The sequence below is a fragment of the Chrysoperla carnea genome, chromosome 1 (assembly GCF_905475395.1).
Source record: "Chrysoperla carnea chromosome 1, inChrCarn1.1, whole genome shotgun sequence".
NCBI lineage: Eukaryota > Metazoa > Arthropoda > Insecta > Neuroptera > Chrysopidae > Chrysoperla > Chrysoperla carnea.
The window spans coordinates 2,034,323-2,322,680 of NC_058337.1; the positions used below are offsets into that span (position 1 = coordinate 2,034,323).

The 288,358-nt window shown below is 29.6% G+C and overlaps 32 protein-coding genes, 1 non-coding gene and 1 pseudogene across 38 annotated transcripts in view; 21 read left to right on the top strand and 13 right to left on the bottom strand.

Annotated features, from left to right (window-relative positions):
• Positions 1–2,427: 2,427 nt before the first annotated feature.
• LOC123290530 lies at positions 2,428–3,961 on the bottom strand. Its single transcript, XM_044870755.1, has 3 exons — positions 3,815–3,961; positions 2,944–2,972; positions 2,428–2,737 (listed from the first exon to the last, which is right to left on the bottom strand). The coding sequence occupies exons 1-3, from the start codon at positions 3,879–3,881 to the stop codon at positions 2,492–2,494; spliced, it is 342 nt and encodes a 113-aa protein (XP_044726690.1). The 5' UTR covers positions 3,882–3,961; the 3' UTR covers positions 2,428–2,491.
• A 21,608-nt stretch (positions 3,962–25,569) lies between these two features.
• LOC123306188 (gustatory receptor for sugar taste 64e-like) lies at positions 25,570–35,941 on the bottom strand. Its single transcript, XM_044888090.1, has 8 exons — positions 35,791–35,941; positions 35,476–35,615; positions 35,237–35,368; positions 34,990–35,147; positions 33,680–33,833; positions 32,891–32,980; positions 25,764–25,853; positions 25,570–25,629 (listed from the first exon to the last, which is right to left on the bottom strand). Exons 1-8 carry the CDS (start codon positions 35,939–35,941, stop codon positions 25,570–25,572), a joined length of 975 nt encoding a protein of 324 aa, XP_044744025.1.
• Positions 35,942–39,798: 3,857 nt separating this feature from the next.
• On the bottom strand, positions 39,799–42,317 carry LOC123305188 (inositol polyphosphate 1-phosphatase). Its single transcript, XM_044886828.1, has 4 exons — positions 42,075–42,317; positions 41,744–42,017; positions 41,512–41,680; positions 39,799–40,597 (listed from the first exon to the last, which is right to left on the bottom strand). Exons 1-4 carry the CDS (start codon positions 42,279–42,281, stop codon positions 40,138–40,140), a joined length of 1,110 nt encoding a protein of 369 aa, XP_044742763.1. The 5' UTR covers positions 42,282–42,317; the 3' UTR covers positions 39,799–40,137.
• Positions 42,318–42,621: 304 nt separating this feature from the next.
• Trnad-guc lies at positions 42,622–42,693 on the top strand. Its single transcript has one exon. It is a non-coding gene; the product is annotated as a tRNA-Asp (tRNA).
• A 1,749-nt stretch (positions 42,694–44,442) lies between these two features.
• LOC123306190 (transmembrane protease serine 9-like) lies at positions 44,443–59,849 on the top strand. The gene is made up of 12 exons (XM_044888092.1): positions 44,443–44,525; positions 46,537–46,634; positions 47,737–47,982; positions 48,536–48,646; positions 48,901–49,053; positions 49,628–49,855; positions 52,183–52,222; positions 54,631–54,728; positions 57,511–57,759; positions 58,437–58,547; positions 58,615–58,764; positions 59,566–59,849. The coding sequence occupies exons 1-12, from the start codon at positions 44,480–44,482 to the stop codon at positions 59,818–59,820; spliced, it is 1,785 nt and encodes a 594-aa protein (XP_044744027.1). The 5' UTR covers positions 44,443–44,479; the 3' UTR covers positions 59,821–59,849.
• A 6,415-nt stretch (positions 59,850–66,264) lies between these two features.
• LOC123305443 (uncharacterized protein DDB_G0287625-like) lies at positions 66,265–70,132 on the top strand. Its single transcript, XM_044887156.1, has 2 exons — positions 66,265–66,309; positions 69,278–70,132. Exons 1-2 carry the CDS (start codon positions 66,282–66,284, stop codon positions 69,991–69,993), a joined length of 744 nt encoding a protein of 247 aa, XP_044743091.1. The 5' UTR covers positions 66,265–66,281; the 3' UTR covers positions 69,994–70,132.
• A 7,952-nt stretch (positions 70,133–78,084) lies between these two features.
• On the top strand, positions 78,085–83,401 carry LOC123306195 (gustatory receptor for sugar taste 64f-like). The gene is made up of 7 exons (XM_044888108.1): positions 78,085–78,381; positions 79,074–79,245; positions 80,343–80,614; positions 81,086–81,240; positions 82,275–82,437; positions 82,509–82,598; positions 83,261–83,401. Exons 1-7 carry the CDS (start codon positions 78,085–78,087, stop codon positions 83,399–83,401), a joined length of 1,290 nt encoding a protein of 429 aa, XP_044744043.1.
• A 2,024-nt stretch (positions 83,402–85,425) lies between these two features.
• On the top strand, positions 85,426–87,121 carry LOC123305572 (gastrula zinc finger protein XlCGF71.1-like). Of its 3 annotated transcripts, none has more exons than XM_044887341.1 (2): positions 85,426–86,221; positions 86,474–87,121. In XM_044887341.1, exons 1-2 carry the CDS (start codon positions 85,564–85,566, stop codon positions 86,575–86,577), a joined length of 762 nt encoding a protein of 253 aa, XP_044743276.1. In that variant the 5' UTR covers positions 85,426–85,563; the 3' UTR covers positions 86,578–87,121. The 3 variants fall into 3 exon arrangements, with proteins under 3 accessions (XP_044743276.1, XP_044743274.1, XP_044743275.1); XM_044887339.1 differs by having other exon boundaries at positions 85,426–86,137; positions 86,222–87,121; XM_044887340.1 differs by having other exon boundaries at positions 85,426–86,053; positions 86,138–87,121.
• A 932-nt stretch (positions 87,122–88,053) lies between these two features.
• LOC123306196 lies at positions 88,054–91,339 on the bottom strand. The gene is made up of 4 exons (XM_044888109.1): positions 91,118–91,339; positions 90,545–90,794; positions 89,215–89,675; positions 88,054–88,353 (listed from the first exon to the last, which is right to left on the bottom strand). The coding sequence occupies exons 2-4, from the start codon at positions 90,647–90,649 to the stop codon at positions 88,170–88,172; spliced, it is 750 nt and encodes a 249-aa protein (XP_044744044.1). The 5' UTR covers positions 90,650–90,794; positions 91,118–91,339; the 3' UTR covers positions 88,054–88,169.
• A 4,964-nt stretch (positions 91,340–96,303) lies between these two features.
• Positions 96,304–100,927, bottom strand: LOC123306199 (zinc finger protein 208-like). The gene is made up of 2 exons (XM_044888111.1): positions 99,742–100,927; positions 96,304–97,859 (listed from the first exon to the last, which is right to left on the bottom strand). The coding sequence occupies exons 1-2, from the start codon at positions 100,819–100,821 to the stop codon at positions 96,306–96,308; spliced, it is 2,634 nt and encodes an 877-aa protein (XP_044744046.1). The 5' UTR covers positions 100,822–100,927; the 3' UTR covers positions 96,304–96,305.
• Positions 100,928–101,751: 824 nt separating this feature from the next.
• LOC123305045 (E3 ubiquitin-protein ligase SlrP-like) lies at positions 101,752–104,142 on the top strand. The gene is made up of 2 exons (XM_044886649.1): positions 101,752–101,810; positions 102,652–104,142. The coding sequence occupies exon 2, from the start codon at positions 102,722–102,724 to the stop codon at positions 103,913–103,915; it is 1,194 nt and encodes a 397-aa protein (XP_044742584.1). The 5' UTR covers positions 101,752–101,810; positions 102,652–102,721; the 3' UTR covers positions 103,916–104,142.
• A 459-nt stretch (positions 104,143–104,601) lies between these two features.
• LOC123306202 (zinc finger protein 615-like) lies at positions 104,602–111,521 on the top strand. The gene is made up of 4 exons (XM_044888117.1): positions 104,602–104,702; positions 105,220–106,673; positions 108,497–108,638; positions 109,042–111,521. Exons 1-4 carry the CDS (start codon positions 104,643–104,645, stop codon positions 110,590–110,592), a joined length of 3,207 nt encoding a protein of 1,068 aa, XP_044744052.1. The 5' UTR covers positions 104,602–104,642; the 3' UTR covers positions 110,593–111,521.
• Positions 111,522–112,002: 481 nt separating this feature from the next.
• LOC123306203 (zinc finger protein OZF-like) lies at positions 112,003–114,003 on the top strand. Its single transcript, XM_044888118.1, has 2 exons — positions 112,003–112,131; positions 112,485–114,003. The coding sequence occupies exons 1-2, from the start codon at positions 112,003–112,005 to the stop codon at positions 113,955–113,957; spliced, it is 1,602 nt and encodes a 533-aa protein (XP_044744053.1). The 3' UTR covers positions 113,958–114,003.
• Positions 114,004–114,907: 904 nt separating this feature from the next.
• On the top strand, positions 114,908–117,510 carry LOC123305041 (gastrula zinc finger protein XlCGF57.1-like). The gene is made up of 2 exons (XM_044886644.1): positions 114,908–115,118; positions 115,690–117,510. The coding sequence occupies exons 1-2, from the start codon at positions 114,987–114,989 to the stop codon at positions 117,184–117,186; spliced, it is 1,629 nt and encodes a 542-aa protein (XP_044742579.1). The 5' UTR covers positions 114,908–114,986; the 3' UTR covers positions 117,187–117,510.
• Positions 117,511–118,417: 907 nt separating this feature from the next.
• On the top strand, positions 118,418–121,799 carry LOC123305040 (zinc finger protein 2 homolog). 2 transcript variants are annotated; one of them, XM_044886643.1, is made up of 3 exons: positions 118,418–118,639; positions 119,475–121,062; positions 121,322–121,799. In XM_044886643.1, the coding sequence occupies exons 1-2, from the start codon at positions 118,499–118,501 to the stop codon at positions 121,029–121,031; spliced, it is 1,698 nt and encodes a 565-aa protein (XP_044742578.1). In that variant the 5' UTR covers positions 118,418–118,498; the 3' UTR covers positions 121,032–121,062; positions 121,322–121,799. The 2 variants fall into 2 exon arrangements, with proteins under 2 accessions (XP_044742578.1, XP_044742577.1); XM_044886642.1 differs by lacking the exon at positions 121,322–121,799 and having other exon boundaries at positions 119,475–121,183.
• A 1,787-nt stretch (positions 121,800–123,586) lies between these two features.
• LOC123305042 (zinc finger protein 33A-like) lies at positions 123,587–126,920 on the top strand. The gene is made up of 2 exons (XM_044886646.1): positions 123,587–123,776; positions 124,920–126,920. The coding sequence occupies exons 1-2, from the start codon at positions 123,642–123,644 to the stop codon at positions 126,390–126,392; spliced, it is 1,608 nt and encodes a 535-aa protein (XP_044742581.1). The 5' UTR covers positions 123,587–123,641; the 3' UTR covers positions 126,393–126,920.
• Positions 126,921–127,740: 820 nt separating this feature from the next.
• On the top strand, positions 127,741–129,983 carry LOC123305044 (zinc finger and SCAN domain-containing protein 12-like). Its single transcript, XM_044886648.1, has 2 exons — positions 127,741–127,870; positions 128,461–129,983. The coding sequence occupies exons 1-2, from the start codon at positions 127,742–127,744 to the stop codon at positions 129,526–129,528; spliced, it is 1,197 nt and encodes a 398-aa protein (XP_044742583.1). The 5' UTR covers position 127,741; the 3' UTR covers positions 129,529–129,983.
• A 200-nt stretch (positions 129,984–130,183) lies between these two features.
• Positions 130,184–133,007, top strand: LOC123305043 (zinc finger protein 501-like). Its single transcript, XM_044886647.1, has 2 exons — positions 130,184–130,374; positions 131,561–133,007. Exons 1-2 carry the CDS (start codon positions 130,234–130,236, stop codon positions 132,797–132,799), a joined length of 1,380 nt encoding a protein of 459 aa, XP_044742582.1. The 5' UTR covers positions 130,184–130,233; the 3' UTR covers positions 132,800–133,007.
• Positions 133,008–134,690: 1,683 nt separating this feature from the next.
• LOC123306204 (oocyte zinc finger protein XlCOF19-like) lies at positions 134,691–135,479 on the top strand. Its single transcript, XM_044888119.1, has one exon. The coding sequence runs from the start codon at positions 134,691–134,693 to the stop codon at positions 135,477–135,479; it is 789 nt and encodes a 262-aa protein (XP_044744054.1).
• A 2,092-nt stretch (positions 135,480–137,571) lies between these two features.
• On the top strand, positions 137,572–142,445 carry LOC123305046 (zinc finger protein 235-like). Its single transcript, XM_044886650.1, has 2 exons — positions 137,572–137,887; positions 139,968–142,445. Exons 1-2 carry the CDS (start codon positions 137,880–137,882, stop codon positions 141,124–141,126), a joined length of 1,167 nt encoding a protein of 388 aa, XP_044742585.1. The 5' UTR covers positions 137,572–137,879; the 3' UTR covers positions 141,127–142,445.
• Positions 142,446–143,569: 1,124 nt separating this feature from the next.
• On the top strand, positions 143,570–145,625 carry LOC123290380 (gastrula zinc finger protein XlCGF57.1-like). The gene is made up of 2 exons (XM_044870528.1): positions 143,570–143,768; positions 143,845–145,625. The coding sequence occupies exons 1-2, from the start codon at positions 143,634–143,636 to the stop codon at positions 145,249–145,251; spliced, it is 1,542 nt and encodes a 513-aa protein (XP_044726463.1). The 5' UTR covers positions 143,570–143,633; the 3' UTR covers positions 145,252–145,625.
• Positions 145,626–149,307: 3,682 nt separating this feature from the next.
• On the bottom strand, positions 149,308–152,875 carry LOC123296812 (T-complex protein 1 subunit alpha). Its single transcript, XM_044878472.1, has 6 exons — positions 152,735–152,875; positions 152,301–152,542; positions 151,178–151,359; positions 150,222–150,830; positions 149,885–150,077; positions 149,308–149,807 (listed from the first exon to the last, which is right to left on the bottom strand). Exons 1-6 carry the CDS (start codon positions 152,805–152,807, stop codon positions 149,430–149,432), a joined length of 1,677 nt encoding a protein of 558 aa, XP_044734407.1. The 5' UTR covers positions 152,808–152,875; the 3' UTR covers positions 149,308–149,429.
• A 1,397-nt stretch (positions 152,876–154,272) lies between these two features.
• LOC123290383 (zinc finger protein 208-like) lies at positions 154,273–157,805 on the top strand. The gene is made up of 4 exons (XM_044870534.1): positions 154,273–154,287; positions 154,408–155,459; positions 155,631–155,860; positions 156,748–157,805. The coding sequence occupies exons 1-4, from the start codon at positions 154,273–154,275 to the stop codon at positions 157,803–157,805; spliced, it is 2,355 nt and encodes a 784-aa protein (XP_044726469.1).
• A 1,300-nt stretch (positions 157,806–159,105) lies between these two features.
• On the bottom strand, positions 159,106–160,691 carry LOC123302493 (valacyclovir hydrolase-like). The gene is made up of 4 exons (XM_044885439.1): positions 160,619–160,691; positions 160,152–160,563; positions 159,718–159,970; positions 159,106–159,221 (listed from the first exon to the last, which is right to left on the bottom strand). Exons 1-4 carry the CDS (start codon positions 160,622–160,624, stop codon positions 159,128–159,130), a joined length of 765 nt encoding a protein of 254 aa, XP_044741374.1. The 5' UTR covers positions 160,625–160,691; the 3' UTR covers positions 159,106–159,127.
• Positions 160,692–162,074: 1,383 nt separating this feature from the next.
• On the bottom strand, positions 162,075–163,490 carry LOC123302484 (valacyclovir hydrolase-like). The gene is made up of 4 exons (XM_044885427.1): positions 163,343–163,490; positions 162,872–163,283; positions 162,265–162,520; positions 162,075–162,194 (listed from the first exon to the last, which is right to left on the bottom strand). The coding sequence occupies exons 1-4, from the start codon at positions 163,436–163,438 to the stop codon at positions 162,101–162,103; spliced, it is 858 nt and encodes a 285-aa protein (XP_044741362.1). The 5' UTR covers positions 163,439–163,490; the 3' UTR covers positions 162,075–162,100.
• A 1,096-nt stretch (positions 163,491–164,586) lies between these two features.
• LOC123290679 (S-formylglutathione hydrolase) lies at positions 164,587–167,445 on the top strand. The gene is made up of 4 exons (XM_044870941.1): positions 164,587–164,744; positions 164,814–165,096; positions 165,662–166,056; positions 166,801–167,445. The coding sequence occupies exons 2-4, from the start codon at positions 164,814–164,816 to the stop codon at positions 166,978–166,980; spliced, it is 858 nt and encodes a 285-aa protein (XP_044726876.1). The 5' UTR covers positions 164,587–164,744; the 3' UTR covers positions 166,981–167,445.
• Positions 167,446–168,056: 611 nt separating this feature from the next.
• On the bottom strand, positions 168,057–178,737 carry LOC123290385 (presenilins-associated rhomboid-like protein, mitochondrial). The gene is made up of 14 exons (XM_044870541.1): positions 178,691–178,737; positions 178,536–178,611; positions 177,077–177,362; positions 176,062–176,189; positions 175,733–175,792; positions 175,569–175,666; positions 174,037–174,127; positions 171,310–171,459; positions 170,953–171,069; positions 169,916–170,189; positions 169,413–169,537; positions 169,013–169,114; positions 168,854–168,951; positions 168,057–168,223 (listed from the first exon to the last, which is right to left on the bottom strand). The coding sequence occupies exons 1-14, from the start codon at positions 178,735–178,737 to the stop codon at positions 168,127–168,129; spliced, it is 1,749 nt and encodes a 582-aa protein (XP_044726476.1). The 3' UTR covers positions 168,057–168,126.
• A 2,286-nt stretch (positions 178,738–181,023) lies between these two features.
• On the top strand, positions 181,024–185,654 carry LOC123290389 (odorant receptor 4-like). The gene is made up of 6 exons (XM_044870554.1): positions 181,024–181,546; positions 182,267–182,573; positions 183,505–183,604; positions 184,133–184,237; positions 185,168–185,323; positions 185,598–185,654. The coding sequence occupies exons 1-6, from the start codon at positions 181,024–181,026 to the stop codon at positions 185,652–185,654; spliced, it is 1,248 nt and encodes a 415-aa protein (XP_044726489.1).
• Positions 185,655–186,646: 992 nt separating this feature from the next.
• On the bottom strand, positions 186,647–205,281 carry LOC123290391 (glutamyl aminopeptidase-like). Its single transcript, XM_044870556.1, has 15 exons — positions 204,782–205,281; positions 193,510–193,657; positions 192,577–192,847; positions 192,344–192,514; positions 191,972–192,069; positions 191,065–191,199; positions 190,690–190,997; positions 190,196–190,281; positions 189,844–189,959; positions 189,038–189,241; positions 188,876–188,955; positions 187,787–188,065; positions 187,594–187,707; positions 186,868–186,976; positions 186,647–186,796 (listed from the first exon to the last, which is right to left on the bottom strand). The coding sequence occupies exons 1-15, from the start codon at positions 205,219–205,221 to the stop codon at positions 186,647–186,649; spliced, it is 2,709 nt and encodes a 902-aa protein (XP_044726491.1). The 5' UTR covers positions 205,222–205,281.
• Positions 205,282–210,394: 5,113 nt separating this feature from the next.
• On the bottom strand, positions 210,395–213,647 carry LOC123290393 (protein Wnt-8a-like). The gene is made up of 5 exons (XM_044870559.1): positions 213,609–213,647; positions 213,372–213,496; positions 212,805–213,216; positions 211,515–211,794; positions 210,395–210,615 (listed from the first exon to the last, which is right to left on the bottom strand). Exons 1-5 carry the CDS (start codon positions 213,645–213,647, stop codon positions 210,395–210,397), a joined length of 1,077 nt encoding a protein of 358 aa, XP_044726494.1.
• A 54,722-nt stretch (positions 213,648–268,369) lies between these two features.
• On the top strand, positions 268,370–270,166 carry LOC123290398. The gene is made up of 3 exons (XM_044870566.1): positions 268,370–268,563; positions 269,713–270,013; positions 270,147–270,166. Exons 1-3 carry the CDS (start codon positions 268,423–268,425, stop codon positions 270,164–270,166), a joined length of 462 nt encoding a protein of 153 aa, XP_044726501.1. The 5' UTR covers positions 268,370–268,422.
• A 28-nt stretch (positions 270,167–270,194) lies between these two features.
• On the top strand, positions 270,195–274,098 carry LOC123305899. Its single transcript, XM_044887737.1, has 2 exons — positions 270,195–271,076; positions 274,016–274,098. The coding sequence occupies exon 1, from the start codon at positions 270,202–270,204 to the stop codon at positions 271,072–271,074; it is 873 nt and encodes a 290-aa protein (XP_044743672.1). The 5' UTR covers positions 270,195–270,201; the 3' UTR covers positions 271,075–271,076; positions 274,016–274,098.
• Positions 272,294–272,425, bottom strand: LOC123291157 (annotated as a pseudogene).
• Positions 274,099–279,796: 5,698 nt separating the features above from the next.
• The window catches only part of LOC123291064 (acyl-CoA Delta-9 desaturase-like), a 13,004-nt gene continuing 4,442 nt past the window's right edge, over positions 279,797–288,358 (bottom strand). The window contains exons 1-5 of one of the 3 annotated variants that reach the window (XM_044871503.1): positions 283,643–283,772; positions 282,041–282,396; positions 280,664–281,000; positions 280,410–280,595; positions 279,797–280,281 (exon numbers count right to left, since the gene is read on the bottom strand). In XM_044871503.1, the coding sequence (XP_044727438.1) occupies positions 279,819–280,281; positions 280,410–280,595; positions 280,664–281,000; positions 282,041–282,377 (1,323 nt within the window). In that variant the 5' untranslated portion in view covers positions 282,378–282,396; positions 283,643–283,772 and the 3' untranslated portion in view covers positions 279,797–279,818. Of the gene's footprint in view, positions 280,282–280,409; positions 280,596–280,663; positions 281,001–282,040; positions 282,397–283,636; positions 283,773–288,358 lie in introns of those variants that run through there. The other 2 variants (XM_044871504.1, XM_044871505.1) reach the window with 2 other exon arrangements.

A 288,358-nucleotide genomic window follows, 5' to 3' on the forward strand; every position in this document is an offset into this window, starting at 1 on the left:
AAACAAGCGCGGATCCATAAATTATTTTTTAAAAGGGGGCACTGAAAAGTACAACTTAATGATTTTTTTATTTCCCTTGTGGAAATAAATCTGTTCTGGAAGAATAATTAGTTTGTAATTCAGAAAAAGAATATGTGAAGTAAAACTATCTCTGAAAAGTCAAAAAAAGTCAGAAACTATCAAATCAATTATTAATCAATCATTTAATGACATGGAAAGTGGTAAAAGATTGAGACTCTTTCGGAAGAAATATTCTGAGTTTTCCTAGAAGACTTTTTCAGAATTAATCAAAGATTTTATGACAATTTAGTTAGCTGTAAATAAAATAAGAGTAATAATTTTTCAGAAATTAATTTAAAACAAGATCATATCTGCCTTATTAAACAGCTAAAAGGTGCTCCCACACCTGCGTTTTCATTGATTCTTCCCCGAGAAAATCACGAAATTTCATCGAAAATCGTTCTTTTTTGTTTTAGCTGTGAACGGTTCAATTTTTGTTATAATTATTTGTCATTAATACAAAATGTTACTTTTGCCGATTAGAAAAATTTTTAAAAAATTGAAAATTGCGCTTTCTATAGCGTATTTTCGGAAAAAAAGACCTTTTTGGAATCGGCTATTGCCCAAAATTGAAATTGGTGTTATTCATTTTTTCATTTTAAAACCTCAAATAAAATGAATTAAAGTTGATTACCTCCCTCTGAATCCGCGCTTGTTGTTAATTAATACTTTTTTTTTTGTATTTAATTCATCACATTATCACAATCTCTATTGGAAATGTATTTTTAACGGATGCTGTTTTATTAATAAAATGCGCCTATTTTGTAAATTTTTTATTTCTTAGAAATAAATAAATAAAAAGTCTAAAAATTTTCTTTTGCTTTGTCTGGACTCGCGCCATAAAAAATTTTACCTGTTGCAATAAATTTTATTAAAAATACATTTTTTAGGGACAAACTTTTTGTTGTATAAAAAGGAGAAAATAATTTTTCTAATAAGTCACTTAAAATTTGGGAGGGCTAAGCTTTGTTCAGTTTATGCCCGATTGAAAAAATTTTCCCAAAAAATCCTATTAATTAACACGGATCTTCTTGATATTTTGTATAGAGTCATAATTGTTAATTTCGAGTAACTTTTCTAAATAACATTTTATCAACTTATAAAAACGAAGGGTAGTTTACCAAAAAATAGTCATTTCAATTTTTTGGCTACCCTGTACATTATTTAGAAGTTTTAAATATACCTATATACTTTTCAGAATAAGCAAAATTTTTTATAAAGAATGAGTTTATTTCTTAAAATGAAAAATAAGAAAATTTACAAGTATAGTTACCTCTATCTGGGGGACACACTATATATAGAGTGATCTTATCACTCCTGACACCTAGTGTTTAAAATGACAACAAAGATATGCGTGCATCTTGAGATGACAGTTTTTGATAGAAATGTTTAATTTTAAATACAAAACTAGCTAAAAGAATAACTTTGTAATGACTCGCGAATGGTATCATATAAAATATATATTCCTGAAATAAAATTCTACTTCAATTATTGACAAATATTTTTTATTTAATTGTTCCTCAACAAAACGTTAATTTCTTTAAAACATCAGGTTGTAAACCAGGATCCATGTTATTATCCGCTGTGAAAATATTCAATTCATTTTTGATTTTAAATTTATGACAAATACAACAAAACCTATCTTTATTAATTTCTAAATCAAACCAACGACGATCACATACATTACATACTTCAAAATTCAAATTCTTTTGAGCAATCTCAAAATTTTCTGCGTACATTTTAAAATTAATATCATCTTGATAAAGATATAATTCTTCTTGATCTTGTTTTCGTCGTTTCCGATAATCACGCATTAATGATCGATTACGATCACGCTCTTTACGACTCGTCAACGTACGACGTCGTGGCATTTTATTGCTAAAAACGTTTTTTGTATTTTTCATTATGAAGTTTTTTAAAACTTGAAAGAATCTACAGATGACCACTCAATTAAAATTAATATTAAATGTAGCCAATTATTTATTAGTATTAGATGTAGCTCACAGATGGTGCCACTGTCTCTACAGATATGTAGACATACATGTAATAAATAAAAAATACTGTTGTTTTTTATTATTTATATAATTTTTTCTAAAAATAATGATTTATAACACATCTAGACATAAATATGGAACTACAACATTTCATTGCATGTCTAAATATTTTGTATTTTTTTTGTAAAGTTTACCACCAAAATGTTACATTTTAACCTAGTAGAGGCTCACTTCGCTCGCCTAATAAGATTATTTGTATTAACAAAAAGGAAATGGGATAAATAACAAAAATTTAATGATTTAGAAATTTTGCTGTATTTTTAAATAATACCTAATTAATTATAATTTAATGGAAAAACAAAAAATTAAATAATGGTTTTATAAAACATATATTTTACATTTCACAGCATTGTAGGAGTTCTTCAATATGTCTTTTATTACTTTCCTGCTAAACTTTGTTCTAAAGCTTTATGTAAATTTGGTCTTTTTCCTTGGTTGCTTTTTTGCGGCGAAGGTTTTACATATTTTGATCCACAGCCAGACACAGCCCGTCGATTACGTTTTCCAAACAGTTCATTTTCGGATTTTGGTATCCAATCTGGCATTTCTCGTCGGTTACGATTTCCCCACAAATAATTTTGGAATTTTGGTATCAAGTCTGACATTTCTTGTTTTTCGGGATTCTATAAAGGACGAAATATTACTTTTCTTTTTGTAAAATATTAATTAATTAAAGCTTCTGTTTATAACGAGTGGAAGTTTTTTGAGTTGAAACTATGATAATGATAAAGTTTTTTATCTTTTATGTTTTGAAGGGTAAATTTTAATTTAATGAGGAATTATACATTTTGCAAATTCCCTAAAATATGGTAATTGAAGTTTTGCTTACCTCTTCTATCGCTCCCTCGCCCTCAGATGCTAAAAAAATGAAAGTATTTTTAGTTTAAATGCATTTGGAAGAAAAAATAAAATGAAAAATGACACAATTATTTACTAAAAATAACAATTACAGGTATGACTCGCCGAAATCAGATTAATAGCTTCCCGATTAAGTAAAGCATGAATGCACTTGTCGACATTTTTGGCCTATTTTTTTCACAGGCTTAGACTAATGTTAGCTGTGAGATTCCAAAGTTGCCGAAATTTAGTTCGTTCGGATTGCGAGATAGTCAGCAACGTATCTATGCCTTTCCAGTTATTTCTTACGATATTAAAAAATCCTTTCGACAAAATTGAAAATAAAGTAAGTAATTAAAAAAGGTTGAGTTGAAAAGAGTACTTTTAGAATGAAAAAATCCGTTTTTGAGATATTACTTTTGGCGTAAATTGGTCAAAATAAGAAACGCAGCTGGATTTAATAATAAGCCCTATTAAGTTCTTAAAAATTTCTCGTTAAATTCTGCTAAAAAAAAAATATACCACTTTAGCATAGGAACTGCAAAAACCATGCTGGAAGTAGACCGAAATTTCTTGTAAACCGTTTAAAGAATCGATCGACCACCTTTCCGCTGATAATTTCAATTATCAGCTCCTCAACTTCAGAGGCTGAGTGCACCTCCTTCATGCATATACCATGAACTACACTAGCCTATCACAACTATTAATTAACTTAATTTTGTTGCGACGGCGGGAATCGAACCCGCTGTTGGAACGAGGTCAGAATTGGTTATTCCTTAACCAATTAAGCTAATAGGGGGATCGAAATACCTTAAAGTTGTTTTAATTCTTCTGACTGTCTTTCGATAAATGCAAAGACTTACCAAATGCATTCGAACACACGCAATTAACCAACACAATTACACTTAACAAAATATATTTAAGAAACATTGTTGAATCAATTGTTTAAACACTTTATAATAACTGAAAACTGTGTGAGTTTTTATCCAAAGAAAAGTAAACTTTTAAAATAGTATACTTTGATAATTTTCGAACACCTATTTTATAGTCATATTTTTTTGATTCCTGCTGATTCAGAATAATAGTTAAACATAATGGATGAGACTCTATTGTTCGGATATAATAAAGGCCTCGCGATAAAAAACTCTGTTTCATATTAATTGTATTCTATTTTTAATTAACATAAGAAACACATACTAGCTCGACCCGAGGGGAATTCCGCTTCCGTATCGTATCTCCTGACTACCGCCGTACCCGTGGCTAAAAATATCAAACAAAAATTTCGTAGAAAAGTGTTGAAAAAAATCCAAAGTTCGAGAACTTGTATTAACAAGTGAAAACAAACAATTGACTGAGTTACTTGTTGAATGCATAGTCAGTGTTGATTTCTTTATCACATTACACATACATACATGTGACACATACATAACTGATAATCAAGTGTAGTACATATTAGGAAATTTCCGCCTAATTGGCGCCCTCACGGGTAAACAGTGATGTTTACGAAAAAATGTTTCAAACAAAAGTTGTTTAATTTTTGATAAGGAACATTTTTTACATTTAAACTTTTGTTCTATCTCTAACGGTTTACAAGATGGGTCCTACGGACCCAAGACCCAATTGACCTATGATGCTCATTTACGAACTCGACCTCACTCTTTACGTCCTGAGTACGCTGTAAAAATTTCAGCTCGATATCTTTTTTCGTTTTTGAGTTATCGTGTCCACAGACGGACGGACAACCGGAAATGGACTAATTAGGTGATTTTATGAACACCTATGACAAAATTTTTTTCCTAGCATCATTATTTTTAAGCGTTACAAACTTGGGACTAAACTTAATATACTATGTATATTTCATATATACATGGTATAAAAATAGTCATTATAAGTTTAGAGTATTAAGAGAGCATCTTGAAAATAAGGTAAAAATAATTTTAACCCTAAATCTAAAATTGCCTTGGTGCTCGTACTGTCTTACTGCGGCTGTAATTTTAATATGATCTTATATAATATATCTGCAGCAGGTTTTTCTGTCACATTACGAAATCTTTCGTATTCCTTTATCAAATTCCATGACTTTCTCCTCATTTTAAAGCTTATCTTGCTAGCTAATGACGAAAAATAGACTCACGATCTGAAAATGTATCGCTAAGAAAAAAAATCATGCTAGAAAAATCATATTGAAATTTAATTTTGTTCATTATGTAATTTGTATATCATATTTGTAATAAAATTGCCTATAAATATAAATAATGTAAATTATCACTTAAATATCCTTTTTTTTTTCAATTTGCCACACAGAAATTCACTTGTTTTAGTTTATTTAACGCTAGCCTTTAAGTTTAATAACAAAAGAAAAATCAGACATACAGTTGTTTTCGAAAATTTAGAATGAATCTGTATAGACATCGCACTGTATGAAATATATTTAAATCAAAAATGTAATTTATTCGAAAAATTAAAGAAATTAAAAGAAGCTTTTATTTTTATAATGATTACATATTAATTGTTATTCATACAAGTTGATTTTTTTTTTTACAATTAATTATTATTATTATTAATATAATTATTTTTAATTATGTTAATTTTTTATCTAGTATTTAATTTCCACTTAAAACTGGTTTGTTACATTCAAAGAGTATTCAAAATACAATCTTGAATCTTAATTATTAGATATTATTCAGTTAAATATTCTTTTTTCCTTATTATTAGCGAATTTTCTTTTAGAAAATGTATGATTTTTTAGTTTTATATTGATGATGGAATTTATAAAAATCTTTGGAAATGTTTAATATATTGTATATATCTCGAAATCAACATATTCTACAAAAAAAAATTCTGAAAAGTATTTTTGACTGTAATTACATTTTATTAACAGCAAAAGAATTCTACTTTTTATTTTTCTACATCAAAATATTTTTACTGTACCATTTTACTACCTAAATAAAAATTCATTTAAATAATTTTTCTATTTTTTAAGGTTTAAAATTTCTGAATATTTTAATACCTTCGATTTTATCCTAATATCCTAACATACATCCATGGAAAAAAAAAATAAAAATAATGAAAATAGAATTACTTGACAGTAGAATTATTTAAAAGTGTTCATCTTTAAAACCAGATATATTTAAACTTTTTTTTGTAAATTTGTTGTTAAAAAAACTGCAGATTGCGTACACACAAAAAAATAAAAATCAGAAATACTGAATCGAGCGAAGTGAATATGGCTTAGAAGACCATGAAACCAAAAACTAGGGCAAAAGTGAAATAATTGAGTTATTCCAACTGTTATTTGTAAATAATATTTTAATGTTTTAATTTACTGCAGTATGCACTTTTACTCATTATTATCAGTGACTAACATGAACTGTATTATATTTTCAAAAAATTTAGGGTTCCGAACCTAAAAATTCACTGCTTAGAAAAAAACTCGCTAGACAAAATAATCTGAACGAAAAAATATCATAAATTTAAATAATAAGTTAGTAGGCAAACATGTTAGTTGTTATAGATGCCCTTCTAATACTCTAAACATGTAATTATTAATTTTAATACATGCTCTCCTAATATTAATTTAAGAGCTTTTGATTTTTTACACCTGCACTTTACGAAATTTGTTGTTTTTTTTTAGCCAGGGGTAACGGTAACTATGGGAGCGGGATTTCTCGCGGGTTTAATATATTAATCCAAGCTATCACAGCAGTAGTAAATACATCATAAAGCATTTAAAACAGTTTATGAAAATAACAAATAAATTGATAAACGCAGATACAAAAAGATGTGCAAAAATTCTAGCCTAAAACAAGTGAAAAGAAACAATTGACTGAGTTAATTGTTGAAATACCATGCATAGTCAGTGTTGATTTCTTTATCACATAACACATACAAAAATGTATAGACAGTGTTGATGCGCAATCGTTTGTTTTTTTGACGTCACGTAAATAACAAAAGATATTCACTTTTAAATAGACACACACACAACTGATATTCCTATATTAATACATACTATAAAATGTGCACCTAATTAACGCCCTCGTGGGTAAACAGTGATGTTTACAAAAAATGTTTCAAACAAAAGTTGTTTAATTTTTTATAAGGAACATTTTTTACATTTGTTCTATCTCTAACGGTTTACAAGATGGGTCCTACGGACCCAAAACCCAATTGACCTATGATGCTCATTTACGAACTTGACCTCACTTTTTACGTCCTGAGTACGCTGTAAAAATTTCAGCTCGATATCTTTTTTCGTTTTTGAGTTATCGTGTCCATAGACGGACGGACGGACGGACGGACAACCGGAAATGGACTAATTAGGTGATTTTATGAACAGCTATGACAAAATTTTTTTCCTAGCATCATTATTTTTAAGCGTTACAAACTTGGGACTAAACTTAATATAGGTACTATGTATATTTCATATATGCATGGTATAAAAGGTTAGGTGGTGGCCTATCCTTTTGGAATCTGATCCTTTGAATTGCGTCATAAAGTAGTATATTTCGCTTTAATTTCGTTATCTTCTCCTTTATCACGTATTGGTTACTGTTAGGGGAACTTGGACTAATAAAACCTAATGAAAACAATGTAATACATATTTTATAAGTTTACAAAATCAATTTTATATCAAAACTTGTTGATATGTGAAAATGGTTTATTTTTGAATAAAAATATGAAAACACGTGTCAAGGTTTAATTGGAAAATCAATGAATTTATAATTTAATAAAAAAACAAGATTTTAATTTTCATTTTCAATACTTTTCCTTCCCATAAATCACGCACTATAATTTATACAATTTTATTTCCAAAGATTGTTAATATTGATAATTTTCTTAATTGATTGTTTTTTTTGTGTAAAATTATATTTTCAACGAATTACTAAAATGAAAATCAATGTTTAGGTATAAAAAGAAAATAATTTCACGAAAAATCAAATCAAAGAGAAATTACTATAAAAAAATATATTAAAAAAGATAAAATGAAATCAAAATCAGATTCGTTTCATGAAACAATGGCTCCAATAATACGATGTGTTCAAATTGTTGGATTATTTCCGGTGACAAATTATACAAAACCGTATCACATACAGAAACCAAAATTTCAATGGATTTCATTTCCAACTTTTATGTTTTTTGGAGTGTGTTTATTTTCAATATTTTCCAAATTTTATGTTAATTATATCCAAATTTCTAGACAATTTAGTCTTGCAATTTTGGGTAAGTATGAAAATTATTTGATACAAGCATACAAGGCTATCGAATTGGCTGATGCTGCGAAACATATTTTGATTGAAAGGAGAGAAAATTTTGGAGTAGAGTTAATTGTAATTGTTTCAGCTTCACATTTAAATTTTTCGCTGACTGCGTTAATATCTGCATTGCTGACATTTTATTTATCATATAATTGGTCAACAATTATGGCTCGTTGGATGGAAGTTGAGGATTCTTTAAATCGGCATCAACCAAAATTGCGCCTGAAATCAAAAATTTGGTGGTCGTCTGGCTTATTGTCTTTGTTTGCTTTGGGTAATTTTTACTCTGATAGTGTATACGCAGCGTCACAAAATCTGCACTAGTTGCTTATGCATATTTATTAAATCAGAAAAAATTCTAAGATTTTGTTGATAGGTATATTTTATTTTTACAGAAAAAAAACTATGGCATCTTTTTTACATTTGCTCTGTGCACGTTTTGTGACGCAGAGGTACATTATAAAATTTTGGAAATGATAATCCACTTTTACAAAAGTTTTTAGCGTAGTTTTGCCATTAAAGTTAAGTTCATAAAAACATGCTCATATACAGGGTTCGATGGACATAGCTTAATTGAGTTTTCTTTGGGCAATTCCATGTCGAAAGAGTTTTTTAAACTCTTGTCCAAAATGTCTATTGACTCACCAGACTGTATATGTGCACTATTATTTGTAACAACAGATATGTTACTGTATATAATACTTAGACCTAGTGTATATAAATTCTTAAGGAAAGTGGGTTAACGATGCAACTACCTTAAAATAGATATGATTGAAAAATAATTTTTTTTGAAATATTTTAGTTGAACACATATGTTTTTATTTACTATTTACTGAAAATACTGCTTATGAACTAACTGGTTTCAATATTCCTAGTCTGGAATGTTACATGAAAAATCATTTTTGGGAATATTTTGATTTGTGGAATACAAATCGTTATAAATTCAATTTTTGGATTGGTTTTTGGTTAGAAGTAAATATTTTTATATATAATATTGAATAAATATTTGTTGCGTACAAAATCGAATTCGGGAGCGATAGTGGAAATACTTATTTAAAACTTATACGCAGTGTGTGGCATTTAAGGTAGTACCAGCATGAAATCACTTTTCGACAGATTTGGCCGAATTTTTTTTCTCGGGTTTATAATCGCTTTATTTATGAATTCCTAAAATTTCATAATTTTTGACCGTTTAGATCGCGAGATATTTAAAGACAAAGTTCGCGATTTTGAGGGTCATGTCCCATTTAAAGCATGTAAAATGTCCGGTCTCTCCAACTATTTTTTATGATATTATTATATATTGAAGAAAAAGTAGAAAAAAATGTTTATACAATACAATTCTAAAAAAAAAAATTTAGAAATTAATTTTCACTTTCGAGATATTAATTTTGACGTAAATTGATCGAAATTGGGACGTTGGCATAATTATTTCCCATTTTAAACGGTCAAAATTTCTGAAACTTTGGGAATTAATAGTAAGCATTATTAAATTCTTAAATTTATTTTTTCGTTAAATTCTGTCGAAAAAAAAATTGTACCATTGCTTTAACATAGAAACTTCAAATACCATGCTGGAACTACGTTAAGATGAAGACATCCCCATATTTGCATTATTCATAGGAATATTGATTTGAAATTTTGCAGTGATAATTTTAAAGTTACAGGCTATTTGAAAAGAACGAAGAAAAGAAAGGAGAAACGAAAACCCCCGACAGTAGAAATGTTCGTAAAACGTCGTGTGACGTCATAATGTTAATTAATAATTGTATGCAGTGTATACTATTCAATTAAGGATGTATGAGCATGACAACAATGTTTGATTTAAAGGCTCAACATTTGTTTGTAGGTAGTCTTTTACTCAAAGAACATGTGGTTAAAATTTCAGCTTAGGTATCTGTGCAAATTTTTAAGAAAAAAGTCATTAAAAATCGATATAAAATACATTGGCTCTTATGGAGGAATCTGAAAAAACGACATATTTTGGAAGTTTTTGATAATTTTCATTTGGAATGAATGAAAACAAATTAAAAAAAAACTTTTTAATAGAAAGTAAACATATTAGCAATGAATTAGAAAAGAAAAAAACTAAGTGTCTCCGTCCATATAAGGGATGTTAGAGCAGGGTAGATTAAGGGTTGAAATTATTTTTATCTTATTTTCAACTTTGATGATGAGTTTTGTTATAACTTCATGAATGTAGACGAAAAATAAGAATAAAATTTTTCGATATGTGTCTTGGTTTTCGAAATATCGAAAGCTAAATAATTAAACAAAATTTTCAATTTTCGATATTTTGAAAATTAAGCCAGATATCGAAAAATTTTATTCTTACTTTTCGTCTTATATCGTCAAGTAATAATATAAATTTACCATCAAAATTGAAAATATCTATTTTTAAATTTGTGCCCCCATTACCATGCTCATACTTCCTAAACATTATTACGTCACAACGATGTTTTACGAACATTTATTTTTGTCGGGCGTTTTCGTTTCTCTTTCGAAAAGTTCTTTTCAAACTTTCTGTAACTTTAAAATTATCATGAAAACATAAAAACAGTTTTATTATAAAACTTATAAATGATATTTCCATTTTTGTCACCAATAAATTTGATTCAAAATCCCAAGTGCTGTAGATATCTTGAAGTTTTTTCCGTGAGCGTTACTATAATCGGTTCTGCTCGTAATGAATAAAAAAGCTATATTTAAGAACTTTTCAAATTATAGAAAAATCCTTAATCATTGTACAAAATTCTTTACCTGTGTATCTTTTGAAATGATTTTACTTCAAATCTATTTGGTTGATTTTGATTTTTAGATTTCCGATAGAAAACTTTGCTTAAGAAGTTAAGTTCATAATTTTCTTAAACGGATGCTGAAAAGATAAAACGTTCTTAAATATAGGTTTTATAAATCGATACGATAAAGTGATTTTTTTCAATTTAAAATAAGATTTTTAGGGAACAGATTTATTATGTAATATTGCATGGAATTTTATGAGCATAATTTTAATGATTTTTGGTATTGCTTTAAGTCAATTATTTAAATCAATTACAGAACGTATTGAACATTTATTGGAATCAACAACACCGCATTATGTAAGCTGATTTAATCAAAAATGTTTTAAAAATTGTTATATCTTTTTCTTTATTTAAGTCAGACCCAATTTCCGGACAAAAAATAATGAAGGGATTTTAGGCTCTTAGGAAAATTGATTCGCAATCTACCCTAAAATTTTCAGAATTGATTTAGACGTTTTTTTTATTGAAAATTGATCTTGGTGCTCGTGTACATTCTTAATAAAATAACATTTTTGGATAATTATTTGAATTTTAGGCCGTATATAATCAAGAATTTTGGCGTGCAATTCAACAAGATTATACAAAATTAACATTATTAGTTCGTTATATGGATAAATATTTATCATTAATTATTTTTTTATCAATTTTAAATAATGGTTATGGAATTTGTAAACAATTGGTTTTACATCGATTGTAAGTAATTTTTTTACAACCAGTACGTAATAGACAACTCTCCCCTATATGAGTCCTTTGAATGGCAGCATTCAGAGTATTTTTTTAAGTGCCACTTGTTTTTACTTTCAGAGCACGTGGTACTTGGATACAATTTATATACGTAAATGTTTCTTATTCTTATTTAATAGTTCGTACATTAGCTGTCATTTTAAATATATCAAATATTTATGTGGAAAGTAAAAGACCATTAAAATTTATTTTACATTTACCAACTTCATGTGAGGTAAAATATTAATTCTTAAAAATAATTAAAAATATTTATAATTGATTAAATTATTAATTTACAATATTTGTGAAATGTTTTAGTTAAATAGATTTATTCAACAAATTGATACAGATACAGTTGGATTAACTGGATTAAAATTATTTGTTGTGAGACGATCAATTATTTCTGCGGTAAATTATCAATTTATTTTATAATGTTTTCCGAATTTTCGGGATGGGGAGAATCATTCGGGGTTTTTAATTCTCCCTGAAAATAGGAAGAACAGTATTTGAGTAGTATCCAATATAAAAGATATCCCGACATACAAATTTTGGAATATTTTTGCTAAGAAAAATTTTGATAACAAAATATCTTCGGAAATATATGATTTACGGAACTATTCTGGAAAATTTATTTGAAGAAGAAGAAGAAAAATGATATATTTTCCAAGAGCAAAATTTTCACAAATTTATTTAATAACTAAGCTTGATACCCTCCCGCTTCACTGGACTTAAAAGTAAAAACTACCACTTTATAGCCTCCACCTCTACTGCTCTCACTTATCCTCCTTCCATAACACTCGAAGGGATTGCTTTACTCAGCTAAAATACATGCACAGTCAATTTTTTTAAGTCTAAAATAATCATAATTCGTTCGCTATATCCGAAAGGATGGCCACGAATGGTTTTACATTTACTATTTTTAATTTTTACAGAAATCTTTAACTTATAGTTCAAAATTATGATCATAGATGGAGCAGTATATTTTTATAAATTATAGATCATGTGTTATTCTGATGAATGAGCTACATTACTGTACAGTTTCATTCAAATCCATTTGGTAGTTTTTGCGTGAAAGCGTAACAAACAAACAAACAAACATCCTTACTTTCACATTTATAATATATAGAAATTATTAAAAATCTTATTAAACTTCAATTTTTTGAAGCAGAAGATAAAAGACAAATTCCCGGTGGAGCTACCTATTTTATTCGATTCTACGTCTCTTTTATTTTCGTAATCTTATTCATTCTCAACGAGCTTGATTTTTTTTTGAGGGATTGATTTAATAAAAATGTGTCTTTATTTATTAATTCGTAAAATTAGTTCATTTTTCATTTTTAGATGGCTTCATCTATCGTTACATATGCATTACTGTTCAATCAAATTGATGAGTACGTCTAAAAACAATTCGCAATGCGCACACGGAGGAGCTGCGTATCTTTAGCAAATTTTCTCTATCGCATTTCGTTAATAATAATAAATATTTTTATATCTAGGCCCGTCCTAGTGGCAACAATTTGAATCCTATTTGCAACATGGTAATTTTTGTAATGAGCAAAATTGTAGCAAATAAATTTTACTATAATTTTTACTTATTTATTTATTTTTTTATATAAAATCTCTCATTGAAAATAACTAATGATCCTTAGAAAGTTGTAACCTTATTTCTTAATCATTAGTATCTGGTAAGAATAGGGAGGGAATAAGAATATTACTCGCGCTTATCCCCTTTCTATAACACTCGAAATAACGGTAAGGATTGTTTTACACATGTAAAATATATGTATGGTTTTCTATTTTTTTAAATGTATAATAGTCGTAATTATTCATTGAGTATATCAGAAAAGATGGCTGTGAAATGTTTTATATTGACTATTTTTACAGAAATCTATAATTTATGGTAATGTCAGATGACTAATTTTACAGAAATCTGTAATTTATGGTAATGTCAAATAAAATTATTTTAAAATTTTTTTTTTTTTTTTAATAATATATCTTTATAATTTATATCTCATGTGTTATTCTGATATATCAGCTATATTGTTGTACAGTTTCATTTAAAAGCCATTTGCTAGTTTTAGCGTGAAAGCGTAACCAACAAACAAACAAACATGCTTACTTTCCAGTGGCGGATTTAGAGATTTGCCGCCCGTAGGCTATTCAATTTTTGCCGCCTCTAAATTTTGATATCTTAGTTCACAATCATATCAATTATCTATCAATAAAATTGCAACTTTATGATTTGTGCTCCATTATCCTCACTACATCAACTTTTCCCGTATGGTTAGTTTCATCGAGAACCATGGTACCGTGTTAGATCCTTGATTATTTTTACAGCAAAGAATTATCAAAAAACAATATTTTATGCAAAAAATATCTCAAACATGTACCAATTTTAAAGTAAGTTAAGGTATGTGTTAAAACTATACAATACTTATGTAATAGGAATAAAGCTTACACAAAAAATCTATATTTGGCGAACGTTGATAAATATTTATTATTACACTTACAGTTACAAAACAACACAATAAATATATCCTTTCTTAATTATTTGTTAGTATTATAATTCAAGTCAAATTATAAAAGCATTACAATACTATTTTGCGACACTTTGAATTCGCAAAATCATTTATTATATCGTCGTACGAAATCTTGTTTATTAGCTCTGACTCTATGCACAAGAGAGCTCTGGATTGAATTGTGTAAGGAGATCTCATAATTATTAGGTACACGGAGAAAAAATTATAGTAATTATCAGTGAAGAAAATATGTAAAAATAACTAAATTTCGACTATAATGTGGAATCGCTATTGCGATATTCTAAAAATTCATGATCATTACATTATAATCAAAAGCGTTTAGCAATTGTTTATGCAGAGATTTTGAGATATTTATTATTTAGCACTGTATATAGGACTATATTTCGGTTTTTGTTGAATATTTTAATTCCTCTATAATTTTTGAAATTCGTATTTTGTGTGTGTATTATAATTTTTTCTAAATTTTATCAATCGAAATAAAAAATTTATGAACTAAATTTGCCGCCTCTTAAAATTTGCCGCCCTAGGCTCCAGCCTACTCAGCCTGCTGGTAAATCCGCCACTGTTACTTTCGCATTTATAATATATAGAGATTCATGTTTTTCAAATAAAAAGCATATAAACTCGACCCGTGTGGAATTCCACAGTACGGTATCCGCAGCTAAAAACAGATTAGAGAAATAATGTATAAGTGATAAAAAATGTCAATAGTAATTTACTTTCTTTTAATTTATAGGCAATTTTATTACAGATATGATATACAAAATACATAATGATCAAATTAAATCTTAATATTATTTCTCCACAATTTTAGACCGTGAGTGTAGTTATTTTTCGTCATTAGTCAAATAACTTAATTAATCAAGTGATTTTCGGTTCATAAATCAATCGTCATAGGTTGTTATTATATGATTGATAAAAATGATAAATTTTCCATGATTATTCATTATTTAGTTAACGATAATTTTAATAAATAAATAAAAAAAATCTTTTTTTTTTTTAATAAAATACTTTTGTAGAAACATTAACGCCAAAATCAATTTTAGAAACAAATTTAAAAAATGAAATCAAAGTCAGATTCGTTTCATGAAACAATGGCTCCAATAATGCGATTTTGGAAAATCAATGAATTTATAATTTAATAAAAAAACAAGATTTTAATTTTCATTTTCAATACTTTTCCTTCCCATAAGTCACGCACTATAAATGTAGAATTTTATTTCCAAAGATTGTTAATATTGATAATTTTCTTAATTGATTGTATATTTATGTTTTTTTGTGTAAAATTATATTTTCAACGAATTTATTAAAATGAAAATCAATGTTAAGGTATAAAAAGAAAATACTTTTCACAAAAAATCAAATCAAAGAGAAATTACATGAAAAAAAAAATATTTAAAAGGATAAAATGAAATCAAAATCAGATTCGTTTCATGAAACAATGGCTCCAATAATACGATGTGTTCAAATTGTTGGATTATTTCCGGTGACAAATTATACAAAACCGTATCACATACAAAAACCAAAATTTCAATGGATTTCATTTCAAACATTTATGTTTTTTGGAGTGTGTTTATTTTCAATATTTTCCAAATTTTATATTAATTATATCGAAATTTATAAACGTTTTAGTTTTGCAATGTTAGGTAAGTATGAAAAATTCAAATTATCGTTTATTTTTTACGTCATCAGAAAGATATCCACACTTATGCACAAAGTAATTAGAGTATCTTTCTTCTCACTTCCTCAGTGGATATGATATAAACAAAAATTTCTCGAAAATGCGTGATTTAAGTAATTTAGACAAGAACTTTGAAAATTATTGTGTGATTATAACATTTATACTTGTGTGCTGTCGACAAAGCATCTATTGTTTGAAACTGACAATAACCTGACGGAGACAGCACACTATACGAAACTTTAGGAGGAAAATCCAGTCGTGCGTACGTCGTAACTGGCGTATACACTTTTTTTTAATAAAAACTTATTTTTAGTTAATTTCTGTAATTTTTTCAGCTTCACAATTAAATTTTTCTTTGATTGCTTTGACATATGCATTGTTTACATTTTATCTATCATATAATTGGTCAACGATTATGGCTCGTTGGATTGAAGTTGAGAATTGTTTAAATCGACATCAACCAAAATTACGCCTGAAATCAAAAATTTGGTGGTCGTCTGGCTTATTGTCTTTATTTGCTCTGGGTAATTTTTAAATAAGGGAAAAGTATGACTGTAATCATGCAGCACGAGAGCTCACAAATTTATTTTCTTCAATATATTCAACATAAGACCCGTCAGCACTTTCGTTAACTATTCGGACCTATATTAAACTTACGAAAGTACAGGAGTATTCCCGAAGTTAATTTTTTTTTGCTTACACCTTTACTCTTGTGATGAGAAAAATTCTCACAGTTTCTGAAGTAAAATTTTTTAAAAACTGTAGATAAGTTGAAAAATTTTGCAAAAATTTATAATTCGAAAATAGATAAAATTATATGAAAATAGAAAAAGTTTCAACCACATATATCATTTGAAAAATAAAAGTTATTTATAGGCAGGGCACTTGACATAAATCCAAGAAGTCCGGGTTCGAGTCCTGGTTCGAGTGTATTTTTTTCAATTTTGTTTAATTAAGATTACTAGACAAGATATTTGTCAATATTTAGTTTATGCTGTATGTATCATATTAAAAATCATCAATTATAATCGAGAGACCATGATGTTAATAAATATCGTATACATGATTAAAAGTAAACAAAAACAAAAAGTAAAGTTATTTATGTTTTTTATCATAACGCGTGTGCTGATGGGTTAAAAACGATGAAAATTAATTTAAAAAAAATGTTTTAGTGGAACATCTAGCTTTTTATTTATTATTTACACAAGGTACGAATTGTAAATTAACTGGATTCAATATGGAAACTTTCAAATGTTTCGTTTCAAATCATTTTGGAGTATTTTTGTATTATAAACCAACTTTAATAAACTTGTGGAACGGACTTTGGCTGGAAGTAAATATTTATATAAATTTAATATTCTTAACTTAACATTATAAATAATAATTTAAAAAACACGCTTTGTAACTAATTGAACTAAAAGGTAGAAAATAATTTCTTTAAATTCAGAAAAAAGCGTGGGGTGCTAAATTTAACATATTATAAATATTTTATAGACAGATATTGGTAAAAGTAAAGTCATTATAAAATATCTTTAAAAGGCAGGTACGCTTCGGTACGATAAAATGAATTTTTTGAATTTAAAGAAATTATTTACTACCTTTTAGTTCAGCTATAGTTACAAAAACATGTTTTTTAGTTTTTAATGAACTGAATTTGAATAACTTGTAAATTCGATGGAGTGATAATTTTTAAAAACATTTTTAGGGAATGGATTTAATATGTAATATTGCATGGAATTTTATGAGCATTATTTTAGTGATTTTTGGTATTGCTTTAACTCAATTCTTCAAATCAATTACAGAACGTATTGAACATTTATTGGAAACAACAACACCGCATTATGTAAGCGAAAGCAAAATAAATTATCGTTTCAAGATTTTTTAAAAATTTTTTCTTGGTAAATTCACGTGACGGTCGGACTACTTTGAATGAACCCATACTTTTAATGATAAAACTATAACAATTATGGTTTTGGTATGTAAGTCGCCGTGTTACTTTTTTACTCCATTTGCTTAAAAATATTACCTAATTTGTATAATCATAAAAATGAATTGAATATGAGTTCATTTCCGTTTTTTCTTGAATCTTTGAAGTTATTTTATCATTACTATTAATCTAAAAAAATACATTTTACAATTTTGTATTTTTGTTTTGGGTTTTAGGCCGTTTATAATCAAGAATTTTGGCGTACAATTCAACAAGATTATACAAAAATAACATTATTAGTTCGATACATGGACAAACATTTATCATTCATTATTTTTGTATCATTGTTAAATAATGGTTACGGAATTTGTAGACAATTAGTTTTAAAGAGTTTGTGAGTATTTAAAAAAAAAAAATATTTAGTACAGTTTAAGATGTTAGACAAATAAAGAAAAATGAAAGAAATCGCTCGCAATTTTGTTAAAATCTCATGGAATGTATTTCTTAAGAGCAAAATATCATTAGTAACGCATGAGTTTGTGGCGCAAATGTTTCTATTTGATAATAAACAATAAATTGTTAATAATTGTTAAAGTTGATTTACAAAATTAATAAATAGGCAACTTGAATTACGTATACGTAATACATGTATTATTTAACAAACACTTAACGTTTACGTTTTACAAGTTGCCTATTCATTTAATTTTGTAAGTCAACTTTAACATTAACCATTTCATTGAATTAACAATTTATTGTTTATTAACAAATAGAAACATTTACGCTACTAACTCATGCATTTCTAACGATATTTGACATCTAAGAAACACCGATTTTAACGTCTAAGGATGAACCGATTTTAAATTTTTTTGGTTCGTTTGAAAGGTAATTTAATAGAGAGTGTTCGTAGCTATGTTTCAAGTGTGAGTTTAGGGTTCTGTACTCGAAAAATTTGTCGGGGATTCTTTGAAATCGGGGGATTCGGTGAAAATTTCAATAAGTTATAAATAATATTTCTTTCGAAAGGTTTCATGAATTTCTTTTTAGACGTGGTGGTAGTTGGATTCAATTTGTATACGTAAATGTTTCATATTCATATTTAATAGTTCGAACATTAGCAGTCATTTTAAATATCTCAAATATTTATGTGGAAAGTAAAAGACCATTAAAATTTATTTTACATTTACCAACTTCATGTGAGGTAAAATATTAATTCTTTAAATTAATTAAAAATATTAATAATTGATTAAATTATTAATTTACAATATTCGTGAAATGTTTTAGTTAAATAGATTTATTCAACAAATTGATACAGATACAGTTGGATTAACTGGATTGAAATTATTTGTTGTGAGACGATCAATTATTTCTACGGTCAGTTTTTTCTTCCGTAATATAAAGATTATTTGATAATGTAATTTTAATAATTTTTTTAGGTGGCAGCTTCTATAATTACATATGCATTATTATTTAATCAAATGGATGAATTTTAAATAAACATTAATTCAGGAATTAAATTCGGTACTCAAAGGAAAATAAAAAATAAAACATTTATTTTAGAAATAAATCTTGTTTTCACAAGAAATTTAACAAATACATAAATAAAATAATATTACATTTTGTATTATTAACTATTATTTTTCTTTAAGGATATCGTGTTTTATAATGTGTTATCATTTTGGTACTGGATCCTGCATTTAAATACGATACACTATTGGTTCGGTAATTTTTATAAGTGTACTCGATCCCCGCTACGCTTTTCAGTGGCTATTATAACCAACTGATGTATTGAAACCCAGGATCTGCCTAGCGCTGAGTTTCCTAATTTCTTCTGGTTCGACTATGGCCGGACCAAACCATTTCCTTCGCTGCTGTATGAGCGCCGGGCAGTAACAGAGAAAGTGGATCGATGTTTCTTCTGAATTTTCTCCGCATCTGTCACACGCGGGAGGTTGTCTTTTTCCAATCTGATGTTGGAACTTGTTCAGGTTATCATGCCCTGTGAGTAACTCTACGATGACTCTAATATCAGCTCTGTTTAGTTTCAAGATCTTCTCGGCTCTGTTACCGAGGGAGTTTCCTTCACCCAACAGGCTTTTGGCGATTCGCCCACCCTCATAGCTGGTCCATGCCTTTAATTGTTTGTTTTTTAGATTATCTCCTAATCTGTTAAGACCTTCTTGGTATGGCATCCTCGCAAGCTTTTCTTGAGTGAGAGCCATGGTGATTCCCAGTTTGGCCAGCTTGTCTGCTCTCTCATTACCGTTCCAACCAGAGTGTCCGGGGATCCAGGTAATATTGACTTTATTGTGCCTCGCCAGGTTGTTTAGACTGTTTCTAGTCTCTTCTGAAAGAGCTTATTCTGGCACAATTATTTTTTGCTAGGATTTTTTTTATTTTTTATTGGTGTGGCAGATATTTTGGTCAAGCTTTGAGCTGTCACACCGAGATATTTCGAAAATAGAAAATTTCTATATTAAAAATCGGTGGGACAGACCTTTCTGCCACGTTTAGAGCTGCCACACCAAATTATCTCTTACAAATTATTAATTTCCATGAAAGTGAAAAATACTTATTTATTAAAAATATAAAAATTTATAAAAAATATACATCCTTGCACACCTAGGACATATTGTACCGATCATTAAATAGCATTGTATCATTTTCGAAATTTCGAATGTCGTATAAGTGCGGTTTTACTGTCATGGGCTCCCAGCTTATAGAGAAATAATTTAATAAATCAAGTAAAACATTTTCTTTTCATAAATCAATATGTCTGAATATGTGATTATTAAGATTGGTAAAATTGATAATTGTCCCAAGTAATAATTATAATTTGAAAATCTATAATTTCAATAAATAACAAGAAAATTTTTATGAAATAAATCAAATGAAAAGAATATCTGAAAATAAAAATTATTTACTTTTTTTTCATAAATTAATTTTGAAGGGACGCCAAAATCAATGATTTCAAAATAAAAATGAAATCAAAATCAGATTCATTTCATGAAACAATCGCTCCAATAATACGATGTGTTCAAATTGTTGGATTATTTCCAGTTACAAATTATACAAAACCGTATCACATACAAAAACCAAAATTTCAATGGATTTCATTTCAAACTTTTATGTTTTTTGGGGTGTGTTTATTTCCATTGTTTTCTAAATTTTATATGACTTATAGAGAAATTGATTTTTTACAAGAAGTTCCAAGTTTTCCAGTTTTGGGTAAGTAAATGAAAATCAGAAAGTATATCTTGAATCGTTCTTATATTTCTCTGATAAAGCGTACAAGATTGAACACATCCCTACCAACCCCCCACCCCTTTCATGGACCCAGACTTGACATCACCTAACTGTTTACATTTTCGAAATTGTTTCAGTTTTAAAATTAAATTTTCCATTGACTGGTTTTATATCTGCAATGCTGACATTTTCTCTATCATACAATTGGTCAACGATTATGGCTCTGTGGGTTGATGCTGAGACTACATTAAATCGTTATTCACCAAAGTTACGTCTGAAATCAAAAATTTGGTGGTCCACTGGCTTATTGGCTTTGTTTGCTCTGGGTAATAAACTTATATTGATTATCAAATTCTATCAGATCGATCAGTGAATATTACCAACCGAAAAAAAATTATGTAATAGTATCCCATTTTTGAGAAGGTCTTAACAGATTAGGAGATAATCTGAAAAACCAACAATTAAAGGCATGGACCAGCTACGAGGGAGGGCGAATCGCCAAAAGCCTGTTGGGTGAAGGAAACTCGCTCGGTAACAGAGCCGAGGAGATCTTGAAACTAAACAGAGTTGATATTAGAGCCATTGTAGAGTTACTCACAGGGCATGATAACCTGAACAAGTTCCAACATCAGATTGGAAAAAGACAATCTCCCGCGTGTGACAGATGCGGAGAAAATTCAGAAGAAACATCGATCCACTTCCTCTGTTACTGCCCGGCGCTCATACAGCAGCGAAGGAAATGGTTTGGTCCGGCCATAGTCGAACCAGAAGAAATTAGGAAACTCAGCGCTAGGCAAATCCTGGGTTTCAGTACATCAGTTGGTTATAATAGCCACTGAAAAGCGTAGCGGGGATAGAGTACAAGGATCTATTTGGCTAGGTGCTCTGAACCATTGCTTCGAGGCCCGATGCTCGAGCATGGCCCGCTAACCTCCATACCCATACTCCATACCCATCCCATTTTTGAACGCAGGAGCTAAAAAGCTCAGCTCTTCAACCCTTCTATAGTGGACAAACTAAACCCAACCCAACTCGTAATTATAACAACATTCAACAGTAACTTAATATTTTTTTTAGTCGAACATATATTTTGTATGCTATTTGTTTGGGAAAGAGGTGCTTGCGAATTCACTGGTTTCAATCTTCCCACTTTTGAATGTTTTGTATCCAAGAATTATTGGCAATTTTTGAGAAATAAACCGGCTAATTCATGGACAGCTTTTTGGTTGGAAGTAAGTATCTTTTCTGATCGAATATTATTTAAACAAGCGAGTTCTCGCAAGATTTAACTTTTTGTTTTAATCGATTTTTACCAAAAAATGAAACCGTGACATTCAATTACAAGAATCTATTTACATTTTTTAATAAAATTTTTAGGGAGCAGATTTAATATGTAATATTGCGTGGAATTTTATGAGCATAATTTTAATGATTTTTGGTATTGCTTTAAGTCAATTGTTTAAATTAATTACAGAACGTATTGAACATTTATTGGAATCAACAACACCGCATTATGTAAGCGAAAAACATAAAAAAAAATTTTTTTATGGTTCTTTAATCAAGTCCTTGATACAGAAGGCTGAATTTAATTTTAAATTTATATCTTGAGTTTTTTATTTTTATTATTTTAGTATGTAAGTCGCCGTGTTATCGTGTGCATATTTTCGATTTATTTAGCTAGAAAGTGTAAGAACTTGTCTTTATTGTTGATTTAAAAGATAAAGTTAAACTTTGAATTGAATTTCTTGGACTTATGACATAAGTCGAAATTTTGTCCAATCTATTTTAAGAATTTGTTTTATATTTTAGGCAGCATATAATCAAGAATTTTGGCGTGCAATTCAACAAGATTATACAAAATTAACATTATTAGTTCAATATATGGATAAATATTTATCATTAATTATTTTTTATTCAATTTTAAGTAATGGCTACGGAATTTGTAGGCAGATAAATATGAAACGTTTGTAAGTCATTTTTTTAACATGTAATTTGATTTGTATGAGATTCTGTTGAGTTCAAAGTCCCATGAAGCTGATTTTGAGAAACAGCAAAAAAGAAAATTTTGAATTGAAAATAAAAAATGTATTTGTATTTTTTGATCAGTTTTAAGCAAAAAATCTTGTGATTTTTTGTCTAGACGCTTAGTTTTCATGTTTTCATTAGTTATTTTTTCTTGAAGAGGGAATTCGCTTTGCTAACGCAGTTTCTACGCTTCGAATGTTTTTAACTCTATAAGGATTCAAAAAATCGGTATTTTAAACATACATTTAAAATGTCTAGACACTGAAAAAATATAATTACGTTGTTTATTCACTTTTTTATTCTGTAAACTAATAAAAATTTTTTAAAGCGATACTTGGATCCAAGTGATGTATGTCAATATGTCATATTTATATTTAATAGTGCGTACATTAGCAGTCATTTTAAATATCTCAAATATTTATGTGGAAAGTAAAAAACCATTAAAATTTATTTTACATTTACCAACTTCATGTGAGGTAAAATATTTATTTTTAATTAATTAATAAAAAATTTAATTTTTCTTGTATCATTTTAGTTACGTAGATTTATACAACAAATTGATACAAATACAGTTGGATTAACTGGATTGAAATTATTTATTGTAAGACGATCAATTATTTCCACGGTAAATTATTACTTTATTTTAAAAAGTTTTATAATTGTATTTATTTTCGATTTGAAATATTAATTTTTAATTTTATTTGCAGATGGCTACTTCAATAATTACATATGCTTTATTATTTAATCAAATTCGTGAATACGATTCATAAATCTGAGCTGCAATTTTGTACCCTGAGATTAGGAGCTTTCAAAAAATTATAGGTAATGTATTTAGGCCTCCAAAAAGTTTGATAAATAATTTAATTATTAAATAAATGGAACGAAATAAAACTAATATTCCCATATTTGCATTGTACAGATTTGATTATTATTGTATTTAAAAAATTTGTGTACCTAATATTATTTAAGCTTTGTATAAAATTTTTTAAGATCTTTAGTTAATTTTAACTTTGTACTAAATTTATTTACCGAATATTTGATTTTATCAGAATTAAACAAAATTTTATTAAACGTGGATAAAAATTTGTAATTATTTATAATTTTGTCTTCAAAAGGAGTTAAATAAGTTTTACGAAGTATTCAAAAATTATTTTTTATTTTACAGACACAAAATTAGTTTTTATTATTCAAAAATACATATAAGATTTATATTCCATAATTCTATTTTTTGAGTTTTTGGAGCTATTGAAATTATGTTCCTTATCGCACGTTATTCGTTGTGTGCGTAGTCATGGTAGGGACAATAAAATCGATGCCAGCGCTTCCAGTGAAAAATTTTGGCGTTAAAGGGGGCTGTTATTACTAATTTGCAGTTCTTTACATGTTAATGTTATAGAAATGTCAAATTAAAATTATTGAAAAACAGTAATTAATTAAACTTAATGCATTAATAATTGTGAAAATAAGAAATCAAATTGCACAAATATTATTTTTCAAATGTAAATTATCATAATTATTTATTTAAATTTGTGAGACAATAATATTAAATTTTCAATGTAAGTCTTAAATGCAATCCATACAATTATATATGCATCCATACAATTCTATAATTAAGTAGTGTATCGTTACCATGGAAACGAAACACATGCACGGAGCGAATATGTTCCTTATCGCACGTTATAATTTGTTTGCTGGTTGGGAGGTAAAACCTAAAAAATGTGCAACAATTTAAAACGACGTCAAAATCCGATGATGTGTTACCTAGGAAACTAAAATTTTTTTAATCGATTCAGCTTGCCATGAATTTTGAGAATATTTTGAAAATAATTTACAATTTGTCTATTTATATTTTTGTCCAAAGTTTATGTTTTTCATTCAAAATAAATGAAGATAATGTACGCACATATTGGGTTGACTACTAAATTGAAAGTATGCCTTTTTAAGCAAATATTACAATTAATTCATAACGTATAGAGTTAAAGTAGCTTTAATATTTAATTATTTAAATAATAAAACAAGTATTTAACTTCTTAAAATAATACCTACTTTAAATTTACAAAATTACCAATGCACAGAAACGCAAACAGTATTGTGAGAGAAAAAAAAACCATTTACAAGAAACTAATTACACTAAACCTGCAAGGTAGCGTACCACAAAATAAATATTTATAATTAATTACTAACACAGCTATTTGTATTTTCAAATAATTTTTATCTTGTTGTATATTTTTCATTTTTTTAGAATTGTATTTTTTAATAGCAAATCGATCATAATTAATGTGAAGTGCAGAATTAATCTTTCAAACCAGCAAAAAAAATCAAAGTTAATGCTACATTAATAATAATACCAAGATACGATAGGAGCATAGTTCCAATTGGGTGTTCCACAACACCTCATCTTTGACATAAAAACTCAAACATCTTCAGTTATATAAAGTTTGTTGTAATAATACTAAATAATATGTAAGAAGTACAGTAAAAGTCTGCAAATGAAAAAAAGAAAGGTATTATTTTTTAGATCATGCTGATGATGATGTAAGGTACTAGGCAGGTAATTAGAAGATGATATCATTTTTACCTGATGCGGTGACAGGTAAATAAATAAATAAATACATACCGCTAATAAATTGCTACGTTTTATTGTAAATATATTAAAACAGGTGTAAGATGTTGTACCATATCGTAATTGTTCAATAAATGCATTTAACTAAAACATATTTATTTAATTTTATTCATTATTAATTTATTATAATTAGTTGTTATTAAATTTATGATTTTATTAGTATATAATAGGGTATTATTCGTTAGTCAAAAATAAATTATGAAATTTGAAAAAAAAGTTAAAATTTATGTAAAAATATACTTAAATATTCTGATTTCGAGTCATAAAAGCACATTTTTCTTTTCAAATATTAAAATTAAAAATCGTAATTTTTAAACTGTATATCACGTGACCTAAAACACGGGAAATCCCTGCTGTGATGTCATATCGGTATGAGTCAGAGACCATCAGTTAGTTCAGTGTAGACAGCTGGGTATAATATATCCATAGATAATAAGTATTTATATTTATTATAATCAGATGTCTATGAATATATCTGTCAAACTTATTTGTGTTATTTCGTGTAATGATACCCATATTACGTTATCAAATTGGATGCTAGCGTTTTTGACAGTTTAAAAAAGGTTTAAAATTTAATTTAAGTTTTTGGCAAGAAAGCGTGTGTATTTTTTCGAAATAAATTTTTGGTGGATTTTTAATAGCAAAATCAACATTTTGAAGTACTTTTTCAAAAATAGTAGAATACCCTAAAATGTTCATCTATGAAGTTATGAACAGTAGTGTAAGCGCGTTCTAAACAAATTAGTTGTTTATACGGCCTTAGATCCTAAACTATTGAAATAAACAATAGGGAATATCCATGAAATTTAAGTTTGGTTTATTATATATTATTTTAGTAATTAATATCTGTTTAATTACTTAAAATTAATTAATAAAAGTACAAATTCAGTGAGGGCATTTAAAAATTTCTAAAACGGACATTCAAATTTTTATACGGACGTGACATCATTTTTTCTGAAATTACTGTTCTCTGCGCATATGAAAATTATTTTTCTACAGGTAAAAAGCTAAAAATTGCCACCCAAACTTCTCAGTAGGTAAATCTTCTGAAATTTTATCAATTTTAATGAGACTTATATCTAATATCTAATAGATTTTGACAGAAATTTATTCAATCTTACCTCGGAGCAATATGGTAAATGTAAAATATTGTGTAATATTCTTTTACTAATTTCATCAATATTTGAAACAGCTACAATGATCATTATTAAACGTATCATATGAAACCCAACTGTATACCATACAATAATTTTTTCTGTAAACGATCTAGAAAATTAAATTAAAAGAAACAAATTAATTAATTAATGTTCTAGCTAACTTCAATTTTTTGTTTGGTTTTGGGACACAAATAAAAAAAAATATATCTTCAATTTTGTAAAGTAAGAATACAATTCTTCGATATCTGGAGTAATTATCAAAATATCGAAAATTTTGTTTTACTATTTAGCCTTCGGTATTTACAAAAATCAAGGCAGATATCGAAAATTTTTATTCTAATTTTTCGTCTACATTCATGAAGTTATAAAAAAAATTCATCAACAACAAGTTGAAAATAAGATTAAGTTTAAACTTTTATTTCTTGATAAATAAAACTTACTTTGATATGAAGAGTAATTGTCCTAAAATCGAATACATATGAAATGTCAATGATATACCAATCATATTCGATAAAGTTTTATTGATTTGATGTGTTATATCAATAATTTTTATATAAGTTATATGAATGTTTGTCCAAAATCTCTCATATTTTGTGGACTGAAAAATCATTAGAGAACAAAAATCAAAAACTCATTTTCAATTTCATTAAATTATTTTAAAATTTAATTACTTTAATTGATGGTGTATGTAAATTAATTTTCCTTTCTAATAATGTTAAATGATCTGATATAACAATACCCATAATAATTATAAAAAGATCAGCAAAAACCATGGCTATATTACTGCAAATATCCACAAACTAACAAAAAGAAAAAAATTAATCTGTGAAATATTTGACCCTAAATTGTACTCTAAAATATTTTTTAGCAACTTAACATAAAATAACATTTGATTACTCGCCTTTTGACTTTAGACCATTTTGATTGGATGAAAGATATTCGAAAATATCTCGGAAACTACGCATCAAATCAAAATTTGGTAAAGGAACTTTTTCGTTTGTCTTGATGAGCTTAAGCTCGTAGTTGAGTTTTCTAGGGTGGTTGTGTGGTTGTGTTCTTTGATAGAGCTTTCTGAGGAGGTTCAGGAAGGTTTCTGGCCCAAAGAAAAACTAAATCGAGGCTTTATCTGACTTGATTTATTAAAAACTTAATTGTTAAAGATTATTGTAATAAAATTGTCACACGGATGTATGTGGCATGCTCACGCGCCGGGAAATCGTCTAACTCATTCGTCTAAGCACCAGAGGCTAAAATCAACAATATTGTGTATCAAAAAGCTCTCCAATAAACTGAATATACAACCAAAAGCTATTTTACTTTATGTGGTATTGCAACAACGCATCGTCGGATGGATATGGGTATGGGTATGGGTATGGAGGTTAGCGGGCCATGCTCAAACATCGGGCCTCGAAGCAATGGTTCAGAGCACCTAGCCAAATAGACCCTTGTACTCTATCCCCGCTACACTTTTCAGTGGCTATTATAACCAGCTGATGTACTAAAACCCAGCATTTGCCTAGCGCTGAATTTCCTAATTTCTTCTGGTTCGACTATGGCCGGACCAAACTATTTCCTTCGCTGCTGTATGAGTGCCGGGCAGTAACAGAGAAAGTGGATCGATGTTTCTTCTGAATTTTCTCCGCATCTGTCACACACAGAAGATTGTCTTTTTCCAATCTGATGTTGGAACTTGTTCAGGTTATCATGCCCTGTGAGTAACTCTACGATGACTCTAATATCAGCTCTGTTTAGTTTCAAGATCTCCTCGGCTCTGTTACCGAGCGAGTTTCCTTCACCCAACAGGCTTTTGGCGATTCGACCTCCCTCGTAGCTGGTCCATGCCTTTAATTGTTGGTTTTTCAGATTAGCTAGTTAAAAATAAATATTCACCTGAACAAGTGTGCTATTCCAAATTGAAAATGGTATTAAATTATAAACGAAATTATAATAATGCGTTATAAATTCTTCATATGTAACACTTTTCCATTCAAAATACCAACTAATTTTATACATTGCATGTTCAACTGAAAAAGAAGAAACCTTTTTTATTGAACCTAGCTTTAAAACCAAAGCTGGGCCTTGAACTTTGAAATAATATTATTTTAAGCTTGGGTATCAGATATTGAACCAAGTGTGCCATCGAAGGAAGTAAAAAGAAAAAATTAAAACGAACTTGGTTCGACTTCTTTTACAAGCTTTCCAGGAGCGGGCATTATAGCCACAAGACCATGTCCTCCTTGAAATTATTATAAAATATATCAAGATAATAAATTGTAAAAAAACAGTATCAGTTGGATAATTTTTTTGGCTAGCCCTTGTTTCAAGGAACATAGTTTCAAGAACAAAATTTTTTTTCCTATTTTTAACCCGTCAGCACTCGCGTTATGAGCAAATATAAAAAAAATATTAACTTTGGAAATTGGCCAATAAAAATTATTAAGTTTTTTAAAAAGAAAAAACTTTCTCCGTTCAAATTTCCGATATCCGATACTTTTTCTTGTTATTAAAAACCTTGTGTATACCAAATGTACTAATAGTAAGGAAACCAGTAATCCAATATATTTTAATATGAATATTTTCTGCAATTAGCTTATATTTCCAAAACGATCGTTCAATATTGGTTATTGTTTCGATAATTAATTCCCAATTCATTGCTAATTTTATGAATAATACCATATTTATCCACCCGAGTGTAAAAAATAAGACAAGATCTGAAAAAATAAATTTTTATTATTAGGCTAACGTCACACAAACGTCGATTTTAACACAAGTTTATTTATTTATGTTGTATACATGGATTCTTAAGGTAGTGCGAGCACCAAGGCTACTTACTTTTAATAAACAAACCTTCCTCTTAATAAAAGAAAATCCTTACCTAATTGCACTAATAAAAACAGTAAACGTAAATTGAATGACACGGTAAATCGAGAGCAAAAACAATAATAACATGCATTCGTAAGGACAGGTAGATTACAAAATAGACGGGGGCGAGGTTAAGGTAACTCAAGTGACCTGTTTGTGATGGAATGGTTATCTAACTACACCAAATTGATTTTTCTGATTTTTGTCCGAAAATTTGATATAAATATTCCACTGTGTTCCGATAGAAATATCTTAAAAACTATTAAAAACACATACTTAATGCCCCAATTGTTTCATTCACAATTGTAGTCGATAAAATTGGTGCAATACTTAACATCATACTAAATAAAATTATAATAATATTATAAAGAAATTTCCACGATTTCCATTCAAATTTTAATGAATCCAATGAAAATGGAAATATTGAAAATATTTGTGTAATTCTTATAATTATTCGTGTAATTTGTTGAAAAGAATATTTTGCTGGTTTTTGTGTTTTCGTAAACATATTTATTAAATGATAATATTTTTGTTATCGATATCGTTAAGAATTCGATGTACGTAATCTATGGAAAAGAATTAGATTTTCTAGATTGATAAATAAATATTAATGATTGATAATGTTATATTAACTGTTATCAATCATTAGATATTCGTTGTGTGCGTAGTCATGGTAGGGACAATAAAATCGATGCCAGCGCTTCTAGTGGAAAATTTTGGCGTTAAAGAAGGCTGTTATGACTAATTTGCAATTCTTTACATGTTAATGTTATAGAAAATATCAAATTATTGAAAAACACTAATTAATTAAACTTAATGCATTAAAAATTGTGAAAATAAGAAATCAAATTGCACAAATATTATTTTTCAAATATAAATTATCATAATTATTTATTTAAATTTGTGAGACAATACTATTAAATGTTCAATGTAAGTCATAAATGCAATCCATACAATTATATATGCATCCATACAATTCTATAATTAAAGTAGTGTATCGTTACCATGGAAACGCCTCCAATAAAACTCACGCACGGTGCGAGTACTATAATTTTATAGAATCTAAATAATTTTTTTATAAACTTAATTAATATATCTTTATAATTTATATTTCATGTGTTATTCTGAAGTATGAGCTATATTGCTGTACAGTTTCAGTAAAAACTATTAGCTAGTTTTAACGTGAAAGCGTAACAAACAAACAAACAAAAAAACAAGCAAACAAACATGCTTACTTTCGCATTTATAATATATAGAGATATATATATTATTTTCTCACAAATTTAAAAATAAATTCAAGGATATTTACATAAAAAGATGATATTACAAATATATTTTGGTCTGATTCCATAATTTTTTGTTTGTTGATTAATCAAATAATTTACAGATGAAATCATCACGTAATTAATTGCTTATAACACATCTTTAATCCATTTTTGCTACGGGCTAAATTACTTTATTATAAATAAATAACCTTGCATCGTTTTCTGTATATATTTCAGAGAATCGTGAGAAAGTATTTTAAAAATTATTAGCCCAATCATATCATCTCTCCTTAAGCAATTGCTAATAATAACACGGAAATTATAAAAATTCGTTTCTTATCTTAATTTATAAAAATTCGTAGCGCAAGAGGTGCGTTAGTTAAGCGAATTCCCTCAGGGATTGACAAAAAAACACAATTTTTTCTTAAAATAAAAAATTACATATTAATTTTTTCAATAATTTTTTTTTCGAAAATTAATCACAAGAGTACTTTTTGGCTTAAAACTGATCAAAAAATATGAAAATATTTTTTATTTAGAAAAAATTCAAAATTCAAAAGCAATAGCTCCAGTTCTTGATGTGTGATAAAAAAAGTTTGTGATTTTGTGGAACAATTCTAGGAATTTTTATAAAGGAATTAACTAAACATCATTGTAACGAAATATAATTTTTATTTAGATAATACGACAGATACAGTCAGAACCCTGAAAAAAATTCTGATTCAAATTTCCAATTCATTCTGATTGAATTCCGATTAAATCCAATATAATCATATTCATGAATTGGAATCGATTGGAAATTGGAATGAATCGGAAATTCTTTTCAAATTGAATCCTATTCATTCCAATTGATTGAATTGGAAATTTCCGATTCATAAATCGGACTTTTTATCAGGGAATTCAAATAAAATAGAAAAATATAGTTTCTATAACGTTAAGGAAATAAATTAAAACGGTAATAAAAATCACTTCAGTGGCGGATTCAAAGATTGAATTCGAGGGTGTCTTAATCTAAGATAAAATATATTTTTATCCCAATTTTGTTCCTTTTACTAGAAGTTATATCCAATGCATCCCTAAGATCTGTCACTGCATCATTTTATTTAGTTCCCAAATCACTTCACCTTTTTGATCTCTTAATAAGATGATTTAAATTGGATGAAAATAAGAAAATATGTAATGATATTCGCAAAGACCTAAAAAAAATGTAAATAATAACATTAATATGTACTTTTTTTATTGGTTTTAAGGTTCCATCCCTCTTTTTTTTAAAGTGGTTCAGCTGTTTGAGCTAGTTCGGTGAATGTTCATTATTTTGCGGTAAATGATAGTTCAAAGTCCCTTTACAATAAATACAGTTTTGGGGACAAAACTTTGAATTATTTCATTTTAAAATTGTGATTTTTAACATAGTATTTTATGTAAGAGCTCGCAAAAATGTTAATTGTACAAAAATTAATCGGTGATTGAGCTTCAAAAAAGTTTTCATCATGAAGAAAATTTATCACAGATTCTATTTATGCTAAAAAAAACACTACCATACGGTGTTTCAAAAAAAAAAAAAAAAAAAAAAAAAAAAACATGTAAAAACTTTGGTTTTTGACGCTTTTGCAATATTTTTAGAGCATTTTTTTACATTTACGTCATACAAATTGCCTAGTTTACGATGTTTTTAGATCATTGTCTCACATTTACGTCACACAAAGCGCCTATTTGACTAGTCGTACGTGACAGTCGAACCACTTTCAGACAATAGATGCAAAAAATTTTTCTCACTAAAAATTAACTCCCAAGTAAAAAGAGGGAGTCGACGATCTTCTCGAAAAACTAAACTTACCACAATTAATTTATCACGTTTAACATAAAATAATTTAAAAGCAGTCAGTCCAACTGGATCCACACAAATTTGTTGAATAAATCGTTGTAGCTGCGTTAAAACAAAAAAATGTAAATTATTTTTTGCTTGATTGATTCAAAAATAAAATGCCTTTTAGTTCATATTGTAATGTTCTTAAATGAAGTTCCTTGTGAATTCTTTGAAAAATTTGCTATACTTTAATGTTTAACTCAAAGGTGGTACATTAATTGATCCGATAAAAATCAAAGCCTAATATTGATTTCAAATTAATTTTACAAAAATTCAAGAAATATTTTTAGTTCTGTCTGTAATATCCACCAACCCAATCCAACCCAACCCAAACCAACCCGTAGAAAAATCTTCTTATAGACCGTTATTTCACACTACCCTTAACTATTCTTTTACATATAAACCATAGTTTCCACGGAAACCACCGCAAAAAATTATCTGGGCAATTTTTTAATCATAAAAAGGCAAAAGATTAAGTCCCTCGTTTTATAGAATAACGATCTCAGAACGGAAATACGTAAAACTATCTATACATAATGAAAATTATCGATGAAAGAACTATAATTTATTATTTTCCCAAAAATTATAAAAGATTGCTTCTTGGATTGGCAATTCTTAAAAATGAGGAGCTTAATCTTATGTTTTTTTCTACCTTACAAAATTCTTGTTCCAAAATTACCCACATTTTGAAATTATTTAAATCTCTTAGATTCTTGATTTTTATTTTGAACTAGAAAATTTTAATTACGAAAAACTTACTAGAACGCATTCGGGTAAATGTAACATATACAACAGTGGTCTGCGACTCTCTTCATTCACTTCAGCTAAACTTAAAATCACTAAAATTGTTCGTCCTATTAAAAATGATACCGAAAATAGGGCATAATATTGGTGATACATTGAATATTGCCATCTTAAACAAAAACATTTATATTTTTTAAATAAAGAATAAAGGGCTGTTGAATCTTATATATTTTAAACGAGCAATTCTTGCATATTTATATATATCAACGATCTTGGAAATGGCTCCAACGATTTTCATCTGAAAATGATTATGCAGGGGTTTTTTTGGGGGGAAAAGTCAATCCAGTAAGGTTTCATTTTTAAAAAACGTCATTTTATCCGTCTTTTCATGAAAAATTGAAACATGCACTGCAAAATATAACTCCTCCTGACATCTATTAGGTGTATATCGTAGTTAACGAAATAAAAGACATTAACGCGACATTCAAATTATTATTTGTGTGGAAACATTTTAAACCGTCTTATATTAGTGACAAAATTTGTGCCTTTTTAACTCAAAAAATACCGGTCATTCAGATATTAAGATATTATCACATAAATGGGAAACAATTTATTCATAAAGAGGTTGCCACTTAAATGGAAAAGATAAATTATCCAAAAGTTAACATCTTTTTGGAATAATTTGTTTCTCTCCCATTGAATTGGTAATATCTTTTTAGTAAAATGTCTCCTATTAAAGTAGTTACAGTACAGTGTAGTTGAAACAGTCCTGTTCCTGTAACTACATAACGCCTAAAAATCTATGGGCTCTTTTGTTATAAAACTTATATACAACGTGTTCTGTTATTAACTGCAGAAACGTAACTTTCCAAAATAAGCTCATCAAGAACAACAAAAAAACTCTTTTCCAAATTTGGATCTGAGCCCTAATTTGGGAGACAGGTATGAGAAAAATTAATAAATTTGTTTATTTATTGACTATAATTCGATAATCAGTAGCCAATGATAATCAGAAGATATTAGTAAAATTCATTTAATAATATTTAACTGAGGTAGGGATTTTTAAAAATTATAACATGATTTAATTGGATTAAATTATTTTGCAAAAACATTAAATTATTGTACGTAAACAAACAGCCTATGTGACAATGGGTGTGTTATAATTTTTAAAAATCCTTATTTGGAAAAGAGTTTTTTTGTTGTTCTTGATGAGCTTATTTTGGAAAGTTAGGTTTTTGCAGTTAATAACAGAACACGTTTGCATAATCTTTCCATTCTTGTCAAATCTCAATTTTCTATTCGATAAAAAAAAAAAGCATTCTTACTCAAATATTGCAAACAATTGGCTACATATGCTATAAATATCATTCGCAATGGCAATAAAAATAATTTTGGATAAAATTTCATCCAATTTTTTACATAAAATTGTTACTTTTGTGTAATCTTCTTGTACGTCACCCCAAAATGATTCGTAGACAATTTTCTAAACAAAAATAATATTTAAAATTAAAATTTTGGATTAATTTTCGAAAATTTTTTTTAAGTTTTGATAAAATTATTCTTTAATTATACCGATTCGGCAGATGGTGTTGAAAGTTTTACACGATCGGTAATTAATTTAAACTGTTCCGCTAAAGCTGTACTGATTATAATTAGAAAAATATCAGCAAAAGTCCATGCAAAAGTACATAATACATTAGTTAACTGAAAATGAGGAAAACCATTGATTAAAACGTAAATTAGTTTTAAGTCAGAACTAAACAGAATGTTTCAAAACTTGATGTCAAAGTTTCATGGCCGATCATATTTACCATTAAATATAGGCCTCTGACACGAGTATGAGTAAAATATCGAAAATATATAAAATATTGTGATTCGACTTGCTCATAAAATCCACAACGGCTTCCTCCACAATTAATATGGACAATTAGTTGATAATAGGCATGTTCAACTGTAACAAAAAAAAACGCTTTTGGTTATGTTATAGAGTGTGTCGCATTTAAGATGAAGACATCCACACATAATTTCGTTATTTGAAGGATTATCAAACGATGTATTAGCCATAGGTCAGACTATACATAGGCCAGATTCTGTGAGAGTACTGTAAATAAAAAGGGCTTACTTACTTATCGCTATCGTTACCAAAATATATGTTGTTCTACGAATTTTTGATTGCATTTTTGGTCGAGGCCGATATCTTTGTAACAAATCATCCACAGTTGTCCATTCTTTCATTATTTCTGGCCATTTTAATGTGATGTACAAACACCAACACATTATGTAAACTGTACATGAAAAAAATTCAACGGTCCCTATAAAACAAGTGAAAACATACAATTGACTGAACTAATTAATGAAATACCCTGTATAGAAAGTATTGTCAGTGCTTGTATTATCAATACATAGTATAAAATAAAGATGCTTCTCGCTGCCTGTCCTTATATGTCCCTATATATGCTTAGATCTTTAAAACTACGCAACGGATTTTGATGCTGTTTTTATGTATAATACATGCATAAATATAGTAGAGAAATACTTAAAATTTAAGAGGTTAAACGAAATTGTGAACAAAAGAAGGGTAAGTGATAGCATATGCCCAAATATATCAATTTTTGGAATCAGAAAATTGAAGAAAACAAAAAATGATCATAATTTTTTTTTTACGTACCAATTTTTCTTAAATTAAATTCCACAATTAATGTATGAAAATGTATACTTGTATGAAAAATTCCACCGAAAATACCAAATAAACAATAAAAAACTTTTATTGATAACCATTGAAATTTTAATTCCGAATATGATTTCATATAATTTGAAATTGGAAATAATGAGAATATTTGTGCAACAAATATTATTGGTTTCATCGTTTCATGAAATGTTTCTCTTCCCAATTGTGTACATTTTTTTGGTAATATTATTTTATTTCGTACAAATTGCTTCATTTTTAACTTTAACTCTTTATTATATTTCCATCGAAATATATTTTATCGAATATCGAAAAATATTATTGTTTTTTTAAATAAAAAAAGAAATAAATAAAGTTGTAAGAATAAAAAAATTAACTTAATAATATTAATAATAATAATATAATGTTAGTCATTATCGTATTTTCTACATTAAATTCATTGTTATTCTATTAGAATTCTATTCGGAAAAGTGTGTGGAAATCTATACTCTACGTGATTAGTAAGATTAGTAATACTCCAATAAAAGAGGCTAAAAACTCTAAATTCTTTCTTATAGCATCGATTAAGCTTTGTTCACTCTCTAGATCAAAAGTTATATGATACCTAGGAGTGTTTTTTCCCAAGGCGTGGTAACGATCCCTTCTAAGGAGTGGGTAAAGTATATGTTGCAAATGCGTCAACGGGAATCGATAAAGCGATGAAACTTAAGCAAAAAGTGTCATTTAAGTATATTTCGAAACGTCGCAATACTTTCCAAGTTATTGGCGATTGAAAATCAGTTTATTTAACGTGAACTAACTGAAAAATTGACTATCTCGGAGAGCAGATAAATACCGAAGGAAAAACTAGCACAGCGATAAAAGAAAAATTCCAGAGAGGCAATCGAGCATATTTTGCAAATGTGAAGCTCTTGAAAAGCAAGCTGATTGCAAGAAGGACAAAGTTGAAAATATACAAGACTTTGGTTCGACCAGTAATAATCTATGGGAGTGAAAACTGGACACTCACGGTAGAAGATCAGGAGAAGATAAGAAGGTTCGAACGGAAAATAATCCGAAGAATCTATGGGGCGGTACAAATCAATGAGACAGAATGGCGTACTCGGAACAACAGGGAGATATTAGAAATCCTGAACAGTGAAGATATTGTTAAGTTCATCAAATCCCAAAGACTCCGTTGGTTTGGGCACGTCCAGAGAATGGAAGACGCCAGGATGCCGAAGAAGATACTTAACGCCAAGATCTATGCTACCAGGACGAGAGGAAGACCAAGGCTCAGATGGATGGACCAGGTGCTGGATGATTTGAGGACAATATTGTCCTCAAAATCCAGTATATGCGAGTCACTGGATGGGCAACCAAGACCCAGGACCGCAACGTCTGGAGGTGCATTGTGGAGGAGGCCAAGGCCCACGAAGGGCTGCAGCGCCTATTGTTGTTGTAACTGAAAAATTTGACGTTTTTAGATAAAAGTGTATTGTATACTTTTTAAAGTACTATAAAAACCTTGAAAATGAAAAAAATTTTAAATTATTTGCACGAAAATTATCTTTTTTTTTGTTTTTTTTTCAACACAAAACCTGATTAATTTACCACGTGAACTAAAATTTATGCTTACCACTTTACATATTAAATTTTTTAAGCACTGGATAACATGCAGTTCTAACGGTTTCGGATATATATTTCTCGAAATATTGCAATTTAAAAGAAAAAAAAAATTTCGAAAAAAAACGAAAAGATGTCTTTCGAAAAAAAATTTTAGGGGGAAAAAAATTAAGCCCTTTTTTCTGCAAAATATTTTACCTTTCAAACTTGTTTTTGTATAACTTTATTCTTTTTCGAGTTATTTAACGATAAAGACATTTTTTTGTATTTAAATTGCATGTATTTCAAAAACTGTATGTCCAAAACGGTTTGAACTTTACGAGCATGTTGTCAGTACCTTAATAAAGTAAATTGTAAAGTGGCAAGCATTTATTTTAGTTCCCGTGGTAAATTCATCAGTTTTTGTGCTGAATAAAACAGGAAAAAAAAAATGTACGAGAAACTTTGTTTTCATTATAACGAAAAATTCAAAGAACTTGAAACTTTTTTATAATACTTTCAAAAAACGTCCAATTTTTCAGTTATTTAGTCTTTTTAAAAGTATTTTTTATTGTAAAATGTATATATGTATGTAATTTTTTTCTAATGATCCTTGCTAAATTCATACAAGTACCCACCTAAGTATTGGATTCGAACAATAACATTCTAATATATCCACTATCCATAGCTAAACAGACATAAACAGATAGCGATACATCATAAATGTTTTTTTAAAGTAAAAGTAGTAAATATTATTCACCTATTTATTATTATTTACATTCAAATCAGAGTAGTAATAAATCAATATATTTATTACTATAGAGTGGCAAAAAAAATATATACATACATTTTACATTATAAATCTTAAATACGATTACTCTAGCAAGTTTTTTTCTGAATATTAAGAAAAATGGCAGATTTTTTATTATATAAAAATAGAAGAAAATGACTTTATCGGCTACAGAATGCGATTAGAAATATTTTATTTTTTGTACCGATTTTTAGAAACTTTGCTATAAAATGTTCTCATAAAATGTCCTGGGGTGGGACACACTTAGACCATAGGGTCCGTTGTGATACCGTAAATGGGTTGGCCCATCCCCGGCCACTACTCCATGAACCCTTTGTAGCTGCTTAAGAACAGCAGGAGGACTTTGACGTCGACTGACTTTTGGTCGGAGAGGTGGTCAAAGAGTGGCTGGCTCAAGTAAGTCCATCTCCTCATGACAAGAGCTGGGCAGTGACAGAGAAGATAAGACATTGTCTCCTCCTCGTCACCGCTGTGACAGCTCCTGCAGTAGTCGTGATACACTACAGGCCTAAGCGTTCAGCATGCTTGCCGCCCAGCCAGTGTCCTGTAATAGCCGCAACAACTTTGCGAACAAGGGGCCCTTAGAATTGATATGAGAACTTCGGAACGCCTGCGATTGCACTCAGACGATATCTGTCTTGTAGTACCACAAGTACGTTCTTCCCTCCATCTAAGATTGGCCTTTTTCAGTATATCCTCTTTCAGGAGTAACTTGCAGTTCGTAAATGAAACTCTCGGGTATTTATTGATACTTGTGTCCGGCAGTATTTTACCATTTCTGGCAAGCTCGTCGGTTTCACAATTTCCTGGAATATTCCTGTGTCCCGGTACCCATACCAGGTCTACATTCATTTGTTCCGCTAGCTCATTTAAGGTACGGCAGTCCTGTGCTACCTTTGACTTTGTATATATTATATGACTGTGATTTCAAGAAAGAAAAAATGATTTAAAAAAAATTAAACAATTTATATACAGTTAAAATAATTTATTAAACAACATTTATAAAATGTTATAAACATTATCATTAAATTTAATTATTATCATTAAATCCGGACATACAATTATTAATAATTCTAGACAGTTTCGGTAGTGGCTAATTAAAGAATAGTCATTACCGACTGACATTTTCAAAAAGGTTTGTTTCCATAATGTCCCACAAGTTACAAGTGCACTGGTTGAAAGTGAACTAGTTGGTTTTATATTTGTGGGTAGACACTTTAAAAAAAAAGCTATTGAGATATTCAGGCTTCCGTAGGAAGATCCTTTTTTTTTAAATACAGGAATAGAATTAATCTAAAAAATAGATTCTGAATTAGAACATTAATCACAATACTTAAGTAATTTTATACCCTTCTTGAATTGAACAATAAAATTAACTAAAATTAAATACTTTTAATTCGAGAGTACATTGATAAGTTTTTCTAAAACATCATTATTTCGATACGCAATAACACCCAAAGAATGTTTCCATACTTGAATATCTTTAGTCTTTGTATCAAAATTTTCGTTATATTTAAGAATATTCTTATTTTTATTGATTACCATTGATTCAAATTCAATAATATTCCCGCCTAAAGCTTGTAAAATCGCGTGTGGAGCACATGTATCCCAATTGAAAATCGTATCGAGACTTATAACATATGCATCAACTAATCCACAGACAACTGTTAAGATTTTATAACCAGCTCCGGCAGTTTTTAAAAGATTAAAACCATTTTCACGTAATTTTTCTTGAACATTTTCTTTTTCAATACGACTTAAAACAATATTATTTGTTAAATCGGTGACAATTTCTTCAGATGTTAAAACTTGTCCATTTGTTTGAATTCCCCAAAAACACTTACCCTGCCATCTATACAGAAAATAATTAACTACATTAAAAAACAGCACTCTTGATACAAAGCAGTACTGTAAAATATGAAGTGGCATTTGTATCATTATTAACTGTTATAAAATACGCAAGCCTGAATGTGTCAATAGCTTTTTTTTTAAAAATGTCTACCCACAAATATAAAAGCAACTAGTTCACTTTCAACAATTGCACTTGTGACTTGTGGGACATTATGGAAACAAACCTTTTTGAAAATGTCAGTCGGTAATAACTATTCTTTAATTAGCCACTACCAAAACTGTCTAGAATTATTAATAATTGTATGTCCGGATTTAATGATAATAATTAAATTTAATGATAATGTTTATAATTTGTTTTACGTAGTTAGTTAAAGATTTTTATTAATATTATTTAAAAAAATATAATGCTTTAATTAGCCTTTTTCCTCAGAAGATCCGGTAGATGGCAGAACTAGGGTAGGTAAAAATATTTTGATTTCCTATATTTTTATTTCCTGCCACCTATCGAATCTTCTGAGGAAAAAGGCTAATTAAAGCATTAAATTTTTTTAAATAATATTAATAAAAATTTTTAACTAATTACGTAAGACAAATTATAAACATTATCATTAAATTTAATTATTATCACTAAATCTGGACATACAATTTTTAATAATTCCAGACAGTTTCGGTAGTGGTTAATTAAAGAATAGTCATTACCGACTGACATTTTCAAAAAGGTTTGTTTCTATAATGTCCCACAAGTCACAAGTGCACTTGTTGGAAGTGAACTAGTTAGTTGGTTTTATATTTGTGGGTAGACACTTTAAAAAAAAAACCATTGAGACATTCAGGCTTCCGTAAAAATCTGTTAATTTTAACACAAACGGTGCCTCATATGACAGTATATTAATTTGACATTTAACAAAAACTAACCTGTTATTTTCAAAATTATAAAATGGTTGATTTATTACCCCAGCAATGGGTAAACCAGTAATTTTATTAAAACAACCAATTAAAACTGTTACACATTGTAAACCTTTTCTATGGATTTCAGTATGTGAACTTGATGAAATATACCCATTAATATATTCCGATGTCGAATCTATAAATTCAAAAAATATTTAATATTACATGATTATTAATAGCCTAGGTACTCGAATGTTACCGATAGGGTCAATCCAAATTCCAACGTTGTCTAAATTTAATTCAATATCATCTGGGATATCAAGTTTATTTGAGTTGATTGACTCAAAACAAACATTTTTGTATACTTCATTTGTTAAAAGTTCTGCTGCACGGGTGTGTCCATCTAAAACCGTCGACAACAGGTCAACAGTTTCCTGGTGATCGTCTTTCACTTCCACTGTAATTGTTTTATTTAAAGTATTACTGAATGTATTACTTTCTTCCCCACGAATATTTCCACATAAACTGGGAAACTATAACAAAAAAAAAACTCAATAACAAAAAAAATTTAAATGAAAATTATTTCAAACCTCTTTTTCAAGATCATGTCGAACTGTTTCCTGTACTAAAACATCCGCTAACGTTTTAAAATCTTGGAAAAAACGTTTTTCATTTCCTTCGGCACCTTTTTTCTCTTCAATTAATAATTCAAATAATTCTTTTTCTGAACGACAAGCTCGTGCAATATTTGCTGCTTTTTCCGAAACTATAATTAATGATTTTAAAAAATTTGCCATATTATTAATTTAAAAATAAAGAAACCCGAAACCTTATAAAAAATAATTAGTTTAAAATAATATGGAAAGAAATATTTAAGCGTTTATATTTATAGATAAAAATAAATTTCAAATCAATATTTTAAAAACATGTATTTATTTTATTTTAAAAATAAAACTTGCAAAAACCAATCAATAACAAGAAAATATGTGTAAAATGTTTTTAAGTACAACAGTGAGTTGGTTTCACAAATGGTATGTCACGTTTCAGTTTTCATTCGTACATTAACGGAGTGTTTATCAATAATTTATTACCAAACTAGTTATATAATGTATGTTATATTTATAGACTTGTAACATGTCCTCGGTAGTATAGTGGTAAGTATCCCCGCCTGTCACGCGGGAGACCGGGGTTCGATTCCCCGCCGGGGAGAAATAATTTTTTTTAAGGTTCTATTTTTTAAGATAGTACGAGCACTAAGGTGATTTTAGATTTAATTTTGAAATTATTTGTACCTTATTTTCAACTTTGATGATGAATTTTGTTATAAGTTTATGAATGTAGACGAAAAATAATGCCTTGGTTTTCGAGATATCGAAAGCTAAATAATTGAACAAAATTTTCGTTTTTCGATATTTTGAAAATTACTCCAAATATCGAAAAACTGTATTCTTATTTTCGTCTTATATTGTCGAGTTATAACATAATTCACCATCAAAATTGAAAATAAATATTTTTTTTTAAATTTGTGTCCTGACTGCCGTGCTCATACATCCTTAATTAATCGGGCACAACGGGTTGTTATTTGTTTCAGTAATTTATTAACCTTTAAACTTTAATTTAAATAGTTTTTTTTTTTTTAATTTCCACCGACTAATTTTGGAAAAAGCTATGAAAACGTATCATTTATCTACCGTTTTACCATAGTCAAGAATGAATACTAATGCGCCTTTATCGAAGGCTGTATCCTCCTGGGTGAAACCTGCCCTCGGATTAAAGAAAATAAGTGAATAACATCCAATACTTAGAATCTCTATATATTATAAATGCCAAAGTAAGCATGTTTGTTTGTTTGTTACGCTTTCACGCTAAAACTAGCGAATGGTTTTTAATGAAACTGTATTGCAATATAGCTGATATATCCAGAATAACACATGAGATATAATTTATAAATATAAATTAATAAAAAATAAAAAAAAATTAATTAAATTTGACATTACCATAAATTATAGATTTCTGTAAAAGTAGTCATTTGACATTACCATAAATTACAGATTTCTGTAAAAATAGTCAATATAAAATATTTCACGGCCATCTTATCTGATATACTCAATGAATAATTACTATTATACTTTTAAAAAAATAGAAAACCATACATATATTTTACCTGTGTAACACAATTCTTACCATTATTTCGAGTGTTACAGAAAGGGAATAAGCGAGAGCAATCTTTATTTTAAACCCAGCGAAGCGAGTGGGTATCGCTCTAGTTTGCAAATAAATCTTACTAATGTATGTATATTCAATATTATAAAATTAGAATATTTTGTCATTGTAATTTATTAAATCCGAGCGATTATCATTTTATTGTACTGGGAGTCGTAAAAAAATGATTAATCACCAAACAAGTCACAGTCACGTATGTAAGGGCACAGGGAAAGAACATGCCAAGTCATACAGATATTAGGGCCGTAATATTTGTAATTAAGGATGTACGAGCGCCAAGGTAATATTGGATAAAAGGCTTGATTTAAAAAAAATGAAGATTTCAATTCGTTTTTGCCTCAACGTATCCACCTTCGCGTTCGGTACACGCATTTTGTTCTTTTACAAAATTGTTCAAATACACCCTACGTTTCCCGGAGGTGACTTCTTGAACTTTCGAACTTTTTTTTTAACGTATTTCGACTACCAAGTAGTCATCATCAGTAGTAATTAGCTAATTTTAAATACTCTTATTGATTGTCTGCAGACGGTCACCAAATAGCGCAAAAAAGGATTTTGGCATTATTAATGAATTTTGGCACTAAAAAATGTGACTTAGCATGTTTTTTCCCTGTGCCCTTAATAGTATAAACTCAAATTTTTTTTGGGTAAATATTTAGCATTTATATGGATCTCATAAAATGTATACTTATTAAAAATTAAAATATAAATATTATTATTCATTCGTAATACGTTCAAAGTTATTTTAAACAAAAACAAATTTTATTTTAAAATGTGCTTATTACTTTTGGAAAGCTTTGTAAAAGTATTTATTTATCGTAAGTAACTACAAAAATATATTTACTATTTCTTTATTTTACTTCAAAAATACTTACTTTATACATCGTTTATTTAATTCGAAATAAACACGAGAATCGAAGTTAGTTCGATTGGTTTTCATTCAAAATTGGACATGCTGTTAATTGATTAGGTAATAAATTAGTTTAACTTTAATAATATAAGGTGATTCAGCATGTTGGATTGATTTTGGAAAACAGATGCTCAAAGGCACTCAAAATGAAAGGTTGTTTTTCAAAGAAATCCAATAGATGTAACAGAATAAAGGAAAATGAAATAAACCGCTGACTTTTTGCTAAAACCTGATGTTTCTTAATTGTCAAATATCATTCGTAAGTCATCAGTTAGTAACGAAAATGTTTTAATTCGTTAATAAATAATTTAATAAAATAGTTCATAAAAAATTGAGTTAAAAAATTAATAAATAGGCAACTTGAATGACATAAATGTCACACAAGTTGCCTATTATTACAAGTTGTCAAATAATCGAAAACTATTATATAAGTTTGTATAACGCATATGTAATTCAAGTTGCCTATTTATTAATTTTGTAATTCAACATTAATAATTATTAACAATTTATTGTTTATAAACAAATAGAAACATTTCCATCACTAACTTATGCGCTACTTATGATATTTGTCACTTAATAAACACATTCCATGAGCAATTTTTTCATTTTCCTTTATTTGTTACATCTTTTACTGTAACTAACTCTTTCTGTCCCACGGTCTATAAAGAAATGTATTTATTGAAAAGTGATATTACGCAAGAACTACCTTAAAAGGTGTAAAAATTTTGATCTAAGATAAAATAAGACATAAATTTTAGTTTTTTTTTTTTTGTAAAACCAAAATATGTATTTTGTTAGATAAAAGAAATATTTAAAAAATTTATAAACGTCAAAAGGATTCGATTTATTTTAAATTCAGGAAATTGCGTTTAATATTTTTATGTTTTATAAAATTTTTAATAAAAATCTGATGCAGTCTGAACAGTCACCATAGACTTTCTTGTACGCCTAGCTATAGACACAAATCAAAATTCCAATTGCTAATCCAATTAATTATATATAATATGTGACATGTTTCGGAGTATGAATCCATTTTCAAAGTGGTCATAGTTTGTCTTCTATAGTTTGTCTTTTACAGTTTGTCTTCTACAGTTTGCCTTTTAATTTTTTCCTCATATCGTCAAAAATACCTAAACTTAATTCAAGGAAGTAAAAAATAATTTTCCATTGTTTTTAAAATAATAATTATCAATTACACTTGAAGGTAATTGAGTTTATTGTAATAAATTTTATAAAAAAAAATGTTATCTTAAAATTATTTTAAATAGAAATTCTATGCTTGACGTAATTATAGGGGAGAGTTGTCGCAATCGCACTCCGTAACTATGAAGCTGATTTATGCAAACAAATTTTGATACCATGTATATGAAATATATCAAGGTATACTAAGTTTAGTCCCAAGTTTGTAACGCTTAAAAATAAAGATGCTACGAAGAAATTTTGGTATAGGTGTTCAAAGAATCATCTAATTAGTCTATTTTCGGTTGTCCGTCCGTCCGACCGCCCGTCTGTGTTTTTACAGCGCTCTCAGGAAGTACAAAGTGAGGTATAGTTCGTAAATGAGCAACATAGGTCAATTGGGCCTTTTGTCCGTAGAATCCATCTTGTAAACCGTTAGAGGTAGAACAAAAGTTTACATATAAAAAATATTCCCTATCAAAAAATAAACAACTTTTGTTTGAAACATTTTCTTGTAAACTTCACTGTTTACCCACGAGGGCACATATTAGATGAAAATTTTTTAGTATGCATTAATATTGGATTATCAGTTATATATGTGTGACATGTATGTATCATGTGAGTAATCAACACTGTTTATACATGGTATTTCAACAGTTAACTCAGTCAATTGTTTGTTTTCACTAGTTTTTATTTAAATATTGTATTCATCCTTCAATTCTTCAATTTTTTTTTTTTAGTTACAGTTATCTCTTGCGCCAATGGAGTAGTTTACGTTCCTCCAGATCGAAGAATTGTTGGTGGACATCCTGTAATAGGAAATGAATTTCCATTCTTTGTAAGATTATACATTTTATTTCAAAACTTAAACAATCAGAACATTTTTTACACATGGTATTTCGAGATCGTAAAAAAAAGCTGCAAAGCACGACTGCCCAGTCAAAAAACTTAAACAATCAGAACATTTTTTGCACATGGTATTTCGAGATCGTAAATACATGACGAACAAAAAAAGAAAAAAAATTGAAAACCACGACTGCCCAGTCAAAAAGGCGAACTTAAAAGTAAAAAAAAAGTTTTATTAGTTAATTTGTATACAGGGTGAACATTTTTAATCTATATTGGATAATAGCTCGTTTTGTAAGAAACCAATCAAAAAATTTCATAAACAAAAATTGTAGACGTTGACAGTGGACATCATATTCTGACATCAGATTGGACCTAGTTCTTCGACTTTCTTTAATAGTCTTTCTTTTATCTGATCTCTGTTCTATCTTTCGCTTGACTGACTGCAGTATGTGTATGTACACAACTACTATGAGCAATCATTAAAAGATAAGTTTTTAGTAAATTCAGGTAATTTTGTTGACCTGGCTCTTAATCTACTGTTCAAATTTTTATACCATGTATATATGAAATATACATAGTATATTAAGTTTAGTCCCAAGTTTGTAACGCTTAAAAATAATGATGCTAGGAAAAAAATTTTGGTATAGGTGTTCCGTCCGTCCGTCTGTGGACACGATAACTCAAAAACGAAAAAATATATCGAGCTGAAAATTTTACAGCGTACTCAGGACATAAAAAGTGAGGTCAAGTTCGTAAATGAGCATCATAAGCCAATTGGGTCTTGGGTCCGTAGGACCCATCTTGTAAACCGTTAGAGATAGAACAAAAGTTTAAATATAAAAAATGTTCCTTATCAAAAATTAAACAACTTTTGTTTGAAACATTTTTTCGTAAACATCACTGTTTACCCGTGAGGGCGCCAATTAGGCGGAAATTTTATAATATGTACTATACTTGATTATCAGTTATGTGTGTGTCACATGTTTGTATGTGTAATGTGATAAAGACATCAACACTGACTATGCATGGTATTTCAACAATTAACTCAGTCAATTGTTTGTTTTCACTTGTTTTTTTTTTTAATTTTAAAGGCATGGATCAAAGTTAAGAATAGTTTAATATGTGGTGCGACAATAATTTCCTTGGATATGATTTTAACTAGTGCCCATTGTTTTGATGAGATGGATTTAAACGATATACGGAATTATACAGAAATATGTGCGGGTACAATTGATATTGATGATATATTCCAACAAGTGTGTCGTATTCCGAAAACTGTTATCCAGCATCCTGGTTACAATAATTTCACATTGGATAATGATATTGCATTGATTCAAGTAATTATAAAACAATTTTCAAAAAAAAATGGTCATATGGATAGCTCAAAATAATTGAAAAAAAAACGATTTCATTGACTTATTCAAATAGACAAAAAAAAAAACTTAAAAAAAGTAGGGTTCGACATCTAGTTTTAGACCCTACCTTTGTGCAGCCTCGGCAGTGCCGGGGTTTAACGCTATATAAACTGTTTTTGGCCGATATTTCGGAAACCATCAACATTAAGAAAACATTTTTCAAACTAAAATTGCCGGACATTTTTTTTGCTAAAAAAAATGTCGAATTTAAAATTGCAATCCATTCATTCCTCATCAATTTTCTCGAAACTCGAGAAAAATGCCCAAATATATGCTAATTAATTTCTAAAAAGCCGTTTTCAAAACGATCAACTTTTTATGTATATTTTTTTAATAGTCCAATCATTATCCTCGAATTATGTGTAAAAAGTCCTCAATTTTGTTACACTGTGGTTTTTGAGGTCATTGATTGAATTAAGAAAATGTATTCTCATCAAGAGATGTCGATAAGTAATTTAAAAGAAACTTTTTTTAGGTTTCAAATCCATTTCCCAGAACTTCGAGAATAAGGCCAATTACACTTAAAACAGAAAATGATTCAACAGGCCGTACGTGTGTTACATTGGGTTACGGAAACACGGCGAGTGTAAGTATTGTTAATGAATCTTAATACTGAAGCATTTTCTTCTTAGCTACAGAGTCAGATACGCATAACTGTCATGACTGACAAATAACATATGATAGATAGTTGCTAGAATGTTTTTTTATACAATAAGCCAGACTGACAAGTTGGCCAGATGAGTTTATCATAGACTTGCTCGATGAACCGAGTCAATGAATGTGTGGGCATCGATAGCAAGTCAGACAAATAAAAATCTGTTTTATTTCCTTCTTTTACAGGATTCTGATGGTATTAGTTCACATTTAATGTATGTAAGATTACCAATAATTCCAACATTCATTTGTGCAATGCAATATTTATTGCATAACATTAAAATCTCATCAACCATGCTTTGTGCTGGATATCTTTTTGGTGGGAAGGATGCATGTTATGTAAGTAAAATTTTATTCCTATGTGTGTACCATAGTTAAGGTAGTATGAGCGTCAACGCAAGTTTAGATTTGTGGTTGAAATTATTTGTATCTTATTTTCAACTTTGATGATGAATTTTGTTATAATTATCGGGCTTTTAATTAATTATTTTATCGTTCAAAGTTGGCTGAAAAAATGATGAAATCATATAGGTTATCCTTTTCAATTGGATATTTCTATATCAAAAAATCTAGAGAGTGTGATAAAAAACTATCTAAAATATTTAGACAATCTTGTAGTTTATAATAATACCATAAAAATATAAGGTTGTCGATGATATAAATACAAAAACTTTAATTTAATTATGAGTTCATCGAAGATCCATCATTTGATGAACAGAGACGACTATAGTTAGAATATTAATGATTGAAGAGCGATATCTATATTATCAAATTTATAAGCATCAATTGCACACAATATATTATATATTTTTGTAGTTGCATGATATTGTAAAGCTAAAACTAACTCATTACTTGACTACAAAGCATATATTTGTACCGAGCAAAGACATAATTACCATAATTTTTTTGTTAGGGCGATTCTGGTGGTCCATTAATATGTGATAATCAATTAACGGGAATTGTATCATTTGGTTTATCATGTGCAAAATGGTTACGGCCTGGTGTTTATACGGATGTTACACGATTTATTGATTGGATCGAACAAAATACCGGTTTACAATTACGGAATACGAATCAAACATCAATATTTAATAGAGGTATCAATAATAATCGATCATTTTTATGGTTAATGATATTTTTTGTATTTTTAATTTTGTATTTATAAAAAAAAAAAAACATTAATAAATTATTTTTTTACTTTTTTTTTGTAGTTATGTCTTTATTTTTCAATAGAAGAAACAAAATTTAATTTTGTTTAAATCGAAGTACTTTACTTGAGTATTTAAGGGTTGAATTTGATATTGATATAGTTCAAATGAGAGGAATTGTGGACAAGAAAAGCGCTTCATTTAATATTACCATTAAAGTCAGTATTTTATAAAGTCGTAGAAAATTATTAGTTCCTAATAACTTTAAAAATAATAAAAATATAAATTAAAAAATGTAGTTTTTTTTATTTCTTAAGGTAGTTTGACCGTAAAATCATTTTATTTATATGTATTTCAAAAATCGAAGACGTCATTTATTATACCATGTATATATGAAATAGTATATTAAGTTTAGTCCCAAGTTTGTAACGCTTAAAAATAATGATGCTAGGAAAAGAATTTTGTCATAGGTGTTCATAAAATCACCTAACTAGTCCATTTCCGGTTGTCCATCCGCACGTCCGTCCGTCTGTGGACACGATAACTCAAAAACGAAAAAAGATATCGAGCTGAAATTTTTACAGCGTACTCAGGACGTAAAAAGTGAGGTCAAGTTCGTAAATGAGCATCATAGGTCAATTGGGTCTTGGGTCCGTAGGACCCATCTTGTAAACCGTTAGAGATAGAACAAAAGTTTAAATATAAAAAATATTTCTTATCAAAAATTAAACAACTTTTGTTTGAAACATTTTTTCGTAAACATCACTGTTTACCCGTGACGGCGCCAATTAGACGGAAATTTTATAATATGTACTATACTTGATTATCAGTTATGTATGTGTCACATGTTTGTATGTGTAATGTGCTAAAGAAATCAACACTGACTGCATGGTATTTCAACAATTAACTCAGTCAATTGTTTGTTTTCACTTGTTTTATTTCTTAAGGTAGTTTGACCGTAAAATCACTTTATTTATGAATTTCAAAAATTGAAGACGTCATTTAATAAAAAAGTAATATTTTCGAATTTCATGAATTGTAAATTAGTATTAAATTTTGGACACACCATATTTTTGGATAAATTAAAAGTTATTTTCATATTTCCATATCTTTTTGTAACAAATTTTTTTGCTTTTGATACGAATCGCGAAACAAATCACGAATCACGAATGTTACACTTTTAAGATGCTAGGAAAGGAATCCACATCACTAAATTAATTCGATTAAAAAAAATTATCTTAAAATATTTATAAATATATGAAGAAAAAAAAAAGTGATGATAATTTTTTTATTTCAAGTATGGCCTTAATAATTTGATTAAGTCTCATATAAACAATATTATCGTGCTAATTAAAACAGTAATTACAGCCCTATTGAATTAATAGTTAAAAGAAATCATTGGCAGGCACAAAATGAATTATTCTTAGAAAATTATTTACTTGAATCACGAGAGAAAATGTTGAAGTAATCCTAAGCGCTTGTATTTATTGCATTCTCATTAATGTCTTTTAAAAGTATAGGCAAATTTTTAATATCCCTTGCGGTGTTAAATTTATAGATTTGAGTTATTAAAGTTTTATTTTTAAAAATTTTTTTGCTTTTGAGCAATTTTTTTTATTTATGCTTGCTTTTGTATCCACGTAAGGTGATTTTTTCACCTTTTCACTGGAAAACTGCTTGCTTCTTTTTTTAATTTTTGATTTAAGCTATCTTAATCCCCATCCTTATCTTAATCTTAAAAGAAAGATGCATTACTTGCGTAAGTTCGCGCAAGATTTTTGTTCATTGACATATTATAGAATACGTAAAATTTGCTCTGTCACAAAACAGCAAATACTAATAAATGAAGCACAAACCTTCCTCTTCAAAATGAATAAAAAAATTCTTACTTAATTGTACTAACAAACACAGTAAACGTAAATTGAATGACACGGTAAAACGAGAGCAAAAAGAATAATAACATGCATCCGTTGGAGCAGGTAGATTCTGGCTTACAAGACAGGCGGGGGATGATGTTAAGGTAACTCAAGTGACCTGTTTGTGATGGAGTGGTTATCTAACTACACCAAAAAACAGCTTTCAATGCAAAAAAAATGAGTTGAGCTATCTAATACTTTTGCCCAAAAATGTGGTATAAATTCTTCACTATGCGCCACTGATTTGCTTAATGAAATCAATCAGATTATAAAATAACTTTGATTTTATTAAAACATATATAAATAAGGACATTTTAAAAATCAGGATTAATTTCCAATCAATTAAATAAACACTTGTGCTATTGTTTTTTTTTAATTTATTTAAAAAAATGTTTGTAAAATTAAAAAAATATACTTTCTCTATATTAATAGTTTTATTACATTGTAAGTATAACTTTTTTATTTATTTTTTTTTAATTAATTTATTCTCTAATGTTATTATTCCGATGCTGTATAATTATTATAGATTAAAAGTTTTTTTATTTATTGAATATTATATTTAAATTTTAATAAAGTTCAAAGAAAATTCTTTGAACTTATTCAGTCTTTGAATTAAATTATGAAAGTGTTGATAAAATCAATTTTTTGTCATCGATTTGGTATCGTCATTTTTAGCCCACGAAACAAAAAAAACGAGTGTTATAAGTTTGACCGCTATGTGTGTGTATCTATCTGTCTGTCAGTGGCATCGTAGCGCCTAAACAGATGGACCGATTTTTATTTTATTTGAAAGGTAATTTTAATGGAGAGTGCTTTGTGCTATGTTTCAAGTGCGAGGTACCTGTAACAACTCAAATACTAGCGATGATCTTAAAAATTGGCTCAATTTGAAAAACGCTTTAAGGAAAAAAGTTTCTTTAATGGACTGTGTTCTTAGATGTGTTTCAAATACGAGTACCGTTATAACATTGTTATTTCTAACGCTATGTATTTTTTTTGAGAATTTAAATAGTAAACAAGTATCGTTGAAAAACGTGTGAAACACGTAACTGATGTATGAACCATAGTACATCATCATATTGTGCCATGGTTCACACCCTAGTGTACCTAGAATCAATTGTACTAGGAGAGGCGCTCTTTTCAATGTGTGTGACTGAATGTTCACTCTAGGAAACAGAATCATTGAATGCGTGTGACTGAAACATTGAAAACATCTTTATCTTTATAATCCATAACGCTGGTCGTCCAGAAATAGCTTTAAATGGTAATTTAATGACTCGGGATGGATATGACTTCCTTTTCCCAATTAATCTTCACTTACCTATACGTGGAAACTCATAAAATATAAGAATATTAGTATAAAATTTAATACATACATATTACCATGTATAAATGGTATATTCAAGGTACATTAGGTTATTAGATTCAAGGTACATCACTTTGAGATTTTCTTATGTAAGGCTAGTTGTTTTTTAAAAAAAAATTGTTTTTTTGTAAAAATAGACTCTCATTCCCACTAATTAAGAACGAACGCTTCATTATTTATTATAATTAATAATAAATAAGTCGTAACGTTTGTTTAATAGTTAAATGATAATAACGAATTAAAAATTAATACATTTTTTTAAATAAAATGACGAAACTTACGTCATATTATATATTACATGTCTAGGGCCCGACATAGTATTTGAGAATTATTACCGATTGGCTGAAAAACGTACAATTATTTAACAAGTCAAATTTACAAAAATTTAAAAACCCCCGACAAATGCGATTTATTCCATGTAAACCAATTTTTGGAAACTTAGCAATAAAATTTTCTCAATCGAGTCGGTTCGACCGTATAGGGGCTACGATGTTTCTAAGAAACACAAAGACGCACAGATAAACACTATAAACTTAAAATACTCCTTCTTAAATCAATATCAAAGTGATAGTCAAGGACTGATCAGATTAGGTAGATGAAAAGGATACTTAGAGAGCTTTCATTTTTTGGGACAAAGTTTTGGAAATATTTTAATTGCAATTGAAATATTTGAGTTGACTTTTCTTTTGAATTATTGTTTTAAATTAGGTTCCTAATTATTTTACCATTTTTCTTTTCGAAAAGAATTTAACCAGGTTTATTTGACCATTCATTTCCATAGTAATTTTTTATATGTCATGCTTTTTCCAAACTGAATCGATTTTGAAGATCATCGCCAATTTTTTTAGTTTTTTCGAGAACGGAATTCTAAGCTCGCACTTGAAACATAGCTAAGAACACTTCCGTTTAGGCGTTACGATGCCACAGACAGACAAACACACAGATACAAACACATAGCGGTTTTTAATTCGGTAGTTAAAAGTATATTTAGTTTTCTGCCGGCACATCCTTTACTACAGTCTTTCCAATTTTCATCCATTTAGAAATGACTCTCAAATACTCTGCTTGAGTCTAGACCAAGATTAAAACTTAAGTTTTAATATCGACTAGATCATAACTTTTCGTTTTAATATTTAACTGTAAGTATTCTTACACTTATGTGTCTCGAATTACGAAGCAAACGGATACGGAGTGAATTTCGTAGGGAGTGAATTTCATCCAGAAAAAATGTACCACTAAAATATGTGTTATAAAATAATTCCACAAAAAAAAATTTAAAAAAAAATGTTATTAAATTATTTAAATAAAAATAAATATAAATTATTATTAATATTAATAATAATTTTTAATAATAAATTAATATTAATAAATGCAAAACCATTAATAACAATCAATATACCATATTGGAATGAAACAATCGATCAAATTAAATTACAATTATTGAATACAAATTATTGGTATAATAATTTTATTGAAAAACTTTCAGTTCAATTACGTGACCTGTTAGCGGAGGACCTAGAAGAAGATGGTACATTCAAAATTATGGGTGGTAATGAAACTGCACCACATGAATTTCCATTTCATGTAAGTACCTATAAACTCAAAATTTTTACGATTGGGATTTTGAATCAAATTCATTTTTGATGAAAAAATGTACAGATCATTTATAAGTTTAATCGTCCGTCCGTCTGTGGACACGATAACTCAAAAACGAAAAAAGATATCGAGCTATTTTTACAGCGTACTCACGACGTAAAAAGTGAGGTCAAGTTCGTAAATGAGCATCATAGGTCAATTGGGTCTTGGGTCCGTAGGACCCATCTTGTAAACCGTTTTTCAGAGATAGAACAAAAGTTTAAATGTAAAAAATGTTTCTTATTAAAAATTAAACAACTTTTGTTTGAAACATTTTTTCGTAAACATCACTGTTTACCCGTGAGGGCGCCAATTAGACGGAAATTTTATAATATGTACTTTACTTGATTATCAGTTATGTATGTGTCACATGGTTGTATGTGTAATGTGATAAAGAAATCAACACTGACTATGCATGGTATTTCAACAAAAAACTCAGTCAATTGTTTGTTTTCACTTGTTTCATAATAATTTTAAAGTTGCAAGTAGTTTTAAAAGAATTTTTCAAAAGTGAAACGAAAACGCACGACAAAAAAAATGTTCGTAAAACATCGTTGAGACGTAATAATGTTAATTGAATAGTATACACTGTATACAATTATTAATTAACATTATGACGTTATACGATCTTTTACGAACATTTTTAGTGTCGGGCGTTTTCGTTTCACTTTTAAAACTGTCTGTAATTTTAAAATTATCATGAAAAAATAAAAATAAAATTTTTTCAATATCTCAATGCGATCTATTGTGAACTATTTCAATTAGAATTAGAATTACGATAATCAGTTTCAAGTTGATTTCATCAGACATTGAATAAATAGATAGATATTATGAAACCATAGTAATTTATAATAATACTGTTTAAATGTATGAATGAACCTAGGATATATATATTAAAAAAGCTTCCTCTTTTAATGGTCTTATCTTTCCGTGGATATGACTATCACATTGACGTCAGTAGTAATGTTTTCCATATCTTTTTGATATCCAAAAATTTTCTTTGTTTTAAGTAAAAAAAAAGTGGAAATTTGAGGGCCGATAATAAGTGTAAAGATTGGTTTAGAGTCAAGTCTATAAATTTTGGAGATGTCAATTTCCTAAAATAAATACAAACAATTTACAGGGAAGCCGAAAACGAAATGCTTAGGGTAGCCTTTTTTTTTCTTCAACTCTAAACTTCATTTTGGGGGAGCTTTAGAAATTTGCAAAACTTAACTGAGAGCATTCATGATTTGTTGCCGGCGATGGTTGGTATTGACATCGCAAAAAAGTCACTTCTTGGATAAAAACTCAATGTTCATACAGGCTTTCAATCCTCTAATTCAATTTGGCGAGGCTGTTTAGGCAAAGAAAACATCAAAAACCGCGAATTTCCATTACATTTCATTAGTGGAACTCTATGTTAAATTCTGTTTTGTTAGAAAGAGATACAAGCAAATCTTTGATGGCTTCTATTTTGCTTGTTTATACATATTCGAAAAAAACATTTTTTCTACTTCATGAATATTTCCTATTTGAAAAAATCACAGTCTTACAGAAATAGAGAACTTTTTTTGAAATTAATTTTGCAAGTTATAATAATTAATAATTAAATAATGAAAATTATATTTTATATATTGACCGACATGTGTCAGTCACACAACTTTGAGAATATCGACATGTGCTTTTATTATTTTGAAATAATGAGTACTTATTTAGATAACTTATTTATTATAATTTACAATAAGTTTAAGGGTTTCACAGGAAATTATTCAATAACTTTGTTTATTATTATCAATAAAATCAGATAATAGCAAAAATATATTTAAAAAACCACAAAACTCGACAGCGTTATGGTAGTGCGAGCGCCAAGTCTAGTTTAGACTTGTGGTTGAAATTCTTTGTATCTTATTTTCAACTTTAATGATGAATATAATAACTACATGAATGTAAACGAAAAATACAAATAAAATTGTTCGATATCTGCTTTGGTTTACAAAATATCGAAAGCTAAATAATTTAACAAAATTTTCAATTATTCGATATTTTGAAAATTAAGCCAGATATCGAACTTATCATCTTATATTGTTTAGTTATAACATAGAAAAAATCTTTCCATCTAATTTCTATTTAAATAATTCGCTTTTGAAAGAAAATATTTGAATTATTTAATTAATCGCACAAGAATTCCTGAAACTTTTTGTATATTATACTTAATAATTATAAAATATTCATTGACTATTTTTAATAAACTCTTCATAACATGAATCGAACACTATTAAACAAGTTAAATTATTCATTATATTTGGCCTATTAAATTTACTGATCAACATCGACAATACCACCCCAATCACCCCAATAAATATAGAATCAAATATTACATATTTAATTACTTATTATTAGAAAAGGGTATTCTACTATTTTTGAAAAAATACCTCAAAAATACACACGCTTTCTTGCCAAAAACTAAAATTAAATTTTAGACCTTTTTTAAACTGTCAAAAACGCGGGCATCCAATTTGATGACGTAATTTGGGTATCATTATATGAAATAACACAAATAAGTTTGACAGATATATTCATAGACATCTGATTATAATAAATATAAATACTTATTATCTATGTATATATTATACCCTGCTGTCTACACTGAACTAATTGATGGTCTATGGCTCATACCGATATGACAGCTGGACCACCTTAATCTCTTCATAAAATTTAATCTCCAAAATATAAAATTTCTATTTTTTAGGTATCATTAACATGGCCCCCAGGTAGTGATTACTTTTGTGGTGGTGTTTTAATAACACCAAAACATGTTTTAACTGCTGCACATTGTGTTATCACCGATTATGGATGGCATATGGGTCCAGAACATATTATAATCATTGCTGGTCGAAATTTCTTAAATGAAAGCGGTGTTGTTCGATTACCAAGCAAAATCACACCACACGAGAATTATACAATTGCAACGAAACAAAATGATGTAGCCATTATTGAAGTAAGTTAGATTTAAAATCAGCAAAATTTTGATAAACCCATTTAAATCTCGTCAGCGGAAAAAAAGGTATTGTGGAATACTCGGTAGGAACTATGTTCCTATCTTATTATATATCATATTATAAATGTAGCGCTCACATTTTTTACTCAAATTTGCTTTGATTTTTTTGTCGGTTTGATTGATTGATTATGATCATTTTGTGCTTTTTTTCCGTAATATTCACGATACTTTCACTACGGGTCAAAAACCCGCAGATACGTGCTAACTTGACCACATTTAATGCATGACCTATCCGTGGATCAGTGAGTAAACGCAGTCGTAGAAAAAATTCGAGTTATTGTGACCGGAGTTTTTTTGACACCAGGCTATATTTGTGCCGAAGTAGTTTTTATCAGTGTTGTAATGACCAGAGATTTGTTTTGCCCAGAGTTATTAAATACCCAGTTATTCATGGCGGTTCCCTTGTAGCGTTTTGACCAGAAGCATCAGTCAAAACCACTTTTGACCGCAAATTTACAGTCAAAAGTACTTTTAACTAACTTTCAAGCAAAACTACTATAGACAAACGTGTGGACTCAAAAGTACTTTTTGATCGGTTAGTAGTTTTGACTGTAACACATAAAATCTTGTAAAAAATTAGCAAGGACCTTTATATTACACTTACTTTTCCTTTTTAGCTGCAAGAACCATTCGAATTATCTAAAAAAATTAATACCATTCCATTGATCAACTATAGAGTGCGTCCATTATCAAAATGTACAGCAATTGGTTTTGGAGCACCGAACGCAGTAAGTGTTTATGCGCGTAAACATCTAATTTTGAACAGGCCTTTAAAAAAAACAATGTAATTTACAGTCAGGTCCCCCAACAACGAATCATTTAATGAAAGTTGAGGTTCCAGTTCAATCAATGTTACGATGCCGTTTATTGTTTGCAAAACGTGTGCAAATTTTTAATGGAATGATGTGTGCTGGTTATGTTACTGGTAGACGAGACGCATGCTCGGTAAGATTTTCTATTTAATATACTTCTATAACTTTCGCAGTATGAATATTACGAGAGAAAACACATGGTCGAGATGATATAGGAAGTATTTTCGCGACCTTTACCGACTTCAAAAGAAAAACTTTTCCAAAACAAATTAAAATGCACTAAAAAGCAAAAAAATAACGATAATATAATGTAGTTAAAATTATTGTTATTTTTGGAGTCGGTGTCAGCCAAGGAAACAACTCTGACAGAACAGTTTGCTACATTAGCTTGGCTGACACCGACTCCAAAAATAACAATAATTTTAACTACATTATATTATCGTTATTTTTTTGCTTTTTAGTGCATTTTAATTTGTTTTGGAAAAGTTTTTCTTTTGAAGTCGGTTTTCTTTTTGTAAAAAATTTTTTATTTCGTGATTTTTAGTGAACCTGAAGTGCACTTACTAATTTATCACTAAAAAAAGAATCATCGAAATCGATTGGCGTGATATTGAGTTATTCGTCCTCTTGTCGTGCATACTTAATGGAAATTTAAGACTTTTATGATTTTCTCATGGATACCGTTATCAGAACTGGACCAAAATGAAATGGGACAACACGGAAAGCACTAGCTTTCAAATAGATAAAGAATTATCAAAATCGGTTCACCCGGTCAAAAGTTCTGAAGTAACAAACATAAAAAAAAAATACAGTCAAATTGATAACCTGCTCCTTTTTAGTTTGAAGTCGGTTAAAAATTCAGCTTATTCCATTAGATATCGAGGTGAAACTCTCTAAGATGATTGAAGTATAATGTGTTTGCTTGCTTCTACAGGGTGATTCAGGTGGACCATTTGTATGTGCCAATCAATTAGGTGGCATTGTATCAGCTGGTATTGGTTGTGGTATATTTTATAATCCAGGCATTTATTCCGATGTTGTATATTTCCGTCCATGGATTGATCGAGTACTGGCTGAATCAAATACAATTTTACCACATCATAATTTCATGGCTCCGTCATCCACGACTCCAAGTACGCTAGACATGCATTCGCATGGATCTACTCTCAGCACGCTTAATAAAATATAAATTAGCACTGTTAAATTTTTTACAAAAAAAAAAAAGGAAAATAAAATTATTTTTACGGCTTGTTTTATTTATTTAATTTAGCACATTTTTTAATTTTTTTTTTTTGGTAAATATTAGCACAGCTTTTGCAGAATGCACAGTTAGGATAGGTTTATCTATTCTCACCCTAAAGAGACTTTATTTCTTATAAGTTCTGGATTTAAACGGCACGAATGCTTGTAATCTTTTCGAAAGCTTATAACATTTAAGAAGGCTGTATTTTGGATATTTTCTTTCTTATTAAACTTGGCAGATAAAGTATATCTTGAACCTGAAAACGATGCTATTAAGTAACGCTCGCTGCGCGTTACTAAAGCCGCTGAATTTCTGCCTAGCAAAATAAAATTACATTTAATAAATAAATCATATTAAAGTTACAGCTACATTAAATTCATTTGAAATATAATTCAGATAATAGAGTTTTTTTCGTTCTTGTAAATCCTTGCAAATTCGGTCCTTCTCAGATTGTACACTTACTTACCATTTCTCCCACACAGGGAAAAAAAGCTTTCAGGGCCCAAGGAAATTCTTCCCTAGAATCAAGAATATTTTTGCATTTTAATGTTACACGACTAGTCAATTAGTGAACTAGGCAATTTGTATCGCGTAAATGTAATAAAATGTTATAAAAAAATCGTTAAAATTAAAATTTGTACGTTAATTTGGCTAGTTTTAAAAGTTTTTTTATGTTTTCTTTTTGAAAAGCACCGTAAGTTGATGTTTTTTTTTTGCATAAACAGAATCTGTGATAGATTTTCTTCATGATGAAAACTTTTTTGGAGCTCAACCACCGATTAATTTTTGTACATTCAATATTATTGTTCCATAGTGTACTGTGGCCAAAAATATTGTGTTGATTGTGATCAAACGACTATGAACTACTTTATTACCGCAAAAAATGAACATTCACTGTAATTGTTCAAACAGTCGAACTACTTTAAAAGGAAGAAAAAAATATTAGTGAGAATTATTCACTTTTAGTTTTAATACAAGCAAGCATTCTTCACACATGTAATGTAAATTGCATACATGTTAATTTTCTAATGAATATTGCAGATGGAATTAATTTAAACGCTGATGAAGATTTACAAATAAATAATGAAAAATTAACAACAATTTCGAATTTTTATTCGAATAAAGAATCGATAGAAATTCCTAATCAATCTATTGATAATGATAATATGGAAATTCCAGATAAAAAATCAATAAATACAATTATACAAATACCGGAAGGAAAACTTCCTTTATTGCCTATTGAAGATGTTTTACCTACTCCTTTGATTAATACGGAAAAATTACAGGAAACAACTTATCTTAATGAATTGATTCCTGTAAGAGAAATACCCATTACTTCAATTTCCCATGAAATATCAACAATTTTAACGATGAATTCTAAAGAATCTTTAATGTCAACTCTATCTTCGAAATTGGATAAAATGGAAAGTAACACCGATCAACCTAGCTATGAAAATACCGTAACTGAAGAATATTTGGTTATTCTAAGTACTGAAGAAATGTTAATGTCCGAAATTTCGGAAAAAGATAAAACAGAAATAGATCAAATTAAAAATGATTCTCAAGAACCATCAAAAACCATAGCTTCAAATATGGGCAACGCTGGAACTGACGAAAATCAAACTATTAATTTAAATACAGAATTCGAAGAAAATTTATTTTCACCAAGTTCTCAAGAAACGTTAAGATTCGTTTCTCCGAATATGGATGAAAGCGAAATGATCAAAAATAAACTTAATATCGAAGATACTAAAGCTTCGGAAATCGAAGAAAATTTGGCTACGACAAATTCTCAAGAAGCGATAACGGTCGTTTCTCCAACTATGGATCAAAATGAAGATACGAAAGTGGACGAAAATTTATTTACATTAAATTCTCAAGAAACTGTGGATGTAACAAAAGTTAACGTAAATCAGTCGACTAATGAAAATATATTACCAGAAGAGAAAATAAGATCGAAAAATGATTATTCTGATCTGCAGTCACCAATCAATTTAAATAATGAGAACATTGTAACCGAGGAAAATTTTCTAACCTCAAAATCGCAAGAATCTATAACAGTTATTGATAATAATCTAATTGAATCTAATGAAATACTTAAACCAGAGATTTTAAATAAAAATCAAGCAGTTAAAACAAATTCAAAAATTAATACAGTTCCTAAAAATGGATCGAATAATTTTAAAATATCTCTAGTTATTAGATTGTTTATGTTCCTGACTAATTGTTATTTATTCAGATAACTAGGCAATTTGTATGACGTTAATGTAATAAAGTATTCTAATAATATATTAAACTAGGCAATTTGTAAGACATAAATGTAAAAATTGTTCTAAAAATATAGTAAAAAGCGTAAAAAACCAATGTTTTTTTATGTTTTTCTTTTTGGAAAGAGTCGTAAGGTAATGTTTTTTTTTTTTTTTGCCTAATACGCCAGTGAAATCTTACAATAGCTAAAATCACAAAACGTGATGTAAAGCTACGTTTTTGATATGTTATTTGGACCTCTTAAAGAAGTGTAAAACCATATTTTGCAAGCAAAAAAAAGTTGTGCTTCCTGCATCATAATACGCGAAAAACTGAAAATTTTTCGGACTTTTTTTAGTTTTTGCTGTTCAATTAAAAAACTGTGAGCTTTTTGACATTAGTTGCTATTATTATCATTTTGAAAGTATACTAAATTTAAAAACAATTTAAGCGTATCTACAGTTCCATATTTCTAATAGTTTTTGAGATATGATGCTTGGAAAATTTGAGAAATGCTAAAAGTTTGAGTTTTGCTTATGCTAAACCGTTAGGGATAGAACAAAAGTTTAAAGGTAAAAAATGTTCCTTATACCAAAATAAACAACTTTTGATTTAAACATTTTTTCGGGAACATCATTGTTTTCTCGTGCAGGGCCAAAACTTTGGTGTCCATTCTCTCCAAAAATATAAAAGATGGAGGGATGAAAATTTGTAGGTAGTTTCAACTTGCGAGCTTTATGAAAAATTATTGAAAAAAAATACAAAAAAGTTTTGAGCAAAACAGCAAAAAATTAGTCAACGTTGTTAACTGGTATTGTTATTCAAGAACAGGAGGGCGCCACTGTTACATGAATTGATATGCAAGCAAGCATTATTCTGTTTCAATTGAGCAGAATCACAGCAGTATGCGCTGTGAAACTGTAATTGTAGAACAGCATTGCATGCATGAAACTACCTATTAGCATCCGTTCTGCTTTAAACTTGCGGTGGGTGAAGTTTGTAGCTCGATGCGTTTAATAAGAGTAGTACCCAGTTAACATCAGACTAACTGATTATGTACATGTTAAGCAACTATATAAGCTAAGTACAAGGCAACGTGTCACTTGTGAGAGGAGCACACAATATTTAGTTTAAATTATACATACAGATAAAACATTTGGTAGACGTTTAAAGAAACTGGCATATAGACGAATCATTAGAATTCAGCGTTAGTATTCGTCACATAATTATCGTACACATCACATAATTTAACACTTCGTACGATCAAACATAGAGGTGTCGCTATGTGACCAAATTGTACGATAATCCAACGTATGCAACATAATTTTGTGATAATATTTTTCTGTTCAAATGTTCGCACCAAAATTGAAATTTTACTATGCTGCCCTCTCGTATTAACTTTCTGAGTTTCTAATCATCTACTTTCACTTGATAAATGATAATAATAAAAGGTCAATGGATTTTGTGTATACTTTATACAAAGTACAGTTCCAATCTGACTAAAAATTTTAATATTTTAGATACTTTCTTATCCATGGATCCATTTTGATGCATCAATCATTGTATTTATAAAAGTCCTATTTATATTATTTACAATTGACAAAAAATTACCTCGTCATATCACTACATATTATAAAACAAAGTCGCTTTTTCTGTCCCTATGTCCCTATGTCCCTTTGTACGCTTAAATCTTTGAAACTACGCAACGGATTTTGATGCGGTTTTTTTTAATAGACAGAGTGATTCAAGAGGAAGGTTTTTATGTATAATACATCCATATTATAGTAGAGTAAAGGGTTGAAATAGAGGTTGAAAGGGATATGCTTCAAAAACTAAAAAAGTTGTGCATCGATTAAGCTCAAATATTGACACGATATACAACCAGCTTCAAAGATCTATTGTTTTTATCTACTTTTAACCTTCGGAGGGTAGAAAGGTGTAGCGAGAAAGTGGGAAGGAATTATCGAATATTTACAAATATACCTAAGTGGGGTATCAAATAAAAGAGCATGACGTGTACATTACAAAACTGTTATCCCACGCAAGGAAATGTGGACGGAGGGGTGCAAGTGGGGATGTTAGAATAGTGATCAGCGATCCCGAAAACCCCCAAATGTACGTTTTTGTTGCATATTTTCAAGGTTTTGAAATTTTTAAAAATCACTTTTTATAAGAATAAGCTTTTTTGGGTCCCATGGCAATGACCAAATTTTCTAGCGGCAATCTTTTTGGTCTAAAATGATTCAGCTATATGTAGGAGTGTATTTAAACAAATTTTCATGTATGGAACACGAAGGTGAATACCTTGAGGTAAAAACGAATTGAAAATAATTGTTTAGGAATGAAATATTAACGATGGGAATGTTTTGACCATTTCCATTTATTTTTTCGTTGGTTACCCTATGGATACGAAACCCTAACAAGCTTCAGTTGAAAACATACTTAAGCATGAGTTTGAATTTGATCAAATTTAAAAATAATACAATAATAAATATTTTATGACAAAAAATTGTACCGACTTCAAATAATTTTTATGGCCATCATCTTCTTTTCATGAAATATGTTGGGTAATTAACGATGGAAATCGAATAAGTTTGCGAAAATTATCCACAAAAATTTTTCCTCGCTAATTATGCCTCTAGAAATTAAATTAAATCATTGTGAAATATTAATAACTTGTGGGGTTGGGGGGATTGTTTATTCAAAATTATTCACAACCTCCACGTTTTTTTTTGTTTGAAACCAGTCTAGAAAAATATGTTACGTAAACTCTGGTATATGTACAAAAGTCGTGCTAAAAACAATATAAATATTTGTAAAAATCGTTTTAAGTACAATGATGTTCAAATTTATAGGCATTATACAAATGAATTGAATGAAATGTTCAACACTTATGTTAAGGTAAGACGAGCACCAAGGCAAGTTTAGACTTGTGGTTGAAATTATTTGTACCTTATTTTAAACTTTGATCATGAATTTTATTTTAGCGACAAGATATTTCTTTATTGTTTACTGGTGTGACAGATATTTTGGTCCAGTATTGAGCTGTCACACCGAAATGTTTCGAAAGTAGAAGTCAAAACGAACAAATGAAAATTATGTTAAGTAATTTCACGATAAGGGTATAATTTTATTGGCTTATATATATATTAAAAATCGGTATGACAGATTTTTTCTACCACGATAAGAGCTCTCACACCAAATTTTCCGGTAAATAAATAAAATTTGCAATAAAATGATCTCTTACAAATAAATTTCCATGAAAGTGCAAAATACTTGTAGTAGGGTATTCTACTTTTTTTTGAAAAAGTACTTCAAAATGTTGATTTTGCTTATAAAAAGCCACCGGAAAAATACACACGCTTTCTTGCCAAAAACTTAAATTAAATTTAAAACCTCTTTTAAACTGTCAATAAACGCGGGCATCCAATTTGAAGACGTAATATGGGTATCACTATACGAAATAACACAAATAAGTTTGACAGATATATTCATAGACATCTGATTATAATAAATATAAATACTTATTATCTATGGATATATTATATTCAGCTGTCTACACTGAACTAATTGATGGTCTATGACTTATACCGATATGACATCACAGCAGGGCTTACCCGCGTTTTAGGTCACGTGATATACAGTTTAAAAATTACGATTTTAATATTTTAAAAGAAAAATGTACTAGTATGATTCGAAATCAGAATATTTAAGTATATTTTTACATAAATTTTAAATTTCATAATTTATTTTTGACTAACGATAATACCCTATTATTAAAAATATAAAATATTTCTGGTAGGATGAATTCTGGCACACCTAGTCCATATTGTACCTATCGTTAAATAGTATTGATTCACAGGCGAAATTTCGAAATCCATGTAAGTTCAGTTTTACTCTCAGGGGCTCCACGCGTAATATAATAGCCATATTTTTGAATGTTCTTGTATAAATTTTTATTACTTAGTTAAAAACTCATACAGCACACAAATACAGGTAAAAATAAAGTCAGTAAAATCTGTTATCACTTTTATTAATTTCAATAAAGAAGTGCATGCAATTCTCAACTTATTAATAATACATATTTTATATTTCCTGTGAAAAGTAACTTATAAGTGTTATTTATTTATTATTAATAATAATAATATTAAAAAAAAAATATGAAGTTAATTATATTTACAATTATATGTAAGTAAAAAATCAATCAATCAATATTATCAATAAATTTTTTAAGAAAATCAATAACATATTGAAATCATTTTAAAAATCGATCAATTTTTTTAAATAATTTTCACTGTCCAATAAACAAGATATCCGACGAAAAAGTAAAAAAACAATTTTTAATAAACCAACTCCGCAATCAATTATTCTATCAATATTTTATGAAAACCAGAAAAAAAAACATATTGAAATCATTTTGGAAAACCAATATTTTTAATAATTGACAATGTCAAACCAATTTGAATGTTTCTTTCAGGAGTTAGGAGATTTTCGACTCTCCCCCCCCCCTCTTCAAATAACTCTAACAAGAAACAGTCTATAAAATGAATATTTTTCCCCAGAACTAGGACTTTAGGTTTTTTTTTTTTGATCAATTTATATTTAAAATTCCTTCAAAAAAGTGAGTTTTTTGGCCAAAAAAGGCGTAAAAGCCGTACGGAAGTATGGCTTTGTTAAATTTAAACCCCTGATTTCTGATTACCGACCATATAAACCGAATGGAAGAAATTCTTGCGGCAAAATGTTTAATTATACTTCAATTTTCGCTCAAAAAATGACTTTTCTGACCAAAAGTGGCACAAAGTCCTTACTGGAGTGTGATATTTGAATTTAAATCCTGGATTCTTCCTCGGACCTCCTACGGGACCCATAAATTTTATATATTTCCTATTGGAGTATGGTATTCTTGAATTTCGTCTTTCCGGAGGTAAAATATTCATTTTTTAGACTCTTTCTTGTTGGGATGGTTTAAGGACCGTTGAAACTCTTTGAAATCGAGTGCTATTCAACAGGTTTTCCATTTTTGTTCCAATTAACACGTCAGCACTCGCGTTATGAGCATTTTTCCATCGTCATTTAATTTTATCTACTTTCGAAATATGAATTTTTTTCAACCTATCTACGGTTTTTTTTTTAAATATTTTTGTTTCAATTCTCTTCAGACATTGTTAGAATTTCTTTCATCACGACAGTAAAAGTGTACCTATATTAAACTAACCGAAATTACAAGTACAGGCCCGAGGTGAAATTAGTTTTAATGAATTAATTTATTCATAGATTACTTCTCTACATTCTCAGAAAGAATTGATAAATCTCTCACGAAATACCACGCTACTAAAGTTTACCAAACGGCTGGCGGTTTAAGGTTTAGAATTCGAAAAACAATTTGTATCTAAAATATCATACAAAATTTGACATCCACAATTTTTGACTACGGTAGCATAATTTTTAAAAGCATTAATTTATGAAATTTTTAATTATTTTTAATAAATTCTGTTATCAATTTTTTTGTGTATGAATCATTCATAATATGTACATACTTATTAAACAAAATTATACTGGCCTATACTAATGAAAATTCATTTGTCGTAATATTATAAATTGCTACGGTTGTCCATAATTTTGCAAGGTCATTCAAATTTATTGTTATAACCAAAATGAAATAATTTTATAATTTTTATTTTTCTTAAGGATGTATGAGCATGGTAGTGGGCGCACAAATTTAAAAATAGATATTTTCAATTTTGATGATAAATTTATATTATTGCTTGACGATATAAGACCAAAAGTAAGAATAAAAGTTTTCGATATCTGGCTTAATTTTCAAAATATCGAAAATTGAAAATTTTGTTTAATTATTCAGCTTTCGATATTTCGAAAACCAAGACACATATCGAAAAATTTTATTCTTATTTTTCGTCTACATTCATGAAGTTATAACAAAATTCATCATCAAAGTTGAAAATAAGATAAAAATAATGTCAACCCTTAATCTACCCTACTCTTACATCCCTTATATGGACGGTGACACTTAGTTTTTTTCTTTTCTAATTCATTGCTAATATGTTTACTTTCTATTAAAAAGTTTTTTTTAAATTTGTTTTCATTCATTCCAAATGAAAATTATCAAAAACTTCCAAAATATGTCGTTTTTTGAGATTCCTCCATAAGAGCCAATGTATTTTATATCGATTTTTAATGACTTTTTTCTTAAAAATTTGCACGGATACCTAAGCTGAAATTTTAACCACATATTCTTTGAGTAAAAGACTACCTACAAACAAATTTTGAGCCTTTAAATCAAACATTGTTGTCATGCTCATACATCCTTAAATTGCGTTTTCGTTTTTTAAATTAAATATATAGGCTGTTACATAAAAAATTTTTAATTTCGAACTTCAAAACTTTCAGGGGCTTTTCTAGCTAGAATTTTTCAACTAGAACACTGTATAATATACTCATAAAAAGTATTAAGTGCAAACTTTAAAAATTACAAAAGTTTACCCAAAGTTCAAACAGCTATGCGAAAAATCATCAAACTTGTAAACGCGCAATAACTACTTTGAAAATTTGTATTTTCTGGAAATCTATTCTCAATAATTGTTAAGACCAGTTGAAAGTTTGTTTATTGTCCTTGAAATGAGCTAAAAAAAAGTTCCCGAACTTGCTTTTTGTACCAAGATATTCGCTGTCCAAACAAAATGAACACTTCTGGATTAAAAATCCTGTATTTTCTGAAATAATCATCACGCTGAATTCATTTCATTCGAAAACTGAAACTGCATTCTTTTAACTTTCGTTTTTAAAATATGCTAAAAAAAATCATTTTTAGATGTTTTAGGCACTTTATCTCATTTTTAAGAAAAATAAACAATCTTTCGAGTGGTCTCAACAGATTTGTTGCAATATAATAAAATTTTGGTTCGCTTCCAAACTTTATATAAAATTTAAGGATAACATTTTTTCACCTTTTCAAATCTCAGTACAGTTTTTGCTGTCACAGACTTCCCGCTTACTTGGTTTATGTTTGATTTGAGCTGGGGATCTAAAGAAAACCATCGTTTTGGCAAAGTTTTATAAAAATCGAATGACAGGGGAAATATTACGATAGTATTGTGATTTTGGCTGCTTACAAATTTTTTTTTAACTTTTACAGGTATATTTATGGTAACAACATGTTTCGCACAGACTCAACCAGCCAATACAATCAACGCATTTAATAACACCTCAATGCCTGCTAATTTTTCCAGTATAACAAATGCAACGATTGTCCATAATACCGCAACAAATCAAACATACTTATTGCTACCAGCAAATGATGCCAATTTCACTGCCTTACAACAACAATTTGGCAATAATACTCCACAATTTATCCAAAATAACACAGTGATTTTAATTCCATTTAATGTAACACAACATCCAAATATTAGCGAACAATTCCCATCGGTGGTGAATCGAACCTATATCCTGAATATGACATCGTACGATCAACGGCCAAATCAATCTACGATGCCTGGAAACACAAATAATCCAGGAATGCCATCAGTTCCATCACCACCGATGTATCCACCACGAGGAGATACTGGAAATACACAAGGAAATTATGGATTTGTTGTTCCAACAGGAAATAATCCAACATCGAATCATCCAAATAATCCGAATATTCCAAGTAGTAATATGCCACCAAAAAATACACCAAATAGCAATATTCAACATATCAATAATCCAGGACAACAACCGAATCATCCAAATAGTAATTCGGGACATCAACCAAATACAACTTCCCAAAATAAAAATTCTGGTACAAATTTAAAATCTTCGTTAATTTATATTGTGATTTTGGAAATCTTTATTGGTTATTTATTATTCTAAGTATGTCGAAAACGAATAAAAACGATCTTAATTTTTTGGAATTTTTAACCGCACTCTATCATGTAAATAGCCTCAAAGGTCTTGGAAAATGGATAAAATAGTTTTCGGTAAAGTTTTGCTAAATGTGAAATTTTAATTTGATGGTAGAATTATTAAGACTGTATCTTGCGGACATTAAAATTGCAGCCCAAAAACAGGGTGCCTTTCTAAACTGACGTATGCTTGAAACTCGAAAAATAAGTTTAATCGATCGAAGAAGCAGACATTAAACTTCTTCTAGGTTTTCAAGGTCAATGAAAAGCTCACTCTACTACATAACTGGTAATCGATAGATGAACACTTTAAATTAGAAAGTTTTTAATAATTAACAAGTGAAAACAAACAATTGACTGGGTTAATTGTTGAAATACCATGCATAAGTCAGTGTTGATTTCTTTATTACATAACACATACAAACATGTGACACATACATAACTGATAATCAAGTATAGTATACATATTATAAAATTTCCGCCTAATTGGCACCCTCACGGGTAAAGTGATGTTTACGAAAAAATGTTTGAAACAAAAGTTGTTTAATTTTTAATAAGGAACATTTTTTACATTTAAACTTTTGTTCTATCTCTAACGGTTTACAAGATGGGTCCAATGGACCCATAGGTCAAGACCCAATTGACCTATGTTGCTCATTTACGAACTTGACCTCACTTTTTACGTCCTGAGTACGCTGTAAAAATTTCAGCTCGATATCTTTTTTCGTTTTTGAGTTATCGTGTCCACAGACGGACGGACGGACGGACAACCGGAAATGGACTAATTAGGTGATTTTATGAACACCTATGACAAAATTTTTTTCCTTGCATCATTATTTTTAAGCGTTACAAACTTGGGACTAAACTTAATATACTATGTATATTTCATATATACATGGTATAAAAGGGAGCATTTTTTGTTCGAAGCATTTTCAGATCCAATAAAAGCGATTTATTTTTCTATCAAGACCATTATTGCTCAAATCGAATGTAGAAACACGCGCTGAAAGGTAGATTTTTGCTGTCAGTTACTGTCTAAACTATTCGGTTTACAAACAAATGTTTACGTATTTATAAAGAACAACTTTCAAATTTAAAGTATTCATCTAATGTTTGTCATTCATTGATGTTAAATTAGAGTGAGGTTTTAATTGAAGCTAAAAACTTGAAGATTGATTTCAATAAATCCGTTTAAGATGTGTGTCTTTGAAATTAACATCTTCCGTTGGAAGCATTTCCCTCGATTATACTTATTTTTCGGGTTTCACATATAGGTCAACTTAAATATGACACCCGGTATATCTGATATATAGATATACCGGGTGTTGCAATTTTATTGTCCGCAAATTGTAGATTGTTAAAATTTTTTTTTTAAATTAAATCCACAATTTTTCGCTGGTCGATTATAGACTGATTTTCATTTATGATTCTGTGAAAAAGTTTAAAATTTTTTGAATCGTCTCTAGTTAAGCAATCACCGATAAAATTGTGTCAAAACGTGTAAATAATTTCAAGACTTTCCACCATATTCTGTACATTTTGTTTATCCCGATGGTAAAATTAGGCCTAATACATAAAAAATTAACAAATTTAAAAAATCTATCCAGAAAATAAAATGGGAGTGTATATTATATGAATTATACAAAAAAAATGAATTATTTTTGGTATCTGACATTCAAACGCAGAACTGAATAAAATTGAAATTTTTTATATTTGAAATTATTTGCATGAAATTGGTTGTTTATCGAAACTGGAAAATGCAATATATTTAATTGTGAAAAATAATGTGAATAAGTAAATAATTTTGGTAATTAAAATTAGGTAATAGATTAAGTTAATTAAATTTAATATCTTAATAGTAAAATTATTATCTTAATTAATAATTTTTATTTAAATAAATTGTTATTAAATTTTTTTTTTTAGAATTATTATTTATTTTTTCCAAATTACCAAATTTATTATTGTAAAATTTTTTAATTATTTGGGCTTATGGAGATTAGACTTTTTTTAAACATGCAGTTCTGCACAAATTGTGTACACCTTAACTGGAATACGCTTTTGTCTTAAATTTGCAAAATTTGGTTTATACGTAACACTAGTACCGTATATATTTTTCATTTAAAAAAACCAATTCAAATTTACTTATAAAACATTGTAGAGTGCCATGGCGTTTTGAATGATATCAAACCGTGACATACAATCATTTTTATATATGCAAGCTTACAGAAAACGACAATCAGATGTACTTTGAAACTAGTACGTCAAGTCATATGAAAGGCTCTGTAAAAACTGCCTAAAATAGTGAAAAAGTAATTTCAAATAGTTTAACCAGAAACTCAATTTCCATCCGGATTAAGAAAAATCTTTATAAACGATTGAAAACATACGTTTAAATTGGGAGTCTGGTGTTGGTTTATTGGGTCGCATATTTTGTATGATAGCGTGTATCAACTATTAAATAAAACAATTCAAAAAAACGTGAACGTGATAAAAAAAATAAATTAAAAAACCTTGAAAAACGTATAATTGGTGATAAAAAAATCAATAACAAGGTTCGATGATAACCTTTCTGTAATTATACCATGTATATATGAAATATACATAGTATATTAAGTTTAGTCCTAAGTTTGTAACGCTTAAAAATAATGATGCTAGGAAAAAAATTTTGTCATAGGTGTTCATAAAATCACCTAATTAGTCCATTTCCGTTTGTCCGTCCGTCCGTCTGTGGACACGATAACTCAAAAACGAAAAAAGATATCGAACTGAAATTTTTACAGCGTACTCAGGACGTAAAAAGTGAGGTCAAGTTCGTAAATGAGCATCATAGGTCAATTGGGTCTTGGGTCCGTAGGGCCCATCTTGTAAACCGTTAGAGATAGAACAAAAGTTTAACTATAAAAAATGTTCCTTATCAAAAATTAAACAACTTTTGTTTGAAACATTTTTTCGTAAACATCACTGTTTACCCGTGAGGGCGCCAATTAGGCGGAAATTTTATAATATGTACTATACTTGATTATCAGTTATGCATGTGTCACATGTTTGTATGTGTAATGTGATAAAGAAATCAACATTTACTATGCATGGTATTTCAACAATTAACTCAGTCAATTGTTTGTTTTCACTTGTTTTAGTTTTAAAATTATAAATTTCATTCTAATATACTTATAATCTGGTTTCAGGCTTTTTACTTCTAGAACAAGAGACGGTTTAAGGTCGATCATCACCCATCTGATAACCAGGCGAGACATAATTTTTATGAAATTCTATTGATTTATAAACACGCCTATCAGAGTTTTACTATCGAAACGTGTTCATGATTATTTTTAATTATGGTGATTGAAAAACCTACATTCTTATAAAAAAAAGTTTTAGTTGCACGGTAACAGCTATAAAAATATATAATATATTGTGTTCAAGTGATGATTATAAATTTGATAATATAGATATTGCTCTTTAATCATCAATACTCTAACTATAGTTGTATCTGTTTATCAAATAATGGATCTTCGATGAACTCGTAATTAAATTAAAATTTTTGTTGTTATATCATCGACAACCTTATATTTTTATGGTATTATTATAAAATACAAGATTGTCTAAATATTTTAGATAGTTTTTTTATCACACTCTCTAGATTTTTTGATATAGAAATATCCAATTGAAAAAGATAACCTATATGATTCTTCATTTTTTCAGCCAACTTTGAACGATAAAACAATAATAAAAAGCCCGATGACCTAAAAATTTTTTTGTGATTTTTGGAAACTTTATTAATAAAAAAATGTATTTATGATCAACGAATCTAATAATTTACTGAAACAGAAATTTTTTGATCTGAATCCTTTAAGGTCATACCTACCACAGTTGATTTTTCATTTAAAATAATATAATTAACATGTGTCTTGTAATTGGATTATGTAATTTTTACCAAATTAGTGCAGACTTACTTATTATGATTTAGATAAATCTTGAAATGTTTATTAATTTAATTAGAGTTTATTTAATTTGAAAAATGAATACATATTTTTGACCTAGAGAAATAATGCAATTAGTTTCATCGTATTGGCTAAATTTACAAAATCGTCCACAGTTTTTTGTGCTTTGTAGTCGTTTAACTTACTTTAGCAAGTTTTAATCACAGTCAAATAATTTATACAAGTGATTTAACTTCTGATAAAACCATGGGTCTCTTAAGAGATTTTCATTAATTAATGAAAATGTTTTAATTACATAATTAAACGCTAGACAGTAGCATCTGCTAAAAAAAATGAACGAATTCACAAAAGAAATTTTCTAAGGTTGTCGTACCTACAGGCTTTAAAGGGGGTTCTGTGGACCCTACGTGGAGTTGAGGCTGCTAGATTAAAATTGAGAAAGGGCTAGAAAAAATTGAGAAATGCAAATTTAATACTTACATTGTCTTACATCATCATTCTTCAAAAAGCATGTTTTTTAATTTTTGTTCAATTTTAACTTAGCGTTAACAAACTTCATAAAATTGAAGGACTGAAGAGTAAAATAGTTCGATAATTTTGATTACTCAAAGACAATAAGCCGATCAGTCTCCATTAATGTACATATATACCAAGTGTCTCAAAATAAATGGTCAATAATCTAGTGGGTGATAGGATACACAGAAATAAGAATTTTGTATAACGTGTTGTATTTCTGCCGAAAGCATTTTTGCCATTTACAGTTTTGCATGAACAAATTGTAAAAGGTACAGCAAAATTATGGACTTTTAAATAAAAAGTAATGAACCATTTGAGCAAAAATTAAAATAACAAAATTGCTTATCATAAATATACCCAACACCGTTTGTTCGAAGGAATTTTTGGGAAACTAAAACTAAAAATTTTTGGCGACCATTTAGTCTGATACGCTCGGTATTATAAGCATGTTGTACAAACTATAATTAATAAATAAAATAACAAATTTCATAAATTTATCAACAACTTTTTAATAATAACAACCCATATCGCAGGGCCGTAACTAGGGCGTAGCACAATACCAAAAGTATATTTTGTATACGTAAAACAAAAAGCCAAATAATAACTCATATAAAAGGCCCAAATTTAATATTATCGAAATAAAAGTCGATAGTAAATTACATATGGTATATGTGTGTATACAGGGCGTTCTGTTATTGACTGCAGATCGTTATCCTACAAAATAAGCTCATAAAGACGAAAGAAAAACTTATTTTCCACTTTTGGATCTGAAGCCTACTTTGCGAGATAATTAACAAAATAAATTAATATATCTTTAGCGAATCACAGTTCAATAACATTTTGAATGAAACCAATAAAACACTACTTAAAGAGAGGATGTGTTTTATCATAGTGGAAGGCGTCTCTAAATGCAAAATTATTACAAAAAAACTCTATTTGGCTACTTTTGTTATTATAAAAACTAACCCATTCAAACCTACAATACGTTTCTTGGTAAATTAAGTGTTGTACGCAACTAATCATGCGAATATCACATACGTTAGGCATATATTTGGCAAAACGGACAATTGTCCGTTTTGATAAATATATGCTTACACATACACCGAGACAAACCAAAGTATGTATGTTGTGTGTTGAAGTTGTAAAGTGACACAATGTTTAAGATTTTGTGTTCTGTATTACACAATTTATTCCCCCCTGCCCCGTACCTATATTAATATATAATTTGATACCTCCCACATCTAACTGGCTATTGCTGATTTATATTTTTGTTTTCTTTATAAATAATAACAACAAAATATTTTTTAGTAGCAGTCTCCTCTAAGTGACACCTACTAATTTAATGAATTTGATTCGATAATGAATTCCCATAAGCACATCTCCCGAATCTGGCCTCAGATCGAAATTTGCTAAAGAGCTTTTATGTTCATCTTTATGAGCTTATTCTGTAAGCCAACGATCTGCAGTTAATAACAGAACGCCTTGTATATCAAGGAGCTCGTTATTCATATGGATTCAAATTTATCAATGATTGATCGTTGATTTTCCGACACTTTTAGGATGAAATGCCAATGTAAAGTAGGGTAAAATGACACCAGAAGTTTTAAAAATACTAATGTCTGAAGATTTAAAGTAAATCATTTATAGAAGAACGAGTTATAGAACGAGTGATGCTTGTTATAATTTTCTTTATAGGAAACTATTAGCCACTGAAAGCACAATTTAAAGATGATTCATAAGGAGTGTACCCTCGTTACAACCCTGTCCGTATGTTTGTAAAAAAAACATACAAGGTACTAAGGGTGTTTCTCACCCTTGTTTTAGAGGGTTGTTTTTTGATGACACACACACACGTACATACCTATATAGAGATAGGTGTAGATATAAAAACAATATTTTCAAAACAACAAACATGTAATCAATCTTATTTTTAATAATAATATTATTTTATTTTCATATGTTTTTCATAACAATATTTAATATCATATTTATCAAAAACAAAAATTTATTATTTTTAATTTTATGTATATCATATTATATTATTTACCTTTTTTTATAATTGAAATGTTTTTAGTAGTTTAAACATCTAGAAAATCTAGTAAAAAACTATTGTGGTGAACAATAAAAAACTACCAGGTAAAAATTGTGGAAAAAACCAGCGAGTAAGATTGGTTCTACAAAAATTGTACAGTTCGACTTTTAATTTATAAAGTGGTTCAACTGTTTGAACAAGTACGAAGTCAATGTTTTTTTTTTTCTTAGTAAATGATAGTTCAAAGTCCCTTGAACACAATAACCAGAGTTTTGGAGCCTCTTGCAGATCAAAATTTTGAATGATTTCAAAATTGTGATTTTTAACATAGTATTTTATGAAAGAACTCACAATAATGTTAATTGTACAAACATTAATCGGTGAATAAGCTTCCAGAAAGTTTTCATCATGGAGAAAATTTATCACAGATTCTGTTTATGCAAAAAAAACATCAACTTACGGCGCTTTTAAAAAAGAAAACATAGAAAAAACTTCAAAAACTAGCCAAATTGACGTACAAATTTTATTTTTTACGGTATTTTTATAACATTTTATTACAATTACGCGATACAAATTGCCTAGTTCACTAATTGACTAGTCGTGTGAGTACATTAAAATGCAAAAATGTTCTTGATTCTAGGGAAGAATTTCCTTGGGTCCTGAAATCTTTTTTTCCTTGTAAGAGAGAAATTTTAAGTAAATGTACAATCTGTGAAGGACCTAATTTGTAAGGATTTACAAGAAAGAAAAATAACTCTATTATCTGAATTATATTTCAATTGGATTTAATGTAGCTGTAACTTTAATATGATTTATTTAGTAAATGTAATTTTATTTTGCTAGGCAGAAATTCAGCGGCTTTAGTAACGCGCAGCGAGCGTTACTTAATAGCATCGTTTTCAGGTTCAAGATATACTTTATCTGACAAGTTTAATAAGAAAGAAAATATCCAAAATCCACAGCCCTCTTAAATGTTATAAGCTTTCGAAATGATTACAAGCATTCGTACCGTTAAATCCAGAACTTATAAGAAGTAAAGTTTCTTTAGGGTGAGAATAGATACACCTATCCTAAGTGTGCATCCTGCAAAAGCTGTGCTAATATCTACAAAAAAATATATGGATATATTATGCCCAACTGTCTACACTGAACTAATTGATGGTCTATGGCTCATACCGATATGACATCACAGCAAGGCTTGCCTGCGTTTTAGGTCACGTGATATACAGTTTAAAAATTACAATTTTTAATTTTAATATTTTAAAAGAAAAATGTGCTTTTATGGCTCGAAATCAGAATATTTAAGTAAATTTTTACATAAATTTTAACTTTTTTCAAATTTCATTATTTATTTCGGACTAACGATAATTCCCTCTTGGCTAGTAATACGACAGCCGAACCATTTTTATTTCAAATTAAAAATGTATAAACCTAATTTAATCACCCCATATTTATTCGAAATTTCGGAAATTTAGAAATGTTTTTTCATCGGTAGAAGTTTTTTTAAATGCCAAAATTATTTCGAATATTTTTAAAACATAATTTTTTTCAAAATAGTTCCATCTATAAAATGAAAATAATTAAACCAGCGTACAATTTCGACGATTTCAATCAAGATAATAATAATGATATCAAGATCAAAAAATTTGAACCAACTACGAAACGAAAAACATTCCATGAAATTATTCGACCCATGTTAACAATGGCACAATGTTTTGGTTTATTACCTGTAATGGGAATACGATCTGCAACACCGAAAGATTTGACATTTACATTCGTCTCATTTCGTATTTTACAATGTATTATTATTTTAATTGGTATAATTGCTTTGGGTGCCACAAATTTTATGCAATTATTAACAGATGGTGTGAATTTTTATCGCAGCAGTAAGTATCACGGGAATTGTTTTTTAAAATCATTAATAGAAAGAAATAAGATCCTAAATGGCCGAGTGGTCTAAGGCGTGTCTTCGACTGTTCGTCTATTTAGACGTAGGCTGCGGGTTCGAATCCAGGCAGCGGTAGTGTGAACAATTTATAATTAATGGGAGTGCAGAATTGATCACATTGTCGTCGCTTGGATAAGAACGAAATAACCAACTCCACCCACATCATGTACATGTAATTGTAAATATGTTTGTAATTAAGATAAATAAAGATTAACAAATAATGATGTGGGTGGCCTCTGTTATAGGTGAAGTCAGAGAAACGGAGGCTAAACCCCACTATTATTTTATTTTTTTTAATGGCATTTAAGATGAAGACACCCTCATATTTTCGTTATTTATTAGAATATCGACTAGTAACGTTTTGTCTAGCGTTAGAGGTGGTTAGAGTTATCGAAAAAAACTATTAGAAAAAGTTGCTTAGAAGACTTTTTTATACCCATATACCAATTTTCATGACAAAGCATTTTTATTAAAATATTTGAATTCATAACACTATTAAATTATCAATTTGTCCAGTTTTTGCATTCCATAGCACGTTAGTTACTATAAGTTTAAATTTTATAACATATATGTCAACTATTTCTTATATTTTTTTAGTTGGAGCCCTATTTTATACATTTTCTCTACTAACAGTTTTATTATATATAAAATTAGCATATTATTGGCCAAAATTAATGCAAGAATGGGCATTGATTGAATACCATATGAGTGTATATCCACCAAGTTTTAATTTATATCGAAGATTTTATATAATTGCTACAATCATTTTAACTTTAGCAGCACGTAAGTGAAACTTTATTAGAAAACAAAATTTTATTTTAGAAAAAAAAAAGTCAAATCAATCAAAAATGAAAATTTTGAACAAAATGGGCTTATAGTATCGATATTTCGCACAAAAATGAATGTAAGCTAAAAAATAACATGAAAATAAAAAGTTTGACAAAAAATTAGTTGGTTTCAAAAAAAATTTCATTTAGATGGGATAAAATTTGGGTTTATTATAAAAAAAAATCGTTTTTGAACTTTATGACGTCACCGAAATCCAAAAAATTGAATTTTTCTCTATCACATCCAAATTTTATCCAATTTTAATAAATCAAGTATGGAATTATACTAAATTTGGGTCATACTTTTCATATTTGTGGTCAAATTTAACCTACCTATAAAAGTTTTGAAGATATTGGGCTCCGGGTAGATATTTAAGAATATTTTGTTAAAATTTTTTAAATATTAACATTTTAGGAAATATTGACGATAAACGAAATACCATTTTTCATTTTGATTTTGGCACATTTTTCTAAACGCATCTTTTTAAAGTTCAACACACGTATTTTTACGACTAATTTGTTGCTTATAGACTACTAGCGACCCGCCCCGGCTTCGCACGGATGCAATGCTGATACTAAATACACTACAGAAAGACTGTGAACGTTTTATATAAAAACATAGCGGCCCGCTCTGGCTTCGCACGGGTATAAAATATATAGCCTATGTGATTAAAATCGATCCATTAGTTTTGATTTATTCATTACTGCCCGTGGCCCGCACGCGTTAAATTTGGAGTAAAACAATCCCCCTTTCCCTATACCATGAAGATTTCCTGCTATCTTTGGAATATCTAAATTCATACACTACATTTTTACTTATTTACTTTTTACATTTTTAACTATTAACTCCACTATTTAATGGATGTTATTATACATATAAACCTTCCTCTTGAATCACACTTTTTGAATCAATCTATTAAAAAAAACTGCATCAAAATCCGTTGCGTAGTTTCAAAGATTTAAGCATACAAAGGGACATAGGGACATAGGGACAGAGAAAGCGACTTTGTTTTATACTATGTGTAGTGATTCTTAAAAATTTATCGTTTTCAGTTGAGCATGCTTTATCGATATGTTCATCGATTGTAAGTATTGGTACATGCTTCTCACATGGTAGTGATTTACAAGCATATTTCGAAATACGATTCGTTCAAGTTTTTAATCGTACGCCATTCGCATACTGGAAAGGAATATTATGCCATGTGATTAATTTTGTTGCAACATTTGCATGGTCTTTTATTGATGTATTTTTGATTATGATGAGTTTAGGACTTACTGAATTGTTTCAACGGATCACACTCAAAATTAAAAATATACATTTACAGGTTTTTGTATTTTTTAACATGGAGGTTATAAAGAAGGAGAACGATCGCTATAGAAAATATTGTCCCCAAAATATGGACAAAATAAGTGAGGCGCTGAGATCGCTAAGTTGTCTCATTAAAAGCGGGCTGTTGTGCGCTAATTTCAAATGATCTATCAACGTTTAATTAAATTATCTATTCTACTTTATAAATTTGAATGGTACTAACTTCATCTACTTGTACTCATAAACAGCTAACTTCACAGATACTACTTACCGACGACAGCGCGGCTGGTGGCTGAAAAATGAACTATAAATTCTACAAATTTTCAGGGGCAGACGTGCTAATGCTTTAACGTGTAGCGATCGTTCTCCTTCTCTCTAATCTCCATGATTTTTAATATCATTTTTTATAAACACATATGGTTAAATCGATTTTTACCCACTCTTAAAATAATTGGGTAATTAAAGTCGCATATTTATCTTTTTATAGCGAACACATGAATCAATATGGCGTAATATCCGTGAAGATTTTAATAAAGTGACGTCATTGTGCCGATTAACAAATGATACGATATCGGATCTTGTATTATTGTCCTATACCAATAATTTATGGTTTATTTGTGCTCAAATTCTTCATAGCATTAGGTAAGTATTTAATTCGATTTGGTTCAAATTTCTTTGGGTTTAATTATTTTGTATTTATTAGGTCACTATGCCACTGTAGTAGTTTTTATAGCCGATCGGTATGTCCATGATTCTACCAAAGTTGATCATCTCTGCGATTTTATTATTTGAATAGGGTATTCTACTATATTTGAAAAAGTACTTTAAAATGTTGATTTTGCTAATAAAAAGCCACCAAAAATTTATTTCGAAAAAATACACACGCTTTCTCGCCAAAAACTTAAATTAAATTTTAAACCTTTTTTAAACTGTCAAAAACGCGGGCATCCAATTTGGTGACGTAATATCGGTATCATTATACGAAATAACACAAATAAGTTTGACAGATATATTCATAGACATATGATTATAATAAATAGAAATACTTATTATCTATGCATATATTATACCCAACTGTCTACACTGAACTAACTGATGGTCTATGACTCATACCGATATGACATCACATCAGGGCTTACCCGCGTTTTAGATCACGTGATATACAGTTTAGAAATTACGATTTTTAATTTTAATATTTTAAAAGAAAAATGTGCTTTTATGACCCGAAATCAGAATATTTAAGTATATTTTTACATAAATTTTAACTTTTTTCAAATTTCATAATTTATTTTTGACTAACGATAATACCCTAATAGGGTATTAATTAGAAGATTTACGTGAAATATTTGCCACTTAATTGCGTCTTGCATTGAAACAGAGGGATAAAAACCTTACTGTAAGAGTTACAAATTTTTCTCAATCTTATTTTTATTTTGTGTAAGTATTCAATAGATGGCTCTGTGTTTGATTTCATTTCTAAGTTCTATAAATTTTCACTAGATGGCATTTTTTTTACCTGTCATAAAATTGATAATAATCCTCTGCCCGCTTCTTCAGCAAAAATAAGAAATAATTACACTTCCCTCTCCTCCCAAAACCTGCTTACGTAAAACTTGAACGACCTCTTTTAGGTAAGCCGAATTGTATTAAAAAAATTTTTATTTTTTTTATTATAGTCCAATGAAACATATTACAGATGTAATATATTTTTTCTACTCAATGCTTTTTCTTGTGGCAAGAACATTATTTTTAACATTAATGATCTCAAAAGTGCATGAATCAAGTCGTAATCCATTACAATATTTATATCAAGTACCGGGATGTTCGTATTGTTTGGAAGTAAGTTTGCAAGAAAAACAACAAATGTTAAATTATTTTGTCATATAATACAATACATCATTTCATTTCAGATTGGAAGATTTATTCAACAAATTACAGCTGAAATAATTGCATTAACAGGAATGAATTTTTTTGCTGTACGAAAAGAAATGGTTTTATCAGTAAGTATAAAATTATTGGATTTTTACAAGTAACGTTTCAGTGTCATTATGTACGGAAGCCTGAATGTCTCAATAGTTTTTTTTTTAAAGTGTCTACCCACAAATATAAAACCAACTAGTTCACTTTCAACAAGTGCACTTGTGACTTGTAGGACATTATGGAAACAAACCTTTTTGAAAATGTCAGTCGGTAATGACTATTCTTTAATTAGCCACTACCAAAACTGTCTGGAATTATTAATAATTGTATGTCCGGATTTAATGATAATAATTAAATTTAATGATAATGTTTATGATTTGTCTTACGTAGTTAAAAATTTTTTTAATATTATTTAAAAAATATAATGCTTTAATTAGCCTTTTTCCTCAGAAGATCCGATAGATGTCAGAACTAGGGTAGGTCAAAATATTTTGATTTCCTATATTTTTATTTCCTGCCATCTATCGGATCTTTTTTTAATCTTCCGAGGAAAAAGGCTAAAATATTCTAAATACTATATGGATCTACACAATAATTTTATCATCTATGTAATAATATTGCCTATATATTTCAATAAATAGGAATTAGTTTATAAAGTATGAAGTTGGTAAATTTGTTATCCAACAATTTGGCACAATATGTTAAAAAATGGAAATACTAATTAAATTATGTTATTTTTCAGGTAGCTGGAACAATTATAACCTATGAATTGGTATTGATACAGTTTAATGCTCAAGATGGCGATGAAAATGTAATACCACCAGCATACAATATTTCTGATACTATAATTTTACCACCCTGTACAAAATATCTTGATAATTAAAAAAAATTTTATAAATTTTATGGGATTTTTTATAAAGATGGCTCATATTCTGAGAATCGTATTATGTATACGATGTGGAATGAGTAAATATTTAAACGATTGGATTAAATATGGCACATTTATTTAAACCACTCTGTAAAATATCGTCTATGATTGTGTAAGTTGGTAACCAATAAATTTGATGTACTTAATTATTTTGACGGAAATAAAACTTATTTTTTTAATCTTATTTATTATAACTCTAGCAAGTTTTTTTCTGTCCTACCCTTATCTTTCTTATTACTTTATCAAATTCCATGATTCACACCTCATTTTCAAGCTTATTATGTCTAGGGTTGACGAAAAATATACTCACAGTTTAAAAATGTACCGCTTATTAAATTTAAATAATAATACTCTCCTAATACTCTAGACATATAATACTCGAAACATTATTAGGCAAACATGTTAGTTTTTACAAATGCTCTCCTAATAAAAATAACAGAGATAATTTAAAGTAAGTACAATGCATGAAGTAACATTTGAATATTGCCGCCATTCATATAACCATAAAAAATCAACTAAAAAATAAATGTAAATAATTTATTAATTATACTGACTCAAATGATGAAACCATGCTAAATGTAATTCCCAAATAAATTAGATTAGTCTCCGGGTAAATTATTATCAAATAACTTAAAATGGTGAAAATTGAATTTTTAACCTGCTTAGTATACGCTTTGAAAAACTAATTAATTAAATGAAAACTTATCAGTCCTAAATAATAAAATTATATTCCTAAGTCTTCCCAAACGATTCCCAATTGAATAAGAACAGTTTTTATGCAAAATAAAACTTAAAATTTACATAAATTAAAAAATAAATTATTCAGTAGTATTTAAATATTGGCGCCATACTGTCCAGGGTAAACCAACTTAGGGGGTTTCCCCCTAAATTTAGGGGTCAAGAAAGTCTAATGGGATTTTTTTAGGGGTGTTATATTTTTAGGGGTATTTTTAGGAATTTTTTTGTTAAAGTTATTTAATGTAAAAATGTATGACTTTAAAAATATAGAAACTGATGATAATGAAATAATTTAATTATTAGATAATTTATGAATAAAAAATATTTCTGAATGATAATTGTTATTTCTAATTTAATTATTTATTAATTATTTAAATGATTTAATTTGGTATTCGATTATTAATTTATTATTTATAAATGATTATGTAATTAATTTAATAATATTTAATTATTCATTTTATTAATGACATTTATTTACAATAATGTTTTTTTTAGGGGAATTTCGCCGTAATTGTAGGGATTTTAGGGGTTTTTGGTTGGAGCTCTAGGGAGAAAAAATTTTGAGAGTTGGAAACACTGATACTGTCATATATCATATAACAATTAATGGTTGAGGTGTACGCAGGGTTACCAACTTAGGGGTTTTCCCCCCAAATTTAGGGGTTTAAAAAGTCGAATGGGGTTTGTTTAGGGGTGTTATATTTTTAGGGATTTTTTTTTCTTCGAATATCCACTTTTTTTAGGTTAAAAAACGAATAATTATATTATTTAAATAATTCAATTTGGGATTTGATTATTGATTAATTATTTATAAATGATTATGTAATTAATGTAATAATACTTAATTGTTTATTTTATTAATAACATTTATTTATAATTTATAATTTTATAATAATGTTTTTTTTTTTAGAGCAAGCTCGCAGCAATTGTATTTTAGGGGATTTTAGGGGTTTTTGGTTGGAGCTCTAGGGGGAAAAATTTTTGAGAGTTGGCAACACTGGGTGTACGCTGCGTGGTACGCTGTACGGTTAGTTAACATAACCCATAAATAAACTAAAAAATAGGTGTTATTAATTAATTATACATTCCCAAACTCTGAAACCGCTTTTATCGTAATTCCCAAATGATTTCCTTTCAAATAACATAATATTAATTGGATTTAATTTCCTACCTGCTAACTATACGCTGAAAAAAGAATCATTAATTACAGGAAAACTAATAATTCCCAAATTCTAAAATTATATTCCCAAATCCTCCCAAATGATTCCCAAATGAATGAAAATAATTTGAGTGAAAAATAACAATTTTATCTGCTAAGTATACGGAGCTTTAGCAGCATTTTATAATATCAGTCAGTTACATCTAAGAATCTTCTAAAAATGGCGAGTAAGTCATTTCAAAACGTTAATACTGATTTATTTGTCAGTGAAGAACAAATAAATAGAAACAAATTAAACGAATTAAATACAGAAGTGATTATTAAAAATGAAATATTTGATGTGAGTGAAAGTGATTCAATAGATTATAAAGAACCATTCAAAGGTGGACATGAAGGAATTAAAGAAGAGGGAATACTTGAAGAAACTGAAATTAAAATGGAGAATGAACGAATTAAACTTGAACAACAATTAAATACTGAATTAATTATTAAAGATGAAATATTTGATGGAAATGATTTAGAATTTCATTCGACTGAAAATGAAGAAACATCTTTAACATGTGAAGTGTGTGATAAAACTTTTAATAAAAAACACCATTTAACTAGCCATAAACGAACTCATACTGATAAAAAACGTTTTTCATGTGAACTGTGTGATAAATCATTTAATTATAAAATCGACTTAATTCGGCATGAACGAATTCATACAGGTGAAAAACCATTTTCATGTGACATATGTGATAAAACATTTACGCTTAACAGTAATTTAACTACCCATAAACGAATTCATACAGGTGAAAAACCTTTTTCATGTGAACTGTGTGATAAATCATTTAATATTAAAACCGACTTAATTCGGCATGAACGAATTCATACAGGTGAAAAACCTTTTTCATGTGAAATGTATGATAAATCATTTATTAATAAAATCAACTTAATTCGGCATGAACGAATTCATACCAAGGAAAAACCTTATTCATGTGAAATATGTGATAAAACATTTACGGCGAACAGTCATTTAACTACCCATAAACGAATTCATACTGGGGAAAAACCTTTTTCATGTGAAATATGTGATAAAACATTTACGGTGAACAGTTATTTAACTACCCATAAACGAATTCATACAGGCGAAAAACCTTTTTCATGTGAAATATGTGATAAAACATTTACGTGGAAAAGTAATTTAATCAGGCATAAACGAACTCATAACGAAGATAAATCTAAATTGTAAAATAAAAATACCTATAAAATTTATTTAAAGGAATAACGTGAGGAAGCACACTTGAGGAAGCTGGGGCGAGGCGAAGTATTTAATGGTCCAAATGTATGGAGGTTTAAGAACAAAAATTCCATCGAATCAAATTTTAATAATAATTGTCATACTAACATTTATTGTCATAAAAACCGTTGAATATTATGAAAAAAGTGAATAAATATTGCGCGATAATAAAATTGATTTATATTTATTTGATTTTCTTGAAGTTGAAGTTTTATGATAAAAAAATCTTGCACACACTGTAATATGAAATTAATACGAATGTCAAGTTGGTACTACTGATACTGTTTATATCATGGTATAAGTATTGGGATCTGACATACGGGCGGGGCTAAAAAAACATGGCTGACATAAAGTGACAAATTTTAATAATAACGTAGCAATACATATTCTTTATGCAATTTTTCAAGAAGAGAATGATTAATATTAATGAAATTTGTTGTTGGGGATAAATAAAACCGAGTAATCGTAATTTTACTGAATATGAAAGACTTTTAAAAGCAGGTCATGTAATTAAATGTCGAAAAATCAAATCGAAGGTGATGAGAATGTGCTCAGTTTAACGTCATACTGTTTACAAATAACAGTATTTAAATAAATTGAATTGATTTTTTCTGATTTTTAATTGTCTTTTACCTATCCTTCTCTTCTTTCCGTCTGTCCTACCCTTTTCTTTCTTATTCCTTTATCAAATTTCATGATTTTCCCTTTATTTTCAAGCTTATTTGGTTTAGGATTGGTGAAAATATACTCACAATCTTAAAATGTACTGCTTAGGAAAAAACAGACTAATAATTTGAACGAAAAAATATCCATAAATTTAAATAATAAGTTTATTAGGCAAACATGTTAGTTGTTATAGATGCTCTCTTAATATTAATAATTTGAAGTTAATCGGTCCGATTAACTTCAAATTTTCCATTTTTACCTCTTTCGTGACATAGACGTTCACTAATAACGGATTTTACGGAATACCTGCCCTAACGGAATATATAAGCGATTTACCACTGACTGACTAATCACGAAATCTCCGAAACTATCAATCCGATTAACTTCAAATTTCGCATACTTACCTCTTTCGTGACATAGACGTCCGCTAAGAACGAATTTTACAGAATTCCCATCCCAAAGGATTTTCAAATTTTTTGTTCCCACAATTATTCAACAGATGGCGTTACAGTAAAACGGTGAATTTTATTCCAAAAATATTTGGATTTTTGACTAAAAATTATTATTTTTAGTTTTTTTTTTTTTTTTATTTCAACATGTTATGTACTTATTGTACTGTACGACGGGAACAAATTTTTAAAATTATATGCTTTTAAGAATGATGAACGAGCACCAAGGAAATTTTAAATAAAAAGCTTGATTTTTTTTAAATATGAAGTTGGACTGTTTTAATCAATTCTGAAGATTTTAAGGGAAGGGGGTTTAGCAGAGATTTTTATAAAGATTAACTTATTTTCGTAATTAAAAAGTTTTCGATATTTAGCCAACTTAAGTATATCAAAAATTCACTCTTTATCGTGTAAGGATGCTTGAGTCGATTAATCAAAGTGAAATATGAGTTGCGAAAGCCAAGATTCTTGAGTATGCTTCATAAATATTGAAGCGAATTCCCAGTCAAAATTGAAAGTGCTATTTTTCGTAGGTGTTATATTCTTGATTCCATCTAATCCTAAACCAAATGGATATGAATCTGATGTTTTGAAATAATACGTTCCTTTTTCTCTGAAAGATAAATTTCAGATTATTAATGAATAATTTATACCAAGATGACAAATGAATGAATGCTGGGCCTAAAACTATCGCAGAAAAAAATTAAAATAATGAAAGTAAAAATACTTTCCATCAATTTACTAATGATTGGAACAAGTACAAAATTTATATTTGCAATAGAATGGGATTGAATTTAAAATAGGATTTCATTGATACAAAATCATTGAAGTTAAATAAACAAAATCATTACTTCTATGGAAGAGATTGATTTTAGTTGAAAGTCATGCATTTTATTTTGATGGAAATTAAAATTGTACTTAGTTGGAATATATAATCGTGTAAAGAAGCGAATAAACGAATTAAAAGAACAAATCTTAACGTTTGCTTTAAATATATTATTTGCTTACTACGAACACATATCTGACATATTTAGTCTATATGTGATTGGCTCAACTACATGAAGATTGTCGAAATAAATGGACTTTAGACACTATAATCAATAATAATCCATTCATAGGTCGCTTTTTCAAGTGCGGCTCGAAGTAATCTAATTTTAATTTTAAATAAACCTAATAAATCTGCTCATGTGATTGTGCCAATCACATCACTATTTTGTTATAATATGTATAAGTAGTAGAACCAATCAAAAAAAGATTGTTTAAAACTATGTTGCATTTTAAAACAACAATATTTGAAATTTGTTAGACAGTATATTAGTTTCATACAAACAAATCATGTGGTTGTGTCAACTTCACCACTCAACCCCGTACGATAGTTGTATCACATTCGTGGCCCCATTCGCCATATTTTATTTCGCGATGAGGTTGAGACAACCTCATATCGGTTGATATTAAGAATTATTTTTCAGAATACCTTAAATCTGGAGTAATCTCCTTAATATCACTATAATCGCATTCAATTTCATTACATCGAACGCCATAAAATAATCCATGACCTTGATTTTCAAATATACTCTTCCAAACAGGCCCAACGAATAAATGGCTGCAACTCATTTGAAACTCAAGTTCTTCACATCCCGGTTGATAGCGTATTCCACCATTTACTATCAACTCTAAATCGGCATTCCAATTAATATTTCCACTGTTAGTGGAATCACTTCGTAGAGCTATAGTGAATTGAGCAAGACCACGTCGAAAATCTGTAAGTGCAGTTCCTGGATCGAATCCAATTAATAGTTTTACAGGTGTTACCATATTTTCAATTACGGACGCAACTATATGGGCTCCGGCTGATTGGCCCGCAAATTCTAAATTTTCCGCCGGTAAACCCAGGGAAACAAGTTTATCGATTCCAGGTCCAAACACTTTACCAATCTGCGAATAATATAATTAATAATTGTAGAATTTCTCAAGTTTTTCCTAGATTGAACAAAAAGGATCATGCAAAAAATAGCGAAGTTCGAAAAAATGATAAACTTTGAAAGACTTTATCTCGGAAACTATTGGGTCTACAGAGTTAGTTATGGTCTTATATTGTAGCAAATTTAATCTACAATATTTAGGTATCATCAAAAACTAATCCTTTAGAGTTATAATTGCTAAAACCTGAAAAAAATTTTCACGGATTTTCAATTTTTGACCCAAATTGCTATCAGAAAACAAAAAATACGTTGTTATAGAAGGAAACAAGCCAAGAAACATAGCGGTTTTTGTTTGCGGCTAATCAATGGCTAAATTAACCGATACGTAAATATCATGAACGAAAAAGCCTAGATAAAGAAATTAAGCCCCGAAAAACTGCTCTACCATAACCCCTCGATCAAGGGGAAAGTTTTTACGAAAGGTGTCTTTTTTCGAAAAATTTTCTATATTATTTGCTAAAAAAACTGAAGATTTGTGAACCTTTTACTCATAACTTTACCAAATATCTACAAGAAAATCGAAAAAGAAAAAAGCTTATAAGGTTATAAACAAATGTTAAAACGACTATTTTCGCTTATTTTATCAAGTTTTCTCGGCCCCCATGCATCCAAATCGGACTTACCAGAAGTCAATCGATAGGTTTTTTTAAGATCAAGAACTTTCCCATTTAATTTTGTAATTGCCGTAAACAAAAAGAGCTACGTTTCTTCTATAGCAAGGCATTTTTGTTTTCTGATAGCAATTTTGTCAAATTTAACATATGGACCTTAATTTTAATGGGATTTTCTCTTTTAGAAAAAAAAAAATAAGTAGATACATACTAAATGGGGGCAAGTTGGTGCTAGCGGCTGAACCGAGCAATAATAATCATGAAATAAAATAATATAATTATAATTTTTTGAATTTAAATAGATTGTAGCCATCATTTTATAATAATCTACGATAGTGCTTGTATTCCATGATAGAATACCTCCAACACAAATTATTGTTTTTTTTGAAAAATCAAAAAAATCGATTTTTAATATTTCTTCTGGCGTTGTTGCATTTATGATCACAACATCATCGGGCGTCCTTAAAACAAATAAATAATTTAAATTAGACATGCTAAATTTCATACAAAATTTTGGGGAATATAATTTATTTGCAGTTTTCAAAGGACGACACACAAAGCGACATAAAAAAAAAGATCATTTATAAGTTTTATAACAAAACTGTTTCTTATTTTTTATTTTTTCATAATAATTTTAAAGTTACAGGAAATTTTAAAAGAACTTTTCGAAAGAGAAACGAAAACGCACGACAAAAAATATTCGTAAAGGTCGTGTAACGTCATAATGTTAATTAATAATTGTATACAGTGTATACTATTTGTTAGAAATAATAAATTCGCTCACTCGCTCGCTCTGCTCAGTGTGTGCAGTGTATTTGTGTGCACTGTTGTGTAAACTTTGGAAAGCACCCTTATACAATAAGTGTGTGTGGAATGATAACCTAAGATGGAGGATAAAGAGTGTTGTTAGTTTCTTAGTCATGAGATGACATATTATTTTCTTATACAATTTATTATTAATTAATCAAATGTTCTGTTCAATTTGAGAATACAAAGTTATGTTATAATTTATGTAATTACATCTGTTCATTAAATACAATATTAAATAAAGAACTTGCATCTTTATTTCACTAAAATTCTAATTACCATATTACTATTCAATTAACATTATTACGTCACAGCGATGTTTTACGACCATTTTTTTGTCGGGTGTTTTCGTTTCTCTTTTGAAAAGAACTTTGAAAACTGTCTGTAACTTTTAGGGTCTCGCTCGATTTGGCTGAAATTGTGATATGTTATAGTTCTCGACATTCTGATCAGAAGTTGCTATTGGCCAAAAGTGATCCTATGGATAATTTCTGAGATATACGGGGAAAGTAAGTGTGTGATATTGGCTATAGGCTTGAGTTACCGTTTCTGAGTTTCTGGTACGAGTACTCTGGGTTTTTGACAAGACTTTCACTGGCATAACAAGCCTTTTTTAGATTGACATAGATACGACCTTAACTTGACCCCAAAATAATTTCAAGGCATTAACTAACACCAGAGACTCAGAAACGGTAACTCAAGCACACAGCCAATATCACACACTTTCTCCCCGTATATCTCTGAAACTGTCCATAGGATCTACTTTGAGTCAATGACAACTTTTGATCAGAATATCGATATCTATAACATTTCACAATTTCAACCAAATCGACCGGGACCCAATTTACATTTAATTTGTGCGGGGTCCAATCTCATATTAACATTAAAAAACTTTTCAGATCAGGCTAAAAATACTGACTCCTATTTATCTCAAATTCGTTAAAAAATCACCTGAACACAAAGTATTTTAGATGCTTCGTCATTTCTTGTAGATCACCATATTGAAGCGTTTCATTGAGAGTATCAATATATTGACTGAAAGTCTTCAATTCTAAGCGCTGCAAGTCTGCACTATTCACACAAGTAAACCAACAAATCAGACTAAAATTAATTAGGATTAACATGTAAATCACTTTCATCGTTATTAAAGTTATTTACTTTTTGTAAATAAATATACTTAAAATTTTATTCAAACTATTTTTTTAAAACTTAAAAATTTTAAAAATTAGTTATTTAGTGACCTAAAAAACATTATAAAAATTATGAAACAATATTAGGCCTATAAAACGATAAAAAACCAGCAACAAAAAAAATGTAATTATTGCCTCAATTTTTAAATGTCCTTGAAACGATGAAATATTGGGTGTACACCCTAATATTCACCAGTACACTGGCCAGTGCTGATGACGTCATAAACCGGCGCCATACTGGTGAATCGTTCCGAAATATACTGGCCAGTGCGTGTAACCAATCAAAAAATAGTTTAAACAGTAAAAAAGTAGAAGTGATTGATGGGTCAAACTCTTGACGGGTCTTTACTAGTCAATTTAGATTTTAAAAAGTAAGAGATAGAATATCACTTTTCAAAAGAAAATTCAGATTTAGTGGATCAAAATACGTCGATACAAAACACTCCTTGTTCGGTAGGACCTGTAATACAAAACATACTCAGCGCCTACACTATAAATAAATAAGCAATATGGCGCTGCTTGCTGGGTACCGTGCAAGAGAGTGAGAGAATGTCCCCATCCTACTCCTACCTACAAAAGAGCATACTTTGTCTAGTTCTATCAAGGTACAGAGTTTATTTTGGTGTTTAGTTCTTCTAAATCGTGTTGATTACCTTTAGGTCTTGTTTATTTGTAATTATTATTAACTTACACCAAACTAGTAAATAATAATTTTAAATGTGTTAATAATAAAATTAAAATGCTATTTTGTTTCAAATATTGCAATAAATTATTATTTTATTTAAAAAAAACGTCATTTTATTTATTACAAGAAAAAAAAAATGATAAACTAAATAGAAATAATTCAAATAATACATAATTCCCACCATTTTTTTTTTTTTTTTTAAATAGTTCACTTTTAGTGCTTTACTAAATTTTTCTGGTATGAGTTCGTTTATGGTGAATTAAAATGCTATTCTGAGTAAATTTTTTTTCACAAACTTCACAGGAAAATGGTTTTTGTCCAGTATGAGTCCGTTTATGTGTTTCTAATATAGATCGCTGAGTAAATGATTTATCACAAATTTCACAGGGAAAAAGATTTTCTCCAGTATGAGTCCGTTTATGGTAGTCTAAACCGTTTTTCCGAGCAAATGATTTATCACAAAGTTCACAAGAAAAAGCTTTTTTTCCAGTATGAGTTCTTTTATGGACAATTAAACTGCTTTGATTAGTAAACTTTTTATCACAAAAGTCACATGAAATATTCTTGATTTCATTTTGAATTGATTCATGTTCTAAAACATTTCCATCAAATAATTCATCTTTTATAATAATTTCTGTATTTAATTCATGTTCAAGTTTTATTGTTTTATATTTTTCCAATGAAACCTCTTGATTTAAATCAATCCGTTCGTGTTTTGTTGTAACATTTTCTTCTAATATTTCCCTCTTCTTAATTGCTTCAGGGTCCTCCATTGATTCATATTCTTCTTTAATTGAATCATGTTCCATTGAATCACTTTCATCAAATATTTCATTTTTAATAATAAATTCAGTATGGAATTCTTTTTTTAATTGAATATTTTCTTCATCGATTAAAAGATGATTATTTATATCATTAAATAAATTATTTTCCATTTTTTTAGTCGATGCACTCAAATTATGACAGTCTATCAATATTCAAGATAACATTTGAATCATAGACATATAATACTAAATAGCTCGATTCATATCACGGATCTGGTAATTATAGTAGGGATGTAGTATAAAGTTCTACTTTAGACGAGGGAGGTGTATCACTCAGGGGGGGAAGCAATGTGCCTACTTTTGATTGGCTGCGGGTCTCATTTGCGGGAAATTCAAATAGAACGATAATATTTCGTGTGTTTTAGATTTTAATATTTCTATATCCATGGTTTTAGATTGCCTCAAGCAATATGCCTGCTGTTGATTGGCTGCGGCTATTCGCACTCTCAATTGCGGGCAAATTTAAATGGGTAGCGAATTCTGTTGCTTTCATCGAAATAAGTTAATTTATTAAAAAATATAGATGCAACGTTCGGTTGCGCGCTGTCCGTGCCACCGCAGCATGCGACAAACAAAAGAGTAACGAAGAGGCAGCGATAGTCTTCTCTGTCTCTCTCATGGCCCATTTCTGGAAGTTTTGAAGGCATTGAATTTTTATTTAAAATTATGTAGAACAAATGTTAGTAAAAATTAATTATTTATTTTTTCCAAAAATATACAAAGTATTAACACTAAATTAATTTAATTTAAGATATATTAATTACAATTTACATCTTCATCAACCTCGTCAATTTGTACTACAGGAGAAGGGTTTGTACAGCTATTACCATTGCAGTTTATACATGCAACTGAGCAATTGAGCCCACTTTTTCTACACCCACAAGCAGATCCACACCCTGATTTACAAGTACAAAAAAGAATTCGCAGCAAATTTTCAGGGCCTGTTGGTTTATTCATAATTAAAGGCTTCATGATGCCTGCATCAAATTGCACGTAACTATTTTTAGCAGTCGTTTTAATAAATGAATGGTATCGAAATTCATTTAAATCTTTGATACTTTTTGGTGCAGAGTACAGAGCTAAGATGCACTTTAAGCCAGCGTCAATTATTTTATTTTCATCTTCATTTACATTTTTTAATACTTTTACAGCGATATGTAAATCTTCTCGTTCTTCAAGCATTTTTGCGAATTTGATTTTACCTCTTTTATAAAAAGCTGACGTCGTATCACAACCTGTGAATGCATGTAAAAATAAAATATGTTCTTTGCATCTCGGCAATGTTTCATCTAAGCTCTGCGTTGAAAAAAATTCCCCCTCCACTTATTTTTACCTGTCCCTTGCTTGTTCAGCTATTTTGTATACCTCTTACCGTATAGGTATGTGTACCAGAATATCTATTAATACATATTTTCAATTTAGAATCATAAATTAAAAATTATTTAAACCAAAATAGCTAATTTACTTATAAATAAATTGCAATTGTTTATAAATAAATAAATTTAAAAAAGCAACGAATTTTTTTGGGTAAACTTTGTTACATAGAGTACAAAAATAATATTCCGCAAAATTTTTACCTATTCATCGATTTTACTTGGCTTCCTAGGTATAAATCTAACGACACTCCACTAAAATATTATTTAGCTTTTTACGAGTTACGACTTGACGCTGCTGAAGTTCTTTTTTTTTTTCATCTAGATGGCAGCACGGCCAAAACTGACCGCGTGACCTAATTTAACGCTTAAACTCAGCTTCAAGCGTCATCATGAAAAGATACCTTTATATCTTGTACAATCATGAATTATATTTATTCATTAGCAAGCGCAGGCTTAAAGTTTTTAATATGGTAATTAGAATTTTAGTGAAATAAAGATGCAAGTTCTTTATTTAATATTGTATTTAATGAACAGATGTAATTACATAAATTATAACATAACTTTGTATTCTCAAATTGAACAGAACATTTGATTAATTAATAATAAATTGTATAAGAAAATAATATGTCATCTCATGACTAAGAAACTAACAACACTCTTTATCCTCCATCTTAGGTTATCATTCCACACACACTTATTGTATAAGGGTGCTTTCCAAAGTTTACACAACAGTGCACACAAATACACTGCGCACACTGAAAAGAGCGAGCAAGTGAGCGAATGAGGGTTGAGTTTATTACTTCTAACAGTTTTAAAATATGCAGGATTAAAATTGTAAAAATAATGCCGCTTATCACTTAAACCGTTTTTTTTACGAATGTGTCATAATCCTTAATATTAGATTATAAATTAATTCTTTTGAGGAAACTTTGTAAGCGTTGATCTCTTATATTGACTTAAATTAAAATAAGATAATTCATTTTTAAGGGAACTTAATTAATTTGTTTTAATTCAAATTTCTACACCATATCCCAACATTTTCATTTTAAAGAGAAGCAATTTGAAAAAAAAAATAAATAAATGTTTGAAATTAAATTTTTCTGGTATGAGTCCGTTTATGTCGAACTAAATTAGATCGAAGATTAAATGATTTATCACAAATTTCACAGGAAAAAGGTTTTTTTCCAGTATGAGTCCGTTTGTGATTTTCTAAACCGCTTTGATGACGGAATGATTTGTCACAAATTACACAGGAAAAGGGTTTTTCTCCAGTATGAGTCCGTTTGTGATAGTCTAAGCCGCTTTTATGATTAAATGATTTGTCACAAATTTCGCAGGAAAAAGGTTTTTCTCCAGTATGTGTTCGTTTATGATTGTCTAAGCCGCTTTTATGATTAAATGATTTGTCACAAATTTCACAGGAAAAAGGTTTTTCTCCAGTATGTGTCCGTTTGTGATAGTCTAAACCGTTTTGATGATTAAATGATTTGTTACAAATTTCACATGAAAAAGGTTTTTCTCCAGTATGAGTCCGTTTGTGATAGTCTAAGCCGCTTTTATGATTAAATGATTTGTCACAAATTTCGCAGGAAAAAGGTTTTTCTCCAGTATGTGTTCGTTTATGATTGTCTAAGCCGCTTTTATGATTAAATGATTTGTCACAAATTTCACAGGAAAAAGGTTTTTCTCCAGTATGTGTCCGTTTGTGATAGTCTAAACCGTTTTGATGAGTAAATGATTTGTTACAAATTTCACAGGAAAAAGGTTTTTCTCCAGTATGAGTCCGTTTGTGATAGTCTAAGACGCTTTGATGAGGGAATGATTTGTCACAAATTACACAGGAAAAAGGTTTTTCCCCAGTATGAGTCCGATTATGTCTTTCTAAATTACCTCGAAGAGTAAATGATTTACCACAAATTACACAGGAAAACGGTTTTTCTCCAGTATGAGTCCGTTTATGTATTTCTAAATTACATCGAAGAGTAAAAGATTTATTACAAATTTCACAGGAAAAAGGTTTTTCCCCAGTATGTGTCCGTTTATGTTTAAGTAAATTAGATCGAAGATTAAAGGATTTATCACAAATTTCACAGGAAAAAGGTTTTTCTCCAGTATGTGTCCGTTTGTGATAGTCTAAACCGTTTTGTTGAGTAAATGATTTGTTACAAATTTCACAGAAAAAAGGTTTTTCTCCAGTATGAGCCCGATTATGTCTTTCTAAATTAGCTCGAAGAGTAAATGATTTGCCACAAATTTCACAGGAAAAAGGTTTTTCTCCAGTATGAGTTCGTTTATGTATAATTAAAGTACTTGGATGAGCAAACTTTTTATCACAAACGTCACATGAAATATTCTTGATTTCATTTTGAATTGATTCATGTTCTAAAACATTTCCATCAAATAATTCATCTTTTATAATAATTTCTGTATTTAATTCATGTTCAAGTTTTATTGTTTTATATTTTTCCAATGAAACCTCTTGATTTAAATCAATCCGTTCGTGTTTTGTTGTAACATTTTCTTCTAATATTTCCCTCTTCTTAATTGCTTCAGGGTCCTCCATTGATTCATATTCTTCTTTAATTGAATCATGTTCCATTGAATCACTTTCATCAAATATTTCATTTTTAATAATAAATTCAGTATGGAATTCTTTTTTTAATTGAATATTTTCTTCATCGATTAAAAGATGATTATTTTTATTAATAAATAAATTATTTTCCATTTTTTTATTCGATGCACTCAAATTATGACAGTCTATCAATGTTCAAGATAACATTTGAATCATAGACATATAATACTAAATAGCTCGATTCATATTCTTCATGGATATAGGAATATTTTAAAAGGGTTGGAGTATAACCGAGTGGGGTGAGTCTCGCTCAGAGGGAAGAGGCAGGGTATTATTGAGCCTACTTTCTATTGGCTGTTAATTAGGCGCATACTGAAAGTATGCTTAAAGCCTTCTTTAGTGTTTTTGATTTGTTTGTAAGAATGGAAACATGTTTGACATATGGTTGACGTGTATGGGCATCATAAATAAATAATCTTCTTGAAAAATTGCACAGAGTATGTATTGCTATGTTATTTTTAAAATTTGTCACTTTATGTCAGCCATGTTTTTTTAAGCCCCGCCCATATGTCAGATCGCAATAGGTGGTGAATATTATTATCAATTGTTCAAAAAAGAGAAATTTTTTAATTAAATCTTTATTCTCGTTTTATTAAAACATTAAAAAATATATATTATAAATTTATTTATTAAATACTCTCAAAATTAATTCTGATACTAAAAATAGGATATACTTTTCTATGATAAAAAGTCAGTTTAGGTATTTCTGTCATCTGGATGAAAAAAATAAATTCTTTAGCAGCGTCAAATCGTAAAAAGCCAAACATTACTTAGCTTTTTACGACTTGACGCAGCTGAAGTTTTTTTTTTCATCCAGATGGCAGCACGGCCTAAACTGACCGCGTAACCTAATTTAACGCTTAAACTCAGCTTCAAGCGTCATCATGAAAGATACCTTTATATCTTGTACAATCATGAATTATATTTATTCATTAGCAAGCGCAGGCTTAAAGTTTTTAATATGGTAATTAGAATTTTAGTGAAATAAAGACGCAAGTTTTGTATTTAATATTGTATTTAATGAACAGATGTAATTACATAAATTATAACATAACTTTGTATTCTCAAGTTGAACAGAACATTTGATTAATTAATAATAAATTGTATAAGAAAATAATATGTCATCTCATGACTAAGAACCTAACAACACTCTATATCCTCCATCTTAGGTTGTCGTTCCATACACATATGGAGTGTAGAGTAAAAGGAGAATCATCTCTGTATATAAAAAGTGTCCATCGTAAAGCATTAAATAAAGTATCAAAGTGTACATTTTAAAACATGTGCTCAAAGTAATAAGAGTAGGATAGATAACTAAACAAGTTAATAGAGTAGGATAGCCAAATTCACATCGAATCATCAGTGGTCATCAGCGCCATTATAGCCACTTTATTTAATGCTATTTTGTGGACACTTTTTTGGTCAAACAGTCATAAGAGATGATTCTCCTTTTATTCTTCACTCCATACATACACACTTATTATATAAGGGTGCTTTCTAAAGTTTACACAACAGTGCACACAAATACACTGAGCACACAGTGCACACTGTGCAGAGCGAGCGAGTGAGTGAGTGATGGTTGAGTTTATTTCTTCTAACAGTTTTAAAATATGCAGGATTAAAATTGTAAAAATAATGCCGCTTATTACTTAAACTTTTTTTTTTAAATGTGTCATAACACTTAATATTAGATTATAAATTAATTCTTTTGAGGAAACTTTGCAAGCGTTGATCTCTTGTGTTGACTTAAATTAAAATCAAATAATTCATTTTTAAGGGAACTTAATTAATTTAAATTTGTGTAATTCAAATTTCTACACCATATCCCAATATTTTCATTTTAAAGAGAAGCAATTTGACAAAAAACAAAAATAAATGTTTGAAATTAAATTTTTCTGGTATGAGTCCGTTTATGTCGAACTAAATTAGATCGAAGATTAAATGATTTATCACAAATTTCACAGGAAAAAGGTTTTTCTCCAGTATGAGTCCGTTTGTGATAGTCTAAACCGCTTTGATGAGGGAATGATTTGTCACAAATTACACAGGAAAAAGGTTTTTCTCCAGTATGTGTCCGTTTGTGATAGTCTAAGCCGCTTTTATGATTAAATGATTTGTCACAAATTTCACAGGAAAACGGTTTTTCTCCAGTATGAGTCCGATTATGTCTTTCTAAATTACCTCGAAGAGTAAAAGATTTATTACAAATTTCACAGGAAAAAGGTTTTTCCCCAGTATGTGTCCGTTTATGTTGAACTAAATTAGATCGAAGATTAAAGGATTTATCACAAATTTCACAGGAAAAAGGCTTTTCTCCAGTATGAGTCCGTATGTGATAGTCTAAACCGTTTTTTTGAGTGAATGATTTGTTACAAATTTCACAGAAAAAAGGCTTTTCTCCAGTATGTGCCCGTTTATGATAGTCTAAACCGTTTTGATGAGTAAATGATTTATTACAAATTTCACATGAAAAAGGTTTTTCTCCAGTATGAGCCCGAGTATGCCTTTCTAAATTAGCTCGAAGAGTAAATGATTTACCACAAATTGCACAGGAAAACGGTTTTTCTCCAGTATGAGTCCGTTTATGTCGTTCTAAATCAAATCGTAAAGTAAATGATTTATCACAAATTTCACAGGGAAACGGTTTTTCTCCAGTATGAGTTCGTTTATGTATAATTAAAGTGCTTGGATGAGCAAACTTTTTATCACAAAAGTCACATGAAATATTCTTGATTTCATTTTGAATTGATTCATGTTCTAAAACATTTCCATCAAATAATTCATCTTTTATAATAATTTCTGTATTTAATTCATGTTCAAGTTTTATTGTTTTATATTTTTCCAAAGAAAACTTTTCATTTAAATCAATCCGTTCATGTTTTGTTGTAACATTTTCTTCTAATATTTCCCTCTTCTTAATTGCTTCAGGGTCCTCCATTGAATCATATTCTTCTTTAATTGAATCATGTTCCATTGAATCACTTTCATCAAATATTTCATTTTTAATAATAAATTCAGTATGGAATTCTTTTTTTAATTGAATGTATTCTTCATCGATTAAAAGATGATTATTTATATCATTAAATAAAATACCATTGACGCTATTCGCCATATTGTTTAAGACCTTAGACCATATATTTCACTAGATAGGCCCAACGTATTCGCACCGTGCGTGAGTATTATTGGAGGCGTTTCCATGGTAACGATACACTACTTTAATTATAGAACTGTATGGATGGCATTTATGATTAATATTGAAAATTAATATTTGTGCAATTTGATTTCTTATTTTCACAATTTTTAATGCATTAAGTTTAATTAATTAGTGTTTTTCAATAATTTTAATTTGACATTTTCTATAATATAAACATGTAAAAAACTGCAAATTAGTCATAACAGCTCCCTTTATCGCCAAAATATTTCACTGGAAGCGCTGGTATCGATTTTGTTGTCCCTACCATGACTACGCACACAGCGAATACCAAGTATGTACATTTTGCTTCACAAAGTAGACATTTAGTAGACAGATTTGTAAAGTTTAATTATTAAATAATATTTATTGAATGGCAATTATTCTGTTTTGAATACGTGCCAGGATATTATTATTGTATATTAAGACATGCGCATTAATAATCATGCTCTCGCATTTATTATCTTTCTCAATCTTCTTTCAGAGGTGATTCTCATTCTGTTGCCAATACCAGTTAGTATATTTTCAAAGGTTCTGCCCGCATGCTAAAAAACCTTCACGATTATTTAATATTGTGCAATATTTGGTGTATAAACACATAAACCCAGTATTAATGTATATTCAAGATTTAGTCCAAAATTAAACGCTTGAACAGGTTGAACAATGAAATATAATTATTTTGAATCCATAAATTTTATTTATTAATTGTGCAATTACAATTTAAAGAATAATCGAAACATTTTCTAATATTTATTATTACAATTTCAAAAAATGTAAGCATTTAATTTTTTTTTTATTGTTAAATAATTGAAATATCGAATGCAATTTATACAAAAGAAAAATTTGTGCGAAACAAATTCGACATAATATCGAAAAAATCGAAATTTATACTTGGTATACGTTGGGCCTATCTAGTAATAGATGATCTATGATTTATTATATACCCTAGTGATGTAACGAATGTTCGTAATCGCGAATTCGCGAATCATTCATATTTTTTAATGTTCACACTCTCAAAAAACGTTTCGAGAACCGCACAAATTTTTATAAAAAATTTCTTAAAGTATTAAAGAAGTCTTAGTAACTGTTTTAGTAAGTTTAATTAACTAAAACGTAAGTAAAAATTCTTCTGGAAGAGTCCGAAATCTTGAATTTACTCTGACGTTTTTTACGTCAAATTAAAATATTCCGAGTTTATAAAACTTTTTAAGAAAAAGGAAAAAATATATGAACATTTATTCGGACTTATTTTCAGTTTTGACAGAGAAATTTTTCCACAAGAGTTCAGTTTTTCCATATATTATAAATATGTATAAACAAATATGATTCAAGTAATTAAAATAAAAGCTGCTCAAAATTGTCGAATTTACCTGAACATGAAATATCTTTCTCTTTTTTTACTGAACTCGGAAGAGTTTATGTTGTTATCGGGAGTCGAGAGAGACTATACGATTTCGGGAGTCTCCAGATCAAACTTGGAGAGGTGATAACCTTATGAGTTTCTAAGATTTTTCATACTTCTTAGAATTCTCTTATTATTTCCGATTTTCCTGATTTGTGAATCTCAGGACAAGTATTTGATATTTCTTTAACTGATTTTATTTTTTACTTTAGATTTTTATAAAGTGATTAGAAGCGCAGTCTATGTGACACTCGAAAAAAAACTTTTTTAAAATTATCAACCATGGAAAATGAAAAACAATTAAAAATGGATGATTCGATTTTAAACGTATGGGAACTTTGGAAGTCTGCAGACAATCTAACTAATGATGAAAAGGAGTCACGTTCTAAAGCATTTGAAAGACTTAAAAATTGTGAAGAAAGTTTAACAATTCGTTGTTTGAGTTTATCAGCCGTCCCAAACACATTCCCAAACAGTTTAACAAAATTAGATATTTCAAGCAATAAATTAACACATGTTCCAGATTACTTACCTGAAACGCTTGAAATTTTAGATCTTTCCGGCAATCAAATCTCTATTATTCCAGAAAAATTACCAATAAATTTACGGAAATTATGTATGACTCATAATACAATTACTAAAGTCCCAAAAACATTACCGGAATCGTTGATAAAATTAAATTTATGCGCAAATAAAATTACAAAATTACCAAATAAACTTCCAAAAAATTTAAAAAAATTAGAGCTCGTTTCAAATCAATTAACATGCTTACCCGAAAATTTACCCGACTCATTAGAATTATTAGTCGTAACATTTAATAAACTTACAAACTTACCAGATAATTTACCGAAATCATTACGTACACTCTACGCAATCCATAATGAAATAACATTTTTACCAGAAACATTACCCGAATTGTTAGAAGAACTTTACATTCGAAATAATAAACTACTTAGCTTACCAGAACGATTACCCAAATCGTTAAAAGCATTGTTAATTGAAAATAATGAATTTAAAATTTTAGAAAATTTAAATTTACCTGAATTAAAATATTTTAATATTTCACGAAATAATTTAACCAATTTACCAAGAAATTTACCCGAAACATTAGAATTTTTATCTGCTTGTAATAATAATTTATCTGTAATTCAAAATGATTTACCAAAGTCATTAATGTACTTGGATTTGAATGAAAATAATATTACCACGTTACCGAAAAATTTACCGCCCCAATTGAAAGAATTGAATTTAAGACGGAATAAACTCATTGAAATTCCTACGGGACTACCTCAATCATTAAGTTTATTAAATTTGGATAATAATTTGATAACTGAAGTATCATCAAATATTGAAGATATCCCTGATGCCGAAATTCGTTTGAAGGGAAATTTGATATCTAAAACAAGCATGGAATACTTACAACAGTTAATGCGTACCACAAATCGTCAAAATATTTGGTTTGATACTGGGAATTAGGAGGGACATATCGGAACGATAATGACGCAAGTAGGAAAGGGGGCAACTAGATTCTATAGCAATCTGAAATTACAATGGTAGTTTTTGAGTTATGCGAAATACGTACGTAGATATGTCACACCCAAAATTATAGTTTAACTGTGTACAGGGATGTTCCAAATAGATATTCGTTTCCTTAGGGATCCTAAGGCTGGCCACGACCTTGTATATTGACCAATAATTTGAGAAACTAAATTATACATATATTTTTAAATGTTGTTTAATTAAGTTAAAATATTTTATATTTTTATAAAAGTATTATTCAAATAAAAAATTAAAGAATTGAAATAATTTTTGTGTATTATTTGTTGCCTGCAGAACCGATTTTAGTACCATCTTGAGGAAATATTTATAAGTTCCTTATAATAGTTATGTAAGCAAATTATTAATATTGTTTGTTTAAATAACCAGTTTATTATTTAAACAGTTTTCGTAAGAATTTTAATCGTAATTATTTCACGTCAAAGAAAATCAATAAAATATATTAAACTGAAGACTAGAATTTTAAGGAGGTTCGAGTTGGAAGTAATCGAACCACCTTGAATTAATTGTCACATTGACTTACGTTGAGTTAATTTATAATTGCTATGATCATTTGAATTAAATTATTGAAAAGATAATGAATCAATCAATTAATTACAAAGATTTTCATATAATATGTCGTGTTTGTTTAGTAGAAAGAGAAAATATGATGCCGATTCAAGAATCACAAATTATTCATATGTTAGAGGAATGTACTTCAGTTGATGTAAGCTAAAATTTTATGAATAAGTCATACAAATTTAGGTTTTTCATTTTTGATTTTAATTTATGACTCTCATTTTTTTTCTTTTGAGTTTGCTAACTACAGTTACCACTTTCTAATGATACTAATTTTGCTAAAATTACAAGCTTATGGTCTAGGGCCAAGCGTAGTAATTAACAGTCATTTCAGAAAACGACAGTTGTCATAGTCTACGGGCACTGTGTTGTGTCAGGGTGTCGTACAAAATGATTGTAAGCTTTTTTTCGTCAATTTTCTGCACTTGCCATTAAAAAAAATCACCCTTTTTACAAAAATTTAACTATTTGAGAAATTTCAAAATAAACCTGTATTTTCGAGTATAATATGGTCTAATCGGAATAATCTAGAACTCATTCGAAAGCTTGTATTTTTCTACTTTTCTATTACTTCTTTTCCATTAAGCTAATTACAATTTCATTTCTTTTCTGATAATTATTATTATTTAATAGAATTGTATCAATAATGTTTCCGTTAAATTTAGGAACCATCGTACGAAAAAAAATTACCTCAGCAAATTTGTACCCACTGTTTTTGGCAACTAAAAAACGCATATGAATTTAAACAACAATGCTTACTTTCCTTAGAAATTCTTTTCGAGGTGGTAGTTTCATATGAAAATAATACCAACATAGAAAATGAAAATAAAAATATTCCAATAGATATTAAAAACCAAACCGAATGCACTGAAAAAATAAACGACCATCTTGAAACCGATCAAAATGATATCACACAAAATTTATATCTCGAAGAGTTCGATGATAATAATTCAATTTTACAAGACGACATGGAAATCCACGAAGAAGAAAATTCATCAAGGGATGAAAATAAAATGGAGAATATTATAGAAAATGGACAAAAATCTTTAGCGGATATTTTACGTAAAAAATATAACATTTACGATTTAACTTGTAACATATGTAACAAAGAATTAAGTACACGGGCAACTTTATTACGTCACATGGATATTCATGACACAAATCGATCGTTAAATTATCAATGTAAAATATGTAATAAACGATTTTACGCACAAGAGAACTTACGTAAACATGAAAATCGTCATATGGGTAAAACAAAATATCAATGTGATCGATGTCCGAAAAAATTTTACGTTCTAAGTGCGTTAGGTGTTCATACGAAAACACGACACAAAGCAAATCCGATAAAATGTTCACAATGTACCGCGAAATTTTATCATCAATTACAATTAGAACAACATCAACGCAATACGCATACGGAGAAAAAAGAATACGTATGTGACGTATGCGGTAAAGAATTTACGTTAAAATATTATCTGCGGGAGCATCAAATAACGCATTCGAATGTACGTCATCATACGTGTGAATATTGTAAAAAAGGCTTTAAACATAAAGGAACCTTACGGGCACATATTAAATTAGTTCATATTGAACCGGAACGACGGGAAATGTGTAACGTATGCGGTAAATTAATTTTACCATCAACGTTACGTTCACATCTCGAATCACATGATAAGGAAACTGTCTATAAATGTCCCGATTGTGGGAAAATTTATAATAATAAATATGTTTTACGTGGTCATATCAATGAAAAACATAATGCAGAAAGTGGAACCGTTAATACGGCAATAGTGTGTAAGATATGTAATAAAAATTTAACAAGTAAGCGTACGCTTAAGACGCACATGATTGTAATGCATTCGGAGATGAAGAAACGTGAATGTCATATTTGTGGGAAAGCGTACAAGTTACAGTGTAACGTGAATGCACACATTCAAAGTGCGCACATGGATGTACGACCGCATATTTGTAGTACGTGTAACAAAGCATTTCACACAAAAACATTATTACGTAATCATATGCGTACGCATACGGGCGAACGACCATTTTCATGTTCGATATGTGGAAAATCATTTGGATTTAAAGGTGTCCTTAGTACACATATGAAAGTTCATACAAAATAAACTTTAAAAAATTCGATTAAACCCGATTTAAAATAGCTGTTTGATTTATTAGTGACAAAATATTTGTGCTTCTGGTTAGGCTGGGTTAGAGTGGATGTCATGGGGTAGGACACACTTAGCCTATAGGATCCGTTATGATACCGAAAAAATATGATACCATTTGGAGCTGTTTAGGAATAGCAGGAGCGCTTTGATGTCTAACGGATTTCAGCTCGGATGTATCGTCAAAGAAAGGCTGACTGAAGTAAGTCCATGGCAAGAAGTAACAGAGACGATGAGACATCTGCTTCTCCCTACTGTGACAGCTCCTGCAAGAGACATGACACTCTACTAGGCCCAGGAGTTCTGGCTAAGTTAATATCATTTTTATGGAATTTATTGTGGTATAATCAAACAGTTGTTTTTTTAAATATTTAGACACCATAGAAACAAGTGAAATTTACGGAACCCTAAACTCTCACTTGAAACATATCTAAGAACACTTTCCATTTAATTACCTATCAGCCAGAACAAACAAAAAAATCGATTCATCCGCTTAGGCGTTACGATGCCACAGACAGACAGACACACACATAGCGGTCAAACCTGTAACAATTCTTTTTTTTAGTTCAGGGGCTTCTAAATTAAGAAACACTGGAAAATAGTATTAGAATATCTGTAATTAATTTATTTTATAAATCTAGTCATACAGCTGTTAATTTAATAAGTATTAAATTGTAAAGCGTTTTTTATAAAATTTATTTTATTACTCAAATTCAATCGATGATTAAAGTTTTTTTATGATACATTTGTAAAATAATATATTAATAAATATAAAGAATGTACCATTTTCGATTTTTAAATGTGCCGCCATTTTGATGTTTATACTATAATGTCAATTTGATCATTAAATTTTTAATTTTTTAATTAAAAATAACTTTTCAATTACAATTTCAAATACTTAATTCAATTTTTGCATTCTTTTAATACGAATTTCGACACCAATGTACTTATCATCAAAGCGTATTTTCGTACTGACTCTTGACGCAGAGTTTGAGCGTCAATTTTGGCTACGTGATTAGTTTAGACTGTGCTGCCATCTGGAACAAAACTTAGCAGCGTCACAACGTAAAAAACTAAATATGGTTTAGGTTTTTATTCTCAGAATTGAATTTGACAGCCCTGGTTAAATAAATTTTTACTCAACTATCTAATAATATTCATTAAGAAGAATGTTAGGAAATTACTTTTAGCAGAGACTATATCAGTAACCGATATATTCTCTGCTTTTAGTATCGCTTACAATTTGACGCTGACGCTTGTCGCAGGATATAACTCTATTTTTTTCAGCTAGGTGGACTCCTAATTTGACGCTCAAAGGACGCGTCAAGCGTCATGACGAGCTTACATCTTTACTCGTCATTATCAATCACATTAATTTTTTTTTAAATAAATCAATCTTTAAGACATTTTTTTTTGCAAATTAAATTTTTACCACTTTTAGCAAACCACGTAAACCGATTAGGTGCAAACTATTTTGCACTCTAAAATTAAAAATAGCTCATTAAATGCCATATTTACAGTAGTTTAATGTAACGTCGAAATGTTGGAGTGTTAATGTGTCTTTATTTTTTTTACTATCTTCAATATATACAGGATTTTGATTCCCGTTACAGCTTTACTATATTTGTAAAAAAAAACTGGTTAATTTAAAATGTGCATATAAAATAAGGCCCTAATTTCACCGTTAACAAAATTTAAATATTGTTATGCAGTTGTTCAATTTGAGAACTTCGATTAGAATGTACGTAATCAACAGTTGATTGTAAATAAAATTCAGCATCGATTTTGATATGAGTCCATCAATAAATATAAATGATTTTCATAAAATTTGTCGAATTTGTTTAATAACTAAAGAAAAAATGGTTCCAATCAATACACCCGAAGTTATTTTTATGCTTGAAGATTGTTCTTCAGTACAAGTAAGTTATTCAATAAAATTCATTTTTTGAGAGTGAAATTTACAAAATTTTAAAAACCCCCGCGAAATTTTTCAGGTACGGAACTCTAAACTCGCACTTGAAACGTATCTAAGAACACTCGCCATTAAATTACTATTTTCCTTACAGCCTTGTGTAAGTCAGCCTCTTTTGTAGTTGTTTTGGGTACGGAACCCTAAACTCGCACTTGAAACATAGCTAAGAACATTCCCCATTAAATGGCTTTTCAAATAAAAAAAAAAATTCAAATCGGTTCATCCGTTTAGGCGCTACGATGCCACAGACAGACAGATAGACACACATGGCGATTAAACTTATAACACCACTTTTTTTTGGGTTTAGAGGTTCAAAATTGACTTCTTAATTAACAAATATTTGGTTTTAGGAATCGTATGAACAAAAGATGCCTCAGCAATTATGTGAAAATTGTTTTTGGCAATTAAAAAACGCCTATGATTTTCGGCAACAATGTGTGGTTTCTATGGAAATTTTATGTGAAATATTACGTCAAGACGAGAATTCCGATGAGAAAAATTCGATTTATTTAGAAGATAAAAGTGTAGTTGATGTGAAATGTGTTACGACTACTAACAATTCAGAAGATAGTGTTGAAGTGAAAAGTGAACTAGGTTACGATGAAGTATTTTCTCAAGTTGAAACACTTCTAGACGATGACGGTAAACAAAATGATGAAAAATATTCAAAACGATGCATGAACGCTAAAGTTGAGAAGGTAGAGAATAGTGAAGAAGATGAAAATGATGAAACATCTTCATGTTCTAGTGATGAATATCAAGAAGATCGTGATCATGACGATGATTTAGGATCAGATAACGAAGCAACTGAAGGTAACGAACAGAAACAACGATCTTTAGCAGATATTTTAATAAAAAAATATAAGATTTACGATTTAACATGTAATATTTGTAAAAAGGAAATAAGTACACGATCAACGTTACTCCGGCACATGGAAACACATGACACGAACCGTCCATTAAAATACCATTGTAGCATTTGTAAAAAAGGATTCTATACAAGTGAAAATCTAAAGAAACATGTAAATCGACATATGGGAAAAACAAAATTCTCATGTGATAAATGTCCGAAGCGATTTTATGTTCTAAGTGCACTTGGAGTCCATTATAAATCTAGTCATAAAGCGGAACCGATACAATGTAGTCAATGTCCATCACAATTTTATCATCCCCTTCAATTAGAACAACACGAACAGAATCACGGCGAGAAAAAATATGTTTGTGATGTATGCGGGAAAGTATTCCCGAAAAAAAATCGTCTAACCAAACATAAAAAGTATCATTCCGAGGAACGTCCATTTACTTGTAACATCTGTGAGCGGGGTTTTAAAACGAAAGCGGATTTAACATCTCACGTTAAATTACGGCACGTAGAAAGTGATCGTCGAGAAGTATGCTATATTTGTGGGAAATTAATCCCAGTGGGTACACTAACAATACACTTGGACACGCATAAAGATCGAAGTGTTAAATGCTCGGAATGTGATAAAATATTCGCTAGTAAAATAATCTTAGATCGTCATATTAATCATATTCATCGAAATGGTGGTATTAGTCAGAAATATTATTGCGATATTTGTAATAAAGCGCTGGGAAGTAAAGGGAGTCTTAAGACACATATGATTACAACGCACTCGGATGATAAGAAAAACGAATGCCATATTTGTGGGAAAACGTATAAGTTATTATCGCATGTACGCGCGCATATTCAGAGTGCACACATGGATGTTCGACCGCATATTTGTTCGATTTGTAGTAAAGCTTTCCATACGAAATTATTGTTAAAGAATCATATGCGTACGCATACTGGAGAACGGCCTTTTCCATGTTCGATTTGCGGCAAAGCGTTTGGATTTAAAAATGTTTTAAATACGCATATGAAAGTACATTCTAAATCGTAAAGATTTCATTAAGAAATTTCCGTGCCAGAAGAGAGTAACTCAATATCGCGCTTTTTAAATGTATTCTTTCGGTTTTATTTTTATTAAGCCTGACAGTGGATCATGACAATTGCAGGAGCTGTCATAGTGGAGAAGAGGAGGAGGCGATTTCTCATTTTCTCTGTCACTGTCCAGCTCTTGCCACAAGGAGTTGGACTTACTTCAGCCAGTTTTTCTTTGACGACCTCTCCGGCTTAGTCCGTTGACGTCAAAGGGCTTCTGCTGTTCCTAAGTAGCTCCAAATAGTTCATGTAGTAGTGGCGGGAGTGGGCCAACCTTTTTTTTGATATCACAACGGACTCTATGGTCTAAGTGTAAATATATATTAAAAAATAAAGGTCCTAAAATCGAACCTTGCGGTACGGTACTCCATTTTTACATATTGCCAAATTGATTCGTTGGGTAAGTTTTCGCACCACACGTTGTATTTAGTGATGATTGAGCCACAATATTTTATCTCTCATATCCGGAACAATTTTCTAATTTGAGACATCGTAATTCAAAGGGAAATGTATAATTTTACAGCTTTAATTTAAAGAAAAAAAGTAGAGTTCATTAGACTGAGCAGAGAACACCGTATCAATGCCTACATAATTTTATTTTAAAAAATATTATGATTTTTTTGAGCTTCTTGGAAATATTTCTCTGGAAAAACTTTGATAAAATCTCCGTCAATAATACTTAGTTAAATATTCTCTAAGATTTCGAACGTTTTGGAAAGTTATTGAAAGCAGAATGAGCAAAAATCACACACAGTACATTCCCTCTTTGTTTCATACATAGGAACGTCTATAAAAACTCTTACTTCATATATTTTAAATGGCTGATCGCCAAACTGGATCAATATCATTAAATTTATTTAGCTTCTTTGTATTCTTTTGAATAAATGTTTCGCCTTTTACTTTTTTAATTCATTTATTTTTAGTCGGAAAAATTATGCTCATTCTTCTTTTATTATTCTATTGAACGACTCAAGTCTTCAAAAAAAAGGTCGAAATCTCGAATGTTTGATTTTATTTACAGTTATTCAAAATTTATTAGACTTATTCACGATTTGTTTTTCAGAGGAAAAAAATACTTTCGGTAAGTCTTATTTACAGTTTTCAAGACTTGTATCAGAGAAATATTTCCACGATGGTAATTTTACTAGAACGAGCAATATCATTTTGAGGCTCCTTTAAGTCATTTTTTTTTTATATATAAGATTTGTAAATATTTTTTTACTGATGTACAAATAATTTTAACAACTGTAAATAAATAATTTTTTTAAAAGAATTATTTGCGTTTTAATTTCTACCGACTTTAGTTTTTCTGATCCCAATGCGCAAACTGTTCATTAAAAATAAAATAAAATAAAACGTGAGGAAAGCAATGAACAAATTAATTGAAATTAAAGATTTCAGTACAATTTGTCGTATTTGTTTATTTATTAATGATAAAATGCTTTCAATTACAACATTAGAAATAATAAATATGCTTGAAGCGTGTGCTTCAATCGAAGTAAGTGAATTGTTAAATAATTATATTTAATGGTCGCTTTACATTTGTTTTGTTTTATCATTTTTACAATTTTGACTAAAATTAATACCAGACTAGACTTCCAAAAAGAAAACATCAAAAACTTTGGTTTTTGACGCTCTTACGATATTTTGAGAAGCATTTTAATACATTTACGTCATACAAATTGCCTAGTTTACAATATTTGTAGAGCATTTTCTGACATTTACGTCATACAAATTGCCTAGTCTACAGTATTTTTAGAGCATTTTCTTACATTTACGTCATACAAATTGCCTAGTTGACTACCGGATGAACCCTATTGTATTAAAAAATTTATTATTTATTTTATATAGGTATTAAAGGGCAATAATTATCAAAAAAGCATCGAAGAAAAATTACCCCAACAAATTTGTGATAAATGCTATTTACAATTAAAAAATGCATACGAATTCCAAGCGCAATGTCGAAATTCAATAAAAACTCTTTATAATATTCTCTTGAAACATAACCCGCACACACCAATGAGTTCCAACGAAGAATTTAATGGTACGAGTGTTCAAATATTAGAAAATGTTTGTAACTCTTTAACAAGTTTAGAAAATTTCGATAACATACCAAATTCACCACAATCAACTTTAGAATTCTATGACGATGATGAAAACTCGAAATCATCTTCGAATAGTATTAAATTAGAGAATGGAGAATTTCATGAAGAAGAGGAAATTAAAGAAAATGAAACAAATCCATCCCGACAAAAATCGGTTGCGGATTTACTAATAAAAAAATATAATATCTACGGATTAACATGTAATATTTGTCAGAAGGATTTAAGTAATCGATTCTCAATGTTACGCCACATGGAAGTACACGATCAAAATCGATCCTTAAAATATCATTGTAAGACTTGTAACAAAGGATTCTATGCAGCGGAAAATTTAAAAAAACATGAGATTCGTCATTTAGGTAAAACAAAGTACCAATGTGATAAATGTCCGAAGCGATTTTATGTGTTAAGTGCTTTGGGGGTGCATTGTAAGTCTAGTCACAAAGCGAAACCAATCACTTGCACTCAATGCTCTCAACAATTCTATCATCAATTACAAATCGAACAACACATGCAAACTCATGAAGAGAAGAAATTTGTTTGTGAAGATTGTGGAAAAATTTTCCCAACACGTAATCGTTTAACAAAACATAAAAAAATCCATTCGGATGAACGACCCTACAAATGTCCAATATGTACGAGAGGTTTTAAACAGAAATTCGATTTAACAAATCACGTTAAATATCGTCATGAAGAATCCGATCGTCGTGAAATATGTAATATTTGTGGGAAATTATTACATCCGGGTAGTTTACGTGCACACTTAGAGACACATAATACGGATACAATTTACAAGTGTGAACAATGTGGTAAGATTTATGCGAATCGAATTATTTTAGGTAAACATATTAATCAAAAACATAAAATGATTGATTTAATGAAGAAATATTTATGTAAAGTATGTAATAAAGCGTTGGAAAGTGATGAGAATCTTAAACGGCATATGTTAGTTGTGCATGCGCGTTATAAACGTAAAGAATGTCATATTTGTGGTAAAACGTATAAATCGAAAAAGGGTTTAAATGTACATATACAAAGTGCACATATGGATGTAAGGCCACATTTATGTCAGACATGTAATAAGGCATTTCATACAAAAGCACGTTTACAGAATCATATGAGATCTCATACCGGGGAACGGCCGTTTTCGTGTTCAATATGTGGTAAGGCGTTTGGATTTAAACAAGTGTTAAAAACACATATGAACATTCATTCAAAATAATTGGGAATTTTATTTAATTTGCGAAAAGCTTAGTAGAGGATTTAATCGAAAACTATTAGCAATTCGGCGAATTACCAAGATTTATATTTTTACATGCGAAAATAAAATAAGCTTAATGTCCCTGGTCGAAAAAATATTTGAAGAAAGAATAAGTCCTTATAAGTCTTAGAAACTCTGCAAAAGTCTTAAGACCTCTGAATTAGACTTGTCCTAAAAAGCTGAAAAATTCAGAGTTATCCAGAGTTTCTAAGACTTATTATTTTTTCAACTTTTTTGGACAAGTCTAATTCAGAGGTCTTAAGACTTTTTTTGATGAATATAGAGAGTGTTCTGTACCAGATTCTATCCATAATAATAATACCTAAAACAAATTTTTTCAAAATTATAAATTGGCGAATGACGGCTAAGTAAAACCGCTTAGTATTTTTGTAAAATTTAATTTTAAATAAAATAAATTTTTAAAACTTAAAAAGTGTTATTTTTTAAAATAAAAAAAACTTTATTAGTGATACAGCACATCAGTTTGAAAAATCCTCAAAAAATACCCCTTATACCCCATTCCCCCCGAAATTTGATAAGATGAGGTAAATAGAGTAATCTCCTTTTACGATAAATATTCAAAAATATAGCAAAAACGAAGTAAAAAAACTGTATTCTCTTGGTATCCCTTTAGTAACCTGCAACGATTGCATGTTGAAGAAGTGAGCGCCGTCCGGTAAATTCATTGGGGATGATTCTAGGTACACCCTTTAATGTGAACTATGGTGATGGTACATTGTAATTTTATACCATAACTCAATCAATTATCGATGGTTAATTATTTAGATTTTCAAAAAAACATAATGTTGGGGAATAACAGCGCTATAAATTGAGACAATTTTCATTGTAATATTTTTAATGCATGCCTAAAGTTTGATTCTAGATACTACACTTTCCCCTATTATAGCTTATAGAGCTGGTAAAATGGTGTAAAATCATGTAGGAATAAGTTACATACAAAATAAATAAATGTATAAAATTAATTTTTAAATGATGAATCAATCAATAAATATTCAAGATTTTCAAACAATTTGTCGTATTTGTTTAATACAACGTGATAATATGATGCAAACAACATCCGAACAAGTTGTTCACATGCTTGAAGAGTGTACTGCCGTTCATGTAAGAATATAAACAAAATTTTTTAAATATCTCTATGAAAATATTAAATTAAAATTTAAAAAAAAATATTAACAAAGTAAATTGCTAGTCACCTCTGTTAATAAAACATATCCTTAATAGCACCCTTACTAACTATAAACGAATGGCTTTAAACATGTAAATCAGCTTTGGATGTAATTTTTTTTTAATTCAACAATTACATTTTTTTTTTAATTATTTTAATAAAAAATAATTATATTTTTGATTAAAAAAAACGACTTGTGATTGCTTGTGACGTCTTGACATTCGCTTAAGCTGGGAGCTTATCTGAATCACTCTAAACTCACATTTTTCGACTTGTTTCCATGTAAAATTATGTTACAATAAGTTGGGAGACAAACCATTATCATCTTGCATGTTATTTTATCATTTCTCCGTGCGGTGGAGTTACTAAAACGATATGTTAACGTCACAAGCTTTTGAATTTACAGTTTATGAAAACTCAAAAACATGCAATTTCTCTATTTATAATTTTGAAGCTATTTGGGCATGTATTTTTAAAATACACTAACAAAATTATTTCAATTTTTAGGAACGTTTTCGTGAAAAACTACCCCAACAAATATGTAAAAATTGTTTTTGGCAATTAAAAAACGCTTACGATTTTAAACAACAATGTACACTCTCCTTAGAAATTTTATGTAACATACTTTTACAAGAGGAAGGAAATCATGACGAAAAACTAAATGAAAATATTATACCAGTAATGAAATTAGAATTAAATGAGGTGATCGAAGATGACCACAAAGATAGAAAAATTGATATTAAAAATGAAATATACTCAACGGAAGATGATGATCCAGAAGATTACAACGATTATACGCGAAGTAATGATGGAAATGATTCATTTCATGAAGATGATACCGACGAGGAAAGTTCATCTTCCGAAGACGAAGAAGAAAAAGATGATTTAAGTGATACACCATCATGTGAAAATGATAAAACCGAGCAAAAACAACGATCTCTAGCGGATATTTTAATAAAAAAATATAAAATCTACGATTTAACATGTAATATTTGTAAAAAAGAAATAAGTACGCGTACAACGTTGCTCCGACACATGGAAATACACGATAAAAATCGTTCATTTAAATATTACTGTGATAAATGTAACAAAGGTTTTTACGCCCAAGAAAATCTAAAAAAACATCAATTACGACACATGGGTAAAACAAAATTCCAGTGTGATCGTTGCGAAAAACGTTTTTACGTATTAAGTGCCCTTGGTGTTCATTATAAATCGAGTCATAAAGCGAAACCGATTACGTGTCCCGAATGCCCACAACAATTTTATCATCCATTACAAATCGAACAACATCATGCACAAACACACGTCGAAAAGAAATTCGTATGTGAAGATTGTGGTAAAATATTCCCAACGAAAAATCGTTTAACAAAACATAAAGTCTTCCATTCGGAAGCGCGACCGCATGTATGCACCTTTTGTACGCGTAGCTTTAAACAAAAATCCGATTTAACCGCACATATAAAAAAACGTCATGACGATAACGAACGACGTGAAATGTGTTATATTTGTGGGAAATTAGTTTTACCCGGTTGTTTAACCATTCATCTAGACACCCATAATAATAAATCGTTTAAATGTCCACAATGTGGTAAATTGTATGCGAGTAAATTAATTTTAGGCCGCCATATTAATTTAAAGCATAATAATTTAGGTGAAATTAAAAAATATTATTGTAATTTATGTAATAAAGCGTTGGGTTCGAAAGGGAGTTTAACGAATCATATGATTAATATACATTCAGAGATTCGTAAAAGTGATTGTCCAATTTGTGGTAAGACATACAAGTCACAAAATGGTGTTAAGTTACATATACAGAGTGTACATAAAAATGAGAGACCGCATATTTGTCAAACGTGTAATAAAGCGTTTCATACAAAGAAAATTTTAGAGAAACATATACGTACACATACCGGGGAACGACCGTTTTCATGTACGATTTGCTCGAAAGCATTTGGATTTAAAGAAGTATTGAAGACACATATGAAAGTTCATTCAAAATAGATGAAATTCAAGAACTTTCAATTTAATCGAATAAATCGATTCTGACTGAATAAATGATTACAGAATATTTTGGGCATGCCACCGATCACATCGTTCTCTATGAAATGTTATATTACAAACGGGCACAAGTGATCCTACGAACAGGTGCTCACACCGTGGACTTCAATTTTCAATGATGTTTAGCTTGTTTACGCCTAGCATAAAAGCCAATTTCTTTGACAAAAATTGTCTATGGACTCCTAAACCCGTCAGCACTCGCGTTTTTCAAACGTGGTTGAACCTTTTTCCATCTTCATATAGTTTTATCTCTTTTCAAATTATGAATATTTCAGATTTTCAAACTATCTAGGAACAGTTTCTTTTAAATAAAATTTTGTTCAAGTTCTTCAGAAAATTTTCGGGCTTGTTTGTGTACTTTCGTTAGTTGAATATAAGTCATTCTCAGTAAATTAAAAAACCTTGTGATAGAAATATGGTGAAATTAATTAAAATGAATTAAATTATTTAGATTATTTTTCTGCTCAAATATTTTCACTCTCAAAACAGCATAAATTTATATAAAATTATGTAGAGGCTATGATTTATACAGAGTTAAAGAATATTTAACTCGTGATATATTTGACATATGTGCAGAACATGTGAGCAAATTTCTTTTGACGCGATTAAAGATTATATAGAGCGATTGACGCGAGTGCTGAGGGGTTAAACATTTCTTTAGGAAAATGGTTTATACATAAAGACGACTCTTGAAATAAAGGATCTTATATTTCTGATTTTAGCTCCCTATATCTAAAAATCTATCCAATTTTTTTAATTAAACAGTGAGTTATTAGAATGAAATTTTAAAAAATGCATCTCGATATCTTCAATAGATTTTGAGATTAGCTCCTTCGTATAAATTATTTCTTTTTAAATATTCAATTATGATTGAACGAAAGTATTTAAAAGTGATAAATGAACAGTTTTAAATTGAAGCAATAAAGATTTCATTATAGCTAGGTCGATTTAGAATCTTTCTTTAAAATATTTCTCCGATTTCGAAATATGTATTTTATTTGTATTTATTTTTTTTTTATAAAATATACTTCGAATAAAATTTTAAAAATAAATTAATTAAATTTCTTTTCCTGTAAAATAAGAATGTGGAAAAAACACCTGAAAAAAGTCTAACGACAGGAACTATTAGAAAAAAAAATAATAAAAATAATTGTAAATAAATTCTCGAAAATGTGGCCCTGTGCATGTAAAAAAACAAATGAAACAATGAGTTAAAAACAATCGAATTAAATATTCAATAATTTCGTATTTAAAAATGGAATTAACAAATGTTTCATCAATTAGTTTAAATGATTTTAGTACAATATGCCGTGTTTGTTTAGTTGCACGCTCAAATATGGTATCCATATCAACGGCACAAATTTTACATATGTTAGAAGAATGTACTTCTGCACATGTAAGTATAAACTAAACTTCAAAATATATTCGTTTATGGAAGTTCAACGGGAATTTATTTTATTTATTAGTCAGAAATGTTATTTGACCATAGCAAGTCATTTTCTGCATATTTTCACTCTTTAGTTCAAGTCTATGTTCTCTAGGTTTTTTTTTCTTTGAAGCCATTCTTGTAAGCGTGTCTTTTTGATATGCTGACCATTTAAAAGAAATTCTAGATTTTATTAACAGCTTAAGCTAAAGTTTACTAAGAGAATGATAGCGTCATTTACCTGACATGAATTTACTAACTATATGGCATTAAAATATTGCCTAAATAAGGGCTAACTGACCAGCCCTGTTCTAACGTTTAACTGATTGACTGGCATAACTGTTATCTATATGCAATATAAAAGCTGTATAACAATTTTCAGCTTTAATAAATTCATTTAAATACCACGGAAATCATATGTATTTAATGAATCTGATGTATTTATTGTTCATGAATATAGGCAGACTGACCAGTCTTGTTCTAACACCTAACTGACTGACAATCATAACTGTTATTTATATGCAATATAAATAGCAATATACAATTTTCAAATTTAGTAAATTCATTTTAGTACCACGTAAAACCGTTTCGATAGCATATATCTGCGTGTACACAACTACAATAACCAATCCTTAAATTATCAACTTTAATAAATTCAACGAATTTTTTTTGGCCTGGCTGTTAATCCATTAGTTGTAAAAAAACACAAGTCAAAAATGATTGCTGATTTGACTAAACTGTTTCCCATCTCCCTTAACATTTTCATTTGTATATTGATTTAAACTTTCATAAATATTTTCTCTAGGACGATTGTGATGGAAAATTACCCCAACAAATATGTAAGAATTGTTTTTGGCAATTAAAAAATGCATTTCATTTCAAACAACAATGCAGCGTTTCCTTAGACATTCTACGAAATATTCTACAAAATGATGAGAATGCCGAAAATAAACCAGAATCTCAAGAAGACAACAGCATAATATCGGCTGTAAAAGTCGAAGTAATCGAAACACTTGGTGAATTAAATAAATTAAGTACCAATTCGGATGTAAACGAGAATCTAGAAGTGAAAAAAGAATCATCGAATTACACATTCAATTCGGATATAAATGAATATTCGAAAAATAGTGATTTTGATGATTTAAAGGATTCCTTGAACAATGACGAATATTTGGATGATTCGTCATTGTCGAACGATGATTGTAAGGATGAAAGTACCAACGATGAATCAAAAGACGAGGAAAATAATTTATCAAACGAACAAACGACACAAACACGAGAACAAAAACAAAAATCCGTAGCGGATTTATTAATAAAAAAATATAATATCTACGGTTTAACATGTAATATTTGTCAGAAGGATTTAAGTAATCGATTCTCGATGTTACGTCACATGGAAGTACACGATCAAAATCGATCCTTAAAATACCATTGTAAGACTTGTAACAAAGGATTCTATGCAGCGGAAAATTTAAAAAAACATGAGATCCGTCATTTAGGTAAAACAAAGTACCAATGTGATAAATGTCCGAAGCGATTTTATGTGTTAAGCGCTTTGGGGGTGCATTGTAAGTCTAGTCACAAAGCGAAACCAATCACTTGCACTCAATGCCCTCAACAATTCTATCATCAATTACAAATCGAACAACATATGCAAACACATGAAGAGAAGAAATTTGTTTGTGAAGATTGTGGAAAAATTTTCCCAACACGTAATCGTTTAACAAAACATAAGAAAATCCATTCGGATGAACGACCCTACAAATGTGATATGTGCGATAGTGCTTTTAAACAAAAATTTAATTTAACAATTCACATGAAGCTACGACACTTGGAAACGGATCGACGTGAAATGTGTAATGTTTGTGGGAAATTATTTCATCCGGGTAGTTTACGTGCGCACTTAGAGACACATAATACGGATACAATTTACAAGTGTGAACAATGTGGTAAGATTTATGCGAATCGAATTATTTTAGGTAAACATATTAATCAAAAACATAAAAATGGTGGTACATCGAAAAAATATTATTGTAATTTATGTAATAAGGCGTTAGGAAGTTCGGGAAGTTTACGTAAGCATATGGTTGTAATGCATACAACGTTGGAGAAAAGTGAATGTCATATTTGTGGCAAAACCTATAAGTCTCAAAATGGTGTTAAAGTACACATTTTAAGTGCACACATGGATGAACGACCGCATATTTGTCAAACGTGTAATAAAGCATTTCATTCGAAGAATGTTTTAGAGAAACATATGCGTACACATACCGGGGAACGACCATTTCCATGTAATGTTTGTGGAAAAGCGTTTGGATTTAAACAAGTGTTAAAAACACATATGAAAATTCATGCTAAATAATTTTCATTATTTTAGCCCAGATTAATTAGGGATATCAACCTTGGAATAAGAGATAATAAGCAGGATTTAGCTTCGTTTTGGAGTTCTAAAAGTTATCTTAAAAGTCTCATAAAATCTCGTGTCTGCGTCGTAAATATTTTGAGAAAAAAAGTCAAAATAGATCATTTTTTCGCGATTATCTCAGTTTCTATTGCTCCAATGATATTAACAATTGTATAAAAATTGTAGAGCGTAAAATTTGCGACAAATTTTATTTGAAACATTTTTTCATGCGCTCAACCATTTTTGAGATAGAAGATGATGAGGGCCATAATTGTGAGTGTTCGTCGCTGACTGATATCTATGCAAATTGTAAGAGGCTTCTAGTCATGTTAGAAAGGTGCGGTTTTTGGCATTCGAAACAAAATTGTTTGATACCTGCGGAAAAAATAAAAAAACTTCATTTTTTTCTTTTCAACCTTCTCGGAAAAATCGAAATTTTATAGGTAATGCAGTTTGGCATGTTTCGAATGCCAAAAATCGCGTCTTTCTAGCATGTCTAGCAGTCTCTCAGAATTTGTATAAAATAGTCAGCGAGTCAGCTATGGTGAACACCGTCTTCTATCTCAAAAACGGTCGAGGGCATGAAAACAGGTTGTTTATCGAGGATGTGGATTCTGATTAAAAGCACTAGATAGAATATGTCTTAGCTAAAAAACTCAATACTCGAAGAAGGCTTATTTGCAATAATTGTAAATATATTTTTTAACTTGATAGATTGTTTAAAGTAATTATTTATATTTTTTTACAAAAACAAATGTCTTTTTTTAAATTGTATTATGCTAAAAATAATCATAAATATAGATTAATATCAAAAAAACCCCGCACATTTAACATTGTCTTTGCCTTTTGGTGAAAATTTCTTCTTTTACATACAATATTGTCATTCTGAAAAAAAATCCAAATGAGCTGAGCCCTTTAAAATAGCCAAAAACCGAATTTCGCGAATTTCTATATGAATTAATTAGTCATACAAAGTTAAATGTGCGAGGTTTTTATGTCCTTAGTTTTATTGGACTTTAAAGTTAAGATTTCAGCGTCATAGTGACACAAATTTCAAATAATATCGTTAATCAAATAGCTGTTTTATTTTGACAAATTATTATTCTCATAGTGTGCTTCTTGTCAAGAAAGTGTCATTTATGCTCAAAATTATTTGCACATAACATGGAGGTTATAAGGTTATAAGGAAATAGTGTCCCAGAAATACGGACAAAACAAGAGAGGCGCTGCGATCGCTAAGTTGTCTCAATAAAAGCGGGCTGTTGTGCGCTAATTTGAAATGATATATAAACGTTTAATATACGTGTATATAATATCATTCAAAGGAAAAAAAAGAAAATAATGGAATTATTATAAATTATTATTATTATTTATTAATGAAAAATAATATTATCTAAAGTTATATAATAATATTTGTACATTATGCAACTAACTTCATCTACTTGTACTCATAAACAGCTAACTTCGCAGATACTACTTACCGACGACAGAGCGGCTGATGGCTGGAAAATGAACTATAAATTCTACAATTTTTCAGGGACAGACGCGCTAATGCTTTAGCGCGTAGCGATCGATCTCCTACTTTATAACCTCCATGGCACATAATGAAACACATTAAGGTTTTTGATGGTTACAACAAAACTAACAAAGAGCTTCTTAATTTTACTACTAGATAGAGTATCTCTTAGCTGGATTGTCCAATACTTAGGCGAATCATAAAATTTATTGTAATTGAAAATTTCTACTTCAAAAATACCGTAGCAATAATTAATACATTCCTATTACTTAAAAATTTTGTTTTTTTATTTTATTTCCTCAAAACTAGTTGGAATTTGGATTTTATTCATAATTTTGACTTTTCCTTCTATTAATATCCGTATTCATCGGTCGACCAAAGAAATTTTCTGATTTTTTTTCATTTTGGATAATCGAAAAAAAGAGATATGGTGCTCACCACCGAATACCTTTCTTTGGAGGACCTTCAGAAGATCGCCTACAGGAGCAATACTATATCAAACTTTTGAAATCGGACAACGGGATCTTAAAATTAATGAAATGTCTTATAAGAATACGTTTTTTATATTTATGTAAAATAAATGGTCTTCCCAAAAAAAAACCTCTTTTGCGCTCGAAACTGCTTTCTAAGTACTTATTTTAGTTCTTAAAATATCTAGTTCGGTTTCAACGTAATCTTATTTTTTGACAAGAATTAGAAGACTTTCGCTTAACAAGAATTTTAGGTTGAAAAGAATTACTTAAATTGTACTTGATACATCGAGCCGTTTTTGTGTAAACAAATACATTAAAAAATGCATACCAGCGCTACGCCGAGTAAATTACTTCTAATTGGGGGAGGGAGGGGGTTCGAATAGTGGAAAAAAACTGAATTTAAAATTAGCTTTCGCTATGGTCAATTTTTCTAAGTTAAACATAATTTGGTTTTAAAACTGCAATTTAAAAATTAAGTCGTTCAGTTTAATATCATCGTATTGAGATATATTTACGATGTTAAGTAGTACATACTTAAATTTCGGTTTACCGATTGATTAAGATAAATGATCAAAAAATATGGAAGAGTTAATAACCTTGGAAGATTTTGATAAATTATGTCGAATTTGTTTAACACAAAACGAAGATATGAAGGCGATTAATAATACCGATACCGAATTAATTCATATGTTAGAAGAGTGTACTTATATGCAAGTAAGTCTGGAAATATGTATAATGCTAAAATATATAAATCAAGCACTGTAAACTAGGATTAAATGAAAGCTACTTTTAATTTAAAATGAAGATTTTATCGACGTACGCTAAAAAACATTTTTTAAAAAATCAAAATTTTTATAGCTTGTTTTTAGATTATATATAGGGTAAAAAAAGAAACCCAAAAAACACATTAAGCCAGTTATTTTGACGATTTGGAGATATCACCAAAAATCTTTTCAAACTTCAGGGTTTCATATAGAATTTTGGGGATACCATAGAAAATACTCCTTGAAAATAAAAAGTTGGACAAACTTTTTAAACTTGAAAAAATTGCACAAATATAAAAATCGGATGCACTTGATTATTGGATGAATAATTTCTGAGATATCTTCTATAATTTCGAGCTAAGAGCGATTTCTTGGATCGATTTTAGGGTATTTTTTAGACAGAATTTGGGCGGCAAGCATGCTGAACGCTTAGGCCTGGCAGTGAATCACGACTACTGCAGGAGCTGTCACAGTGATGATGAGGATGAGACAATGTCTCATCTTCTCTGTCACTGCCCAGTGCTTGTCATGAGGAGATGGACTTACTTGAGCCAGCCTCTCTTTGACGACCTCTCCGACCTAAAGTCAGTCGACGTCAAAGTCCTCCTGCTGTTCTTAAACAGCTCCAAATGGTTCATGGAGTAGTGGCTGGGGAATGGTCAACCCATTAACGGTATACCATCGGACCCCATGGTCTAAGTGTGTCCCACCCCAGGACAGCCACTCTAACCTAACCTAATCCATAACCTTTTTTTTTTTAATAAAACACATGGTAATGATAAACAATTATATCCATAATGGGTGGTGAATATGATTATCAATTGTTCAAAAAAATTCTTTGGAACAATGTTTAGCTTTTTGGTAGCACAGCCTAAACTGACCACGTAATCTAATTTGACGCTCAAACTCAGCGTCATCATGAAAATACTCCATTAAAGTACTGTGGCAGTGTAAGAGCACTGGCCAGTGCTCGTAGTGTATATCGGAACGCACCCTACAGTCACTGGCCCATTTTAAAATTTTATTTTTACGCAGCTAAAGATTTTAAGTTTGTTTAGTAAATCGGAAAACTTTTGATTTTTTTCTCCAATAGGAATCAATGTACTCCAAATTAAAATTACCTCAACAGATATGCAAAAATTGTTTTTGGCAATTAAAAGCGGCATTCGAATTCAAACAGCGCAGTGCAGTAGCCTTGAATATACTTTATAAAATTTTACTACGCGACGAAGGACAAAAATGTAAGACTGAATTATCAATCGAAGATGAAACTAGTTCTTCTATTAAGATCGAAACAAAATACGAGGAAACTAATGCTGATGAAAACTCTGATGATGATGATCATTCATCAAATCATTCCACATTGAGTGAAAATGATGAAAAATTAGAAGAAAATGAACTAAAAAATGAGAAGATCGAACAAAATTTTCACACCGATAACGAAGACGATGATTCAGAAAATGATAGAACCGAGAGTGGTGGCGAACAAAGACAACGTTCCTTAGCCGACATTCTAGTTCAAAAATATAAAATCTACGATCTAACATGCAATATATGTAAAAAGGAATTAAGTACCCGTTCAACCTTACTCCGTCACATGGAAACTCACAGCACAAATCGTGCATTTAAATTTCAATGTCCCGTCTGCGAAAAAGGTTTTTCCGATAAGGGTAATTTAAATAAACATATGAATCGTCACGAGGGTAAAGCAAACTATAAATGTGAACATTGTTCGAAATCATATTATGAGCTTAGTGCTTTAGCAAAACATGCGAAAACACGTCATTCAGCTGGACCCATAAAATGTCCGAAATGTGATCAGGAATTTTATCATCAATTACAGCTCGATGCACATGAGCAAACGCACACGAAAAAAGAGTTTATCTGTGATATTTGTGGGAAAATTTTCCAACAAAAATATCATTTAAATTTACATAAAAGTACACATTCCGAGCATCGACCTTACACGTGTAAAATTTGTAATAATTCGTTTAAACATAAATTCACGTTAAAAACACATATACAGTTGCGTCACGTCGAAGCAGAACGTCGTGATATGTGTAACGTATGCGGTAAATTAATACATCCAGGTGGTATGTACCAACATTTAGAAACGCATAAAAATGAAACGTTCAAATGTCCCGATTGTGACAAGGTCTACACGAATAAATACGTTATGCATACGCATCGAAAACAGGTGCATAAAAGTGGCGGAGTCCCTAAACGACATATATGTGAATTTTGCAACAAACCATATCCATATGCGTCAAGTTTACGTGCCCATATTAATATGGTGCATAGTGGACCCAAAGAACGTATTTTTCAATGTCATTTATGTGATAAATCGTATACGCGACAAGCTTTAGTAAATGCACATATACGTCGAGCACATATCATGGAAAAATCGCATACGTGTCCGACATGTAATAAAGCATTTTATACGAAATCCGAATGGAAAAAACATAATCGATCACATACCGGTGAACGACCGTATTCGTGTACGATTTGTGGGAAAGCTTTTGGATTTCGAAATGTTTTGAATACACACATGAAAGTACATTCGTAAAATACGTGCGTAATTTGTTATAAAAATAGGGTTTTTAGGCGGTTTAGTGGTATCGAGACGGGAAACAATTTGGTTAAATCAGCAATCATTTTTGAATTGTTTTTTTTTTCATCCGACACAAAAAATGTATAATAAACTAAAATAACCATAATGAAAAACCATAAAAACATTTTTTTTAAATCAGTTGACTAAAATTTAATTGTCACATTGAATGATCAGTTGTTGTTGGTAAACATAACCTCAAAGTTTCATTATTTACAAAGTTAAAGAATGTTAAACGCGCGAATTATTTGGTTTACGCGAGTGCTGATGGGAATTAACGAAGGGAGCTATGATCTTTTGAATAAATTTTACAAAAATAGTAGTTAACTGTGACCCTCGATACTGCCATACTACCTTTAAGTCCAATAAAATATGAAGCCTGAATTTTTAATTATTTTTTGAAACTTTGCACGTTTTGCACTTTGCAAAGTTTTTAAATTCTCGGCAAAGATTGGAAATATAATAAAAAAGTATTGCCTAGCCCCCCCCCCCCCCTTTTACGTAAAGAACTTCGTGATGTTCAAACTAACGTAAAAAATAATTTTTTGAAAACTAATGAAAAAAATTGTATAATTTGTGTTAACAATTTTATAGCCGTTTATTAAAAGAAAAATGAATTTATTGTTTAGAAAAAAATTTAATTTCTTTTTTGTTGTAAATAAACATTTTTATAATCATTCTTTAAATTTTATTTTATTCAAAAAATTTACTATTCCTAAATATCATAGAGCTGCAAAGTCGCCATCGAACGTTTGATTGCAGTGGAGAGAAACAGATAAAGTCGGTGTGTGTGGCTGTAGAGAGACAGATAAAGTGGGCGCCGCGCACACCCTACTTCGTCTCTTTTATACGTCTTCAATTTCTATTTTTTTCTGCCTCTCTCACTGCGGTCAAGAATTCACTCATTGCGTATTCTGTGACTAGACAGCTCTATGGTTAATACTCTTTCAACTGTCATTACAGGGTCTTGGGTCCGTAGGACCCATCTTCTAAACCGTTAGAGATAGAACAAAAGTTTAAATGTAAAAAATGTTCCTTATCAAAAATTAAACAGCTTTTGTTTGAAACATTTTTTCGTTAACCTCACTGTTTACCCGTGAGGGCGCCAATTAGGCGGAAATTTTATAATATGTACTATACTTGATTATCAGTTATGTATGTGTCACATGTTTGTATGTGTAATGTGATAAAGAAAACAACACTGACTATGCATGGTTTTTCAACAATTAACTCAATCAATTGTTTGTTTTCACTTGTTTTAAATAAAAAATAATTAAAATTTTCATTATTTTGTGCGAAATTAAACAATGCCTCCGCAATTATCTCTATTAGATTTTGAAAAAATTTGTCGAATTTGTTTAAAATTAGACGAAAACATGATAGCAATTAGTGTAAATAACATAATTGAAATGATAAAGGAGTGTACAACAGTGCAGGTAAATCAAAATAATACAATTTATTGATAATGTTTAAAAAATTTTAATTTTTATACCATGTTTATATGAAATATACATAGTATGTTAAGTTTAGTCCCAAGTTTGTAACGCTTAAGAATATTGATGCTACGAAAAAAATTTTGGTATAGGTGTTCATAGAATCATCTAATTAGTCCATTTCCGGTTGTCGGTCTGTCTGTCTGTCGTCTGTCCGTCTGTCATCACGATTACTCAAAAACGAAAAATGATATCAAGCTGAAATTTTTACAGCGTGCTGAGGACGTAAAAAGTGAGGTCAAGTTCGTAAATGAGCAACATAGGTCAATTGGATGCAGCCGTAGGACCCATCTTGTAAACGGTTAGAGAGTAAAAATGTTCCTTATAAAAAAATAAACAACTTTTGTTTGGAACATTTTTTCGTAAACGTCACTGTTTACCCGTGAGAGCGCAAATTATGGCAAATTGTATAGTATTATATGGGTATATCAGTTATATGTATTTGTGACTGTGTAATCAACACAGTATATACATGGTATTTCAACAACTAACTCAGTCAATTCGTTTTTTTCACTTGTATTCTTTGCATTTAGATTTGGAATGAAGATGATTTACCACAACAAGTTTGTTGCATATGTTTAAAAAGATTGGAGGATGCATTCAACTTGAAGAATCAATCAGAAAATTCGGACAAAGAACTTCGAAAACTTTTAAACAACAAAGACACTGATTTTGAAAAAAATGAAATTCAGGAAACTGAAATAATTGAGAGTACAAATTTTTTATCAGATAATGATTATGATGAATATTCCCCTTCCGACCAAAATGAAAGTCCTGAATCAAGAGATGATTTCGAATTTGAGGATAATAATATTCAATCGGAAACAAATGATAATCTAGATAAAGAAAAACAAGTGCCGGAAAATAGTGAATGTGAAATTTGTGGTAAAACATTTTTAAATAAACATAAACTCAAAAAACATTTAGTGGCACATTCAAATCATCGTCCATTCAAATGTACAGTGTGTTCTAAAGCGTTCAAAGAGAATTTTATTTTAAATAAACATGTAAAAACAATGCACACGAATCCAGTACCTAAAGAAGCATGTCAAATATGTGGTAGATCAATATCGAAAACATCATTGTACCGACATTTAAAAACACATGAAAATCCACCATCTTATCAATGTACAGTGTGTCCAAAGAAATTCTTGGATGCGGATACACTAGAAAAACATTGTCGTCGTGTACATAAAAAAGAGACATCGTTTGATTTATATCCGTTTCTATGTTATATATGCGGTAAAGGATGTATTTCGAATAGTGAACTAACCCGACATATGAATACACATGAAAAGGAAGCGAAATTTAAGTGTTCGGAATGTGGTAAAGCGTATACCTCAGATGCTGGATTACGTAGTCATGTTAAAGGGTTTCATTTAAACGAGCGTCCTTTTGTTTGTACAGTGTGTTCAAAGGCTTATCCTACGAAAATTATTTTAAAACATCATATGCGAACACATACCGGTGAGAAACCGTTCAAATGTTTGATATGCATGAAAATGTTTGCGCTCAAATGTGTTTTAAAAACGCATATGAAAGTGCATGGTGGAATTTATCTACCTCCAACAGATAAGGATGCGATATTCGATAGTGAATAATTCCATACAAGTTAAAATAACTTCCAATTAAAAGCTTAGGTTAGGTTATGTTAGAGTGGCTGTCCTAAGGTGGGACACACTTAGACCATTGGGTCCGTTGTTATACTAAAGAGGGGTCGGTGGGACACACTCATCCCCGGCCATTACTCTATGAGCCATTTTGATCTATTTAGGAATGAAAGCAGAAGCGCTTTGACGTTAACGGACTTGGTCGTAAAAGAAAAGCTGGCTGAAGTATGTCTATCTCCTCTAAATAGACAACATACTCCTAGAAGATGAGCTATCGTCTTCTTCTCCTCCACACTGTGACAGCTCCTGCAATCACATTCAGAAACATTTCAAAAACGTTACAAAAAGTTTCATTAAAATCGGTGCTGTTTCCCAACTTTTCCAATAAATCCCGGATTTATTAACTGTACTATAATATAAACAAGAACAGAGTTGATTCGTGGAGTGCGCACATTTACAAGTAAATTCTCAATTCAAAAAAATTTAATTTTTAATTTTGTAAATATTTTTAAACAATTTTGTACAATTTTTTCATTTTCATAATTATTTTACCAGAATAAAGTATTTTTTATATAAAACTGTACTTTCTTAATTGTATCCTTATTATTGCATTTACTTAGCCAATCCATACGTTTTGATGGCATATTAAAGGTTCAAGTGTCCTAAAAAATACAGAAAAAAAAAACTAATTATGTGATGAAAAACATTATGGCTACTGAATTAGATTTTAAGGATTTCGAGAAAATTTGTCGGGTATGCACACGGTTAGCAGAAAAATTAACATCAATTATGTTATACAATATAATTGATATGATAAAGGCTTGTACTTCTGTAAAAGTAAGTCAAAAATATATTAATTTTTACAGAGTGTTTCAGAAAATTTTAAATGAAACTGCAAATAAAATTTAATTCTATTTTCTCCCCCCATATTAAAGTTATTTTGCATTCAAGAGATATCTTAACATTCATGACCCCTTCTAAGCTTATAATGCCAAAACTTGGTGGATCATTTAGTTTGGAATTGTATCTTACATTTTGAAGAGGGAAATTGTCTCTAACCCCTTCTCTGGATCCGTCCGTAAAAATTCGCAACTTTTTATTGTAGAATTGGCGAACGAAATTACCTAGAGATGGCTCTGGTGTAAATGCAATATGGCCGATATAGAGGATTTTCGTTCAAGTTGTCAAAATAAATTTTTGCATTTTTTTTTGTTTATTTGTTTTTTTAACATGAAGAAAGCCCTGGATATTAATATTGGTGATATATTTTATCTACTTGGTGGATCAGTAAGGCCGTTGATGGAAGGAGAGGCGCTTTCTCGTTCCAAAAACTTGTTTTTCTGTGGTATCCAATCGAAGCAAAATAATTGTTTATTAATCAAATCTTCATGTTTGCAAACGTCGAACATCACCGAGAAACCTCATGAGATCTAAATCAAAGTGTTTGTAGCCAATGACAACAAAAAAATCGAATGCTATTGTTCTTGCAAAGCGGGCGCGGGAAGCAAGTGCAAGCATGTTTTTGCGACATTGTGCGACAACTGACGCCTGTAGATCTTGTTTTCCCACACTGGGGAACACCACAACGTTTTTCATTTTTGATAATTTCCATCTCAACAACAAAAACATTCAGCACTTGTGTAGCTGTCAAAACTCAAAATCCTCTATAATAGTTTCACTAATCCTCGCTGCGCGGCGCCACCGTATCTTGCGATCGCGAATCAGAAAAAAATAAATTTAAAACCTTTTTTATTTTTGCTAAAACGCTATCAGTCATTTTAGTGACGTAATAATGGCAAAAACAACAGCTGTATATGTAATTATTATATGTATAAAGTTAATGGTAGCATAACTTACAATTACTATAAAAGCCATCAACAAATTAGTAATCAATCCATATTATTTTTGCCTATATGATGTCACATCATGGCGGCTCGTGTTTTAGGTTACGTGATATACAGATTAAAAATTAGGACTTTTACTCTATCCCCACATGACGTCATTCAATATTTTATTTTTGTAGATTATTCAAAACGATGAATTACCGCATCAAGTTTGTGAGATATGTTTAGCTCGGTTACAAAACGCATTCAATTTTAAAGAACTATGTGAAAATTCTGATTATGAACTACGACAAATCTATATAAAGAAACGACAAAAAGAGGAAATTACTATTGAAGATGTAAAACTTGAATCATACGAATGTAAATCTGAAACATCTGAATTGTTAACGGAACAAAATGAAAGTAAATGGTTTGAGGACAAACCAGAGCCAGAAGATCAACAAAATGATTTAGAAGACTACGACGAAATGGTAGAAAGTAAAGGAGATAACGATACAACCGATAGTGAAAATGAATGTTTAAGTAAACGAATAGAACGTTCTAAAAGGAAACTTGAAAAGACTGAAAAATATAATTGTGAATTATGTAAGCATACATTTGATGGTGTATGGCGATTAGGCGTTCATATGAAACGTATCCATAACGCCGAAGGAAAACAATGTACGAAATGTTCTCTGATCTGCTATCATGAGCTACATTTAGAAGCGCATGAACGCACTCATATAGATAAAAAATTTACGTGTGATATTTGTAACAAGAATTTCGCAAATTCGCGTAAATTAAAGAAACATAAAATTGCTCATTCAACCGATCGGCCGTATCATTGCACTCAGTGTGATAAGTCATTTAAAGAGAAATGTGTACTGACACAGCATGTTAAAAGAATTCACATAAATCCTGATCCACATGAAGTATGTCAAATTTGTGGAAAATCCGTGGGGAAGGCATCACTCGAACGACATTTAACCATACACGATAAACGATTAATGTATCCGTGCACGGAATGTCCGAAAAAATTCTTCAAGGAAATATCGTTAACGAAACATGTTCGTCGTGTACATCAGAACGAAGCGTTGCGATACATGTACCTGTGTAATATTTGTGGTCGCGGTTTATTGTCCAAAGCTGAGTTACGTCGACATTTATGTACACATACGGGCGAAAAACCGTTTGAATGTACGAATTGTGATAAACGATACAATGATCGGGGTGCTTTACGCAGGCATATTAAATCGGCACACTTAGATGAACGACCTTTTTCGTGTACTGTGTGTTCAAGGGCGTTTCATACGAAACTTATTTTACAGAATCATATGCGTAGGCATACGGGTGAGAGACCGTTTCCATGTTTAGTTTGTGGGAAGTCGTTTGGTTTTAAAACTGTTTTACAGACACATATGAAAGTTCATTCTTCGTAATTTAATGAAAATCTGTGGATTGGACATCAAACGGTAACATTCAGGTTCTGATCTAGACGGGGGGGGGCGAACTTTATTTTTAAGAATTGACATATGCAAATATGGAATCTGTTAACACGTTTAACGCTTTACGTGATAGTGAAACGGAGACTTTTCTCTTTTGATTTTGATTAATAGTAAAAGTACTGCTCGTAAGAAACTCGCGCTGATTACATTTAAGTTCAAATTTTATTTGATTTTCAAAAAATTTTAAATTTATTATACAATTTTTAGCTGACATTAAATTTTGAACTATATTTTAACTTTGTAATAATAGTTATCCGATTTAAAAAAAATAATAATGTAAAATTTTTTATTATGTGATAAAATAAATTCGATTTTTTAAGAAAAAATTAATTTTCTATTCTTTTAATCCAATTTAAATGTATTTTATGGAAAAACGGCGCCGCTTATTATAATTGTTTTATGGGAAAATATTTCTTATGCTTTTAAATAATTAGCATACCTTTAAAAGCACTTCAATATAGGATTTATATGTTTAAAACATAAATTCTAGAATCTTAAGGAAAGATGATTTTTGGGGGACGTCCTTAAAGAAAATACAACAAAAGAGCGGGAAATTTTAAATTTACACTGGTTGACAGATATAATGTTACGCCATTTTTTGTAAATAAACAATTTGCAAATTTGACTTACGTCTCTACAACTTTTTTAAATGTGAATACAACTTTGTATCAAATAATATAAAATATTCTAAAGAAAAAAATGTCAAATACATTAACAATTAGTGACTTTGAAAAAATATGCAGGACATGTTTAAAATTTACTGAAAATTTAACATCAATAACATTATTAAATATTATTGAAATGATTACAGCATGTTCCTCCGTACAGGTAATTTACTTGTAAACAAAATTTAATAGAAAATATTTATTTATTATTCGAGAGTTTTTTATTTTATAATGAAAAAGTTTTCTTTATTGTATTTGAGACGCATTAAGACGTTAAATAATATTCGTTTCGAAAGGATTTAGAAATTGTCAATCTTCGAGAGGGATGATAGTGCGCCATTAATTAAGATTACGTAAGAAATTGTAAATAAAACGCGAGTAATACACACTTTCTTGAAATAATAAGTTAATCTAAAATAAAAAATAATAGGTTCTTCAAATCCCTTCCCTGAATCGGGTCCTAAATCACCCTAACAAACAATCAAGTGAAATTTACATAATTTAAAAAACCCCAACAAATTTTTCGGATACGGAACCCTAAATTCGAACTTGAAACATAGCTAAGAACACTCTCCATTAAATTAACTTTCAAACAAAACCAAAAAATCAAAATCGGTTGATCCAGTTTAGGCGCTACGATGCCAGAGACAGACAGACACAGCGGTCAAACTTATAACACCTCTTTTTCTTAGTTCGGGGGTCAAAAAATACTTTTAATGTTTTAGAGTTTTCTGATTATTAAGAAGATTTTTATTTGAGTTTGACTTTTTTAGATTTGCCCAAATGATAATTTACCAAATCATTTATGCGAATTATGCGTAACGCAATTACAAAATGCCTTTAATTTCAAATATTTATGTGAACAATCCGACACCGAATTACGAAAAATCATCGAAAATACTAATAATAAAACTATCGAAATTAATGAGAATAAAATTAAAATAGAAACAATAAATTTTGAATTAAAATCAGATCCTGATTTATCGGATGAAATTAAAGATGAATTATCTGATGAAAATGATCAAGATGAAAATAATGAGAACGCAGAAAATTTAAAAATCGAAACTAAATCAAAATTATTGATAAAAAAAGCACAAAAAATTTATGAATGTGAAATATGTAATCATAAATTTAGTGAAACATGGAAATTAGGAATACATATGAGAAAAACCCATAATGCAACTGGAACAAAATGTAATTATTGTTCATTTATTTGTTATCATCGAATTCATTTAGAAACACATGAACGATCGCACATCGAAAAAAAGTATTTTTGTGATGTATGCAATAAAGGATATATTAACAAACGGAAATTAAAACATCATCAAATTTCACATTCAAATGAACGACCATTTCATTGTACCCAATGCGATTTATCATTTAAAGCACGATTTATTTTAACAAAACATGTAAAAACCGTTCACGTGAGTCAAGCGTGTGAAGTATGTCAAATATGTGGTAAAAATGTACGTAAAACATATTTAGAACGACATTTAAAAATCCACGAAGAACGCTCCCCATATCCGTGTACAGAATGTAACAAGAAATTCAGTCTAGAAAAATCACTTGAAATACATTTTAAACGAGTACATCAAAACGAACAATTAAAATATCATTATTTATGTAATATTTGTGGTAGGGGAGTTGTTTCTAGAGCCGAGTTGAAACGACACTTGAATGCGCATAAAGGTGTAAAACCATTTGAATGTGATATATGCGGTAAAAGTTATGGACGTACAGGTGCTTTGAATCATCATAAAAAAACTGTACATTTAAATCAAAGGCCGTGTGTATGTCCAATATGTTCACAAGCGTTTCATTCCAAGAATATTTTACAGAATCATATGCGTAAGCATACTGGCGAACGACCGTATTCATGTTTAGTTTGTGGGAAATCGTTTGGATTTCGATGTGTGTTAAAAACGCATATGCGAGTTCATGCCACTTAGAAAAAATGAATCGATTAAGTTTTAACTATGTTTGTACAAATTTAATACCAAAATAAAATATTTTTTAATTAAAAAGTTGTTTTTAAATTTAATCCTGTACGCATAAACATTGATTGCTTTTTTTGTTTCTAAAGTAATTCCATGATGACGCTTGACGCTGGCTTTGAGCGTCAAATTAGAAATCCACCTAGCTGAAAAAAACAGAACTATGCCCAGCTAAACACTGTTAAGCTTTTTATTATTTGACACTGCTAAAGTTTGTTTTTTCATCCAGATGGCCTAAACCGGCCTAAACTGACCACGTGACTTTATTTGACGCTCAAAATCAGCGTCAAGCCTCATCATGAAAATACACCTTTATAATCAAGCGTCAGTTTTTAAATAAAAATTGAGTGGACATAATGGGAGGCGAAATTTTATTTTTAATAGATTTACCCAATTACAGCATTATTAGTGCAATTTTTATTTAAAAACCTTTTTTTTTTAATCTTAAGAATCTGAATCCATTAATGAATAACGAAAGCGATTTGAGTTTACGCATGATTTTTACGTATGAATTCTTAGTGTATAATGTCATTTATTAATTTTTTTAATCAATAATTATCATCTGTTTTTAAAATAATGGAAGTAAAAATATCAGATTTTACAATAATTTGTCGAGTTTGTTTAAAACTACCAGATCAACCCGTCTCGATTTCTTTATTTCAAATTATTGAAATGATGACAACATGTACTTCTGTTCAAGTAAGTCATAACAAAAGTAAACAAATTACTTGGGATTAAATACGAAGCACGTGATATGCGTCCTTAACAAGTAAACTAAATTTCCAAATTTTCATCCTCATTTTACCCCCTGGAAATATTTGTATCTGAAATTTTTGCTAACAATTTAATACAGGATTGTTTAATAAGATGTTACCACTTATATCTTATATAGTTTGACGTCTACCCTGGTTGGCTTTAAAATAAAAGAGGAAAGAAGCAGCTTTTAAGAACAAAAATGCTACATCCCGCCTCTCTTATGAAGTTAGTAGGAATGCCACAGTTAGTCTACAACGACAGAAAATAAAAAATTATATAATCTACCACGTTAGTAATAATATCTTACTGAACAACCCTGTATACAAAATACGCCATATTTGCCATGAAATTACATATATGTAATTCTCCTATATTGCCAGTATCTTATGCCCTTCTATAGAAGTGATCGCCGAAAACAAGCGAGACAAAGCAAAAGGACTTTGTAAGTTATGCATACTTGCATCGGAAACGCGCCTTCTTTTTCTACTGGGCATTTATTGGTTATTGGCCTTGAAATGACGCATTCGTAAAACATAAACGGCCCTGCGTCGGCAACGTGAGAGGCACATATCGTCTGCACCGTAATATTTTCGCCCGTACCCATGCAGGTTATAAAGAAGGGGAACGATCGCTACGTGTTAAAGCATTAGCGCGCCTGTCCCTGAAAATTTGTAGAATTTATAGTTCATTTTTCAGCCACCAGCCGCGCTGTCATCATTAAGTAGTATCTGCGAAGTTAGCTGTTTATGAGTACAAGTAGATGAAGTTAGTTGCATAATGTAAAAATTGATATATCATTTCAAATTAGCGCACAACAGCCCGCTTTTATTGATACAACTTAGCGATCGCAGCGCCTCACTTATTTTATCCATATTTCGGGGACAATATTTTCTATAGCGATCGTTCTTTATAACCTTCATGCCCGTACCTCTCACTCTACTGAGAATATAAGAGTATTACATACAGGGTGAGTCATTGTAATCTATACACCTAAATATCTCGTTTTGTAGTTAACCAATCAAAAAACAACTAGTTCTTCGAGTTTCTTTAATAGTCAATTAAGATGAAATTTCAAAAGCGAGCGAGGTCTTACTCCGATTCGCATTTGGCCGATTTTCAAATGCTGTGCCGTGCCTATCACCTTTTTTTGAGGGCTGTATCCGCACTTGATTGATTCTGATAATTAATAATCGAATAATAATTTCTAATCCAAAATTGTTCCAGATTTATGCAAATGATAATTTACCAAATCAATTATGTGAAAATTGTTTTATCGAATTACAAAATTCATATAATTTTAAACAATTAGCAGAAAGATCCGATCGAAATTTACGAAAATTATACGAAGAAACTCAACAATACGATGATCAAAGATCTGAATTGGATGATGATAATCTCGATTTGGAAAGTATTAAAAATGAACCACACGATAATCACTCGGAAGATATTAAATTTGAACGAATTAATGAAATATCTAAGTTCAAATATGAAAGCGATGAAGATACAAAACCCGTTGAAGAAGAAGAAAATAAAAGAATTCATCTTGAATGCGACGAATGTGATTTTACATGTGAACATCTTCATCATTTAGGATTACATATGAAACGGTTAGTTCAATTAAACTAAATGTCTAAAAGGACAAAATTAATGCATCTTTGAAATTTTTCACAGTAGTTTGAAAAAACTATTCTATGGTATCCATTTTCTCCAATAGTTAGGTTTATTTTGATCACAAATTTGAAAAATATGACCCAAATTTAGTAGGATTACATACTTGGTTTATCATAATTGGATAAAATTTGGATGTTATAGAGCAAAATTTAATTTTTTTGGAATCTGATGACGTCATAAAGTTAAAAAATTCGATTTTTTTGATAACACAGACATATTTTATCCGATATTATTGGAATTTTTTTTGAAATCCACTAATTTTAGGTCAATCTTTTTAGTTGTGATGTTAGTTTTTCGCTAGCTATCACTTATGTGCTTAATTCCGGGACCAGGACTTCACATTCTTGAAATCTATTAGAGCTTGGTTAATTTTGTTCATAAATTTGAAAAAAATGACTCAAATTTAGTAGGATTACATACTTGGTTTATCAGAATTGGATAAAATTTGGATGTGATAGAGCAAAATTTAAATTTTTTGGATTCTGATGACGTCATAAAGTTAAAAAATTCGATTTTTTTGATAACACAGGCATATTTTATCCGATATTATTGGAATTTTTTTTGAAATCCATTAATTTTAGGTCAATCTTTCTAGTTGTGATGTTAGATTTTCGCTAGCTATCACTTATGTGCTTAATTCCGGGATCAGGACTCCACATTCTTGAAACCTATTAGAGCTAGGTTAATTTTGATCACAAATTTGAAAAGAATGACCAAAATTTAGTAGGATTACATAGTTGGTTTATCAGAATTGGATAAAATTTGGATGTGATAGAGCAAAATTTAAATTTTTTGGATTCTGATGACGTCATAAAGTTAAAAAATTCGATTTTTTTGATAACACAGGCATATTTTATCCGATATTATTGGAATTTTTTTTGAAATCCATTAATTTTAGGTCAATCTTTCTAGTTGTGATGTTAGATTTTCGCTAGCTATCACTTATGTGCTTAATTCCGGGATCAGGACTCCACATTCTTGAAACCTATTAGAGCTAGGTTAATTTTGATCACAAATTTGAAAAGAATGACCAAAATTTAGTAGGATTACATAGTTGGTTTATCAGAATTGGATAAAATTTGGATGTGATAGAGCAAAATTTAAATTTTTTGGATTCTGATGACGTCATAAAGTTAAAAAATTCGATTTTTTTGATAACACAGGCATATTTTATCCGATCTTATGGGAATTTTTTTTGAAACCCACTAATTTTAAGTCATTTTTTTCAGCTGTTATGCTAGTTTTTCGCTAGCTATCAATTTGTGCTTAATTCCGGGACTAGGATTCCACATTCTTGCAACAACTTTCTGATATAAAGCGTTCATCTAATGTTATTTATCGAGTTTCATGCATATGTCGACTTAAAAAACACACCCTGTAAATGGGGAAGAGCGTCAAGAGTGGCAAATATTATTTTTTCCCGTAGTGGCTAAATAGCTAGATTTTAATGCTGAGAGGTCGAATTTTTATACGAAGTTATTACAATCTAATGGTCTGAGTACAATCGCAGGCGTTCCGAAGTTCTCATATCACTTCCAAGGACCTCTGTTCCCAAAGTTGTTGCGGCTATCACAGGACACTGGCTGGGTGGCAAACATGATGAACGCTTACGCCTGGCAGTGTATTGTATCACGACTACTGCAGGAGCTGTCACAGTGATGACGAGGAGGAGACAATGTCTCGACTTCTCTGCCACTGCCCAGCTCTTGTCATGAGGAGATGGACTTACTTGAGCCAGCCTCTCTTTGACGACCTCTCCGACCTAAAGTCAGTCGACGTCAAAGCTCTCCTGCTGTTCTTAACAGCTCCAAATGGTTCATGGAATAGTGGCCGGGGATGGGTCAACCCATTTACGGTATCACAACGGACTCTATGGTCTAAGTGTGTCCCACCCCAGGACAGCCACTCGAATCAAACCTAACATATTACAATCTAATTGACAACTGTGGAATATTTCAAAGATGCATGAATTTTATCTTGATTATGATGACTTTTTATTTAATTTTATTGTACTAGGTATCATCAAACTAAAGGCATGCGCTGCAGTAAATGTAACACTCTATTTTATCATCCCCAACAATTAAAACGACACGAAGACATCCAATTATGTTCGAAATCAAAATTCTGTACAGAATGTAACACGAATTTCAAAACCAACAATAGTTTATTAAAACATTCGATTCTCGTACACGGTACAGATAAACCACATAAATGTTTCCAATGTAATAAAAGTTTTAAATTGTATACATCATTAAAATTACATGATCGTTCTATGCACATGCGCAGTAATGATGTACGTACACCATGTGATATATGTGGTAAACGAATATTAAAGCGGGAAATTAAACGACATTTAAAAATCCATAAAAATGATCGAGAAATGATTAAATGCGAGCAATGTGATAAGAAATTCTTACATCAATGTTCGTTAAAAATTCATATACAACGATTTCATGAGAATAAACCACGTGAATACAAGCATTTATGTACGATTTGTGGTAAAAAATTTGGTACACGCTGTGATTTAGATCGTCACGGATCTGTACATCGAAATGATCGACCGTTTGAATGTCCACAATGTGGGAAAGGTTTTAAATTAAATCATAATCTTAAATCACATATCAAACAGATTCATATGAATATGAAAAAGAATAATCGGATACCGTGTAAAGTGTGTGGTAAAATGATCTCGAAAACGAACATGAAACCACATTTACAAACACATAAAGCTGTCCGTGACATATATAATTGTACACAATGTTCGAAACAATTTCTACATCAGTTATCGTTGGAGCAACATATACAAAAGTTTCATGAGAAAATCGTTCGAGAATTTCGACATTTATGTAATATGTGCGGTAAAGGGTTTAATACACGGGCCGAATTAAAAATTCACATGTTGTCGCATAGCGATGAGAAAACGTTTGCATGTCAAACGTGTAACATGAAATATAAAACGATGCATGGGCTACGATATCATGTGAAATCGGTTCATTTAAATTTGAAACCACATCCGTGTCCGATATGCTCGAGACATTTTTCCACACGGAGTGTTGTTGAACGTCATATGCGTACGCATACTGGTGAGCGACCGTTTGTTTGTGCTTTATGTGAAAAATCGTTTAATCAAAAAAGTACGCTAACGACACATATGAGACTTGTACATTCTACGTGAAATCAAAAACGAAGCATTTTCTGCCATTGTCTTAACTCTCAACGGGTATTCAATTACGAGAACTTTTTTCAAAGACATTTGGATGAGAAAATCTATTACCAGAGTTTTTTTCACGAGAATTAAGGAATGCGAGAAGCCTATCTTGATTACTAGAACTATTTGCGCAGAACTTTTTAGGCCATTCGACTGTGCTAGCCTGAAATAAACTAGACCGCAGTTTAGAATGGTGGTGAAACTCCTGATACGGCACTGTTGCGTCGATTGAAGTACCACCTCTGATGATCTCTAATGACCCCATTTGTAGGGCCTGTATGGAGAACGATGAAACCTCCATACTTGTTACATACTCCGGCAAAACAAGCGGGGCTTCAAGTTATGAATGTTTGCGATCAAGACCTTGGATCCATCAATCCTGGAAAAAAATCCGTGCGGAGTAGGTGTGGGCTTTCTGCATACGTCTGGCCTCGATAGAATCCTATAGCTTCATCTCTTACTCAGAGACGTCTCACTTTCGAGGTTATTCTCCAAGAAGGCACAGAAGTTCCTTGGACTAGGTGCTAAGGACCCATTTGCACTGCCTATTAATATGAGGGAGGTCTGATGGATTTATCAATGATGCGAATAGTCCAAGATAAAGGGTGAGAAGATAGGAGGGGCTGATGGATTTACCAATAAGGTGAATAGAGAAGAAGACAAAGTATGGCAGTGGAAAAAACCTATACAGATCAAAGAGTTGAAGAAGATCCTCAAAAACCTAACGACGTACGCCTAAATAATGACAAAGTGAAACAAACTAAGTAAATTTTAAAAGAATTAAAGACTGTTGTCTCGAAAATAATTGAAAGACATCGAATAATTGTGATCCTAAGCCTCGAAGAAGTAGATGCGAGAATTTGTGTATAATAGAGAATCGTTGGTATTTTAGAATGCACTTAGGGCACCATCTAAACTTAATCTACTACGGCCTGTAACCATGGAAAAATATTTTATTTTATTAATTCCTGTGAAGTAATGTCAGTAATTACAAATCAATTTAGTTGAATTAACCGTATTACAAGGATCTAGTCGTCTGAAACCAGAGAATATATGGTTTCAGTCTGAAAGCATGCGAGAAGATAACTGGAATTCATAAATGTGTGCCAAGCTGCCAACATGTGCAATAAAGATGGGATAGTTTTTCTCTCTAAAGGGAAAACAACTAAAAATTAATTTGCTTTTTATACACAAAATTTACTTTTAAAATAAAATATTCCTTTTTATATCGATTTATGATGTAATAAAGTTCAAGGCCAAAATAGAAACATTTTAAGTAAATAAAAGAAGTTCTTGTTATTTAAAATAAAATTTTACATTAAAGTAGGAGTTGTTTTAGTGGTTTGAAGGAGACTCTCTCAGAAAAACTGCATTTTTTTCGACATCTTTAAAGCTTTACACACCTCAACCGCCTTTCTAAATTGAGCTAGAGAATTTCATTTCAATAATATCAATGAATATACAGTTAGAGTCACAAATTGAGACTATTCTCTTGCGTGGTCTCACCCTGTGATCCTCGGATTAGTCATGCCTTCAATAGGATCGAGTTAGCACGGGTGCGGGTTTTTTTGGCCCTAGCATTCACCCTGTCATTCTTAAAAGCACAGTTAGTCATGGCGGATGACAATAGCAGCACTCTTCCATAAAAAACTTCTTACGAGGGGAATGAATATTATGATTTAATTGATAAACCTTGCCGGAAAAAATATTTGAAGAAAGAATAAGTCTGAATAAGTCTTAGAAACTCTGAAAAAGTCTTAGGAACTCTGAATTTCTCAACGTTTTTAGACTGTTTAATCCAGAGTTATCCAGGCCTGATATAGACTTGCCGATTGGCATAATATAAACGAAGTCTTAGGTGTCCTCTAGTTAAATTCTATTCGTTGTGTGCATAATCATGGTAGGGACAATAAAATCGATGCCAGCGCTTCCAGTGAAAAATTTTGGCGATAAAGGAGGCTGTTATGACTTATTTGCAGTTCTTTACATGTTAATGTTATAGAAAATGTCTTATTAAAATTATTGAAAAAGACTAATTAATTAAACTTAATGCATTAAAAATTGTGAAAATAAGAAATCAAATTGCACAAATATTCTTTTTCAAATGTAAATTATCATAATTATTTACTTAAATTTGTGAGACAATTTTCAATGTAAGTCATAAATGCAATCCATACAATTCTATAATCAAAGTAGTGTATCGTTGCCATGGAAACGCCTCCAATAAAACTCACGCACGGTGCGAATACATTAGGTAAGCTTTATTTTGAGGTAAATATGAAAGGACCTGACTAACGGTACATTTTTAGGCATGTAAAAGAGAATTACCATCATTTTTTTCCTATTTTAATGTAAATTAAAATAAATAATATTTAAAGAAAGTTTAACTCACTTTCATGATTCTTGGTGCTGAAATCGAATCAACATGATTTCTAAATTACAAAATACCATTAACTTAAAATAAAAATCACACAATGGATATTAAAAATGTATTAAGTAAAACAGATTTTATAAAAATATGTCGAATTTGTTTAAAACAATCCGATAATTTAATATCAATAACATTATATCAAATTATTGAAATGATAAGCACATGTACTTCAGTAAAAGTAAATCATTGTGAAGCATGTCCCCTCAAAAATTAAACTGCAATACTTTATTTAAAAAATTTATTTTCTTTTCCAGATATGGATTCATGACGAATTACCGAATCAAATATGTGCGACTTGTTTAGATGACCTTCAGAACGCGTTTAAATTCAAACAAACCGCGGAATCATCAGACATTGAATTACGTGAAATACTTCAGAATAATATCGAAATCAATGATTTCGATGGGGATGATAAATTATCGATAAAAAGTGAAATTGAAGAAGTTCCAACGATTGAAGAAAAATTAAAATATTCTTGTGATGAATGTAATTTTACCTGTAATCATCTTCAACATTTAGGTTTACATAAAAAACGTTATCATTCCGCTAAAGGTGAACGATGTAAATTATGTAATTTAGTATTTTATCATAAATTACAGTTCGAGACACATTTAAAGTCACATAACAAATGTAAGCATTGTAATAAAGTATTTAGAACGTCTAGTAAATTGTTACGTCATAGTTTAGTACATGCTACAAATCGTACAAATTCTTCAACGGATGAACGTATCCCTTGCTCCGTATGCGGTAAACATGTCGTAAAACGTCATATTAAACGGCATTTAAACGTACATAAAAATAATCGCGATTTAATAAAATGCCCACGCTGTGATAGAAAATTCTTACATCAGAGTTCAATTAAAACTCATATACGTCGAGATCATGAAAGAATCGCACATGAATTGAAATATTTATGTAACACGTGCGGTAAAAAGTTTAGCTCACGTATCGGACTCGAACGTCATAGTGTAGTTCATAAACCAGATCGGCCGTATGAATGTACCGAATGTGGGCAAGCGTTCAAATTAAATTTTTCACTAACCAAACACATTAAAACGAAACATAGCAATATCAACGTGTACCATGTTCGAATCCCATGTAAAATTTGTTCGAAACAAATATCAAAAACAAATATGCAAACGCACATGAGAATTCATAAAAATAATCGAAATCTAATAAAATGTTCACAATGTTCGAAAACATTTCTACATGAAATCTCACTGAAACAACACGTTGAACGTAAACATGAGAATATTGCGCGTAGTTTAAAACATTTATGTAATGTTTGCGGTAAAGGAGCTGGCTCCCTGGCGGAATTAGATTTACATATGCGTACGCATAGCGATGAGAAAACATTCGAATGTGATAAATGTGGCATGAAGTATAAATCACGAGCGGGTTTAACGCATCACGTTAAAACGATGCATTTAAATATAAAACCGTATACGTGTACGGTGTGCTCACAACGTTTTGCGTTACGTGCAACTTTAACGACACACATGCGTACACATACAGGTGAGAAACCGTTTAGTTGTGTTATATGTGAAAAACCGTTTAGTCAGAAATCATCGTTACGGACTCATATGAAACTTGTACACTCAAATGTGGTTTTGTATACGGATGTTAAAAATACTAATATCGACGATTTAAAAAGTCTTTAAATCTTAAATGAAATTCCATTGTTTATCGCTTCAGGAAAAACCGATAAATTAAACAATTACCTAAGTCACAAAGCGTGAGGTTCGTTATTTAATTTACCCATTCTGAATGAGTCGTTATATGACTGGTGGAAGATTAAGTCTGAGAAACTCTGAAAAAGTTTTAGGAACTCTGAATAACTCTGAATTTCTCAACATTTTTGGACCGTCTAATGTTTTGAGATAGCAAAAGCTATTAAAAGTATCATGTATGAGAGACTTGTATCATGTAAAATTGTAATAAACTAGTTATTTGAACAAAAAATATTAAAAATTTGCTTACATAACTATTATAGTGAACTTATAAATATTCCCGAGAGGTGGCACTAAAATCGGTTCTACACGCAACAAATAATTATACACAAAAATTATTTCAATTCTTTAATTTTTTATTTGAATAATACTTTTATAAAAATATAAAATATTTTAACTTAATTAAACAACATTTAAAAATATATTTATTATTTAGTTTCTCAAATTATTGGTCAATATACAAGGTCGTAGCCAGCCTTAGGATCCCTAAGGATAAGGAAACGAATATCTATTTTAAACATCCCTGTACATAGTTTAACTATAATTTCGGTGGAAACTCAAAAACTACCATTGAAATTTTAGATTGCTATAGAATCTAGTTGCCCCCTTTCCTACTTGCGTCATTGTTGTTCCGATATGTCCCCCTAATTCCCAGTATCCAACCAAATATTTGGACTATTTGTGGTACGCATTAACTGTGACAAATTAATTGTTTCATTCACTATGTTTGTGATACAAACCATAGAGCTTCTCACGACAGTATCATCTTAAGGCTACCGGCTATGACATGTATTTGAGCATTAACTGTATCTTATATTATACATAACTAGTCATTACTTTGAAGTATGATTAGCTTAGTCTCAAGCTTTTATTATAACTATTTTTTGTAGCTCTATTGGATATTATTTCATTTTTGTTGCCTTGAACATTTTTTATTGCATTTGATAACTCTGAACTGTTGTTATTACGAGTGTTGGTTGAATTCTAAAGTTTTTAGCCCTTGCGTTCAAAAATGGAACACTATTACAGAAAACGGAGATATTCAATACAAAATTTTAATTGAGATTAAGTAATGTTAAATTGAAATCTAGTAATATTTGATTATAACACCCAGACCCTTGGTATATTTGGTTGTCAGCCACAAAATGATACTGCCGTGAGACGCCGTTACAAGTTACTTAAAAATTGACGGATTAAAAGTGTAATATTATAAAGTGAGAAGATTGGTTCAGGAATTCAAAAATAAGGAAATTTTTATTCTACGATTTCAATTTATTTATACAGTTACAAGTTGTTAAATTATAAAGGTGTATTTTCATGATGACGCATGACGCTGAAAGTGAGCGTCAAATTAAATCACGTGTCCAGTTTAGGCCGTGCTGCCATCTGAATGAAAACATTCATTGATGAATCAGTTTATGCTGAACTAAATTTTGTTGAAAAGTAAATGTTTTATTACAGATATCACATGAAAATGGTTTTTCTCCACTATGAATCCTTTTATGCGCAACTAAGTTACATTTAATATTAAATGTTTTTTGACAAATATCGCATGAAAATGGTTTTTCTCCACTATGAATTCGTTTATGTTGAACTAAACTACGTTGATAACTAAATATTTTATTACAAATATCACATGAAAACTGATTTTCTCGACTATGAATCCTTTTATGTTGAACTAAATTACTTTTAACATTAAATGTTTTATGACAAATTTCACATGAAAATGGTTTTTCTCCGCTATGAATTCGTTTATGTTGCACTAAATTATGTTGATAATTAAATATTTTATTACAAAAATCACCTGAAAACTGCTTTTCTACACTATGAATCCTTTTATGTGTAACTAAATTACTTTTAACATTAAATGTTTTATGACAAATATCGCATGAAAATGGTTTTTCTCCACTATGAATTCGTTTATGTTGCACTAAATTATGTTGATAATTAAATGTTTTATTACAAATATCACATGAAAATTGATTTTCACCACTATGAATCAGTTTATGTTTAACTAAATTATGTTGATAAGTGAATCTATCGTTACAAACGTCACATGAAAACAGTTTTTCCTCACTATGAATCAGTTTATGTCGAACTAAATTATGTCGATAAGTAAATTTTTTATTACACATGTCACATGAAAATTGTTTTTCTTCACTATGAATAAGTTTATGTCGAACTAAAGTACATTGATTATTAAATTTTTTATTACATATATCACATGAAAATCGTTTTTCTCCTAAAACCGTTTCATCTAATTTTTCACTTTTAATAATCAGTTCTGTATGTAACTCTTTTTCAGGTTTAATATTTTCATAATTAATTGTGCACAATTGTTTATCATTTTCATAAACAGGTTCATGTTTTACACTTATAACACTCTCATTATCATTGTTGCCTTCTTCTGATTTTTCATTTTGTCCATCTTCCATTACAGCATTGTCATCAAATATTTCATTTTTAATAATTATTAATTCTGTTTGAAATTCTTTTTCAAGTTTCATATTTTCTTGCTTGATAAACAAATGATTATTTGTATCAACAAACGAATTATTTGCCATTTTTTTAAATATTTAATATTATCTTTAATACTTAAAAATTATTTTTCAAATCTCAATTCGCGACTCCAAGAATGGCGGCTGAACAGGGTATAAATAAACCATAGACATAAAAAATATAGACCGCGGCTGTGATACATTTCAATAATCTGAAAAAAAATTGATCGCGTTCGAGCTACCATGGGTAACGCAGGTTTGCAAGCCTCCCATTTCCTTGCGTCACGCTTAAATCATCAGATTATTGAAATGTACATCTTTTAGCATGTAATTAACCCTTCATATATTAATCTGACGCACTAAAGTTAATTCACCAATCACAATTTTCTGTTTACAAATCTGATCATCTGCCCTACGCACATCCCCCCATATGTAGGGCTAATATTTGGAGGAGGTACTAAGGAAGGTCCAAGAAACTCCTCACATGTTAATCTGACACGCTCGAGTTACTACAAAAATCCCCTCTTGGGCTCTCCTATTAATAAGTCAATTGAAGTCTTTAAAAACAAGCTAATTGAAGTCTTTAAGACAGATAAGAAAGAATGCTGCAGTATTGGGACTGGCGATAAATGAAGAAAAGAAAGTATTCCTGAAGATCTCAGCCTCACAAGACCGGAGGAAAATCAAAGATCTAGTCATAGATGATGTAGTTTATAAGGCGGTGGTAGCGCAATTCAAATATCTTGGAGAACAGGTGAACAACGAGGAGAGAATGTGTGCCGCCATAAGAAAAAGGATGCAGAATGTAAACAGGGCATACTTTGCAAATCTCAAGGGTCCTGACGAACAAACTAATTTCACGTAAGACCAAACTGACCATTTATTACACCCTGACACAAGAAGACCGTGAGAAAATAAGACGACATGAACGAAAGATCAGAAGGATACATGGTGCATTCCGAGTGAGCGAGCAATATTGGCGCATCCGAAAAAAACAGAGAAATCCAGGAAATCTTGAAGGGAGTATATAATGGAAGTTCATCAAATCACAGAGGCTCAGATGATTCGGACATGTGCAAAGAATGGAGGAAGGAAAAATGCTCAAGAAAATATAGCATGTTAAAGTGTACGCCACATGAAGAAGAGGCAGTCCCCACTGAATGGGGATTCGCTGTCAAGGAGCGAGCAATCTGGAGGAAAGTGGTCGAAGAGGCCAGACCCCAGCCCGGGCTGTAACGCCTATTGGATTGGTTGATGAATTTCTATATTTCACCAATTTGAACTTGTTGACTGGACTATGAGGGGTACGAATTAGAAAAAAAACGCATTTTTATTAAATTTTTAATAACTTTTTTTATTACAAAGCGTGTGTTTTATGTTTAATTCATAAATTATTAAATGGTTATTGCTGAAAAAATAATTTCAAGATGAAGACTTTTTTTTTAGTACCAAAATAAATTTCAACAAAAATGTGGGGTGAATTCATTTTTTTTAAACATTAATAATAAAATATTGTGTTGAGAAAAAAATGCAAATACTTCTTACAAAAAAAAATTAGATTAAATGATGAAAATTTTGTTAATTTAAAAATTAATTAAACAAATACAAAGTTTAACCTAATTGTCCACTGGCCAAAGCATCCTGATACGATCCACCACCTTGTCCCTTCGATTCCGGATTCAATTTAATCATATCATCAATACGTAAAATTGTGATTGCTGCTTCCGTTGCAAATTTCAATGATTTAATTTTCGACATAGCTGGTTCCAAAACACCCGCTTGTTTGTTATCACGTACGGTACCTTCGATTAAATCCAAACCAACCCATTTTAAATGGGCATGATCAACTTTTGTTTGACTTGAATTTTGATATGCACGTAATTTTGCAACTAAATCGGTTGCATCTTTTGCGGCATTCACAGCTAATGTTTTTGGGATCACTAATAATGATTTTGCAAATTCAGCGATTGCTAATTGTTCTCTGGAGCTCTGAAAGAAAATAAAATATTTATATTTTAAAAGTAGAACTTGTAGTGATGCGAGTCTTGAATTATTTGTTTACTTACCAAAGTTGTAGCGAAATTTTCTAGATAAATAGAAAGGGCAGCTTCAACAGATCCACCACCAGCAACAACTGAACGACTTTCTAAGACACGTTTTACAACGCAAATAGCGTCATGAATACTTCGTTCCATTTCATCACAGTAGAAATCATTGGGGCCACGTAAAATAATTGATGCAGCTGTTCGTGCTTTTGGTCTGAAAAATATAAAATACAAAAATTATTGTTTACATTTCATGAAAAAGTGAGACCAAGAGAGGTGAAGGCTATAAAGCAATGGTTTTTACTTTTAGGCCCTGTAAAGCAGGCTGGTATCAAGCTAGTAACTTATAAAAACTTACCCTTTGATTAAAATAAGTTCATCATCACAAATAGTTTCAACACAAACTTCAGCAGCTTCTCCAACACTGGACACATCAAATGTTTCCTCACCTTCCATATTCGTTAACGATGTAATAAAACCAGCACCAGTTGCTTTTGCAATACGTTTTAAATCGGATTTCTTGACACGTCGAACGGCCATTGCTCCACATTCAACGAAATATTTCAAACATAAATCATCAATACCACCCGAACATAAAACCACATTAACACCGGTTGCGATTATCTTTTGAATACGTTCTTTTGTAATATCTAATTCACGGGCACGTATTCCTTCTAATTTTTCTGGATCAGATATTAATACTTGAACGCCTAATTTCATTTTAACTTTTTGTAATGAAAAATCAAGACATGCTATTTTTGCATTTAAGATTTTCTTTGGCATTTGTTGTGATGCTATTGAACAGTTGAGGGCGTAACCTTGTACTAAGATACTTTCCCGTGTACTTCGACCATGTGCTTTTAATACATTTATCGCTTTTATTGGATAACTGGCATTACCTTTTGCGTCGGTTATTTTTACAGCTTGTGTTGCGTCAACAACCATTGCTGAGAAGAAATCGGCATCACTGTTGTTTTAAAATTAAGGAAAAATATTTTTTTTTTATAAATATTCAGATCAGAATACATTTTGGCCACTCATTTTGCCCCTGAAAAACAAAACTCCTGTTATCAAAATGCTCGTGGGACAAAAAGAAGAGACTTGTTAAATAAGCCATTTAATTTATATACACGGTGTTCTGTTATTGACTGCAAATCGTGGGCCTACATAATAAGCTCATAAAGACGATAGAAAAAGTTATGACAAAAATTGATAAATTTGTTCATTCACTGAATATCATTCGATAACCAGCCAGCAATGATAATCAGTAGATTAGAGAGTAAACAATTTAATATTATTACAATAAAAGGATACGCTCCAATAATTTTTGAAGACATTGAAGTTTTAGCGACATTGATGATACATTCACGGCCCAATTCGTCAACAGGAATGGTGAGATGTTCTTGAATATATTTGCAAGCTTCTTTGCATGCTAATCGATAACCGCTAATTATTGAAGTTGGATGAATTTTTTGTTTTACCAATTCGTCGGCATTCTACAAAAAGAAAAAGAAAATTTTGAGCTATTCAAATTTAAAGTTGGCACTTTAAGGTCTTTTCTTAAAAATGAATTGTGTATATCAGCTCCGACGGACAACTGAAATTTATTCCTTAAGTATTGTATAGTGTGCTGTGTTCGTTAGGTTATTGTCAGTTTCAAACAATAGATGCTTAGTCTGTTATACATACTATGTAATAAATTTTATATTTGTTAATCCGAAAAAAACCCGAAGACGTACGATATACGTTAACTAAGTAGCTATGTAGTCATTTGGGTAACAATTAAACTGCGTGCTCTGTCCGTCAGATTATTGTCAGTTTCATACAATAGATGCTTTGTGGACAGCACAAACGTATACAAGTTATATACACGCTTACTTGAAAGTGAAATGATAGGTTGTACCAGAAAAACGTATCGATAGAACGTCAAGAATAAAATTGTGCATGTCAGCTCCGACGGACAACTGAAATTTATTCCTTAAGTATTGTATAGCGTGCTGTGTTCGGTCAGTTTCAAACAATAGATGCTTAGTCTGTTATGCGTACTATGTAAAATAATTTATATATGATAACCGGAAAAAATCCGAAGTAGCTATGTAATAATTCAGGTAAAAATAACACTGCGTGCTGTGTCCGTCAGATTATTATCAGTTTCATATAATAGATGCTTTGTGGACAGCACACAAATATACAAGCTATATGCACGCTTACTTAAAAGTGAAATGATAGGTTGAGCCAGAAAAAAGTATCGAGGTCATTAGAGGTATTTTTTTCTAACGCAAACTGTTAAATTTTTTTTGAGCTGTCAAAAACGACTTTTTTGTGGAATTTTTACAAAAGTTTTGGCTATATAAGTTAATTTTTAAACATTAAAATTTAACTCAATCTTACAAATTGTTAAAATTTGATTCGAATTTATTGAATTTATTTACTGTACCTTAAGTAATTCAGCGGCAACGATAACAACTGAAGTAGTACCATCACCAACTTCATCATCTTGTAATTGTGCTAACTCACAAAGTACACGGGCGGCTGGATGTTCAACTTCCAATAATCGTAAAATTGTGGCTCCATCATTAGTAACCGTAACATCACCGATATCATCCACTAACATTTTATCCAATCCCACAGGACCCAATGAACTTTTCACAATATTTGCAATAGAACATGCTGCCATAACTATTGATAACAAAAAAACACAAATCCATTAGAAAATTTCTTGGTAAAATTGAATCACATGGTTTTAAAGAAGGAACATGGCCGGCTTAAAGTTAGGCGCACATGTGTATTTGATATGAAATTTATTAGTTTCTTATAAAGAAAATGTAATCACAAACTGATTTAATTGATTCATATATGAATAAATTTTACCATTTTGTGTTCGAATTGATTGACCAGATTGTCTGGTACCATTTACGGTCAAAGCGGCTGCGAGTGTTGACATTTTTCACGTTATTCTAGTAATCACCCAAAATTGAACACTATTCTTTCATGACTAATTTAACATGAAGCTAGTTACAAGTTAAATGTGGGTGTCTAGAAACTTTTGTCACTTGTTTTTAATTTCATTCGAGTGGCAAATTTAAATATTCATTACAATAAAATCATTTCTTTAATTTTCTTTTTAATTATTTTAGAATTGGATATAAACAATTAATGCTTCATTTTTAAAAACGGAATTTTATTCTTTTGTCAATTTTGTTGTGTGATTTAGAATTTTTTCTCACATGTTTTTAGTTTCATTAGGGTGGCAAATTTAAATATCCATTTCATAAAATCATTTATTTTATTTTAGGATGAATTTTATTATTGAATGTACTTTTGGGTAAATTTTTTTGAATCATGTTGATCTGGGTTTAATAGGACTGGATTATGTTTAATTTCAAATATTCAGTTTAGATATTTCGATTCCTCGATAATCAAATGAAAAATTAACTTTCCCGTTTAGGAACTTATTGTAATGGGAACGATTTTTGAAATCAAAATTTTCAACATATCTTTACGTTTCATGGCCAGAATAAGGAATAGGGTATTATTGTTAGTTAAAAATAAATTATGAAATTTGAAAAAAGTTAAAATTTATGTAAAAATATACTTAAATATTCTGATTTCGAGTCATAAAAGCACATTTTTCGTTTAAAATATTTAAATTAAAAATCCTAATTTTTAAACTGTATATCACGTGACCTAAAACGCGGGTAAGCCCTGCTGTGATGTCATAACGGTAGGAGCCATAGACCATCAGTTAGTTCAGTGTAGACAGCTGGATATAATATATCATATATCCATAGATAATAAGTATTTATATTTATTATAATCAGATGTCTATGAATATATCTGTCAAAATTATTTGTGTTATTTCGTATAGTGATACTCATATTATATCATCAAATTGGATGCCCGCGTTTTTGATAATTTGAAAAAGGTTTAAAATTTAATTTAAGTTTTTGGCAAGAAAGCGTGTGTATTTTTCCGAAATAAATTTTTGGTGGCTTTTTATTAGCAAAATCAACATTTTGAAGTACTTTTTCAAAAATTGTGGAATACCCTATTATATGCATACCAAGATATATCGACAAACATATGTTTATCTGTGTGGTTTAGTATCTTAGATTGTCTGATGGTGTCAGTTTTAAGTTCATTTTTACTGAATCTTAAACAATTTTCAAACAATTACAAAGTTTTAATTTATCTTTCTCAATATAATTAAAATGGCAAATAGTTCATTTAAAGATGAAATTGATCCTTTATTGATCAATGAAAAAAACAATATTAAATGTGAACAAGATTTAAATAAACAAATACTAAACGAAAATGTTAAAGTGGAAGAAAGTGGTTTAGTGACACAAGTTTTAATTAAAGAAGAAATAGACTTGGGAAATTTTATAATTAAAGAAGAAAATGTTATCATGGAAAATCAACCAGTTTATAATGAAAATGAAAAGTTGGAACCCAATAAATCGGAAGAAAAATTAAATGAAGATAATTCAAAATCACTAGAAAACATTTTTCCATGTGATTTTTGTGGCAAAAAATTTAACAAGAAACGTAATTTACATAACCATGAACGAATTCATAAGGAAAAACCATATTCATGTGATTTTTGTAATAAAAAATTTTCATTTCAATCTAAATTAACGTTACATAAAAGAATTCATACCGAAGAAAAACCATTTTCATGTGAAACTTGTGGTAAATCATTTACTACGTCTCAAAGTTTAATTCAACATAATCGAATCCACACGGGTGAAAAACCATTTTCTTGTGAAATTTGTGATAAAAAATTTCGTGATCAAAGTAATTTAATTGTGCATAAACGAACTCATTCCGGTAAAAAACCATATTCTTGTGAAATTTGTAAGAAAAAATTTCGTCATAAAAATAGTTTGACTCAACATAAACGAAGACATACTGGTGAAAATCAATTTTCATGTGAAGTGTGTGATAAAACATTTTCTCGATTGTCCGGTTTAATTCAACATAAACGATTACATACAGGTGAAAAACCATTTTCTTGTAATATTTGTGATCGAAAATTTATGTGGCGTAATACTTTTATTGTACATAAACGATCTCATTCGGGTGAAAAACCATCTTCATGTGAAGTTTGTTCAAGTAATTCATCAAAAAAACGATTTTCTTGTGAAATTTGTGATAAAAAATTTCGTGATCGTAGTAATTTAATACAACATAAACGAACTCATACCGGGGAAAAACCATTTTCTTGTGATATTTGTAATAGAAAATTTCGTTTCGTAGATAATCTCAAAATACATCGTAAACGAACACATATTGGTGAAAAATCATTTTCATGTGAAGTGTGTGATAAAAATTTTAATCATCGTCAAGACTTAATTGAGCATAGAAGAATTCATACCGGGGAAAAACCATTTTCTTGTAGTATTTGTGATCGAAAATTTAGTTATCGAAGTGGTTACATTGTGCATAAACGCGCTCATATTAATGATAAATCATTATCATGTAAAGTTTGTGATAGAAAATTTACTGATTTACCCAGTTTAACGATTCATAGAAAAATTCACATCGAAGGCGACGAAGAAAATGGTTTGAACAAAGAAAAAAAGGTTAAAAACGCGTCAAAATATCTAAAAAATAAGAAATTTTCCTGTGAATTTTGTAATAAAATGTTTAGTCAACGAATTAATTTAATTGTGCATAAACGAACTCATTCAGGTGAAAAACCATTTTCTTGTAAAATCTGTGGTAAATCATTTTCTCAATCTCAAAATTTAAATATACATAATAGAACACATACCGGTGATAAACCATTTTCTTGTAAAATTTGTGGTAAATCATTTTCACAATCTCAACGTTTAATTCTACATAATCGAATTCATACGGGTGAAAAACCATTTTCTTGTGAAATTTGTGATAAAAAATTTCGTTATCCAGGTAATTTTAGTGAACATAAAAAAAGACATGCTAGTGAAAAATTAGTGAAAAACGAGATTATTGTAGAAGAAAATAAAGAAAAAAGTAATAGTTCAGTTTAAGCACTTCCCTGGTGGAAAAAATATTTGAAGAAAGAATAAGAAATTCTGAAAAAGTCTTAGGATCTTTGAATTACTCAACGTTTTCGGACTAGTCTAATTCAGAGTTATTCAGAGTTCTTAATTCTTTTTTAAAGTTTCTAAGACTTTTTCACAGTTTCCTAAGACTTATTAAGACTTATTCTTTTTTCAAATATTTTTTCCACCAGGGTTTTTCTTAAAAATCATCCTAGAAAGAACATCAGGAAAAAAAAAATTTTCAAGCATTTTTTACGTAGATTACGAATCCGTTTGCGGAGATAGCGAAAAACTTACAGTTTTTCTTTAATTCAGGAAAATGAATGAATGCAAGGGCCAAAAACCCGCAGACCCGTCCTAACTCGACCCCATTAAAGGCATGGCCAACCCGTAGATCACAGTGTGAATTCAATCACAGAATGAACGCAAGGACCAAAAAACCCGCAGACCTGTACTAACTCGATTCCATTAAAGGCAGACAGGTCTGCGGGTTTTTTGTTCCTTGCGTTCATTCTGTGATTGAATTCACCCTGTGATCAACAGGTTGGCCATGCCTTTAATGGGGTCGAGTTAGTACAGGTCTGTGGGTTTTTTGGCCCTTGCGTTCATTCTGTGATTGAATTCACCCTGTGATCTACGGGTTGGGCATTACTTTAATGGGGTCGAGTTAGGACGGATCTGCGGATTTTTTGGCCCTTGCCTTCATACATTTTCCTGAATTAAAGAAAAACTGTAAGTTTTTCGGCATCTCCGCATACGGATTCGTAATCTACGTAAAAAATGCTTGAAAATGTTTTTTTTCTTGATGATCTAGGATGATTTTTAAGAAAAAGATTAAGATTTTTTTTATTGCAGAAGAAAATAAAGAAAAATTAAATGTGGAGCAAATATTGATTAAAGAGGAAGCATTCGAAGAAAATAATACAATTGTAGCTAAAGATGAAACCAATAAATTGGAGGTTAAAACTGCTTCAAAATGTGAAAAAAATAAACAATTTTCCTGTGATTTTTGTAATAAATCATTCAAACTACGAATTTATTTAATTGTACATCAACGCACCCATACCGGTGAAAAACCATTTTCATGTGGAATTTGTGGTAAATCGTTTTCTCAGTCTCGATATTTAATTACACATAATCGTATTCACACTGGTGAAAAACCATTTTCTTGTGAAATTTGTGGTAAATCATTTTCACAATCTCAACGTTTAATTCTACATAATCGAATTCATACGGGTGAAAAACCATTTTCTTGTGAAATTTGTGATAAAAAATTTCGTTATCCAGGTAATTTTAGTGAACATAAAAAAAGACATACTAGTGAAAAATTAGTGAAAAACGAGATTATTGCAGAAGAAAATAAAGAAAAATTAAATGTGGAGCAAATATTGATTAAAGAGGAAGCATTTGAGGAAAATAATCCAATTACAGATGAAAATGAAACCACTAAAGAGGTTGGAACTGCTTCAAAATGTGAAAAAAATAAACAATTTTCCTGTGATTTTTGTAATAAATCATTCAAACTACGAACTAATTTAATTGTACATCAACGCACTCATACCGGTGAAAAACCATTTTCATGTGATTTTTGTGATAAAAAATTTCGCAGTCAATCTTGTTTAATTGTCCATAAACGAATTCATACCGGAGAAAAACCGTTTTCTTGTGGAATTTGTGGTAAAAAATTTTCACAACAAAGTGGATTATATCTACATAAAAGAGTGCATACGAGAGAAAAACCGTTTTTTTGTGAAGTTTGTGATAGAAAATTTACTGATTCACGTAGTTTAACGAAACATAAAAGAATTCACAGCCAAGGCGATGCAGTATTTGAAGAAGAAAATGATTTAATTAAAGAAGAATTACTTGAAATTAATGAAGACCCCCTTTTACTTGGATTAGATAATGAATAAAAAAGTTCAAATAAAAGTTCTAACTGATTTAATTTTGCACATTTTTGTTTTTTTTTCGACCTTCTAGCTTCAAATTTGACCGAGATATGCCAATTTTAAAATGGTGCATTTTTTGCTCATTCAATCAAATAAAAAAGGATCCATTTTGTAAACCGTTAGGTAAGGTTAGAGTGGCTGTCCTGGGGTGGGACACACTTAGAGCGTAGGGTCCGTTGTGATACCGTAAATAGGTTGGCCCATCCCCGGCCACTACTCCATGAACCATTTGGAGCTGTTTAAGAACAGCAGGAGAGCTTTGACGTCGACTGACTTTAGGTCGAAGAGGTCGTCAAAGAGAGGCTGGCTCAAGTAAGTCGATCTCCTCATGACAAGAGCTGGGCAGTGACAGAGAAGATGAGACATTGTCTCGTCCTCGTCATCACTGTGACAGCTCCTGCAGTAGTCGTGATATACTGCCAGGCCTAAGCGTTCAGCATGCTTGCCGCCCAGCCAGTGTCCTGTGATAGCCGCAACAACTTTACGAACAGAGGCCCTTGGAAGTGATATGAGAACTTCGGAACGCCTGCGATTGTACTCAGACCATATCTGTCTTGTAGTACCACAAGTAAACCGTTAGAGATAGAACAAAAGTTTAAGTATTAAAGTTATTTCTTATAAAAAAATTAATTACTTTTGTTTGAGATATCTTTTCGTAAACTATCATTTTTCATCCGTGAGGGCGTCCAGAAAATAATTGACCGCAAGGGGAAAAAAACCCGCAGATCTATGCTAACTCGACCCTATTAAAAGCATGACCTAACCATAGATCAAAGGATGGATGTACTCACAGAATCAGCGCACCAGACAACTAGTTTTTTCTCTTGCATTTACCGTGTGATAGTCTCCACACTTTGATCAACGGGTTGGCAATATCTTTAATGGGGCCGAGTTTTTCAATCAAGGATAGTCTATGAATGCTTAGAGGAGCTGAATCACCTAGGTTGATCTGGGTTCCGGGTCACTCTGGCGTTAAAATGAATGAAGCAGCAACTTGTTGCAACGAGAGTGGTCGTCACAAACGACCCTTTTTACCTGAGCCTGTAATTCCCATATGTGTGTGGCGACTGACTTCGACAAAATCCTTTAGCTTCATCCGATTTTAATAGCGCCTCCTACTCGAAGACGTTTCACCTTAGGGTTACAGATCTTTCTCAAAGGGAACACAAAGGACTCTAGGTGCTAGGACCCATGAAAAATACCCCTATTTTCTTTTATTATTAAATGGAATTGTTTAAAAAAATATTTATTATTTTATATAACATTACAATATAATTTTTGATCTTTTACACAGCCTCCACAAATTTTGTTATCATATCATTTAATTCATCCGCATACTTTAAGTGTAAATTGTGTTTACCATCCGGAAAAATATGCAATCTAAAAAGAAAGTCATTTTAAAATTTTAATTTTCAGTTTCAGTATTCGTGATTTCAAGAAACTATAGGTGGCACTGTAATGGCAGTTGAGGTGAGTATAAACCATGGTAAAAAGAAGACAGCGTATGTTCTTACGCAGGTGTGAAATAGTGCTCTCTCATACCAACTATCTGCCATATTTGTTGTTTACTATCTTATTTCCCTATTTAAATGAGAGAGCCGGTAAAATATAATATGGCGGCAGCAAGTTGGCGATGCGAAGACCTGAAGAAAATGAGCCCATCGGAAGAACATACCTTGTCTTCTTTCTACCATGGTATAAACAAACAAAAAATCATAGAACATATCTATTTTATATCATTCATAATCCTTGTTTGTTATCAAGTAGTAGAAAGTAGAAAATCCCCTTTTTACCCGACTGATTTAATCTTTAAATCAGTAGAGGTCAGCCCAGTATTTTTTTGAGTTGCGTATAATTTAAAAGAATGTACACGTACTTAGATCCGGCAATCTTTTGATGTAAATAGGTCGCATGATCTGCATGTGTGACCGAATCTTGGCCTCCGTGAACAATTAGAGTAGGACATTTTATATTTGAAATAAGTTTGTCACAAAAATCATCGTTTTGTTTATAGCAGAGTTCAATTGTATCAACCCAATTTGCCCATAATTCTTTAAACTGAGCCTCTCCATAAATTTCTTCCATAGGTTTCTTCATTGCATTCGACCATTTTGAAACATCACGAATTTCTATCGAAACATAAAAGTCATAAAATTATCAAAATAAATTCGTATTGAAACATTTTATTACGGTTTCTTTGGTAAGATTTCGCTTAAGTTTCCGAAAATTGAAATATATCAAACAATCAAAATATTTCAATATCTCGAAAACTAAGCGAAATTTCGTTCATTGAGACCCAGTTCGTATTACTTTTAAGGCCTTCAATTTCTTCCTCCATAATAAACGATTTTCCTCCCCATTGAATCAAAGCTTCAATCCGTTCGGGATATTTTCCCGCAATTATTAAACTTGCAATTCCTCCACCACTCCATCCGACTAACGAATATTTAGGGATATTTAATTTTTCCATTAATTTAACGGCAAATTCAGCATCTGAACGATACAAATTTGTATCAAATGTACGTTCAGGAGGTCTACTCTTCCCAAATCCAGGAGGATCCCAAACAACTAACGTCAGTTTATTCTTATCAAATTTTTCAATTTGAGCACGAAAATCAGTCCAAATGGTACCTAATGCACCCGGTAATAAAAACACAATTTTTTTGCCGTTGCCTACTTTTAAATAATTAATGGTTTGACCATTTATATCAATTTTTTTCTCCTAAAAACAATTAGCTGAATTTTTGATGTTGTGAAATTTTAATTTTCAAATTTACCTTCATTTCTGTATTAAAATATCGCCGATATTCGAATGTACATTTTATATTTTTTTGTATAAAATTAATTTGCCTGAAATTTTTTAGCAAAGCCATTTTAAACGTTTTTAAAAATGCTTTAATGGACTCAAATCTTTGAAATCAGTAACTTATTTAATTGAACTTTGGACCTAATAAAAACATAACATATTTGCCTAGTTGAAAACAACAAAATAGGAATAATTATTTGTAAACATTAACATATTTCGACAAGACAAAATAATTATTTTTGAAATATTTTAATTTTGTATTAATGATTCAACTTAAATCACAAAGTTGCCATAATCGGTAAGTGTTATTAAGGTTGGTGGATTTGTGCATTTCTAAAGCCTATTTTACATTTAAAATTCGCGGTATACGATAAAATTGATTCCTATAACTGTAAAATTAAAACATAATATCCCGCAAAAAGTGTAGTGCTTAAAAGTCTCATCCCCTAGTTACGACCGAGTAGAGATAAATGAGTTAAATTTTATGAATTGTCGTTAAAAAATCGCTGAAATTTTATTTAAGTTTGAGGTTATGTGAAATAAAAATAAGAAGCCATGAAGTTGAGCTCCGTATAGTTAGCAGATAAAATTGTTATTTTTCACTCAAACTATTTCCATTCATTTGGGAATCGTTTGGGAGGATTTGGGAATATAATTTTAGAATTTGGGAATTATTAGTTTTCCTGTAATTAATGATTATTTTTTCAGCGTATAGTTAGCAAGTAGGAAATTAAATCCACTTAATTATTATGTTATTCGAAAGGAAATCATTTGGGAATTACGATAAACACGGTATCAGAGTTTGGGAATGTATAATTAATTAATTACACCTATTTTTTAGTTGATGTGTAAGTTATGTTAATTAACCGTACACCTAAACCATTTATTGTTATATAGCGGTATGGCGCCAATATTCAAATATTACTGAATAATTTATTTTTTAATTTATGTAAATGTTAAGTTTTATTTTGCCTTAAAACTGTTCTTATTCAATTAGGAATCGTTTGAGAAGATTTAGGAATGTAATTTTATTATTTAGGACTGATAAGTTTTCATGTAATTAATTAGTTTTTCAAGGCGTATACTTAGAAGGTAAAAAATTAAATTCTATTTATATTTTCATTAAATTAATAAATAATTTTAATTAATTGATAATAATATTTGTTAAAATAAAAATTAATTATTAATAAATAAATAAATAAATTATTGAAAAGTGGTTTAGATTTGATACTGGTGGCGTCGCCATATGTAGCAGTTTTGGGAACTAACGCGTACATCAATAAGGGAACATATTTTATTTGATTGTGCTTTGGGAGAAAAGGAAATAAGCTTTAGGAAAACGGAATATTGATCAAAAACCAAATTTTTTAATAAAAAAATTAATTTATTATCTAAAAAATAATAAAATATTTCGTAAAAACAAAAGTACATAATAATTAATATTTTTGATTTGTTACACTGACTCAATAAACTTCGTTACCATATCATTAAATTCATCCGCATATTTTAAATGTAAATTGTGTTTTCCATCCGGAAAAACATGCAATCTGGAATAATATAAAAATTATTAAAATATTAACGATCTAACGATTACATAAATATTAATAATTTACGTACTTTGATCCTTTAATCTCTTTATGTAAATAAGTTGGATGATCCGAATGGCAAACAGCATCTTGGGCCCCATGAATAATAAAAGTCGGACATTTTATATCAGAAAGTATTTCTTTACAAATATTTCCATTATTTTCTTTATAAATCACTTCGATTGTATCAACCCAATTTTCCCATAACTCCCTGAAATAAGCCTCACCATAAACTTCAATCATTGGTTTTCTCATACGCTCCGACCATTTTGAAACATCACGAATTTCTATAAAAACAAGTGAAAACAAACAATTGACTCAGTTAATTGTTGAAATACCCTGAATAGAAAATGTTAAATGTCAGTGTTTGCATTATTTTTAATATATAAGAAAAGTTTAAAAAACCAAAAAAATTTTTTTTCGTTTAAGTTAAAGCTACCTGCAATGGAAAATGGATACCAAAGTTTGTTTCTAATTTGCGCCCTCATTTCATCAGTTGAACGCAGCCATCACTACTGTTTTCGCACTCTATCGACGTTGCCGTCACGTGACGGATATATGTGTATCATGTGAATAGACCTTTATGTCTACAGTATGTTTCAGAAAATAAAATTTTTATTAAAGAACTATATTCTTACTTTTAAGTCCTTCTAGTTCTTCCTTAATGATATATGAATTTGCTCCCCATTCAACTAAAGCTTCAATACGTTCTGGATTTTTTGCTGCTAATATCAAACTTGTAATTCCACCATCGCTCCATCCCACCAACGAATATTTTGGAATATTCAATTTATTCATTAATTCAGCGGCTAATTTAGCATCTGTATGATATAAATTTTTATCGAATGTACGTTTTGGTGGTCTACTTTTACCATAACCAGGAGGATCCCATGCAACTATTGTCAATTTATTCTTATCAAGTTTTTCGATTTGAGGACGAAAATCAGTCCAAATGGTACCTAATGCACCCGGTAATAATAAAATTGTTTTTTTTCCAGTACCTACTTTTAAATAATTTATGGTTTGACCTTGTAAATCGATTGTAGTTTCCTAAAATTCCATAAAAGCGTTAAGTAGGTAGGTATGTATTAAATTTTTTTTTTATTTACCTTCATTTCTGTACTAAAATTACGGTTATAGAAAGCTCCCAAAATAAATTTGGTTTGTGTAAAATTAATTTTACTAAAATTTTTGAATAAAGCCATTATTAATTGCAATCAATGCATATATACTTAAATTTTTGTTAATGCACTCGAATTTTTTATCATTTTAATTTAAGAAGTTGACCTTTGACTCCTTGATTATAATATACAAATATTTACATAATTAATTTTTAAAAAGATTGTCGAAAATAGTTTCGAAAAGATATTTATTTATTTTTAATTAAACATAAAGAATTTGAATAAAAGTTAATTAAACTTATATTTTTTTAGAAAAAATGTATGTTTTCCTTACTAAACAATCAAGGTTAAATTAATGTTTTCTAAGATCAGGCCTGTAACTAAAAGGAGTTGTTTGAGGGGTTCCTTTCTAGATTTATTAATCTTTGATAAAGATGTAATTTCATGATGACGCTTGACGCTGGCTTTGAGCGACAAATTAGGATTTCACATAGCTGAAAAAAAAAAAAAATATGCGCAGCGTCAATTTTAAAAGATGTAACTTCATGATGAAGCTTGGCGCTGGCTTTGAGCGTCAAATTAGGAATCCACCAAGCTGAAAAATGAAATGATAAACAACTATATCCATAATGGGCGGTGAATATGATTATCAATTGTTCAAAAAACTTATTTGGAAATCGCGTCGCGTCGCCAGAAATCGGTTTTACGTGCGGCTATAGATGTTTCACATCAAAAAGTCAGTTTAGACCGTTCTGCTATCTGAAGTAAAGCTATCTCTGAAAAGGTCTGAAAATATCAAATAAATTATTAATCAATCATTTAATGACAGAAAATGGTAATAGAATGAGACTCTTTCGGAAGAAATATTCCGAGTTACTAAAAAATTTTTCAGAAAAGTAATTACTCAGACAAGTAGTAACTCAGAATATTAATTCTTTCGAAAGAGTCTCAATCGATTATCATTTTCTGCCATTAAATGATTGATTAATAATTTATTTAATATTTTCAGGCTTTTTCAGAATTTTTCAGAGATATAGTTTTACTTCACATATTCTTTCTCTGAATTTCAAGAGTTCCAGAACAGTTTTATTTTCACAAGGGAGCATGGGTTGGGGTGGTTTTTGGCCCATGTTTTGGAAGTCAAATTTTCAATTTTACTATAGTTAGTTTACAAACTGACGGATATTACAATAAACGCCTCAAAATTCTCCATTTGATACAGCCCTGGTTTATTCAGTATCAATTTCTACCGGTATTGTTGAACTTACGATAAAAATAATAAGTCAAACTTTTTAGTTTCTAGGGTCAGTTAGTAAAATATTTTAATCGAGTTTCAAGTTTTAGTTTCACAATTTTCTTGAAAATAATTCAAAGGCCATTTTCAATAAAGGTCAGTAAAATTTGAAGGTTATAAATCTTTCGTTATTTTTAACATTTCGAAAAATATTCGTATTTTTAGATGGCAAATTTAACAGAAGTTTCATCGAATAAAATTTTCGATGGACATCAAAAAGTTTTTTCGCACGATTCAAAAGAATTAGGATGTAAAATGAATTTTGGTGTATATTTACCACCTCAAGCATCGGCTGGAAATGTCAAGTTACCCGTAATATATTGGTTATCCGGATTAACATGTAACGAACAGAATTTTATACAAAAAGCCGGTGCCCAAAAATGTGCATCTGAAAATGGAGTGATTATCGTTAATCCTGATACATCTCCACGCGGTTTAAACATACCAGGTTTGTGATTTTATATGTGACTGACGCTACATTTGACCCAAAATGTGTTTTACTTTTAACCATCGTGTTCTTAGATATGTTTCAGTGTGAGTTTAGGGTTCCGTAGCTGACAAAACTAAAAAATTTGCGATGTTCTTCAAAATCGGCTCAGTTTGGAAAAGGCTTTAAGAAAAAAGGTAATTTAATGGAGAATGTTCTTAGATATGTTTCAAGTGTGAGTTTAGGCTTCCGTACCCGAAAAATTTGTCTGGGGGCTTTAAAATTTTGTAAATATCACTTGTCCTTAAAGCATCTCCCAAACTGAGCTGATTTTGATAATCATCGTCAATTTTTTAGTTTTTTTTTGGGGTACGGAACCCTAAACTCGCTCTTAAAATAGCTTGAACACTCGTCATCAAATTACCTTTCAAACGGGACAAAAAAGTTTAGGCGCTACGATGCCACAGACAGACAGACACACACACATAGCGGTCAAACTTATAACACCCCTTTATTTTAGTAAGGGGGTTAAAAACAGTAATTTTTTTTTTCCATTCATTGTACATTTTTTTATGGAATCACGCAGGTGATAGCGAAAATTGGGATTTTGGAGTTGGTGCTGGTTTTTATGTAAATGCATCACAAGAACCATGGAATAAAAATTATAGAATGTACAATTATGTAACATCTGAACTAGTCGAAATAGTTAATGCGAATTTTCCGGTTGATAAGGAGAAAAAATCAATAATGGGTCATAGTATGGGTGGACATGGAGCGTTAATATGTGCCTTAAGAAATCCTGGTCAATATAAAGCAGTATCCGGTTTTTCTCCAATATGTAATCCAATTAATTGTCCATGGGGTACAAAAGCTTTTAATGGATATCTTGGACCAAAGGAATCGAATAAATGGGAAGATTGGGATGCTACAGAATTATCGAAAACGTACAATGGTCCTTTATTACCCATAATCATTGAACAAGTAAGTATGCAAAAGTATATGATTGTTCTTTTGACGTTAGGTTAGGTTAGAGTGGCTGTGCTGGGTTGGGACACACGTAGACCATAGGGTCCGTTGTGATACCGTAAATGGGTTGGCCCATCCCCGGCCACTACTCCATGAACCATTTGGAGCTGTTTAAGAACAGCAGGAGGGCTTTGACGTCGACTGACTTTAGGTCGGAGAGGTCGTCAAGGAGAGGCTGGCTCAAGTAAGTCCATCTTCTCATGACAAGAGCTGGGCAGTGACAGAGAAGATGAGACATTGTCTCCTCCTCGTCACCACTGTGACAGCTCCTGCAGTAGACAACCAAAAGATTTGACGTTAAAATACAACCAAAAGATGCAAGTTTGTCAAATATTAAGGATTGCCTCGTTCAAATTTCCTCAAAACCAGAATCTATAACTTTTAATTAAATTTTTCCGCAATAAATATATGAACCATTCTTTTAAAATTATATAATTAAGTTGATATCCACCCGCTTTGCTGGACTTCACCACGTTGTAGCTTTCACATCTCTTGCTCTCACTTAACCCCCTTTCATAACACCTAGAAATAAGGGTTAAGGATTGTTTTACACCGGTTAATCATTAAATATATCAGAACAGATGGCTATAAATTATATCTTGTTCACCATTTTTACAGAAATATTTCATTTAGCTTTAAAACGATGTTCATAGATGGCACAATTTCATTAATTAACAATATAATTTTCTTTTCTTTTAGGGATCATCTGATAAATTCTTCATAGAAAAACAATTATTACCGGAAAATTTGTTAAAAGTAATTGAAACAAATAAAAATCTGTCAGTCAATTATAATTGTAGAGAGGGTTATGATCATTCGTATTTCTTTATTGCTACATTTATTGAGAATCATATTAAGGAACATTTAAAATATTTATAGAAAATAATTAATCAATCAAGATAGATTGGTAGTCTAGTTATTAATTTCAAATTGTTGAAATATAGAAATACTGATCGTAAAAATAACATGTAATAGTTCGTTGGATTCGGAATGATAGAAAAGAAAAACGCTTCTAGCACATTTATCTAGACATCATTCCAAATCCAATGAGCTATCACGCGTATTTTTACGATCATTATTGCTATATTTTACCAATTTGAATTTATTAACTAAACTATACTGCATGTTTAATTTATATCTTGGCATAGTACATTTCCCACGAGTATGAGAGAGTACGTATGTATACATTAGACAATGTGTACAAGAAAGAGGTGTTATTGGCCTGTTTTTAACCGACTTTAAACAAAAACGGAGGAGGTTACCAATTCGACTCTATTTTAATTTATTTTTTTTATGTTTGTTACCTCAGAACTTTCGACTGAGTGAACCGATTTTGATGATTCTTTATCTATTTAAAAGCTGCTGCTTCCCGTGTGACCCCATTTCATTTTGGCAACGGCATCTATGAGAAAACCACAAAAATCTTAAATTTTCATTAAGTATGCATGGCAAGAGGACGAATAACTCAATATCAGGCCAACCGATTTCGATTATTCTTTTTTTAGTGACAGTTTAGTTAGTATACTTCAGATTCACTAAAAATTAGAAAATAAAAAAAACTTTTAACAAAAAGAAAACCGACTTAAAAAAAGTAAAGAAATAACGATAATTAAATGTAGTTTAAATTATTGTTATTTTTGGAGTCGGTGTCTGCCAAGTTAATGTAGAAAACTGTTCTGTCAGAGTTGTTTTCTTGGCTGACACCGACTCCAAAAACGCATGAACTCTGTCATACTCTTAACGTATGTACTCTGTCATACTCGTAAGAGATGCCTATGCCAAGATGTAAATTAAACAACCAGTATACTACCTTGAAACTTTTTTTTTGTTTGTACGCTATATTTTTGTTAATAAAATCTTTTTAATAATAATAATTAATGTTTAACATTATATTTACTTTTATAATTACAAATATTATACAAATAAATACAATCTATATAATATACAAGGAAGAAAAATAATTTATTTAATTTTATAAATTTATTTAATTGATATTATTTGGGTTTTGGGTACGACTTGTTGTTGTTACTTAACAGAACCTTTACTTCGTATCGAATGCCAATATTGTAATAATGGTTCACGATTCTGCCAAATATATGTGTTACCCCAATACGCCCATGCACTGAAATCCAAAATTATTTTTATTAAATAAAGAGTGTTCGATCTTTTAACACAAATAATTGATGGTGGAAAAGGCGTGAAAGTTCAAAAGAAAAGTGTACTAGATTAAGAAAATTGATCGCGTTAAAATAAAATTGACAAATTCTGAGTCTATGAAAAAAATAGGCCAAATCTGTCGATAAGTGCTTTCATGTTGAAAATACCTTAAACAAGCCGTGGATAGAGTTTGGTGCGACCTTTGAGGTCGACACGAATAACTTACCAGCATAATAAAAAGATACACAAAATTTAAAAAATCAAAAACTCGATCGGCTCGAAGCGACTTGACCGAATGCTATGAAATTCTTTTCGGAACATATTGCCATTAATACGCTTCGTTCAGTACCTCAATAAAGTCGATATTACTTTTTGTTCGTACGAAATCGGTCAGGGAAAATCGACACCTCAACGAAGACGATATCAACGACGAAAACAATGTGTGCTGACGTACGTACGCACACACACACATACGTCTCTAAACGTAAAGATATGTTGAAAAATTCGATTTCGAATCGGACCCATTATATTAACTTTTTAAAGTGGGAAGTAAATAATAAGTAAATTTAAGAAAAAAAAAGAAAAAGTTACATACATTCCCCATAAAGCACCTCCTAAATGCGCCGCATGATCAAATAATTTCCAACCTAAAACTGCTCCCGTTAAATCAAGCGCAACAATTGCTTTGATAGCCTAAAATAAAAAATTTCTTGTATGATCAAACAAAAAAATAAAAGGCTTAATAAAAACTTACCGAACCAGCAGAGAATGTTAAAAACGGTAAAAATATTATTCCTAATGTTGTATCTGGATATTGAGTACAAACGAATCCTAAAACTGCCATAATTGCACCTGACTAAAATTTATAAAAATTAATTTATTCTTTTATACATTACTCAGTTTGGGTGCCATTTTTTTCGCTTTTCTTCAGAGGGAGGAGAAAATTATTTCAGTGTTGTCTAAAATGATAAGAAATTTACAATTGAAATGTCTGGATAGCCTCACGATATCCACTTTTTGAAGAGTGTTTATATCGGCGAATAACTCCTTTATTCTAGCCAAAAGTTATATAATTTTCGAAGCCCCCTCCGAAGTATAAACGGGAAAATGGGGCACTTTGATCTTAATTTAATAAATATTTGTAAAAAACTAACCGCTCCTAAAGATAATCCTGGTTGTTTAACCATCACTTTGTATACGTAACTAGTAAAACTGGAAATAACACCTGCGCTTAAATACAATGCTAAAAACTGTTCTTTACCAAGGGCACTTACAGCTCCTAGAAAAATTAAACAAACTTACTTTTAAACTCGGTACAGCTATTTTAAAGCAGTACAGCTAGGGAGATGTTATAGAGAAAATAAGAGAATAATAAGGGGTGCCCAAGAGAGGATTTGTATAGTAACCTGAGCGCGTCAGATTAAGACGTGAGGGGTTTCTTGGATCTTCCTTAGTACCTCCGCCACTTACGAAGTTTCAAGTATGTATTGATCATTTGCCAAAAAGGATGCTGTACCGCGGACTATTAAGGCTTAATTATGGATAACCAGGCTACTCAGGTGGTCTTTAGAAAAGAGGTTCACCACTTGGCATATGAGCACCCCACGTGTCCCATTTTAATTATAAAATCTCGTTAGCTAGTGGAAGAAATAAATACCTGTACTAAAGCTATGTAAAACATACATATTTGCCATTAAATGAAATGCCGAATAATGACTAAACGTTGACAAGACCATGGGCCAACATTGTGCCTTACTGGCTGGATTCGAACAAAAATAACGTATTAACATTGGTTGAAGTGAACGAACACGCCACGCACAAAATACTGCTACGTTTGCTGCACATATTGGTACAAATAATTTCTGTCCTTCAGTTAAACTATTCCACCATCGATTAAATTCATTACGTAATTCGCCGGCATGTTGTTGAGGCTGCGGGAAAATAATCTGTGTGATTTTGTTAAAAATGTATTTAGGAAAATAGGAAAAAAATGTTTAAATTAGGAATTAATACAATGGAAATAAATATCTAACAGGAAAACAGTAGGTTATTCCACTATTTTTGAAAAAGTGCTTTAAAAAGTTGATTTTGTTAATAAAAAGCCACCAAAAATTTATTTCGGAAAAATACACACGCTTTCTTGCCAAAAACTTAAATTTTAAACTGTCAAAAACGCGGGCATCCAATTTGATGACGTAATATCGGTATCATTATATGAAATAACACAAATAAGTTTGACAGATATATTCATAGACATCTGATTATAATAAATATAAATACTTATTATCTATGGATATATTATACCCAACTGTCTACACTGAACTAACTGATGGTCTATGACTCATACCGATATGACATCACAGCAGGGCTTACCCGCGTTTTAGGTCACGTGATATACAGTTTAAAAATTACGATTTTTAATTTTAATATTTTAAAAGAAAAATGTGCTTTTATGATTCGAAATCAGAATATTTAAGTTTTTACAACCGAATAATCAAATGGGGAAAATTTCAAAGATGCATTAATTTTTTCCTTTTAGATATTCCGTTTAATTGTACAATAAGCTTATAAGAGTTTATATAAATAAACTGTTCGATTTGTTGGCCGTATTTTCGGTGAACAAAAAGGATGTGATATGGTGAGTGAAAGAAAGGATTTGGACAACATTTGAAATAAATTGAATTCGTTACGTACTCGTTTGACTTGCTTGTTTAACCAATTAAAATTCAAATTTTTTCTCATTTCTAAAGCATGAGCCCTCATATTTTCGTACTGCCATATTGCTGCTCCGGCAAAACTCGCACCACTAAACTACATATATGTACAAAATGATTTACTCGTAAAAATTTCGTTCGACTATAAAACATAATACTCCGAAAATACCCAATTTTCATTCAAAATAGTTAAATCCTTCGAAATTGAGTCAAGAGCTAACAATCTTACATGAAATTTGAGTAAATTACGTCATAATTTGAGTATCTGTTGTTAAAATGTTTAAAATGATTTAAAACAAGTTCTACTAAATAGATTTAGTAGAAATTGATAACTTACGGCAACTGTAAATCCAAATGGTTTCCATAAATTTGCAAAATTTACGGGTCCACTATCATATCGAGTATTTTCGAATGGTGTTATCGAATCTTTTATGGCATCATTTGATGAATTTTGTTTTCTTCGAAAATTTCTACTTATATTATTTATAGAATTCCATTTTTTATTGCCTTTACTAAAATAAAACACACACACAAGTTAAAAGGGCAGTCTTATAAATATAACCTAACTTTTTTTTCCCCTAAAAAAACATAAAAATACAAACCAAACTAATATGAAATTTTCAAAACAAGCTGTCCTTTGTAACGCCATAATATTAAAAAATAAATTTTTTTTATTAGAAATAAAAGAAATTTTCCTTGAGGTTATATTGTTGACAGTTCTTTAAAATCATTTTGATTCTTGAGGTGGTGGTAGAATTCAACCAATGAGATTCATAGCTGTCTATTTAAAAATTTATTTTCCAAAAATATTTCGCTGAATAATTTTGAATTCGAAATTGGAAGCGGGATACAAGCAATTCTATAAATCTGTAAATTTGTTTTTAAATTCAAACGTTGGGAGTTTTATTTGTAAAATGACTATATTTTCTAATTTTATGACTTTTGGTACCAATTTTTTGGCAAAAATTTTATTTATTAATTTGAGTTTTTAATAATTTTTGAAATATAAAAATTTATATTCTAATTAAATAGAAGCATTCAGGAATAATATATGAGTTTCCATAGTTTTCTTATTTCTAGTTTTTGGATTTTTAACCCCCGGACCAAAAAAGTGGTGTTTGACCGCTTTGTCTGTGGCATTGTAGCGCCTAAACGGATGAACCGATTTAAATTTTATTTGTTTCGTTTGAAAGATAATTTAATGGGGAGTGTTCTTAGCTATGTTTCAACTTGAAAGTTTAGGGTTCCGTACTCAGAACAACTAACAAATAGTGAGAGAGTTCTCAGATACGTTTCAAGTGTGAGTTTAGGATTCTTTACCCGAAAAATTTGTCGGGGATTGTAAAATTTTGTAAATTCCACTTGTATACAGGCCCAAATACTCTAATAATTGTTGATGTAGGACAAGGTTCTGGAGAGAGGTTAATTTGTATAATATGAGGAAAACCGAATAAGATTTGTCGACTTATTAATATATTTGAGATTGAGATCCTAAGAAACTTATAAATACCCATTTTGCCAGGATGAAAATTCCCATTTTTATCCCCTACACTTATATGGGAATGAAAAAACAAAATCTATCTGATCGGAACTGTGCCAAAAATTTATTATTTATCTTCATCTCTCTTAATCAATTTTTCAAAGGGAATTCTGCCTGAATTGTTTAGGCAAATATCGCTAGTTTTATAATATTTTACGTCAATTATTATTATAAATAAAAATTTCCATCATAATTATATAAAATGTTAAGTAAAAAAATGTTTTATTAATAAAAATTATAGGCATTACATTCATGTTAAATGAAAATATAACATTTTAACTAAAACAAATTTGATTTATTTTTATCATAAATGAAAAAAAAATTTTAATTTTTTCAACTAATCTTAGGTTAGGTTAGAGTAACTGTCCTGGGATGGGACACACTTAGAACATAAGGTCAGTTGTATTACCGAAAAAGGGTTGGCCCATCCCCGGCCACTACTTCATGAACCATTTGGAGCTGTTTAAGAACAGCAGGAGAGCTTTGACGTAGACGGGCTCTAGGTCGGAAAGATCGTCAAAGAGACGCTAGCTCTTATAAGTCCTTCTCCTCATGGCAAGAGGTGGGCAGTGACAGAGAAGATGAGACATTATCTCCTCCTCCTCACCATTGTGACAGCTCCTTGCAGTCGTCGTGATACACTGCCAGGCCCCAGGTGGTCAACATGCCTGCCGCTCAACCAGTAAGAACTAACCTTGAACATATTATAAATATTCATCAAACAATATTACTTCAGTAAAATTTACTAAAATTGTTTGCTACTTAAATGTTACATGTACTGATCTGAGCTACGTTAAATGAGTAACATTACTATATTTTTTGATTTAAATTATGGAGCTCCTTTCCATTGCTCATAAGTCAGTCACTTGAGATCACAATGAAAAAAGCTCTTCCAAAAATTGTTACTATGCTCTATTCAGAACATAGTATACGCAAATATAAAATTTGAATACTAAAATTGAACAGGCTTCAATATATAAATGTTATATTTCAACATACTAATTACGCGAGGACTAAAATTTGTGTATGATAAATTATTATCTACATATGATGTAGTTGTTATGCTATTACATATATTATTCGCATCGTGCGTGAGTTTTATTGGAGGCGTTTCCATGGTAACGGTACACTATTTTAAATATACAATTGTATGGATGCATATATAATTGTATGGATTGCATTTATGACTTACATTGAAAATTTAATATTATTGTTTCACAAATTTAAATAAATAATTATGATAATTTACATTTGAAGAATAATGTTTGTGCAATTTGATTTCTTCTTTCACAATTTGTTAATGCATTAAGTTTAATTAATTAGTGTTTTTCATTAATTTTAATTTGACATTTTCTATAACATTAACATGTAAAGAATTGCAAATTAGTCATAACAGCCTCCTTTATCGCCCGGGCTCCAGGTCGGAGAGGTCGTCAAAGAAAGGCTGGGTCTTGTAAGTCTTTCTCCTCATGACAAGAGTAGGGCAGTGAAAGAGAAAATGAGACATTATCTCCTACTCCTCACCACTGTAACAGCTCCTTGCAGTAGTCGTGATAGATACACTGGCCAGGCCCAGGTGGTCATCATGGCTGCCGCCCAACCAGTAAGAACTAACCTTCAACATATTATAAATATATTCATCAAACAATATTACTTTAGTGTAATTAACTAAAATTGTTTGCTACATTAAATGAGTAACTTTACTATATTTTTTGATTTAAATTATGGAGCTCCTTTCCATTGCTCATAAGTCAGCCACTTGAGATCACAATGAAAAGAGCTCTTCCAAAAATTATTACTATGCTCTATTCAGAACATAGTATATTAAAAATGAAACATTGGAAAATCTAGATTTACACTTGCAAATCCCAACTATATGTTGTACAGGCTTCAATATTTAAATGTTATATTTCAACAAACCATTATCGCGAGGACTAAAAATTGTGGTTATATGTACATATGATGTAGGCGTTTCCATGGTAACGATACACTGCTTTAATTATAGAATTGTATGGATGCATATATAATTGTATGGATTGAATTTATGACTTACATTGAAAATTTAATATTATTGTTTCACAAATTTAAATAAATAATTATGATAATTTACATTTGAAAAATAATATTTGTGCAATTTGATTTCTATAACATTAACATGTAAAGAATTGCAAATTAGTCATAACAGCCTCCTTTATCGCCAAAGTTTTTCACTGGAAGCGCTGGCATCGTTTTTATTGTCCCTACCATGACTACGCACACAACGAGTAGGCACTGAGTAGGTTTTGCATGCATTACAGGTCCTACAGAACAAGGAGTGTATTTCGAAGTATTTTGACCCGTTGGATCCGAATTTTCAACTTACGCATCGTTCAGTGTGGGTAGAAAAATTGTTATAAACAAATTAATTGTTTTAATTGTTTATACGGTGATAGCTCCTAAACTATTGAAAAATTTTGGAAACAATTTTGTACCTTTTTATGGAGTAGCTTAGATCGGATGCTGTTAGTAACAATTTATCCAATAATTGTCTCTTTTATTACGAAAAAAAATTCCGTTACATAAACATTTACATATTTTTTTTTATTATGACATTCGAATACATTAAAAGTTATATACAATATTTAAAATATTTATAAGAAAAATGACGTTTTTATTAAAGAAAATACCATAATCTGTGAAAAAAATAAATGTATTAAGTTTGTTTTAGCTTTTAGAAAACTGTTGAGTAAATAATTCGATGTGAGCATGTAAGGCTTAAAATAGTACGGTTGTTTAAGCACGTACGGTGAATGTTGAGAATCTGACCGTGCTGCCATCTGGGTGGCAAAAATATCTTCAGCAGCTTCAATTCGTAAAAAGCTAAGCAAAGTTTTTTTTCAGATGGCAGCACGGCCTAAACTGACCACCTGAACCTAATTTGACGCTCAAACTCAGCGTCAAGGGTCATCATGAAAATACACCTTTAAGACGTAGCCACGTCAAAATTATTTTGCCCTCTATACTGTACAGGATAAAATTGGAATACCATAATTGTAAAAAAAAAAAAGTATACTTACATCCCCCATAAAGCACCTCCTAAATGTGCAGCATAGTCAGTATTATCCGTTTGCGCAATCAGACCAGCCATTTGATAATATAAAATTGTTTTGATTGCCTAAAATAAAAGAGTAAAATGAGATAATCAAGATGATTATATAAATTAACTAAATATTTTACTTACGGAAGCAGCATCTGGCAATAAACTATAAACATATGCTACTACGGCCATTATTGAACCTGACTAAAATATAATTTATGAAATGAGCAATAAAATTTACGTTAAAAAAGTTTTTTACCATGAATAAAAGTAGATAAATTTTTTTTTCGATACAGAGTGGTCTATGAAACCGTAGATAACGTTAAAATAATGATAAATAGGTTTTCTAGTTAAAATGGATTTTTGTCAAGTATCGCACCCAATAATATACAAAATTAATATCTTATAGTAAAATTTTATCCGTAAAACAGTTTAACTCTATTGGAAAACATATAAATCTAAAATCAGCTTACCGCCCCTACACTTAACACGTTTTCTTGGCCCCTTATAGTCTTAAACAAGTCACTTGCAGTATTTGAAACTAAAGCCGCCGTTAAATACAATAATAAAAATTGTGTTGCACTCATTGCGTCAACAGACACTACAAAAGAAAAACTTCATTATTCGAAGAAAAACAATTCGGGCGGGCCCAAAGTTTTTTGCCAAAAGAAATAACTGAAGATTTGTGAATCTATTACTCAAAGAAAAAAAAGTTATGAGCAATTGTAAAAACGATTATTTCCGCATTTTTTTCATGTTTTCTTGGCACCTACGCACCCAAATACGGACTTACTATAACTTTTTTTTTAATCGCTAGAAAACCGTTTTTTTTTTTCGGTTCACTTAGCCATTGATTAGTCGTAAACAAAAAACGCAATGTTTCTTGGCTTGTTTAATTCTAAAACAACGTAATTTTTGTTTTCTGATAGCAATTTTGTCATCCGTTTTATAGATTAATTCCGTTAAAATGTGGTACACCTTTTGCCTTTTCATTCAATGTAAAAATCAGCTGAGTCCACATTAGAGTTACATAGACTGAGTGTCAAACGATTTTAAGCGTGCCAACATCTGAGGTAATTGCTTAGGTAAAATCCATTGTAAATTCGTAAGAAAAAAATGCAAAGTGATACGTGTTAAGTATTTTTTTTAAGTCAAAAACCGAAAAAGTTCAGTGAAATCACAATATTTTATGTAAAACATTTTTTGATGAAAATTTAACATTCAATGTATGTTTTTTTTTGATAAATAAATTTTTTTTGATAAATATCCCTAGCTGACCTAAGCAATTACCTCAGATGTCGGCACGCTTCTCGCTGTACGGAATTAGTCTATGTATAACTATAAAGTTAATGGTCTAACAAATATGATTTATCCGTATTGGAAAGTACGGATAAATTTTATTCGTGACGATGACATCTTAAAATGGGCACGTTAAAATCCCATACATTGAAAGGTGGACAAATTCGTCAGAATAATTATGATTGTTACCTGACATAAAATTATATAATGTGTACATATTTTGTAGCAAATGCAAAGGTGTAAAATGACTAAATGATGTTAATATCGAGGTTAGAAACTTCTGTAAAGGATTTAGATTGCTTCTAGGGCTTGAAGTAAAATATTTTATCATGAATGGTTTCCAAGATTGTAATTGCCATAAACCAAATACTATTAAATTCGCTGCTAAAATTGGTATAAATAATTTTTGACCGTCTGTTAATAAATTCCACCTTTCGAATAATTGAGAAACCATTTGTTCTGTAGGTGATAAAGGCTGTTTCAAAAAAAAATCATGTTTTTCTTTATTTTTTTATATAATTATTGGTTTAAGATTTCAATATCCGAGATCGCTGATTAAAGACGTATTTTCTGTTAATAAGTTACACTATGGTAGAATTTCAGAAATAATTTCTTCTGTAGGTGATTTAAGGGCTGTAATAATCATTTTTTTAATTTCATTTAATTTTAAATAGTCCAGTGTATTATAATGGTCGTAAAAATACATGTGATAGCTTATTGGATTCGGAAAGATGTCCAGAAAAATGAGCCAAAAGAGTTTTTAAGCACATAAAACTCGTAAAAGAGGCTAAATTCGAGGCCTCTTAATTCTTTCCTATAGCTCCGAAAGACCTGAAAATTTGGGATTAAGTTTTTGTGTTCATTTTCTAGATCAAAAGTTATATGGTGTCTAGTGGTGCTTTTGGCTAGGGGATTGTAACCTCCCTTTCTAGGGGGTGGAAAAACATATGTTGAAAATGGCAACGGAAATCGTAAGAACGATGAAATCTAAGCAAAAAATGTTATGTAAGTATATTTCTAAAAGTCAATACTTTCCGAGTTATTGGCGATTGAAATTCGGAGTTTTGTTTTTTTTTAAAGAACTATAAAAAAACCTTGAAAATGAAAAAAGTTTCAAGTAATTTGCACGAAAATTAACGGAGTTGTAATGAAAAGTAGCTTTCTCGTACCCTTTTTTTTATGTTTTATTCAGCCCAAATTAAAAACTACCGCTTTCCAATACGAATATATTTTATTTAGGTATTGAAAAAATGCTGAAAAAGTTCCTACAATTTCGGGTATATAGTTTTCAAAATATTGTAATTTAAATGCTAAAAGATTTTCGAAAAAAACACAAAGAATTGTCTTTATTGTTAAATTACTCGAAAAATAATAAAGTTAGGAAAAAAAGTTTAGAAGTTTTGTATTTTTTGATCAGTTTTAAGCAAAAAAGTATCCTTTATTTTTTTTCCTAGGCCAATAATTTTCCACATAAAAATTTTTGAAAAATTAAAGATGCAATACTCGATTTAAGAAAAATGTGTTTTTTTTTCAATTTCTGAGGCAATTCTACGAATACTAATACGAATTTTTTAAACTATTTTTAAGTTTGTTCATTTCGGATATCGAAATCTCTCCGAAATATTTTGTAATAACATATATGCCTTACCTTTTGATAAAAGAGTGAATTAAAATCTATATTTCTTCTAAATGGTGCATTCGAATAATGTGAATTACTACTAAATCTAAATGAATTTAATTATTAGGTAGTTTGTAATTTTCCATAATGAATTTGAAAGTTTTTTTTTTTTATAAATAACTTACGAATTTTGACCAAACCATGATTCTAACGCCCTTAACAATTCGACCATATTTGTTTATTGGTTTCAATTCCAAAGTTCTATATGAGAAGGCAATATATCAATATACCAACTTAAAAACTGAGTTTCATAAATATATTATTTCGAAAATTAAAATTTTTAAATTTAGACATATTGAAATGACAGTTATACATTTGATCTTTGTCTGGTAAATATTTATTGCTTGTTTCCATAGAACCTGATAATTGTTGGAACAAGAATATAATCTTTAGCCCGTGAAAACTACAGGGATTAGAATTGCAGCCGAAAACTCTAAATTTAACGCATCGTTAAAGAGCTAGGGCTTCGTTAATTATCGTTTTAAATTTTAAGAATTTCTTGATTATTCATTATAGATAATATACAGTGTGTCGCATTTAAGATGAAGACACCCTCGTATTTTCGTTATTTATAGGAACATCGATTTGAAATTTTGTATATTCCTAAGGATGATGGATAACATTTTTAAGATACTTAACCGAAATCAGAACTTTAAACTCAGCCTACCGCAAATTGACTAATAGGGCCGAATAAATATTTTTCCGATTCTATAGCGTCCAAAATGGTTAGAGATATCGAAAAAACTATTTGAAAAAGTTGTCCGTATGACAAAATTTCATTCGATATCCTTGTGAATAACGAAAATATGATGAGGGTGTCTTCATCTTAAATGCGACACATTGTATATGTCTTATGAGAGAATAATGCTGCAAATGGACTCAGAGCTTCGGGAGCTTATTTACCACGCGGTAGAAAGGTAGGGTTCATGGATTTTTTTCGAGCCATATCCTAGAATATAATGGCATTGTGAATATTATTATCAATATTTGATAACAATCAAAAATCAATAATGATTACAATTTAATAAATTATAATATATTACACTGTTCTATTCACATAACTATCAATTTGTGATAATTATATATTTTCTGTTTGAGAACAAAACAAAATTAATATTTAATTATTTTTTATAATAAATATTTTTATTTAAAGATCAGTTTAAGATGGCGTTTAATCGAATAATATTCTGTTTAAAGTCAAATAGGCCCTGCATTTTATCCGCATAAAAGTACTTTCAAGTTGTTTTACTTCACAATAATTGACTTTTTTAAGCAAAATTTTTACATTTATGTAATGTACATTGCCTGTAAAAATTTAAAATAAACAAGTTTAGTGCGAGTGAGACTAGCACACTATAGAAAATTCTAGAAAGTTTTAGAGAGAAAGTTCAGTTCTTTAAACCGACCGCCGAGAGCTGTTAACATCTTCTCTCGACTATCAGTAGAACTATCAAGCCAGAACCGTACAGGAACTTTCTGGGCTTTCTTCCGAAATTTAAATCTTTTAATTTCAACGAAGTATTTTTCAACCAATTTTATTAAATTAAACGATTTTCTAACAAGAAAAAAGGACAATAGAAAATTATAGAATAGAATAAAACCCTTCTCTCGAACATTCTTGCGATTTATGCATGCCATGTATTTTAACCCGAGCAACGCCGAGTTTGGCTGCTAGTATTTTTGTAAAAGAAACAAGAGATTCACTATAATCCTTATATAACTCAAAAATGAAAAGAGATATCAAGTTGAAATTTTTTTGGGTACCCAGGACGTAAAAAGTGAAGTTGAGTTCGTAAATGAGTAACATAGGTCAATTAGATCTTAGGTTCGTAAGACCCATCTTGTAAACCGTTAGAGATAGATTAAAAGTTTAAATATAAAAAATATTCCTCAAAAAAAATAAACAATTTTTGTTTGAAATATTTTTTCGTAAATACCATTGCTGTCCATTTTATCCAAAACTATAAAAGATAGGGAGTTGAAAATTTGCTGGTAGCTTCAACTAGTCGTTTTTCTAGAAACAAGAAAAAAATTATAGAAAATACTTTTCACGTATTGGTACCGTTTTATACTAGACTTCCATTTGTATACATATTTTTATCCCCTAATACCTGTAATAATTTTATCTAATAAGTAATTATACTTATTACTGCAAAAAATTGTCATATAAATACAAAATTTTCCCAAAAACATTAATAGTGTAAGTGTTTAACAATTCTGTATCTACCAAAATTGTTTACGAGTATTTAAAAAAAAAAACGGATTTGGAAATTTTTGAAAGTCGAATACAACTTTTCAACTCCCTATCTGTTATAGTTTTGGAGAAAATAGACACTTAAGTTTTGTCCCGTATCTAAATCGAAAACTTCCCAGTGAAAATTGTCCTTTTCTATGACATCCTGAAGGAGCAAAAAGCGATTATCACATTCATTTTTCTACAGATTACAGATTCTTAAAGATGAGAATAAAAACAAAATTGAGAAACGATTATCCAATATTATATCGACCATTATTGGTATGTCGTATAAATGGAACATGGCCGATTAATACCAAATATAAATCGTTAAATATCTTACATGGTATTTATGGTAAAGCGTTGTGCATAGCATGTGTAATAATTGTAATGTTAGAAACGGTTGCCATCTATGTAAACGGTAATGATATCGATGAATTTCTAACCATTGGTTCGTTATTATTTTTAACAAATGTAACCGTTTATAAATGGGTGAAAAATACATTTGAATTGAGTAAAATGAAAGGATTAATTGAGCATTGTTCAAAACTTGATAAACAATTTAAACGGTCAACGGACGAAGAAGTACAGAAATTGTATAAAGCGTATGAACGATTTTCATTGTTCGTTACGATTTATCAAACGATTGCGATTATGACGGCAGTTGTATTGGTTTCGATGGCACCATTATTGAAAGAAATGTTAATTGGTGAACGATATTTTATGTTAAAGAACGGAACAAAAACAGGTAAAAATTTGGGAGTTAAAATATAGTCCGGATGTTTGAACAAATACGGTGAATGTAAATTTTTTTTTTGCGGTAAATGATAGTACAGAGTCCTTTGATCACAATGAACACAGATTTGGGGTCTTTTGCGGGGCAAAAATTTTGAGCTTCTGTTTATGCAAGAAAATCTTTACCTTACAGCGCTTTCCAAAAAGAAATAACATAAAAAGACTTTGGGTTTTGACGCTTTTACGATATTTTTAGAGTATTTTATTACATTTGCGTCATACAAATTGCCTAGTTGACTTGTTGACTAGTCACATGACGGCCGAACCACTTTAAGATATTTTTCGATACCAAAACGAAAGTGTTACCAAAAAGTTAACATTTTGTGTGTCATTTTTTACACTTCCCGGGTAAAATCTTGGTTTTCGCCTTAATGAGACAGGAAAGATTATTCGGGCTTGCTTTCCTAAACATTTAAAAAACGATAATATTATCAACGCTTTCGCGAAAAAGAAGTTGTAAAAATTTCATCGAAATTGGTTCAGTAGTTTAGAGGCTAAATGTGACATTGTGACGTGTAAACGAACGTACATTTTCTTTTGTAATTTTTGTAGAACATTCTAACATTTTACAGGTTTATTCATTTACAAATACACTGTACAAAATTTTGGTCGGGATCGCGCTTGAATTTTGGCTCTAAGTACTCTACATCTTATCCTGCTTAATTACTTACAGATCGAGTGAAAAAAGAATTACCAATACAAATTTGGCTACCATGTGATATACATAAACCACCCGGATATTATATTGGATATTTTTACACGGGTTTTATCGGTATACTATTGGGTGGTACTTTTATTGCATCCTGGAATGGTTTAATTGTGGGTGTTTTTGTTTGTATTAAAGGATATTTAGATATTTTAGAATATTATTTAATAAGTATTGGTAGCAGAACATCGAAAGCTTTAACTCCAAAACAAAATACCTCATTAATTAAAAAGGATATTGTAAGAGCGATCGAATTACATCAGGATATTATAACGTAAGTACATCATCATCTCGTGCAAGTAATGCTTATGTCGTTTTACAAAGCCACCAGTTGCTTTACAAAACAGTTTCGTTAAAAAGAAGAAATAAAGCACTAAAAACGGGTCAACTGACGATTTCGAGAGAAGTAAGACGGATCAGGATGCCGTTTTTTTACATTCAAACTTTGTGAACAAAAGTGATGACGAAGAAATGTAAAATTGGAAATTAAATATCGATGGAAATAAGTCTAATTTTGTTACTCGGAGGTTTTTGGTACCACTGAACTCGAATATTACAACGAAAATGGCTCCTGAGATACCAGGTGCCCAAGGCGGGTAGTATACATCTCGTCTTTTGGAGTTTTACGAGAATATGTCACATATTTCGTCGCAACTCGTTACTCGGGGAACCATTTAAGAAAAGTTTTACTACGAAATTAACCTACGAGGTACCCTGGTGTCCGAAATATGTTACATATACTCGCGTACATGTCCAAGAGACGAGGTGTATACTGCCCGTCCTGGACGGGAGGTACTACGGGAGCCAATTTCGTGTGATATTCGAGCTCAGCGGCCCCAAAATCCTCCCAGTAACAAAATAAGACTCATTTAGTTTCCATTTTTTTTATTTTTCCCTCACTACTTTTGTTTACAAAGTAGACGTCCTCACGAATCGACTGCAAAAAGTTGCATCCCGATCCTACTTACTGCTCACGAAATCGACAGTTCATTGATTTATTTCTTTGACTACGATATGAATAACAGCTGAACGCGACGTTCAGCTGGATTTCCATTGCGCTACGTTTAACAAAACTACTACCCAAGTTTAGACTCTTTATACTGGGAAGTAAAAAAATAACTTTAAAAATTAAATTTTCCACTGTTCCTGCAAAAAAAGATGAACTTGGATCATTCAAATTAAAGTAAAAACAATTTATTTTTTAGTCTGATTGACGAAGTTAACGATTATATTGGTTTCATAATGGTTGTTCATTCTTTAACATATTCTGTGTTAATTTGTCTTTGTGGCTTTAAAATATTTATTGTAAGTATATATCGAATAAAAGAGTTGGCGCAATGCCACCAAAAATTGAATTTAGATAGGCCTGAAATACGTCTTGCACTTGAGGTCTGAGAATAATTGCGTTTACTGTGTTTAACAAGTGTGCAGTACCGAAAAAAAGCTGCGAAAATTTCCTGACATGATTTACTGGTGATCTTATTAGAACAAATGATTTTTTAGGATGATTGAATCCTTAAGAATTGGTTAGCAAATTTCGGTGAGGGTTTTGCTAGATAAAGCAAATTCAGCAAGTGCATTTGCTCACTTCCCGAACCCCAAAGAACAGACAAAGCCAACAACTTTGAATTTTTGAGGGCCAATCTGATATCTTCTAGATTGTGCTCTTCTCTAAATTCGGTCAAAACTGATATATTTTTAAGTTGGCTCCAACGCAGAAACTAAAAAAATGAGCCACCCTGTCCTATCATCATGTTTTTGTCTAAAATAGTAAATCAAATGACCAAACTTTTATTTATTTATTTATTTTTTTCATGCTTTGAAAATTTAAAGTCAAAATCAGTGGTTGAAAAAAGTTTCTTAACTGTTTATACTTGTACATGTATTATAAACGATCTTATTGCATTTTACTGGTTTGGAAATGAAGTTTTATACAAGGTAAGTATTCATTTTACTTGTACTATTAGCCTTTTTTCTCTGAAGATTAAAAAAAGATCCTCTAGGTGGCAGGATATATTTGTATCCACTCTAGTGTTGCCATCTAGCGGATCTTTTTTTAATCTTCAGAGGAAAAAGGCCTGGAATTATTAATTATTGCATGTCCGGATTTCATGATAATATGATAATGTTTATAGTTTGTCTTATGTAGTTAGTTAAAATTTTTTATTAGTATTATTTAAAAATATAATGCTTTAATTAGCCTTTTTACTCAGAAGATTAAAAAAAGATCCGCTAGATGGCAACACTAGGGGGGGGGGGTTAGGAAAATATCCTGCCATCTAGGGGATCTTTTTTTAAACTTTAGAGGAAAAAAGCTAATTCTTGTAACTTTTACGTGGATATGTCTCTGTAGAAAGAAAGATTAATGTTTCAAACTGAGTTTAATGGTTGAATACCTTGCTAAATTGAAAATATTTTGACTTCCAGGCCGATAGATGGCCGATTTTCAGAAAAGTTTTAGTGCATTCTATCTGCTTGGTTATATTATTCTAAACTCACTTAGTGCAGATGCCGTTAGTGTACAGATTTTATACTTACTCTCTTTGTTCACCTAAGCCTCGACAAATGGCGTTAATGCATAGATATCATGCTTGCAAAATTTTGTACACTTAAACATTAACAGGAGGCGTTTGTGCATAGACCTTATATTTCATGACTTCGTTCTTTTATGCACCAACAGATGGCAATTGTGCATGTAAACCTATTAATAAAATGGCTACTATTAAAAACGAAAACATAGACGTATCAATGTTAAAATTCAAGAAAACTACCAAATATGGGACGGTTCCGTATCAGCCAGCACACAGTATATTTTGTGTTATGAGAGATGAACTCACTTTCGAGACAATTTTAATCAATTTTTTTTAGAGTGAGAACATAGCTACCAGTATATGGAAGAGTAAATGGTACGATTTTAATAAAGATGCGAATCAATGTTTAGTATTTATGATGTTACGTTGTCAAAAACCATTATGTTTTAATATTGGACCATTCGGAACAATTTCTGTCATGACTTGTGTAGGGGTTAGTATACAATTTGCTTACTGTTATTGAGTTTGTGAACAGTTTCGAATTATTTTAAAGAAGCCGTAAAATGAAAGAGCATGAATAATTATTTCATGTACGAAGAGTATATAATTCCATCAGTATGCAGCTTTGCACGGTTTAACAATATGGCCACCATACTGGGCAGCTTGCTTACTAACAATAATAAAGGAACACAAGCATAACGCTTATAATATTAATTTTTTGGAAGGCTTTACTTCACAAAAATATTAAAAAATGATATTTATTTCAGATTCTAAAAGCTGGCTACGCTTATTTGGCCTTATTAAATGAAATGTATTCGGATTAAATGTTTTTTTGGACTTTCAATTAATTACACTCTATTGCGAATTATAGTCTCACCATCTGTGAGTGAATTAAACGAAGTTATCAGAAATCTTAGTTGACAAAGTAGGTAATAATAAATGTCTATATATGTGTATTAATAGGAAATATTCATGTATTTTTTTATATTTTTAATTCATTGTTTACACCGTTATAACAAAGTAAAAAATATAAATACTGTTTAAAAATGTTGCATTTAAGTGTAAAAAAATATTTAAAATACATTATAATTTTGAGATATTTAAACGCAGTTTTTTTCGCGCTCTCTGTTGATGACGTATAAGTACGTGATCTGTCAATTGGTGACAGTTCAATGTATAATTAACACTTTAAAAAAATGAATTTGCAACATAGAATTTACACTCGTTATCATTAAGTTTTCTAATAAAAAGCCGTAGAATAATATAATTTAATGAAATACCATATAAAATGTGAGTAATTAATATCATACAGTATGTCAACAAATTTGACAAGCCCGTACTTTGATGTCACGTCCGTATAAAAATTTGAATTTCCGTTTTAGAAATTTTTAAATGCCCTCCTGAATTTGTACTTTTTATTAATTAATTTTAAGTAATTAAAAAGATATTAAATACTAAAATAATGGTTTAGTTGAAATGTTCAGTCATTAAAGTTACGGAAGAAAAATATTTGAACCAAATTTAAATTTCATGAATATTCCCTATTATATTCTAAAGACCGTTTGACACTTCGGAATATCTGATTCTAAAGGTTAGATAACACTATAGTACTATACCTAATCAATCAGGTAAAAATAAAAACGATTTTTATTGAAACAAATACGATTTATTTTTGATCACACACATTTTTTTTTCTTTTTTTGGATACATACACAAATACAACATTATAAATTATAAATTATATATTAAACTATTAAAAATATTTTTAATTATTATAAATAATTAAATTAATTAATAATAATCAATCACACATCTTTTAAACTTTAACATTTTTATCAAGCCAATTTTTAATATCTAATAAATTTCGTTCAAGCCATTTAATATTTGTTTTTACATTTTCAATTGCTTGTTTTCGTGCTGATGCACCAGCCCCAGCATTTGGATACTTAGCAAAGAAATCTTTCATCTATAGAAAAACAAAAAATTTGGTATCAAATAAAAGACGTATGTTATTTGAAGGAAAATTGTACTCCTTACCTCATTTAATTTACGTTCATTAGTGAAGGATTCTGTGATATCTGGTATCATTCGACCTAAATAACGATCATTTAAACCAAATTCTTTGACAATTGCATCCCAGTTATCCCTAAAATATACACAAACATCAATTTAAAAAAGTTAAATTTACCAAAACAGTTACTTTTGGATAATAGGTTAGGTTAGCTTAGAGTGGCTGTCCTGGGGTGGGACACACTTAGACCATAGGGTCCGTTGTGATACCGTAAATGGGTTGGCCCATCCCCGACCACTACTCCATGAACCATTTGGAGTTGTTTAAGAACAGCAGGAGGGCTTTGATGTCGACTGACTTTAGGTCGGAGAGGTCGTCAAAGAGAGGTTGGCTCAAGTAAGTCCATCTCCTCATGACAAGAGCTGGGCAGTGACAGAGAAGATGAGACATTGTCTCCTCCTCGTCACCACTGTGACAGCTCCTGCTGTCGTGTAACACTGTCAGGCCTAAGCGTTCAGCATGCTTGCCGCCCAGCCAGTGTCCTGTGATAGCCGCAACAACTTGGATAATAGTCTAGCGTAAAAGGGATTACAAATGTTTAAAAAAAAATCCAACAGCTGAATGTTTCCGGTGAAGAGAAGTGGGGGTTTAAAGGGGGGGGGGCGTAAATACTCGTCCTATCAAAAAAAGTTAAATGTAATAGTTCTCGACAGTAAAAATAATAGGTAGATGTCACTTTTTGAAAAGCTTACCTTACGTAGTCCCACACAAGTTGAGTTCCAATAGGATTTCCAGAAATGCTTGTTAAAGTTGTAACATAATCTTGGCGTCGAACATATTGTGGATTCCAGGCTAAAGTCAAGTACCTTAAAAACATTTAACGAATTATTTCAAACATCAGGGGCAAAAACGTTCACGTAAGTGAAATAATAAAATAAAATCTACCTCGAAAGTAAAGATGTACTTCGAGCATGAGCTAAACCATTTCGATAAGTAGCCTTGACTTGAGCATCATCTTCTAATAAATAACGTTCCCATAAGATATCCCATTCTTTTTGTGTTCCCACACTCCACATTCCATAGTTAAATACAACGGATCGAATATCCTGATGAGGAACATTTTGTTTATCTTCGACAAAGCTCTTTAATCGTTGTCCAGCTTCCTCTAAACAACGTGGATCTTCAAATTCACATGCAAGTTTTAAAATTGAAATACGAAGATGTCTATAAAAACACAAAGATTTAGTGTAAATTTTTCAGTTGCATTTCCTCCGAAAGCTAACATGTATGACAGATTTATTTCCACAAGGGTAACTGCGACCCTCGATTCTGTAATACTACAGCAGAAAAAATTTAAAGTACGAAGTCAGAAAATTTGATTATTTGACGAAAGAATTACTAAATTTTTTTCCAGAATACATATGATTTCCTTTTTATACCATGTATATATGAAATATACATAGTATATTAATTTTAGTCCCAAGTTTGTAACGCTTAAAAATATTGATGCTAGGAAAAAATTTTTGTCATAGGTGTTCATAAAATCACCTAATTAGTCCATTTCCGGTTGTCCGTCCGTCCGTCCGTCCGTCTGTGGACACGATAACTCAAAAACGAAAAAAGATATCGAGCTGAAATTTTTACAGCGTACTCAGGACGTAAAAAGTGAGGTCAAGTTCGTAAATGAGCATCATAGGTCAATTGGGTCTTGGGTCCGTAGGACCCATCTTGTAAACCGTTAGAGATGGAACAAAAGTTTAAATGTAAAAAATGTTTCTTATCAAAAATTAAACAACTTTTGTTTGAAACATTTTTTCGTAAACATCACTGTTTACCCGTGAGGGTGCCAATTAGGCGGATAATATGTATTATACTTGATTATCAGTTATGTATGTGTCATATGTTTGTATGTGTAATGTGATAAAGAAATCAACACTGACTATGCATGGTATTTCAACAATTAACTCAGTCAATTGTTTGTTTTCACTTGTTTTATCTGATTTCGAGCTTCTTTTTATAAAGTTTTTAATGTACCTGTGTAAATGTGGTTCATTTTCTTCCGGTTCCCAGTTGATTTTTTGTAAAGATGGTTGCAATAATTGCAAGACGAATTGCTAGAATCAAATTCAAAATAATAATATATTAATTTCAAAAAAGCGAAATCACCCCAATCAGCGCTACCGCATTAATACATACCTGGTATTTTGGATAAACTTCTGAATCATGAAGTAATTCTTTTAGTCTATAAAGCGCACTTGAAGCAGTTCTCCACGGAACTACATCACTTTCATTTATTAATTTTTGTGATAATGTTAACGGTACTCCATAATCTAAGCGTTTAGCATAAGCTAAATTAAATGCATCGTTTATTAAACTTGTTCGATCAGCTATACTGAAATTCTAAAATATTAAATCATTTACAAGCAATCCAAAATTCCGATTAAAGTATCTCTAACGACATGAAACAAAAATTCATCTGCTGCTTACTATACTATCTGCACAGACGAGCAATAGATGATAGTATATGTTGTAGCGTTGACAAATTTATTGCACTAATACAACTACTATTTTGAGAACTATACTTTCTCTAGAGAACAGACACTGTCGATTCAACCATCACCTTCATAACATGGGGAACTTTAATGATCCCACTTATAGACCATGTATGAAGGATGGCGAAACCGCCATACATGTTATTTGCACCTGCAGAAATTTGCAGGGCGTTAGATTCAGAATGTTCGGGTCCAAAACCTTGGATCCATCTATCCTGGGAGAGGTGTCGATGGAGAAGCTGTGGGCTTTCTGAGTGGCATCTGGCCTTGACAAAATCATTTAGCTTCATCTAATTTTAATAGCGCCTCCTACCCGAAGACGTCTCGCCTTCGGGTGACAGGTCGTTCTTAAGGAGGGTACAGAGGATTCTTGGTCTAGGTGTTAGGGACCCATCTTTTTACTCCAATAGAAATACCTTAAAAATGAACAGATTATATTAAATTTTTTACCTGATAATTATCAATTAAATTTGACCACAATTCCTTATTGTAGTTCACACGATAGTATCCATTTTGATTAACATTAAATTTAATCCATTTTGTGTTTGGATCCAGTTGGATTTTCACTAGAAAATTAATTTTATTTTGAATAAAAACATGGGGAATTAGTTCACTTGTGTTTAGAATTACTTGCAGTACGAAAATGCAAAAGACAGGTGAGTAAGTCTTAAGCCTTACAGCCAGAATAAGCCTGAAAGCTGGTTGACTCCTAGGCAGTCTCGATTCTGACTGTTTTCATAATTTTACTCAGCCTCTTTTTGGTTGCACCGCTGCAAGGTGGCTTTAAGTTTAATATACTTACATGTATCATTATTATATGGGAAAAATTTTAATTTTGGTTCTGGATCCAAATTTGTTATATAAGTTATAGGAATTGTCCAACGATACCTAAAAAAGAGAAATTTTCTTTAAGGATATTATCGTAAAATAAGTTAATAAGCAGGAGCGCAGACTTTAGGTTGGAGAGGTCGTCAAAAAAAGATTGGCTCTAGTGCGTCCATCTCCTCATGGTACAGAGCTGGACAGTGGCAGAGAAGGTGAGACATCGTTTCCTTAACCTCTCTACTGTGATTGCTCGTAGACCCAGTCATTCAGCGTTCCTACCACTTAGTCAAGTATCCTGTAATAATGAGAAAGATTTTGGATCATATCTGCCTTGTAGTACCACAAGTGAGCCATTTGATAATCTAAATTGGAACTACTGAAATCCGACCCACTTCTTGTTTTAATTAGTACGAATTATTATCGCCAGTTGGCTGGTTGCAACTCCCAGTTATCAATAGTCTCGATAATTACCCATATACGGAGTCTTCTTTATCAGAAACATCGTCAGCATTTAATAAAAATCGCTTTTGTGTGATTTTTAAAACATCCGTAGAATTTTCTGCAACTTCTACAATAATTTCAGGATATCCCATCTGTTTAGTCCATGTGTACATAATATCTTTAACATTCATTTGATCCCCAACAAGTTCTTGTATTGCCTCATATAAATCCTCTGATTTTGCACTTCCATATAAATTTTTATTTAAATATTTGGTAACACCTTGACGGAATACTTCATTACCAACAAAATTACGTAACATTCGTAATAAAGATGCTCCCTAGAAAAATAAAATTTTCATTCGAATTCGATCCCACGGTTCACATATCTATATATTTTATAAATACCTTGCTGTAGGAAATTGCATCGAAAACTGCGGTAATTTCATCGGGATTTGTTACATTTACAACAATAGGATGTGAACTTAATTTTGCATCGGTTTCAAAAGCTCGATGTAATTCGGCAATAATAAATTGGTTTTCCTACGGATCAAAATCATAAAAATGTATTAATTTCTTTTGAGAAACCGAATTTGGAACACATCGACGTTTCTTTTAAATACTTGCCCTTCTGTCCTATTGTGGATGTGGGCAAGTGTCCAGCACTTCCTTTCACCCACCTGTTGAAGGGGCCTCTAAATTTTTAAACTACTGTCAGAGGACTTCAAGATTGTGTGTAAAAAAGAATCCGAAAGTGGCCGGGTCGTAATAAGGAATCCTTGCGTATTGAGAATTGGCTCGACTCAAAAAAGATCCCTGCCGATCTTTTATAGCATAAGGATCCGTGAGCCTAAAGTATTCAGATCGTCAATCATTCCAGAAAAGATTGAAATCCAAATATCCGATAGGTAAAAGGGTTTTTTTCCTCTTAATATCAAAACATGTTTAAAATGTGTCGATCTGGTATGCACATCCCTAAAGAATCTGACATTATGAGGACTCTCTTATTCAATGAGCACTGTGGGAAAGTGTTCCGACACTGTGGAAAAAAGATTCCCTCGAATAGATGATTGACTCGGCTGACGAAAAAAAAAAAAAAAAAAACGTTTCCTTCAGTGTGAAGAAGATTCTGCCCAAATAGGTTCCATGAGGAAAAAGTATCCAAGGCCTTTAATAGTTTAAAAACAGTCCTGGATACAATGTGTGAATACTAGAAACTTCTAGGGTGCTAATATTCTGTTTATTTCTACACAGTTTTGGAATCTAAGAATTGTAGGTATAGTTCAGAACCCATGTAAATCGAGAAATTACTTACCATTTCCCAATCCTTAAAAACTTGATCAACTCCTAAATATTCAATATATGTTGCGAAACCTTCGTTTAACCATAATTCGTTCCACCATTTCATTGTAACTGAAGAAATAAAAAAGAGTTTTAGTAAAAACTATAAGCTCCTGGGTGAGAATATGTTATAATTTATGTCAAAAGCCATCTATGAACAGTAATCAGAAGTTACCAAAGATCAGAATCAGTTATTCGTGTCAGTCCAACACTTCATATTACTGTTGAATTTCACAGAAAAGATTGCTAATTTTTTTAAATCATGAATTCGTTCTAGTAAGAAAAGATCCATGAAAAATAAAGTTTTCAGAAGTACTAAATGTGAATTTCAAAAATTTATACATACCTAAATTTCCAAACCACATATGAGCCAATTCATGGCCTACAACAGTAGCAACACGTTCCTTATTTAATACGGAACTTGTATTTGGACTATACAATACAGCAGTTTCACGGAATGTCACCAAACCCCATGTTTCCATTGCACCCGATGGAAAATCAGGTATTGCTACCATATCTGTTAAAAACATTTTGGTATGTTTTACATTTTCCCATAACTTTTCTATTTGTTATACATACCTAATTTTGGTAATGGATAACTAATTTGGAAATAATCAATATAAAATTGAATAATTTTCGCACCAACTTCTAAAGCTAATTCAGTTTTATTCCGTTGTGCTGGTGTGGCGTATACTCGAAATGGAAATGGTTCACCTAAATTTTTAGGCGGTTGTATTATTCGTTCAGTGTATGCAAAGTCACAAACGATAAAACATGTTAGATATGTTGACATGGGAACGCTTTCTTTAAATGTAACTAATGTTTCGTTCTCATTATATTGCTCTTCATTCTAGAAAATATCGAAATTAATATGTACAATGAACAAGCCGAAAAAAAGTGTCGAAAGTGGAAAATGGGGAACCGAGAGCGATTTTAATGAAACTTTTTGTAACGTATTTATAGGACCCCAAGGAACATTCAACCAACCTAACCTAGTCATTGTCCAAATTTTTCTGATATACTTATTTTGGCTTAAAATTGTCATCTAGTAGATATTTTTGGTCACTGAATACGAATCCTATGTCAGATTACATGAATTCTGTCACGTATTACATAAATCGTGCCATTTTTGACCCAAAATTCCTTTTTTGGCACAAGAACGGAAATCTAAGCGAAAATGGTTTTTCTAAACTATAAATTCAAATGTCAGTTACGTCAACACATCGCTTTAGTAACGCCACCGTTAGGAGAAATGATAAATTAACATGCAAAATGATAAATGGTTTGTCTCTCGACTTGCTTTCACTATATTATAACGTATTTTTCCACAGAAATAATCCGAAAAATGTGAATTCAGCTTGATTCCGATTTAAGTCGTTTTTTTATTAAAAATATGAAAATTTTTTATTAATAATTAATAAAAAAAATGGAATTATTAATTTTAAAAAAACTTCTCTATTATCTCTAGTACAAGATAGAAACGTTATTTTAGAAAATTTTCGCATAACTTACAATTTGATCCATATTTGATAATGCAATATAATTATCATATGTTGGACGAACTAATTTTACTGAATATTTCGCTTTCATGTTGGGCTCATCAAAACATGGAAACGCTTGACGTGCGTATGTTGGTTCAAATTTCGATGTTGCAATACTCCTGAAAATTTGGAAAACAAATGTCAAATTATGGTAATTTGTTTCAACGAGTTCATTATGTAATTTGTATATCATATTGGTAATAAAATTACCTATAAATTATATTAAGATTTAAATTTGTTTATTAGGTTATTTGTATATCATATTGGTAATAAAATTGCCTATAAATAATAAGGCAAGATTTTTTTTTACTTTTAAATCTTTATTAATAATTAAATATTAAATTTAGCTCAAATTATATTTACTTGCAGTGATAATTATGTTTACTTTTTTACTTAACAATTAATTTCGTCATTTTTTTAATTACAAATATTTTTAGTTTTGTTTATTTTTTTTCAGTAAACCTATTTATATTTTGTTCCATATATTTAATTGTATATGTTACCGTTAAAGTGCAAAATTAAAATATCAAATTTTCGATTTTTAAAATTATTAACGTCTTAAGGATGTATGAGCATGGTAGTGTGGGCACAAATTTAATAAATACAATAATTGTTTTGGGAAAGTCCTTACTAACATACCTATATCAAAATTCAAATTTTTATTGATTACAATTAGTTTGATAAGAAAACTTGAAAATTCTTTTACTTTTAATCATATTTCATATATAAAAGTCTCGAGACGTGTTTAGGTCTTTTTTTTTAAACTTATTTAAGTGGTGTTTTTAAAACAATTAACTAAGTTAATTAATATTTTCATTTACCGTAAAGAGAAAATTGTAATTAATTAACTTTACGATAAAATTTAAAATAGTTTAATAAACAAAAATAGAAATTTCATTCGTTCGTAACAAAAAAAAAAAAAAATTGTTTTTTGTAATCAATGGAATATAAATAAATATTAATTAAAATAATTTCGTAATAAAAATAAAAGTTATTAAAAAAATAAAATTTCTCGATTTTAATTCTAAAGCATAATTGATATAAAAATATCAACTGTAATTATTTTCGGATATTGCAAACTTTGCAATTTTTTATCTTTACAATTCGAAAAAAATAACATTCCAGGAATCAAACCTGACTCTTTTGAAATTCATGTCAAGCACCTTTATCAACTGAACTGGGCCACGGCCATCCGGAGAGTCAAAGTTGCGAGCAATTGCAAGCGCAGCGAACTCGATGGCCGAACACCGCGTGCCTTATTTTCCAAGAGATAGATAGATGTAAAGTTGATGATAAGGGGATAGGGTATTATGGGTGGATTTTAAAGTTAGCATTTTCTATATTGCGAGTTAGTCGCAAATACGATGCAATGAAGTTCGGAAAATTTTAAAAGTAAGTTAGATTCGAATGCGGTTTTCGGCATTTTATTCGTTAGAGCGTCAGAAAATTCTATGCGCTTAATTGATTAATAAGAAATAAAAAATATGCTTTTTATAATTGCATTTTAAATTAACCGTAAATATACTAAATTTACAATTCGGTTAATAGTAATGAAAATTTTTCCAAACTTGTTTCACGAGGGTTTTTGGGGTCACTGAAAAAGAATATCGCGTCAGAATTGGTCTCCGAGAGACCTGGTGTCCAAAGTAAACGATATCATAATCGGCTCATGGAATTTTCGGGAAATTCGTTATATAATCGGTACAAACTTGTTACTCGGGGGTTTGTAGGGTCGCACGTATCTGGTACCAGATTCTGTCACGATATTCGTTTTCAGCGACCCCAAAACTCTCGAGTAACGAGTTTGAACCGATTATATAACGAATTTTCCAAAACTCCTGGAGAGGACGGCAATACCGTTTATCCTGAGTATCACTTACACCAATTCTGACGTGATTATCGTGTTCTACGACACCAAAAACCTCCATGATCAAATTTGAATCATTTTCATTTCTATATTAACCGAATTGTGCACATTATTTATGCAAATTGCATATTTTAAAAATTCTTCTACAAAATTTCCTGGCGCTCTAACGAATTGAATTCCGAAAACCGCTTACAAATCTGACTTACTGTTCAAATTTTTCGACCTTCGACCGTTTTTAGTGTTTTATTTCTTCGATTAAGTGATGTATAGAGACGATAAGTGAGGGTATAAGATACGGTCTCTAAATGAATGAATCATTGATTCAGTAAATGAATCATTATCGCAGGAAGATGCAGGAAACAGCTAGTATAACCTAATTCTAATGGAATAAAAATTTTATTTTACCTAGTCTCGTTAGTTTCTTTATTTCTATAAACACTCTTATAAAATCCAACTAATTTATTATTCTGTTTAAATTCAGAACTATGATACACAATTATTAATTCATAAATATCCGGTATCAAGTAATTGGATAACTTTATTAACCATATTTCATCCGAAACATTTTCCATATAATCTAACACTTTCACTATTGGTGTGTTTAACCATTCAATTGAACTATTATTTTTATTATTAACATCACCATTGGTTAATGTTTTCACGGGAAATAATTTCACATCATCAAAAATTAAATATTTCCCATGAATTCGAATCTCATGAATATCATCCGATGTAATATTTATTAAAATATTAACACGGCCATTTAACGTACCATTTTGTAAATTTGGATGTAATATTAAATCATATTTAATCGGTTTTATATCATTCGATAATCGTAAATGACTTCGAATATTACGTCGGGTATTATCCTCGGGTAGATTATCATGATTGATTGCATTATTTTGATCATATGAAATCGAAGCGATATAATAAAGTAAACTAAATAGTAAGACGATTAATGTTAACAAAATTAACGAAAATCCGATTAAACAGCAAATACATGAATTACGTTGTTTGATTTGTAATTTTAAACGTTTTTCATAAATTCGAAAATCTTGATTCATTTTTATTTTTAAAATTTACTTCAAACACAAAATATTAGACACATTTTTTTTTACACTTTGTGATTGTTGAAAGAGAAACACTGACTTAATTAATAAACTTTATATAAAACTGACTTAATTTATTAAACTTAATACACGTTTGAATGGTTTAGAAGTATGTAAGAAAGTGTATTTTTTTGTTTGTTTGTGTTATAATAAACTTGGGAAGTTTAATTCAATCCCCTTTTGATTTTTTTATTTTATAATTTTGTGTTACTTGCGATTTTTATTTGAGTAAAGAAGAGGAACTGTATGTCGGTTTAAATTTGATTGTTATAAGTATTTTACTAAGTAAAATAGAAACGTATTCTTTAAATCAAAGAATATAATACGCTTACGTTATTAAATGTAATACTATAGAGTGCGCAGAAAAAGCAGTTTTTGTGAAAAACATTAAAATAGTGTGTTTATTTACTCATGTTAAGGTTTGGGGTTATTTTTCGTGCGAAAAATACGTAATTGTTAGTTTTCTCCGGGGAAACACGAAACAAAACATAATTTATGCTATCGAGAAGCAAAAACTTTGGTCTGCTAGAAGAAAAATTTTAAGAAAGATTTTGCAAGTTTGGACCTAAAAAAATCAGAAAAGTGGAAATAAGGTAATCTCAAGGCTGGGAAATATCTTGGGCCGCTTTAAAAAAGATTTTTTGTGACAATTTGCTATAAAAAGATAACAGGGTTACATTTTGTGTTAATTACAAATAATTATAATAAAAATTGAATCGCGTCGACAGCGAAAAAAAAAATCGATTATTTTCGATGAAATTTCACGATTTTTTCGGGAAAAAATCAATGAAATCATATTTTTATGGTGTGTTCAGCACGTAAAAAGTGAGGTCGAGTTCGTAAATGAGCATCATAGGTCAATTGTGCCTTAAATAGATCAGTCTTTTGTTTGTTTTCTCTTGTTTTAGGCTATGTTCTACACCAGAAGGAACAATGTCAAAAAAGCAATCTTTGAATTTTTTTTCTATCCGACCAATTTTTTTGTTTCTCGATAGCAGGTACCTTAGAGACATTCCAGGAAATTGTAAAGCCGACGAACTTTCTAGAAAGGGCACAATGTTGTCGGACACAAGCATCAATAGGCATCCGGAAGTTCCATTCGCGAACTGCAGGTAGATCCTTTAAGAGAATATCTTAAAAAGGGCCAATCTTCGACAGAAGAAGAAGCGTATTTGTGGTGCTACAAGACAAATATATGGTTCGAGTACAATCGTAGACGTTGCGAAGATCTTATATCCCTTCCAAGGGCCTGACAGGCATGCTGAATGTCTGATCCTGAAAGTGTATCACGACTACTACAGGAGCTGCCATAGTGACAGGGAAGATGAGACAATGTCTCATCTTTTCTGTCACTGCCCAGTTCTTCCCATGAGGAGAAGAACTTACTTGAGACAGCCTCTCTTAGACGACCTTCCGACCTAAGCCCGTTAGACGTCAAGTCAAATTCTTGCTGTTCGTAAACCCTTTTTCGATACCACAACGGACTCTATGGTTCAAGTGTGTCCCACACCAGGACAGCCACTCTAACCTAAGCTAACCATAGTACCTATGCTTTCGGGCTTTGCCATTGGGTCATTCATATTCTCTTGGGACTACATGTACACGATCAACAATTTTATAAATTGTATTTATTTTCCAAACCATTTAAGACATCTTTTTCATTACTTACAAAACTATTGCCACTTTTTTTTTACGCACTCTATACATATATATATGACTTTAAATATAATTATACCATGCATATATGTAATATGCAAGGTATAATAAGTTTAGTCCCAAGTTTGTAACGCCTAAAAATATTGATGCCACGCACAAAATTTTGCTATAGGTGTTCATAGAATCACCTAATTAGTCCATTTCCGGTTGTCCGTCCGTCCGTCTGTGGACACGATAACTCAAAAACGAAAAAAGATATCGAGCTGAAATTTACACAGCGTACTCAGGACGTAAAAAGTGAGGAAGAGTTCGTAAATGAGCATCATAGGTCAATTGGGTCTTGGGTCCGTAGGATCCATCTTGTAAACCGTTAGAGATAGAACAAATGTTTAAATGTAAGAAATGTTCCTTATCAAAAAATAAACAACTTTTGCTTGAATCATTTTTTCGTAAACATCACTGTTTACCTGTGAGGGCGCCAATTAGGCGAAAATTTTATAATATGTACCATACTTGAATATCAGTTATGTATGTGTCACATGTATGTATGTGTTATGTGATAAAGAAATCAACACTGACTATGCATGGTATTTCAACAATTAATTCAGTCAATTGTTTGTTTTCACTTGTTTTATATTACTTAATAAACAATACGCTCGCTGCTCGCTACGTAAGTAAAGTAATTTAAACTTAAGTATTAATATAAGATTTGTAATTTTACTTGTATAGTAAATTATACAGTTAAAAAGAGTTTAACAAATTGTTTATATAAGTATTCATTGCAAGCAAGTAGAGATAGATTTAAAAATGATTTTATTAAGTATTTATTATAATCAATTTATTTTATTAATATTCTATAAACGAATAATGACGAACGAAGGTGTTGTTTCTCTTTGAACTGGTAAATATCAATGTCAAAATTTGTTCTGTTTTACATTTTAAATTGTTAACAAAAAAAAAAATTAAATTAATTTCTAAAATAATAATCGTTCATTGTCAAATTGTCAATGTTTTGGTGGTATTGATTGATTCAACCATATCCGTGTAGTTTAAATATGTACGGGCATCAAGGCAATACAGACAAGCAATGGGGAGATTCTTGTGGGATCCTTGAGGTCCACACGAAAAGTTCCCAGCTTTATAAAAAATATAAACTCTACCAAACGACTTGACCTAATGTTATGAAATTCTCGATTAGGATAAAATTTACGAAAAATCTTGTCCGATTTTGAAATTTTGATCCATTTAAATCAAATATTGTTTATCATGCTCATACATCTTTAAGTAGGCCTCCATCAAAAATCCACCTGCAGGCAACAACTATTTTCAGTGTATTTTTTTATGGAAAAACTTTATTTCTAATAATATTATCATCAAAATAATAAATTAATAAAAACATTTGATACTTTGTTTGGCATATTTCAAATTGTTATTTAATATTATTTCATATATTAATTATTATTACTCTAGCAAGTTTTTTTCTGTCCTACACTTATCTTCCTTATTCTTTTATCAAATTCCATGATTCACCGCTCATTTTCAATCTTATTATGTCTAAGTTTGACGGAAAATGTACTCATGGTCTAAAAATGTACCCACTTAAGAAAAAATACAAAGTTTATTAGGCAAACATGTTAGTTTTTATAGATGCTCTCCTAAATACTCTAAACATGTAATTAATATTTTTTAATACATGTTCTCCTAATATTAAATTTAAGAACTTTTGATTTTTTGTCATAAGTTTTCAACAAAAATTTTGTTTGGTTTTTTTAACCCACTGGGGCAGGGTAACCACTGGTTAGCCACGGTAACTATGGGAGCGGAATTCCGCACGGATCGAGCTAGTTATTATTATTATTATTATTGTTGTTGTAAATATTATAAATTTCTTTTAAAAAAGTGGGGTTTTGTTGTATAACTAAGCGAACTAACTGTTTTGAAAGTATTTTGTTTTTACATATAAAAAAACAATTATTTTATTTATTACTGTGGTTTTTTATGTAGTATTGTATATAAAATGTACCTGTAATGATAAAAACAGTTTTTTTTTTACCATTAACACAACATTTTAACTAAATAAATCGCACTAAATATAGAACGAAATATGTTCAATATTTCTAATCGAAAAAACCGTTTATCCGATTTTCTGGGGGATTGCGTTGAGGAAAATGCAAATTTTCGAACTTTTTCTGTTAATTTGACTTTATTTCGAGAAAATCTTTATTTTTGTGTGGTTTTTCTGGTTCTCTTTAAAATATTAACAATCAAAGAGCCTAAATGGCCGAGCGGTCTAGGGCGTTAGTCATAAGGACTATTTAGACTTAGGTTGCGGGTTCAAATCCAGGCAGCGGCAGTGTGAACATTTTATAATTAATGGGAGTGCAGAATTGATCACTTGGATAAAAACGAAGTAACCGACTCCATCCACATCAAAAATGTAATTGTAAAATATGTTTGTAATTGAATAAATAAAGATGAACAAATAATGATGTGGGTGGCCTCTGTGATAAGGCGTATTTCATAAAAACGGAGGTTAAATCCCCATTACTATTATTATTAACAATCAAGCACTTAAAATGCAATTTGGTCAAAAGTTTTTTGCGGGATATTATTGAGTAAGCAGTTTTACTGTCGCGGGCTTCCCAATTATATTTAAATATTTCAAAATTAATAGATATTTGTTTTTATTTGTTCAAAAATGTAGGGTAATAAATACATTTGCAAAATTCGTAATTATTTTTGCAAGGTTAGCAATTATCTACCTAATAGGTATTTATTGGAAAAGAAATAATGTTTTAAATAAAATATTGCTAGTGCTTGAGTTTTGATAAACTGAACTTTAATGTTAATTTAAATAAGAAATTTTATAATTTAAATAATTTAAGATTGGCCAGACGGTACACTGTAATCACTACATATTATAAAACAAAGTCGCTTTTTCTGTCCCTATGTCCCTATGTATGCTTAAATCTTTGAAACTACGCAACGGATTTTGATGCGGTTTTTTTTAATAGACAGAGTGATTCAAGAGGAAGGTTTTTATGTATAATACATCCATATTATAGTAGAGTAAGGGGTTAAAATAGGGGTTGAAAAGGATATGCTTAAAAAACTAAAAAAGTTGTGCATCGATTAAGCTCAAATATTGACACGATATACAACCAGCTTCAAAGATCTATTGTTTTTATCTACTTTTAACCTTCGGAGGGTAGAAAGGTGTAGCGAGAAAGTGGGAAGGAACTATCGAATATTTACAAATATACCTAAGTGGGGTATCAAATAAAAGAGCATGACGTGTACATTACAAAACTATTATCCCACCCAAGGAAATGTGGAGGGAGGGGTGCAAGTGGGGATGTTGCCCAGCAAAGCGGGTAGTTCACAGCTAGTTTTACAATAAAATCTAAATTTTTTAAAACAGAAATTACCAAATTTAGCGTCTAACATTACTTGTAGTTGGATTTATGTTAGTTACTAGAATGATACACGTCCGCTTCACAAAAGTTTATCAGAAAAGATGGCCATGAATTGTTTGAATATTACTAGTTTTAATTTTTACAGAAATCTTTAATTTATGGTTCAAAGTGAAGATCATAGATAGAGCAGTAAAATGTCAGATTAAATTTAATTTTTTGAATCTCACGTGAAAATTGTTTTGAGAAAGTATAAAATTTCCAATAATTATTGAATACAATTTTTAACGTTTTCAATATGTTTACTTGACCCATAAGAAAATGATTTTAATTAATAAATAAAAAATAAATTTACAACGATAATTAGTTGCAGAAATTTATAAATTTATTGGCATTTGAAGGTTTTTTCACTGTCTGTCCTGTTTTTATGTTGCATATGTAAATAATTAATTTAATAAAGATTTTAAAGAGATATTAAAATTATATATTTTATTAATTATAGTTAAAATTTATTTTAAACAATATATAATATATTAAATTAATGGTTTGTGACTTTTCACGCTTTAAATGTTTTCAAATAAAACACAATGTGACTCTGTGAATGGTATAAAGTGTTTTTGAAACTATAGAATTACTAGGATACCCACCCGCTTCGCTGGGTTTAAAAGTAAAGATTGATAAAGATTGCTCTCGCTTATCCCCTTTCTGTAACACTCGAAGAAATAATGGTAAGGATTGTTTTACACAGGTAAAATATATGTATGATTTTCTATTTTTTTAAATGTATAATAGTCGTAATTATTCATTGAGTATATCAGAAAAGATGTCCGTGAAATATTTTATATTAACTATTTTTACAGAAATCTGTTATTTATGCTATGTCAAATGACTACTTTTACAGAAATCTGTAATTTATGGTAATGTCAAATTAAATTAATTAAAAAATTTTTTCTAATAATCTTTATAAATTATATTTCATGTGTTATTCTGAAGTATGAGCTATATTGCTGCACAGTTGCAATAATAACCATTCGCTAGTTTTAGCGTGAAAGCGTAACAAACAAACAAACAAACATGAATACTTTCACATTTATAGTATATAGAGATTTATTTTGGAAAATACGACTGTCACCAGTCAAAAGACCAGAGGGGAGCAAGATTGGCCCGTGAAAAATTGCGACACCCTTCACAAAAAACAGCTGGCAGACAAATAAAATATGAGTGACAATTTACTTTCTTTTTATTTATAGGCAATTTTACTACAGATGTGATATACAAATTACATATTGATCACAATTAAATCTTTATATTATGTTTCTAGTTTGTTTTTTTAAATCAGGGAGTCTATTTTTTTTAGACCGTGAGTTGCTTTTTTCGAGATTAGACAATTTTGATATACGATGCACCGTCTAGCCCTCCCATAGTTACGTCAATGTTTCGAATATGGCAGTTCATAATCGTGAATTTCAATAGAAATATAGAAATATTATTACAATAATTTTATAAACAAAACATAAAAATATTTTACCATTTTGTTATAAGCCTTTCTAAACCTGTGATCGATTTTATTACCTGATAAAGATACACAACTTAAACTCGTAACAATTTCAATAAAAGAGGTGTTAAAATTTAACATATTTACAATATAGATAATTATTATGTATTCATTAATTTATTATTTTTGTTCTAGTTATTTAAATATTTAGATTTAATAATAATAAAGAGAGAAATTAGTAAAATGAATAATAACAATTATTAAAATATTAAAATATTATACCTAGCTATGGTGAAATATAATCTTTTAAAATTTACATAATTTATTATTCATTTAAAAAACACAAAAACATAAAAATAAAAAATAAAAACAGAATAATAATAATATAACTTCACTTTTTAATTTAGGAACTGTTACAAGTTTTCTCTCATTCTCATTTAATTATAATTATGATAAAATTCTTATTCGCACCGTGCGTGAGTTTTTTTGGAGGCGTTTCCGATGGATTGCCTGTGCTGTACGAGATATTGAAAGTCGTTTTCATGAAGGTTATAAAGAAGGAGAACGATCGCTACGTGTTAAAGCATTAGCGCGTTTGTCCCTGAAAATTTGTAGAATTTATAGTTCATTTTTCAGCCACCAGCCGCGCTGTCATCAAGAAGTAGTATCTGCGAAGTTAGCTGTTTATGAGTACAAGTAGATGAAGTTAGTTGCATAATGTACAAATTGATATATCATTTCAAATTAGCGCACAGCAGCCCGCTTTTATTGATACTACTTAGCGGTCGAAGCGCCTCACTTATTTTATCCATATTTCGGGGACAATATTTTCTATAGCGACCGTTCTCCTTCTTATAACCTTCATGGTCGTTTTCTCAAAATTGAGGTTATGTATCGGGCTAAAATTTACCACTCTTGTTTATGATTCTAAGTTACATCTTTTTCTAGAATTTCAACTCAATTAATTCATTTTTCGAAAAGTTATCACAGAAAGTTGAAAATGTGAGGTTACAGCGGTTTTCTGGAGATTTTGAGGTTATTTTGCAATGTTCAGGGTTCGATAGCAGGCAAGGTCAATGCAGAGATATTTAAGAAAACGTCACCAAAGAAAACAATGTAGAGATAAAATCTCGTTCAGAAGGTCGCGCGGATCTCTCCGGGATCGGAAAACTCCTTTTCCGTATTTTTTACTCCAAAATTATCAAAATGCACTAATTTTATCCAACTAACAAGGAAAGAAATATCCGAAATTCAGCCATTCTAAAATGAACTCTCGAAAGAAATATAAAACTAGGTTAGGTTAGGTTAGAGTGGCTGTCCTGGGGTGGGACACACTTAGACCATAGGGTCCGTTGTGATTCTGTAAATGGGTTGGCCCATCCCCGTACACTACTCCATGAACCATTTGGAGCTGTTTAAGAACAGCAGGAGGGCTTTGATGTCGACTGACTTTAGGTCGGAGAGGTCGTCAAAGAGAGGCTGGTTCAAGTAAGTCCATCTCCTCATGACAAGAGATGGGCAGTGACAGAGAAGATGAGACATTGTCTCCTCCTCGTCATCACTGTGACAGCTCCTGCAGTAATCGTGATACACTGCCAGGCCTAAGCGTTCAGCATGCTTGCCGCCCAGCCAGTGTCCTGTGATAGCCGCAACAACTTTGGGAACAGAATATAAAACTAATTTTGATGAATTTTCTCACTTACCTTTTTTCACCTTTCTCACTAACATATTCACTCCAATAAAACCCATTAATTTTATTCTTCATAATACCATCATAATCCATAATCACTTCATATTGTTCACCTTCTAACATTTCTTGATTTAATTCTATGTTCAAAAATTCACGATCATCAAGCGTTTCAATTATATTCATTATTTTTATCGAATCCTTTTTATCCGTTGTTTCATTTTGATGTAACGATGAAACCGTTGATAATACACCACCTTTGTTTAAAACATTTATTCGAATCGAATTTCTATGTATATTTAAACCCTTCGAATGTAAAACAATTTCATTTGTCGAATGAATCACATTAAATTTAATATTAATTCGACCACTAAAATTACCGGTTACTAAATTCGGTTTTAATAATATATCATAATGATCGGGTCGTAATGTATTTGGTAACATATAATTCACCATTTTTTTAGATGTTTTTAATTGTTGTTCTTGATTAATTGTTGTGGTATGAAAAAACACTAAAAATAGAATAATTATTATAAATAATGTTATTGTTATTAATAATTGTTGTCTTGCGAAAGGACACATGTTTTTTTTCTGCCCCCGTTTCAAGAAATTTCATTAAGCGTTTACATTTTAATAAAATTTTTGTACAATTACTCAAGTTTTTTTTTGGAAGCTTTTTAGTTCATATTATGAATGCATTTGAGAAAAAAATTTCGTCATTTTATTTAAGTTTATTTTAATTACTCACTAATTTTATGTGATATGCAAATAAAGTTAACTGAGTTAATTTTTGGAAAAAGATAAGTTGTATGTTTTTTATATACCCATCCGCTTTGCTGGGTTTAAAAGTAAAAATTGATATAAATTACTCTCGCTTATCCCCTTTCTATAACACTCGAAATAATGGTAAGGATTGTTTTACACAGAGAAAATATATGTATGGTTTTCTATTTTTGTTAAATCTATAATAGTCGTAATTATTCATTGACTATATCAGAAAAGATGTCCGTGGAATATTTTATATTGACATTTTTACAGAAATCTGTAATTTATGGTGATGTCAAATGACTAATTTTACAGAAATCTGTAATTTATGGTAGTGTCAAATGACTACTTTTACAGAAATCTGTAATTTATGGTAATGTTAAATGACTACTTTTACAGAAATCTGTAATTTATGGTAATGTCAAATAACTACTTTTACAGAAATCTGTAATTTATGGTAATGTTAAATGACTACTTTTACAGAAATCTGTAATTTATGGTAATGTCAAATGATTACTTTTACAGAAATCTGTAATTTATGGTAATGTCAAATGACTACTTTTACAGAAATCTGTAATTTATGGTAATGTCAAATGACTACTTTTACAGAAATCTGTAATTTATGGTAATGCCAAGTTAAGCTCGGGTCAAGCTAGTATTTTAACATATTTGTGTAAAAAAATTGCCTACACATTTTAAAATTTTTGGATGAAAAAACCTCCTATGTATACCATAAAATTTACAGGCCCGGTTAAAGGTTTTAGTGGCATTTTGAGCTTTTTTCACGTTAATTTAAGATCAGTGATTCAGCCCACATATAAAACAAAAATATTTAAATATTATAGGTAGAAATAGGACCAGCAATCTTCTGAATAGTTTTTGTGAACATTTTTTACAATACCTACTCTGATAGATGCCCGAAGAAAAAAATTTGTTTAAAATTAGCAAAAACTAAAATTTTGATTATGTTCCTAATTAACTTTTCATCATTTTACTTGTATTAATATCAGCTAAACCCTTCTTAATTAGCGGAATTAGTCGAAAGTTTATCATTTATTTAAAGGCATTTGTAAAAACAAATATAATTAAATTGGTTTTATGTGCAAGGTGAAATTTTATGATATTTTAATGATAGCAAAAATTTATTTCCGACATATTTTTAGTGCCTCTAGATAATGAGAAAAATTTGAAGGTAATTTCAATATTATTGGACTAAGTTTGTAGTTTTTTGATGTAGTTTCACATTTTTACGAGTACTATGATCAATTCGATATTAATGTTATCCCATATTCATTCAATTTTTTTTTTTTAAATTAGAAAAAGACTTAGTCAACTTAATGTGCCTCGTTCAAAAAAAAAAAAAAAAAAAAATCGTGCAACAGATATTTTAATTATTACGATTAATCATTATTTTATTATCTTATTCTCGGGTAAATCCGATTCAACAAGGGTCAAATAATTATTACAGTTTTATTATCTGATTGTGTTAAAATAAAATTAAGAATTGTTTAAAAAAAAAAATGCACTAAGTATATTTGATTTTTAAAACAGGATTTTGAAAAATTATTAAAAATGCGAATTTATTCCCATAAATAACGAAAATATGAGGGTGTCTTCATCTTAAATGCGACACACTGTAGAATTCAGATAATAAAGAAATATAAGTAATCTAAATATTATATTAAAATAAAATAAATAACGGATATTTTATTTGTAATAAAATTAAAATAAGTGAATCATTTTCATTGATTTACTGAAGAATTAAGTAATTCATTCCATTACAATGTAATAATCATATTTTTAATAAAAAAAATTAAATAATAAATACAGTTGAACCTCTGTAAAGATGTATTTTCATCATGAAGGTTATAAAGAAGGAGAACGATCGCTACGCGCTAAAGCATTAGCGCGTCTGTCCCTGAAAATTTGTAGAGTTTATAGTTCATTTTTTAGCCACCAGTCGCGCTGTCATCAAGAAGTAGTATCTGCGAAGTAAGCTGTTTATGAGTACAAGTAGATGAAGTTAGTTGCATAATGTACAAATTGATAGATCATTTGAAATTAGCGCACAACAGCCCCCTTTTATTGATACAACTTAGCGATCGCAGCGCCTCACTTATTTTATCCATATTTCGGGGACAATATTTTCTATAGCGATCGTTCTCCTTCTTTATAACCTTCATGATTTTCATGATGACACTGAGTTTGAGCGTCAAATTAGGTCACGTGGCCTGTTAAGATCGTGCTGCCATCTTGATGGAAAAAAAAATTTCAGCAGCGTCAAACAATGCTTACCTTTTTACCATTTGGCAGAACGGCCTAAAATGACTTTTTATCATAGAAAATATAACCTATTTTATTATCAGGATTAATTTTGAGAGTATTGGATAAATATTTTAGTAAGACGAGAATTAAAATTTTATTTTCAATTGATTGCCATTTCCAAAGAATTTTTTTGAACAATTGATAATTATATTCACCACCCATTATGGATATGGTTGTCTACCATTACTATGTTTCTTATTAAAAATGAGGTTATGAACTAATAAACTTTTTTTTGTCGCTCCTTTTTACAATTTGACGCTGCACATAGTTCTATTTTTTTTCAGCTAAGTGAAATCCATATTTGTCGCTCAAAGCCAGCGTCAAGCGTCATCATGAAAAAATACATCATAAGAGAAACAAGAAATTTATTTATTCGACTACGAAAGTAGTTCAACTGTATCTATTGTTGAAAGGTTGTTCAATTTTATTATTTAAAATTATTTCTTTAATTCTGATTCATTTTCGATTTATTCGTATTTTTATCTAAACAATTTATATTATAAAAATAACAAAAAAAATTGTTAATATGATACATTTTTTTATGAATCATCAAAAATATTAATTGTATTTAGATCAAGCTATTGTGTGTAGGATTTTCTCATCTCATAATTATGTTAACACTAAAGAAAAAAATGTTTCATCAGCTAAATATACGTAATTTTAACAATAGGGTATTCTACTATTTTTGAAAAAGTACTTCAAACTGTTGATTTTGCTAATAAAAAGCCACAAAAAATTTATTTCGGAAAAATACACACGCTTTCTTGCCAAAAACTTTAATTAAATTTTAAACATTTTTTAAACTGTCAAAAACGCGGGCATCCAATTCGATGACGTAATATCGGTATCATTATACGAAATAACACAAACAAGTTTGACAGATATATTCATAGACATCTGATTTTAATAAATATAAATACTTATTATCTATGGATATATTATACCCAGCTGTCTACACTGAACTAACTGATGGTCTATGGCTCACACCGATATGACATCACAGTAGGGCTTACCCGCGTTTTAGGTCACGTGATATACAGTTTACTGAATTCGGGCTTCCTGATTTTAACTAGTACGAATTATTATCGCCAGTTGCCGAGTTGCAACTCCTATAGTTTTCTAGCTGTGACATCGTGAACGTTCATAAACCAAAATGAACGAAAGTAATGCCCAAGAAAGAGTTGGCAAATCATCAAAACATCAAAAATGTTTGACGTGAAAGGACTTAAAAGGACATTTCAAAAATTGGCTAGTTTAGGAAGTTAACAGTCTTCTCATGCAAATAAGTGGGCAATGACAGAGAAGCTGAGCCATGGGAAGATTCAACGACTCTTTCTCCTCAAATTCCCAGCGTGTTTAAGCATTGTGGGTCATTGTTCCAAACGTTCAGCGTGTTAGGTTTACGGCGAAAGAAAAATATTTATATTCTTTTAAGCAATCGATTTACGTGGTTATTTGCAATTATTTTAATTTGATTGGCAATTATTTGAAATCGATGGGAAAAAAATTGTGGAATAGTTGCATTCGTTTGTCGTGGAGATCTTTATTTAAAGATAATTCTATGAATCTAGGTACTTCCTATAATTCAATAGATTTGAAAACTGAAATTTATAGCAAAAATTACAATCACACTATCACGAAATTAAAATTAAAAACTTTCTAAATAGAATTAAATTGTTATTATCAATTATTTATACTTTATCATGACAATAATATTATCACGCCATAATAAATTACTATCCAAAATTACCAATCTTGTATAATATCATTATTTTTTTGTATCCCTGTATAAATACGCATTCTATCGGATGAAAAATAAACTAAAAGTATGATAAGTGACTATTAAAAAAAATTTTGAAATGTTCTAATTTCTAAAGACAACAAACTAAATTATATTTTTATTACTTACAATTTTATTTCGATTATTTTAAGGTAATTAATTAGAATTATAAAATCGAAAATTAAATTATTTATCGAACATAACCACTAAAAATTATTACTAGACAAACACATTCGTTGTACAATGACACTTCAAAACACACCAGAATGAAATCTTCGCTTGATATCAGACGAGTGTAATTATTTGTTAACAGACCGGTAGATAATTATTTTTAATAATATAATTATAAATATTTTAATAAACAAATACCAGTTTTGAGATAAACTGGGACACACACATGTTCGAAGGAATAAAATTAATTTTTTTTTTAAATTTACTTACATTTATGCCGTTTTAAGTGAAAAAATCGATTTATTTTGATTGCGTTTAAAAACATATTTTATCTTGAACAAAATTTTAGTTTTTATAAAAATAACTCACTGACAGATAATTCAGAGTTCATTGCCTGCAATAAAATAATTGTGGATAGCAAAAAAAAAAAAAAGGAGTGACATTATTTTTAATTTTGTAAAATAAATTTTTTATTTTTAATATAAATAAGAATACAGATATGGGGAAAAAAAAATAAATTAATATATATACATTTATTTACATATCGAATAGAAATTTAGTACCGAAAAATATATTTCAAAAAAAATATTATTCACAAAAGAATTCATTAACTGTTTCGGTGCATGTTTTACAAGTAACTTCACAACACCATTGGAAATTACAATTGCATCGCCATTGACGTTGTCGAATTCGTTTTCGGACTCGATATCCACAGGATTTGCATAAAGTTTTACAACTTCTTCGTTCACTTTTTGTTGTATTTTCTGATCGATTCTTCGAACATATTCTACCTAATGTTCCTTCCCAATCTAAAAGAGAAAGTCCGAATTTAATAATTTTGAATGTAAAATTTCAATTTTAACCTATAAAGGGAAAATATTCTATTTTTTTACAGAATCTGTATGTTTTTTGATTCAGATTGGGTTTTAGGCAATGTTTAGGGTGAGTAAGTTATAGTTTTTGCATAAACAAACACAAAAGATTTCATTAGTAAATGAACATAGGCAATTTACATAACTTTTTTGTTTTAATCTTTGCATAAATGTTGGATCGTGTTAACTATTATAGTCATTTCAAATCAAATCAACTTAGCAACAACATTTTAGAATGGGGCATCAGCATTTCCAGACATATTTCGATATGAGACCCACAGTTAGTGGTTGGATTCTATAACTCTTTAACGATCTTCATAGTAATCTTTAGTTAACGATGCCAAGCTTGATTCAGAAGGTGACGTTAAGGAGAATCAGATTGGATTTCAGACAAACATATAAACATTAATAAATGAACATAGGCAATTTACACGACTTTTTTGTTTTGATCTTTGCATAAATGTCGGATAGTGTTGTTAATTATTATAGTCATTTCAAATCAAATCAACTTAGCAACAACATTTAGGATCAGAATGGGTCATCACCATTTCCAGACATATTTCGATATGAGACCCACAGTCAGTGGTTGGTTTCTATAAGTATGTTAGGCTTAGCTTACGATATCAAGGTTGATTCAGAATCATTTAGCTGTAGCAAAATAAAAGTAAAATAGAGAAGCTAACATCAAACACCTTTCACTACAGAAGCGATTTTTTTAGTCAATTTTAGAACTGTTAGTTTGGAAACTTTTTTGCTTTGCCCCCTATTTAAGATTGTCCTCCTTACATCTACCCTCCATAGTCTAAATTTAAAAGAATGTAAAAAAAAAATCTTACCAATTGTCGTATTCGCTACACAATAATCCGGCGAATCATTCAAATATATTAAATTATTTAAATCAGTTAATGGAATATCTTGAACAGTTCGTTGAACATTTCCAACGATAAGACGATCAACACCATTATCAAAATCAACCCGAACAGCTTCATCGTATTTTTCACGTAAATATTCAGCAACTTCAGAAAATGGTGCCAGCTCATTCCAACATGTTTGTATTGTACAGCTGCCTGAAACTCCATGACAGCGACATCGTTTCTTCATCGTTGCTCTAACAGCCTATAAAAACATTATGTTTACAGAATTTGGACTTAAATATCTCGCACATTTTTATCCCTTGGGATAGATTTGTTTTAATTTTTCACAGAGCAATGGATCGGCATGCTTTTTGGCATAGGTAGAGGTAGTTAAGGATGTATGAGCATGGTAGTGGGGGCACAAATTTAAAAATAGATATTTTCAATTTTGATGATAAATTTATATTATTACTTGACGATATAAGACGAAAAGTAAGAATAAAATTTTTCGATATCTGGCTTAATTTTCAAAATATCGAAAATTGAAAATTTTGTATAATTATTTAGCTTTCGATATTTCGAAAATCAAGACACATATCGAAAAATTTTATTTTTATTTTTCGTCTACATTCATGAAGTTATAACAAAATTCATCATCAAAGTTGAAAATAAGATAAAAATAATTTCAACCCTTAATCTACCCTGCTCTTACATCCCTTATATGGACGGTGACACTTAGTTTTTTTCTTCTCTAATTCATTGCTAATATGTTTACTTTCTATTAAAAAGTTTTTTTTATATTTGTTTTCATTCATTCCAAATGAAAATTATCAAAAACTTCCAAAATATGTCGTTTTTTGAGATTCCTCCATAAGAGCCAATGTATTTTATATCGATTTTTAATGACTTTTTTCTTAAAAATTTGCACGGTTACCTAAGCTGAAATTTTAACCACATATTCTTTGAGTAAAAAACTACCTACAAACAAATTTTGAGCCTTTAAATCAAACATTGTTGTCATCCTTAAGGGGTCAGAAAATGACATGGGTTAATTTTTATCCCGGAATGTACGGTTCCAATGTGACAGCATACAGGAACCTAGTTTTGAAAAGGTTTTTAATTTTTTGTGCATTTTTCTCAAGAAGGCTTCATTAATTTACACTTTTCATTGTTCGTCAAAAATAATTCCCCGAAAATGCTTTTAAAATGGGCTGCCACACAGGGGAATCCCCTAAAGGATGTTCAGAATAAACTCAGTCAATTTTTACTTACCAGTCTTCCAGCGGCATTATTATGTAAATACAAATACGATTGTAAATCGACTCCATTGACATCTAAATCATCTAAATATTTAATAGCAATCTCTTCACCGAACGCTATATGTTTATTATGGCATTCAGCCCATCGCCACAGAATATCCGAACTTTCATCGCCATTTTTTAATGTTTCAATACGATAATTCGATGCAGTATGCGTTAAATTTTCGGTATATGGATTAGTATATAAATATTTATAAATTTTATTTGCTGTTATTTGATTGGAAGAGTCTTCTGGATTCATTTGACATTTTCCACATGGACCAAATCCACCATTTGAACAATTTTTCGCTACTGTATGCATAATACCAGCTGCAATGATTGCACGAACGAATGCTGTTTCACGATTTGCAGGTTGGCGATTTTTTCTTTAAAAAAAATAAGTCACTATTTAGTAATTATGGCTTCGAATTTATTACACTTGAGAAAAATATCTTCTAAACTTAAAGTAACCAACTTTTTATATTTCGAAAATTAAAAAATAAAATTATCTCAGAGAGTTTTGGTATAAAATAATACTTACTTAAGAAAAGCAGATTCTGGACAATTCCATCGATCCCATTGAAATACATTTTGACAATTTTCTAATGCAATTTGAGCTCCTAATCCTAAACTTTTTCGTAAAGCATCTTCCTTTAATAAACCAGACTGAAATTTAAAGAAAATCAATAAGTTAAGAGAAAATGGACACCAAAGTTTTGCCCTAATTTGCGCCCTCACACGTGAACAGGAAGGAAAATTTTGAGGAACATTTACATACATTTACGGGCCCAAGATTCAATTGACCGATGTTGCCCATTTACGAACTCACTCTCACTCACTTTTTTCGGTCTGAACACGCTATAAAAATCGTTGACATTTTTCCTTTTTGAGTTATCGTGTTTACGGCAAGACTGGCCAAACGGAAATGGACTAACTAAGTGATTTTATGAACAGCCATTATCAAAATTTTGTTCGTATCATCAATTTTTTAAGCGTTACAAGCTTGGGACTAAAACTAGTATACCTTAATATATATACAGGGTATAATAACAATTATTATCCGATAATATTTTATCATTTATGTAATAATATTGCCTAAATTTATTACCTCTATTCTGCACTTAACGAATTATTGTATTTAAGAACGTTCCCAAAAAATGTGTGTGTGAAAATATCCGAAACTTTCGTTTCAAATTTTGAGGATTGGTTCGGTTAGAACTTGGAAAAATTAGACGAAAATTAAGAGTAAAATTTCGATATATACCCTACCATAGTTTTTGAAATAAGCTTAAGTATTTAGAAAAAATCACTTATAGGAGAAATAACACACAAATGCCATTCATTTCACCACTTATTTAAGGTCGCTTTAAACGTCTAGGTCATTAGCGACTGCGGAGATTTCTAACGAATATTATTTTTCGAAATTAATTTTAAATTATTTTGCCTTCTGCAAAAAAAGGCATACCTTTAAAAACACAATTCAATATAGGATTTATATAATTTAAAACGCAAACTTGAACAGCTCAATTTTTTGAAAACGTCCTTAAAAAAAGTAAGTAAGAACAGACCCGATTGACTACTTTTACAAAAAAAAAATATCCAATCTGGAGTAATGCAGATTATTAAATAAGCGATTAAAATATTAATTTTTGATATTGAGATTATAATAAATTTATACCATTTTACGTCCAGTAAAAATCCGCTCAATTTTTGTATTTCCAGTTGGTGAACAAATCACTAAATTAACGATTAAAACAAAACTTAATACACACAACATATTTATAAAAAACTTATAAACCTCAAAAAAACTCTTGTAAACTCACTAAATCTTTTACTAATCTTCACTTAACGTTCACAAATTTTTGAATGAATCGTTTAAACTAAAATTTTTATTAATGAAAACTACTACATCGTTTCTGATTGGTTTAAATCCTTTTTGCTAGATCATTCACAAAAAATTACCATCCTTTTTTCTTAGCACCCTTAAATTATTTTAGTGGGTGGTATATTTACCAAAATATTATGATTTATTATAGAGAGATTAATACCTATCCTTTTTTTTGATTTACTAAAAATTTTTATATTAATCCATTTATGACATTGTATATTATTCTGAGAAATTATCATTTTTCGAATATATTTAATTTTTTTTTTTGAATGATTTGGGTTACTTTTTGCTGTAATTCTGTTTTATAAAATGTAATACCTACCTATTTGCATACTCAATTCATAAAATTGACCTGAGCTGAAATTATTTTTAAAATTTGTCAATTATATTACCCAGAAGTAAATGTACCAATTTTATTGATTTAATTAAATTATAACATGAAATTTCGCCACAATATGCCTTCTCTTTACGTTATCATAAATTAAGGCAAGTTTTGATTTGTGGATAGATATTTTTTTTTGGAAAAATATACCTTATAATTTTTTTGAATACCTTTGCCTAAAAAGCTTCATGATTAAAGTTATAAATATTAAGAAAATTCCCCAAATCCGAACTACAAACTTTTGGTCTTTGGTTTAGTATAAGCGTATATCATAAATTGGAATTTAAGTTATTTTTAAATACTAAATTTTATAATTACAGTTTTATCAATTTCGATTTTCGCGATTTATTAGATAAAATTAACGAATGTTTGAAATATTTGAGTATCTAAATTCGTCAAAAAGAAGTTCATTCATGTTTTTATTAATTTTGCTTTTGATTTTTGCATTTATTTGAAATTAATGATATTAATAAATACTTTTCGAAGTTACTGAAATAATCGTATACGTCTGTAGTATATTAGCTTATAGGCAAGAACTTCATAATTTATGTAAAGTGAGTTGCATAAACAACGGTGATATAGTAGAAATGTTTTTAATAATTTGTGTATTAAATTATATATTCTAGGATTTGTTAGGGTTCTATATTAGTATAGAAAAGCGTATAATATATATTTTTTATCTTTGCATATAATGTTTCGAAATTGGATCACTATTATTCAAGTTATTTCTAAGCAAAAATTTGTCAATTTTGTTTTAATTAAAACGCTTATATTAACTTCACTTGTAACCAACAAACAATGGAATAAAATCTTTAAAGTCAATTTTGATCCAAGTCTAATTATTGTAGGGGACTCATGTAAGGGCAGACTTTTCTTTAATTTATTTGATTTTTACAGTAAATTTTACTTTGTATTTATTATGCATGCTTGCTTATTCCAACACCCATTTACTGATTGATTCTTTTTTTACATTTTTTTTCATTTGGTTGTTGAGGGTTCCCAGAACACTCAAGGGTACTGGATATGGACCTGACGGGGTCTGTGCATTAATCCAGTCCTGATCTCAGCGGTGAGGAAATAAAAAATAATAAAATAAATTAAAGTTAAAAAAAATTAAAAAACCCGCTTAATTGCACAAAATAGTCGATAATATTTTTAACTGTAATTTAAAATTCAAAGCGTGGGGTGGCCTATATCTATCAAATCAGTTAATTTAAAAAAATGAAAGCAGAGAGCACCCCACGCTTTGAATTTTACATTATTAAAATTATTGTCCACTTTTCAGAGCAATTAGGCTGTTAGTGTTTTTCTTTTTTTAACTATAAATTATTATGTAGGTAATAACTTTTTGTTTCAAACTCTAACTAGCCTAGGTTTTAATTATTTTCTTCATTTCAGTCTTTGATATAATTAGTTTTGGATTAGTCAACTACTGACCGAATTATTGAATTATTTTAAACCTTTCAATTACGTTGAAAATAGATAAAAATTTATTCAATGAAATATGAAATCCATACCTGTGTTGTCTTATAACAAATAATCCCTTCCGTACAATATTGTAAACGTTGTAGGTGGTTTATTGTGGTTTTATGTACGAAAATAACAAAATTGGGGTTTTCCAAAAAAAAAAGTAGAGAAGAATTTTAGTTTTATATAGTTTTTGTCGGCATTCACACTTACAGAAAAAAAACAAGTATATACTTGAAGATGTTAAAGAGATTATAAGTATAACTTAAAATTAGTAAAATACCTGTTATTAAGCTATTTATAAAAGTGTTATTATCTAAATTGGTAATTTCATTCGATATTTCTTTAAATTTTTTAACTTCCTGCTAGAAAATTATTGTTTTCGCCCTGAAAAATTCTATAATTTTTAAAGTTTCTTCAAGTTTTTGAGATGACAACAAAAATGAATGATTCCATATGTGACTGACACTACATTTTTACTCAAAATTCAGTTTTATTTTGTGTCATATTATAAATGCTTTTATGTTAGCGGTTTTAGTATGGTTTTGAATGGTTGATTCTACATTTATCCCTCTGTAGTAAAAAATGTGCTCCTAAAACTTTTTGAAATTTTATTTATTTAAGGTTGTATGAGCATGACAACAATGTTTGATTTAAAGGCTCAAAATTTGTTTGTAGGTAGTCTTTTACTCAAAGAATATGTGGTTAAAATTTCAGCTTAGGTAACCGTGCAAATTTTTAAGAAAAAAAGTAATTAAAAATCGATATAAAATACATTGGCTCTTATGGAGGAATCTCAAAAAACGACATATTTTGGAAGTTTTTGATAATTTTCATTTGGAATGAATGAAAACAAATTAAAAAAAAAACTTTTTAATAGAAAGTAAACATATTAGCAATGAATTAGAAAAGAAAAAAACTAAGTGTCACCGTCCATATAAGGGATGTAAGAGCAGGGTAGATTAAGGGTTGATTATTTTTATAAAATTTGAGAAAGATAGAGCAAAATTAAATTTTTTGGATTTTGATGACGTCATGAAGTTAAAAAATTCAATTTTTTTGATAACACAGGCATATTTGATCCCATCTTATTGAAATTTTTTTTCAAACCCACTAATTTTGGGTCGAACTTTTCAGCTTTGATGTCAGTTTTTTGCTAGCTATCATTTATGGGCTTAATTTCGGGACCAGGACTCCAAATTCTTGAAATCTATTATAGCAAGGTTAATTTTGACAACAAATTTGAAAAGTATGACCCAAATTTAGTAGGATTCCATACTTGGTTTATCAAAATTGGGTAAAATTTGGGAAAGATAGAGCAAAATTAAATTTTTTGGATTTTGATGACGTCATGAAGTTAAAAAATTCAATTTTTTTGAGAACAGAGGCATAATTGATCCGATTTTACTGGAATTTTTTTTGAAACCCACTAATTTTGGCTCGAACTTTTCAGCTTTGATGTCAGTTTTTTGCTAACTATCATTTATGGGCTTAATTCCGGGACGAGGACTCCACATTCTTGAAATATTTTTTAGCTAGATTAATTTTGACCACAAATTTGAAAAGTATGACCCAAATTTAGTAGGATTACATACTTGATTTATTAAAATTGGATTAATTTTGGAACACAGGCATATTTGATCCGATCTTATTGAAATTTTTTTTCAAACCCACTAATTTTGGGTCGAACTTTTCATCTTTGATATAAGTTATTGATCTGATTGCTAAAGGTTTTATCCATGCATAGTCTGTTATATTTTTGGTTATTGCTATAGTTTTATTATCACACAGGTTACACGTTCCAGGTATAAATGTGTTAAAATTTTAGTTATAATTACACCTTTTTATTTCACACATTTTAAAAAGCCAATGTTTATGAAACTAGTAAGTATATTCAATTATATTTATTATATTATTAAAGATTAAACATAATATTTTTTTAAAAAAGGACAATAAATGTTCAGAAAACGAGTAATAAAATTATCCATTTATTTTGCCTTATTGGTATGACTAAGTGCTGTGTATGATAGTACTGTGAGATTTAAAAATACAAATGTTACACAATCATTGTATAAAGGTATTTCGATTAAAAATATGAAAATGATACCAAAAATTAAAAATTTTATTTATCAATTAATCAGTCTTTCATACGTTATTTGAGAAAAATTCATATCGATTCTCTGAACGGTTTATGATAAATTAACTATCAAAGTCCGTGTTTTTTAGTGGTTTTTTCTTAGACAATTGGGTATTATCGTTAGTCAAAAATAAATCATGAAATTTGAAAAAAGTTAAAATTTATGTAAAAATATACTTAAATATTCTGATTTCGAGTCATAGAAGCACATTTTTCTTTTATAATATTAAAATTAAAAATCGTAATCTTTAAACTGTTATCACGTGACCTAAAACATGGGTAAGCCCTGCTGTGATGTCATATCGGTATGAGCCATAGACCATCAGTGAGTTCAGCGTAGACAGCTGGGTATAATATAACCATAGATTATCAGTATTTATATTTATTATAATCAGATGTCTATGAATATATCTGTCAAACTCATTTATGTTATTTCGTATAGTGATATCCATATTACGTCATCAAATTGGATGCCCGTGTTTTTGACAGTTTAAAAAAGGTTTAAAATTTAATTTAAGTTTTTGGCAAGAAAGTGTGTGTATTTTTCCGAAATAAATTTTTGGTGGCTTTTTATTAGCCACGAGCTATTCGGTTTTTTTTGTATTACTACTAGAGGTTTGAAGATATTTTCTACTTTAACCATAATAGTTGATTTCTTTGCTTTTTCGAGGCTGAAATGGCCACAATTGTAGGTGTCCAGAAAAATAAGAAAATCTTTGGACAATTTAATTTAGGAAATTTGTTTATTTTCAATAAAAATAATTTAACAATAAATAAATAAATAATTTTTTTACAATTAAATTAAATAATTAATCTAAAAATATTTCGAAATGCTTAAAGGATAGGTTGTGGTCGTTTTTTAAGTTTGAAAAATTTATTCAATAGACGTCAGATTCTTCGACAGAGTCAAAAATTTTCGTTATTTACAAGTTTAAATCATATGTTTTTAATAGAGAAGTTGCATTTTTTTTTTCAAAAGTTTACTAAATACTAAGAAAAATTAAAAAACAAGTCTTTAAAAATTGATTCTTTATGTTATTTTATGATAAAAAATGGTTTTTCTAAAGTATAAATTCAAACTCCAGTGACGTCAATACATCGTTTTACATTCACTGAATTTTAACGTAATTTTCCATAGAAACAAACTGAATAAAGTAAATTTAGCGTGATTCCGATTGACTAACAGCTTCAACGAGTGTAAATACGTCAATACAGTTTTTTTTTATTAAAAAATAAACCTTTTTTGTCTTTTAATAAATTAATAAAAAAATGGAATTATTTATTAATTACTTAAATATACGTTAGATGAATTATTCTTTCATTTATATGTTATGCAACTATTCATTTGCATCAAGCTAGAGCGATTAAAATTTGGCAAAAAACAAAAAAAATTTTTGTTTTTGTAGAATGGTAGAAAAAAGTTAAAAGTTAAGCCCCTTGGTTATCCTTTTTCTTGTTAAGGTTGGAAATACACATGTTTTACCTAATATCTTTATAACGGAATCGAAAAGAGAAATATTACCTACTATTTATTTATTATTTTATAGAAATATGGACATTTCTATAAATAACCAAAATATGAGGGTGTCTTCATCTTAAATGCGACACACTATGTGTAAGTATGTATGATATGCAATATACAATATTGCAAACAACATTTCTGTTAAATATTATATATCTATGCGACATATTTAGTTTTCTTAGCATTAAAATTCCATAGCTCGGTAGAAACAGGTCTACTTTTAAAAGCAAACAGATTTTAGGCCATACATTTCATACTACCAAATAATTAAAGCATTTCGAAATATTAACACGAGCCAAATTTTTTTACAAATCTTGACAATCATAGAAATACGAATTGTGATTCATTAATCATTAACCCAGCCACCAACTTCTTCAATTTGATCACCTTTATACCCATAATGTTCCACAATCACTTGATTCCGTGAACTTTGCGCTGACTTGCGTAATGAATTTAAACCAACTAATATTAATGCTAATTTACCAATAAGTAATGATTTCAGTAACATCATTTTTAATGATGTTAACATCATTGGTATCATGGCTGATTGGAACATCATTGGAAGCATAAACATTGGCATTATTTTATGCATTAAATCTTTTTTATGCTTTTTTTTCTTACGTTTACCGCCCCCACCACCAAATCCATCACGTCCTTCACCTGAAAAATAACCAAATACCAAAAAAAAAATTAATATTGTGATAAATATTGATATAGATTGGAGAAAAGAAGAAAAAATATTTTTGAGGAAAGAAATTTTAAATTATTAACAATTTGTATGATGTAAATGTAAGAAAAAGCTCTAAAAATATCGTAAGCCAAACCAATTTAATTTGTGTGATTTAAGTATTATTTTGTGTGAAATTTTATCCCATAAAATAATTTTAATTTATGGGTGATTCCATGAAAAAGTGTACCATGAATAGGGTATTCCACTATTTTTGAAAAAGTACTTCAAAATGTTGATTTTGCTAATAAAAAGCCACCAAAAATTTATTTCGGAAAAATACACACACTTTCTTGTCAAAAACTTATATTAAATTTTAAACCTTTTTAAAACTATCAAAAACGCGGATATCTAACTTGATGATACTTATTATCTATGGTTATATTATATCCAGCTGTCTACACTGAACTAACTGATGGTCTATGACTCCAGGGTTTACCCGCGTTTTAGGTCACGTGATACAATTTAAAAATTACGATTTTTAATTTTAAGTTCACCGGCTCAGCTAAATATAAAAATTTTTAAATTAATAAATGTTTTGCTTGATTTTTGCCTACATCTTTATCATCTTAAAAAAAAATACATAAAATACCACTCTTGGCTATTTTCGTATAATTTAAGTGCCAATTACTTTACTAACCTACTAATATAATTGAAAAAATAAACCTAAAATAAAAATATTAATATATATATATATATATTAATTTCATAAAAATATGAATATACCGGAACTAAATGAAATTAATACAATGTACGCATAATTCTTTACCATGTGAAGTATTTATCAGGTCATAACTACCTTTTGACCTGGAGTTATTACTAAAAAAATAATTTATTCATTTTTATTTTGTAGGTCTAAGTACCAAATAAGTAAATTTCTAAAAAGTCAAACAAAATTTTTTATAACAAGTGAAAACAAACAAGTGACTGAGTTAATTGTTTAAATACCATGTATAGATAGTTTTATTTTTAACGTCACTTAAGTATAGAAAGATATCCACTCTTAAAATCCACACATTCACAACTGATATAAAGTATAACATTCAATATAAAATTTGCACCTAATTTGCGCTCTCGTGGGTAAACAGTGATACTTACAAAAAAATGTTTCAAACAAAAGTTGTTTATTTTTATATAAGGAACATTTTTTACCTTTAAACTTTTGATCTATCTTTAACGGTTTACAAGATGGATCCTACGGATCCTATGTTGCTCATTTACGAACTCGACCACATTTTTTACGTCCTTTGTAAGGTATAAAAATTTCAGCTTGATATCTCTTTTCGTTTTTCAGTAATCGTGATGACAGACTGACTAATTAGGTGATTTTATGAACACCTATTCGTTGTGTGCGTAGTTATGGTAGAGACAATAAAATCGATGCCAGCGCTTCCAGTGAAAAATTTTGGCGATAAAGTAGGTTGTTATGACTAATTTGCAATTCTTTACATGTTAATGTTATAGGAAATGTCAAATTAAAATTATTGAAAAACACGAATTAATTAAACTTAATGCATTAAAAATTGTAAAAATAAGAAATCAAATTGCACAAATATTATTTTTCAAATGTAAATTATCATAATTATTTATTTAAATTTGTGAGACAATAATATTAAATTTTCAATATAAGTCATAAATGCAATCCATACAATTATATATGCATCCATACAATTCTATAATTAAAGTAGTGTATCGTTACCATGGAAACGCCTCCAAAAAAACTCACACACGGTGCAAATACAAAAATTTTTTTCGTATAATCGTTATTTTTAAGCGTTACAATCTTGGGACTAAACTGAATATACTATGATATTTAATATATACATGGTATAAAAATATATGTATGAAAAAAAATTAGAGATACCGTTAGATTATTAAAAAAAAAAATACTTAAAAAATGTCTAAAAAACAAAAATTTCTTTTTCCGCCAATCTTGAATTTTATTTAGTTTAAATATTTACTTAATTAACTAAAATTATTGATGTCAATGACTTAAGTAAATATTTAATTTAAGTAAATTAAATAAAAATAGAAAAAATAAAAATATGTCCACTTTTAAAAGTTCATGTTCAACAACCACTTAAAAATAAATTTTTTAATTTATGCGGGATTTATCAATTAGTAAAATATATTTTTTTAATAATATTTCCAATAATTTTTACTGTTACTTTCAAGTACTGTAATTTAAAGCAAAAAGAAAATAATGGAATTAAAAGCATTAATTATAATATTTTCACTTATTAATTGTAATTACATTTTATCGTTTAAACATTGTGTAAAATTAAACGCTACAAAAAAAAACTTTTGACAAAAAGAAAACCGACTTCAAAAGAAAAACTTTTCCAAAATAAATTAAAATGCACTAAAAAGTAAAAAAATAACGATAATATAATGTAGTTAAAATTATTGTTATTTTTGGAGTCGGTGTCAGCCAAGTAAACAACTCTAGCAGAACAGTTTGCTACATTAGCTTGGCTGAGACCGACTCCAAAAATAACAATAATTTTAACTACATTATGTTATCGTTATATTTTTACTTTTTAGTGCATATTAATTTGTTTTGGAAAAGTTTTTCTTTTGAAGTCAGTTTTCTTTTTGTTAAAAGTTTTTTTTATTTTGTAATTTTTAGTGAATCTGAAGTACACAAACTAAGTTGTCACTGAAAAAAAGAATCATCGAAATCGGTTCACCCAGTCAAAAGTTCTGAGGTAACAAACATAAACAAAAAATACAGCCGAATTGAGAACCTCCTCCTTTTTTATTTGTTTGAAGTCGATTAAAAAATACAGCCGAATTGAGAACCTCCTCCTTTTTTATTTGTTTGAAGTCGATTAAAAAATACAGCCGAATTGAGAACCTCCTCCTTTTTTGTTTGTTTGAAGTCGGTTAAAAAGAATTAATTACATAGTTAATACTCAAATTTGACTTTTCATAAAGATGAAAAAATTAATTACCCGAATTTTGTCATGAAAATCGGTTTATAGGTATAAAAAATATTCTAAGCAACTTTATCCATTAGTTTTTTCCGATATCTCTAGCCAATTCTTCAAAATATTAAGAATCGTCTCTATTTGTCAATTTGTAGTAGGCTTAATTTAAAGTTCTGATTTCGGCTAAGTATCTTAAAAAGTATATGATGATGGTGCCCAATAAGTTTGTCCGCTATGTGTGTGTATGTGTGTGATGAACCGAATTGATTTTTTTGGTTTTGTTTGAAAGGTAATTTAATGGATAAAGTTCTTAGCTATGTTTCAAGTGCCAATTTAGGCAATTTAAGAGAAGCAATCGTAAATAAAATTTGTTCTACGTCAAATGAACCAACAGAGCAAATAATTTGTATTAACGGTGTGTTTCTTTTGTAAGCGTAATGGAAGCAATATATTCTGCAATTATCATGTCTCTACAAATATACTTATTGTCTCTAATTTACATGATATGTTATTTATTCCACGCCCATTACCCACGAGGAATTTCATTGATCATGTATTCATGATTTTTGTATTAAAGAATCATTTGTATCGTTCGGAAATTACGTCATGAGTTGTAAAATAGTAAATGTTACAATTCATGGCTACCTTTTCTGATATACTCAATTATTTATGACTACTTTACAATTGAAAACTGTGCATATCTTTTAGCTGTGTAAAAGAATCCCTTCAAGTGATAAGTGAGATCAAAAGAGATGGAAGCTATATAGCGTTGGTTTTTATTTTTAAGACCAGTGAAGCGGGCGGGTATCCAGCTAGTCTTATATATTTGAACGAGCAATTTTTAGTTTTTACTCGAAAACAGAAGGGTGTAGAGCAAAATGTCTTAGAACATTTTTTGTTAATATTGCCCTCAATTTTGTTAATATTGCCCTCAATATTACGTATTTGTTAACCGACTTCAAACAAAAACGGAGGAGGTTATCAATTAGACTGTATTTTTTTTTTATGTTTGTTACCTCAGAACTTTTGAATGAGTGAACCGATTTTGATGATTCTTTATCTATCTGAAAGCTGATGCTTTCCGTTTGGTCCCATTTCATTTTCCATTTCATTTGGTACAGTTCTGACAACGGTGTCCATGAGAAAACCATAAAAGTCTTAAAGTTGCATTAAGTATGCACGACAAGAGGACGAATAACTCAATATCACTTCGATGGTTCTTTTTTTTTAGTGACAAATTAGTTAGTGTACTTCAGATTCACTAAAAATCACAAAATAATAAAAACTTTTAACAAAAAGAAAACCGACTTCAAAAGAAAAACTTTTCCAAAATAAATTAAAATGCACTAAAAAGTAAAAAAATAACGATAATATAATGTAGTTAAAATTATTGTTATTTTTGGAGTCGGTGTCAGCTAAGGAAACAACTCTGGCAGAACAGTTTTCTACATTAGCTTGGCTGACACCGACTCCAAAAATAACAATAATTTTAACTACATTATATTATCATTATTTTTTTACTTTTTAGTGCGTATTAATTTGCTTTGGAAAAGTTTTTCTTTTGAAGTAGGTTTTCTTTTTGTTAAAAGTTTTTTTTTTATACAATATCCTACCGGCAATCTGCAATTTTACATTGAGGAGCATGTTTTAAACGGAATCATGCGAAAATTTTCTATGCGAAAATTATTCATGCTCAATGAAGGATTTTGCCGGATCTTTAATTATAATATTTTAAGTTTTTATAACGAAGAATATGAATTAGTTTTATGTTGGTATTCTGGACACGCTTTGTAATTTCAATGTATTTGTTCAACACTTGGCTGAGCTAATGTCTATTACTTATTATAAAATAGCTTAAAGAGTCTAAGTAAGTACTACTTAGAGGTATTCTTTTACACACTTTGATATTACAAGTACCTACTTATTACTTATACTACCTATTTTAATTTATTTCTTAGAAATGAAAAAATGTTGATATTTTAATTAAAATCGATATGTACTATTTATTTCAATAAAATAAGTATTTATTAATGCCAAACGAATTAATTATTTAAACACTCTGTAAGATTGAATAGACTATTATCGTTAGTCAAAAATAAATTATGAAATTTGAAAAAAGTTAAAATTTATGTAAAAATATACTTAAATATTCTGATTTCGAGTTATAAAAGCACATTATTCTTTTAAAATATTAAAATTAAAAATCGTAATTTTTAAACTGTATATCACGTGATCTAAAACGCGGGTTTTAATGATGTCATAGCGGTATGAGTCATAGACCATCAGTTAGTTCAGTGTAGACAGCTGGGTACAATATATACATAGATAATAAGTATTTATATTTATTATAATCAGATGTCTATGAATATATCTGTCAAATTTATTTGTGTTATTTCGTATAATGATACCCATATTACGTCATCAAATTGGATGCCCGCGTTTTTTGACAGTTTAAAAAAGGTTTAAAATTTAATTTAAGTTTTTGGTAAGAAAGCGTGTGTATTTTTCCAAAATAAATTTTTGGTGGCTTTTTATTAGCAAAATCAACATTTTGAAGTACTTTTTCAAAAATAGTGGAGAAGAAAAAGTATAAATAGAGAAAGAATAAAAAGAATAAATTTGAAAACTTCAACCTTTTTTGTTTTTGGTTTAGTGTAGTCGATGGACTGATCCTTTAAAACTTCTCTCATTGTGAGCAGCACCTTAAAAAATGACAGAAGAAATTAATTTTTTACGCATCTAATTTTGGTAAAAAATTAATCAGCAAAACATTTTGAAAAGTTCAACCCATATTTTTATTTTTTTATTTATTTAATTGGATCCATCAACAAATTTTTGAAGAAAAATCTATATATAAGCTTTTTATCCAAATCAAAGAGAATTTTGAAAAGGGGAAAGGCAAAATTTTAGAGTGGGGAGAGAATAAAAAGCTATGCAAAAATATAATATTTACAGCAAAATGACGTCATGATTTGGTAAGTCCCTACCCGCGAAAATTGGGAATCGAACCACATATTTCTGGTAAATGAGCCTCCCAATGAATTGACCTTTCCATGAAAAATACAGCTCTAGAAATTGTTATGTGACTTAGGATTATGTTGTTTAGGTTAAGAGTTTCTTATCTTTGAAAATTCTTGTAGGTTTCGCGTTTTCGATTGCGCAGGCCTTGCAATTTGTAACAAACTCAAAAATTCGCATTGAATTTGTAGGAAATCACAATTTTTAAAATGTCAGACAACGGAAATTTCGAATTCGTTAAATTGAAGTTTTCGCGTACAGTCAATAAATTTGTGCATAGCGTGAAAGAGGATACCCCCTCCCCCCCATTCTATCTTCATACAATTTTATCTATGTTCGAGTTATGATTTTTTCAACCTATCTACAGTTTTAAAATCTATATTTTTTTCAAGTCCTTCAGAAATTGTGAGAATTTCTCTCATTACAACAGTAAAGGTTGGGGACAAAAAATTTTTAAACTCGGAAATTTTCGAGCCTGTTCGTGTTACTTTCGTTAGTTTAAATCGGACTCGGATTATCGGATTATTTAGATGATTTCTCTGCCCTAATATTTTCACTCCCAAACATCATTCAATAATCACGTAATGAAACTATTTTTAACTAGCTAAAAATAAATTTATGTAAGTAAAAGAATATTTAAAGCGCGAAATATTCGACGAATGCGAAAAGTGCCTGAGAAAATGCGACTAAAGATTACCGCGAACGATTGACGCGAGTACTGACGTGTTAAGCTAAGCAATAATTTCTAGACATGTGTTTAAAATCAAAATTTATGCTGACGTACACTAAGACTACTAAGGGTATAGGGTTCGATTCCCAGCCGGGACGACAATTTTTTTTTTTCGAAAATGAAAATGATGGATCGTTATGATTAATTTAATGAAATGAAATATTTGAGAAAGTTGAAGTTTTCAAAAAGTTTATAACGAAAAAAAGATGCGATGAAAAAAAAACACTACATACCCTGAGTGTCTTCCGTTTCCGATAGTTCCGTTTCATCATCATTTTCCTCCTCATTTTCATCAGTAGCACCTTCCTCTTCATCGAAATCCAATTTCAATTTTACAACTGTATCATTTTTATCATCAGTTTCTAAATCAATATCTAAATCTGGTAAAAAATCAAAGAATCCCAATATACTATTGATTATCGATGATGTTGAAAATGATGAATCAATTGTTGTATTCGTTGTGGTTTGATTTATTGAACTAATTGTTGTATCATCGATCACTAAATCACTATATACATTGTTGTAACTTATTAACAATACAATAATTATCGTTGAACACAAGATATTTGATAATAATCGATTCATTTTTTATATGTTGTTGATTAGGTTTTTAACATCGTTTAACAAGCTTTAAATGTTGAGTTAATTGTTGTTTTTGTATCACTTTGAGTTCGATTGTTGTTGTTTTATGGTTAATTGTTGACGTGAATATTGCAAGAATATAAATATATAACCCGTGTATACTGTTTTAAAGTGTAACCACTGTCTTTGTTAGCTGGTTACAAGATACACATGCTTTTTTCTCTCCCACTTTTTACTCTGATACCGTGGATTTGTTTTAAAATAAATTGTTTACTTATATTAAATGAAGATTTTATGTTTATTTTATTTTAAAAATTATCAGATTTTATTAACTATAGCTAAAAGTATAACTTTGTAATGGCTCGCGAATGATATCAAACAAAATTGATATTTCTAAAATTAAATTATACTTCAATTATTGACAAATATTTTTTATTTAATTGTTCCTCAACAAACGTTAATTACTTTAAAACATCAATCATAGATGGTGCATAGATGGTGCCACTGCCTCTGCATTTACGAAGAAGGCTAAGCAGCTTCAAAATATTTTATAATAGATTCTAAAAAGAAAGAGAAAAGTCTCAAATTGGAGGAGAAACCTAGAACTTTAAAGACCAGAACGAAGAAATTCGAAATTTATGTATAGAAAAGATTAATTACTTAGAAACGTTTGCATTATTGGATCATCTAGAACGTTTTCGAATTTATTCTGGTAATGTCGAGTATTAAAGTTAGCAACAATAATAAAAATAAGAAAATTATTTATAAAATTTCAACAAAATAAATTTTGAAGCACAAATCTTCAGTAGCAAAAATCTCTAAAAAAAAAGCAAGAAATTATTATATTTTTGTGTGTTTTAAACATTAGACGTTTCTTACGCTTCATATAAACATTTTTATTGATTTATTCTTATTTTTTTGACAACTTTCTATTAATAAATACATGTAAAAAAAAAAGATTAGAAAATAATATAATGACAGTCTTTTATGATATTGATATTTAATATCAAATATTTATTTGACTGTAGGCTATTATTGTTGCGTTTCTTACGCATTTACTTTCAATTTAATTACATGCTAATTTTGCTACTGTTTTGGCAAATATATACAAGATGGGCCATTTAAATCCAACAACTAAACCTAGTTTCTTTTATTGCCAATTTAGATCCTAAACGGTAAGAGATACAATAACACTTTAAATTACAAAGTTAATCTTCATAAAAAAGTAAAGAATATTTCTTTAAAACATTTGTTCGAAAAACGTTGGCGTTCGGAGGAAGTGCGACTTAAAAATATATTATTGTTGCATTTAATCGAAAGAAAACACGCTATCTACAGAAAAAAGTTGTCGAAAAGTTGTCAAGGGGACAATAGCTAGGACATTCGTCTGTGTCAATGATTTTGGCTTATAAATATCGATAAACTTGAAGCTTAATAGAGGTATTCCACTATTTTTGAAAAAGAAGTTGCCAAAAACTTAAATTAAATTTTATACCTTTTTTAAACTGTCAAAAACGCGGGCATTCAATTTGATGACGTAATATCGGTATCATTATACGAAATAACATAAAAAAGTTTGACAGATATATTCATAGACATCTGATTATAATAAATATAAATACTTATTATCTATGGATATATTATACCCAGCTGTCTACACTGAACTAACTGATGGTCTATGACTCATACCGCTATGACATCACAGCAAGGCTTACCCGCGTTTTAGATCACGTGATATACAGTTTAAAAATTAGGATTTTTAATTTTAATATTTTTAAAGAAAAATGTGCTTTTATGACTTGAAATCAGAATATTTAAGAATATTTTTACATAAATTTTAACTTTTTTCAAATTTCATGATTTATTTTTGACTAACGATAATACCCTATTGCTGAAAACTAACATTTAAAATCTTATTCTAAATATGCGGTTATATTGTATGTTTAATAAAAAAATAAGGAAGGAAAAATTTCAAGTGTTTGCTTGAATATTTTACTAGGAAAATTAAACAAAAATTTATTCATAATTTGATCTGGTTCCATAAATCTTCTCTTATTAATCATCGCATCGAGAGAATCATCTTTTCAAATCATGAAATTTTATTAACTTGTAAATTAATAGACTTTAACGCATTGAAAAATAATTGGTAATAAAATTTTTACAGAAAAAAAAATTATAATTTAATTATTTATTTATTTATATTAATTTAAATATTAATTAATTTATACATTTTCTGCTACAATAATAAAATATTTTCATACATTAATTTAATGGTATTATAAATAATAATAACAATATTTGTATTTATAAAAATGATAAAATAAATTAATAAAAATAAATATATTAAAAATAGATAAAATTCAAAGAAAAATAATTAGTTTATAACAAGAAAATAATTGTATACAATTTTTATTTAAACATTTTCTCTAGTCTGTTTTTTCTTGTTCACGGGATATCTTCTTTATTCCTCTATAAAATTCCATGATTTACCCCTTGCCTCATTTCAAAGCATACTTATAGTATTGAATAATATACCGAAAATAGACTCACGGAAAAAAAAGGTTAGAGAAATAACATTAAGATTTAATTTTATTCATTATGTAATTTGTATATCAAATCTGTAATAAAAATGCCTATAAATAGAAAGGAAGTTAATTACTAATTTATACAGGGCGTTCTGTTATTAACTGCAGATCGTTGGCCTACAGAATAAGCTCATAAAGACGAACAAAAAAGCTCTTTACCAAATTTCGATCTGAGGCCAGATTTGGGAGATGTGCCTATGGGAAAATAAAAAGATTTATGAATTCACAAACCTATCAAATTCATTAAATTAGTAGGTGTCACTTAGAGGAGACTATCATAAAACAATAATTGATTTAATTGGGTAGTGAATACTAAAAAAATATTTTGTTGTTATTATTTATAAAGAAAACAAAAATAGGCCTCATATCCCAAAGTGGAAAATAACTTTTTCCTTCGAGTTTATGAGCTTATTCTGCAGGATAACGATCTACAGTTAATAACAGAACGCCCTGTATATTATTTCAGTAGTCTATTTTTTGCCACTAGTACCGTATACTACGAAATTCCGTACGAGTCGAGCTAGTTAATTATTACTATTATTATAATCATTTTAGTTAATAATCACTGACATATACAATTAATATTTTTATTGTTTTAAAAAGTTGTAATTAAAAATATCCAATAAATATTTTTATCGATTTGATTTTTATTAAATCGTTTTATTACTTGTAAAAAAGTGTTAGATAAATCGAAAAAAATTTGCGTTTTAATATTTTAGAGCAAAAGAATTTTAGAGCATGAAGCTAATTAATCTGTTATCAAGTGTTTGATGCATCCGTTTAAAAACTACGATGCCACAGACAAATCGATCAGACCTGATTTGGTGTCGGAGATTTCTTTAAATTTTTAATTTATGTGTTATAATCTTTATAATTGTATAAAATTAAAAATTTTCTCCTGTAATTAATAAATACATATGCGTCAAATTTATTATAAAGTCGAAGATTATTAGGTAATTAAAAAGTATAATAGCTACTTAAACTTACAAATTACCGTAAAAGTGTTAACTACGAAAAAGAAATAAACAGAAGGGCTATAAAAATGTTTTCGTGAATATAATCGCCATATAACTGTTTATTATAAAATTACAACGATCTGTGAACTTTGACAGAAATATTATGCTTTTTATACCATGTATATAAAATATATCAAAGTATATTAAGTTTAGTCCCAAGTTTGTAACGCTTAAAAATATTGATGCCATGAACAAAAATATAGGTGTTCATCACACTCACCTAATTAGTCCATTTCCGGTTGTCTGGCTGTTTGTCTGTTTTTCGTCTGTCGTCTGTCTGTCTGTTATCACGATAACTCAATAACGAAAAAAGATATCTAGTTGAAATTTTTACAGCGTGCTGACGGCGTAAAAAGTGAGTTCGAGTTCGTAAATGAGCAACATAGGTCAATTGGGGTATGGGACCGTAGAGCCCATCATGTGACCGTTAAAGATAGAACAAAAGTTTAAATGTAAAAAATGTTCCTTATAAAAAATAAACAACTTTTGTTTGAAACATTTTTTCGTAAACATCACGGTTTACCCGTGAGAGCGCTAATTAGGCGGAAATTTTATAATATGTACTAGACTTGATTATCAGTTATGTATGTGTCATATGTTTGTATGTGTTATGTGATAAAGAAATCAACACTGACTATGCATAGTATTTCAAAAATTAACTCAGTCAATTGTTTGTTTTTACTTGTTTTTGAATATAATTTCCCAACCACTCATTACTGATATATAATGGTCATATGAACAACAAAACACAATATTATAAAATATAAATACATCTATAATTCCGGTTTTTCAAGTTCAGGTTCGATTTTTTTGCTTTTTTCAATAAATAAATTGCATGTGTTTGTTTATATTAAAGTAATAACTGTACAACCGGAGTAACAGAAATTACATTCTATCATACTGGAGATTATATTACGCATTGGAGTGAGTGTATTGGTTTCGATTTGCAATTAAACTTCTTTTTCTTCTTACAGCAAACAAAACAAGTGAAAACAAACAATTGACTGAGTTAATTGTTGAAATACCATGTATAGGCAGTGTTAATGTCTTTATCACATTACACATACAAACATGTAACACATACATAACTGATAATCAAGTATAGTACATATTTATAAAATTTCCGCCTAATTGGCGCCCTCACGGGTAAACAGTGATGTTTACGAAAAAATGTTTCAAACAAAAGTTGTTTAATTTTTGATAAGGAACATTTTTTACATTTAAACTTTTGTTCTATCTCTAACGGTTTGCAAGATGGGTCCTACGGACCCAAGACCCAATTGACCTATGATGCTCATTTACGAACTTGACCTCACTTTTTACGTCCTGTAAAAATTTCAGCTCGATATCTTTTTTCGTTTTTGAGTTATCGTGTCCACAGACGGACGGACGGACGGACAACCGGAAATGGACGAATTAGGTGATTTTATGAACACCTATGACAATATTTTTTTCCTAGCATCATTATTTTTAAGCGTTACAAACTTGGGACTAAACTTAATATACTATGTATATTTCATATATACATGGTATAAAAAGTATGTAAGTATTATTTATTACCAATGACTAAAAACGTTATACGAGATGTTTTGATGACCAATATATATTTTTATACGTAAGACGTATTAGACAAAAAACTGGAAAAAGTATACCTATCCTAAGTAGGGCTACCACCTCGGTCAGGTCTCTCGCCCGGCGCACATTATGAAGGTGTTCAAATTCAAAAAAGTATGAAGTGATACATCATCAAAAGTATGAAGTAATATAATTCGAATTCTGCACAACAAAATTCTGCACGAACGTGACTCAAATAGAACGAATATAAAAGTTATACAACTGACTTCTTATCGTGATACCAACAAAATAAGCTTAAAGTCTTATAAACACAAAATTATCAGACAAAATCAATAGGGTATTCCACTAGTTTTGAAAAAGTTCTTCAAAATGTTGATTTTGCTAATAAAAATCCGCCAAAAATTTATTTCGGAAAAATACACACGCTTTCTTGACAAAAACTTAAATTAAATTTTAAACCTTTTTTAAATTGTCAAAATTGCGGCCATCCAATTTGATGACGTAATATGGGTATCACTTTACGAAATAACATAAATAAGTTTGACAGATATATTCATAGACATCTGATTATAATAAATATAAATACTTATTATCTATGTATATATTATACCCAGCTGTCTATACTGAACTAATTGATGATCTATGACTCATACCGCTATGACATCACAGCAGGGCTTACCCGCGTAGTTTAAAAATTACGATTTTTAATTTTAATATTTTAAAAGAAAAATGTGCTTTTATGACTCGAAATCAGAATATTTAAGTATATTTTTACATAAATTTTCATTTTTTCAAATTTCATTATTTATTTTTGACTAACGATAATACTCTATTAGAATTAATTCTAAAAATAATTTCAATGTCAGATATTTATATTTAATTTTTTTGATTTGTTTATAAATAACAGAAACAAGAACATTTTTTTTTTTTTTTTTTTTAAATAATAATTATACCTTTATTATTTAAATATAATTTTTATAAATGAGAAAGTAAAATAGCCAACATTAACCCAGTAATAAATAATTTGTAACAGTAAATTTTTTTTATTTTAACATAAAGTGGACAGAATATGTAAATCTTAAAGCTGGGTTTACACGTACTGGAGACTGAATTTATAAGAGAGCATATTTAATCGTTACTATTGTAACCTGTAGGTTTGATACAATAAAAACATCACTTGGTGAATTATTTTGAAAACTTTGATATATTTTACTGTTTAAGATAGTATGAGCATCAATGCAATTTTAGAAATTCTTAAAATCTATTAGAGCTAGGTTAATTTTGATCATAAAAAAATGACCCAAATTTAGTAGGATTACATACTTAGTTGATCAAAATTGGATAAAATTTGGATGTGATAGAGCAAAAATAAATTTTTTGGATTTTGATGACGTCATAAAGTTAAAAAATTTGGTTTTTTGGTATCATAGGCAAATTTTATCCGATGTTATAGTAATTTTTTTTGAAATCTACTAATTTTAGGTCACTCTTTTCAGCTATGATGTCAGTTTTTCGCCAGCTATCACTTATGTGCTTTATTACAGGACCAGGACTCCAAATTCTTGAAATCTATTAGAGCTAGATTAACTTTGATCACAAATTTGAAAAGTATGATCCAAATTTAGTAGGATTACATACTTAGTTTATCAAAATTGGATAAAATTTGGATGTGATAGAGCAAAAATAAATTTTTTGGATTTTGATGACGTCATGAAGTTAAAAAATTCGATTTTTTTGATAACACAGGCAATTTTGATCCGATCTTATTTTAATTTTTTGTGAAAACCACTAATTTTAAGTCATTCTTTACAGCTGTGATGTTAGGTTTTCGCTAACTATCATGTATGTGCCTAATTTCGGGACCAGGACTCCCCATTCTTGAAATCTATTAGAGCTAGGTTAATTTTGATCACAAATTTGAAAAGTATGACCCAAATTTAGTAGGATTACACACTTAGTTTTATCAAAATTGAATAAAATTTGGATGTGATAGAGCAAAATTTTTTGGATTCTGATGACGTATAAAGTTAAAAAAGAGAGGTAAGAAATTTACATGCAAGAAATTGGTTAGAGAAACAGAACTCAATGTGTACAAACCTTTAATAATTGTGGTAGATAACAAATCAATTTGGAAGATTATTGCGACGAACTGAATAGAAATGACAGCTGGAAAAAAACTAGATACATTCTAATTTTTTTTTTGACTTGTTTTACTTTTAATCATAAATATAATAAAAGTGAAGATATAAAAATAAAATATCTGATCTGATAAGGGAATCATCATCAAATTTGTCGAAGTAGGATTATCCAATGGATGTGTTAAAATCTGAAATTTTCAGATTTGTTTTTTGAAAATTTTCAGGAGATCGTACCAGACCATCAGATACAAGAAACTAGAAAATATTATAAGGACGGACTATACGATCAGATGATGGATGATTTCATGAAAAAGTTTACTTATAAATGGAGAAAATATTACTGTTTTACATTTTGGCGTGTTGTTTATTATTTATAAATGTTAGAAGAAACAAGAAAAATGTAAAATATTAAATATTAATTACATTTTTTACACTTAGGTACTAACGATTTGTAATAATTGTTTAAATTGGTATCTAACTAAATCAAATATTAATATTTATAATCGTATAGGAGAAAGTTACCAAGGTAGATCATCTGCCTATGTCGACCAGAATATACTTTCCTGCATACCTTGTAAATTTTTTTATTTTTGCAACGAAGACTACAACAACCTGGTGAGGCACAATAAAGTCAATATTACCTGGATCCCCGGACACTCTGGTTGGAACGGTAATGAGAGAGTAGACAAGCTGGCCAAACTGGGAACCACCATGGCTCCCACTCAAGAAAAGCTTGCGAGGATGCCATACCAAGAAGGTCTTAACAGATTAGGAGATAATCTGAAAAACCAACAATTAAAGGCATGGACCAGCTACGAGGGAGGACGAATCGCCAAAAGAGTGTTGGGTGAAGAAAACTCGCTCGGTAACAGAGCCGAGGAGAACTTGAAACTAAACAGAGCTGATATTAGAGTCATCGTAGAGTTACTCCCAGGGCATGATAACCTGAACCTGATGAAGTTTCAACATCAGATTGGAAAAAGACAATCTCCCGCGTGTGACAGATGCGGAGAAAATTCGGAAGAAACATCGATCCACTTTCTCTGTTACTGCCCGGCGCTCATACAGCAGCGAAGGAAATGGTTTGGTCCGGCCCTAGTCGAACCAGAAGAAATTAGGAAACTCAGCGCTAGGCAGATCCTGGCTTTCAGTACATCAGTTGGTTATAATAGCCACTGAAAAGCGTAGCGGGGATAGAGTACAAGGGTCTATTTGGCTAGGTGCTCTGAACCATTGCTTCGAGGCCCGATGCTCGAGCATGGCCCACTAACCTCGATACCCATACCCATACCCAACGAAGACTACACAAGATTAAACTTTTAGAAACACTTGACTTTTTAAAAACCCTTTCCTTGGGCTTAACTATACCACTGAATTAGTTGTAATATTAGTTTAAAAAAGACATACTTTTTATTTAGTAGTCAATGCAATATGTGTGTACATGACATTTGGTTTGATAAGGATATTTGTTATAACATGACATAAAATTTCCTTATACTTACTTTTTAATTATCTCTATTATCTTTAACTTCTGATAACTAACTTTCACAACTAATTTTTTGTAATAAAAAAAACATAAAATTTTGACAAAATATAATATTGATGAAGCAGAAAAGTCTAAAATATGACAAACTTTGACGATTTTCCCGTACGTAATTGTATATACTCCAAAAATTCGTTTTTTTAGATTTAATAAGATAAATTATTTTAACCAAAAATTATTATAAATATATTTAGAGCATAAATTTTGTTAGAGATATAGATATGGGAATATTTTACAAAATAAAAATAATAACAGTTATTATTTATATATAAATATTAATATGATTAATTTTTTGTTATAAATATTGATGTAGCTTTGATAATTAATTTTTGGAATTATCTTTTTTGATTTATTGTGTGCGGCCAAAAAAGTAATATTTTACGAGAGTTGGAAGATTTACATTAAATTTCAATCAATTTACTAAAACAAATCACAATTTTCTGTCGCATTTTGAAAAATTGGAACCAACTAAAAATGCTCAAAAGCGTTGTTGAGCGTTAGTTAAACAATTCATCTCATAAATGAACAGTTTCAGAAACTAACATAAACTTTTGGAAACAGAAATGGGTTCACCTATTTATATTCCACAAAATTAATTCATTTTAGGACAAAATATATCGAAAATTAGAATGGTTCATGACGTGAAAATTATTTGTTCTTCCTGTTTTCCCACGAACGCACCTGGTTGCGAAGCAAAATAGGTTGGTGAATGAACGAACGTCCTTAACTTAAAAACACATTCTTAAAAGATGAAGTTAGGGTTGGATGACGAAAAAAACTCGCTGATTTTTAGTAAAACACATTTTTATTTATTTATTTTATAACAATAAATTAATCGTTTGATACACAGATGTTAATATTAAACTTAGATTGTTTACAATGGCTGTTAACATGATCCCGCTAATTAGCTATCTAATTTTAATATAGACATCTGTGATCGATGGTAAATGTTTTTTAGTCACTAAAATCGAAATGAAAATGAAAATAAATTAAATAATGACAGATGAAAACAGAAATGCATTTTCTAAGTTCGATGAATAATATAGTCGATAATTTTCTTATCTCTTTTTTGCCAAATGTATTACAATCGTAGCGTTTTAACAACAATACTGCTAAACTTCTTATTTAACCCGTCGCCGCTCGCGTTATAAGTGCTTTTCTTACGCTCGATTTAAAACTGAAATAACTTTTATTTTCTGGTTGAAACTTTTTCTATCTTCATTTAATTTTATCCATTTTTGAATTATTATTTTTTTCAATCTATCTACAGTTTTTGAAAATATATATTTTTCAAGTCCTTCAGAAATTGTGAAAATTTCTCTCATCACGACAGTAAACGTGTAAGCAAAAAAAGTACTATCTTCGGAAATTTTCGAGTTTGTTTAACTACTTTCGTTAGTTTAAAACTATTTACTCTAAAACTATATAAAATTATGTAGAGGTTATGATTTACAAACTTAAAGCATATTTAACATGCGAAATAATTGACGCAAGTGCAGAACGCGTGAGAAAATCTTTTACCACGTGCCTAAAGATTACCGAACGGTTGACGCGAGTGCTGACGGGTTAAATATTGACAAATTTGAAAATCTTTAGCAGCTAATAGAGACGGTCAATTCCGTACAAAATTATTTTTAGTCACATGCCATTAGAAATACCTTAAACAAAATTTCGAATCCTTGGAAATTGAATTTGGCTTAAAAAGAGGCAAAAAAATACCAAAAAAATATTCATTTAATATTGAACACACGCTTTCGCGATTAATGATGATACGTTTGAATCACTCCTGCTTCCGGACCACTGTTCAAAACATAATACCCTGTAGTTCCATGATTTGTGGATGCCGATTGTAAATCGACAACATTTGCCACTTGTGGACTGACCGTTGGTACAGTATATTGTTTACCATATGCATCCCGATGTGGATCATGTGATCTGGGTGCTGGAACATTTGAACTACGTTTCTCCCAACCAGCTAAACCTACGTGCGGTATTGGTGCACGTAACAATCCAGCATATGGATTTACTAATAACGGTGCGGATGGAATTATCGGTGGTTGTACACTGGCGGAATATGCACGAGCTAAAACATGACTTAGCCCAACAACCATTAAACCAACACCCACAATTAAACTTTTCACAGAGATAACGGTAAGAAATGCTAACATTGTCATAACAACACCCAATTTAAACATTAATGGTAATAATAGGACAGCCATACGTTTTGCGAAATGATGGGCATAAGTTCGACCTTCTGTAATAAAAAGAGAAAAATGTTAATATTTGATTTGAATTTTTGGCCGTCCTAAATGGCCGAGCGGTCTAAGGCGTTTGCCTTTGACTGTTTGTCCATTTAGACTTAGGTTGCGGGTTCGAATCCAGGCAGCGGCAGTGTGAACAATTTATAATTAATGGGAGTGCAGAATTGATCACACTGTCGTTGCTTGGATAAGAACGAAGTAACCGACTCCACCCACATCAAATTGTAATTGTAAATATGTTTTTAATTAAAATAAATAAAGATTAACAAATAATGATGTGGGTGGCCTCTGTTATAGGAGTATATGTCAGAGAAACGGAGGTTTCTCCAAACCCCATTATTATTATTTTTTGAATTTCGACGTTTTAAGAAGCAAGTGAAGACAAACAGTTAACTGAGTTAATTATTGAAATACCATGTATAGACAGGTGTTGATTACGCAATCGTATGCTTTTTACATCATGGAAGTAAAAAAAGATAATCACTCTTACGCTCAAAGTAATAAGAGTATCCTTTTTTCACTTCCTCAGTGGAAATATTAATAAACAATTACCTATAAAATGCTCTAACTTAATATACGCCCTCACGGGTAAACAGTGATATTAACGAAAAAAAGTTTCACACAAAAGTTGTTTATTTTTTTATAACAAACATTTTTTACTTTTAAACTTTTGTTCTATCTCTAACGGTTTACAAGATGGGTCGTACGAACCCAAGACCCAAATTGATCTTTATTGCTCATTTAAGAACCTAGCCTCACTATTTACGTCCTTTTAAGCGTTACAAATTTGAGACTAAACTTAGTATAACTTGATATAATTCATATAAACATGGTATAAAATGTGAAAACAAACAATTGACTGAGTTAACTGTTGAAATAACCTGTGTAGAAAGTGTTGAATGCCATGTACTTGCATTATTTTTTATAAATTAGAAGAGTTTAAAAAACCAACACAATTATGGCGGTCTTTCGGCCAAAATTTTGAAATTTTCCACGTATTCGAAGTATTTTCCACAACTTTGATTCGTTTTTCGAGAATCTTTCATAAGACCGTTTTTAGTTGGAAATAAATGCAAATTATTCTACTGTCTACATTTTCTAGTTTTGGAGAAAATGGACACCGTAGTTGTGTTCTAATTTTCGCCCTCATGGGTAAACAACAGTGATGCTTACGAAAAAATGTTTTAAACAAAAGTTGTTTAGTTTTTTATAAGGACCTTTTTTCATATTTAAATTTTTGTTCTATTTCTAACGGTTTGCCAGGTTTACAATGTTCCTCATTTGTGAACTCGACCTCACTTTTTTCGTCCTAAACATGCTATACAAATTTCAGCTTTGTATCTATTTTCGATTTTGAGCTATCGTCTTGACGGACGGACAGTCAGACGGAAATGGACTAATTAGGTGATTTTATGAACGCCTATACCAAAGTTTAGGAAATAAAAATTCTTTAAGAACTGTGTAGGAACTTTTACGGAATGGTTATGGTCAAAATCATTGTGCAAAAGTTCTAGGAAACTAAAGGCGTAGGAAATAGAGTAAGCGAAGTCGAAAACAGATATCAAGGATCCATTTTGTAAACCGTTAGAGATAGAACAAAAAACTTTTGTTTGAAACATTTTTTCATTAACATCACTGTTTATCTGCGAGGGCACAAATTAAGACAAAAATATGTGGTCCATTTTCTCCAAAACTTTGAAAGATAGGTAATTAAAAGATTAATGGTAGCTTCAATTAGTATTCTTGTGAAACATTTTCGAAAAACGAAAAAAAGTCTAGAACCTACTTGTGAGAATTTTCGAAATTTTCGAAAACGAAATAAATGACACCATATAATTAATTCTCTTGGAACTATTCTAATTCAATTTTCTCTGACATTCAACACTTTCTCTACAGGGTATTTCAACAATTCACTCAGTCAATTTTCATTTTAAAGTTTTTTGCACAATATTTAATTAATTTTACCTGAAATATCATCAGTTAATTCCGTATTATCACTTTTATCTTCAATATTTTCATCATTATCACTAATTATTTCAAATGTTTTTGATTTTTCTTCAACATTTTTAATCAATGATGATGCACTATCATTTTCATTATCACTAGAACTGATCACTGAACTATTTTTATTATCAATATTTTCGTTAATATTTCGACAAATAACACTTTGTATTAATAAAAATATACTAAAAAATATAACAGTATTTTTTTTCAACATTTTTACTTTCTTTCGTAATAATATTTTTTCGCTTCAATAATTTTTGATTAATTTTTTTTTTGATTATTTTAAATTTTTTGATATTATTTTTTGAGTTTTTTTTTAGTGGTTGATTGATGATTGATGATCGATCATTTCAAATCATTAAAATAATTATTGTCAATTCGCTTCAATGAGTTTTATAGGTAAGTACCCAGTTCTTTTTTTTATGCCTATAAATTGAAAACAATACAAATTCTTTTATTATATGCATATTTGTAAGTTTTGTGTTGGAAAATGTATCATGTATTATCAAAATTATAGTTCGAGAAATTATAGTTTTTGATTACGGAAATAAATAATATATTTCACAGTTAGGTCGAGTGACAAGCGTAGTCGTTTTTAATACAAGAAAATTTTCGTAGATGGGTGATTCCATGAAAAAAAATGTATCATGAATGGAAAAAATTATTGTTTTTGGTCGTAAAAATACTCTATGTGTATGGTGCCAACACTGTAGCTTTCAGTTTCATTTTTTATCTTCGAAAGTATTAGCTAGTTTTGTTTTTATTCGTTTTTAGAGAGTTTCTCACAAGATCACTAGTTATAGCTACTTAAAAATTTTCATTTGTAAATCTTTTATAGCGTTGAAGAAAATGGACATCAAAGTTTTGTACTAATTTGGGTCTTTATGGGTAAATAGTGATGTTTACGAAAAAATGATTCAAACAAAAGTTGTTTATTTTTTTATAAGGAATATTTTGTATGCTTAAACTTTTGTTCTATCTCAAACAGTTTTCAAGAGGGGTCCTATGCACCCAAGACCTTGATCTATATCGCTCGTTTTCGAACTCAACTTCACATTTTATTTCCTACGCATGTCATAAAAGTTTCAGCTTGATATCTCTTTTCGTTTTTGGGCTATCGTGTTTACTTGCAGACAGACTGGCAAACGGAAATGGACTAATTAAGTAATTTTTTGAAAACCTATACCAAAATTTTGTTTGTATTATCAAAATTTATAAACGTATCAAACTTGGGACTAAAATTAGTATACTTTGATATATATTTCATATACAGAGTATCTTTTTTAAGTTGACATAAACTCGTGAGAAAATTGGTTCGAATGAAAAATGTTAGTTGCAAAGGCACACATCTAATTACACTGCCATCGAATTCGATCAAAGTTTTCAAGTACAATTAAAATCTCACTTTGATTAATAACTGACAAACATTATATGAACACATAAAGTTAGAAAGTTGTTCTTTATACGCAAACATTTTTTGTTTGAAACATTTTTTTGTAATCCGAATAGTTTAGCTTTTCCTGCGTTTGGTCATTCAATTTGAACAAAATTTGGACTTTATCGAAAATCAAACCACTTTTATTGGATTTATTGGAAAGTTTTCGACGAGTGCCTAGATTTCGCAGAAAAATAATAACAATTTTGATACGAATAAACAAATTTGTGTAAAACTTTTCAGTTTCTTTTTGCCTAAACTGTACGGTTTGCGGAAAACATGTATCGAACAAAAAATGCTATTTTTTTAATTACTAACAAATTTCTAATTTAAAGTGTCAATCTATCGATTAAACGATTTTCATTGGGCTTAAAAACCTAGGTCAAATTTAATGTCTGCTTCAGGTGTGCGCCTACATACCTAACATTTTTTGCTTGAAGCATTTTTATCGATTACAGTTATTTTTCGAGTTTCAAACATATGTCAATTTAAACAAGTGAAAACAAACAATTGACTGAGTCAATTGTTGGAATACCATGTATAAACAGTGTTGATTACTGTGTCTCATTACACATACATACATGTCACACATATATAACTGATCTTCCCATATAATACTTACTATACCATTTGCGTCTAATTTGTGCCCACATGGGTAAACAGTGATGTTTACGAAAAAATGACCCATGTTGCTCATTTACGAATTCGACCTCCCTATTTACGTCCTTAGCATGCTATAAAAATTTCAGGCCGATATCTCTTTTCCTTTTTGAGTAGTCGTGACGACAGACGACAGACAGACAGAAAACCAAAAATAGACTAATTAGGTGATTTTATGAACACTTATACCAAAATTTTTTCGTTGCATCAATATTTTTAAGCGTTACATACTTGGGACTAAACTTAATATACCTTGATATATTTTATATAAATGGTATAAAAAGACAACCATTTATACAGGGTATAAAAATATTGAATGAATTACGAAATATCGTTAAATTATTTCCATGTCTAGATATGGTTACATGTAAAATAAAAAAATTTGTACATGTAGGTGACATTTTTAATGTAAAGACTACACAAGTTAGTCCTAAACTCTATTATTCAAAGTATTTCATTTTATCGAAATAAAAAAATACCAATAAATAAAACTTAAAAAAAAAAAAAATTTTTAATTTCTTTTTTAATCATAATTTAATTCTCTCTAGGCATTTTTATTCTGTCTGTGTATGTGGGCAATTATTAAAAAAAAAAATTTATTTAAATGCAATGCGTTTTTTAGATACCATCATAGTATTTAGCAGCAAGCGAAATTTTTGTTTAGTACCTGTAAAAGTAGATTTGTGGCTCAAATTTTACTTTAGACACGGGTATTATTATAATTAAACGAAGATTTGATAATGAAAGTTGTAATGAGTATAGTTTAGAATGAGCTTATCCAATACAATTTATGATTTTATACATTAAGGACGTTCCCAAAAAAAATACGTTTTCTTTGGATTATGTTTAAATCGTGTATATACAGTGAGTTGCATTTACGATGAAGACATTCTCTCCAAATCGGTTGGCGTGATATTGAGTTATTCGTCCCCAAGTCGTGCATACTTAATGCAAATTTAAGACTTTTATAGTTTTCTCATGGATGCTGTTGTCAGAACAAGACTAAAATGAAATGGGACCACACGGGAAGCACCAGCTTTCAAATAGATAAAGAATCATCCATATCGGTTAACCCAATCGAAAGTTCTGAGGTAACAAACATAAAGAAAAAAAAAATAGAGTCGAATTGAAAACCTCCTCCGTTTTTGTTTGAAGTCGGTTAAAAATTACTTACTATAGGTACTTACAACAAGTCTTTATAAAGTTGTGTGTTTTATTAAAATAGAGTGGCACGTTAAGATTTTAAATCAGTTTGCAGGATGCACTATGAATTTTTAATTAAATATAGCGGTAATTACAAATGTTTATATCTACGTAAGTGTATATAATCATTGGTGCGTCTGTTTGTAATTGTCTTACTTCTGAACAAGTTCAGCGATTGAGGTTAAATTCATATCAGTGTATTTGTTCTATCGAGACGATGGATCTTTGCTTTATTATTCCACTCTCTTTAACTCTACCTTCCAACCTGAAAGGCATGCAAACTTTTGATTCAATAGATTGAAAGCCGAGCTAAGACCTCGATCTAATGCTATCTAATATAGGGAATATTCATGTATTTTTTTTATATATTTTTAATTCATTGTTTACACCGTTATAACAAAGTAAAAAATATAAACACTGCTTAAAAATGCTGCATTTAAGTGTTAAAACATATTTAAAATACATTATAATTTTGAGATATTTAAACGCAGTATTTTGCCGCTCTCTATGGATGACGTATAAGTACGTGATCTGTCAATTGGTGACTTGTTCAATGTATAATTTTCACTTTAAAAAAAATGAATTTACAACACAGAATTTACACTTGTTATTATTAAGTTTTCTAATAAAAAGCCGTAGAATAATATAATTTAATGAAATACCATATAAAATGTAAGTAATTAATATCATACAGTGTGTCAACAAATTTGACAAGCCCGTACTATGATGTCACGTCCGTATAAAAATTAGAATTTTCGTTTTAGAAATTTTTAAATGCCCTCACTAAATTTGTACTTTTATTAATTAATTTTAAGTAAATAAAAAGATATTAATTACTAAAATAATGGTTTAGTTGAAATGTCCAGTCATTAAAGTTACGGAAGAAAAATATTTGAACCAAATTTAAATTTCATGAATATTCCCTATTCATCTAAACTCTAAAGGATGAAAAATTTGGATCCATCGAAGATCCATAGAAGATGGTTCCATCTTCTGCGCCCTCTATTTAGAGAACGTTTCAACGCATAAAAAAAAGTTTCGTGCAAAATTTGTATTTGAGAATTTTATCTTCTATAACTTTCATTAGAGTACGAATAAATACGATTAAAGGCAAACGAAACGAAATGTTCCCAAAAAACTGACTTTTTGCTGCCTTTGATCATGAATAGTTAATCACGTTGACCCGCGACCATATGTTACTTTTGCGTCTAGTACTCGTTGAAGTGATGAAAGAAACTTTCACAGCTGCTAATTTCTTTTTCCTTTACATTTAGAATTCTTTAAAAAAATTTTTATTCATAAACAGTAGCAAACAAAGATCTTTTAGACAAAAGTGAATTGATTGTTACTGAAGTTAGAATTGTACATCGAAGCCGGCGGGAAACAGTTAGTGTTTCATAATATAGTAAAGTATACCTTTGATTTTAACATTTTAAAACAAAAACATTATGTTTTTTTTTAAACATGGATGGGAGGAAATAAAAACAAAAACAAATTCAAAACCAAAATGAATTATAAATGCCCTAATTAGATTATCATAATTAGAAAATTTATTAATATAATTATTCATAAATTATTTATAACACAAACATTCAAAATTGAGTCTCTAAATTATTGTACACTGTAAAAAGAAAATACTAATTTACTTTTGAGGTAAATAAGGTCAGAAGCGGATTCAGTCTTCAAAACAGGTTATGGGCACGGCACAGCCACTCGAAAATCGATTAAATGCGATTCGGAGTATGAACTCGCCCCATGATCGATATAGTAAAGGAGATGTTTACAAAATATATGACGCCGTGATAAAGATTTTGTACAGTGTATTTGTCCGTGTGGACAAAGCCGTGACGTGAAGCCGGGCGGACTCTAGTAAATTAATAAAACTATAAGATATAAGTTTGTTCGCTTACAAAAATTACGCAGGTACGAAAAGAACATATTTCCAACCGAATGTCCCATGGTTTCTCTTGTTCTTTTTATAATATATAACTTAACCCCCCCCCCCCTCCCATTTGATCCCGTAACAACGTTAACTAAAAAATGTTTCCTTGTATATTTATTCTTTTCCTAGAAACAAAGTTTCTTCTGAAATATTATATTAAGATGTTTTCCTCCAAATTTTTATACCATGTATATATGAAATATACATAGTATATTAAGTTTAGACCCAAGTTTGTAACGCTTAAAAATAATGATGCTAGGAAAAAAATTTTGTCATAGGTGTTTATAAAATCACCTAATTAGTCCATTTCCGGTTGTCCGTCCGTCCGCCTGTGGACACGATAAATCAAAAACGAAAAAAGATATCCAGCTGAAATTTACAGCGTACTCAGGACGTAAAAAGTGAGGTCAAGTTCGTAAATGAACATCATAGGTCAATTGGGTTATAGATAGAACAAAAGTTTAAATTCAAAAAATGTTCCTTATGAAAAATTAAACAACTTTTGTTTGAAACATTTTTTCGTAAACATCACTGTTTACCCGTGAGGTCGCCAATTAGGCTGAAATTTTATAATATGTACTATACTTGATTATCAGTTATGTATGTGTCACATGTTTGTATGTGTAATGTGATATAGAAATAAACACTGACTATGCATGGTATTTCAACAATTAGCTCAGTCAATTGTTTGTTTTCACTTGTTTAAATTAAATTTTACTAAAACTTTCAAGCATAATTAATTCTTTATTTTATAATATACATTTTTTTTAATGATAAATTAAACCAACTGAAACTGATATAGCAGGATCCAATAACCAATAATAGCTGTTAAAACCTGGAAAAAAAATTAAAATTTAAGTGGGAATTCAATAAATTAAAATTGGGAATTAAATAAAATACCAAAAACTAAAATCTTACCGAAACCATCATACCATATTTAATGTCAAAAATTCCACAAACAGAAAATTTTATCTGAATTTTATTTAAAACTTCGAAATAGAATTTTATCTTAGAAAAAAAAAAATTCTTTATTAGAAACAATCAAATACGAAGTGAATATTAATCAATTATTTGGATTTAGTAACCAGCTTTTTATGAAAATAACATACATACCCTATTTTCTAAATCGATCTCCAAATGTGTAGAATTCATTAAAATATCTCCTAAAATTTGAATAGTTCTTTCCGATTCATTTTTAACTGATTCACAATTAAAAATAATTATTAATAAATGAACTATACGAATAATCATTTCAGATAATTCAAAAATAAATTGCGAAGTGTTTCCTTGCTTGATCGAATCCATGAGCATTTTTATTGAAAGCAGACTAAATATATTTATAACGAATGTCATTAAAAGTATAAAATTATAAAACGAATTTGATTTTAATAACATTTTTCGTAATTTGTGAATAGTTTGACAAACAATTTTTAATTGGATCTCGTTAATTTTACCCATTTTAAGAGAATTTTTTAAATAATTATTTAACATTTTCATACGAAAATTTATACAAATTACAATCATTTGAAATCCATATGTATTTATTGTGGATAAAAGAATTTCGCAAACAAATGAAAAATATGAAATTACGTATAATTTATCCACCCACAAAAATTTAAATCCATAAATTATTGTACATTTTAGAAAATAAGTCAACAATAAAGTGATGTATAAATTTTTCTTTAATTCTTGATAATTTTTATTGATATTTAAATTTTGGAATATTTTATCAAATTTAATTAAATTATTATAAATTTTCAAAATTTTTTTAAAATTAAATAGAAACACAATTAAATTTATAACTAAAGTAAGTTCGTGCAAAAAATATGAACCGAAAGCAAAAATGAATTTTTTTTGAATGCGAAAATCGTTGTGTTGTAGAGAAATGATCATGGCTGTTAAATGAATTATAACGATTAATGAATAGAAAATTATGTAAAACCAAACTTTACAAGTGTTTATTTTAAAATAAATATCATTTTTGGTTTCAATCACATCAAATGGTAAAAAATCCCCGCATAATTTACAAAAAAACAAGATATTTTTTAGTATTTCGTAATGCATGTTTTTACTAAACATTTCTTGTTCGCTAGTTGGAATTTTCGTACCGACTAAAAATTAATTTAAGTGAATAATATGAAATAATTAATTAAATTGGATGTCAAATTTTATTGCAATCATTTAATTGTTCTAATTGATTAAACAGTAGAGGGGTGGGAATGTTACTTTCGAACATATCAAGGTGAAGGACGAAACAAGTGCTTACGTCATGTTTATTATTAAAACACAAAAATTCTTTTTTTAACACGTCTATGTTCTCATTTTAATAAGATGATATCGAGTTAACATGTCAATATGCTCAAACGGTATCTGTTGGTGCATAAGTGAACGAAGTCGATAAGGATGAGATATGTTACATCGATAATTAGTGTGCACTAACGTCATCTGTTGGGGCATAATGGAACGAAGTCGATTAGGATGAACATTTTGGACTTTTTAAACTGGAGTGCATTTTTTAAATATTAAATTTAAATTATTAAATTTTTAATAAAAGTTTCAAACAAAAGTGTATAAATTTTTATACCATGCATATATGTAATATGCAAGGTATATTAAGTTTAGTGCCAAATTGTATAGTATGTATTACATAAATTGTATGTGCAATGTGATATAGTAATCAACACTGTCTATGCATGGTATTTCTATAATTAACTCAGTCAATTGTTTGTTTTCACTTGTTAACTTGTTCAAGCAAAGTTTATATTTTCTGTTAATAAAGTTGCAAGCAAAGTTGATTAATTTTTACTATATGTTTCAAGCGAAGTTTAGATGTACATTTTCTAATAAATTAAATCAACTGGAACTGATATAAAATGATCCAATAGCCAATAATAGCAGTTAACATCTGCGGAAAACAAATTAATCTTAAAGTGAAAATTTTAAATTTCATAAAATGTTTTTATTCTTACCGAAATCAACAAACTATAATTTATATCAATAATTCCACAAACTGAAAATTTTATACGATTTTTATCCAAAATTTCGAAGTAGAATTTTATCTTGAAATAAGAAAACGTATTTGTATCAGAATTTTGTTAAAGTACTTAGATGAAGTTAATGAACAAACCTTTAACATAAAATATTTCAATATTTCGGAAATTACATACCCTATTTTTTAAATCGATGTCCAAATGCGAAGAATTCATTAAAATATCTCTTAAAATAATAATTGTTTTTTGGGATTCATTTTTAACTGATTCACAATTAAAAATAATTATTAGTAAATGAACTATACGAATAATCATTATAGATAATTCATAAATAAATTTCGAAGTTTGTCCAGCCTTGATCGAACCTATCGTAAATTTTATAGAAAGTAAACGAAATATAATCGAAATGAATTCCATTAAAAGTATAAAATTATAAGACGAATTTGATTTTAATAACATTTTTCGTAATTTGTGAATAGTTTGACAAACAATTTTTAATTGGATCTCGTTAATTTTACCCATTTTAAGAGAATTTTTTAAATAATTATTTAAAATTTTCATACGAAAATTTATACAAATTATAATCATTAGAAATCCGTATGTATTTATTTTAGACAAGAGAATTTCGCATAAAATTAAAAAATAGAAAGTTACGTAAATTTTATCCTGCGGAAAGTTTTTATAATTAAATCCAAAAATTATTGTACAGTTTAGAAAATAAATCAAGAATAATGTGATGTATAAATTTTTCTTTAATTCTAGACAATTTTTATTGAAATTTAAATTTTGGAATATTTTATCAAATTTAATTAAATTATTGTAAATTTTCAAAATTTTATTGAAATTAAATAGAAACACAATTAAATTTATAATTAAAGTAATTACGGGCAAAAAGAGTGAGCCACATGCAATAATAGTATTTTGTGGCACGTAAAAATAGCCGTATTGAATTGCAAAGATCGTGACTACCAAATGAATTATAACGATTAATGAATAGAAAATTTTATAAAACCAAATTTTACAAATGTTTATTTTAAAATAAATATCATTTTTGGTTTCTATCACATCAAATGGTAAAAAATCCCCGCATAATTTACAAATAAACAAGATATTTTTAATTATTTCGTAATGATTTGGAAGTTTTTTGCCAAACATTTCTTATTTGTTTGTAGTAATTTTCCGCACCGAATTAGAATTCTAAACTTTATTAATATTTTTAAATAAATCAATGTGAAGTAATTTACTAAAATGAATGTCAATATATTTTATTGCAATAATTTAAAATGTATTAATACATAAAAATTAAATAACAATAATATACAGTTCAAAAACTGAAACTCGACCACCACTAAATAACGCTCTAAAAAGTATTAAACAAGAAAAAATTATCATCTGAAATTGTTACGATTCATTACAGTCGGGGGCTACCGTTCTGTGGAAAATTTTTTAATCTTTGAGGTCCCAAGACGATGTAATGACAATCTTACTTTCCATAACAATTTCAGATAACAATATTTTCTTGTTTAATACTATTTAGAAAGTGATTTTGTGGTATTCGGGTTAAAGGTTTTGAAGGTTAATTTAAATTATTTTGGGATTCTAATTTTTTATTTGTAATTATTCACAACGTAGTAAATATAAATATAACTATAGCCAGCGGACGATCAAGATGCTTTCAATAATACCTCATTTGTATATTTCTGATAAAAATTTAGATATTATGAGAGAACAGATATACATACATAAATTGTGGTCAAACACATTGTCCTCACTGTAGTCGGGATATTAATACAAATGTTAAATGCATTTAATTTATTAAACCAAAACGGGTATGGGGACATTGTTTCTGTAAATATATCGGTTATTTTAACTGGAAATTTTGATAATTAGCAAACTTATAGAAAATCTCTTCACCAATAATTTAACTATTAATCATTTTTTATATAAAAATATTATTTACAGATATTTTTATGATAAAATTGATAAAATGTGTTTGTTTGGGATTTTAACGATAAGTAAGGCTCTAGCTGATTGGCTCCCACTCAAGAAAGGCTTGCGAGGATGCCATACCAAGAAGGTCTTAACAGATTAGGAGATAATCTGAAAAACCAACAATTAAAGGCATGGACCAGCTACGAGGGAGGGCGAATCGCCAAAAGCCTGTTGGGTGAAAGAAACTCGCTCGGTAACAGAGCCGAGGAGATCTTGAAACTAAACAGAGCTGATATTAGAGTCATCGTAGAGTTACTCACAGGGCATGATAACCTGAACAAGTTCCAACATCAAATTGGAAAAAGACAATGTCCCACGTGTGACAGATGCGGAGAAAATTCAGAAGAAACATCGATCCACTTTCTCTGTTACTGCCCGGCGCTCATACAGCAGCGAAGGAAATGGTTTGGTTCGACCATAGTCGAACCAGAAGAAATTAGGAAACTCAGCGCTAGGCAAATCCTGGGTTTCAGTACATCAGTTGGTTATAATAGCCACTGAAAAGCGTAGCGGGGATAGAGTACAAGGGTCTATTTAGCTAGGTGCTCTGAACCATTGCTTCGAGGCGCGATGCTCGAGCATGGCCTGCTAACCTCCATACCCATACCCATTCCCAAGGCTATATCTGGCGATAGAAAATTTAATCTTAGTCGAATTATAAGTATGCGATTTCAAAATGGGCTATCTTAGGCGCAGGTACTCCATATATCCTCTATATGATCGGATACAAATTATAGAGAGCCTTCCTATTTCTGCTAACCCAAGGAAAACGGCTAAGGAATCCAAACGTTAAGAAAGGTCTATTTAGTATGAATCCCCTAAAACATGGACTACACTAAGGTATATGTATACCTGAGCAGTCCATCTTCGGCGCCTTCTATTTCAAAAACATTTTTACGCTTAAAAAAAAGTTTCAGGCAAAACTTGTAGAAAATTTTATCCTCTATAACTTTTATGAGGAATGTAAATACGATTGAAGGCATAGGAAACGAAATATTTTCAATAAACTGTTTTTAGCGGCCTCTGACCTTGAATATCTAAAGAATGCTCCGACGTGACCATATGTGACTTTTAAGACAAAATTTGTACTATTAAAATAAAGGTTTGTACGAATATTCAGCTTATTCCGTTAAGGCGTAACCAATTCCGTCCGAGGTATGCTTAGGATAGCGAGTTCGATTCCCGATGTCGCAACAAAATTAATTTAATTAATAATTGTGTTGGGCTGGTGTAGTGCATGGTATATGCATGAAGAAGGTTCACTCAGCCTCTGAAATAATTTCAGAGTTCCTCAATTACAGAGGAACTAATAAATGAAATTATCAGCGGAAAGGTGTCCTTCGTGGACAGCCAATAAAACCTAATCTAACCTTGGTCTAAATGTTTAGGACAAAAACAAATTCTTAAAAATTTAAAATATTTTATTACACACAATATTAGAAATATTTTCAATCAAAATTTAAGATCACTAAATAAATTAAACCAACTCGAACTGATATAAAATGATCCAATAACCAATCATACCAGTTAAGACCTGCGGAAAAAATTTTAATTTTAAAAATTGGAAACTTTAAATTCTGAATGATTAAATCTTACCGAAACCATCATACTATAATTTATATCAAACATTTGACAAACTGAAAGTTTTATACGTTTTGTATCCAAAATTTCGAAGTAGAATTTTACCTTGCAAAAAAATAATAGAAGTGAATTCTCAAAATTTTCATTTTTATAAGCCTTTAACAGGAAATGTTCCAATATTTTGGAAATTAAATATATACCTTTTTTTCTAAATCAATGTCCAAATGTGAGGAATTTATTAAAACATCTCCAAAAATCTGACCTGTTTTTTCCAATTCATTTACAACTGATTCACAATTAAAAATAATTATTAATAAATGAACTATACGAATAATCATTAGAGATAATTCGAAAAGAATTTGCGAAGGTTTTCCAGCCATAATCGAAGCTATGATTATTTTTATCGAAAGCATACTAAATATATTTGTAACGAATGTCATTAAAAGGATAATATTAAAATACGAATTAGATTTTAATAAAAATTTTCGTAATTTGTGAATAGTTTGACAAACAATCTGTAATTGGATCTTGTTAATTTTACCCATTTTAAGAGAATTTTTTAAATAATTGTTTAACATTTTCATACGAAAGTTTATACAAATTACAATCATTTGAAATCCATATGAATTTATTGTGGTCAAAAAAATTTCGCTTACACTAAGAACAGATTCGATCATGTAAACTTTATCTTCCTGATAATTATTAAAATTAAATCCATAAAACATTGCACATCTTAGAAAATAAGTCAAGAATAAAGTGATGTACAAATTTTTCTTTAGTTCTTTACAATTTATATTGAAATTTAAATTTTGGAATATTTTATCAAATTTAATTAAATTATTGTAAATTTTCAAAATTTTATTGAAATTAAGTACAAATACAATTAAATTTATTATTACAGTAATTACGGGTAAAAAATATGACCCAAATGCAATAATAGTATTTTGTGGAACGTAAAAATAACCGTATTGAATTGCAAAGATTTCGGTTGCCAAATGAATTATAACGATTAATGAATAGAAAATTTTATAAAACCAAACTTTACAAGTGTTTATTTTAAAATAAATATCATTTTTGGTTTCAACCACATCAAATGGTAAAAAATCCCCACATAATTTACAAATAAACAAGATATTTTTAATTATTTCGTAATGATTTGGAAGTTTTTTGCCAAACATTTCTTATTTTTTTGTAGTAATTTTCCGCACCGAATTAGAATTCTAAACTTTATTAATATTTTTAAATAAATCAATGTGAAGTAATTTACTAAAATGAATGTCAATATATTTTATTATCATTTAAAATGTATTAATACATAAAAATTAATTAATAATAATATACAGTTCAAAAAACTGAAACTCGACTACCACTAAATCACGCACTAAAAAGTATGAAACAAGAAAATATTTGTTACCGGAAATATCGGGATACCGTTCTGGGGAAAACTTTTTGATCTTAGAGGTCCCTGCAAGACGGTAGTTGAGAATACTTTTTTGTCAGATGAGAATACTTTCTTGTTTTATACTTTTTAGAGCGTGATTTTGTGGTAATTGGGTAAAAGGTTTCGAACTTTATTTAATTAAAATTATTTTATGATTATAATTTTTAAGTTGTATTTATTCACCATCATATAAGACTGTATGTTAATCAAAGTACCATGTAGAAAACATCTATATATTAAATATTATTTTATTAGTAGTAAATATGATTATTTTTTAAGCCTATAACCAGCGGACGTTCAAGACACTTTCAATAATTTCTCATTTGCCAAATTATGAGGAAACACATGAACATACATACCCATATTCATACATATCGGCCAAACACATAACCCTCAGTGTAGTCGGGGTAGAAAAATAAATGTTAAATACATTTAATTTATTAAACCACAGCGTAGCGGAGGGAATTGTGTCTTTAACCGATTCGGTCAAGAAAGAGGCGAGTTTCTAAAATTTCAGGGTTCTGTTTCAGTGCTAACTATTTCAGTAGTTTTTTCGTGAATGAAAGAATTTGGTGGGGATGATAAAATTTTTACTGAACATTTTGATAATTAGTAAAGTTGTCAGTTGAAGAATATTTTATGTTAATTTAATTGATTTTTTGGGTTCATAGAATATTAAAAAATATATTTCCCGCAATGCCGGGTGGTATTCATCTCAGTACCTTTTGTATAGAAAGCGCTTGTTTAATCTCTAAGCTACACATCTCATAATTAATACTGCAGTGTTTTAGCCGGTTAGGGAAGTTATTGTAATCAACTCAGAAGTTGAATGTATGGGCTATAAAGGTATTCAAATAAACAGTTTGGTAAAATATGATACTGAATCTTCTGTCATGATTGTTTAAGTCATTATTATACTAAAAATCCACCTATTAGTGATTAAAATCTTTCCCTCAATAATTTATTATTAAAAATATTATATAATTAAAAAAAAATCATCACCGGTGTACAGTAAGCCATGTTTTCCGGAGGCATGAGGTCTAACTAATATTAAGGGATCTGATTTCGATAATCCTTCGACTATATGGATAATTCAGCGTATCACCTTTGCAATTTTGAGGCGCCAGGCCACCATATTTGTTATTTTGTAGCATCACCTATCATCTTAGAACATCTGATCTTATCTCATCACAGACATGTGTTTGTGCAAATGAAGTTGTTAATCATTGCCAATTTACAACTTGGCTGACTAGCTTTCAACCCCTGTAAATATGGCGGCTCTCTTCCTTTGATACGAATTTGGAGTTTTATTTGTGGCCGTAACCGAACCGATGAGCTCGAAATTTAATCGAAATCGGACGTTTATAAGTGCTAGATTTTGAAACTCCTAAAAATGGTTTTTAAATGAATTTTTTTATTAAAAAAAATTCTTATAATGATATTTTTATTACATACAATTTTACAAAGATTTTCAAGCAAAAATTCAAGATTTTTCATTAAACCAACTGGAACTGATATAACAAAATCCAATATCCAATAATAGCAGTTAAAACCTGCCGGAATAAAGAAAATTCAGCATCAAAATTTTTTTTAAAATATGGGTGTTATATATAGCTTACCGAAATCATCATACTATAATTAATTTCAAAAATTCCACAAACAGAAAATTGAATTCGATTTTTATCCAAAATTTCAAAATAGAATTTTACCTTGAAATTAGAAAAAAAAATTTTTTTAAGATTAACCTACCAAAGTATGTTTAATATAAAAAAAAACTTTGAACAAAAAGAAAACCGACTTCAAAAGAAAAACTTTTCCAAAACAAATTAAAATGCACTAAAAAGTAAAAAAAATAACGATAATATAATGTAGTTAAAATTATTGTTATTTTTGGAGGCGGTGTCAGCCAAGGAAACAACTCTGATCGAACAGTTTACTACATTAGCTTGGCTGACACTGACTCCAAAAAAAACAATAATTTTAACTACATTATATTATCGTTATTTTTTTACTTTTTAGTGCATTTTAATTTGTTTTGGAAAAGTTTTTCTTTTGAAGTCGGTTTTCTTTTTGTTAAAAGTTTTTTTTATTTTGTACTAATTAATTTATCACTAAAAAAAGAATCAATCGAAATCGGTTGGCGTGATTTTGAGTTATTCGTCCTCTTGTCGTGCATACTTAATGCAAATTTAAGACTTTTGTTATTTTCTTATGGATGCCGTAAGCAGAACTCGATCAAAATAAAATGGGACCACACGGAAAGCACTAGCCTTCAAATAGATAAAGAATCATCAAAATCGGTTCACCCAGTCGAAAGTTCTGAGGTAACAAACATAAAGGAAAAAAAAATACAGTCGAATTGATAACCTCCTCCTTTTTTGTTTGAAGTCGGTTAAAAAGTGGAAAATAATGTAAATTTTCGATATTTTCTGAAATTTTTTACAATTCCATACTTATTATTTGGAATTCTTACATACCTTATTTTCTAACTCAACATCTAATTCTGAAGAACTCATTAAAATATCGGCTAAAATATGAACGGTTTTCTTCGATTCATTTTTAACAGATTCACAATTAAAAATTATTACCAATAAATGAATTATACGATTAATCATTTGAAATAATAATATAAGAAATTGTAAAGTTTTCCCGGCTCTGATCGAATCTATCAACATTTTTATCGAAATCAAACTAAATATATTCGTAATAAATGTCAATAAAAGTATAAAATTATAATACGAATTCGATTTTAATAAACAATTTCGTAATTTATTAATTATTTGACAAATACTCGTTAAATAAAGTTTATCAATTTTTCCCGTTTTAAATGAATTTTTTAAATAATTATTTAACATTTTTAAACGAAAATTTATACAAATTATAATCATTTGAAATCCATAAACATTTATAGCGATTAGAAATACTTCGTTTATATTTATGAAATAAGCGATAGCATATAATTTTGATTTCGACATAAATTTGAGTCCGAAAAATGATGAATACTTTAGAAAATAGCTCAATATTAAAGTAATATATAAATTTTTCTTGAATTTCGAATAATCAAAATTTAAATTTTGTAAAAATTTATCATATTTAATTAATCTATTATGTAATTTTAATATTTTTTTGAATTTAAATAAAAATACAATTAAAGTAATTATTATTGTAATTGCTTGCAAAAGATATTCAACCGAAGAAAAAATATATCTTTTTGGAATGTAAAAACCTGATTCTTGAAAAAAAGCTGCACTACAAAGCGTATGACTTAAAATGATAAGCGGATATGAAATTATATAAAACCAAATTTTATAAGAATTTATTTTAAAATAATTATTATTCTTGGTTTCAAACACATCAAATGGTAAAAAACCTCCACAAATTTTACAAATTCTCAAAGTATTTTTGACGATTTCATAATGATTTTGATTTTTTTTGAGAAACATATTTTTAAAAATTTTTTGTTAAAATATTGGCTACGATTTAAAACAGAAGAAGCTATTACTTTAAAATGAATAATTATAAATTAATTTGTTTAACGTTATCGAAAATTAAACTTTTAAAGCAATCAATAAATTAGTAAATGCATTTTTTAATTGATTAAAATAAATGGACGGAAATTTTTCAATAAAAAACATTTATCAAGATCGAACTGAGCTCACAGAATTTATTAGAAATTTTTTTTGATTAAGGATACTGAAACAAAAATTGTAAGTTTGCCAATTTTTTTATAAAAAGGTAAAAATTTAAAACTTTGGAGTAACTGTGTTTTTTTGATTTTTTAAATAAATTATAGTATTAATAATCAGTGGCTAAAATTTCTGCTTCTATAGACAATAGTGACAAGTCTGATAACATTTTTCTAATTTTTGCTTACATACGTTAGGGACCTCTGTAGCCCGAGGGCCGCCGTATCATACGACTGATACGGCGGTAGCTACGCCCTTCTTAATAATTAAAATTGCATAATTTGAAAATTGAAACTACTAACCTAATTCGGTGCCTAAAGACTATGTCCTCACAAATCAATCCTACCAAATTTTAGCCGGATGTGAATTGTATACCTTCGGATGTTTAAATTGACCGGATACCTAGTTTTATATACCTATTATTAAATAATTATAATAATCAAATGTTTAAATTAATTATTTATTAATTAAAATACTTATATAAATGTTTTACCGTTGTTTTAACATTATTTTTAATTAAAAGACTCATTTAATAATTTATTACTTTTCTAAGCATAGTATTTCTATGCAATTTACATAATAATTGATTACAAAAACAAATAAATTTTATCAGCAGGTACTAGTTTTAAGCGAAAACTAACTCGTTCTAGGCAGTAAGACAATGACCTTTCTGTTCTAGCAATCGTTTCACCTACAGGAAGAAAACTCTTAGCTAAAGGATTTTCTTTAAATAATATTGAACCGATGATAAATAGCGGGAAGAGAGGTATGGGAAGTTGGCAAAACTAAAAAGTCCTTCTTTAATATTAAGTTAATAAAACTAGAATAGAGTGGCTACCTTGGGGTGAGACCACTAAGATCATAGGTTTAGTTGGAGAGGCTTAAGAACATCAGGAATGCTTTGATGTTTGCTTTCAGGTCGCAGAGGTCGACATAGAAAGGATGACTCAAAAGAGCCCATCTCTCCATGATAAGAGCTGGACCGATACAGAGAAGATGAGACATCGTTTCCTCTTTTTTCCCACAGTGACAGCTCCTGCAATAATCACGATGCACTGGTAGATTCAACCATTCTTCTTTCATGCCACCAAGCTAGTTTGTTGTACTAGCCGCAGCGATTTTGCTTATAGAGGCCCTTTGAAATGATATAAGACCAAATGTGCCTTGTAGTACTACAGGTACAGGTTGATTTCTTAAGATTCCATCATTCAGGAGCGCTTGTAGTTAGCAAACGGGACACCCGGATGATTATTGACGTCCGACAGCCACGAGCTTTTTCTAGCAATTTCGCAGGCTTCACAATTCAGTGGAACGTCCCTGTGTCCTGGAATTAAATTAGGTTTACATTCATTTGTTATGCCAGCTCATTAACTAACTTCGCTAACAACTTATTATCCCTATAACTTAATTTGGACTGGTCCTAAATATGTGCACAGCCTTAAATATCATGAAAAGTTTGACTTTTCGGCATAAAAAAGGAAGAAACGGGATTATGAAAGGGGAAAGTTTATATTCCCATAAAAGCCCTTCCTCTAATACTAACTAAACCTACTTTTAAATTTGTCCAGCTCAATATTGTGGCCATGTGCAATGTATGTTAGGCCCCAAAAACTGTTTTCGGTACAACACAAACTTAATTAACATAAATATTTTCATTTCTTTCACTTAATGCAATTTAGAGGAGCCGCAAAGGTGCACAAAAACTCAAAATCAAGAAAAACATGATATTTAGGCATAAAAAAAGTTAGGAAGTTAATACTCTCCCGCTTTAAGGGGAACCATATCCCAGAAAAACAAATTGCTGAAATCAAACCTTAAACAACGAATTTCAGTTCATTTTAACGGAAAGGGACCACTGGAGATTTGTTCAAAAGGGGTCAATGAATTTAGTTTAATTTCCAAGTCTACAAACCCGTTTCACTGCAAGTACTTAAAACATAATTTTGAAACACTTGGTATAAGTATTACTAGATTGATTATACTAATAGATTATTCATAATTGATTGATTGTAAGATAGTTGTAATTGATTATTAAAAGACGTATTAAAACAATGACTTATGCAAATTTGGTCTATTTGATTTTATCATTTATGTACATTTATGACAAAATTTATGTCATTTCAATTTGAATGAAAAGAAAGTTATTAGATACAAAATTTATTTATTGGTCAAACTATGTTTTTGGACAGTTAATTTTTTAACCCCATTAGATATATTGACACCGAAATATATTCAGAAAGACTGATTTATTTAGGTACTGTCCTAAATGTACGCTGACATTTCTATTCTTAGCTTCATAAAATCGTTATTTTTAATCCGGCTCGAAGGACCAAAATGTTATCTTAATTTTTTTCAATTATTCAAAGTGAACAAAATAAAAAAACCTTTAACAAAAAACAAGAAAACCTACTTCAAAAAACATTATTCCAAAACAAATTAACATGCACGAAAAAGTAAAAAAATAAAGATAATATAATGTAGTTAAAATTATTGTTATTTTTGGAGTCGGTGACAGCCAAGTTAAAGTAGCAAACTGTTCTACCACAGATGTTTCCTTGGCTGATACCGACTCCAAAAATAAAAATAGTTGTAACTACATTATATAAGAAGGTCTTAACAGATTAGGAGATAATCTGAAAAACCAAAAATTAAAGGCATGGACCAGCTACGAGGGAGGGCGAATCGCCAAAAACCTGTTGGGTGAAGGAAACTCGCTCGGTAACAGAGCCGAGGAGATCTTGAAACTAAACAGAGCTGATATTAGAGTCATCGTAGAGTTACTCACAGGGCATGATAACCTGAACAAGTTCCAACATCAGATGGGAAAAAGACAATCTCCCGCGTCTGATAGATGCGGAGAAAATTCAGAAGAAACATCGATCCACTTTCTCTGTTACTGCCCGGCGCTCATACAGCAGCGAAGGAAATGGTTTGGTCCGGCCATAGTCGAACCAGAAGAAATTAGGAAACTCAGCGCTAGGCAGATCCTGGGTTTCAGTACATCAGTTGGTTATAATAGCCACTGAAAAGCGTAGCGGGGATAGAGTACAAGGGTCTATTTCGCTAGGTGCTCTGAACCATTGTTTCGAGGCCCGATGCTCGAGCATGGCCCGCTAACCTCCATACCCATACCCAACTACATTATATTATCGTTATTTTATTACTTTTTCGTGCATAATAACTTGTTTTGGAATAGTGTTTTTTTATTTAAAGTCGGTTTTCTTAAAATTAAAAGTTTTTTTTTTAAATTTTGTTTAAAATTTTATTTCATTGTCAACTACCACTTTGCCCAATTTGTCTTCATTAATCTCATCGACAATGTCACTTAAATTTGTCACTGTCTGTATCTAAGTACCGTTTGCATAATTGAAATAATTTATTTTATATAAAAAGAAGTGAAAAAAAAAGAAATGAAGATTACACAACTAATTACCCACCAAATGATAAACTTGGCATGAAACTGAACTTGAAAATTATGCCATTGTGACTTACATAATTTTCTGGGTTATTGAACCATTTTATAATAAAGTAACAAAAATGTATTAAAATATTTAAAAAAAATTTTAATTAGAACAATAATGTTATAAAAATAGTTGATACCGAATAAAATGCATATAAGGAATCTTAGCATAGTACACAGAATAGTTTTCTGTTTCACGAGGCTCCAAAAACCTTTGATTTTTGCCACGACATGCATTGTAATCAATGGATTACAAATTATCACAAAATTTTTATGAATGTGTTTAACCAAAAACACAATCTTGAAAAACAGTATCATGGAAAGTATGGGGCATCTATAGCGGGGGTAAAGTTTGAAAATATGTCAATTGGGGGCCCCATGGACCCAGCGCAAAAAAAGTTTGTGTAGAGGAAGCTTAAAAAATAATAATAAAATAGGAAAAAAAAAACAAAGATTCTGCTACAAACCCCGCACTGGCTTAATCCGGCACTGTAACAAAGTTTTTTATATTTGTGTCCCCACTATCGTGCTCATACATCCTTAATTAGTCGTACACAACGGGGTTTTTTGGTTTTCAATAATTTATTAAGGTTTTAACTTTAATTTAAGTAATTTTTTTTTTAATTTCCACCGACTAGTTTTGAATAAATCTATGAAAACTTTCCATCCATCTACCGTTTTTATCTACATCCTATCCGCCGAGCACCCGATAAGACACCAATTTTTTTAATATAAGCCATACAAAAGTTGTTTAATTGTAGTTTAAAGTTCTATCATTTTAAATGAAAAACCTTTCCACACAGTGGTGTGGAAATTTCTACCTTGGTATTCGTTACCATTCAACTCCATTTAAACTTCCATAACACCTTGAATATTGAACAACTTTGTACTTTTACTTCCTACTCACTAGTAGGATGTAACAGTACAAAGTTGTTCAATATTCAAGGTGTTATGGAAGCTTAAATGGAGTTGAATGGTAATGAATACCGAGGTAGAAATTTGTATGCTCCCGGACAATAATAAGAAAAGAAATGGATGTTTCAAAAATTTTTTCATAAATTTTCTAACAAATTGATATTTTTAATTATAATTGCTAATTTTAATTCATCATTAATTTAAAAACGATGCAGAACAAATTGAGGTAAAATATGTTGTTAATAAAAAAATTATTTAGAATAAATTCTAATATATTATAACGGATTAAATTGTTTAAACAATAGACACTTCCGAGCCATATTCTTGTTAACATTATTCTATCTAGGTACCATAAAATATTAAATTAAATTTTCTATAGCTAATAAATAAATTTACTTACATGATTTGATTCTTTCATGTAAACAATATAATTTTAATGTACACAATGAAGCAATTAATTTATTTTACATGAGAAATTTTTTTAATAATATAGGACTAATATCATGTTAAGTTAATTTTAAAAATTACACGCAAACCCAAAAAAAATTTGTCATATGATGAGAGAATTAGTTAGAAATAAAATTTAAACAAAAACAAGTGAAAACAAACAGTTGACTGAATTAATTGTTGAAATACCATGCATAGTGTTGATTACTCTATCACATTACACATACATATACAATTTATATAATACATACTATATAATTAACGCCTAATTTGCACCCTCACATTTTCAGTGATGTTTACGAAAAAATGTTTCAAAAAAAAGGTTGTTTATTTTTTGATAAGGAACATTTTTTATATTTAAACTTTTGATCTATCTCTAACTGTTTACAAGATGGGCCCAACGGACCAATATGTCAAGACCCAATTGACCTATGATGCTCATTTACGAGCTTGACCTCACTTTTTACGTCCGCTGTAAAAATTTCAGTTTGGTATCTTTTTTCCTTCTTGTTGAGTTATCGTGCTCACAGACAGACGGACATACAACCGAAAATGGACTAATTAGGTGATTTTATAAACACCTATACCAAAATTTTGTTTATAGCATTAATATTTTTAAGCGTTACAAACTTGGGACTAAACTTAGTATACCTTGCATATAACATATATGCATGGTATAAAAAGCAGTCTAGTTGATTTTTTTTAATCCTTAATGTGAGCCCTGGTAAAGTTAAAAAAAAAAAAAACAAAGGATAATAAAATTACATATACCTGCAAAAGCGCTAGTATATTAGCACAAAGTAAAAACTTTTGAATTTTTTTTATCAGTTTTAAGCAAAAAAGTACACTTGTGAATTTTTTCTCTAGGCGCTTAGTTTTGGAAATCAAAATTCTTGAAAAACTAAAAATGCAATATTCGATTTTAAGACTAAATGTGTTAGTTTTTCAAGCTCTGAGAGTAAAACTTAGCTAACACAGCTGCTAAGACTTTTTAAAGAGTTAGTGACAGGCAAAAAATTTTGTATTTAGCAATTCTCAAACTGAGAGGGTTATTTTTAATACCAAATAATTTTTTTTTTTCACTCTGTAAAAAAAATTGGCTTACGGACATCATATCTGAATTTGTAATAAAGATGTGTATGTAATTTTTTTTTTAAATTTCATACACAACATATTAAACATTTTAATTTATATTAATTATTTTTTTTAACTGTGCTAATTTACTTCGAAAAAAATAGTAATTATCTTGACATCTGACTTAAATATAATTGAAATTACATTTAAAATTTTTTTAAAATTTTTTTTGGGTTGAAATTTTTTTCATATATAAAATGTTTTCAAACAATAAAATTAGTAGGTAGCATACACGAATAACCCATTTTATTTTACTTATTTTCTCAATAATTTGATCAGAAACCAATAATTATTTCAATTACTTAAAATTATTGTAATAACTACAAAACGTATATTTTTTTTCTGAATGTTTAAAATTAAAAATACCATAAAAATTACTTCGTCACTAATTGTTTACTTTGCTTACTTCCCAGCGCTAAATTTTTGTGTCTTGATATTTTTGTAATCTCCGATTAAAAAAGAGAGGTGTTTTAAGTTTAACGTGTTGATATATGCGTGTATCTGCGTGTCAGACTGTAGAATCGTAGTTCCTAAAACAATGACGCGATTTTTTTTTAAAGGTAATTGACTCTGGAGTATTCTTAGATATGTGGAGCAACGATGCCGCAAAAAAAATCGATCAGATCTGATTTTGTGTCGGGGGTTTCTTTAATTTTTAATTTTTGTGTTATTTTACCAATTTTAAATTGAATAGAAAATAGCTTTACTGTGAATATTAATTAATCTTTTTTCTAATTTTAAACAACCAAAATTTTAATTAAATTCTTGAACAATATGCAATCTCATATGCATGTACATCTTATATATTATTTACTCTAGCAAGCTTTATTCTGTCCTACACTCTGAGGCATGATTCATGTCTCATTTTCAAGCTTATTATGTCTAGGTTAGATTAGGTTAGGTTATATTGGTTATCCACGAAGGGAACACTTAGGGTGTAGAGCCCATATATGTGTTTAACCACCTTTCCGCTGATAATTTCATTTATCAGCTCCTCAATTTCAGAGGCTGAGTGCAGCTCCTTCATGCATATACCTTGCACTATACTATAGCTCGTCACAACTATTAATTAAATTAATTTTTGTTGCGACCCCGGGAATCGAACCCGCTACCCTGGGCATACTACGGACGAAATTGTTTACGCCTTAACCAACTACTCAGTTGGTTAAGGTTGGTTACGGTAACTACGGGAGTGTTTTTCCGAACGGGTCGAACTAGTATGCATATAATTATTTTAATTAAGAATAATGTGAATTGTTGGATTTCCCATTCAACGTTGTATTCGCTCCGTGCGTGAGTTTCGTTTCCCTGGTAACGATACACTACCTTAATTATAGAATTGTATGGATGCATATATAATTGTATGGATTGCATTTAAGACTTACATTTAAAATTTAATATTATTATCTCACAAATTTAAATAAATAATTATGATAATTTACATTTGAAAAATAATATTTATGCAATTTGATTTCTTATTTTCACAATTTTTAATGCATTAAGTTTAATTAATTCGTGTTTTTCAATAATTTTAATTTGACATTTCTATAACATTAACATGTAAAGAACTGCAAATTAGTCATAACAGCCACCTTTAACGCCAAAATTTTTCACTGGAAGCGCTGGCATCGATTTTATTGTCCCTACCATGACTACGCACACAACGAATAGATAAACTCTGTTCAAATACCAAATAAACATTTCTGTTGTTTTGTATTTATATAAATTTTCATCAAAGATACGTAATCTTGATATTTTAATCTGCATCTATGTCTTCCATAATATTTATTTACGCCTATTTGCATGTAGGTATGTATATAAAAAGCATAATTGCTTATGCGCTGGCAGCCATTAACACAAAATAACTCGTTCGGAACATGTAAATATCATAAATTTTATAATTTTTTCACACATTTTTAATATAAAAAAAGAAACTTTATAAAATAAAGACCTACTACAAATTATTATTATTTTATGTCAAAGGTTATTTAGTTAAAAATCATAAATATCGTTGGTTATAGTTTTAATAAAAATAATTATATATTAAAACTACTTTCCAAAAATTTTGTGAATCATAAAAAGATAAAGTTGATGTTAAATTTTAAATTGAATCCAAATTGTGTTTTTGGGATTTTGAAAAAAATGCCAAGGAGAGAGGATAGAGTAACGTAAATCGTACTCCTTAATTTAAAAAAAAAAACACTTTATTAACGTAGTTCCAGCATGGTATTTGCAGTTTCTATGTTAAAGCAATGGTACAATTTTTTTTTCGACAGAATTTAACGAAAAATTAAATTTAAGAATTTAATAATGCTTACTATTAATTCCCAAAGTTTCAGAAATTTTGACCGTTTAAAATGGGAAATAATTATGCCAACGTCCCAATTTCGATCAATTTACGTCAAAATTAATATCTCGAAAGTGAAAATTAATTTCTAAATTTTTTTTTTAGAATTGTATTGTATAAACATTTTTTTCTACTTTTTCTTCAATATATAATAATATCATAAAAAATAGTTGGAGAGACCGGACATTTTACATGCTTTAAATGGGACATGACCCTCAAAATCGCGAACTTTGTCTTTAAATATCTCGCGATCTAAACGGTCAAAAATTATGAAATTTTAGGAATTCATAAATAAAGCTATTATAAACCCGAGAAAAAAAATTCGGCCAAATCTGTCGAAAAGTGATTTCATGCTGGTACTACCTTAATCTGATTTACTTAAAAATTTGTTTAATCAAATGGTATAAATATCTTTCTTCAAATGTTTATTTTTGTAAATTTATTTTTTATCAATTTTAATTTAATTTATTCATTTTTATTTTTTTCATAATTTATTTATTAATATTAAAATTAATGCATCAAAAATTATATTATATGCATCATTTTGACAATCTGTTTCCTAAATCATGCCCATCCGTCTTCTAAATGGTACTCCAGTATCTTGGAAACACATCTGCAAAATCAAAATGTTTCTTACCCTGGAAGAAAGTGCCCGATTACTGCCCGACTTGCAACCAGGGCCCGATCAGGGAATGAAATGAAGGCCGGATGACGTGAGCCATGAAAGGTGACAGATCGGGGCTGATTATGCTGCCCCAACTTATGCAAACCCTGCAAGGTAACTAGTATCGCTAGCCCGAATATTTTATCCCAACCGAGGCAACTGGCCGGGTATATAAAGTGAACCCGAGTACGTGAGCCCGAACAGCCAGCCGCTACAGCTGAACGCGCTACCCTGATTACTATTGACCCAACCAGGCAAGCAACCCGGCAAAATATCGCTAACTCCAGTGTAATCCCGCTAACTCCAGTAAATTTGATCGGGCACCCACCGTGGCTAAATATAGTAGCCCCGACCACTATGGACCCAGTCAGGAAAGTAACCAGGTAGAAAATAGACGTCCATATTACATAAACCAACTCAGGTATCTTTAGTTATTAAATATACGTAATTCAATATTTTTTTACCCGACCAGGCAGCTGACCGGACAAATTGAAGTAAACCAGGGTACGTGAGCCCGAACAGGCACCCGCAGCATCTGAACGAGATACCCCGATTATTATTGACCCAACCAGGCAACCTATCCGGCAAAATAACGTTAACACCAGTGTATAAATCCGATCGGAAATTTTTGTGAATTTCTAGAGTAGGTCAGCTAATGCTACCCCCTGCCCACGGCTATGATAAAAAAAATCGAAATGTCGCCTTCGCTGCTAATAAACTCCACTTCGAAGCTGCTCAGAAACAGCACTCTCAGGAAATACAGTAAGATAAAACATGAAACAAATTCAGTGGTTCCATCTAAATTGACTAAAACAAAAAACAATTTACATTTTATCATAAAAAAAAAAACAAGTTTAGATATTTGAAACGGTCGAAATGAATCCATCCATCTCATTTTATATTTAATAATAAAATACTAACACACGCGCTCTTAATAAATTTATTAAACCAAGCAAAGAGAGTCGGATTAAAAATAATTTCTTTCATGTTATACTTTCTTCATATTAAAAAGAAATAGATAGAACAGAATAATGTTTGTTCTTGATATGGACAACTTCTTCTTTTGCTTACCATAATTATCTACTTTTATATTCGCTACAAACAAACAAACAAGTTTAACAAAGAAACAAACTTGGATATCAGTTTACAAAAACAACCACAACAATATCAGTTGAAAAAACAATTTTATAATGATGTGGGTGCTGCACGTAATTCAAACGTGCAGCAAAGTTTGTGCAATAGTTTTAATATTAATTAATTTCAGTTCTAGTGAAAATATTAGTGAATCGTTAAGTGTAAATCGAACTAATCATAGTGTAAAACATGTGCCGGTATAATATAGTATAATTAAACTGGAAAAAATTAATGCATCTTTGAAATTTTCTCACAATTATAGAAAACACTTCGTAAAAAAAAAGTCGACTTCTCAACGGAGTACCTAACCCTCTTTTTTGAGGGGTAGTTGTGGGGTTTTAATCTGTTTTTTTATAAATTACAAAAAAACTATGCATCAAATAAAAAAATTGTAGTTTCTGCATTTTTGTTTTTGTTTTTTTCGACTTTCTAGATTCAAAATTGACCGAGATTTGTCAATTTTAAAATGGAATTTTTTTGCTCATTCAATCAAAAGAAGTTTCCATCTTGTAAAACTTATTCCTTATAAAAATAGTAACAACTTTTATTTGAATTATTTTTTCGTAAACATCACTGTTGACCCATGAGGGCCCATTTTTCAGATTCAACTAGTGGTTTTGTGAAACATTTGTGAAAAAAAAAAAAAAAATTCAAGAAAATTCTTGGAAACATTTTGAAATTTTCTAAAAAAAAAATATTTCATACAAAAGTTGTTTATTTTTTTACAAGAAATAACTTTTATATTTGAACTTTTGTTTTTTATCGAACGGTTTAAATCCTGGGAATTTTTTTTGGTTTTCTAGAATGTTTCCCAAAACCACTAGTTGAAGTTAACCTGAATAAAAATCCACACACTCTTTTTTGCAGTTTTGGAGATAATGGACACCAAAATTTTCTCTCTGATGTTTACGAAAGAATGATTCAAATAAAAGTTGTTAATTTTTTTATAAGGAATAACTTTTACATTTGAACTTTTGTGCTATCTCAAACAGTTATAAGGTTTATACTTTTTCATTTGATTAAATGAGCAAAAAAGTTCCATTTTTTAATTGGCATATCTCAATTTTGAAGCTTAAAAAGCGAAAAAAAAATGTGCAAAAATACTTCAGCTAGAACTTTTAATTGAAGATTTTGTTTTAATTTGATGCATAGTTTTTTTGTAATTAATAAAAAACTAGTTTTAATCCCCAACTACGCTCCAAAAAAGAGGATTAGGTACGCCTCTCAGAGATCGAAACTTTTTTTTTACAAAGTGTTTATACAACCTAATAAACAACTAGTGGAAAATTTCAAAGATGCATTAATTTTTTCTTTATTACCAATGATATTCTATTTAATTTTATTAGACTAATAGAATTTCGAGTAGAATTTCGAGTAGACTTAATAATATCGAAACAATACCATTGTATAAATTACTACAAGAGAAGAATTTAACCGTAGAAAATTCGGAATTATTAAAAGCAAGTTGGCCACGGAAAATTTTCCAATGTATACGTTCACGAAATATATTTCAATGTATGAAAATTTTTCTATTACAACGTTCCGAAATGGCATTGGAACGTATTAATATGAATCAATTATCGAAAACGAATATTTCATGGTTTGATGATATTTTAACTTTGCAAAATGATTCGAGCGTTGATTTTGGTAAATATGAGAATTTAACAAATTCGGAATTAAATGAACAAATTATTGGAAATTTATTTCAAATTTATGATCAACGATTGATAAAATTTCAATTATTACCGGGTGTATCGTTTCAAATTTTCCCAAATAACAGTAATGGAACATTTGATTTAGCGATTCGATTTAATAAGGATGAAAATAGTCGTGGCATGAAAATGAAAAATATAATGCCGATTTTACTAATTCCATCAGTTATTTCGACCACATTTTTACCGTTAATGTTACCGGGTATTAAAATGATGGTCATGTTTGTCATGATGATCAATCAAATGGCATTTTCGATGGCGTTAATGTCACTGATTCGTGGTATGATATTTGGTCCAAGAGTTGAAGATGAAATTGTTTATGTGAACAAAGGATATCAAAATGAGAAAAAACATCATCATCCACCGCCATCTTTAATTGTACCTAGTGGAGCGGGTGGCCCACCGATTGGACACCATGAAGAACCAATACATTTTGGAGACGCTTCACAAGTGTCGTTAGCAAAACAGGAACCACCGTTAATTATAAATTCTATGCCGGAGAATTTTCACAATTTAGCCAATAATTTTATCCGTCAACAACCAAACTTTGTAAATCATCAAATTATACGACCGCATTTCGTAAATCAACGAGTAATTCGACCAATAAATCCACAAATTCAACAAATGATTCATCCAAATATAATTCATCGTAATCGTCCCGATCATGAAATACAAATAGCTCCAATTCATCATATTCCTCAGGCAGCGGTTAAACAAATCCATCAAATTTCGACAGCGTCAGTTTCTCCACCTGTTCATCATGTTCCAGCGCAAGCAATAGCGCCAATTCACCATATACCACAATTGCCGAATCGTGATCAAACTGTGTTTGTGCATCAACAAGCGGAAGTGCCGGAAATTGTTCGTTATCCACAACCGAATGTACATAGTAATGAAATTCCAGAACATCAATCTCATGACCTGGATACGGGATTATTTGCTGAACCAATTGGACATCAACAAAACTTAGTTGTTCATGAAAATTGGCATGATTAAGTGTAAGTTTTTGCTATGATTAAGTATAGTTTCGTGTTAGGTTGAGTGTGTAACTCCTCACGCACAGCAGTATTACTCGCCGAAGCTACCCGAAGTGAAGCACTTGCTACCACACTATCGTGTTACTTCGCATTCATCTCATTGGTTATGTCATCAATGGTCCGGATGCTTCGTCTGCCATCGACATGGGTACAAAAAAGCGTCTTTTTAAGGGAAGTTGGGTAAGCCGAGGCGAGGACTTTTTAGCTAACTTTATGCTACTTCACGAGAGTGTCAAAAAGGCTTAAAAAAGATTGATAATGATTAGAATTTCACTTGATATTATACGTTATATCTTCGCCTTTTCGATTTATAACCTCAGAGAACTGAGAGGGGTCATGACAAAAGCATAACGAGAAAACAATGACAATTTCTAAATACACTTGTCGCCGGGAGTGCGTTCTTAACCGTTAATTAATCAAATAATGAATGATATAATTTCTTTTCAAAACTTTTGTGTTTCTTTAAATAGGCTTTTGTCCACTACTCAAAACTTCTAATTATTTTTTATAAAAAATACAGATTATAAGATTTATAGGATAATTTTAGTAAACTTAGGCATTCAGTCACGTGACAGCAAACACCAATCAGAAAGTACTGAAAGTATTACGGCACGCCATGACAAAAGCTATGTAAACAACATTTAATTTTAATACAACGAAGCGGGTTACTTGATTAAAACTGCTTAAACTTGCATACACAAAAATGATTGTATGCCAAGTCGTGATGTCATTCAAGACGCCATCACACTCTACATTGTTTTCATAGTAAATAATAACTTTTTGGTGTAAATCAGATACTAAAGTAACGTTTAAACCAATTTTTCAGGACAAAAACCTATTCGGAACACAAAAGTTCCGAAGTTTTTTAGTTCTTTGACTTCTAGTATTATAAACATTAAACATAATTTTTCTTGCAGTAGATAATTATAATAGTTTATAATTAAATTGTAATAAAAATTTCAAAAATAATTTGAATAATTTCCTGGAAATATTAATTTTTTATAATACTTAATTAAATTTGCATAAATTATTTCTCTAATTACCATGTACGCAATTACTTCTGTCGCGTGCTGGAATTTACATTAAACGATCAATTTTCTCTAAAAGGTATCTCTCTTCTCAATTAGCATAGTATTTAATAGCCGACTCCGTAGATTATTAAGTAAAGTTAACATCGTTCATAATTTTACGAATTAGTGATAAACCGGCAAAACTTTAAGCGTAAAATCACTTTTTATTTATTGACTCTACATTAGAGTAGAGATAATGTGAAGACACACTACAGAAATGATCCTGTGAAGTATGATCCTGTGAAGTATGATTGAGAGCCTAAATGGCCGAGCGGTCTAAGGCGCTAGTTTTAGAACGTAAGGCTATTTAGACTTAGGTTGCGGGTTTGAATCCAGGCAGCGGCAGTGTGAACAATTTATAATTAATGGGAGTGCAGAATTGATCACATTGTCGTCGCTTGGATAAGAACGAAGTAACCGACTCCACCCACATCAAAAATGTAATTGTAAATATGTTTGTAATGGAATAAATAAAGATTAACAAATAATGATGTGGGTGGCCTCTGTGATAAAGCATGCGTCACAAAAACGGAGGTTAAACCCCCATTATTTATTTATTTATTTATTACTTTTTATTTATTGTAAAAATTTAATCTTTGAGCCATAATTTTGGTAAATTAGAAAAACTTACACCTTACATAATTCAAAACTTACCAAATTTGACATTTAAGACGCTAACGTATTGCAACTAATCGACTACATGAATAATAGCGATTCCCCGATGACTAGCGCTATGACAACTAGTACTAACTTTGATAGGCTTTATCTTGGAAAATTTTGGGTTTACAAAGACAATTCTTTTCTCATATTGTAGCAAATTTAGTCTCCTTTAAAAACATCCTTACAAGGAACAATCAAAAACTAGTCTTTTAGGGCTATAATCACCAAAATATGTAAAAAAAAAAGCCGAAATTTTCTCGATTTTGTCGGGTGTATAAAGTTATTGGACTACGGAGAGTTATCTCCAAAAACGATGCCATGACTTGAAAACAGGAGCAGACACTGTTGTTTAAAACCTTAAAAGAGATCATTTTTAAGAATTCTCCACCTGAACGAAAGTTCTAGTCTCGATATTGGCCAATGGGATTTGATTGATTGAATTTAGTGATTATTTGATAGCTACGGAACCATTAATGAGATCATTGTTTTCAAACAATTAACAGCATTAAATTAAATTGTTAAACATCAATAAAATAGTTGTAAATTATTGACATATTATTAAGGAATAATTAAATAATAAATATATTATTATGATTATTTAATTATTAATTTTTTATGTTTGTTATAAAAAAAAGATATCTTTTTTTTAACATCATTAATTATATTTTTTTTATTATAATAATTATTATTAATTTAATACCTTGTAAGAAATAGTGCATAAATGTATACCTTGTTATTAAAATACACTTTAGTTTTTTTTCTTTTATATTCATCATATAAAGCGCAGTCGCTTAGAAAATTATTTTGATGGAATTGTTTTAAGAAGGTTCCCAAAAAAATCACGTTTTCTCTGGATCAGATCTAAATCGTATATGTAGATACCGAACGGTTGAAGTGCTGACGAATTAAAAAACATGAAAATAATTGTGCGAGTTAAACGCACAGGAAACTATTGGAAATTACGAGGTAGTGAGTGCATGAACTCGGCTTACTGTGGCCTTTGAGTATATAGGTATCCGGCGAGGATGCTCCGGCAAAGTGCGGATCAGGTTTTATCAAGCATTACTTCTAGACCAAAAATGATAAACTTAAAAAAAAAATCAAATCCCGAAAGTAGTTATAGATTATAGCTGATAAATTATATTAAATTCGTTTTTGTTATCATTACAGGATATAAATGAAGACTGCTGCATTACTTTAATAAAAAATATCAGGAAATATTAACAGGAAATCGAGTTTAAGAGAACTGGAACACAATTACCTCAAATTAAGGAAAACATTATTTATTTTTTGTTATTTATTTGTTTAATAAAATGAGTTTTTTTTGTTGTTCTTTGTTATTTTATTCCAAAAAATAACCTCAAGAAAACTGAGATTACGCATAAACGAATTTTTGGGTCAGGAAATTATCTAAATTTCTTGTTAATTCCTTCATAGCCACAGAAACTATACTAACGATTAGAGTAAGTGTATAATATATAGAGGTCACGCGAGTCTTAACCCTCACCACTCGCGTTATAACCGTTTTGCTCACGCTGAATTTAAAACTAAATCAACTTTCATTTTTCAAAATGTAGTGGTTGAAACTTTTCTTTTTTTCAAATTTTTTCAATCTTCGGTTATTAAAAATATATTTTTTTTCAATTCCTTCAGAAATTGTGAGAATTTTTCTCATCACGAGAGTAAAGGTGTAAGCAAAATAAATACTATGTTTGGAAATTTTCGGGCCTGTTCGTTAGTTTAAAAAATTTCGAGTACTTTTATTACTTAGATTATTTCTCTACTCTAATATGTTCACTCTCAAACTTCATTCAATAATCTTATGATTTACAAAGTTAAAATATTTAACGCTTGAAATATTTGACGTATAGGTAGAACGCGAGAGCGAATATTTCATCATGTGGCTACAGATTACCGAACGGTAGACGCGAGTGCAGACAGATTAAATTTGAATTAGTCTCAAATGGAACTATAGTTTGAACTGAAAGAATAAGAAAGGAAGTACTTATAAACAAAACCTATAATGTAAGACATTTAAACGACAAGACAACAGTATTTATTTTGTTCTCTAGAATCGATAAAATCGTATTGCACTTGAAATCAATTAATTGTACAAGGAAGTTTAACCTATTAAGTATGGAAATATTTTATCATTTGAAATACCAGAAGTACTTTCTTTGTTAACCTGCTTTAGAAACTTATTCACTATTTAAAACTTATCTACTACATTGAATATTTGTTTTAAAGAGTAAAAACCACGGTCGATTTCGAAAACATACTTTGATAAAATTATATATTATTCGTTTTTTTCGAATAGTTCACGTAATAATTAATTATATAAATACATATACTCTAGAAAAAAATAGATAAATTTATTTTACTTTTTACAGCAAACTAACAAAGAAAATACTTGGTATTTTAGTATCAGCAATAACAGTATCATTTGTGTATTGAAAGTTGTCTATAAAAAAAAAAAGATACTGCAGGTTTTGTCATAACTACATCTTTTTTTTATAGGCAACTTTTATTATACAAATGAAATTGTCATTGCTGATACTAAAATACCGAAAATATTTTCTTTGTTAGTTTAAATTTGCACGTTGCTTATTATTCAATGCAATATAACAACTGTAGAGTTTTCATTATATTTTTTTGTTTTAATCTTGCTGAAATGAGCTAAGAGTGAAATATACCGTCCAAAAATGCAATTATTTTTCTTTTTTTGTACTTAACAATAAATATTACTTGAAATTACTGTGAAAATACCAGCAAATTGAAAATTAAATCCAAGAGTAGAAGTTGAGAAACATGTATTCATTCACAAACTTAACCCGTTTATTTGATTTTGGAAATGCAAAACATTTTTAAAATTTTGCATGATTTTTAAATATTATTTGATTTTTTATGATCAGAACAGTTCTACTAATCCTAAATTTTAAAAAAGTTTGTAAAACGTATACCAAATAATACAACAATTGGTGAAAATACTTTCAATAGTAACTGATAGATGTCTGCTCTCTATCATTATACTTACTGTGGCACTTGACACTACATAAATGTTTGACAAATTGCCTAAAAAAAGTAATGATTTAGAGCCTATATAGACAGCTCGGAATAAAGAATGTATTAAAAATTTGTTTATATTTTATCCTCAAAATAATAAATTTAATTCAGTGCTTTATTTTAACTCCATTATTCATCAATACCAGCTGACGTCATATTATTGGAAATCAATATTAATTCTAGCCCATACAATCAATTCATGTTCAATGTTAAACAGCTTTATATATTTATTATAATAGGCAACTTGCATGTATAACTGTAACTTACTTGCAGAACTGTGCCCCAAAACAAAGACTGAAAAATCAGAGATTAAAAGAAATCATGAGGAGGAAATCAATTTTATTCTTTTTATTTCTATTGGAATGTCTCTTGATTGAGTTTCCTGGAATATATAATGTTTTTGATTGCTACTTCTTCCGAACAGCTGGTTCTTTTTAGGTTGAAAAACGATTTAGGATTGAAAATTAGAACAGATATTTTTTAAAGGACATTATTATTACGATATTTGTGGCACTTTTAGAAAATTATCGAAATTATACTTTAAAAAAATTATCAAATTCAATTATGATTCGGGTTTTTAGTCTGTGAATCCATAATTTTGACAAATTTTTTGGAGAACTATTGAAGGTCTGTAATGAAGAAAATGAAAGTCGAATTTGTGAACATCGAATGATTCGATTCTCATTTTTCAGTGATTTTGTTTTTGTTTGTGAATAAATAAATAAAAAAACTCAAAAATAATTTTAAATAAACGTTTAATTTGAGAATATATTTTTTCATCACTATTTTTTAAGGATCATAACAAAATCCTTTACAATAAAATATATTATAATTCGTTTCATAATATTTTATACATCATAAATGTTCCAAAAAAACATTTTTTAATTTAAATTAACAACCAAAATATAAATGAAAATATTATTTAATAATAACAATAATTAAAATAATTAATTAATTAAAAATAATAAATACCACAAAAAATAAAAATAAAACTATCCAATGTTTTCTCCTTATCATAATGTTATTTATATATTTCATGTCATGAAAATTAAATTTTTCAGATTTTTCGAAAAAATATTATTGATTTAATGTAATAAATACGCAATAAAATAGTAATTTAAAAAAAACATATTAATTTAAATAAAATAATATTATGATTAAGGACGGACATCTTATTTTATTTATTAAAATAATTTCTAAATATTATAAATAATTTTGTACAAATTTTTTTTTATTATCATTAAAGAGTGTCTCAAAATTAACGCATGTTTTTTTTTTTTTTAATTTAACATCATTTGTGTGTTTAAATTTTTACATAAAACGAGAGAATAAAGTTTTACGGATTTTTGAATATCAAGTTTGCATTTTTCGTACAAACTATACTTGGAATAACTTTTGAATTACATTTAATGTGAAAAAATAGAACTGAAAATTTTTTTTTGAGACTAGACCATATTTGAACTCCTATGTTAAGGAATTTAAGAACGTTGGAAGTTTTTTATGATTTCGACATGGTCGACTTATGTGACCAAACTCGTGATACTACAAGGCGCCAAATCAAGCCTTGAAGATCGAAATTGAAAGCTGTATCAATGAAACTAAACATATGCGAAGAAAAATTTCATATCCGCAAACTTTTTTTTGGAATTTTACTCGATATGTTACAAATTTTACTCGATATGACATAACCTTATACTGTATTTCTTTTTGCGTTAATTTTGGGACATTCTTCATTAAAATATCAACAATAATTTAGTACTATCTTATTTTTATAAAAAAAAAAAACATCGATGTTATTAATTTTTAGGATATTTTTTGAAAAACTTTTATATCATTTTGTTGGACTAAGATTTATATGATAATGTTTGGTAGTTAAGTTTATTTTTGTCTGTATAAAAGCACTTGTAAATCAAATAAGATGCTGAAACGTAGTCTCATTTCAAAACAAATTTATTGTAGGTAGTCTAAAGTTTATAGTTCGTATGTAAGTGTTGATATTTATATTTGTCTCTGTATGCTTCACTTGTAGTCTGTATTTTTTAGTCTGTATGTTTATATTAGTCTGTAAACTTATCAGTAGTTTTACATTTGTGTTTGAATCAGTCTGTATATTACCTTGAATGTAACATACAGTCTGTATATGTTTGTGTCTGTAGAATGTATGCTACACTTGTAGTCTGTACTTTTCAGTCTGTATGTTTATATAAGTCTGTAAACTTGTTAGTAGTTTTACATTTGTGTATGAATCAGTCTGTATGTTACATTCAAGGTAACATTCAGTCTGTATATATGTTTGTGTCTGTAGATTGTATGCTACACTTGTATAGTCTGTAATTTTTAATCTGTATGTTTATATTAGTTGTATACTATACTTGTAAGTCAAGGTAACATGCAGTCTGTATATATGTTTGTGTCTGTAGATTGTATGCTACACTTGTATAGTCTGTACTTTTTAATCTGTATGTTTATATTAGTCTGTAAACTATACTTGTAAGTAGTGTGTAGTATTACATTTGTCTTTGTATCAGTCTGTATGCTACACTCAAGGTAGCATACAGTCTGTATATGTTTGTATTATGTTTGTGTCTGTAGATTGTATGCTACACTTGTAGTCTGTACTTTTACAATCTGTATGTTTATATTAGTCTGTATACTCTACTTGTAAGTAGTGTGTAGTATTACATTTTTCTTTGTATCAAACTGTATGTTACATTCAAGGTAGCATACAGTCGGTATATTTTTATGTGTTTGTGTCTGTAGATTGTATGCTACACTTGTAGTCTGTACTTTTTAATCAGTATGTTTATATTAGTCTGTATACTATACTTGTAAGAAGTGTGTAGTTTTAAAATTGTGTGTGTATTAGTCTGTATGCTACACTAAGGGTAGCATACAGACTGATACATAAAAGAACACGCACTGTATTTTATATTTGTGTTTATAATAGCTTGTGTGCTAGAAAGGTTCGTAGTAGTTTGTATGTTATATTTACGTGTTTGTGTCTGTAGATTGTATGCTACACTTGTACGTGTAAAATGTTGGTTTATGCATCTGTAAATTGTATGCTACACTTGTAAAAACTCTGTAGCCTGTAATTTATATGTGTCTATAGAAGTATGTGTCTGTATACTGTACTTAAATGTAGTATTTTGTTTGTATGTATGTGTTTCTATATAATTTTATACTAAACTTTTAGTTTAGATTTCGGATTTAATTCCTCTGTTCTATATAAAAATTAACATGTCGTGCAAATTAGTACAATGTAAATTAATGGCATCATATCGTGGCTATTGGCATGGAAGTTTGTGCATAGGAACAGAGGAATAAATCCAAAGCTTAAACTAAAAATTTAGTAAAATGATGTGGTGTTTATATGTGATGGAGCTTGTATAATCTATAATTATTTAACTGGTACTTATGGATATAAAGTGACTCTGAATCGATTTAAAGTATATCGCGCAACAAGTACGAATTTTGTCAAGTGACAAAATTGTAGCCAGAAATACAAACGAAGTGAGTGCTTTTACCATTCTAGTCTATAACAGACAAACCGTATAAGGTTCGTATAATGTTTTTTTTTTACGAATCAGTTACGTTTTTACGCACGATTTTCCCTGCAATCATAAATAATTGCTAATTGAATGCGATAAATTTACTTGTCGCAGACAAATGGTAATTTTATGGTATGGAAAATTCTTAATCTGCATGAGTTAAAAAAAAATCCCTACTAGTATTTATACAATCCGAAAAATTATTTGAAAAATATCCCTAAAAAAAAAAAACTTCGATTTTATGTTAGCTAGAAATAATCACAGAATAAACGAAATGTTTCTTGGCACAATATTCTTGCTTTAGTTTTTTTTATAAAAATAAGATAAGTCTGAATTGTTGCTTTAATTTTTATACTATTTTAATGTACCAGTTCTGTTGAAGGATTAATAATTTCAGCATCTTTAATATCAGCATCTTCCATATCTTTATCACCCCAACCCCAAATTTGATGTTCTAAATGGTGATTATGATTCAAATAATGTTGAACTTTAGCTTCGAGGTTATTATTATTATTATTATTTTCTTTAATCGCTTCGCTTTCAATTTTAGTTTCCGAATTTTCGATTTGTTTGCCATGATTAATGTGTGTTCCATCACCCGTACGATTTAAACGTTTCAATACCATCGATACGGGAACCGTTTTTAAATCGTAAGCCCAACCAATTTTTGCAAACATATCAATAAATGCTGTTGTGAAATTTGTACGATAATTACCTAATTCAGCCGCTTTGTAGTCCCATGGGAAGACGTGATGGTAATTGTGCCATCCTTCACCGAAGGCAAATACGGCAACTTTGACATTATCAGTGGGACTTATTGATCTAAAAGTTGGAAATTTGTTTGTTAGATTCTAATTTTTTTTTGAATAATAGAGCGTGAATCGAATTTTGATAATCAATTCGGAAAACTTTGGGAGAAACTCTTATAAAAAGTGTAAGAAAATACTTACTTATCGAAGGGTTTTGTTCCCCAAATATGTGCAGCACTATTTACCAGCCATGTTCCATTTAACGATAATGTGTATCGGGTAATTGCTGCCACATACCATGCAACATATGGATCCTCATTCCAGAAATAATATGGCACCCAAGCAGGAAAGAAGAAACATAAAAGTGGCATAATTACCAAATATGTCCTGTCAAAAAATAACATATTCATAAAAATTAATCCTCGAAAAAAAATCAATTTCTAAATTAATCTTACCGTTTTTGCCAAATAATAATTGGATCATTTTCTAAATCACTCATATCAACTGTTTTGCCTTTGGTTACAACATCTTTATGCTTTTTCACCATCAGCCAACCAATATGGGAGAAGAAAAATCCACGATTCGCATTATGTGGATCGGCATCTGTATCCGTAAATTTATGATGAACACGATGATCTCGTACCCACTCATATATGTGGTTTTGGAATGCCATCGTTTGTAGCATGCACAAAATTAAACGTAATGGCCATTTGGCTTTGTAGGCACGATGTGCCCATAATCGATGTGCTCCCGCTGTAATACCCATTCCGGCTAAATATGCGTAGAATATAGCTAAAAACAAAAATGAAGAGTTTTTATAAAAATTCTCAAGATATATTTATTAATCGGGCATAACGGAGTGAAAATAGAAATTTTGGTCCAGGGGGGATGCAAATCCAAAATTTTCGAGCCAAACATTTCATAAATTCCACTGTATTTTAGCATGAACGAATATTTAGCCAACTAAATCAATTCAGGCCTGAGGGGGGGGGGTTAGTTGCCCTGATCTTCCTTCTCCTTAGTACGCACATATATTGGAAGAAAATGTGAGTAGATTTGGAGGAACATACACTTTCGCACATCTGAAAGACTTCCTTGTCTAGGACACATTCGTATCTAGGACAGAATAACCAACCCCTAAAAGCGATGTATCAAGCGAAAATTGAGAAAAGGAAGTGTCGAAAAATACAGCGCAATTCTAGTAGTCATGTAGTGGGGATAGAACTTAAACAGGCGATGTGTTGTTTTTAGCGTTAGGTCAGAAAGCAAATTATCGGTTCGCCTAGAAAAAGATTATACGAGAATGTGGAGCTCACATTGAACTGTAATACCGAAAGATCAAGAAGAAGGTCCTTTTAAAATAGCAAATATCTAGTTGTAAGTTTCATACCCAAGTTTCGAGACCCTTTGGAGACACAAATAGTTGAAAAATCTTTTAAATTTGAGGCAGTCCCCATTCTTGTATCTACAAAAATATCTTTCGTCTTCAATTTCTAAAGAGCAAAAGCAGCTCCATTCGCTTATTCATTTTCGAATATGAAAGTTATTATTTGATAAAAACAGGCCTAGCCAAACATTTCTAGTTCCTAGAAAAGAGTAAAATAACTTCAGGGGTTCTTGATTATTATTTTACGAAAAAATAAACAGTCAAAGACCTCCTTTTCAGTAAGGTTTCGATTACGAAATTAGTAAAAGAGTTGGTGCTGAATTTTTTGCAGGCAGTGAACCTACAGAAAAGATACCTAATAAACCTGGAGATTCTTGACAACTATTAAATAACTAAAGCAAAGTTAGCTAAAAAACTGATGAAAAAATACTAAAAGAACACTTACCCCATAAATTTGTGTAACCTCTTGCCACTGTAAACATTAAATATAAGCCATAAAGTGAGGAAATATGTAAATATAAAAATGCAATAACATTTCGCCAAACAATTTTCCATTCATAATCTGGCCGGTATTTTCTTTGCACTACTGGTGTACTGGTATTGTTGCTACTACTGCTTGTAGACGGTTTAGAATATGATGTAGTTGTAGTCGAATCTGTAGAAATTTGTGGTAATGTGGTTGTGGCTGTCTTTCGTAATGTTGTTGTTGTGGAATCTTCTTGTCCAGTTGTGGTCGCTTCAGCAAGAAATATTGCTGTGCTACCAAGTAAGTTTGGTGCCATTATCTTGTTGTAAAAATATCTGAAAGTAAAAAAATCCTATTGTTAGATTTTTTCCCGTAAATCTTTTGAAAAATTTAGCGGTTATAGCACGTTTAACGCATTCAGTTGACATAGAAAATTAGACTGTAGCCAAATGAATTAAGAATTTGGATTATTCTGTTGATTTTATTACAAATTTAAATAAAAATTACTTGTTTAGCGGCAAGTTTTAATTTTACCAAAAAGTAGAAAATAATTTTTCATAGAACCACTCATAAATAACAATTGTAAGAGCTGAACAGTGGCTCATAAGAAAAATTATTTCCTACTTTTTACAACAATACAAACTTGTCCCTAAAAAAGTTTGTCCCAAACTTGAGAACTAGTTTACTCAAAATATTATTGGAAATTATTATAAATAACGCTTATGATATTCAAGAAATTTTCAGGTGTGGCTGATTTATTATTGTGTGATCTTTACTTCGTACATTTTTAATTTGAAATCATAACAAAACGGTATGAGATATCGATATGATTTTGTTTACAATAAAGATCATGAAATTATTATTTAAAAAATGATTTCATGTAAATGAACGCCTTTTAGAAGTCACAAAAATGCTATTATGTTTTTCAAAACATATGATGGATTTGCTCCCATTTCTTAGTTCGTAAAGCCATCTTTTACTCTCTGCAGTTTGCGATTGCTTAAGTTTTAAGGATGTAGGTACACCTTTCATGAAAAGTCAAAAATTAAAAAATATATATAAATTTTCAATTTTGATAGGGAATTATGTTAAGGACGATATAAAATGAAAAGTTAGAATACAATTTTTCGATATTTGGCGTAATGTTTAAAATATCGAAAATTGAAAATTTGGTTTAGATATTCAGCTTTTGATATTTCAAAAACCAAATATTGATATATTTTGCTCATATTTTTCGTCTAAATTCATGAAGTTCTAACAAAATTTATCATCAAAGTTAAAAATGCTTACTTTCTATTAAAAATATCTCGTTTTTTGAGATTTCTCGAGAGTAATAGATTAAAACTCAAACTTTAACATTAAATAATTAAGTAAAGTCATAGTGATCCCTCTGAAACTTCGATATTTGACTTATATTTCTTTCAACTACATATAAAAAAAGATCAAGCCTTAATCTATAAGTTGCTATCCGGGTACTTATTGTGGGATGTAATTATATTACATCCTTAAAAACTGAGTCAATGAAATTGATTTTGCCCAAAAAGATATATAAAATATTTAATTTTCTAAGCTCACATTTACCATTCAAGTCACATATGGATCAATTAAATCACTTAATAATTAAATCTAACATTTCTTATTAAATAAAATCAATTTTAAAATACACAAAAATCACTCAATTAAAAATCATAAAACACATTTTTTTTTTTAAATCACTTTACAATAAATATCGGAAGATATTTCAAAAAAAACTATTGCAATTTAAAAATAATAATTATAATTTTTTGTTATTTTAATGAATGTGTATACACATGAAAAATTTAATTAACAATAAAAAATGCATAACAAGCGATTTTATCTTTGTATTGTAAAAACGACACAAATGAAATGTTGACTTTGTAAAACAACCTTGATATCGTAAACCAAAATATTATTAAAATATGTTATTTTAAAATAATTAACAAAAAAAAATATGAAAAGAAATTCTTTTTTAAGTGTGTCGAATATCAGATTGAAAATGGTAAAGTAATTTGGGTTCCTATTAATTTAGCACGTAATCTCAGCCTCAGAGCCGAACGATACAGCATTAGCTGATTACAGATCAAAATACAGAAGGGATAATGGATTCGTTATACTCTCCGAGTGATTTGAATAGTTATCACTTTTTTTAGAATGATTAGAATAAAGGAAAATGTTAAATATTTGTAATCAATGTACACAAATAAAAAGTTAAAAAAATATAAAAACCCGACTGCGTTAAATAAAATCTGAAAAGAAAGAAACAAGTTCAGAAGTTTACATAGCGAATTTAAAGTGGTTCGGTTGTCTCGTGACTAGTCAAGTAATCAATTAGGCAATTTGTATGATGTAAAAGTACAAAAAAAATGCTCTATTAATAACGTAAACTAGGCAATTTGTATGACGTAAATGTAAAAAAATGGTTTAAAAATATCGTAAACTAGGCAATTTGTATGACGTAAATGTAAAAAAATGGTTTAAAAATATCGTGCAATTTGTATGATTGTAAAAGTAAAAAAAAAAAGATCTACAAATATCGTAAACTAGGCAATTTGTATGACGTAAATGTAATAAAATGATATAAAAATATCGTAAAAGCGTAAAAAATCCAATTTTTTTTTACGTTTTCCTTTTGGAAAGGTAAAGTTTCTTTGCATAAAGAGAATCTGTGATAAATTGTAAACATTATTGTGAGTTAAAAATCACAATTTTAAAGTGAAATAATTCAAAATTTTGATCCGAAAAAGGCTCCAAAACTGTGTTTAATGTGATCAAAAGACTTGAAATATAATTTTCCGTAGAATAAATGAACAATCACCGTTCTTGCTCAAAAAGCCGAACTACTATAATTTCATTTAAGTCGGTCCGCAGTAGTTTAACTTGTCCATAAACGATCATTCTTGGGCGCTCTAACAAAAATCAAATTCTTATTAGGGTTTTTTGGCTACAGATCACTGAAATTTATTTTTAATTTAATTCATGAGGAATTATTTCCGCAAGGAAAGTTCTAAGAAAACATTAACAAAAGTTTTTATGCTTACTTAGATTGTTCTCAATGGTATAATACGCTTTTTTTTTTAATCATCAATAAAATTAAAGCCAAAGGTTAAAACTCATAGTTTATTTTGTGAATTTCGAAGTGTTAAACTTCAGTTAACTTCGGTTAAACCTTGTTTTTAAGTCAGTTAAAAAAAAGAGCCTAAATGGTCGAGCGGTCTAAGGCGTTTGTCTTTGTCTGTTTGTCCATTTAGACTTAGGTTGCGGGTTCGAATCCAGGCAGCGGCAGTGTGAACAATTTTTAATTAATGGGAGTGCAGAATTGATCACATTGTCGTCGCTTGGATAAGAACGAAGAAACCGACTCCACCCACATCAAAATGTAATTGTAAATATGTTTGTAATTAAATAAATAAAGATTAACAAATAATGATGTGGGTGGCCTCTGCCTCTGTATTATTATTATTATTATAAGTCAGTAAAAGCATTAAATGTGAAGTGAAACTATAGCATGTCAAAGATTAAGATATTTCATCAATATTTCGAAAACCAAGACAGATAACGAATAATTTTAGTCTTATTTTTCGTCTACATTCAAGAAGTTACAACAAAATTCATGATCAAAGTTGAAAATAAGGTACAAAAAATTTCAACCACAATTCTAAACTCGCTTGCCGCTTGTACTACCTTAAATCGAGCATGAGTAACATGCTCATAACGCGAGTGTTGACGGGTTAAAGAAATTTCTTTTAAAAATATTCCAATTACTTGATTGAATTAAACTAACTAAAAAGACAACGAAATAAAATTAAAAAAATACAAACTTTGGGAAGAATTTGTTTTTTTATTTTTTTTTGATTCGAAGAGAAAGTTTTTTTTAAATCATTTTTTGTTGTTGTTGTTAAAAGAAATGTCTGAGAAATAAACAAAGACCACATTATACGTACTTAAAATAATGGAAAAAGTGATAGAAATTTTATTTATATAAAATTAGTTGCTTTGTAGCAAGGTAAACAAGAGTCAAGTCGACACAACTATAAAGTGAAACTTGATTTTATAATAAAATTGTTAATCATCTTTCAGATGCATTGACGTAGTTAGTGGAAGCAATTGAGATTTTCATTCAATCTTTTGGGAACGTCCTTAATTACTAAAAATAATAAAAAAACAAGTGAAAACAAACAATTGACTGAGTTAATTGTCGAAATACCATGCATAGACAGTGTTGATTACTCTATCACATTACACATACATACATGACACACATAAGTAACTGATATTCGAAGATAATACATACTATACACACCTAATTTGTGCCCTCACGGGTAAACAGTGATGTTTACGAAAAAATGTTTCAAAAAAAAGTTGTTGATTTTATGATAAGAAAGATTTTTTACATTTAAACTTTTATTCTATCTCTAACGGTTTACAAAATGTCAAGACCCAATTGATCTATGTTGCTCATTTACGAAGTCGACCTCACTTTTTACGTCCTGAGTACGCTGTAAAAATTCCAGCTTGATACCGTTTTTCGTTTTTGAGTTATTTTGTTGGCAGACAGACGGACTGATGGAAAATGGAGTAATTAGGTGATTTTATAAATACCTATACCAAAATTTTGTTCATAGCATCAATATTTTTAAGCGTTACAAACTTGGGACTAAACTTAGTATCCCTTGCATATTAAATATATGCATGGTATAAAAATCATATTTTGACTGTTTTTGTTGGACAATAATTTTCGTGAATTTTATATGTGTTTAATTAAGATATTTACAAAACTTTTCGTCAGACTTAATCTATAGATTCGAGATTTAATCTATAATAGTAGAAGCTTTTTACTTAACAACATGGTAAAATTCAAATATTTAGTGATTAATTACATGAAAGCCCTTTGCCTTCAGACTTAGTCAGGCAATTTTATTTTGTTTTCAATAATTTATTAAGATTTTAAAGAGTGCTGCCTACCCTTAGAAGAATCTGTAGCTACGTCAATGTTGAGAAGATGCATTGAATGTGTAGAGTCAGTTATTGAACCAACATTGTAAGTTTAAGATCAAGAACAATATCTCCTTGACAATGAACCTGCTTATAAAACCTTACGGCAAAGCAACAACGTATTCAACAAGATCTAGGTCATGGGCTTCTTGCTTCCTCATCATGTTTCTTGATCAATTCAATAATGATTTTTATATACAATGTACCAAATACTATTTATTACTCCCTTGTACAAAGTAAAGCATTGCAATAATTTATACATCCTTAATTAATCAGGCACAACGGGTTTATTTTTGTTTTCAATAACTGATAATAATTTAACTTTAATTTTTAATAGTTTTTTTTTTTAATTTCCACGAACTAGTTTTGAAGAAATCTATGAAAACATATCATCCATCGACCGTTTTACCATAATAGACGAATCATTTTAAATCAAAAAAGGCTTAAATGAAGAATTTTTATGTACCTCAACCTATTTGGCCAGTTTTTTTTTTTTTTAATGTAGAGGAAAGTCCATATATCAAATTCTACATCTAGCTGCTTGTCGCTAGAAAGTTTGGCTCTTGCTATGGGCCAAAAAAGCCCATTATTATAATCTATTTTTAAGGTGATTTTTGAAAATTTCAAAATATGCAACAAAATGGGAGAGAAACGTACATTTGGGGGTATTCAGGATCGCTGATCACTATTCTGAAGTCAGAATATCGATATACTCTCCCTTTCCTGGGATAATTTACCCCGTTGTTCCAAATTGAATATTTACAGAAAATTGCAGTGTAAGGATAACGAAGGGCGAAAATACCTAGAAAGGTGGAGGATATCCCCATTCTAACAACGGAATCGTGATCAGAGAACCCAAAAGCTCCCTTGTATACATTTTTGGCCCGCATTTTGTCGAATATTTACAGAATCCTGCTGTTTTGGAAAAGCGGGGGCGAATAACCCCAGAAGTGGGGAGTACATCTTCATTCTAACTTCGGAATCGTGATCAGTGACCCCAAAAACCCCCGAGCATACTTTGTTGATCCATTTTGTTGAATATTTACAGAATATTGAAATTTTGGGCCAGCAAAGTAAATAACCCCAAGAGGGGGAATTATTACGAAATTCTGATTTCGGAATAGTGATCAGAGACTCCGAAAACCCCCGACTATACGTTTTTGGCCAATATTTTCAAGGTTTTAAAATTTTCAAAAATCACTTCATAAATGGATTCTAATGATTTTCCTATATGGCCCATAGCAAAAACTAAAACTTTCTAGCGGCAAAGATGTAGATTCCGAT

Bases quoted from the DNA above. Each gene is read 5' to 3' on its own strand.
- LOC123305043 (XM_044886647.1), top strand. From the start codon at position 130,234: ATGAAAAACATTATGGCTACTGAATTAGATTTTAAGGATTTCGAGAAA. The intron at 130,375-131,560 runs GTAAGTCAAAAA...TTATTTTTGTAG, and splicing joins AGGCTTGTACTTCTGTAAAA to ATTATTCAAAACGATGAATT.
- LOC123290398 (XM_044870566.1), top strand. From the start codon at position 268,423: ATGATGTGGGTGCTGCACGTAATTCAAACGTGCAGCAAAGTTTGTGCA. The intron at 268,564-269,712 runs GTATAATATAGT...TAATTTTATTAG, and splicing joins ATAGTGTAAAACATGTGCCG to ACTAATAGAATTTCGAGTAG. The intron at 270,014-270,146 runs GTAAATATGAGA...CCCAAATAACAG, and splicing joins TGATTCGAGCGTTGATTTTG to TAATGGAACATTTGATTTAG.
- LOC123305044 (XM_044886648.1), top strand. From the start codon at position 127,742: ATGCCTCCGCAATTATCTCTATTAGATTTTGAAAAAATTTGTCGAATT. The intron at 127,871-128,460 runs GTAAATCAAAAT...CTTTGCATTTAG, and splicing joins AGGAGTGTACAACAGTGCAG to ATTTGGAATGAAGATGATTT.
- LOC123305042 (XM_044886646.1), top strand. From the start codon at position 123,642: ATGGAAGAGTTAATAACCTTGGAAGATTTTGATAAATTATGTCGAATT. The intron at 123,777-124,919 runs GTAAGTCTGGAA...TTTCTCCAATAG, and splicing joins AAGAGTGTACTTATATGCAA to GAATCAATGTACTCCAAATT.
- LOC123296812 (XM_044878472.1), bottom strand. From the start codon at position 152,807: ATGTCAACACTCGCAGCCGCTTTGACCGTAAATGGTACCAGACAATCT. The intron at 151,360-152,300 runs GTACAGTAAATA...TTCTTTTTGTAG, and splicing joins TTGCCGCTGAATTACTTAAG to AATGCCGACGAATTGGTAAA. The intron at 149,808-149,884 runs GTAAGTAAACAA...ATTTTCTTTCAG, and splicing joins AAAATTTCGCTACAACTTTG to AGCTCCAGAGAACAATTAGC.
- LOC123302493 (XM_044885439.1), bottom strand. The intron at 159,971-160,151 runs GTAATACGAACT...ATGTTTCGATAG, and splicing joins AGAAATTGAAGGCCTTAAAA to AAATTCGTGATGTTTCAAAA. The intron at 159,222-159,717 runs GTACGTGTACAT...CTTTCTTTTTAG, and splicing joins CAAAAGATTGCCGGATCTAA to ATTGCATATTTTTCCGGATG.
- LOC123305899 (XM_044887737.1), top strand. From the start codon at position 270,202: ATGAAAATGAAAAATATAATGCCGATTTTACTAATTCCATCAGTTATT.
- LOC123290385 (XM_044870541.1), bottom strand. From the start codon at position 178,737: ATGGTCGAATTGTTAAGGGCGTTAGAATCATGGTTTGGTCAAAATTC. The intron at 176,190-177,076 runs GTAACAATCATA...TTTCTTTTGTAG, and splicing joins ATTATATAATTTTATGTCAG to TGTCTGTTGACGCAATGAGT. The intron at 168,952-169,012 runs GTAAGTTTTTAT...TTTTTATTTTAG, and splicing joins TAACATTCTCTGCTGGTTCG to GCTATCAAAGCAATTGTTGC.
- LOC123305443 (XM_044887156.1), top strand. From the start codon at position 66,282: ATGAAGTTAATTATATTTACAATTATAT. The intron at 66,310-69,277 runs GTAAGTAAAAAA...TAACTTTTACAG, and splicing joins AATTATATTTACAATTATAT to GTATATTTATGGTAACAACA.
- LOC123306203 (XM_044888118.1), top strand. From the start codon at position 112,003: ATGAACAAATTAATTGAAATTAAAGATTTCAGTACAATTTGTCGTATT. The intron at 112,132-112,484 runs GTAAGTGAATTG...TATTTTATATAG, and splicing joins AAGCGTGTGCTTCAATCGAA to GTATTAAAGGGCAATAATTA.
- LOC123305040 (XM_044886643.1), top strand. From the start codon at position 118,499: ATGGAATTAACAAATGTTTCATCAATTAGTTTAAATGATTTTAGTACA. The intron at 118,640-119,474 runs GTAAGTATAAAC...TATTTTCTCTAG, and splicing joins AAGAATGTACTTCTGCACAT to GACGATTGTGATGGAAAATT.
- LOC123305572 (XM_044887339.1), top strand. From the start codon at position 85,564: ATGGCGAGTAAGTCATTTCAAAACGTTAATACTGATTTATTTGTCAGT. The intron at 86,138-86,221 runs GTGAAAAACCTT...GAATTCATACAG, and splicing joins CCATAAACGAATTCATACAG to GTGAAAAACCTTTTTCATGT.
- LOC123306196 (XM_044888109.1), bottom strand. From the start codon at position 90,649: ATGATGGCTACAATCTATTTAAATTCAAAAAATTATAATTATATTATT. The intron at 89,676-90,544 runs GTATGTATCTAC...TATTATTCGCAG, and splicing joins CACCAACTTGCCCCCATTTA to ATTGGTAAAGTGTTTGGACC. The intron at 88,354-89,214 runs GTATTCTGAAAA...TTTATCTTTCAG, and splicing joins GAGATTACTCCAGATTTAAG to AGAAAAAGGAACGTATTATT.
- LOC123305045 (XM_044886649.1), top strand. From the start codon at position 102,722: ATGGAAAATGAAAAACAATTAAAAATGGATGATTCGATTTTAAACGTA.
- LOC123290389 (XM_044870554.1), top strand. From the start codon at position 181,024: ATGAGAATAAAAACAAAATTGAGAAACGATTATCCAATATTATATCGA. The intron at 181,547-182,266 runs GTAAAAATTTGG...AATTACTTACAG, and splicing joins AAAGAACGGAACAAAAACAG to ATCGAGTGAAAAAAGAATTA. The intron at 185,324-185,597 runs GTTAGTATACAA...TATTTATTTCAG, and splicing joins CTGTCATGACTTGTGTAGGG to ATTCTAAAAGCTGGCTACGC.
- LOC123306195 (XM_044888108.1), top strand. From the start codon at position 78,085: ATGAAAATAATTAAACCAGCGTACAATTTCGACGATTTCAATCAAGAT. The intron at 79,246-80,342 runs GTAAGTGAAACT...TATCGTTTTCAG, and splicing joins CATTTTAACTTTAGCAGCAC to TTGAGCATGCTTTATCGATA. The intron at 80,615-81,085 runs GTTTTTGTATTT...ATCTTTTTATAG, and splicing joins TTAAAAATATACATTTACAG to CGAACACATGAATCAATATG.
- LOC123305188 (XM_044886828.1), bottom strand. From the start codon at position 42,281: ATGGCAAATTTTTTAAAATCATTAATTATAGTTTCGGAAAAAGCAGCA. The intron at 42,018-42,074 runs GTTTGAAATAAT...TTTTTGTTATAG, and splicing joins GACATGATCTTGAAAAAGAG to TTTCCCAGTTTATGTGGAAA. The intron at 40,598-41,511 runs GTTAGTTTTTGT...TTTTCTGTATAG, and splicing joins TATAATTTTGAAAATAACAG to ATGGCAGGGTAAGTGTTTTT.
- LOC123290393 (XM_044870559.1), bottom strand. From the start codon at position 213,647: ATGGGCAACATCGGTCAATTGAATCTTGGGCCCGTAAAT. The intron at 211,795-212,804 runs GTAAGTAAAAAT...ATGTTTTTATAG, and splicing joins ATAATGCCGCTGGAAGACTG to GCTGTTAGAGCAACGATGAA. The intron at 210,616-211,514 runs GTAAGATTTTTT...TTTCTCTTTTAG, and splicing joins TGTAGCGAATACGACAATTG to ATTGGGAAGGAACATTAGGT.
- LOC123290380 (XM_044870528.1), top strand. From the start codon at position 143,634: ATGGATATTAAAAATGTATTAAGTAAAACAGATTTTATAAAAATATGT. The intron at 143,769-143,844 runs GTAAATCATTGT...TTTCTTTTCCAG, and splicing joins GCACATGTACTTCAGTAAAA to ATATGGATTCATGACGAATT.
- LOC123290391 (XM_044870556.1), bottom strand. From the start codon at position 205,221: ATGGTGAATTATATGTTACCAAATACATTACGACCCGATCATTATGAT. The intron at 186,977-187,593 runs GTAAGCTTTTCA...TGTATATTTTAG, and splicing joins CTTGTGTGGGACTACGTAAG to GGATAACTGGGATGCAATTG. The intron at 186,797-186,867 runs GTAAGGAGTACA...GTTTTTCTATAG, and splicing joins ATGAACGTAAATTAAATGAG to ATGAAAGATTTCTTTGCTAA.
- LOC123290679 (XM_044870941.1), top strand. From the start codon at position 164,814: ATGGCAAATTTAACAGAAGTTTCATCGAATAAAATTTTCGATGGACAT. The intron at 165,097-165,661 runs GTTTGTGATTTT...GGAATCACGCAG, and splicing joins ACGCGGTTTAAACATACCAG to GTGATAGCGAAAATTGGGAT. The intron at 166,057-166,800 runs GTAAGTATGCAA...CTTTTCTTTTAG, and splicing joins TACCCATAATCATTGAACAA to GGATCATCTGATAAATTCTT.
- LOC123290530 (XM_044870755.1), bottom strand. From the start codon at position 3,881: ATGTTTCTTAAATATATTTTGTTAAGTGTAATTGTGTTGGTTAATTGC. The intron at 2,973-3,814 runs GTAAGTCTTTGC...TCATTTTTTTAG, and splicing joins CGTGTGTTCGAATGCATTTG to CATCTGAGGGCGAGGGAGCG. The intron at 2,738-2,943 runs GTAAGCAAAACT...CGTCCTTTATAG, and splicing joins GCGAGGGAGCGATAGAAGAG to AATCCCGAAAAACAAGAAAT.
- LOC123306204 (XM_044888119.1), top strand. From the start codon at position 134,691: ATGAGAAAAACCCATAATGCAACTGGAACAAAATGTAATTATTGTTCA.
- LOC123302484 (XM_044885427.1), bottom strand. From the start codon at position 163,438: ATGGCTTTATTCAAAAATTTTAGTAAAATTAATTTTACACAAACCAAA. The intron at 162,521-162,871 runs GTAAGAATATAG...TTGTTTTTATAG, and splicing joins AGAACTAGAAGGACTTAAAA to AAATTCGTGATGTTTCAAAA. The intron at 162,195-162,264 runs GTACGTAAATTA...ATATTATTCCAG, and splicing joins AAAGAGATTAAAGGATCAAA to ATTGCATGTTTTTCCGGATG.
- LOC123290383 (XM_044870534.1), top strand. The intron at 155,460-155,630 runs GTCAAAATATCT...TATACATAATAG, and splicing joins GAAAAAAAGGTTAAAAACGC to AACACATACCGGTGATAAAC. The intron at 155,861-156,747 runs GTAATAGTTCAG...TTTTTATTGCAG, and splicing joins AGAAGAAAATAAAGAAAAAA to AAGAAAATAAAGAAAAATTA.
- LOC123306190 (XM_044888092.1), top strand. From the start codon at position 44,480: ATGTGCTTATTACTTTTGGAAAGCTTTGTAAAAGTATTTATTTATC. The intron at 46,635-47,736 runs GTAAGATTATAC...TTAATTTTAAAG, and splicing joins GAAATGAATTTCCATTCTTT to GCATGGATCAAAGTTAAGAA. The intron at 58,765-59,565 runs GTAAGATTTTCT...TTGCTTCTACAG, and splicing joins GTAGACGAGACGCATGCTCG to GGTGATTCAGGTGGACCATT.
- LOC123305041 (XM_044886644.1), top strand. From the start codon at position 114,987: ATGATGAATCAATCAATAAATATTCAAGATTTTCAAACAATTTGTCGT. The intron at 115,119-115,689 runs GTAAGAATATAA...TTCAATTTTTAG, and splicing joins AAGAGTGTACTGCCGTTCAT to GAACGTTTTCGTGAAAAACT.
- LOC123306188 (XM_044888090.1), bottom strand. From the start codon at position 35,941: ATGTGTTGGTGTTTGTACATCACATTAAAATGGCCAGAAATAATGAAA. The intron at 33,834-34,989 runs GTAAGAATGCTT...TTTTTGTTTAAG, and splicing joins CAATTGTTTGCAATATTTGA to ATGGCAATATTCAATGTATC. The intron at 25,630-25,763 runs GTATGTATTTAT...TTTCATTTGCAG, and splicing joins AACGTAGCAATTTATTAGCG to ACTTTTACTGTACTTCTTAC.
- LOC123306202 (XM_044888117.1), top strand. From the start codon at position 104,643: ATGATGCCGATTCAAGAATCACAAATTATTCATATGTTAGAGGAATGT. The intron at 104,703-105,219 runs GTAAGCTAAAAT...CGTTAAATTTAG, and splicing joins AGGAATGTACTTCAGTTGAT to GAACCATCGTACGAAAAAAA. The intron at 108,639-109,041 runs GTAAGTTATTCA...ATTTGGTTTTAG, and splicing joins AAGATTGTTCTTCAGTACAA to GAATCGTATGAACAAAAGAT.
- LOC123306199 (XM_044888111.1), bottom strand. From the start codon at position 100,821: ATGGAACATGATTCAATTAAAGAAGAATATGATTCAATGGAGGACCCT. The intron at 97,860-99,741 runs AAAATTTAATTT...AAAGAATTCCAT, and splicing joins ATAAACGGACTCATACCAGA to ACTGAATTTATTATTAAAAA.